Raw genomic sequence first — 253749 nt, 5'->3', positions numbered from 1 at the left:
TTGCCCTTTGGGACAGTTGTGCTAAAAAGTGGCAAAATAAAACATATTCACAAAGCTCAAAATGACTTGCATTCAAATGGTAGACAGAAAACTGCCATTTTGGTAGAATATGTATAAATTACTTGTCATAGTAAAAGAAAATAATTTGCCCATCTACACTTCTAGAAGGATCATAAAACTGTTGATAATTTGTCCATTTGTATCTTATCAAGACCTTCTTTTTTAAGTCATACCTCTGAAGCATATTTTTCATAATCCTCAACTGATGACCATAATTTTTCTATATTGAAGTAGTATTCTCTTAATCCATCTATAATGCATTTGACCAGCTGGATCATTTCTTCCCCCTGGATTCCTCTGGCAAGCAAAGTCCTCACGTCTGGTAAAAAATGTTCAACAGCAAAACCAGCATTTTTCCTGAGTAAATCTTGGAAATCACTTTTTCCTATCCAAGTTCTGAATTTTTTGATTTTTTTAGTAACCCATCTTGACAATAAATTCCTTTCTTTGTCTGAATTGATTGGTTTTCCTTCTATTACACCATCATATATATGATGTAAACCTGTAAAAAGATCATTCATGTACAGAAAAAATCTCCAGTGTGCAGATTAATAATTTCAATAGCTCTGGATTTTTTTTTATGTTATTTGAATTTATATCTAATGTACTAGCTGATATTTTTTTTCTCCAAAAAGTACCGAATATTTTTTTTCCAAAATCCCAGCTGATATCTTATTCAAGGGCTGAACTTTAATTGTCAATAGATAAACTTAGAAAAACAAGGTAACTTTAATGCTATAATGGAAACTTAATTAATTGTCCAAGTATAACCTTAAAATTACCTTTCCTCTCAAGAACCCTAGGGCTCAAGATTCTGCCTTCTAAACTTTTATTTCCATGATTGAGAACAAATTCTTTTATCACTTCTTTTCCATCTATTTCTACATAATAATTGTAAATAACATTGTGATATTTATAGTCTCTCTTTGGAATACTAATTATTCCTTCATACTCAGCATAGCCATCCTTTATTTCTCTGTAAAAAAAAAATTATTACTATTTCAATCAAACAAGCATTGATATATAGGTCTCTAATTAGATACAAAAGGTTAAGACTATTATATTTGCCAATAATCTTAACGGTCAATATTCATGTTGATGTAACTTTTTAAGAAAAATCATTGAAATCCTAAATAGTGATGAAAGATCATGAAGTGTTTGAAGGAACTAATGACACTTACCTTTTAAATTTCAACTTTTGTTTTTCTTTATCTGGAGATATCCCTTCGACTTTAATGAATACTGTGTCTTCTTTGTGATCACCAAGTATGGTTGGTGCCAAAATTGCATGAAAACAAAATTCTTTGTATTCTTGTTTTCCTCTGTTAATCTTGTCACTGATAATAAACACAAGGATATATTTCTATGTAAACTGATTATAAGTAAGAAATACAAATCTGATCTTTACACAATACTTACAACTGTCAAATTGTCACTCGTGGATTGTCTCATAGGCAACCAATACCACATCTTCTTACTTGTATATTACATGCAAAAACTTTTGTTTGAACTTGAAGTAAACAGTTGAAATTGGTCATCAATGTGCATTTTACTGCCTAAGTTAAAAATCAAGTTTTCTGTCTACAGAACTTTCAGCTGTATCTGTATTCTGTTATACTATTCAATGTGTGTTCTTCCAAAGAAAATCATTTCAGTTTTAATTCAAACATATCTAGTTGTTTTGAAAAGATATAAAAGATGTAAAACATTTTAATTTGCTTTTCAGAAAAAAGGGGTCTACCTCAATTTCCTTCAGGAAAATAAAAGGGAAATTAAAATGTGTTTGATTTACTCATGTGCTGTTACAAAATAAGATACCTTTCATTTTTCTGTAAATCTCCTTCTGTCACGTTTTTCTTTTCAGCTGTCTACAAACATATAGAGGCAGTTCAATATATCCTATATAGGGTTACAAACTCAAATTGCACCAAAAGTTTTCTAAGTGGCTTAACAATTCACATTTTTATAATTTACCATTAAGCAAGAAAATCTAGTTTACTTAAACATTTGCATGCAACATCAACAAAAATCTTTCTTTTAAAAATGAAAAATTAAAATATGTCTCAGACATCTATTTTATACAAAATATATAACATCATTGACAATTGTGAATTTGTTAAATACATGTGAAGCATAATACACAACATCAGTTAGTTGATTCATACAGATGTATTGTTAAGTGTGGATACAATAGTGATTTAGGTACTCCTCATTACAGAATCTTAAAACAATTTTTGGGTTGGTTCAAACCCATTTTTTATCTGATTCAGTATGGGTTTATATTTTTTTTCTTTAACGCCTTCCCGCAACAAGATATCACAGCAAAACAATAAAACAGCCTTCAAAATTATTTGCGCTAGTAATTATACAAAACTTTGTCATCATACAAGTAAAAGAAAAATGTTACAAAATGTATTGAATATCAAATATCAAAATCAAATATCCATTCTTCCTTTGTCTCTACTCTGTATTATCGCCTTCTCCCTTACCAATGATTTTATTTGGTCTATAATGATGTCAAAATTAAATATAGTATAGGAATGGTTGAAGAGGGAACCCTGCAAGATATTTCTCCTCTAGACTTCCTTCAATAAACTTGAGTTTCATTTCATTCAAATGAGTCTACTCTCCTGGTATTGGTTGGTCTCTCCAGATATAAAAATTTTCTTACAAAAAAAAGCCCCCTCTTTGCTAAGTTAGTCTCCTGCTTTGGAAAATAATGTCTAATTTACATAATTTCTACTTTTTTAATATACAGTTTTTGGTCCATTTTCACAATATTGAGTGCTATAACGCTATCTGACTTTTTATTTTTACTGGAAAAATATTTTTAAATATTTACATTTTGACTTTCATTGCTCTGCTTTAAATCAGGCTTGTTAACATTATCTGAGGTTTGACTAGTTTGATCTTTTCCTTTATCATCACCTGATGCCTGCATCTCTGCCATCTTTCTTAATTGTCCTCTTACTTTTCTTTCCCTCTTTTTAATCCTCTGTTGTTTAGAAATGCCAAACACATGAGAATGCTTTGAGGTTTTCCCAACATTGCCAACATTGCTGGTCCCAGCATTCTGATTTGTGTCATGTTCTCCTGGATCAGAATAGTTATCCCCTGAGCTGTCTTCTCCACTTGTGTTATCAAAGCTACCTTCAGACAGGGACATATTTTCTTCATCTAAAGTCAAATCATTTCAAATTTTCAACACATACTTTTCGCAAACATATGTATAAAATATCTTAATAAAATTTTAAAAGACATTTTATCATATTACATAACTTGTCTCAGACAATTTGTTTGGAATTGTTCTTGTAAAAAAGCTTTCTTGCTAGAATTCAAGGGCAAATAAGGCATGTAAGGGTCATAGTTTTAAAATGAAGGGTAGGTCAGCAAGTTTTGTTTTTCTGAGGAGGGATACCTTTATCACGAAATTCTACTTGAGAAATCTAAAACTGAGCGTTTTATCTTAATTGTTGAAGAAAAAAGAAAGAAAAAATATATATAAAAATAAACATTAAAAAAATATTGTACATTCATGTATATTATATATATTTCTAGATATTGAAATCCTCATTTCCGACCAGATGTGATGGAATTTTAATTTAGATGATGAATATAGACTACAAAGTGTTTGAATGATAGAAAAGCAGAATATTCATTTTAATATTAGTGTAAATAATGGATGATATTTAACATGGAGAAGAGGAGGAATGATTTTATTGTTTGAAAAATGCAGTGTATATATTCCAGACCGTATGAGTATTTGGACTGTACGCGTACGGTCCAGACCGTACTGGACCGTATGCGTACTGTTTTTAAATACTCATGTGTACAGTCTGACTAGTATTAAGAAGTTGGTCAAGTTTATTAGATACCAATGTATAAAACAGATCAACATAACTTAACTCTCAAATTAGTATAAAAAAGTTCAATTTTAATTGAAATGAAAACTTTTTATTTTAACTATTAAAAAAAAATCAGGCTAATTAAACCTGTTTATCTCTTGTATTTAGCATGTAGATCAGTACTACATTAATTTTTATAGAATTAAGATTACTGAAATTGAAGATATCAGAAGTAAACATAATGTGGAAGAAAAATAGAATATTTAACAACTTTGCCAAAAAAAAAAACGCAAATGCAAAGGAACATGCATGAACTGCAAAAATTTTAATTCAAAAAAATATTACGTTATTTGTGGTAACAAGTGTCACATAGGGCAAGAGTACCAAAATAGACTTTAGATATACAATTAAACAAATATTGAATTTCAATGGTTCGTTTGTACATTTTATCCATCTAATTGTAACAATTTGTAAAACTAGAAATAAAGATGGTGATACATGTTTGTTGAAATTTTAATTTTTTAATTCACATATATATGATCCAGTAACATGCATTCAGTTCGTCAGTTCGTACTGGACGTACGTACTGGACCATACGTGTATACTCATACGGTCGGACCGTACGCATATGCTCGGACCGTATGAGTATATGTATACGGTCCAGACGGTACGTGTACGTTCCAAATACTCATATGGTCTGGAACATATATATATATAAATTGAACAAGAAATTACTACCAACCACAGAACAAAGAACTGCTTTGAACTCTGGATGTATCCAATTATGTAAACCTATCAGGTAAGTGTAACGGAGTGAATATAAAATTATATAATTTGGTTCACAAATTTGAATTTTGTGAACAGAGTTACACTTGCCTGATATGCTACCCACCTCCTCCCCTCAGTAATTTATCTGGTGAATTCAGCTGGATTATCACTGGAGAAAACTGAGGTTCTAAGCGCTTAACTGATATAGATGTAGATGATTTTTAAAAGATCAGCTAAAACTTGAGCAAGATAAGACCAAATACCGGAGAGAATATCCAATTATGAAAACCTATCAGGTAAGTGTAACAAAGTGAATATAAAATGAACAAAATTCTGACTGGATTTTTTTATATTCTAATACTTGCAAAATCGGACTATCTAGCTGGAATTTGGAAATATTAATGGGAATTAGGACTGAAAACATGATCAGATTATTCATTTTTCCTACTACAAAATTCCTACCAGAAAATTTATTCCTACCAGAAAATCTTTCTATCTAGAATCTTTTTATTTGTCATACACTGGATTCCTGTTTGCTAATGACACAAATTTTGCTACCAAGTTCCAGTTTGCAAATTCAAAAGTTGGAGAAGAAAAGAATGGAAAGGTGTGTTGAAACACAATGATGCAAGTTAGAATCACACAACTACAATACTGAATTGTATGAATTGGATAATATAAGCGGTAGTTTGTATTTTCACTGAAATAAAATTAATATTATCTCTCTCCAAATATATTAAGTAATCAATTAATTCAACAATAGTGTGTAATTTTACTCATTATTTGTTCATAACTCTTATTTTCAACTTGGCAACATGTTTGCTACTCTACAAGTACATGTACATGTAAATCACAATGTCCAGCTTGCTAAATTGCAGTTTCCTCATACATTTCAAAAGTCTAATTCTTTTTTTAAATGAATAAATTCCATGCATTTCCTTTTTTCTTTGTTTATTAGATTCAAACTGAAATGATTGACCTAGATCTGTATTTGTGAATCTTCACTTACATTTTGTATATTTTCAGATTCCTACTAAAAAAAAATTTGCTAGGTGGAATTTTGAAAATTTCCTACCAGGTTTTCTAGTAGGAGTTTTATTTTTTGCAAAATTATTACTGCTTATTTGCTTATTTCTACTAAGAAATTCGTGCTAATTTAAAATTTCTGCTATTTCTGTGCAAGATTCCTAATACTGTCTGACTAGAATATCACTCTTTTCTAGTAGGAATTCAATGTAGTATTCCTACTATATTCCTTGTACTTTCTGTGTGGAGTACTAAGACGGTTTAGTGATTATTAGCAAAAATATTTTAATCATTCTAATAGAAAAGAATAAAAGGATATGCCCTTCAAGCAGAAAAAGACTAAATATATACAGTTTCTAGTTGAAAAAGCCAAATTTATCATTTCCCTAATAACATGCACAATTTAATGAAGTTTACCACATCCTGGCTGCCTGGATGAACTGTTCTGAACAACTGTAGTGCTTGGTCCACGTAACTGACAAAGAGTAAAAAGTGAACTCTGTGGAATGCCAACAGGAACTTCATTGCTTCTGAAAATATAAACAAATACTGTTGTTGTCAAACCAATGTATATTTTGTGGGGATGAACATCCAATTAACTAGTTTATAATTAATTAAGTTTAAAGCAAGACTTAATCTACCAGTACTGTGTAGTATTTTGTGAGCTGTTGGTTTCTATATTTCTTTTTCTTTCTTGGTGTTGTCTGAGTTAATCAACTTAAAGATTTTATTTAACCCTTGTTATATTCTCCCTTTTTATAAAAGTCATTATGAAAAAGACATCCAAAATATAGTTGCAAAAATGGTTTTAACAGATATTGACTCTCATTAATTAGTAAAAAGTCAAAGAATGATTGTCAATTTAATTGCAATGGGATGTATTCAGCTACTGAGGTATAACTACAACAAGTACAAAAAGATGTCCTACTAATGTTACAACCTCTGATTCCTAAAAAAATGAATCTGGGAGTTATTGTTTAACCAATCAACATTAGTTATTTATACTTCCCAACTTGGTCTAAACCAATCAAATTAAAATTATTCAAAGCTCAGCCTTCATTGCAGTAATATTCGAGCACTTAACATTTGGCTTGTAAATTGTTCAGTAAACATTGTTTTAAATTTTTTGTTAATTTATATTGCATGTTCATAAAGGGTTTTGTATCCCCCAAAAGAATTACAGAGAATAATGAATATGCAATTAACACAGTCAAAGCTTTCATGTTTCAAAATTAGCATGATTATAGTAATTAATGATACATTTCAAACTTTTTGTTTTGTACCTTAGAAAATAAAAACCTCCACCGTAACCACCAATAGATCCAAATAATCCTGTATGTATTGGTTGATTAATGCATGTTGTGCCTTGTTGAGGACAGTCACCTGTAAAAAAAAATAACATTCATGGACTTGAAGAGGTAAAATTCTTTCAGTAGTAAGTTTTAAATTACTGTTTGTTCAGAATTTTATGTGTGCATTTATTATCATGAATCACTGATTACTGGTAAGATCAGAATATGATATCACACCCAAAAAGGTGCATAATTGCATAATTTGATAAAGATTCAGAAAAAGTTTCATTGATTATAATGAAGCAGAAATAAGTGTGCACTAAGTATATGGCAGATTTTACAATAAGAAGGAATTATTGTTTTTTTGTATCCATCAAAAAAGCAATTGCTGAAACTGTGAAACAGACTGTGTAATGGAGTAATGCATTATGTTAATGAATAAAATGTGTCTTTCTGAGTAAATAAACATAAAAATTACTCTGTGTTTGTGTTTTATGTTAGAATTAGAGGGTTTTCAATTTCAAAATATTGGACATGGAATAGACATCATGACCTACTTTACTGACATCCAGCTTATTTGGAGTGGAATTTTGAAGCATTATTTATAAGTGGAGCCTAATAACATGGACTTATATTTTAAGAAAAAGTCTTCTTTTGTGTTTTAATCATTACTTTAAGGCAGATTTTTATTGGTAAAGGCTAAAAAAGGTAATTTAATAATATTGTTGCTAACGTCACGTCTTTTCCGTCCATTGTGATATGTCACGATCGCAATTTTCTTTTTGGTTCTCAGACAGCCCATTGTAGTTATTTTTACCCCGGGTTTTTTAAATAATTGAAAATAGCAATCATATTAAATTTGGATGACGTAAGGGGGTCAAAGGACTTGAGGAATCAATATCATTGGCTGTTTTAATTTTTGCGAACGTTACTGCTCGAGGTTTCCGTCCAAATCAGTGTCACATGAGCAACATATATTTAGATCTGTAACTCTCCTGTATAGGAGTTACGATATCGCCCTTTGCAGAAATAGATTCGGAGTCAGTTCCTTCACATGATGGGGAAGCAAAGAAGGTAAGTTGTATGTAATATTGTTACAAGAGGACCTTAAATGTATTCCGTCCATCAAAAAGACGTTAGCAACAAAACGTAATGTCATGATAGTAGATGTTGCTAATGTTACTATTACAAATTGGTTTCTTGTGTATTCCTTTGATATAAAGTACACCTGCAAATGACATTCTGTATATTTAGAAATTATAAACCAGACTGTACAATTTTATTACTCCAGGCATATATTAAACATCACTGTGTGCATACATTTTAACTTTTAAAGATGTTGTTGCTAATGTGACATGTCCAAATGTCGCTAACGTTACTCATTTTTGTCTCCGTCACATTAGCAACATGAAAGTAGGAGACAGAACACAATACTGTAAAATCTGCCATATATAGTCAGATAGCTATATGTGAAAAAGTCAATGTCATCCCAAAAATTATTTAGATAAAGAAATGGAATAGAGGGTGCCAATGAGAATCATGTGAGTAAGATTCTGTGAATGTTTCTTTAATTATGTTGAGCAATTCAAGTGCAATCAATTTACAACAATGGGACAGAAGGTTGAGGAACATTTGAACAAATAGATGGTATCTTTTAATTCCACACAACAAAAAGCAGGGAGTATAAATATGTATTTACGTAGACAACATGTCTGTCAGATGAACAAAGTTATAAGCTGTGTATATATATAAATATATATGATAAACTTATACAAAAACTAGCAATTTTTATTTAAAAAACAGCATTTAAGCAAGACTTTTTAACCCTTACATTGGCAGTAAAAGTATAGCATAACAAACATTCTGGTACCCGGCCTGTCTGCATGTATTTTGCTTGAATATCTCATTCCCTTTTTACATCCAGATGAATGTGAGGACATTCCGATGTATTTCTATCACCTAGATTCGCACAGGTAACTTTCGTTTTGGGTTGGTAACAGATCTATAAACATGATAAATACACAGATATTAACTAGTGCAAACTAACATTCCTTATCGTTTGTTATAAATACATCTCTTTAATGAATACTGAAAACTCAGTTATTGTTTAGTGTGCACTCTCACTGCTGGAATTCTCATAAATTCAAACTAGCTACATAAGAAACTGACCTGTCTGCAATGGCTCTAATGCGAAAAGGTCAAATCCACATTTACAGCATAATTTTTGTTCCTTGACAACACTTGCTGAACAACAAGGGCAGATTTTCCCCTCACATTTAGGACAAACTTCAGATCCAACTTGTAGAAATTCTCCACATTCTTTTCCATCCGGTAAATGTTGACATTTTGGCAGGATCCTGGCATTTGATTGGTTTTCCATGTTAAGAGATCATTAATAAAAAATAAAATTCCTGCAAAAAATAAATGAAAGTATTATTCACTGTATTAGCTACATATGAAGAATGTAGAATTTGATATAAATATACTGTTGACACAGAGATATGTCTTACCTGTGGCATACAATTCAGAAAAAGACAATCAGATGGACAGCAACATTGCTTATTATTGCGAACCCTATCATAGTTTTCCACAGATTCACCTGCAAGTTACCTGTCGATTTAAACTTTTGTAAGTTCTATTGTCCCATCTAACAAATACAATAGCTATTGTTCTCTGTTTAGTTTTTTAAATGGAACCTCTAAATTTCTTGCAAGAGAAATCTAACCTCACTAATTAATTTACCTGAACAAAAAATTGAACTGTCAAGATGGAAATACATGTCCATATAAGTAATTATAAAACTGCATGTGATGTTGTATTTATTCAGTCAATAACACATTTTCAATTTGTTTGGTATAAACACTGATTAAAAAATTAAAAGTTGATTTCTAATCAAATTTCAACATTTTACCTATTAAAATTTGCAGTAGTTAAAAATCAAAGAGCTGAATAGCTCTGAGGGGAAAGACAGCCCTTGTTTCTATTTAATTATGTTTTTGGAAAGGGGGGTATCTTTTGATAGTTTTCATATGAAGAATGAAAAAGAGAACAGCTAGAACATGTAGAAAGGTTGACAATATTGAAATCAATTGTTGTTTATGTAATTTCATTTCCTTAGTTTAGGATTCAATTTGGACCAATGGAAGAGATCTGCATCTTCTAAATCTAAACATTTGATTAAAGTTGATAACTAATTATCTAAAACTCAACTGAATTCTGTCATTTCACAACAACTACAATATTTTTTGAAATCTTGATTGTGTACCACTGAACTGCAGGCTAGGGCCATTTTCCATTTTTTGTGACAGTACTCTTGGATTTTTAAGTTTTTTCTTTAAAATCTATTCAGTTTTAAATTTCCATTGTTAAAGTTCTGAGTTACAGCTCTCATCACAGGTAAACAGGTACATATAAAAAAAACAATATGAGTGATGTAAACTGTGTGAAGCTTGTTTCAAAATCTTAATTTTGAAATATTTGTATATAATAAATATGTTTAAACTACAAAATGCAAAAAAAAATTTTTTTTTTTTACCATTACAATGATTATGTAGGTACACAAAAATTTAGTTTTAATAGAAGACTACTAATCCAATGAAATGTCACATTTGAAGTGTTTGAATACATTAACTTTTATTTTAGTGGATAATAACTCATCAATTGAGGTGCTCCTGAATTAAAGGAAGATTCTCAGAATTTTTACAGAAAAAAGTGGTCTCACTAATTAGCAACAAGAAGCGACAAGAAGAATAATTTTTTCTTGTCGCTAAATAGTCTTCTTGACGCTTCTTGTCGCTTTTTGACGCTTCTTGTCTCTAATTAGTGAGACCCGAAAAAAGAAATAAAGTCGTTTCTTTCCCCTGTCTCATGTAACCCCACGATCTTTGTTTATTTTGAAAGTTGTTGACCTACAAATTAAAGTATTGTATTTTGATGTTTAAATCATCTACAGTAAACAATATTATTTTTAAATTTAACAAATACAAATTTGTAATTAGTGCACGATCTCTAAGAATGATTAAAAGTGAACTGGTGAAGGATATCCCTGCTTCTTCCAAGAATGACGTCACTATAAAATACAATGTAGGTTGGATATATTTAGAATATCTCGTCATACTAATTTTTCCGGATTGTAAAATAAACGTAAATAGTGTAAAGGAGAGTTCGAGATACAATAATTTTGTGAGAAACAGAAGGGGATTGACGGCTTGAAGCCGTCTTTCCCCAAAAAATAAAAAATAAACTGTTTACCGGTATAATTAAATCAGTGCTTATATTGAACAGATTGAAAATATATTATTGATATTGAATAAATGCTGTATCACATGTAGTTTATGTGAGTTTATGTAAGCCAAAAAAGTGTCCCATGAAATTGTGTCCTCTAGAACATTATTTCACAGTTCATTTGTGAAATTTTGTTCATGGGACAGAATATCACATTTGTAAACTATAAAATAGTGTACAATTTGGAAATTAGTATGGCATTCATTATCACTGAACTAGTATACATTTGTTTAGGGGCCAGCTGAAGGATGCCTCTGGGTGTGGGAATTTCTCGCTACATTGAAGACCTGTTGGTGACCTTCGGCTGTTGTGTTTTTTTCTATGGTCGGGTTGTTGTCTCTTTGACACATTCCCCATTTCCATTCTCAATTTTATCTCCCTTAGTGAGAAATTGTCCCTAGTAGGTCCGAGACCACAATTGTCGTCCCTTGATTTTCGTTGATCACGAATATAGTCCCTAGTGTTAACAGTGGGTTACTTGCCATAAATTTTTATACCCCTTCCAAATTTATTTCTTCATGTTTAATGCCTCAAATTGTAAGTAGGGGGGTGAAATTACACTGTAAAAAAATTTGGGTTCAGAATTTTAAAGGAAAGTAGTGATTTGGTCCAGGTGAAAAAGGTTGAAAAATAGCACTTCGGAAGCTGTCAAAAGATTTCAAGACGCCCTAAAGATAAAATTGTCCGTATTTTGAGTTAGAGACTATGAAGTTTTCTATAATTTTTATATAATTTGTCCCAAAAGTAGTACAACACACTGTAAAAGTTTCATTGAGAAAGTGCAGGTGGGATTTTTTTAATTTTCATTTATGTTCTAAAAGAAATGCACTACGAATTAATTGTGTTCTCGGACCTAAGAGGTGAAGTCTGTAAAATAGAATCTGTACTTTGGCAACTTCCCTAAATGATTTGGTGGTGTCAATTTGTCAAATAGCATGAAACTAAAGGATTTAAACTTTTATTCTGTAGAATTTCTGCAAAAATGACCAATTGTGGCATTTTATGGTCAAAATAGTCATTTTAAGGCTTTTTCAATATTGATGCATACATGGCATCCTGACTTTCTATCTGACAGGTTTTCATGTGTCAATACTTGTGTTTCTATGCCTTTATCTAGTTCCTTTACTTGTTTATGAACTCAGAATCTACAGAAAAGAAGATTATCTCAGACAATATGTAAGATGTGTTGTATAAATGACCCTTGTCTAACGCCCTGTTTGGATGAAGTCAAAAGTGGGGTTCTTGGTACATAAAATTTGAAGTCCACAACAAAGACCTCACTAAATTTGTACCAAAAGCACTTTACAATGTCTATTGTACCTGTTCCATTTCACATAATATCTTTCTTTTCTTCTGTAGGATAGCAAGTGGTTTAAATATAAGCCTGTTGAGACTAGAATTGCAGTCAAGTTTTTCACTAAAAAGCCAAAAATCTTTGTATCAGACCATACTGTTTGCAAGAAAAGTTAATTGTAAGAGCCTTTTTGTGCCCAGATTTGTTGTATCATGTCACATGAGTATAGAAATGATAACAAAAGACACAATTTTTTATTTCTTATAGCCTCAATATGCATTTTTTAATGTAAATATGTTGCACGGCCAAAATTGACCCTAATTTTTTTACAGTCTTACTTGGCTTAAGACCCTTTTAAACTAATATCATATGTTATTTGTAACTTTTCTTTCCATTTAAAGTACATTCAATACATATGTAAGGATTATTTATAACCAAAAAACTTCACAAATTTAAAATTCCTGGAAAATATTACATCTTTATGTAAGGCTCCCTTTCATTGATAAACCTCAATTTTTAGGCCCAGGCTGATATAAATTTGACTTTTGAATAATTATGCTAAGTCTGGTAAATCAAATGAGTACTCTATTGTTTTAAGTACATGATAAGTTATATATTCAGGCATTTAAAAGGAAGTGTTTTGCAATATTTTAATTTTTAAAGCCCAACATGTTGATAGTTGAAATTTTTCAATTTTAACGTCAAAATTTAACACGCAAAGATGAGTATAGAATTTAAGATATTGTCTATAATATATATCCTATTGTTATGAAACTTTGCAAGCAGTGTTATAATTTATTAAGCTTTGTTCATACCAAGTTTTTTTAAGATTTGTCAACTCTTTCTATCCTATTAGGTCCGAGACCACAATTGTCGTCCCTTGATTTTCGTTGTTCACGAATATAGTCCCTAGTGTTAACAGTGGGTTACTTGCCATAAATTTTTATACCCCTTCCAAATTTATTTCTTCATGTTTAATGCCTCAAATTGTAAGTAGGGGGGTGAAATTACACTGTAAAAAAATTTGGGTTCAGAATTTTAAAGGAAAGTAGTGATTTGGTCCAGGTGAAAAAGGTTGAAAAATAGCACTTCGGAAGCTGTCAAAAGATTTCAAGACGCCATAAAGATAAAATTGTCCGTATTTTGAGTTAGAGACGATGAAGTTTTCTATAATTTTGATATAATTTGTCCCAAAAGTAGTACAACACACTGTAAAAGTTTCATTGAGAAAGCGCAGGTGGGATTTTTTTAATTTTCATTTATGTTCTAAAAGAAATGCACTACGAATTAATTGTGTTCTCGGACCAGTACTTGCACATAGTTTCATGGACGTTTTATAAAAATATGTCACAAAGGACAATATTTCATAGTGTAGCTTTTTTTTTCTGTCCCTAAAGGATGAAATAATTTAGAAATCATTGAAATGTTTTAATCAATTAGTTAAATCATAATTGAAATTTTAAACCAGATGCTCCGCAGGGCGTAGCTTTATACGACCGCAGAGGTTGAACCCTGAACGGTTGGGGCAAGTATGGACACAACATTCATGCTAGATTCCGCTCTAAATTTGGATTGTGATTAAATAGTTGACACAGCATAGGTTTCTGACACAGAATGAATGTATTCAAATGAACTTAAAATTTTTGTTTTCTATTAGAGCAATTCACTATGCTGTTGAATATTAATCCTCTCAAAAAAATGTTTGAAGAAATTTTCTTTTTATTTATGAAATTTCAAATGAGAAAAATTGAACCCAATTTTTTAATCACATCCCCCTTTCCCTTATTCCAAAACTAATTTCAATTAAAATATTCTAATGGAGTTTGCAACAATTACTACTCATTTAAATACATCATAAAATATTAAGATGTAAAAAAACTGCTTGTCATCACTGAATGGTAAAGATTATTTAAATTTATCAGTTGGTAGTAAAAAGTGAATATACATTGTATATTGTATATAACAAAGATTTAAGTTGATTCTGGACAAAGAAAGATAACTCCAATTAAAAAAAATTCTTGCAGATATTTCTTGCTTACTATACTGGACAAAGAAAGATAACTCTTAATTAAAAAAAAATTGGCTATTTCACAATATTGTGAAATTAGATATTTCTTGCCATTGCACAATACTGTGCAATTGAAAAGACTTGCTATTGCACAATACTTAATATAATAATTTTAGATCCTGATTTGGACCAACTTGAAAACTGGGCCCATAATCAAAAATCTAAGTACATGTTTAGATTCAGCATATCAAAGAGGCCCAAGAATTTAATTTTTGTTAAAATCAAACTTAGTTTAATTTTGGACCCTTTGCACTTTAATTTAGACCAATTTTAAAACTGGACCAAAAATTAAGAATCTACATACACAGTTAGATTTGGCATATCAAAGAACCCCAATTATTCAATTTTTGATGAAATCAAACAATGTTTAATTTTGGACCTCGATTTGGGCCAACTTGAAAACTGGGCCAATAATCAAAAATCTAAGTACATTTTTAGATTCAGCATATCAAAGAACCCCAAGGTTTCAATTTTTGTTAAAATCAAACTAAGTTTAATTTTGGACCCTTTGGACCTTTATGTAGACCAATTTGAAAACGGGACCAAAAATTAAGAATCTACATACACAGTTAGATTCGGCATATCAAAGAACCCCAATTGTTCAATTTTGATGAAATCAAACAAAGTTTAATTTTGGACCCTTTGGGCCCCTTTTTCCTTAACTGTTGGGACCAAAACTCCCAAAATCAATACCAACCTTCCTTTTATAGTCATAAACCTTGTGTTTAAATTTCATAGATTTCTATTTACTTATACTAACGCTATGGTGCAAAAACCAAGAAAAATGCTTATTTGGGTCCCTTTTGGGCCCCTAATTCCTAAACTATTGGGACCGAAACTCCCAAAATCAATACCAACCTTCCTTTTGTGGTCATAAACATTGTGTTTAAATTTCATTGATTTCTATTAACTTTAACTAAAGTTATTGTGCGAAAACCAAGAATAATGCTTATTTGGGCCCTTTTTTGGCCCCTAATTCCTAAACTGTTGAAACCAAAACTCCCAAAATCAATCCCAACCTTTCTTTTGTGGTCATAAACCTTGTGTCAAAATTTCATAGATTTCTATTAACTTAAACTAAAGTTATAGTGCGAAAACCAAGAAAATGCTTATTTGGGCCCTTTTTGGCCCCTAATTCCTAAAATGTTGGGACCAAAACTCCCAAAATCAATACCAGCCTTCCTTTTATGGTCATAAACCTTGTGTTTAAATTTCATAGATTTCTATTCACTTTTACTAAAGTTAGAGTGCGAAAACTAAAAGTATTCGGACGACGACGACGACGACGACGACGACGACGACGCCAACGTGATAGCAATATACGACGAAAATTTTTTCAAAATTTGCGGTCGTATAAAAAGACAACATAGATGTGTCTCGATACTAATTAATATTATTCCTGACATTATTGATCTTGTTAAAAAGGACAATTCAAAGATGTAAAAACAATTCTTAGATTCCTATTGTAAATTGGAAAACAAATGTCAATTTAGTCTCATTATTTTTTGTTAAATAAATTTTCTGGTATTAGGCAAGACTTTTATGCAGTATGGAGATGATTTCATTTTGAAAAAATGTTCAACAGAGGTCACAATAGAATCTTTTGTCAAGGGACACTTTTACATAGAAGTGGACAATATTTTATAATAAAATTATGTCCTGGACCAAATTTCATAGGTCATATGTGAAATTTGGTCCATGGGACATCATATCATGGGGGACACTATTTAATCCTACATGTATTATAATCAACAAAGAAGATATTTTTTTGGTCAGGCAAATTAATCAATGAGTGATAGATTTCTCCTGGAAGAAATTTAAATGTCCATGTGGATAAACTACACAGAGAACAATAGCTATTGCATTGATACAATGCGACAGTATATATAGGAGTGTTTAACGACCTGGACTGGCTTTTTAGCCCTCGCATAGTTGGCTCGGTGCCCGAAGGCATTTGGTGAGCATTTCAATAAATTTTGCCATCGGTCAGGAACGAGTGGATGTCGCTATTTTGAAGGTCGCCACCTTGGTTTTGTGAGTTGTTTTGATTTGGTATGTTGACTAATTTGATGTTATTTCTTCACAACGGTTGCTTTCAGGGCCAGTTTGGTCAGCTTGGCAGCTAGCTTACCTCGATGATGGGAGTACTGGTAGATGAGTTGTGGACTTAGTTCTAAAGATGACAGGAAGCGTTATCAGGACCAAAGCCATGAGGCAGTTAAATGAAGGTCAAATACCCAACACCTAGGATACAGCCCTCTGACGTTAATCAGCATAACACTCCCCCATGATACAATGGGTTTTGGAGTGCATGTTAAAGAGGGAAACAATAAAGAAAATATTTTTCAATGGAAAACAAGTTATCACAAGATATGTCATAATGAACAGACATAACTGTAACTCTGATGGTCCTTTTTTCTTTATTTTTTTATTTTGTGGAAAAAAGTTAAAAAATGACATAAGGGCCTAAGAGCTATGGTTACCCTGCTAGCTTCCTAGAGCATGATTTTCTAGATGAATTAAAGACACTTTCACTACTAAATTTGATCTTAGGCTGATTTTGCTCTTTGTTCAGTTTGTTGTCTCTTGGCACATATATTGGCATTTCTTTATAGATTTGTATTGCTGATATTTTTTGTTGGTTTCTATTTCTGCCTTTATAATTAATAAGTTAAACTAATATATTAAAGTTATATATGAGGGTGGTAATGGGGGTACCTATGTGACAAATAGTGGTAACAATTCTAGCCAAATAACATTAACGGTGATTTTGGGTGCATGATAAACAAATGTACACTTTCTTTTAGACAATAAAAAAATCAACTGATTTTGATGAATCACATTAAATTTTTCCTGAAAATGACCATAACCGCAACTTATTTGACACCTTTGACAAATCACGAAAAGGATATTTTGATGATTTGAGGGTAAAGGGCATTACTACTCTAATAAATAAGATGCTTCACTGCGCACAGCTTGATATGACTGCAGAAGTCAAACCCTTAACCGTTGGGGTAAGTTTTGATTCAAGCTTGATACTATCTAAATTTGGATTGTGACCAAATTTTAAGATAATATAGGTTTCTGACACAAAATAAACGTGATCTAAGATCTGAAAAATTTGAAATGGGACATTACATGCAATCTTTATAGTCCAGTCAAACTAAGATTTAACCTCAAACTAATTGCAACAGAAAATGTATTAGTTCTAATCTATAGCATTATGCCCTTTATATACACAGAAAAAAGTCCCATAAAATCTAACTAGAGGAAAACTCAAAATCAGCCTTTTTAATTATCTATGGAAATTAACATTGGAAGGGGAGATAACTCTTGCAAAAATGAGTCTTTTTTGGTCAGTTTTTGGTTGTTTTTCTTGAAATTTATGTACAGTATGATACTTTGATGGGGTCATAAGTTTGTATTTGACTGAATTATATAATATTCTGCTCATGAAATGTACAAAACAGAAGTATTATGGGTAGTTTTATTTTTTTCGTGCATTTTTCATTAAAGAAATTGCAAATTTGAAGCTTTGTTACCATTTTGAAAAAAATAATGTGAAAATTTGGTAATGTTTATATCTGTATATTATATTATTTCAGCAACTTACTTATCAAAAGAAACTTAAAACGACAAAAAGAAGAATACCTGCTGAATTATTTTTATCAAATTTGAGATTCTTTACCTTGACATGTTGAAAAATTCAATATATGGTCAACTAATGAATTACAAAATCTAGATTATAGCTTGATAAAATATATGAAAACACCTTTAGAGTTGTTAATTATACTGTAAAGACTGCTAAAAAAATCATGAATCAATACATTCTAATGAATAGAAGCGGTAAAGTTATAATTTTGTATCAATTTTTATTGATATTTCTGCCTTTTTTGCAAGAGTTATCTCCCTGTTCAATACAATCTCCATAGGAATCTTAGGATGCTGACGCCAATCAAGTGATATCATAGAATTATAGGTTATTTACAAACATTGAACATTGAAATATTAACCACAGTGTGGCACTTATTTCAGAAAAAAATATCAGCTGGTTAAATTATTTCCAAAGATAGCGTTTATGATAATTATTTGTGAACGATAAGGCTACTTAAAAAATTGACAAAATGTGAGCCCCCTTTTTAAAATCCTGGATCTGCATCTGTATCTCCGATCTATACATTTCATATATCAAAATCATGACCCTTTCTGACAGTTTCATTTGGTTCCCAGGTAACCTGTATATTATGTGACTTCTGAATTTGAGTCCCAGATTTACCATTTAAAAAAGTGGCACATTATACCCCCACCCCCCAAAAAAAATTGTCCTCACTCCACACCAATTTTGAAGAAAGATTGTCCAATCCCCCCTGTCACCAATCAATCTGTTAAATCATTAACTTACCTTTGCACAGTTAATTTGGTGGTGGCTGCGACATATATTTATTTTACTTTCTCTTTCATTTAAATGTTGAATCAATCAACGGTTTTCGAAAAATTGATATGGATATATGTTAATTAATAATCTTTTGTAAATGTCAATACGCAGTTGGGTGCAAGGTCACCATTTCAATATTGGTGTACAGTGTTGCCATGTTGATGTATACGTTTCCCGCCATTCTACTTTCGTTTTCGATGTTAAAAAAGGGGGGAGATCTCAGATTATACATCTTGTCTTTCTGTATGGGAGCTACCAACTTTATGGAAGTTTCTTTTCTGAGTCAACACTATCAATTAAATCATTGTTTTTTACATAAGGGTATCTTTGGTCAAATATGTACTCATTAACGGATCCATTCTTCTCCATTGATGATTGTGTACATCGCGGTTTCTTCTCCATTGATGATTTGCACGGGCCACCAAGGCCGTAACTACCCTTGAGGCAAGTGAGGCAATTACTAAAATTTCGACACTGATTATTTTTTTATGTACATAACGTGACGGTACCCAAATTGCACCTATTTTGACAGTTTTTTCACCTACGTTTTTTTATGATCAAGAAATAAATGTCCTTAATGTGTTTATTTTGTAGCCCTATCCTTCTTTATTGTATAGGTACACCAGTTTGATTTTTAATTCACATTGAGTCATACAAAAATGGGTTTGAATCAACCTCCAAACTATCCATGATTCTGTAATGAGGAGTACCCAAATTGCAGCCATGCTTGAATTCACATCGTCAAAAGCCTAATAACCGAGCTTTTGTTTAATTTCTTCAAATATTTTGAACAATTGGATAATAGTCCATGCTTACTCTTCATATTTAACGAAATGGATACTTATAATATATTGTATTTGCTTATTTTAAGAAGATGAAGTTTTGATGACGTCGCATGATGACGTTTTCGTACATTTTGCTTTTTCAGTAAACAGTCCATCTGTTGATAAATACTGTGAACGTTTTATGTATATCTAAATATGTTTACCTATGTTGAAAGACGTGCATAGTATCAAATCATAAAAATACAAATTGTTTAGTCACTATGAAATCTTGTAAGATTTCCGTTGCTATTTTTTCTGAATAGGTGCAATTTGGGTACTCGGTGCAATTTGGGTACCCTTACGTTATATATAAATATAATAGACATTTGTTGTTCTGTCTCAACCTTAGTTTCTATAACTTGTTATCATTCCTTTTAAACTATTCTTCCTGGATGTAACGTTAACTTAGCATCTCAACGGGTTATGTTTCTCGATTACATTAACCTAGTATAACGATAATCATCATGGATCGATCTTTTGTTAAAACCAGGCTTTTGCATAAAAAGGAAAAGCGACCCTGAAGGTAAAGAAGGAATAATTCTAGTAAACTATTTTTTTGTGAACAGAGTCTGAGTATTGCATATAAATTTATTAGGATAAGTAGACTGACAAATCAAGTGGGTCAAAATCTTTAATTGTTTTTACATAGGCGGTAATGGTAACGTTTTTTCCTGTAGCTCAGTCCATATCGTAAATTTGGATATGTATGATAGCTCGTTTCGAAGCTGTGACATTTTCACATATGTGGTTAAAATTTCGGGGTACGAAGTGAGATTACTTTTTCCGTAAAATAAGCATACCCCGAACATCCTGTTGTGATGCGGCTCCTTGTGGTAAAATATCCCCTTTTTAACACAATAAGTTCTTTGAAAATTTAATACTTTGAACACATTCAAAAGCTCCATAGTTTTTACATATTTATTCTATGTTCCTCTACTTTCCTAATCACCACAAATAATAAAGTTCAGTCATTAAATTGCCATGTGATGTCAATGATTGCAATAGTCAGTTTGATGTTGGATGTATATAGAACATTGATTTGATAGTTGAAAAGGGAAAAATGTGTTTGGCAACTTCGCTGCGTGTGATAAACTACAGTTATAGTGGTCTATATTTTAGTGATAAAGTACATTTTGTGGATCGCTGTATCCCAGGATCCAACAGCTAAGAGAGCTACCATTTGATTTTTATGGGGGAGGGGGGGGGGGGGGGGGGGGGGGGCTAGGATGAAATTTGAAAAAAATAGGCAGGACAGGAGTTTTGAGTTAAAAAAAAAAGTCAGGACGACAATTTAGGTAAAAAAACGTCAGGATAAACTAAAAAAAAAAAGAAGGCAGGACCGAACAGAGTGAAAAATAAAAAAGGCAGGACAAAGATGTACAGCTGAAAAAAAAATGCAGGACAAAATTTTTCATCCTAGCCCCCCATAAAAATCAAATGGTAGCTCCCTAAGTTAGTTATCCCAGGATCATACAGTCTATCAGTATCTGTCTAAGTATATATTATATATAGACCCTTCTACAACGAAATTTGTTTGACATGCACACGTATAAAAATTGCGGCTTTTATCCAACGCAATCATAGGTTTGAACGTAGTTTTCAATTTATACTTTATTATATATCTATCTATCTAGCTACCATAGGCAGGAAATATTTGGTTGATTATACAGGTAATCACTGAAGCATGACTTGAGAGGACCCCCCTTTTTAGGAAAAGTTCTGGATCCGCCACTGTAGACTGCATGTAGGTTGCCAGAGGTAACCAAAAAATGATCAATACATCTATGAATCTAGTTATCTATGAATCTATCTAGTTGAACAATATATATCGTTAAATCTATAGATATGTGTGTACATATTTGAATTTGTATTTAATAATAAAAAGCTGTGGTCAATACTGCCAATAAATCTTATATAGTTTTACAAGCCATCTCGAATAGTAAAAGAATGATACAAAATAAGTTGCTTATATAGGAGTACCTTGGAGATATTACCAGTTGATAAGCAGACTTTATTTTTTCCAAACGCGAGATTCACATTTCATTTTTTTATTATCTAATAACCTTTACATTTTAACAACAAAATAAAACTTCATCGCAACGCGGCCCCCGCCCCTGATTTTGGGGTCCCTGATTTTGTACATCGTTTCAGCAACCATGTCTTAGAAGTTTCGGCGATGATCCACGTCGACAATTCGATATGATAGTATACTCAATAGTATAAAAAATCATGATCGTGAATCTTGTCGTTAAATAAATTAAAAGTATCATACATGTACTTCAACAATTTCATTAAAATGTTAATGGTGAAACGCATGCTTGAACAATTCCCGCGCAATTCTGCATGTGCAGTCGTGGTTAACATAAGTAAAGTATCAGACGTAAGTGTATTTAAAATAATTTTTAGAAATTCCGTAAAGCGTACTTTATTTCCGATATTCTTAACTTTTAAAAGATACCTTAGATACATAAATCTTTGTTGTTTTCCGGATTAAACACAGACTCGAAGTGTTATATTGGAAATGTAATAAATGCTCCTAGACGTTCTTTCGTTTAGACTCATTTTTAAAAAGTTATTTTGACTAAATCAAATACTATAAAAATATTCCAGTTTCATGAATAATTTGGGCGCCACGGTTGTAAAGGGTCTAAGTAGTTATACTACTGTAATCACTAGCCAGTCAACACTGAGGTTGTGAGTTCAAACCTCGCCCGTGCCGGTGCACTCGACTCCAGACTTACTTGATTTGGATTGCCAGTTTTCCTATTGATGGTTGGTGGTTTTCCTTGGGCACTGCAGCTTTCATTACCAATAAAAACTGGCCGCCACGAAATATCCCAAAATCGGCGCTTAAAAGTGGCATTTAAACACCAACAACCAATCAATCATCAATATTTTAATCGGAACAACCCTATACTAAGTAGAAAATCTAGATTAAGGTTTATGTACCCTTCTGTAGCCATTTTTGTACGAACTTTTTAAACTTCAATTGTATCAAAACTACAGATATAATTAATATTAGAGATAGGCCATTGTGTACATATTCCAAGGGGAAACTTGATGCAAAGTATTATATTGTACTGTTTCATTGCATTTAATAGAAAAAGAGGACTTTGTGGCAAATAAATCAAGATTTTTATAGAAAATCCACAGCCTTTATCCTTGTACTCTCATATTTGGCAATTTGATGACTGATAGATTTCGGATTATTGCATGCTGTGCTAGCATTGAATTCCTTTTAAAAAACAAGTTTATAAATGTAGTTATTGGTTAAAACAAATATAAATATGGTCAAAATCAAGTATACCTTATAGGGTGCGCTCGACTTTAGTGACTCAGCACGAGGTGTTTTGGGATTTACAGGTTGCTTAGAACTTTTTGTAAAAAAATAAACTTATAAAAAACTCTAGCACATCATAGAAAATCAAGTGAGTAATTTGTGTTTCAAATTTTATAATAAAAATCTCTGTATTAAAGGCTGTGGATTTTCTATTAAAATCTTGATTTATTTGCCACAAAGTACTCTCTTTCTATTAAATGCAATGAAACAGTGAAAAATAATTCTTTGCGTCAAGTTTCCCCCTGGAATATGTACAAAATGGTTTATCTCTATTATTAATTGTATCTGTAGTTTTGATACAATTGAAGTTTGAAAAGTTCGTACAAAAATGGCTACAGAAGGGCTTATAAACCTTAACATTGTTGAATATCCTCGAAAGAGCTCATATCTCTGATAAAAATGACCAAACACAAAAGAAATAAAAATGATCTTCTATCAGGTCTCCTTAGGCACACACAGAACTGTCCACAGAAGAGGTGATGTTTTAGGTCACAAGCCTCATTTCGAAGCCGTCTTTGAATTTTATATTTTTTTCGGGATAAACAGGTATCATCTGCAAACAGTTTAATTTTGTTAGTAAAACTGCATCTGTCATTTACAAATAACACACACTGAAAAAGGGCCTAAGATGGAATCTTTAGGGACTCCCGCCTTGACAGTATTCAGTCCAATTTAAAAAAAAAATCATTTACTGCAACCCTTTGGTGTCTATCAGAAAGTTATCTTGAACCAGTTAAACAAGTATTTTCTTAATTAATACGAAAGTCCGATGTGCCAACCTCGATCAAATGCTTTTGACTCATCACTCAAAATAAATCGAAGATCTTTCCCATTGTCAAGATTTTTTACAATCACATCATATGATAAAAGTAACTTAGTCTTGGCCTTGTTACTATACACAGACTGTTGATCAGTTTGATATTGCAAGATCATTATTCTTTCATGCTAATTTTTCACGATATATACAGAATGACAACCCTGTATTTTTTCGAAGTTTAAATGATTAGTAGCAATCAACGAGATATACTAACAATTGACTTCATAAGTTTTACTTTCACTTTTTGATATGCATGAAAATGTGAATGATGATCAATGATTACAGTAAAGATTTTTAAAACTGATAAAAAAATAAAATCTGGAGTTGGGTTTTTTTCGTTTTAAAAATCATACCTGTTTTGCACTTTCACTTTCGGTCTGGTTTTCATATAAATAGTAAACCGTTTATTGTGTTAAATATTATACCTGGCATGACTCAGTGTCCTTATTTTATTACTATCGATATGAGTCAGTGGATTCCCTCAAATCAACCGAAAAAATGTGTTAAGAAAAGGAGCTGATGATGTGATTAAATTAACATTATTATTGATAAACTTTGAAACTGTGAAGGAATCATTTCACAATACATCTAATTAAAATATTTCTAGCTTTCTTATTTATAACATTTTAAAATGTTAAAATGAATTGAAGGAACGTATTTAAGATATTTTTTTCCAGAAAATATACGATATGAACCGACTGACACCAATGAACAAATAGGAGCAATACACACACAAACTAGTAATTTATATGCTTTTCCGTATATTTGTTCATATCTTAACATAAAATAATTTGACAACTAATTTTTAATAGCTAGAAATAGAAAGAACTTCCTTATTGAATGACAATGACTAACGTCACAGTCAGACTAGGTCATAAGTATGACATGTATTTGACCTGAATATGATTTCTGAAATTCTTAAGATTCAAACTGAAAGTTGGCGTGACCTATATTTATATCTACGACGTTTTTTTTTCAATCACTGTGTTGTCATCAGTGACAGATCATCACATGTACTCTCAATTTGGATTCGTGTGTGAATGGTAAGCATAAATTAATTTATGAAAAACTTAGTCAAAATAAGTTTATACCGTCAGAGACAGAAACATATACAATTATATGTCTCTGATACTGTTTAATGTCTTATAATATACTTTTAGTTTCGTTAACGGATCTAACGGTTTGAAAAGGTTTCATAACCCATTTATTTTAAATAACTCTCAAAACAGTTAACTTTCGTTATCGGAATCTTAGATCATCTTACTTAAAATAGATATAGGAAAAGTATGTATCTTTTGATAAAATAATATAATCGGTATTTCTCACCGTTCTCTATTGTTATGTCGTAAATGAAAGTAATTGTAACTTAAACTTAGTAAAGCTCGTAACATCTTTCAATGGAAAGAGCTACAAATGTGATCTATATACTAGTTCCTTTCTTCCAAACTATGTCCATTAAGAGTCTTACCAGGTTGGCCTCTCGGAATAAGACAATTTCAATCAAATTTCCGTGAAATCTGTTTAGAGCGTTTACATTTTTGAAGTTTTACCAGCAAAACATGTACATTGGTAACTTCCTAAAGTAGCAAATATATACACTTACCGTTTCACAAATGATATTGGAGATGTTCCTTACGTCGTAACTTCTATATCCCCTTCCCTTTCACGAATGTCACTTACCGAATTATACTATTTACCAATTATAACAAAAGCAACACGACGCCGGGTGCCACACGTGGAGCAAGATCTGCTTACCCTTCCGAAGCACCTGAGATCACTCCTAGTTTTTGGTGTGTTTCGTGTTGCTTATTATTTAGTTTTCTGTGTTGTGTCATGTGTGTTGTATTGTTTGTCTTTTTTTTTAATTATTAGCCATGGCGTTGTCAGTTTATTTTCGATTTATGAGTTTGACTGTCCCTCTGGTATATTTTGTCCCTCTTTTACTAGTGTGTTTCAAATTTTGTATCGTTCTTAAGTTAGTCGTCATTCCTCCTGTTTGTAGTTGGATTAGTCCGTGCTTTACTTTACGGTAGACGTGCGTTTCATGTACATTACTATCGACAGTGGTACAACAAACCTGTATCATGTACCAAATCTTCGATTTTGCCTTTATAGTTTATATTATAACACCTGCAGACCATACATACATGGAATCTGATGTACTGTAGTTGTCGTTTGTTTATGTAATTTAAACGTGTTTCTCGTTTCTCGTTTTTTTTTTATATAGATTAGACCGTTGGTTTTCCCGTTTGAATGGTTTTACACTAGTAAAAATGGGACACTTTATAGCTCAATGTTCGGTGTGAGCCAAGGCTCCGTGTTGAAGGACGTACATTGACCTGTAATGGTTTACTTTTTTTTTTAATTGTTATTTGGATGGAGAGTTGTCTCATTGGCACTCACACCACATCTTCCTATATCTATGTACATAGCATACGAATTTTGTAAATGTGAATTTAGAAATATCTAAGATTTAAAACCTCGTCAGTGGTTCTATTATTATATATATATATATTTGCATAATGTTTGTTTCATACTAGTATTGAACATTTGGTCCTAGATAGTTTATTAGATTAATTCAATTCTCATTAACCTCTGAGACAATTTAGAGCTTGAGATTCTGTATAAAACCGGTTCTTCATTGAACATTTTCGCTAGTAACCATTGGCTTTCGAAGATGTTCGCTATAAGGATCGTACTATCACTGTGTATCATCGCCACCGGAAATTGGGTACTAACGAAGCGGAGAGAAATAGAAAAAAAAGTAAACAAGTTAGGAATTCGTTCAATTTAAAGCATTTCCACTCATTTGATGAGGGTGCCGCTTAAGAAATGATTTTCTGATATATAATTCTTTTAATTATTAGGCCGATAAGTACAAAATAAATACAAGATTTTGTGTAATACTCCAAAACTTGCCACTTAGTACCGGAAAATTTCGAGGTATATCGTCCTTTGTAGCCCCATTCTCAAGATATTGAACTGTTTTTCATTATTTTTCCAGACACGATTTTAGAATATTATAGTGTGGCATCATATTTAATGAAATTTGTTGTCAAAAACATGTTTTTTAAAGAATATGGACAAAAACACTGTTTGTTTGTTGTACGGCGAATTGCAGGACGTTGTACGGCGAATTGCAAAATAACAACTTTTGTCTGTACGGCGTCATGCAATATATTATAATTTTAAGAGGAAATTAATCACTGTTTAGATAATATCAAGTTACGATATTTTGTTGATATCAAAGCTTTACAGGCTTACAAACATACAACATGTCTAACTAATCAAATATTATCAAATATATGCCGTTAATTCAGTTCAGGAGGCCTCGTTGCCTTCCGCTTTTCGATTTTGTAAAAAAGTTTTTTTTTAAACCATATTATCCTAAAAACATTAATATATATATATCGTTATACTACTAACGACTGTAAATGTTGTCTTATTTGTTGTTAGGGTGAAATTTTGTAAGTTCGATAAAATAAACCGTCCATTCATCTTTTGTTGGTGCTAGTTTTTTGTTTTTTTTAGATAAAAACAGTTAAGATGTGGTATGAAAGCAAATAAGATAACTATCCATCAGGATCAAATAAACTGTATGTAAGCAATTATATGCTATCGTACGGCCTTCAACAACGAAAACTCGTCCCTTATAGTCGGCTATACAAAGCACCGAACGAAAAATGTGGAAGGACTCAACAAGAAAGCGAACGGCCTAACTCATTACAAAACAATTTATGAAAAAAAAGAGATGAAGCAACGACAACCACCGAACCACAGGATCGAGAATCCGGACAGACACATAAAATTGTTTAGTTATTTAATTTCTGAAATGACTCATTTGTAAAAATAAACTTTGAATTAAGAAAATACTTTGTTTTCATCGAAAGTAAGGAGAAACATGTTAACAACACCTCGATTTTGGCAAACACAGATAACAACAAATTTTAAATGCTGATAAGAGTTAACAGCAACTTTAATGACACATGGACAGACAATTGAACTGATGGAAAAGCAGACGGAGTGATTGACTCTAAGAAAAAAGACTAGTATGTCATGAATAATCGAAAATGCTTCAAACACCAAAAGGGAGGCTTCTTCTGGTTATGTATATTGTTGAGTAAATGTTTTGTGTCAATCAATCGAAGAAAACTTGGGTTTTCGTCATGGCGTAGGAAAGTGTAACAAACAGATAGAATGAGTGAATACTATAGGGCGCGAACATTTTTTTAATGGCGGGGGCTTTTATAAATTATAGTTACATTGCAGTCAGGGTATTCATACGACTCATTGCTTACATGGTTTTATTGAAAGGAATTACGAAGGTTTAATGATTTTAATTTTAAATCATCAAAACCAGTGTAAAATCAGAAAGTAACATGTAAGGTGTCACAAGTTGAAGCACTCTTTCATCTCCATCTGAGCTGATATAAAGAAGCCTTGGTCTATCTTTAGATCCATTCTGAATTTCTAAGACTAGCAAATTTGATTTCAATTTGAGAACCAATTCCTATTTTTTTCGGCCTCTTCTACCAGGCCAACACTGTTCAGTTAATTTACGAATTGCAAATTGAAAAGGTACTTTATTTTTTCACAATTCCGTCCAGGTACTCTGGGTCGATATAACTTATCAAACATTCCATATACATGTGAATTATTTTCGTCATAGGACTGACCAGGGTTTAAGCTGGATAAGAAGTGGCCTTTCCCTTTAACGTTTTGGATTCATTTCAAATAGAAGCCAGAAATAACTACATTGGTTAGACGTATAAAGAGGGGCATGAGATATCTTTAAACATGTTTAACACTGCCGCACTTGTTGCACCTGCATGACCCAACTTGGAGTCCGTAACCTTTGCTATAAAGTCTTGTATTTATTTAATTTTTTTAAATTTGGGTTCATTTATATGTTTCAAGAAACAAACATTGAACTTCGACCCCCTTTTGTAGTTAATTGATTGCTCACTTAGGAGACAGCTTCAGGTATACCATACAAGTTTAGTTTCGAGCCATGGTGAATTTTCTAAATATGAACGTTTTTGTACAATTGAATTGATTTTTAGATAGTTGAATAATAATAAAGCCTTCCTAGTGGGTTTATATGAACATTTAGATTATTTTTAGCATGTTTTATAAGCCATTGTTCAGTTTGACCGTCCAAGCGTTCCTATCCGTACCGCCATACATTTTGAAAATTTTGTGTTTTTTTTCAACCAAGATTCGACGCTCGATCTTTTCAATTCAATTTCATGGAAAAAAACAGCAGAAATGCATATGATTTTTTTTACCTCTTGATAGATATATGTCTATGGTATTAGGAAAGGTATCACTCTTATTGATTGAAATTTTCCTTTGGACCAAATTTTTCAGATCTTTGTGACATGTTCAACCCCCTATTTTGCAATATTTGGTATCAAATAATTGCTCATTATTGCCATAGTTACACAAAAAAAGAGATTATATTTCACCATTATTACTATTGGAAATCAAATCTATGGACGATTCTCTTTCCATAAATATACACATGCATAGCTTAAATATTAAGCCTTATTTATTAGGAAGGAAGGGAAAGAGGAAAGAGGGTGTTTAAAAATTACGAGTGTCAATTCTTAGTTTTTTTCCTATCTGTGACTTGACACCCACCCTAGTGCATAATTTTCTCGCTGCGTTGGGTTGTTTCTTCTATTTGGTCGAGCTTCTGTTTCTTTGACATTTCCATTCTCAATTTAATCAAGGATTTACTATACTCACTGAAGATTTTTTTAAAGACATGTACAGTTACATATAATTATGCTGTTAATGTCACTCCTTTGCGGAAGCAACGTTAAGTAAGAGATGGACAGCAAATTTTAATGTGATTCTTGTAAATAACAGTTAAGATCAGTTAACAGAGAAAATAATGTCAAAAACAGTGAACACTTTAAGTATAAAGTAACAGATAACAAGAATCTCAATTTCAAATAAACAGTTAACATCATTGCAAATTTTAACAAAACAGATTACAGACAGTGGGTCGAAAACAGTTAAGTTTTTAAAATTTATCAGTCAAATAACAGTTTTAAAAAATTTAAACCTTGAAAAGACCCCCCCCCCCCCCATCTGAGATATTTGAACTTAATACTTTATTTTCTTTGAAAGGACGCGGTAAATAACTATTCTAAAATTAGCAAGTTGCCATACAGTAAATTTTTCAACACGAGCAAGTTGCCGTACCCTAGAATTTATTTTTTGTGGTCTATATTCTTTAAAATGCATCTTTTTGACAACAAATTTCAGTAAATATGATGCCACACTATAATAATCTAAAATCGTGTCTGGAAAAATAATGAAAAACAGTTCAATATATTGAGAATGGGGCTACAGAGGACGATAGACCTCGAAATTTTCCGGTACTAAGTGGCAAGTTTTGGAGTATTACACAAAATCTTGTATTTATTTTGTACTAATTGGCCTAATAATTAAAAGAATTATATATCAGAAAATCATTTCTTAAGCGACACCCTCATCAAATGAGTGGAAATGCTTTAAATTGAATGAATTCTTAACTTGTTTATTTTTTTTTCTGCTTCTCTCCGCTTCGTTAGTACCCAATTTCCGGTGGCGATGATACACAGTGACTATTGTCTCGACTGTTTATTGGTATCTTCGCATCTCCTTTTCCTATACGTTACATTTATTACTCATTCATCCATAAAGTTTAGTAAAAAAAAAAAAAAAAGATACCGAGAAAAACATTTAAGGCAAATATAAAGTTTCAGATTAAATGAATTATGATTTAATGATAGGTCTGTTAGTTTTTTTTTTAAATACGTGTGAACTGACACAATGTGAAACATTTGCGTACAAATGACGCACAGTTTAATATTGTTTATTCTTTAGTTTTCTATGTTGTGTCATGTGTACTATTGTTTATCTGTTTTTCCTTTTCGTTTCTAGCCATGATGGCGTTGTCAGTTTATTTTCGATTGATGCGGTTGACTGTCCCTCTGGTATCTTTCGTCCCTCTTTTATTATTCTATTGTATTCAGTTGTTTTCCTCTCATAGTTGATGCGTTTCCCTTGGTTTTGGTTTGTGATCCGGATTTAGTTTTGCTAAATCGATTGATGAGTGTTGAACAGTGGCATACTACTGTTGCCTTATTTGTCTATTAGAGTGTATATGCCAATGATAGAATAACCTACAATACGATATTAATACTTTTTTAACCATTAACACACGTTTGTTGTGATTAAGATTGTGATACGGTATTGACTACTTTATACCTATTCTGACATTTTTACATATTATGTTTATTTGTTTTGTTCACGCATCGTTGTCAATAGAATGGAATTTGACACGAATGTCATACAAGTGAAAGGCTAAGCGCTATAAAACCACTATTTATCATTTTCTACATTGGAACATATATAGCTGTACAAAGTCAGAACAGTTATTGTCCATTCGTTTGATGCGTTTGAATTTGATTTAGCCATTTGATAAGGAATTTTCCTCGGAGTTCAGTTTTTTTGTGTTTTTACTTTTTACTAATAATCCGTCCCTTCACACGAAAATCTATGATAAACGGGACAATTTCAACTTCCCAATTATCAATTCCCATTTCTTAGCATTAACATACCCTCTGCCCCTTCGTATGGTGTTTACATATCACAATTGATACGTTATTCACGTGCTTGTTCACACTATACGAACTTCATATACAGGAGTGTGCTCCTTACGCAGAAACTGCTCCAACAAAGTTATGAGGAGGACAGATTAAAATTGACACTCCGTAAATTTTATGGACACCATCACGAATTGGTGGATCCATATGATGTCTCTTTAACCAAACTAGCTAAGGACATTTTTACCACATGGTAGATTGTGGTTTGTCATTATGTCGTCTAATCTTTTAATTACCAAACGTGACTTATTCCCGATTGTGACTGTTTTGCTGAATGTGAATTCGTATTACTATAAGACGTGTTTCTGTACTTGTTTATCCCAAATTCATGTATTTAGTTTACATGGTTAATGTTATATTTGTAATTCTCATCGGATTTTGTCATATGTGTTGACGTCTTTTTATTATATTTAGGTGTTACGGATAGAAAAATTAATCACCGCCTTTATTAATTATATTTAATTTTGTACGATTAATTACGTTTGAAGTTGGATTCATAACAAACTGGACATATATATATTACAGTTAATTGCTATTAATAAGTATTGCAATATGCATTTTGTTTTAATGAATTATCAATATTTAGTTCTAATATAATCTTAAAGCAATCCTAATTCTATCTCACTTTTGAATTTTAGTTTTTCATGTGTGACGTCATGCTGTTTCTAAATTTCATAAATTCAAATGTGGCATAAAGTTTGTGCCTTTTCGCCATCGTATGTGACGTCATTTTTTTTAATTGCGTTGACGCCTGGACTGATTCGGGTGTGTCTATGCTGTATTGAACTTGGCATCATGTATTCGGGTTTAGTTTTCTGTAATAAGTTAATACTTCAGTTTTATTATGTATATATCTTTCATATTCATTTGTTAATTTACTGTTTGCAATAGCATGAATCGTTCTATATAATAATGGGGTTCTTATCCCGGGCATAAAAACAATGCCGTATTTGGCAAAACCTTTTCAACTTTTGATCTTCAGTGCTGTACAACTTTGTACTTTTTTCACTTTCGATCTTTTATATCTGGGCGTCACTGGTGAGTCTTGTGTGGACAAGGCGTATTGAATTTTAAACCTGATGCTTTTTGTTATCTATTAATCATGTTTTTCTTTGTCTGGTATGTTCTCTTATTTATTTGTATTGTAGTCCTGTAATATTATGTCTTCATTTAGTTATTTAACTTTGCCATTAAAGTGCGAGGTTTGGCATGCCATAAAACCAGGTTCAACCCACTACTTTTATTCCCCTTTTAAAAGTGTCCTGTACCAAGTCAGGAAGATGGCCATTGTTATTATATTGTTCGTTTCTGTGTGTGTTACATTTTAACGTTGAGTCGTTTGTGTTTTCTCTTATTTTTGAGATATTGAGATAAGACGTGGCACGGTACTTGTCTATCCCAAATTCATGTATTTTGGTTTTGATGTTATATTTGTTATTCTCGTGGTGTTTAGTCTGTTGCTTAGTCCGTTTCTTTGTGTGTTGCGTTTCGGTGTTGTGTCGTTGTTCTCCTCTTATATTTAATGCGTTTCCCTTGGTTTTAGTTTGTTACCCCGATTTTTTTTTTTGGCCATGGATTTATGAGTTTTGAACAGCGGTATACTACTGTTGCCTTTATTTATATAGCTAGGGCTTTAGAAAAAACCCATATGTTCTCTAACAGGGACTTGTAGTACGCAATTTTCAAATCATTGACAAGGTTCTCCTATTCTGAAACAATCATCTGTACCTTTACTTTGTGAATTGCTCATCATTTCTTTTGTGAACCACTTGGAAGATCGTAGAAATTGCTTTCTTTGTAAACAATGTGTATAAGTAATCTTGCTCTTTCTGACAATTTGATTAATAACACAACCTTAAGTATCATTTATTGTTTTCCGATGAATGTCCTAGATATTTTAGATATACGAACGGTCTAGATATGCCAAACCCAATTGAATTCATCCGTCTATATGGTTATTACGACAAAAGAAATTAAACGAAATTAAAGAGTGTATTGTATTTGTTGATAACTTACCAATTGAAATTTGTGAGTTCTTGTTTTTATGATATATTATGATATATACCCCTATTTTGTTACTCATAGTGCAATACCAATAGTATAGTACCTAATGTTCACTTTGTCGACCATATGTAATTTTATCAGCATGCGTCAAAGATAGCAGTGACGTGGTATGCTGTTGTAAATTCATATAAATTGTCTGTTGTTATTCTACGGTTTACATTTTAAATGCACTTTTCATTATTTATTTTTATAGCTCTTTGTGCTGAGTGTTCTTGCGTTTGTTTGTATTGTATTATTGTTACGTGTTTTTTTCTTCATTTAAGCGGTATTTTTAACATTATTATATAAGAGTGAGATTTGGCTAGCCAAATAAATAAAAACAACAATTTGTATACCGCTGTTCGAAATTTTTAAATCGATTGAGAGAAAAAACAAACCTGTGTTACAAACTTAAAAAAGAGGGACGAAAGATACCAAAGGGACAGTCAAACTCATAAATCTGAAACAAACTGACAACGCCATGGCTAAACATGATAAAGATGAACAGACAAACAATAGTACATATGGTAAAACATAGAAAACTAAAGAATAAACAACACGAACCCCACACAAAACTGGGGGTGCTCTCAGGTGCTTCAGAAGGATAAGCAGATCCTGCTCCACATGTGGCACCTGTCGTGTTGCTTATGTGATAACAAATCCGGAAATAGTCTAATTCGGTAGGTCACATTCATGAAAGGAAAGGGATTGTAGTTACGTCGCCGTAAGGAACATATCCGATATCATTTGTGAAACGGTTATTCCATAACGGTCAACCAACTCGTGATGGCGTCCGTAAAATTTACGAAGGAATGAGTTCAACTTCACCATTTGGAACTCTTGGTTTAATAGCTTCCTTGTGAGCATCTATCAAGAAAATCATGATAGGAAATGCAAGCACGGGAATATCGTATCAATTGGGAGATATATACCCCGTATGCAGGTGCTGCTGGAATGTTGCTACTTAGAAATGGACAGTTCACAATTGGAAAGCTGAACTCATCTCTTTTGTCGTAAAGTTTTGTTTTCAACCGACCCTCATTGTCAATTCCTAGATGTAAGCCAAGATATGAAGCCGACTTAACTGTAACTGTAGTATCCTTTATATCTAGTTCAATGGGATAGATGCGTTCCACATAGTCACCAAATTTTGAATTATTTAGTGAAAGAACATCATCTTTATAGCGGAAAGTAGAGTTGTAAGGATATTGCTACCTTCTTATCTTTCTTCATAAGAAGTTTCTGCATAAAGTCAGCCTCATGATAATAAAGAAATAAGTAGGAAAGTAGAGGGGCACAGTTTGTTCCCATTTGAATGCAGACAGTCTGTTGAAAAACACGTCATCCGAACGTAACAAATATGTTGTCAATCAAGAAATCAAGCATCTTGATAATATCAGTTTCAGAAAGTTTTTTGTTTGAATCAGAGTGGTCCTTTACAAAGTAGGATGTATTCCTCCCTAAGACAAGATACTTGTATCTACGTTGGCCATTCTTTTTTATGAAGCAAAGCAATACCAACTGTTTCGATTTGTCTTTTAGTTTGGAATGTGGAATACTTGTGTAAAGAGTAGAAAAGTCAAATGTTTTAATACTGTTACAAGATGAAAGAGAGTTAGATTGTATGTACTCTAAAAGATCTTTGGAATTTTTAAGTATCCACATCTGATTCACGCCACCTCTAGAATAGGCAGTTTCACAATAACTTTGAAGCCCGTCTTTGATTGCTGATAACATAGATGTTAATAATTTAGAAAGAGGTTTCGTGGAGCACTTGGAAGACCCAGCAATATACCGTAGTTTGTAAGGACACTTATGTAGTTTAGGTATCCAATACAGTGATGGAAGATCCAGTCCATCATCTTTGGTTGAAATTTCAAAGGAACAAAGAACAGACCTATGATTATCCAGGATTTCCTCTTAAACTGAGGGAAACACATTAAATATAAGAGAATAACGACACCACAGAAACATTAAAAATGCAACACACATAAAGAAACAAACTATAAGATAACAATAGCCCTTTTTCTAACATGGTACAGGACATTTTGAGAAAAAATGGTTGGTTGAACTTTGTATTTGTGGCTTGCCAAACCTCCTGGTTTTATGGAAATGTTATATATAACACTAGAATGACAACATTACATGACAGGACTACAATACAAATAAATGGAACAACATACAACTGGACAGAAACACACAAATAAACAATACAATAGAACATTACGACAATCTAATAGATACTCAAATGTACCAGGCTTATAATTTGATACTCCAGACGCGTATTTTGTCTACACGAGACTCATCAGTGATGCTTAGGTCAAAATAGCAAAGAAAGCCAAAAAAAGATGAAGAGCATTGATGACCAAAAAATGATGTACATGTTAATCGCAACAGGTTTCAACGCTCTATTTTATTTTAAAATGTCCTGTACTTAGTCAGGACTATTGCAGGTGGTATCATCTACAATCCGTTATTTGGCCTTTAACATATTATATATGTAGCGTCAATGAGTTTATTTTTATACTTTGTATATGTTTGTTGGCATTTGTCATTTGAATTTGTTGTAGTTCCGTGTTTCTAGTGTTCCGTTATTATTGACGTGTTCCTCGGTTTAAATTTGTTACCCGGATTATTTTTTTCTTAATCAAACCAGGGGTTGAAGTTAAAAATGTTTTTTTGTTTGTATTAACGGAAAATTTAGTGTGTACTTCGCATCGGTGCTTGCGTTGCTTTACATCGATACTTGCGTTGCTTTAAGGGCATACGATACAGTTTTGGACCTGTATTTACAAGCTGATGAAAATTTGCATATAGGCTATTTTTACCTGATTAATTTAAATATGTAATAAAAATATACCTTCATGTGCTACTTTTTGAGTAAAATGAGGTCGCAATTTTGTATATTTGCTCAAAATTCAGATTTGTGGCCGTATTTCTTTTTCGAAAGAAAGACATAACTTTTTTGTTATAAAAGATAAACACAAATTGTTTTGTGTTAACTAATCGGTAATTTCTGTATCTTATAAGTATCATTAAAAATTATGCAATTTTTTTCAGAAATAACTCATATTTATCAAATGTTCATGAATAGATGAAAAAACGTCATTTTTTGCTGTATGTTTATCAAAATTAAAAAAAAAAATGCGTTATTTACAGTTTTATAAAATTTGGATCACGAAATCTCCTTGCAAAATGAAACAAAATGTCGTTTTAAAAAATAGCGGTCCATGCACTCGTTTTCTAATTAAATCAGTTTGAATGATAAAAATCAGTCGAAAAATGCATCTTTTCCCGATATGTCACAGTTTGACGTCGCGAAAATATCATTTTAAGTTATCAGCGTCATTACCTCCCCTGTAACTGTATCGTATGCCCTGAAGGGTATACGATACAGTTTTGAACCTGTATTTACAAGTTGATGAAAATTTGCATATAGGCTATTTTATACTTGATTAAATCAAATATGTGATAAAAAGTATACCTTCATGTGCTACTTTTTGAGTAAAAGGAGGTCGACATTTTGTATATTTGCTCAAAATTCAGATTTGTGTCCGTATTTTCTTTTTCGAAAGAAAGACACAACTTTTTGGTTTTAAAGGATGAACACAAATTGTTTTTTGTTAAATAATCGGTAATTTCTGTATTTGATAAGTATCATAAAAAATTATGCAATTTTTATTCAAAAATGACTCATATGTATCAAATGTTCATAAAAAGAGGAACAAACGTCATTTTTTGCTGCATGTTTATCAAAATTAAAAAAAAATGCGCTATTTACAGTTTTATAAAATTTGGGTCACATGATCACCTTGCAAAATGAAACAAATTGCTGTTTTAAAAAATAGGGGTCCATGCACTCGTTTTCAAATTAAATCAGTTTGAATGATAAAAATCAGTCAAAAAATGCATCTTTTCCCGATACGTCATAGGTTGACGTCGCGATAATAATATTTTACGTTAGCAACGTCATTACCTCCCCTGTAACTGTATCGTATGCCATGAAGCTACAATCACACATTTAATCCTCGGTCACACCTTACCGAATAGCACGAACGGACGTCTAACGGATGAAAATAAAAGTTGTCCGTTGACAAAATTGTTATCCGTTGGTAGTCCGTTGATGTACTGATCAAATAAAACGGACGTGTAACGAATTCATAACGGACACACACGGATACGCAACGTTCGGGAAAAAGGAAACGTTCCGGACAAAAGGGTGTCAAACATACATCCAACGGACGAGTACCGCATTAAACGGACACATAACAGAAGCGTACCGGATAAAACGGACGAACAAGATATACGGACAAATGAAAGACGACAATAATAAAAAATGTAAATTGCATAATTATTCAAAATTTTTCTGTGTAACTGGTTTAGTTTGTTTTTCATAATGCCGCCAAAGAGCAGAGTCTGGCCTGAGTAAGAGCTGCTTGATTGTGAAGACGTGCCCTTACTCTAAGATCGATTATTGATAATGAGAATTCATGGACCTTGAGAAATCTGACATACCAATAAATGGCATTTCTGACGCGAAATTTTCAATTGGCATTTGTCCGTTTCAGATCCGTTCATCATCCGTTAAACGTCCGGTAGAAGTCCCTTTCTCATTCGTTCAACATTCGTTTCATCCGTTAAACGTCCGGTAGAAGTCCGTTGGTGAATTTATCTTCCGGACCTCCAACGGATGTATAACGGACACGTAACGGATACAAAACGGAAACGAAACGTACGAGTACTGTACAAAACGAATGCCTACTGGACGTTTAACGGACATTTCATCCGTTGGACATCCGTTCAAAGTTTTGAACATGCTCAAAATTCTCCACCGGATAGAACGCACGTCGACAGATAAAACGTACGCTAAACGGACATACAACGGATATGGACGAACGTATAACGGATAAGAACTGACGTCTAACGTACATAAACGGATTGAAAAGAAAGTTATCCGTTAGGCATCCGTTCGAGCTATCTGTTAAAGTGTGACCGATACTTAACGGATAGCTCGAACGGACGCCGAACGGATGAAAAAATAGTTTTTCTTTGACAAAATGTTTATCCGATGGGAATCCATTGGTATACTGACCATATAAAACGGACGCGTAACGAATGCCTAACGGACACACACGGGATATGTTACGTACGAGAAACGTAAACGTACCGGATTGAAAGAACGAAGAGCGTACATCCAACGGACAAGTAACGCGTAAAACGGATAGCTAATGGAAGGGTACCAGATAAAACTGATGATCAAGTAGCAAAACAATATAGGCGGCTATGCTAATACATGTTAATCACATACACTTGACCTTAGAATAATTAAAGTGTCCGTGTAACTGGTTTCAGTTAATAGTTAAGAAGGTTTATATTTGCAATATTTAAGTTCAGTTAGGTCTAAATAAGATCTACTTGATAGAGAAGACGTGCTCTTACTCCACAATCAATCATGAATAAAAAAAAAACCATTCATAACATTCAAGAAATCTGGCATACCAATAAATGGCATTTCTAACGCGAAACTTTAAATGAGCATATTAATATTACATTCGGTAAGTATCCGTTTTACCTGTTATCCACCGGACTATGTCCATTTCATATCCGTTTTAGCCGCTATACGTCAGTTATACGCTCGGTAGAAGTCTGTTTCTGCGTTGGTCTACAGAACCTCAAACGGATGTATAACGGACAAGTAACGCATACAAAAAGGAAACGAAACGGACGAATACCGTTTAAAACGAACAACTACCGGACGTTTAACGGAAACTTCATGCGTTTGACGTTCGTTCAAAGATTTGAACGTGCTCAAAATTTGACACCGGACAGAATGGACGTCGATGGGTAAATGAGAAGCTGAACGGACATGAAATGGATATGGACGGACTTCAAACGGGCATAAACGGATTGAGATAAAGTTATTCGTTCGTCGTCCGTTCGCACTATCCGATTAGGTGCTTTACAACGAGGCCATATCAGTTCAATTAATCGAGGATTGTTTACTATAGTAATAGGAACATACCTCTATTTTTTCTACAAGTTTTGACATATTTAAAACGGAGCTATGTAAAAAATAAATGTTGTTAGAAGATAAAAAACAGAAAATGATTTAACATTTTTAGCAAAAGATGAATTGGAGCGGGGTTCTTTGTACTCATATTATTTGTACAACTCTCCTTACGCCTGGGAAGCGTGTTCTTTTCATCGAGGCCACAGCAGTTCAACCAATCGGGGAATGTTTATTTGGGGCATGTGACCTATTTCTACTGCAGGTTTTAGAATATTTTAATCGAAATCATAGAAACATGGACTGTTGTTAGTACATGCAAAACAGAAAATGATGAATATTTTTAGCAAAAGATAAATTGGATCGGGGTTCTGTGTATTCACATAGTATAGTAGTTATGACTATTGGACAGCATTATCTTATTGTTGCCTATATATATAGTCCTTGATATCTTGAATGTTTCTAAATTTTTCAGAGAGAGTAAAACATACTTTTAACTTTATGATGGCAGAGGAGCATGTATATAAAAGGTAATTTACTGGAAAGCGATTGTTTTATTTATAATCGTCAAGGAAAATGAACAAGTCAACATGATATGAAGTGTATATGTGACCATACGTCAGTGAAACAGGAATATTACGACATAAAGAACAAAATTACTTTAACAGACCAACATTTTATTATCAACCTTACAAAATGTATATACAAAATAAAAACAATCGTCTTATAGCAACACCAGTTTATGTCAACAATAAAAGAGATTACATAACGATATGGTCAAGACAACAATAAACAAAAATCCAGGTTTTGATCAGTATAAACCGTGTTTATTGTACATCTGTTTGGTTCTAAAAATACATTATATTAGTTTCTTGTGTACAATTTGGAAATTAGTATGGCGTTCATTATCACTGAACTAGTATATATTTGTTTAGGGGCCAGCTGAAGGACGCCTCCGGGTGCGGGAATTTCTCGCTACATTGAAGACCTGTTGGTGACCTTCTGCTGTTGTTTTTTTATTTTGGTCGGGTTGTTGTCTCTTTGACACATTCCCCATTTCCATTCTCAATTTTATGTATATAAATAGCGCAATTATTATGTCAAATACGTTATTTTCCGTTTTCTATTGTTCGATATCCTGTTCCTTCTCGTATTATTTAAGGTACAATTAAAGGCAATTTCTTCCAAATTATGCAAAATGAAAAAAAAAAAAAAAAATAGGACGTCAGAAGCGTTTCATCTACACGAGTCTCATTTGTTTTGCACAAACGGTTTGAAGTCTTAATCCAAAACGAGGGACAAATGGGTTCTTTGAATGAATTATGATTAGATAGGCTAGAATACGGCTGTTAATTTCTGTGTCATCGGTTTTTGTGAAGAGTAGTCTCATTGACAATCATACCACATCTTTTGTTTTTATAAAATAGTTAATGATACCTTAAGTTATTTGACTCGTTGTTATAAAATTGACGATACTTTTCGTCTCGATCAAATTTATCTAGTTAACACAAATCTCATAGCATATTTCATGCATTTCAAATTTATGACAGAACACTCGATCTCGGAAGAGTGGAATATCGGATAAATCGAATACTTTTGTCCAGTGCATTTGAGTTCAACTAAAATACGTTCGACTGTATAATTTTGTGACTCATGATATACGATAAGCTATAATTTGGTAGTCCACTTTTCTTTTTTAGTTTTTTTTATTGAGTTTCGAATTGCTTTGATTCTATCCACTTGATAATAATCCATGATTCAAATTATATTTTTTACAATTTACAGCGATACAGGATATACGACTGCAGTAAGAAAGGATTATACTGATGTTGATTACTGTATGCATGTAATTGTGGCTCCGACAATTCTAAGTGATTTACAAAAAGACAAAGTATTTGTAAAATTTATAGGAGGTGATGTTTCCTATCAGTTGAAATTCAAAAGGTAAAAAGTAAAATCATAAAATAGCAATAAATGATACCCAGGAAGTTAAAAAATAACATAATTCTATATGTTTAAATACACCCGTATAAGACGGGACTATTATGGTAAACCTTTGTCCGTCCGTCCGTCTGTCCGTCGTCCACACTACACAATTACTAAAAACCGCTTCCACCAACTGTTGTAAAACTTTGTTGAATCGTTTAAATCTCTTGACGTAAGCTCCCTTTCGGTTTTATAAATGAGACTTTTCCAGTTTTTCGGATATTAAGTCTAACAAATCAAAAATGCTTTCAGCAGATTATGATGAAACTATGGTGACTTCTTTATATCTATTTAACAAAATACCCTTTTATTTTATCATATCATTTCTGATTTGATGTTCAGTTGTGGAATTTGTCTTCATGAAAAAATGTCGGAAACGGATAAGAAAATGTATTCATTGAAACATCATTAAAAGCATAAAGACAATCTAAAAGTGCAACGGGTGTATCATGCGCTTATATCGCAGCTCTTTATTTATACATCATGTCAGCTTTACTCATCAAGTAATTTGGCACATGAACTTATATTATGCGAACAGATCTAAATAATGCCCTTCAATTAAATTTGAATAAATAAAGATGAGGTTTATTTGTTAACGCAACATAATCCCTGCGACATTAACAAACTATGATATCAGATATAAAGCGATCTAGTAAGGCCTTTACTTTTCACGCTTTAATTGTTTTACATTGTCATTTTCGGCGCCTTTTATAGCTGACTATGCGGTATAAGTTTTGCTCATTGTTGAAGGCCATACGGTGACCTGTAGTTGTTAATTTCTGTGAAATGTTGGTCTCTTGTGGAGAAATGTCTCATACGCAATCACACCACATCTTTTTTATAACCAAAAGTCTGCAATAATGACAGGTTTAATTTGTTATTTTTTTGTTGACAATCTGTCAAGATCTAAATAAAATAAGTCTAAAAACAATGAAAAATGTATTACAAAAATACCGAACTCTTAGAGACAAGAAGAGTCCATCAAAACCAAGATACTGGTGTCACTAACCGTAACACACTTACAACGTCTTTTTTTTAAATTTCGGGAAAACAATTTGATTTTCTGGAGAACATTTGTTTACAGCCAAGTACTTGTATAATATTTGAATAATAATGAGTTTTTTTTCACTGGCTTTTGGTAATAATCTACATGTAATCATTGAGACTTTCTAAAGTTTCTAAACGTTATGGTTCTGTTAAAAACAAACCATTGTTTGCGATTCTGTAGAAAATAATGAATTTATGATTAATTATTTTTTTTGAAATCAGCAACCCTTTATAAAGGAAAGCATGATAGGAAATAAAAGCCCCGGAATATAGTTTCAATTGGGAGATATGTACTCCCCATGCAGGCACAGCTGGATTGTTGCTTCATAGAAATGGAAAGTTTACAATTGGGAAGCTGAAATCTTCTCTTTTGTCGTAAGGGTTTATGAGTAACACGACAGATTTCACTTTTGAAAGATGAAATAGTCTTAGATGAAATGTACTCTAAAAGATCTTTCGATTTTTTTAGTGTCCACATCTGATTCATGCCACCTCTTCAATAGGCAGTTTTACAATAACTTTGAAGCCCGAATTGATTGCTGGTAAAATAGATAATAAGAATTAAGAAAGAGATTTCGTGGCACACTTGGAAGACCCAGCAAAAAAAAAATATTATTTAATTTTACAATAATTCAAGTATGAATGTATGATTAAACAAATTCAAAAAAGGAAATAAAGATTGAAATTTGTCATTTTGTCTGCATGAGTCGTTTAAATGACAGTAGACTGATTCTTTCCTAACTTACACATTACATTAATCTTTTTTTTAAATAGATAATAATAATTAAAACAATATTTAAGGAAAATGGAATGAATACATATAGTGAAATTCAAAAGATGAAATATTTTAATAATGTTTTTTTTTTGTGTTTTTAACAGAGAATTTTGGGACGGTTTTGTAGAGTATGAAGGCGTTTTAAGAGCAAAAAAGGGGAAGATTATCTTGTATAACTACTATGTTATAATAAATGGATCTGAAGAAGTGAAAGAATTCATCTATAAACATGGAGATGGGAAAATAGAGAAAGGATTATGGTATCGAACAATGGGTAGCACAGATTTACAAAAAAAGGGTATTTCATATAAGATACTATCTATCCAATTGGTAGCCCTTATATTGTTTTAAAAAAGTATGTTTTAGTTTTTAACTATAATATAGAGATAATCTCTGGAATTAATTGACAAACTTTCAAATCCTTGTTTAAAGGTATACCTAATATCAAACATAAAGATTTGTTTTTAAAATATTATAATCAAACATTTCTTGTTTTAGACGTGATTTTCTTAGCACCAAAGTGGTCTTTATAGTATTTGTCTTACAACTCATGCTCACTTATAAATGCTTTTTAGATTTGTATCACATATATGATGGTGTTGTACAAGGAGAACCATTGGATGAAAAAGATAAAGACAAGAATGTATTATCAAAATGGATACACAAAGGCCTTAAGAAAGTTACAAAATGGATTGGAAATGACGAATATCAAAAGATGTTACTTACAGATGCTGAACTAGCAATGAAGGAGTTTACACGTGGTCTGCTTGAAGATATTAGTACTATCAATGGAGAGGAATTGATTGAACGTTTTTCGGATATTGTCCAGGGTCTAAGAAAGTGGTATTACATGCACGAAAAATTGTGGTCATCAGTTGAGGATTTCAATAAAATAATTGCACAGGTAATTTTCATTTCAAAGGGACTCTATAAAGCTGTAAAATTCATGTTCACCGATTTGACTGAAATGCTCATATTTGATTTATAACGTACTAAAACGTAAATTCAAATTTCTCAGTCTGAAATAAACAGTTAGCACTGCATGTACGCGATAGTATTTATCGAAATGTCGTGAGTATTTTAATGAAGACCCCATCTAATTAAATTCCGAGATGACCACCGGAGACTGGCGATGGTCATATAACCCGATATAAACATAAACTTTTTTTTTTATAAATACAATTCTCCCTGGTACAATTGGATTTTTCTAGGTCTGTTTGGTTTCTTGTTATAGTTATGTGTTAAACAGAAAGTTGGTTATCGTTTGTACGTATATAAGACTGATTTTATTGTGGATCGAATCGGTCAACTGTTTCACTTTCAATCTTGACCTTTTTTTTAATGCCTGACTACGATTTATTCATGTGTAACGAATCTTTAGCTATTGGGTTAGATTAAAGGTCACCTTAATACAGATTCAATGATGTCGATTATTTATTTGCAAATGAATAATTGATAAGCAATGTTTCTTTGCTTATTTTGACATATTTTACCAAATCAATTGCTAAAAAAGAATTATAAATTCATCATTTTACTTATATTTATGATATATTTATGAACCAAAGAAAATCATAATCTTTTTTGTTTGTTTTTTTCATTTTTCGTAGCTAGACTTTAAGGATGAAAACAATTGACCAAAGATGTAAAAATTCTCTAGAAGTCTGCATTTTGTTAATCATCCGATTAAATTTGCATCACTTCCAAGTTATTCGAACTCCTTTCATTAAAACATGAACGCATTTACACAGTCATATTATCTATAAGGCATACACACAATAACCAGTGCCTCTTATAACTGACAATATAAAAAGGTAGATTTGGTATGGTTAGATTTCATAATTCAGTCGTTGACCATTTATTAGATTAAGGTAAATAATCGCACATTTGATAAAAATAATTAAGCATGTACTAAATATTCCTCTCTTTGTTATTTAAAGTTTCTTTAAACGAGGTAGATGCTTAACAAATATAATTTACAGATATAAACAATACCAAATATTCACATTGGTTTTTTTTCAAAATGGTCACAAAGACATTAATTAACTCATAATAGATACCAAGTTTAGTTTTACAAGATTTTATTTCGAAAAACCTTTGTGGATACAATGGTATAACAGAAAACAATAACAACAAAGTAACCCTCTGTCACAGCGATGGTGAAACAAGAGGTTTTCATAGAAACATTTAAACATGTACCGGATTGTCTTTCAAAATGATTAGTAGCAAAGCAATAATTTAACGAAATAATGTTCCCTTTTCTCTTTAAAAAAGAATATCTTGGTTTCCTGCTTATAACACTGTTAATTGTTAGGTATTTCTTCGTCTGCGTTCTTTTTTGTTTGGTAGTCATATCTTGTTCGAACTCGTGGAAACCTTTTAAGATGTGATAATTGAGGTTCATTTGTTAATCTTTCGTTTTGTTTCGTTATATTTCTTCGCTGTATAAAACTAAAACAAATCATGTACAACTCCTTCAGTGTTTGGTTTGTACAAATCACCATCAATGTACAATTTGTCTCTTACCCTACGTACTTTTCTTTTTTTCTTTTCTTGTCTGTTTTGCAACAGGGTATAACGTTTTCGTTGTTGTTCTATTTCTTTTGGAAATTGTTCTTTAACTCCGAAATGTGTCTCTTTCAACTTGTATCCGTTTTTTAGCACAATTTCGTTGTCCGTAAATGATACAAATTTTGCTAATATCGGACGATTACCTCTGTGACCTCTTTTTCCGAATCGATGGACGCGTACGAAGTTGATTCTTTTGTCAATATTTAACTTTTGTTTGATAATAACATAATTAAGTTTATCCTCAGTGTTTTCTTCTGGGTGAAATTGGATGCCAGTAAAAAAAAAGGTTGGATTTCATTGAGCGCCACTTGAGCTCTATTGCATCATCTTCAATTTTACACAATTTAGAATTTGTTATTTCTATTTGATCTTTATGTTGTAATACTGCAGTTTCCAAGCTTGCTTTGTTTAAAATAATCTCTCTACACCGATCTACTACTTTGTGCATCACATGACCAATATATTCAATGCTTCCCTCAATTTCATTGCTTCTGTTCATTGCACATTGGAGGTGCTTTACAACATAGTTAACTTTTTCTGCGAGCAAATTCACCGTAGATTGCATAAGAGTTTCTTCTTCATTTGCTGTTCAAACTTGACAAATCGATGCTGAAGATCTTGCACAACTTGTAATATACTGTCAAGACTCGTAGCAGTTTAAGTGTCAAAACCGTATTCAGACATATTTTTTTTTATGAAAATGTCTTAGATTCAACTAAACAGCAAGCAGACATATATTTTAATCTATATTGAGGTACCGTTTCTAAGGCACCATCTTGAAAACAATCTTTAAAACAATAGGATACTATGGAAACGTTGCAACATTAGCGTCGTCAAATTGAAGATCTCGCTTGGTTAAAAATTTTCAAATTATTCACGCTTACCTTTATTTTTTTGATACATTTAAATTTTCTTTACATGAACTATCATATTATTAAATACTTCTCAACTAATTCATTCCGAATCACTTTCAAAATCCAACGTAATATTCTAATTTTTCGGGAGCTCTTTCGTGGCCGTTCCTTAGCAGTACACCCGGTTTCTCCCAGGACTAAAATTTTACACTTACGCCATACGCGCGTTTTGTCTATAAAAGAGTCATTAGTGACATTCGAATCAAAAATGTTAAAAAGGCCAAATAAAGTACTAAATTGAAAAGAATTATGGACCAAAAATTCCTAAAAGTTTTGCCAAATACAGCTAAGGATATCTATTCTTGAGGAAGAAAAACCCTAGTATTTCAAAAATTGAAAATTGCGTTAACAGTAAATTTATAATTATGAACATATCAATGCTAACTCCAGTCAACACAGAAGTGCTGACTACTGGGCTGGTGATACCCTCGGGGAAATAAATCTCCACCAGCAGCGGCATCGACCCAGTGGTGGTTAATAAACTCATCATAGATGCCAGGACTAAAATTTTACACTTGCACCAGAAACGCGTTTCGTCTACAAAAGACTCATCAATGACGCTGTAATCAGAAAATGTTTAAAAGACCAAATAAATTACAAAGTTGAAGAGCATTGAGGACCAAATTTGAGATTTCTTAAAATGTGCCAAAAAATTAAAATTACCATAACACTTCGGTTTTGTACATTTCATGAGCAGAAGATTATATAATATAGTCAAATACGAACTTATAACCCCATTTAATTATAATACTATACATGAATTTAAAGAAAATAAACCAAAACTGACCAAAAAACTGATTTTTGCGGTGTTATCTCCCTTACCAATGTTAATCTCATAAGGAAATTAAAAATGCTGAATTTTAGTTTTCCTCAAAAAGATTTTAGAAGACTTTTTTGTATATATGGGGCTAACGGCTATAGATTAGAATGAACACATTTTCTGTTGCAATTAGTTTGAGGTTCAAACTTAGTTTGACTGGAGAGTAAAGACATTGTATGTTAACAGATGGATAACGACAATTCTGTTTCATCAAAACAGTAAAAACAAACAAAACAATGTTAAAGGGATATTAGATAAAGGCAACAGTACTATACCGCTGTTCAATATTTATAATTCGATTAAGCGAAAACAAACCCGGATAAAAAACAAGCGATTAGCTATGATCGATATACACAAAAAATAACAGAATGATTTGTTTTTGGTCAATCATTTATGAAAGTGAAATATTGAAATACTCATTCGCTTTCATCATCTAATTTGGTTGATTTCTGGCAAAATAAGCTATAAAACATAACAGATGAATTATGTTCTTGCAAGTGAATGATTCGACCTCTTTAATCAAAATTCATGTGACCTTTAATTTAATTCATTATCTTGATATGGTTTACGAAAACACTAGGGTTTTGTAAAAAGAAAAGATTGAAAGTCAAACAAGGATTAGCCATTTGATTGACCGTTTCGATCTGCAAAAAGAAAATCCTTCTTTTACAGGTAAAAACAATGATAGACATACTTTTAATCTACAATATAAAATCAAACAGAGCTAGAAAATCCAAATACACGTGATCACTATTTCTTAATATTTATATTAATGTTTATATCATACTTTCGCATATCTCCGTAGTTCATCTCGATGGTTAATTAGATGATGTATAGACAAAAATATACACGAAGTATTGATGTATATAATACATATAAAAATTTAAGTCAATGAATTGGGGAACATGAACTTGACGGCTAGTGCCCCTTTAAACAATATCATGCAGTTTAATAGAATACTTGTGGATTCTGAAATCAAGCTTACAAATTAGAACTACCTTTCATTTATTTGGTTAACTCAATAGCTTTTTTGGATTTACCTAAATTAGGAACACTGAAAACCAAAAAATTAAAAGCCAATGATATCAATAAATGCAAACTTAATATGTCGTATGACCATAACGGACGTTAAGAGGAACATTATTTTTTTTTATTATACCCTAAACTTATGGACATTGAATTTTAAAAATGTATGTTATGAATTATTTCAGTACCGACGTACCGACTAATTAATCTTAGTACTTAATGTATTTTAAGTAAACGTATGAGTACGTTCATATGCGATTAGTATATTTTTGAAGGCTACAGAGAACAGCTAATTATGTAAGGAAAAAATAAGCCTGATAAGATACGTCTTGACTGACACAAATTACTAGGATTAAGAGTCCATGATAACAGATTTTTTGTCAAAAAGTTTTTTCAGTCCGATGTCAGTACTTTAAGAGTCCAGATTAATTTTCCTAGGAATTCATATCCATGTTTCTAGGTATTTATAAACGTCCGAATCCTATATTTTATCTAGGAAAATTTGTAATGAACCAACTCATTTACACGTAATCAATTGAATCTTCCTTGTTTTGTTTTTATAGTGCTTTATAGTATTACTCAATTTATTTCACTTGACTTGGCGGAATTTAACCGGTTCGCTCATAATAAACCAGTCCATCTATAGTTAGGGGTTTAAACTCAAAAATGAAGTGTCCAGTCATTGTTTTGTAAATTCCTTTGATGACACTGATAGGAGATTAGAAATCAGTAATGATTATAACGGTAATCATCCTTATCACACACATCTTCACATAGACTGTCCTTATGCAAAATAAAACGTAAGCTCCGCCCGATCAGTTGAAATAACATTGGTAATAGTTGATCCTTAATCTTTTTATATATATTATGTTCTTAAACTAATTAGGAAACCATTTCTTTGTCATTAATATTTCAAGGTGAAAACGTTCATGTACTTTTTATCTTAGTAGGAAATTGTGTAATGAAAGAAATCATTTATATGTACACAATGGATGTTTGTTGTTTATATTTACAATATTGATTGATTAAATTTAGAATTGAAACGGGGAATATGTCAAGGAGACAACTACCTGTCCAAAGAGTAGAACAGTCAAAGTTCTCCAATGGGTCTTCAAAATAACTTGCAAATTGCTCACCCGGAAGCGGACTGCGACTGGCTTCTAATAAATCTATGTCCCTAGATCATTTGTGACTGTGTGTATAAAACCTGGGTTTGTGCTACATGAAAGGTGAACTAGTAATGGCAGCGATTTAGCGGCTTTTAAACTCGCCGCAAATACCGGAATAATATTTGACTACTCTAGTCGTTTCGTTTACATTACATTCATATGTGCTGCACGAATTAAAATGGTGTTTGAAAAACAAACCTCTTCTCCTATACGCAAAAATAAATCCGAAAACATATGATTGCCAAGCATGACTAAGACCACAAGCAAAATATTGTTAGTGTTCATCTGATTTTTTTTAGCAAAGAAAAATAAAATATACCTTGGCAAAACGTTTTGGAATTGTTGGTCCTCAATGCTCTTCAGCTTCGTAAATTATTCGGCCTTTTTTAACATTTTTAGCTCACCTGGCCCGACTAGAAGGGCCAAGTGAGCTTTCCCCATCACTTGGCGTCCGTCGTCCGTCGTCCGTCGTCGTTAACTTTTAAAAAAATCTTCTTCTCTGAAACTACTAGGCCAAATAAAACCAAACTTGGCCATAATCATCATTGGGGTATCTAGTTTAAAAAATGTGTGGCGTGACCCGCCAAACCAAACAAGATGGCCGCCATGGCTAAAAATAGAACATAGGGGTAAAATGGAGTTTTTGGCTTATAACTCAAAAACCAAAGCATTTAGAGCAAATCTGACATTGGGTATAATTGTTTATCAGGTCAAGATCTATCTGCCCTGAAATTTTCAGATGAATCAGAGAACCCGTTGTTGGGTTGCTGTCCCTGAATTTGTAATTTTAAGAAAATTTTGCTGTTTTTGGTTATTATCTTGAATATTATTATAGAGAGAGTTAAACTGTAAACAGCAAAAATGTTCAGCAAAGTAAGATTTACAAATAAGTCAACATGACCAAAATGATCAATTGACCCCCTAAGGAGTTATTGTTCTTTATAGTCAATTTTTAACAATTTTCATAAAATTTGTAAATTTTTACTATCGTTAACATTTTCCACAGAAACTACTGGGCCAAGTTCATTATAGATAGTGATAATTGTAAGCTGCAAGAATGTTCAGTAAAGTAAGATGTACAAACATATCACCATCACCAAAACACAATTTTGTCATGAATCCATCTGCTTCCTTTGTTTAATATTCACATAGACCAAGATGAGCGACACAGGCTCTTTAGAGCCTCTAGTTTTATTCGTGCGCACTACTGATGAGTCTTTTAGTGGACGAAACACGTATCTGGTGTATATATATAATTTCAACATGGTATCTTTGATGTGTTTATATACAAATTGCAATCATGCAAGTCGTATGATTATACTCATTTGTGGATTTTATTGTAATCATAAATTGAATTGGTGTTCGTATTGTTTTTTGTTTAGTTTTCTATGTTGTGTCATGTGTACTATTGTTTGTCTGTTTGTCCTTTTCATTATTAGTCATGGCGTTGTCAATTTATGTTCGATGTATCAGTTAGACTATCCCTCAGGTATCTATCGTCCCTCTTTTAAAGCAATTATAAATGTTCTTACTTTTTCAGGAGTTATAAAATATGTGACTAGTAGTTGGTATGAGTAAAGCATATTTTCTCTTACCTTTCCAATCCTTATGTTGTAGGTGCTCAAAACGAATTTGATTTCATTGATAAACATGATCAAACAATACCCCAAAAGTAGTAACAACGTTGCCGGAATAACAACTGCCGTTTCCATAGTATACCTGAAAGAACAATATGACATTACATTTGATATTACAGACTTGTCTCATTTATGTAAAGCGCTTCTCCCTAATTTGGATACAGCACAAAGACTTAGTACAGACTTGGAAGACTTTTATAAAAGTTATCCTACGAAGATACGGTATGTATATCTTTTATCATGACTTGATGTATTTATATTTATCAAAGGACAATGTACACTAAGGATCGTATTTGACCCCTTATTTTGTCACCAAATCATTTTCATCTTATAAATGAACTGAGCATCATTAAATATCTTAATATATCTATTCTTCAGTACCACATGCATAATTTGTCTTCTAGCATGGCAGAAACCTGCTTTTGAGTTGACTTAAGTGTGTTGATAACGTAAAAAGATAGAAAAATTTTCATTTGTGGAGTGCAATCCTTCGTTTTTTTTATAAAGGCCTCCGCCAACGTGAGCCAGAGTAATAATTAGTGATTAAGATGCAATACAAAAGGGGTTTTACGAATACAAAAAGAAATTATTTGCTCACGTTGGCGGATGTGTTTAAAAATCCAAAAATCCCTCGTAAACAAAGCACCAATTTGCGTCAAAATAGTAGTGTAGGATCGAAATCGGAGAAAGAGCTGAAATTATCCGAATTCGGCTGTTTACGGAAAATAAACTCATCATAGATACCAGGACTAAATTTAGTATATACGTCAGACGCGCGTTTCGTCTACAAAAGACTCATCAGTGACGCTCGAATCCCAAAAAGTTAAAAATGCCAAATAAAGTACGAAGTTGAAGAGCATTGAGGACCAAAATTCCTAAAGTTTTGCCAAATACAGCTCAGGTAATCTATGAATGAGGTAGAAAAAGCCTTAGTATTTCCAAATATTCACAAATTTGTAAACAGTTAATTTATAAATATATCAATAACAATGACAATTCATGGAATTTTTTTTTATGTTCCCAGTAAGAAACCCTCAAAGCAAGAATACTTCGATAGTTGCTTAAAGTTTTCAATTCTAGGATTTTGACATCATTCCGTTTTAAATTGTATTTGTTTTTATCTTTATATCAAGGTGGATTGTGTTTTATCGATTTTAAAATCAACACCTTAGTAAAAAGTGAAAATATAGACACTCGGAACACACGATAAACAGGCGTTTTGCCATTTAGTCCGGCGGCTTTGTGAAAAATTGTGCACGTCCTGTTACAAGCATGAAATTTGGCATAGACCTTCCTCAACTATTACTCTTTTATTTCAGATAGGGAGGCATTTGAAAAAAATGTCTCACTTCCGGTAAAATCCAAAATGGCGGACGTCATACTTAAATCAGCCCAATATCGAAGGCTAGCGTGTAAAAATGTGTTATTATCAGGCTACTATCATAATATTTGGTACAGACCTTTGTTTTTTACTACTTTTGGATAAATCAAATAGATAAGAAGTCTTGAGAAACCCCACTTCCGGTTAAAATCCAACATGGCGGACATTGTACTTAAATAAGCTTATTTTTCAGGGAGGGTCATTGAAATGTGCTTTAACGTATTCCTTCTATCATTACATTGTGTAGGGACCTTTCTTTGGTGCTTCTGATGGATACAATGTATAAGACATATGTCTTAAAAACCCTTACTTCCGGAAGTATCCAAAATGGCGGACATAGAAATATCATTTTTTTATTCAAATTTTCAACTTTTTTCAAAATGTAAAGAAAATGATTTTATTTTGTGCTGGTCAATGAACTTTTGGCTTTAAGTTATCCCAAAAACCACTTATTCTAGCATGTTGTAAATGTTAAGATATAAAGTTGACACTTCCGGTAAAAATATGACGTAAAGTTCAAAAAAGAGTCCTCAATCTATTTCTTCGATGTAGAGTTTTGGATAGATTGATTAAAACAAAATAAAATCACTATAGTACTAAAAAATATTTAAAATTAGTACTATTTGGCCAAGAATACATCGTTTATTCACATTCACCACCACATGCACACAAGGCAGTGCACGGGAGACCCGATTTTACACATTAAAAATAACTGCGGCATCCTTTCTTACATCCATAATGTACAAGCTTCTGAAAAAATGATTAGGTCTTAGAAAGAGGTTTTTATTTAAAAGGGACCCTCTTTGTCGCTTCGTCTCACTAAACACCTGCATTGGTATATTGCACGTTTTACATGCTTGAAAAGACTAGACCAATCGTGGGAATAACCTCATTTATAATGAGCTTTCCCTTTTGTGCAAAAATTGACTTTCTTGCTTCGTTAATCATGTTAGATATGATAAGTTTGTGCGATCTTACAGTAAAACCTCGGTGATTTCGGCTGATCAATCATCATTCTTTATGTAAAAGTCACATCTTCAAATACCATCAATGTCTCCCACGCAGTCTTTTTTTCCTTTTCAAGCAAAGAAAGAACAGTATCACAACCGGTAAAGGTATGGGTCAGAAATAAAAGTGTGTGATCACTCATTGCCTAGTTCATTTGAAAGGCCATTGATAGATATTAATCCAAAGATTTTTGCCTCCCCAAACACAATCCATAGTTCGTCTGTCCCTATGTCACGGAATAGCGAAATAGTAATGACAGCATCATCAGTGACTGTTAATCATGACTCGTTTAAGTTCGTGTTTCAAAGCATCAGACACATGCTCTATGATTTAAGTGTCAGTCTCTTTATGTGAACATGGTGCTACACTTAAAATACATCACGTGGTGGATAAGATAGAATATCCTGAGCATTTGTTGCTACAACTACCATACTCATCAAAGACTTCATCCACTCTTGTTACAGTTTCAAGGTATTTTTTTAAGGTAATATCCAATCATCATACTCGTTAGGAAACACATTGAAACTATAACAACAGTGGATGTAGTGTTGGATGTGAACATAGACAATACTGGTAGTTTGAATGCTACTAAAAGAAGGAAGAGCAACATTTAGGGGAAAGCGAATACACAGACGAATCCAGGATTAAAAACAGCCAAAAAATTGGCAAAGTTTTCTGAGAAATGACAACAGTAAGAAAGAACTATTAAGTTTTCATTCACAGAAGCTTGCTAAATACAATTTTGAGTACAAGGTAGTTAAAGCAACAAATGCTCAGGATGTTCACTGTTATCCACCACTTGATGATGTTTCAAGTTTAGCACCATGTTTACACAAAGAGACTGACACTAGAATCAAGATCGATGTGTCTAATGCAGTGAAACACAGACTTAACTGAGTCATGACTCAAACAGTCGATACTGATGTCATTGCTGTTTTACTATTCCGTGACATAGGGGCAGACAGACAAAATTTGTTTGCATTTGGAAGGGGAAAAAGTATAAGATATATATCAATCAATGACCTTTCAAATGCACTAGGCATTAAAAGATAACACGTTTGCTGGAAAAGGAACTGCGTTGGTGACATTAATGGAGTTTGGACTATAGCATTTAGAATGATGATTGACCAGCCAACATCACCATATGGATTTGATAAGCTTAATGTCATTGAAAACTATACGTGGTTTTGTTGTAAGATCGAAATAAAGAAACAGATTGGTTTAACAAGGCAAGAAAATATGTGTTTTTGCAGAATTTATGGAATGATAAACAATACCACAGTCTTTGTAATTGTTGGAAATCAGCTCTCCGATTATGAATTGCGGCCTAACGAGTATCCTGATTGGGTATTATGTCCTTACCTTTATAAAATACCTTGAAACTGAAATACAAGTGAATGAAGTCTTGGATGCGTATGGTAGTTATAGCAACAAATGGTCAGAATATTCGATCTTATCCAACACGTGATGTATTTCAAGTTCAGCACCAAGTTCATATTTAGAGGCAGACACTAAAATCATGGTGCATGTGTCTGATGCAGTGAAACACGAACTTAAACGAGTCATGATTCGAACAGACCTTAATGATGATGCTGTCACTACTGTTTCGCTATTCCGTCACATAGGGGTAGACGAACTATGGATTGTGTTTAGGAGGGCAAAAGACTTTGGATTAATATCTATCAATGGCCTTTCAAATGCACTAGGCAACGAGTGATCTGAGTGATCTGGCACACTTATTGATATCCATGCCTTTACCTGTTGTGATATGGTTCTCTCTTTACTTGAAAGGGGAAAAAGACTATGTGGGAGACATTGATTGCATTTGAAGATGTGACTTTAATAAAAAGAAAGATGATTAATCAGACTAAATCACCGGGGTTTTACTGTAAGATCGCACAAACTTAACAAATGGGTAAAACATGGTTTACGAAGCAAGAAAACAACTATTTGCGCAAAAGGGAAGGCTTTTTGAGGCTATTCCCTCAATTTGGTCTAGTCTTTTCTAGCATGTAAATCATGCAATATACTTAGATAGGTGTTCAGGGAGACGAGCTTGGGATTGGCTCTTATACTACCCACCCAAGGCGAGGACAAAGAGAGAATAACTTTTTAAAAACTCTTTTTGAGGCCTAATCATTTTGACAAAAGCTTGTACATTATTGATGTAAGAAAGGATACCGCGGTCATTTTAAATGTGGAAAATCGGGTATCCCGTGCACTGCGATGTGTGCATGTCATGGTGACTGTGAATAAACATGTATTATTGGCCAAATAGAAGTAATTTTAAATATTTTTTAGTACTAAAGTGATTTTATTTTGTTTTAATCATTCTATCGAAAACTCTACATCGAAGAAATAGATTGAGGACTCTTTTTTGAAATTTACGTCATATTTTTACCGGAAGTGTCAACTTTATATCTAAATATTTACAACAGGCTAGAATAAGTGGTTTTGGGGATAACTTTAAGCTAAAAGTTTAATGACCAGCACAAAATAAAATCATTTTCTTTACATTTGAAAAAAGTTGAAAATTTGAATAAAAAAATGATATTTCTATGTTCGCTATTTTGGATATTATCGGAAGTAAGGGTTTTTAAGACATATGTCTTATACATTGTATCCATCAGAAGCACCAAAGAAAGGTTCCTACACAATGTAATGATAGTAGCAATACGTTAAAGCACATTTCAATGACCCTCCCTAAAAAATAAGCTTATTTAAGTACAATGTCCGCCATGTTGGATTTAAACCGGAAGTGGGGTTTCTGAAGACACCTTATCTATTTGATTTATCCAAAAGTAGTAAAAAACAAAGGTCTGTACCAAATATTAGGTTAGTAGCATGATAATAACACATTTTTACACGCTAACCTTTGATATTGGGCTGATTTAGGTATGACGTCCGCCATTTTGGATTTTACCGGAAGTGAGACATTTTTTTCAAATGCCTCCCTATCTGAAATAAAAGAGTAATAGTTGCGGAAGGTCTATGCCAAATTTCATGCTTGTAACATGATGTGCACATTTTATGTCAATAAATACGTTACCATCATAAATTCTGAGTGCATCCATCTGCGCAAGTCTGACAGGCGGAAAACCCCAAATAAAAATATCATCCAATGAGAAGAGGGATGACCAGTGCCCGTATAACCATGCCTTTATATCATCCATTTAATTTCCGCCTGCGCACCAAGACACACGTATTTTTGTATGATTACATAACTTACAGAGAAGACTAAAGTATTTTGTTTTTTATATATTGAATATCGTAGGTATCCCCATACCATTATTTATTTGACATTTTTTGTTATTATATTGTTGTTATAAGTGTTTAACTTCATAATTATTTAATTATGGAGTTTAATGCTCCCAGTCCTTACGAGGCCATTACAGGTAACGATGTTTTCTTAGACGGTTCATTACCTTTTCCTGTGACCGTAACAGCGGTAGGGCAGGGAACCCCTCCTATTAGTAGTCAATTAACCGACGTTTTTACTTCGGTGACTACTAAGACCGGTCAACAGACCCTGCATGCAGGTTCTGTCGGTTATGATGGAGGTGTCCCTACCCCTGCTACGGTTACACACACTTTTTCTAGGCCAGTTGACACCACATGGTCCATTTCATCTTACCCTGGTATCTCTATGGGTTTAAACTTGCCTGGTTCTAGAGCACCAGCGTCCTATTGTGGCTTAACTTTACCGGCATCAGCTAGTAATGCCATGTCATGGTCTAGACCTCCTTGGTCTCAGGGTTATCCTTATTCAGGCTTTTCTGGTCAGGGTTTTCATGGTCAAGGGTTTCCTGGTCAAGGTTTTCCTAATCAGGTTTTTCCTAGTCAGCCCTTTCCAGGTTTCTGGCCTTATTGTGGACCAACACCAGTTATTGTTCCACAGAGTACTACTCCTAATCTGTCAGTTCCTGCTCCTCCTGTAGCAGTGTCTAGTAGGAGTAGTAGTATATCTGTACCTGCTGCTCTGCCTACCTCTTCTGTTGGGCATCAGTCTAATCAGGTAGCTAACTCTGGCCCCTCCTTAGATGGGTTCAAGAGTATTTTGGATGATTTTCGTCAATCTATTTCTTCGGAATTGACTTCCTTCTCCAATCGCCTGTGTACACTAGAGAACAATGCCAATAAGTCAAGTTCTCCAGTGATTTCACTCCGTCCAGATCATGACATTGAAAGTGATCAGGAAGACAGTGATGAGGAACGTTTTTCAGTCGCCCCAGGCAGCCAAGAAGAAGGGTTTACTTCGGATGAAGATGACAACTCAGTTCAGGTTTCTCAGATTGTTTTGCAACCTTCTGTTCCTGTGTCTTTAGCTTCATCTGTAATTGGTCAGTCTTCTACCAATTCTGGTAAAGAACCAGAGACTGAAGATGCTCCTTCCTCCTTGAAGGATCTCAGAGATTCTGTCTATACTATCATGAGAGATGTCAACAAGGTGCCTTTTCAGTCACCTCCCAGACCCAAGAAACTAACCTCCACCTTTGAGGCTTCATGTGGTCTGTCTGTAGATGATAATAAATCTCATAGTAGTTTTCCACAGTCTAATCATATGTCCAACTCTTTACAGATCATTAATGATGGGATTGTGTCTAATGAGTCCCAATTTTCCCAGATTAGTGGTTTCGGTCTGGCCTCATTCTCTGAGCAGTTCCGCTCGAAGGATTATGAAATTTTTGACTCTACTTTGGGTAAACTAGTACCCAAATGTGACAAAGTATTATCATCTACTATTTCTTCTAAACCCACCGATGGACTGCGTCTTACTCAGTCTGTTTGGTCTAAAACAGAGAATCTTCTTAGAATGTTCTAGGCACTGCTGAACATTTCTTATCAGCAGTTGCCCCAGTTCTCAAAGACTCTTCTCTTCCACCAGAGGTCAAACCTTTCCTATTACAGGTAGACAAGGCTTTGGGTGCCTCACAATTGCTGATTATGGGTTCCATCGCCAACTGCACCTTATCCAAAAGATCTGAAATTTTGGAGAAGGCAAAGGTGTCAGATAATCTTTAGGATGCTCTAATCAAGTCTCCTTTGGATGAGAATATATTTGGGTTACCACTTGATGAGGTACAGAAACACCTCAATCAAACTCCAGTTCCAGTGAAGGTAAATGTATCTGTTTCGGGAATTAATTCTAAACGAGGTAGTTATTCTTCTGCTGGAGGCTCATCTTATAATTCTCAGGAGAAGAGGAGAAAAATCAATAATGATGGAGGTAATAAACCTAAGAAATCTTCAATCCCTAGGTCTAAACCTAACAGTTTTAAGAGAGGTGGCAAGAGGGCCAACCCCTCTTCCTAGGAAGTTGCCCCCTCGTACGTTACTGTCAGAACCCAATCCAGAGATGTACTACAAAACTCCTCTTTCTCAATTACCAGTAGGGGGGAGGTTAACTCATTTTCTAAAAAAATGGATAAGTATTACCTCAGATTGTTGGGTTCTGTCAGTAATTCGAGGGGGATTGACTCTTCAATTCAAAAAACAACCACCTCTTTCACCTGTTCCTATCCCACTGTCCAATACTCAAGATCCACAGAAATTTCTTCTTCTGTCAACAGAAGTAGAGACTCTTTTGACAAAGAGGGCAGTGGAGGAAGTCCCTGTATCTTCAATAGATCCAGGTTTCTATTCTCGTCTCTTCCTTGTATCGAAGAAAGACCGGAGGAATGAGACCAGTCATCGATTTGTCTATCCTCAACTTTTATATGATTATTCCCCATTTCAAAATGGAGACCAATCGTTCAATAAGAGCTTCTATTCTTCCAGGTATGTGGACAACATCCCTGGACCTGACGGACGCTTATTTTCAGGTTCCAGTTTGCCATTCATACCGCAAATTCCTTCGGTTTGTTTGGAACAAAAGGGTTTACCAGTTCAGGGCTCTCCCTTTTGGTCTGTCAACTAGCGTTCACCAAAATTATGCAGGTAGCAATTGCTCACCTTCATTCACAGGCTATTCAGATTCATTCTTACCTGGACGACTCACTGATCAAGGAACTTTCTCCCGAGAAACTCTATCTCAATACAGATGTAGTCATCAGATTGCTGCTCTCTCTGGGGTTTCTCATTTCTTGGAAAAAGTCGGACCTCATTCCGTCTCAGGACTTTATTTTCCTAGGCCAACATTACCTTACTCATCAGTGCATAGTTCGACCTCCTCAGGAAAAGTTTCAGAATCTTTGTTCAAAAATTCATCTGTTTCTATCTCAAAAAACAGTCACTGCTCGCCAGTTTTCACAACTGCTAGGTCTCTTGAATTCTCTAGCCGATGTTGTTCCACTTGGTCGCCTTCACATTCGACCTCTTCAATTTTATCTACATCAACATTGGCTCCCAGCTTCACAGAATTGGGAGTTTCCAGTTCCAATCATTCATCAGGAATTGTGTCCTCATTTGGTTTGGTGGACTTCTCAAGCAAACGTTTTGAGAGGCCAACTTCTGTCCTCTCCAGTTCCAAATCAGACTCTGTTCACAGATGCCTCCAACCTCGGTTGGGGAGCTTATCTGGAAGGTCTTTCAGTGTCAGGAGTGTGGACTCCAGATCTTTTGAAGTAACACATCAACATACTAGAAATGAAGGCAGTGCTTCTTGCCCTGTCTCATTTTCAGTCCCTACTGCAGAACAAATCTCTGGTTCTAGCAACGGACAACACCACTGTGGTGGCTTATTTGCGAAACCAAGGGGGAACTCATTGTTACGAGCTGTATCTTTTAGCAAGAGAAATCCTTCTTCTTTGCAATCAACTTCATCTATTGATTGTAGTTCGTCATGTCCCAGGGAAACTCAATGTGTTAGCAGATGCTCTGTCAAGAACACTTACTCCAGTCAATACAGAGTGGGAACTTCTACTATCAGTATTTCAGGCAATAACCCTTCAGTGGGGGTCTCCCCATGTAGACCTGTTTGCAACAAGCCTCAATTACAAAATTCAAGTGTTCATGTCTCCTGTACCAGATCCGAAAGCTTACGCAGTGGACTGCATGAGTGTTCCTTGGGACAGGATGTTCGTTTACGCTTTCCCACCGTTCAGATTTCTGTCACAAGTTCTTCGGAAGATCTCAGCAGAGCAAGGGTTGATCATTCTTATTGCTCCAGCTTGGCCCAAACAAGCCTGGTTTCCAGATCTTCTTCATCTATCCTGTGCTCGTCCACTGGTGCTACCAGTACGACACAATCTTTTGTCCCAGTTCAAGGGCAAGATACTTCATCCCAATCCAGAGAAGCTACATCTGTTCGCGTGGCTTCTCTCAGGGATAGCTTCAAGGAGAGAGGTTTTTCTGAATGCGCAGCCAGACATCTCTCCAGGGCAGTCAGAGATTCCACTAACATCGTCTATGATGCCAAGTGGACTATCTTCAGTAGTTGGTGTAGTGGGAAGGAAATTGATCCTTTCCAAATTTCTGTACAACAACTAGCAGACTTTCTGATCCACCTTTTTGAAGAGAAAGGATTATCTCCCTCTACTATTAAAGGCTATAGATCAGCTATTTCTAGGACGATTCAACTGTCTGGAGGTCCAGACTTTGGTAATGATGAATTCATTTCTCTTTTAGTTAAGAATTTCACTCTTGAACGCCCTAGACAGAGAGTTTTAATCCCGTCTTGGAATTTGAGTCTTGTTTTATCAGCTTTAAAAAAAACATCCCTTTGAACCTGCGGAAAAGGTTGACATCAAGTTTTTGTCGTATAAGTGTTGTTTCCTTCTTGCCTTGGCTTCTGGTAGAAGAAGAAGTGAAATTCATGCTTTTTCCACTGCTGATTACTGCCTTCGTTTTAATAGGGATAAGTCATCTGTTACCCTATTAACGGATCCAGTTTTTTTAGCCAAAAATCAAATTCCTGGTAGAGGTTCAGAACCGATAGTGATTCCAGCCCTTCCTGTTGATTCAAGTTCTAAAGTACTCTGTCCTATCCGAGTCTTACTTTTGTATCTTCAGAGAACTCAAAGTCGCCGCACCTCCTTAAATTCCAGGTTATTTATTCCTATTAACAAAGGAAAACAAGATTTGTCTGTAAAAACCATTTCATCTTGGATCTGTAAAACTATTCAATTAGCTTACAGTTTTTCTAATGAAGAACTTCTGAATAGTATGCATATTAAAGCCCATGATGTTAGAGCTATTTCTACCTCCTGGGCCCTGTTTAATAATGCTTCTTTAGAGGAAGTCTTATCTGCAGGATTCTGGAGAACTGAAAATTCTTTCATTTCTCATTATCTGCAGTCTTTAGCTACTCAAGCTCAGAGTTTGTACTCCTTAGGACCTTTAGTTTCCGCACAAAGAGTTGTCTTTCCTCCTGCATCTTCTGGTTCAGGGGATTCAGCTTTGTGTTAGATTCTATATTTCACTCAGAATTTATGATGGTAACGTATTTATTGACATAAAATTGTACATTTTTAAAGTAAAATGAGATTTTATTAAATAAATACTTACCATTATAAATAAAAGGTCCCTCCCAACCTCCCCTTCATCCCCTGTTTTTTCCTATGGCTTCATGCTTACGTTGGGAAATTAAATGGATGATATAAAGGCATGGTTATACGGGCACTGGTCATCCCTCTTCTCATTGGATGATATTTTTATTTGGGGTTTTCCGCCTGTCAGACTTGCGCAGATGGATGCACTCAGAATTTATGATGGTAAATATTTATTTAATAAAATCTCATTTTACTTTAAAAATGTACAAATTCGTCTGAAATATGCTTGTAGCCGCCGGACTAATTGTTCCCCTGGTTGATTCACATCATAAAATAAAGCGAAAAAAGTTTTATGATTTTTTTTATTCTTATTCCTTTTTGGGGTTTGAGAGGTAGTCCCGGGGGTAGTTAGCCCTGGTCCCAGATTTCTTTTTTCATATTTATCATGAACGATTTTAGGTACACTTAAGTTCGTTGTTTTAAAATGCCACATACAAAAGTTGCCTTAATGTAGGTAAAGTTCATTATACCTGTACTGGGAACATCAAATAATTTCCAGTTTCAATGGTTATTGAAAGTACTTGTGAAATCATAGTTTTATTTTATTACTAGTATACGTAGTTATCAAAGGTACTAGGCTTATAATTAAGTACGCCAGATGCGCGTTTCGTCTTCATAAGTCTATCAGTGACGTGCAGATAAAATAAGTTATAAAGCCAAACAAATAAAAAGTGGAAGGGCATTGCGGATCTTAAATTCCGAAAAAAGACTGTGCCAAATACGGCTATACCCTCGTTTTAAGAAAGTGGAAGTAAACTGTTTTACCTCTCTTTGACCATCTGTCTATCTGTCAGTCCGTAAGTTCATCCGTCAGTCCATATATACTTCCATTCGTTAGTCAATCTGTTGGTTCATACGTCCATTCGTCAGTATGTCCGTCCGTCAGTCCCATGAATTGTTTTCGTGGTATCTTTCTTATGAACTAAATTTAGGATTTTTGAAATTTGGTTTCAAGGTTAAATGAGTCAGCTTCACCGTGTGATGCGCTTTTAGATGCATCACTCAACAAAAACGTGTTCCCATTTCAAAAAGTTTACAGAGTTATTTAATGGTAAACAAAATCAACTTAAACAAAACTTTATGAGTGAACAATCAGCATAGCAAACCCTTCAAAAAAGACAGAAGCCTATTTAACTAGAATTCAAACTTTGTACTACAATGTAAATGGTTTACATTTATGTATTAAACAAAGAAATAAACCCTTAAATACATCTTAGTAATAATCTTAACTGAGAAAGTCGGCTATTGATGATTATTATATCATGGTTTTAGAGAAGTAGCACGATATCTACTGTCAATGGTGAAGAGATTGTTGAACAATTCCAAAAGCCCATGTTGGTTGTATTGTATCCCACTTCTGCATTTTCTGCAAGAAGGAATTTTTCCATATCAAGAAGTTCCTGAAGCTATCAATCACAGAGATGTTATTCCAAGATGGTGGGGAATAGATAATTTCAGCAGCGAACTAGACGTTTACAAGTCAAAATCCGACTTTGAAAGGTAAAACTTATATATTTAATTTTTGTGATTCGTTTAATAAAGTTGAGAGTAGAAACGGGGATTATGTAAAAGAGACAACAACGCGAACAAAGAGAAGAAATCTTCCTTTTATATTCGGTTTGTTTACTTAGTTGACTTAGAAAAAAATATTGTTCCTGGACAAATGAATGCCCGGACCACCTGAAATCATCCGCAGTCTGTTTTAGGGTTTGTGTTGCTCAGTCATTAGTTTTCAATATTTTGTTTCTTTTTTTTTGGGCCACGGCATTGCCCATTAGTTATCGACACATTAGCTGGAATATCCCTTTGGTCTATTTATTTATATTTCATCATTATTTGCTTTACCATGGAAACATATCGAAAATCAATAATGAACTGCAAACAGTTCCATCTTTTGCTTGTAGGTAATTCATGGTACTATTAATTACCACAATAAGCATTTGATTGAACTCAAAATTTGCTCTTTTATAATATACAAAATTTATATTTTACCAAATTACCGTATATATCTCAAAATAAAGTTGTGATTAAAACGACCTTCCCCAAATTAGTTACTGAAAACATCTTTTATAAAAACAGAACAATATTTTAACTAAATAGCACAGTAAGGTTAAGAAATGTATGTTCTATACATTAAGTGCTGATAATATTTTTTTATCAATTCTAAAGTAAAGTTTGTGGTTGATGAATTTCAAATGCAGTGGTACTTTAATGAAATTATTATTTGCAGTCCCTCAGATTTGGTGCAAATTCTCCATCCATATTTTGAAATGGACTTTTTATTGCCAAGGACATTTGTAGCGTCACTGAGTTTTAAGCAATTTGTTGCCCTAGACACCAAGCATATTCCACCAGATATAATGCTCGCCGCGTTTTATTATTTTGTGAAAGTGAAGAAACTGTACCGAGATGAAAGTTGGATATATGTAAGTATTGAAATTGATGAAATGATTCTACAAGAAGATATTAAACTCAAACCTTCATTTGGCAGTCACTGATTTATGAATAAGGAGGTCAATCACAATTGATTTAAAACATACGGAAACGTCGAAGTATAAGGATGTGTAACATCGCTTCCTTATAGTACGAAGTTTTCGTATCTTAAGTCTATTGTCATTGACATCTTTTTTTTATAGATCAGAGACTGCATAAACATTATAATGTTGTTCTTGTGACTAATTAAAATTAATAGGATATATGAACTTTAAGTTCGGAAACCTTATAAAAAGTTATCAAAGGTACGAGGATTATAATTTAATACGCCAGACGCGCGTTTCGTCTACATAAGACTCATCAGTGACGGTCAGATAAAAAAAGTTATAAAGCCAAACCAGCACAAAGTTAAAGAGCACTGAGGACCCAAAATTCCCCAAAGTTGTGCCAAATACGGCCAAGTCAATTATAAGTTCTGCTTGTCCGTTCGACTGAACATCTGACCTCGATTTCAGTTAGGTTAACTTTTCGTGGTCTTACTAATAAAGTGATTATAATGATTTTTGTTTATGGTGCACATGTTATTTTTGCAGGATTTATCTTAACTTGACCTTATTCTGATTGTTCATTGATCATAATATATAATACCAGAATTAATTGTAAGTGCTAAGAAGTATTTGTCAAAAGTATAAAAAAAATCTGAAAAGAAAATTCAAGTCGGAATGTCTTTAATCAAATAGCAAAATATAAAGTCAAAACACATCAAACGTATGGAACACAACTGTCATATTCCTGACTTGGTATATCCAGATAAAACGCGTCGGAATCATGAAAGTTATTATGTGTTATTTGTATCGTATATATAGTTATCAAAGGTACCAGGATTATAATTTAATACGCCAGACGCGCGTTTCGTCTACATAAGACTCATCAGTGACGCTCAGATCAAAACAGTTAAAATGCAAAACAAATACAAAGTTGAAGAGCATTGTATATGCCTTTTATCTCTATTGAGCTAGATTATTCATATTTGAACATTTGAATATAATAAGACTGCAGGGTATCTTGTATACTTTGCAGTGTTTGCAAGAAGTACTCGGCAAAGTAACATCGCAATTGTGTATGTTGGAATCCAGCAGGTAAGCGGTATATGTGTCAATATTATTATACCACTATATCATATTCATTCTGTCATACTAAGTATAACATTAGAAAGCAACACTGGTTTACAAAACAGCCTCGCTATTCTTGGTACATAATGATCGTATTGGAAACTACATATTAATGAACAAAATACAAATCATATTATTTAAATGGTAGAACATACTTTTATTTATACTGATAATGTGGTACAATCGCAAATATTGTAACATGTAAAGGCTATTTTTTTATTAAGCTGATAAGTATCCTTAACAGGGATGGGCACTATTACTGACAAATGTAATCGATTAATAATCGATTACATGCAGGTATTTGTGCAATCGATTAATAATCGATTACTCAGATTTTTTTATGTAATCGATTACAATCGAATACTTTATCTAAAGTAATTACATTACTTTTCGATTACTGTCAATTACATGCTTAACATTTAAAAAAAAATAAAGTAAGTTAAACACAATTGTGTAGATCAACATTCGTATAGTGGAAATATAGAGCTTTTCCAAAAAAAAAAGCATTTAAAGCATTGTTTCCAAATTTTAAATTGACAGTTGTTATCCATATGGAATATCTTACTGAGGATCAGAGTTATTAAAAAAATCTTGAAATTTTGACTTTCCTTAATATGAATTACAGATGACATCACATTCCATCAGTCACTTTTATTTATGTATATGTTTAAGGTTTTTTCAATAATTTTGCTTTCATACTGACTAAATTTTGCTTTTTTGTTTTTATTCATTAAAAGCAGGTATATTTTAACATAATTATTTACAATGTTGGAAGTTTTCTCTGAAGAAAATATAAAAAAGTGGAATTATTAATTAGTTCAGCTAATTTTAAAGATCAAAATTTATAATTATAATGACAGGCTTGATTTAATTCCTTTGTTGGATAACCACTCTAATTATAGGTTATGCAACTGCTAATGGAGTACAATTTATAACCTGGGGCAAAATAATGTACATCTCCTTCTTAATTAAACAAACAATAAAATTGAAATAAAATTGATAGTGATTAGAAGACTTTGACCATTTAATTAGTAAAGACAAGAAGTTTGTTAAGATTTGTTTTATTCTCTGATATTATAAACAGTATATATTTATAGTGTCAAAGAGAGATACATGTATCTTTTTCTGAAAAGAATTTCAATGCTTAGGCATTGGTTCTTTGTTAAAAGGATTGTGTGTACTTTCTTATTTTTTTATATACATGTATATCATAACATTATAAGAAATCAACTGTTTATCTATTCCAAGCTTAAATCTTATTGAAAATTATGCTGTTATGAATTTTATAATTATTACAAACAAGTTTACTATTATCGAAGTACAGAACCTAACTTTTTCTTATTTAATATAAAAGGTGCTGACTTTTTGACAAGAACTTGAATCCATTTATTTATTATTTTAGATATAAAGTGAATTATGGTAGGGGATCTCATTGTCAGAATGCAGCTTGAGACAATAGATAGAAATATAAAAGCAGTTGGTTGTTGTTGTTATTGGTTTTGGAAGGCGGCTTACTTATGTAGTAATTGCGCCTTAAATTCATATAACATAATTCAAAATATTATGTATATATACTTTCAGTCTTTAATTTTTTTTAGTATTACGTTTTGGCGAATAAAAGCAGTTGATAAACTCTTAAGTCATACCAGGACTTCCAAGTGATGAATACATACATGTTTCATTTAAAATAGGCTATATTTCATCAAACTATTTTACTAAAGTAATCGAAATGTAATCGAAAGTAATCGATGATTACATCATGATTTTTTCAGTAATCGATTACAGATTACTGTCGATTACTGGATAAAATGTAATCGATTACAATCGATTACGATTACAGATTACGATTACCCCATCCCTGATCCTTAATAAGATTTTGAAAACAAATGAATTGGGATCTTGCTGTGTTCGACCTTGTTCTTAATTGAAACGAAATAATATCTTTATTCTACGAAATAAGGATGTTATTTAACCAAAATATTAAACGTTTTTATCCTGCATAACTTTTTTTTCATTTGATATTTTAGTTTAACTATCGATGTGCTGGAAGTTTTTAGAAGAAGCTACCGGATCGCTGCAGATGTATTAGAGGAATGCTTTCAACTGAAAACTTCCACCAGAGAGCAACGTGTTAAATTTTCTTTGTGCGCCATGAAGACATTCCTGCATTCTGTTCACTTCTTTGATCAATGCTTAAGCTTGCAAAAGGAAAAAAAGAAAACTAATGAACATTACAGTCTTCTTCAGACCTTCGAAAAAAAATTGGTTGACCTTTTGTTATTCAACTTGTTTTTTAAAACAAAAGATTGCCTAATGGTAATTGTTGATAAATTTTATTTACTCTAGTGCCTCGGAAGTAATTTGACAAGCTTTATGTTCAAAAGAGACATAAAATCATTGCAACATTCGCGTGAGGTCAACTTTTCTTTAGAGCGTTTCAATCTTGAATTCTGTATTATATCTAAATAAGACAGCATACTATTAAACGATCTTTAAAAAAACAAATCGAGGCAACAGTAGATAACTGATGTACAAATCTCATAAATCTGCCAATGATACAAATCCTGGAAAAAACAAAAAAGGTGCTAACTACTGATCTGTGATCATAATCGAGGACTAGCAGCGCTCTGAAAGCACAAATTGATGTGTTTTTTTTTTTATCGAGGACTAGTAGCCCTTTTAACGCAAAAATTGATGGGTTTTTTTAAGGATTTTTAAATCTGATAATTCATTCTCACACGATTAGATTCAAGCAAATATTTGTTTTCTGATGTATTTCTATATTTATAGCCTATTTTTAATAACATGTTATTTTTAATTCGCTTTACAGCTTTGGAACGACGCTTTCAGTACAGAAATCCCGGCAGGAAACGTAAAAGATAGCTATATCAATTTTTTGCATACAAGTTTAGAAATTCATTTGGAAAATACGGTAACTACAGTAAACGATTATATTCATGATAATTTTTTGTTTAAATATAGGTTGTCTTTTTTAAACTGTTACAAACAGCTGTCAGTTATACTGTTTTAGAAACCTTATCTATATAATGGTTCGTCTACAAATAAATAAATGAACACATATTAAAAAAGGTTTAATAAATAAATCAGGTGACCAAAACAAAACAAAAAGACGTAGTTACAAAGGAACCAATAATTCAGATGTATATTGCACATTTATCGCGATTGGGCTCATATATATGTTAAAATGGTGAATAATTTTATGAAGAATTTCATTAACTTAAAAGGATGAGGATAACTTAAAATTAGTGCTTTTTCATACTTTTTGTTACTTATGAATTGATAAGACAAGTGTGATCTTGAAGAAAAATCACACACAAATAATACAAATTATGTTCGTCCATACATTGCAGCATTTTTATCTGGAAAATTTGATAGCATATTCTTGTACATTTTTAGCTCACCTGGCCCGAAGGGCCAAGTGAGCTTTTCCCATCACTTGGCGTCCGGCGTCCGTCGTCGTCCGTCGTCTGTCGTCCGTTGTCTGTCGTCATCCTGCGTCCGTCGTCGTTAACTTTTACAAAAATCTTCTCCTCTGAAACTACCTGACCAAATTTTACCAAACTTGGCCAAAATCATCATTGGGGTATCCAGTTTGAAAAATGTGTCCGGTGACTCGATCAACTAACCAAGATGGCCGCCATGGCTAAAAATAGAACATAGGGGTAACATGCGGTTTTTGGCTTATAACTCAAAAACCAAAGCATTTAGAGCAGATCTGACTGGGGTTAAATTGTTCATCAGGGTAAGATCTATCTGCCCTAAAATTTTCAGATGAATCCGCGAACCCATTGTTGGGTTGCTGCCCCTGAATTGGTATTTTTATAGAAATTTAACTGTTTTCGGTTATTATCTTGAATATTATTATAGAAAGAGATAAACTGTAAACAGCAATAATGTTCAGCAAAGTAAGATTTACAAATAAGTCAACATGACCGAAATGGTCAGTTGACCTTTTTAGGAGTTATTGTCCTTTATAGTCAATTTTTAACCATTTTTCGTAAATCTTAGTAATCTTTTACAAAAATCTTCTCTGTAACTACTGGGATAAAGTAATCCAAACTTAACCAAAATCATTTTTGGGGTATCTAGTTAAAAAAATGTTTCGGTGACCCGGTCATCTAACCAAGATGGCTACCATGGCTAAAAATAGAACACAGGGGTAAAATGCGGTTTTTGGCTTCTAACTCAAAAACCAAAGAATTTAGAGATAATCTGACATGGATACAATTGTTTATCAGGTCAAAATCTATCTGCCCTTAAATTTTCTGTTGAATCGTAGAACCCGTTGTTGGGTTGCTGTCCCTGAATTGGTAATTTTAAGGAAATTTTGCTGTTTTTGGTTATTATCTTGAATACTATTATAGATAGAGACAACCTGTAAACAGCAATAATGTTCAGCAAAGTAAGATTTACAAATAAGTCAACATGACTGAAATGGTCAATTGACCCCCTAAGGAGTTATTGTCCTTTATAGTCAATTTCTAACAATTTTCATAAAATTTGTGAATTTTTACTTACATTTCCCACTGAAAATACTGGGCCAAGTTCATTATAGATAGAGATAATTGTAAGCAGCAAAAAATGTTCGGTAAAGTAATATGTACAAACACATCACCATCACCAAAACACAATTTTGTCATGAATCCATAGATCTGCTTCTTTTGTTTAATATTCATATACCAAGGTGAGCGACACTGGCTCTTTAGAACCTCTAGTTTATTTTATACGAATTCGTTGATTTCTTTTCCTAGTGTATAGCTATTGATCTAACTTAGTTTTCTTATGTAGGTGGATGAATTCCAGCTGAAGTCTATCTTGGATGTTTTCTGTGAGAGATTATACGATTTCGGTTATATTCTCCAAGAAATTCTGACAAAAAGTGCACTCAAAGTAAGTATAGTAATTTGTAAATCTTTAACTTTAGTTGTGAAGCTTGAAAAAAACCCAACAACTTTATTGTACATATTATTAAATAAATCATAAAAAACAAAGATGGTAACCCCGCTACAAGCATAAATAAAGTATCACTTATATTGAGATATTGAGATAAGACGTGGCACGGTACTTGTCTATCCCAAATTCATGAATTTGGTTTTCATGTTTTATTTGTTATTCTCGTGGTGTTTTGTCTGATGCTTGGTCCGTTTCTGTGTTGTGTCGTTGTTCTCTTATATTTAATGCGTTTCGCTCGGTTTTGGTTTGTTACCCCGATTTTGTTTTTTGTCCATGGATTTATGAGTTTTGAACAGCGGTATACTACTGTTGCCTTTATTTATATTGGATTTAAAAAGCAGTGATCGTTTGGATTATTTAAAATAGCTGTGTCTGAAAGCAACTATTGATGGTCTTGTCAAAATAGTTAAACATTTTGTCACTGCCGTAAAGATATTGGCGGATTTAGTGTTGTCCAGTCTACAGTTTTCTTTTTTTTTATTTTGTATTTTGTTTTCTGTTGTTTTTGTATTCGTCTTTGACGTGTTTTTTTTTGGCAAGACACTTTTCTAGTTCTAGGTTGAACAGCTGTAGGTGGAGTTCTGATTACAAACAATGTACTTTTAATTTATGTCAAAAAAGGGAAAGCTAATCAAACCTTGTCCATTGCATGCTTAATTTCTTTTTAAAAAATCTTTAAATTCTGTCGAATGTGAAAAAAAAAAAAAAAAAAAAAAAAAGTTTACAAAATAGAAGACAAAGTTACCAAGGAGATACTTTAGGTCATAATTCGAGAATAGAAAAAAAACAACCAAAAACTAAAAACACTGCCCACAAACCCTATAATAATTTTTTAGGGTAAGCAGATCATGTCGCACCATTGGCACAGAACGTGTTGTTTACAGTTTGTACAAATTCAGTGGAAGAAAACTACTTTTAAAAAAAAAGTAAAATAACAAAAACGCTAATCTCCTCCACAGAACAAAATTCAAAACAGAATTTTTTTTTACCAAATGGCAAAATCAAAAGCTTAAACACACCAAAACAATGAATAAGAACTGTTATTTTCCCGACTCAGAACAGGTATTTTCTCAGTACAAAAAGGTGGATTAAACCTAGTTTCATATTTAGCTATACCTCTCACTTTATGTGTTGAATAAAAACTACCAATACCTTGACAACAATGTGTGAGTAAAACTTATAGAAATTATTGATAGAAAGATCAAGATTAGAAGTACAACAGTATATAAATAACGCATAGCTGAGAGGGTGATAGAGCAGATTGTTACCCCTAGAAAACATTGCCAACCGTGGCTATGGGGTATCAATCTGCTGTATCTCCCTGAATGTCCTATTGATATACTCTTTTACAAATTAATTTGATTTCAAAAGTATTTTCAATAAAGTCATGTACATAACAACGAAACGGCTATTAGATAAAAACAACAAGAGTTAAGCAAGATGTTGTTTTTTTTATTTTTTATTTTATTTTGACAGTCAAATAATAAAATCTGAGTCAAATTGTTAGCAAAGGTACCAGGATTATAATTTAGTATGCCAGACGCGCGTTTCGTCTACATAAGACTCATCAGTGACGCTTAAATCAAAAATATTTATAAACCCAAACAAGTACAAAGTTGAAGAGCATTGAGGATCCAAAATTCCAAAAAGTTGTGCCAAATACGGCTAAGGTAATCTATGCCTGGGATAAGAAAATCCTTAGTTTTTCATACACTTCGAAGTTTTGTATACTGGAAATTTATAAAAATGACCACATTATTGATTTTCATGTCAACACCAAAGTGTTGACTACAGGGCTAGTGATTCCCTCGCGGACGAAACGTCCACCAGCAGTGGCATCGACCCAGTGGTGTAAATAGTCATCAAAGGTACCAAAGAAACATTGCTAATCAATTAATCATTTGCAAATGAATAATCGATATCTTTGAATACGTATTCAGGTGACATTCAATCTAACCCAATAGCTAACGATTCGTTACCTATGTATAAATCGTAGGCAGCCAAATACGGCTAAGGTAATCTATGCCTGGGATAAGAAAATCCTTAGTTTTTCATACACTTCAAAGTTTTGTATACTGGAAATTTATAAAAATGACCACATTATTGATATTCATGTCAACACCGAGGTAACGTCAAAACGTAACACTTTAGCATTGTATTCAATGACTTGATGTTAGGTCAATTCATTGTCCTTTAAACTATCGATTATTGGTTTAGACGAGAGGGTAACAATCAAACAAATTGTCACCCTCTCAGCCATGTGATAGAGTAAATTTACACCCTCGTATTAGCCAATCAAAATATGACATTTTAACGTGAAGTAAAATAATATCAATTGTGTTATAATGTTAATCACGATAAAACAAACAAATATGTTAACAAAGAAAACAAAAAGTTATATAGCCAAATCACATCATTAAAAAAACCAAAGACAAAAATTGCATACCACACATATACAATGGGGGATGTATAAGTGTCAACGTATATTTGTTAAACGTCCAAGCTTTGTACCTGAAGGCGAATTTTAGGCGGTCAAACCATGAACCCTGCATGCCTAATTTAACCCTTTAAAAAATTCAAAAGTTCAACGACCTTTCATGTTCTGTAAATTCAGAAACTATTGCATACGTTTGTTTTCTTTATTGAAGCACAAACAGTATTGGGATATTAATTTTTGAGAATTGAAGACAATTTGATATTTGGATCAGATATCAGAATGCGAATTGTTTATAACGACGATACCCACACAGTCGCAATATTTGCATTGATTAATACCTTGCAATACATTTTGAATTGACAGTATAATTAAAGATTAAAAGAAAATTAGAATACCGACAATATACAAGCCTTTTGTTATGAATTATAACTCAACATCATATAATACTTCTAGCTGTATGGGGTGTTATCCAGCTAAACAATGTACCTTTTATCCCTTTTAAATATCTTTGTCATGAAAGTGTCGTAAATTTTATTCTAATATGACGTGCTTCGCTCACTTTATGAATAAACCCATGCTCTAAATTCAACATACACATGCGTTCATTGCCTGCTGCAGAAAATAATGAATTGATCAAATTGGCATGCATGTAATATATTTCATGAACTTAAAACACTGTCAATCTCTTAGATGATGCACATGTTGTTATTAATTCATTTATCATGACTGTAATGTGTTGCAATTCGAAATTGACATATTTGACCCAGGAACGACAACCGGTGTATTCTGGCTGTTCAAAACGCCTTCCTCTGAAAAAATCACAATGCCAGTAGTTTGTTTACAAACAAAAAAAAGCCTACACAAACACTACACTCAAACACATCGGACATCCAAATTACCTTAATTGCTTTACTCAGAATTGAAATAATTGATACAAGTTATACTTGAATTGTATTTTTAGCATGGGTATGCATTATATTCGTAATTATTTTTGCCCGAGCGATTAAAAAAAAAATTTCAAACAAATAGTTCGAGGAATATTTTAGTTGTTAAAATTATTTCAAAATTTTCGTAATTATATAAAAATATGTCTGCATGCTTAATGATTTTCTAAGGTTCTAATCATGAGTAATTTCACTGTTTTTCACTATTTCTGTTAACTGTATCAATGTTCCTCAAGAAACACAATGGGCTTACATTTTTAAATGGTTGTTACATCAGTTTAATAAAAGATAAGATAACAAAAATATCGAAACCCAAGGGAAATTTAAAACGGTAAGTCCCTATCAAATCGCAAAAAAATAAAGCTCTAACACACCAGGCATTTTCCCATGTCGAAAATGATGTGCAGCTTTCGAGCTAGCTCGTTATATACCAAATTTGAATTTTATAATAACAAGGGGATTAACAATTGTGGTTTTTGTCCAATGTTAGGTGACGTGTGATCTTCTGTTTAGGTCGAAATAAATGCTTTACATTGGCATTGTTTATTCAAAACATATATCAGTGTTTTTTTTTTTAAATTTCCACTTGTTTTCATGCATTTTGATGCTCAAAAGGGTCTGTTTATATCAGACTAGGTTTAAAATGATTAAAGTTGCATTATATTGACAATGATTTAGTTTGTTCAAGGTTGACAACTCATCAAAGATATCCTCTTGTGTTATGCATTTGATGATTAAAATGCTCTCTACATACCAAGCTATCTTTATAATGATTCTGTGGCATTATGTTGACTGACAAGATTTGTGCAATAAACTCATCACTGATACAATGATTGAATTTGCATACGCCACACGATTGTTTCGTCTATAAAAAAAACTCGCAAAAGAACAAATAAAGTACAAATTTCAAATTTCTGTAAAAAAAAGATTATCAAAATCTCTCAACTACGAGTTTATTTTTTAATATTTCAAGCATTTTTTTTTATGGAACCCTTATTTTGTTTTGACCAGACTTCAAACATGAAATAGAGGCAATCTTTAATGCTAATGTCCCAATGTGTATGCATGTAATTAATTAGTCTAACGAACACCACTTTTAGAAGTTCAAAATAGTTAAGAAGTAATTATATGACTTGCATAGAAAAATTCAAGTATATATGACAATGCCTTAATTCATTCAGTAAATTTGGATGTCTGGTCATTGCTTAAATTTTAATTGATTAAGCAGATATTTAGGTTTTCCCGGAGAGTCACTACCCAGCGGGTAGTGTTTCGTTAATTCTAACAAACTGCTTTTTTACAAATAAAACCATATTGATAAAACTAACGTTCCAATTCTTTGAGGTAAAAAATAAAACGAACACATTAATGTTGTTTTTATGTCAATTTTGGTTATACAGCTATTAACGTTTATACATATCTATAAGTCTATTGTTTTTAAATGACCAGTAGTTTTGAAGTGTTCGTTCCTTGTAAAGATTAATCCAGAAATACGCTTCGGACACATGGCATTGATGAAGTTTTATCTGTTTTGATGGATAAATAAAAATGCGCCGTCCAGTAAAAATGCCCAATTCAGAATAACCATGCTTGTTTGTCTGAAGGTAATGTAAAACAAGTTACCTCTCAAAAGGTCGACGTCGGAAATTTAAATAAAAAGTTAAGTTTATGCATTTTTATACTACAATCCTCATATAACATATATTCTAATTTAAGTATATCACAGACCACCATTATGTGTTTTGTTTTCTACACAACAATTTGCATCAATAAATCTTCAAGTAATGGTATAGATCAGAGGGAAACCTTTAGAAATTGGTTTGAAAAAGTAACCTGTGCTTCGTGATTGACAATACATTAATTAATTCAGGGGATGACAAGTGTTCGTCGTATCCAGGATATCCTGCACTTTAGTTGGCATGCAGACAAATTCAAATTTAAGGATTGTGAAGATACACCGTATTTGTCGTTATAACTTTTTTTTCAGTTCTATGTTCCGTAAAACTTTATAAGAGACAAATATTTTTTATTTGTGATGGTAACCGGTATATCGAGAGGATATCGCGAGTTAAGAGCTTTGTTTATTGTATAGATAATATTCTGTTGTTGTAGACGATTAATTTATTCTCTTGCAAAACTAAAAGGACTGTTGTTTTTCTTCTTAATGTATTGTATTGTATTTTGATCATTGCAATATCGAACGGATGTCAAGTTGGTTCAATATTCAACATTCAACATTCAACATTCAATTTTTTTTTTTTTTTTTTTTTTTTTTTTTTTTTTTTCTCGTATCCATTTTCAACATTCAACATTCGATTTCAACATTCAACATTCGATTTCAATATTCAACATTCAACATTCAAATTTTTTTTTTTTTTTTTTTTTTTTTTTTTTTCTCATATCCATTTTCAACATTCAACATTCAACATTCGATTTCAATATTCAACATTCAACATTCAAATTTTTTTTTTTTTTTTTTTTTTTCTCATATCCATTTTCAACATTCAACATTCGATTTTAACATTCAACATTCGATTTCAATATTCAACATTCAACATTCAACATTCAAATTTTTTTTTTTTTTTTTTTTTTTTTTTTCTTACCCATTTTCAACATTCAACATTCGATATCAACATTCAACATTCGATTTCAATATTCAACATTCAACATTCAAATTTTTTTTTTTTTTTCTCATATCCATTTTCAACATTCGATTTCAACATTCAACATTCGATTTCAATATTCAACATTCAACATTCAAACTTTTTTTTTCTTTTTTTTTTCTTGTATCCATTTTCAAACATTCAACATTCGATTTCAACATTCAACATTCGATTTCAATATTCAACATTCAACATTCAACCTTCAAATTTTTTTTTTTTTTTTTCTCATATCCATTTTCAACATTCGATTTCAACATTCAACATTCGATTTCAATATTCAACATTCAACATTCAAACTTTTTTTTTCTTTTTTTTTTCTTGTATCCATTTTCAAACATTCAACATTCGATTTCAACATTCAACATTCGATTTCAATATTCAACATTCAACATTCAACCTTCAAATTTTTTTATTTTTTTTTTTTTTTTTTTTTTTTCTTATCCATTTTCAACATTCAACATTCGATTTCAACATTCAACATTCGATTTCAGTATTCAACATTCAACATTAATTTTTTTTTTTTTTTTTTTTTTTTTCTCATATCCATTTTCAACATTCAACATTCGATTTCAACATTCAACATTCGATTTTAATATTCAACATTCAACATTTAATTTTTTTTTTTTTTTTTTTTTTTTTTTTTTTTTTTTTTTTTCTCGTATCCATTTTCAACATTCAACATCCGATTTCAACATTCAACTTTAAACATTTAATTTCAAAATTCAACATTCCACATTCAACATTCAATTTTTTTTTTTTTTCCCTCGTTTCCATTTTCATTATTCAACATTCGTTTTCAACATTCGATTTTCAACTTTCAACATTCAACATTCGTTTTCAACATTCAACATTCGTTTTCAATATTCAACATTCGTTTTCAACATTCAACATTCGTTTTCAACATTCAACATTCGTTTTCAACATTCAACATTCGTTTTCAACATTCGATTTTCAACTTTTAACATTCGATTTCAACATTCAACATTCGTTTTCAACATTCAACATTCGTTTTCAACATTCAACATTCGTTTTCAACATTCGATTTTCAACTTTCAACATTCGATTTCAACCTTCAACATTCGATTTCAACATTCAACATTCGTTTTCAACATTCGATTTTCAACTTTCAACATTCGATTTCAACATTCAACATTTGTATTCAACATTCAACATTCGTTTTCAACATTCGATTTTCAACTTTCAACATTCGATTTTAACATTCAACATTCGTTTTCAACATTTAACATTCGTTTTCAACATTCGATTCTCAACTTTCAATATTCGAGTTCAACATTCAACATTCGTTTTCAACATTCAACATTCGTTTTCAACATTCGATTTTCAACTTTCAACATTCGATTCTCAACTTTCAACATTAGATTTCAACATTCAACATTCGATTTCAACATTCGATTCTCAACTTTCAACATTCGATTTCAACATTCAACATTCGATTTCAACATTCAACATTCGTTTTCAACATACGATTTTCAACTTTCAACATTCGTTTTTTACATCTCAACATTCAACATTCGTTTTCAACATTCGATTCTCAATTTCAACATTCAACATTCGATTTCAACATTCAACATTCGTTTTCAACATACGATTTTCGACTTTCAACATTCGTTTTCAACATTCAACATTCGTTTTCAACATTCGATTTTCAACTTTCAACATTCGATTTCATCATTCAACATTCGTTTTCAACGTTCAACATTCGTTTTCAACATTCGATTTTCAACTTTCAACATTCGATTTCAACCTTCAACATTCGATTTCAACATTCAACATTCGTTTTCAACATTCAACATTCGTTTTCAACATTCGATTTTCAACTTTCAACATTCGATTTCAACATTCAACATTCGATTTCAACATTCAACATTCGTTTTCAACATTCAACATTCGTTTTCAACATTCGATTTTCAACTTTCAACATTCGATTTCAACATTCAACATTCGATTTCGACATTCAACATTCGTTTTCAACATTCAACATTCGTTTTCAACATTCGATTTTCAACTTTCAACATTCGATTTCAACATTCAACATTCGATTTCGACATTCAACATTCGTTTTCAACATTCAACATTCGTTTTCAACGTTCGATTTTCAACTTTCAGCATTCGATTTCAACATTCAACATTCGTTTTCAACATTCAACATTTGTTTTCAACATTCGATTTTCAACTTTCAACATTCGATTTTCAACATTCAACATTCGTTTTCAACATTCAACATTCGTTTTCAAACATTCGATTTTCAACTTTCAACATTCGATTTCAACATTCAACATTCGATTTCAACATTCAACATTCGTTTTCAACATACGATTTTCAACTTTCAACATTCGTTTTCAACAATCAACATTCGTTTTCAACATTCGACATTTGTTTTCAACATTCGATTTTCAACATTCAACATTCGATTTTCAACATTCAACATTCGTTTTCAACATTCAACATTCGTTTTCAACATTCGATTTTCAACTTTCAACATTCGATTTCAACATTCAACATTCGATTTCAACATTCAAAATTCGTTTTCAACATTCGATTTTCAACTTTCAACATTCGATTTCAACATTCAACATTCGTTTTCAACATTCAACATTCGTTTTCAACATTCGATTTTCATTATTCAACATTCGATTTTCAACATTCAACATTCGTTTTCAACATTCGACATTCGTTTTCAACATTCAACATTCCTTTTCAACATTCGATTTTCAACTTTCAACATTCGATTTCAACATTCAACATTTGATTTCAACATTCGTTTTCAACATACGATTTTCAACTTTCAACATTCGTTTTAAACATTCGATTTTCAACATTCAACATTTGAATTTCAACATTCAACATTCGTTTTCAACATTCCACATTCGTTTTCAACATTCAACATTCGTTTTCAACATTCGATTTTCAACTTTCAACATTCGATTTCAACCTTCAACATTCGATATCAACATTCAACATTCGTTTTCATTATTCAACATTCGTTTTCAACATTCAATATTTGTGTTGAACATTCGATTCTCAACTTTCAACACTCGAGTTCAACATTCAACATTCGTTTTCAACATTCAACATTCGTTTTCAACATTCAACATTCGTTTTCAACATTAAATTTTCAGCTTTCAACATTCGATTTTAAACATTCAATATTCGTTTTCAACATTCATATTCAACATTCGATTTTCACCTTTCAACATTCGTTTTCAACATTCAACATTCGATTATCAAAAACATAAAACAAAAAACGTTTTCATTGTTCGTTTTTGGTTTCTCGAAAACAAAAATGAAAAACCAGTTTTTTCGTTGTTCTTTTTTTTCTTTTTTTAAACCTTAAAGGGTAACGAAAGTGTTTTCAATTTTTGTTTTTCACTTCACTAAAACCAATTGAATATGAAACTTAATTTAGAAGAGCATGATATTCTCCCAATGTAGGGCAATGTAAACACTCCAGATTATGTCACATGATGTAGACGCAATAAACCGCCTGACTTCTGAATTCAAATACGGTGATAAAGTAATCAAAGACTTTCAAATTACCTTGTTTATACCTTTGATAAATCATAAATTATCATTTTTTGAATATTAAACGAATCACAAATTTAAATTGTACAATATAATATTACGATACATAAAGATGGTACAAATAAATAGATTTGTTACAACATGACACTTATAAGGGAGGTAATTATTTTTTAAAACTGACAAGAAAACTAGCCTGGTCGTTAAAGTATACATGCACAGCGGTTGTCAGATCAAGTGTCTTTAACAATCTGGAATCGGGAGCGTTAACTTTACTTTTAAGTTTAGAAAGGTCGATCTAAGATTATTAGAATTGATGACCAACGTCCATCTGCCAGTATTTCCAGTACCGTGAACATCGAGGACGATAATGTGTTTTGCTTGATAGATTGATTAAAAAACAAATTTCAAACCTGGACAAGCATTCAATTATTTTGGAATTCGGAGCCTATAGGGTTTTTGTTTTGCTTGTTTGTGAAGGCTATATATATGGTGACCTGAACTAGAGGGCGTTGCTGGGGAATTATGTAATTGAGAATAGTTGACAAAAAATATAAATAAAAGAGACAATGGACCAAGAAATAAATTAAAAAAAGCTAGAATAATGGTGTTAAAATAAAAAGAGAAGAGAACAATTGTCAAAAAGTATAGAGAATATAGAAAAATGGCCTAAAATATCAAAGAATACAGAAATTAAGAACCCTTAATCCAGACCATCATACTAGTTGCCTTAATCAATGTAAGTTTGTCTCTGGGAGATTTGTATTGGTTATCATACCATTTCTCTTTATTTCGATGTCTATTAATTAAGATACGAGCTTTCATTATTTGCCAACATATTACATATCACATTATAACAAACAAACAATTTTTTTTTTTGCAAACTACCATAAATTTGCGGGTAATTGTTTTTCATAAAACCACATTGGAGGCCACTTTTTTTTCAAGTGGACTTCAGCTAACCACCCTACCCTACCATTACCGAAAATATGATCAAACACATTTCAACGGCCATACTTTTGTCAGCACAATGTGTAAATCGAATGAAAATCGAATGAAAAAAAATCAAGGTTGCAAAAATTGTCCGCACTATGCTTGACAACAGAGGTTTACAGTAGAACAAATCCAGGGTGTTGTTCTGCTTAGTTTTTTTCTTCTAAAGTAGGTCTCAACTTGAGGTCGAATACCCAACCGGATAGTTAATAAAAGCAATTCTGCGGCAATACTTTTATCTGCACTAGGCGAAAACGTAAGCTAGAGATATAGGGCCTACTTGATCAGAATTAAAAATTTGGGTATACAATGTAGCTAGGATTATTTTTTTTAATCCAAAATATAATTTCCTTGTCCACCATACTTTGAATACAAAATATAAACCTTTGGTCTAGTCATAATTAAGCGAATCCACTAGTTCCGGGGTAGAATGTTTTGTAAAATCAGTTTTGTGTGGCCTAAAAAAGTTAAAAGCAAGAGTGCAACTTTCTTTTCTTCTAATGCAGAACATTATTACTGTTCATGAACTATTTTACAGGATGCCGAGAATATGGAATTTCCAAAAGCTTTGTATTTCACAGAATAGAGCAATTTGTCATCATTTAAAAATAATCATAACTATTTACGATTCTATAAACACACACAATTGTTGACTCTTTAAAATGTAAAGCGTGCTGCACGTTGTATAATACTAGTATATTGAAAGCGGTTTCTATTGCCTGTATATGACTAATGAACCATAAATGAAATTTTAAAAAAATCATTAAATGGTGTCTTTTTTTGAAGTACGTTTGAGTCTTATGCAAAATTTATGCTTATATATATTTGAAAGCTGGATGCTGCCGACGGGCTGCTTGAGCCTAATCTTACAAACTCCGCATTTTCATTACAGCCGATTGCATTGAATGTGATGACAAAGGTAATATCATTTGTTACCTTTCTTGTTAAACCGTGAAGTCATTTTTAGGTAAGGTATACTACCCTTGTGTGGAATAAGCCTAGTCCTACAGACAGTTTGATTGGTTATATGTCGAATCAGTCTACTCTTAATGGAGGGTAGTTTACCTAACCTAATATTGACTTCACCATACAGCTAGCAAGCAATTTAACCAAGAATACCACATTTGCCTACACACTCACTGAATCGGCTGTAAAGTCTTTAAACTACATGTTGCAACACCTTGCAAAATTATTGGGCTACAATAAATGTTTGGAAAATTAGGTCAATAGGCTTTCCCAAAGGGTTTTATGCAGAACATTTCCTGGAAATCTATAATGGTAGTTTGTAAAAACAATGTCGAATTCAGATGTCAAAGAAGTTACATACATTGAAAAAGGTTGAGTTTTTCTGGGTTTTTTTAATTTAATTCTAAGGCAAAAGTAAATGTAGAGTTTTATTGGTCAAATGATCAGGACTTTTGTTTGTAGTACAATGAGCAAATCAATCAATCAATCAATCAATCAATCAATCAATCAATCAATCAATCAATCAATCAATCAATCAATTATTCAATTAATACAATTGAGAATGAAAACACCATAAAATAACTAACAAAGGTCAGAGTCTCCTGACTTGAGACAGGCGCAAAAATTGAGGCGGGGTTAAACATACTTTGTGAGATCTAAATCCTCCTACTATACAACTATACAACTATACAACTATAGCTAGCCAATGTAGAATAAACAAACACACAGCAATTGCACAGAAACACTCAGTTTAAAAGAAATCCTAGTCCGATGTCGGAATAGGTACCAACAAAAAAACTACGCAAAATGAAACTGATTCATAAATTAAACTACTAGCAGTAACTGACATGCCAGCTGAAGACCCCAATTAAACCGATCAAAAGATTATATAGATATAAGAAGGTGTGTTATGAGTGCCAATGAGACAACTCTTCATCCAAGTCACAATTTGCAATATGGAATATGTGTGCTGTGTTTCTTTTTAGACCACTTTCGAGTTCATCCGTCACCGGCAAAAACTCGTCAATTATACACGCCTTTATGACGTCATTTACCAGATAGAGGGGCTCGCCTGTATCCCTGCACTATTTACGTTCATCAAGCGTCTTAGTGATCGTCTTTGTGCAGGATAAACTAGAAATAATGGTTGCTCTGTAGGTACTTACTGACATTTCCCTAATGACAGCAGTGTTGATTGTCAATTTTGAGAATTCAATTTGCCGAATAATTCGTACAATATAGAATTATAGTTTTCCAACCACTCGCTCAACATTGGAAGGAAGTGACGACGCCCCTAAACGCACAAATGACGATGATAAAGGCGCGTATAATTGACGAGTTTTTTCCGGTGACGGATGAACTCGAAAGTTGTCTATTGATCAGACTGTATACGTAACTTCATCAAAAGCTACCTTTATCAAAAAACTTTAACCTGAAGCGAAACAGACGGATGAACGGTAGAACGAACGGACGCACAGAACGAACAGCATAATTTAAAAGTCCATAAATAGAACGTAAAAAATGTGCTGAAATTGAATGAAGGTCTGGTAAATCTCAATGAGACCATAATCGGCATATCAAAATAAATTTCCCTTAGGTCACAAACAACATTTTTCACTTAAAGATATATTGCCACTACTTCTGCAATATAGTATAAATTAATAAATGTGTAAAAGAAAGTGTATGCATGCAATTAAAAAAAAATGGGGCAGCAAACTTAGCAGTCCTTTCAATACCAATCAAACGCTGTAAAAATATTTTCTCATTGGTATAAATAGTAATTTTGTTATCTGTAACTTAAAACCATATTAAATATTATTGTTTTACACATCAAAATACTACAATATGTTGCTACCTATGCTTTGGCATTGCATAAGGTCGTGTTTTTCATTTATTGTTAATAACGTCTTTATACTAAATCCACTGGATTTTGATTTGCACTGATTGACATTTTTGTCTTGATTTAATTTATGATTTTTGTATTTGTTTTTATTGGCCTTGAACTAGCTGTCAGTAACTGCGATTACTCTCGGGTCTGTACTTTTTTGTCCCTTTTACAGCGGATGACCGTGAAGTCATTCCGGTGTATTGTTGCGAGAGAGCTTTCCTTTACGTAACTTGCGTGTTGGACTTGTAACCGATCTATAATCTATAAATTCGTGGAAACCAGAGCTCACACCGTGTTGGTTGTTAGTTGATGACTATATGGTAAGCTCAGGATGTTTTTTTAAATATTGCATACGGTGACTTGGTGATGTCTTTATTCCATGCATTGTCTCATTACTTTATATAGACTTTATATAGTTCTACTGGCCTTTTGTAAAGTAAGACGAGAAACTAGATATAAACTAACTTAGATTGGTATATACATGTACATGTATATTTAATATACTCATATAAATTCAAGTCAAATTTATATTCTAAAACAACATAAAAATAAAAAAGTGTAAAAAAAAAATGCTTTTAATATATTTTGTTTGTGAGAGTGGGCATGTTTAAAGGCATGTTTTCTGGTCTGGGTTAAGAATAAAATATTGGCTATGATTATGTGTTTTATTATGATATTTTTGGGACAAAATAGCGTTGCTTTAGGCTATTAGTATAATGGTCTCAAAGTGGGGGTTTTGGTTTCTGTATTCCGTAATACTTAAACCATAGTTTTACTTCAGGCCATTTTTGTCGAGCCTTCGACTTTAGTCGAAAAAGCGAGACATAACGATATTACATTCCGTCGGCGTCTGCGTCGGTGTCGTCGGCGTCCACAAATATTCACTCTGTGGTTAAAGTTTTTGAAATTTTAATTACTTTCTTAAACTAAACTGGATTTCTACCAAACTTGGACAGACGCTTTTTTATATTCATAAGATAGTATGCAGAAGTAAATTTTGTAAAAATAAAATTCCATTTTTTCCGTATTTTACTTATAAATGGACTTAGTTTTTCTGCCAGGAAATATTACATTCACTCTGTGGTTAAAGTTTTTGAAATTTAAAAAAATTCTTAAACTATACTGTACCAAACTTGGACATAAGTTTGTTTTTAATCATAAAATAGTATCCAGAAGTAAATTTTGGAAAAATAAAATTCCATTTTTTTCATATTTTACTTTTAAATGGACTTAGTTTTTCTGCCAGGAAACATTACATTCACTCTGTGGTTAAAGTTTTTGAAATTTATATAAATTTCTTAAACTATACTGTACCAAACTTGGACAGAAGTTTGTTTATGATCATAAGATAGAATCCAGAAGTAAATTTTGGGAAAATAAAATTCCATTTTTTTCATATTTCACTTTTAAAAAGGACTTAGTTTTTCTGCCAGGAACCATTACATTCACTCTGTCGTTAAAGTTTTGAAATTTTATTTACTTTCTTAAACTATTTTGGACCTGTACCAAGCTTGGACAGAAGCTTGTTTATGATCAAAAGCTAGAGACAAAATGTATTGTATCTAAAAGAATATTTTGTTAAAATTTTGTACCTGTGTATATGTATTTTACTTATAAATGAACTTAGTTTTTCTTCCTTATTATATTACGGACAGTCTGCAGTTAAGGTTTTTAGAATATTCTGTATTTTTACCAAACGTGAACACACGGCCGACACTCGGCTAACCGAGAGATAGGTCGGTTAATCTATATTGAGTATGCGGCTGTTAATCGGGTTGGCTAAAGTCTGTTAATCCTTGTTATCGTGGAAATCAGTGCAAGGTCAGCATGTTTCATTGTATAAATTTTTAATTATATTTATATCATAAAAACTATTCATGTCTGACAAAATGATTTGGAGTACTGAATCCAGTGGTGTAATTATTTTTTTTCTAGCTTCAATAAACGATCTATAAAATGAAAAGGCGAATTACTCATCAGTAAATTTATACAAATTTTACACACACAAAATGTACACAAAAATGACAGGTTGGTTGAGTTTACTTGCATGCAATCTTTTGAACATCAAAAAAAGACTGGCATTATGTTTGTTTACCATATTAACATCAATATGTGAAAAATCTACACGAAAAACTGTATTTTGGTGACATAACTCAATTTTTGATAAAAAAATATGGTCTGTTAATGGGTCGGATGTATAAAACTCGGTCTGTTAATTGGTCTGTTAAGAGTTATGAATGACATTACAAGTATAATTTAATTGCTATATGGGGTGTTATCTGAATAAAGAGATAGGCCAAAGATAAGTGGCTAGATAAATGGAAACAACATATGAACAATGAAACATAAGTTAAGACAATGGAATCTGAAAATTGATAGAAATGATTTTAAAAAGTGTAAAATCAAGGTTTTATTAATTGCATCAAAGAATGGTCGCATGTATCATGTGGATTCTGTTTAATTTATATAAATATATAAATGGAGCCAATTTTTCATTTACATAGTTAACAAGTACATAAATCAGAGATAGTAAAATTAACGGTACCAAAAGTATAGCCAAATCCGTGAAAGGAATCAGAGCTTTGCACGAGGGAGATACATTCCTTAATTTATAATAATTTCTTATATTTTGTAACAGCAAATTTTAATAACACAAAAATATCCGTATTTTCATGTCATTACCGAAGTACTAGCTACTGGACTGATAATTACCTCGGGGACTAATAGTCCACCAGCAGAGATAAATTTCGTAATGTTTTGATTTTTTTTATCAAATGAACTGAAATATGTTTATAATTAATGCAGTGGGTTTTCCCGTTTGAATGGTTTTACACTAGTAATTTTGGGGCCCTTTATAGCTTGTTGTTCGGTGTGAGCCAAGGCTCCGTGTTGAAGGCCGTACTTAAACCTATAATGGTTTAGTTTTTAGATTGTTATTTGGATGGAGAGTTGTCTCATTGGCACTCACACCACATCTTCCTATATCTAAGTATAGACAAACCTTTCAACACCAACCTTTCTCTACATCACCTTGAATGTCACTCGATAGAAAAACAAGCACGTTTGCGGACTGCGAGTCGGCTAAATGACTTACGATATCATAGGAATACATCATTACTCGAAAAACAAAATTGATATTATGCATTAGAAAATGAGAATGATGACTCGGTACAAAGGAAAATACATACCGGAAATAAACTCCTCATAGATACCAGGATTGAAATTTGATATTTGCGCCTTATATTTACGCCAGACACGCGTTTCGTCTACGAAAAAATCATCAGTGACGCTTGAAAAAGATGTTTAAAAGGCCAAAACAAAGTTGAAAAGCATTGAGGAAATACAACTAATACCGGTGTCACACATCAGCGTATAGCTCCAGCGTGTTACAAATCAGTTACGCTGACAATATGCTTTAAGCGTGTATTGGGCGTACTAAGGGCGTACCTAAGGCTAAGCGTTTATCCGGCGTTCAAGAAACATATGTTGGCGTATGTTGTATGTTTTTTATGCTGCATACAAGTTTCCTCGGATTGTAGCGTTCATCAAGCGTATTTACTTTCCTTCAGTGGCTAGAGGTATAGGGGGAGGGTTGATATCTCATAATCATGTTTATCCCCACTGCAATTTTGCGCCTGTCCCAAGTCAGGAGCCTCTGGCCTTTGTTAGTCTTATATGATTTTTAATTTTAGTTTCTTGTGTATAATTCGGAGTTTATTATGACGTCCATTATCACTGTACTAGTATGCATATTTTTAAGGGGCCAGCTCAAAGACGCCTACGGGTGCGGGAGTTTCTCTCTACATTGAAGCCCCATTGGTGGACTTTGTCTGTTGCCTATTCTATGGTCGGGTTGTTGTCGCTTTGGCACATTCCCCATTTCCTTTCTCAATTTTACCTTTATATTTCGACGTACTTTAAACTTATGTAACGCACTTTGAACGATTGCTAAGCATTCCTATGGCGTGCAACTAACGTATACCGACTTTGTCAGTTTTCTCTGTACGTTTGGTGCACGCTGGTATATCCGCCAATGTGTGACGCCGGCATACGGTAATCTATTCCAAAGGTAGAAAAGCCTTAGTATTCCAAAGAAAACGCATGGAATTGAACCAGCTGAATTGCAACACATGACAGATGCATAGATGTTACAGACTTTGAAAAGACAAAAAAAGTAAGGCTGATTGATAACTTGGCGTAAATAATAAATTCATGCAAATTCGAGCGGCCAATCAGTCAATATAACGCTAATTTGAAGTGACACACCCTTTTAATGAAATGCAGAGAAAAAAATATTTAAAATAAAAGTGTTCTTTCTATAAGGATACTGTTGCACCGTATTGTAATTTTTTCGTCATAAGTACATCTCATTTTTTTCAATGTGAAAATAATTATAAACTCAAGGTAGTAAGGCTATTGTCGTGGCTAAATAACTCTTAACTGACACGATTTAAATTGTCCAACCCATTAACAGACTGTATGCCTCTAATATTCATTAAAATGTGGTATAACTCAACATATATAACAATTATGAAATATTTATCAATGACAATTGATTTTTTAGAACCAAAGTACTACTTTGTGTCCTTTAAATCATATCTAAAAAATGGTTTTTGGCCTTTTATCTTAAATATTGCTATGCGTACAAGCATAAAAACCACATACTTGCTCGACGCCTTTTCGTTTTACTTAAAATTGCGCAGGCTATGTATTTTTTTTAATGTTGGAAAATGTTCTATGATAGATATCATTTTGTCAGACACTTTTCTTTTGTTGATGTGATTCTCATAATGTGCCAAAAAATCTGTATATTTAACAGAGTTTAACATTAAATTGTGAGTTTTACTCTTAACAGACGTATAGCCATCCCGATTAACAGACCCACCGCCGATATAGCCGCATACTCAATATAGATTAACCGACCTATCTCTCGGTTAGCCGAGTGTCGGCCGTAGAACAGAAGCTTCTTAGAATCATGAGATAGTATCAAGAGGAATATTTTTATTGATTTTATTCCTCTTTCGTTGAGCCTGCGATTAACAGCATAAGTAGGTTAGACACTGGGTTCCGCGAAACCCTTAAGCATTTTTCTCTATATACTCTTTAATGTTGTGAGCCATTTTTCTCTATTCTTTATACTTTTTGCCAGTTAATTTATTCTCTTTATATTTGAATACCTCATTGTTCTATTTTATTTATTTTTGTTCCATTGTCTCTAATATTCAACCCCGCTATTCTCCATTCCTTAAACGCCATCCACACCTTCTAGTTTAAGTCACCATATAGCCTTCACAAATGAGCAAGATTCATATTTAATAGGCTCCGATTGAAAAAAACAATTGAAAGCTACGTACTCGGGGTTTCAAATGTGAACTTGCAGAAATAATTATGGCCCCGCAACGAAGTTGTCGGTGCTTTATAGTTTTACCCTTGTCCGTGATTCTGTCATCCCGTCATTCCGCAATAAACCATTATACGGCCTTTTTTCTAAACGCTTTCAGATATTGGGATGATTTAGGTATGTTAAAACATGCGGAAGAATATTTCAAAGAACGTTTTGCGACAATATCGGCAAGGACCGGTAGCCCTGTAATTGTTTTTTCGGGAAAATAAATACGCGGAACCGGACCATTTATACCCATTATAAAAAGTTAAGTATTTTTCTTATGGATCCAGAGTTTTGAATTGAGATCCACAAATTCTGGCTAAATCTCTTTTAGTTTATCTATATATATATTTCAAATTCAAAAATTAAATATAAGTGCACATTTCTCTATCTATGTGTATGCATATTTCATCTATTTTTAAAATATGTAAATGCTTATATATGCATTAATAAACTGCAGTCAAATCTCTAAGGTGCTTATCATATTCTTGCAATTGTGTAAGAAATATAATTATATACATAAATATCTTGGTAATTGGTTGCTCTGTGTACACGGGAGAAAAATACCCTTATATCTAAAAGTTTAAACATATTTTATTTGCGTAAATGTGCAAAAGGGATGAGACACAAGTTAATCAAACTTATAAAGTCTATATAACTAATCAGTTGGGGCTGTACTTCATTTTCGTGCAGCTCAAAACACCATATCTGTTTTAAGGGGAATAATCCTTACAGAAATTGATTGTCTCCCATATTACTTTCTATTCCATGTGCATGCAATAACTGTTCAGTGTTCTATTGACATTTATCACATATTTTGTACTGATATCTACGTTTTTTCATGGCCAATAATAGCCGGAAGTCAAGGTTGGTTATCAGCCCTCGGGGCCGATATCGATTTCAGCCCTCAAAATCCATATCAAGCCCCCGAGATTAACTTCCGGTACACTGTCAATCAAAGACTATTTGTAAACAAGTTGAACACAATGAAAAGAAATTTAGAAAGTTACGAATCTGCTGTAGAAGAAAAAGTAGAAATCAACAGTGAAAATCACAAAAGTTCCCGTAAAATTTTGACGTCATTAAGAATTTATAAAATATATGATGCCACACTCATCTGGAATGAGTATAGCGATATAGGATTCTTCTCAAGCATTTTTTTACATTTGTAATGTAACACTTTAAAGTTGTTTAATATTTGCAATTCTTAGAATTAGTATATATTAATTGTTAATTATTTCTGAAACTTTTCACAAAACGTTGTTTACCTACTAAGATACGAACTTTTTTTTAACTCGCAGTGATACATTTTTTATTTTATTTTCGTTAAATATCTTTTTGATTTTTGATGAAATATCAAACAAAATTTGGTGTAAGCTATTTGTTTTCTCTTGCTAAAAAATATGTGATAAATAGATTATAACATGTCATTTTTCATATGGTCCCTGGTATCAGCCCTCTGGCTTGATATTTGGGAGTCTAGGGCTGATACCAGGGCCATATGAAAAATGCCATGACATAATCTATAAGTATTTCATTTTATAATTTCATTGTTATAACAAATCATTGTAATCATTGTATGAAAAAACCCACAAGGGTCCACAATTGGATTAATAAAGTATTCTTATTCTTAAAAAAAAAATAGGCACAAAGGTTAGTGCACCGGAACACGAACTCAAAAGGTTCCTAGTTCGATTCCAATTCCAAAAGAACATTTTCAATCCACTACATATTAATATGTTTAAACTAACCATAGCCATACACTTGACTATGTGGATAACAAGTTTTTTTTTCTTTATCCTACAAATGTCTTGTGATAAAAAGTCTTACAGTGTATCTATATATTTTACTCCGAGACCAGAATTTATAAAAATAAATTAAACAAAACTTGCGCTTTAGATTTAGAGAGGGTCCGAAAGAAACTTTCCGAATGAAAGATTTTGCGCCATTTTCCAATTCTATCTCTACCGGGTAACCCTCGTCAAAAATGTAGGTATGCTTTAATAATGATAGAGGATAGTCACTGTTATTTCTAATCATCTTAGATCATCTCCAAACTTAAAACTGAAGATCACGCACCCTTATTGTTTAGATTGAAAAAGACTGTTGTATATGATCCGTCGACATAATCTCCGATTAAATAAAAAAAATTGATCCATTAATCAATCTCTGACCTGTGAATTTATACTTTAAGTTTAACGGGCTATATTTCTTGTCGGTTTAAAAAATGAAATTACCTCCCTTGTTAGTGTCATGTTGAAATAATCTATTTTTTTGTACCATCTTCATGTATAATTATATTGTACAATTTAAATTTGTGATCTGTTTCATATCTAAATGTAACAATTTAATCTTTATCAAAGATATAAACAATGTAATTTGAAAGTCTTTGATTACTTTATCACCGTAGTTCAAAACAAATGATGAATCTTAAAATTGATCGTTGAACAACGTATTAAATAGAGTAAAGTCGAAAATACAATATTGATTCTTTTAATAATGAAAACAAATCACGAATGATGGAATGTTGAATATTCAAATCAAATGCTCAAATCCTGAAAAGTACTGTTGAATGTATGTTGAAAACGAATGTTGAAAATTGAATGTTGAATGTTGTAAATCAATACGAGAAAAAAAGATTAAATGTTGAATATTGAAATCGACTGTTGAATGTTGAAATCGAATGTTGAAAGTTGAAAATCGAATGTTGAAAACGAATGTTGAATGTTGAAAACGAATGTTGAATGTTGAAATCGAATGTTGAAAATTGAAAATCGAATGTTAAAAACGAATGTTGAATGTTGAAATCGAATGTTGAATGTTGAAAACGAATATCGAATGTTGAAAACGAATGTTGAATGTTGAAAACGAATGTTGAATGTTGAAAACGAATGTTGAATGTTGAAAACGAATGTTGAATGTTGAAATTGAATGTTGAAAATCGAATGTTGAATGTTGAAAACGAATGTTGAATGTTGAAATCGAATGTTGAAAGTTGAAAATCGAATGTTGAAAACGAATGTTGAATGTTGAAATCGAATGTTGAATGTTGAAAATGGATATGAGAAAAAAATAAAAAAATAAAAAAAAATAAAAAAAAATTGAAAGTTGAATGTTGAATATTGAAATTGAATGTTGAATATTGAAATCGAATGTTGAATGTTGAAATCGATTGTTGAATGTTGAAAATGGATATGAGAAAAAAAAAAAAAAAAAAAAAAAAATTGAAAGTTGAAAATCGAAAATTGAAAACGAATGTTGAATGTTGAAAACGAATGTTGAATGTTGAAATCGAATGTTGAATGTTGAAAATCGAATGTTGAAAACGAATGTTGAATGTTGAAAATGGATATGAGAAAAAAAAAAAAAAAAAAAAAAAAAAATTGAATGTTGAATGTTGAATATTGAAACCGAATGTTGAATGTTGAAAATCGAATGTTGAAAGTGGAAAATTGAATGTTGAAAACGAATGTTGAATGTTGAAAACGAATGTTGGAAGTCGAAATCGAATGTTGAAAGTTGAATGTTGAATGTTGAAAACGAATGTTGAATGTTGAAAACGAATGTTGAATGTTGAAAACGAATGTTGAATGTTGAAATCGAATGTTGAATGTTGAAAACGAATGTTGAATGTTGAAATCGAATGTTGAAAGTTGAAAATCGAATGTTGAATGTTGAAATCGAATGTTGAATGTTGAAAATGGATATGAGAAAAAAAAAAAAAAAAAAAAAAAAAAAAAAATTTGAAAGTTGAAAATCGAATGTTGAATGTTGAAAACGAATGTTGAATGTTGAAATCGAATGTTGAATGTTGAAAATCGAATGTTGAAAACGAATGTTGAATGTTGAAAATGGATATGAGAAAAAAAAAAAAAATTTGAATGTTGAATGTTGAATATTGAAACCGAATGTTGAATGTTGAAAATCGAATGTTGAAAGTTGAAAATTGATATTGAAAACGAATGTTGAATGTTGAAAACGAATGTTGGAAGTGGAAATCGAATGTTGAAAGTTGAATGTTGAATGTTGAAAACGAATGTTGAATGTTGAAAACGAATGTTGAATGTTGAAATCGAATGTTGAAAATCGAATGTTGAATGTTGAAATCGAATGTTGAAAGTTGAAAATCGAATGTTGAAAACGAATGTTGAATGTTGAAATCGAATGTTGAATGTTGAAAATGGATATGAGAAAAAAAAAAAAAAATAAAAAAAAATAAAAAAAAATTGAAAGTTGAATGTTGAATATTGAAATTGAATGTTGAATATTGAAATCGAATGTTGAATGTTGAAATCGATTGTTGAATGTTGAAAATGGATATGAGAAAAAAAAAAAAAAAAAAAAAAAAAAAAAAAAAAAAATTGAAAGTTGAAAATCGAATATTGAAAACGAATGTTGAATGTTGAAAACGAATGTTGAATGTTGAAATCGAATGTTGAATGTTGAAAATCGAATGTTGAAAACGAATGTTGATGTTGAAAATGGATATGAGAAAAAAAAAAAAAAAAAAAAAAAAAAATTGAATGTTGAATGTTGAATATTGAAACCGAATGTTGAATGTTGAAAATCGAATGTTGAAAGTTGAAAATTGAATGTTGAAAACGAATGTTGAATGTTGAAAACGAATGTTGGAAGTCGAAATCGAATGTTGAAAGTTGAATGTTGAATGTTGAAAACGAATGTTGAATGTTGAAAACGAATGTTGGAAGTGGAAATCGAATGTTGAAAGTTGAATATCGAATGTTAAAAACGAATGTTGAATGTTGAAAACGAATGTTGAATGTTGAAATCGAATGTTGAAAGTTGAAAATGGAATGTTGAAAACGAATGTTGAATGTTGAAATCGAATGTTGAATGTAAAAAATGGATATGAGAAAAAAAAAAAAAAAAAAAAAAAAAAAAAAAATTGAAAGTTGAAAATTGAATGTTGAAAACGAATGTTGAATGTTGAAAACGAATGTTGGAAGTGGAAATCGAATGTTGAAAGTTGGAAATCGAATGTTGAAAGTTGAATATCGAATGTTGAAAACGAATGTTGAATGTTGAAAACGAATGTTGAATGTTGAAAACGAATGTTGAATGTTGAAAACGAATGTTGAATGTTGAAATCGAATGTTGAAAATCGAATGTTGAATGTTGAAAACGAATGTTGAATGTTGAAATCGAATGTTGAAAGTTGAAAATCGAATGTTGAAAACGAATGTTGAATGTTGAAATCGAATGTTGAATGTTGAAAATGGATATGAGAAAAAAAAAAAAAAAAAAAAAAAAAAAAAATTTGAAAGTTGAAAATCGAATATTGAAAACGAATGTTGAATGTTGAAAACGAATGTTGAATGTTGAAATCGAATGTTGAATGTTGAAAATCGAATGTTGAAAACGAATGTTGAATGTTGAAAATGGATATGAGAAAAAAAAAAAAATTTGAATGTTGAATGTTGAATATTGAAACCGAATGTTGAATGTTGAAAATCGAATGTTGAAAGTTGAAAATTGAATGTTGAAAACGAATGTTGAATGTTGAAAACGAATGTTGGAAGTGGAAATCGAATGTTGAAAGTTGAATGTTGAATGTTGAAAACGAATGTTGAATGTTGAAAACGAATGTTGAATGTTGAAATCGAATGTTGAAAATCGAATGTTGAATGTTGAAAACGAATGTTGAATGTTGAAATCGAATGTTGAAAGTTGAAAATCGAATGTTGAAAACGAATGTTGAATGTTGAAATCGAATGTTGAATGTTGAAAATGGATATGAGAAAAAAAAAAAAAAAAAAAAAAAAAAAAAAAAAATTGAAAGTTGAATGTTGAATATTGAAATTGAATGTTGAATATTGAAATCGAATGTTGAATGTTGAAATCGATTGTTGAATGTTGAAAATGGATATGAGAAAAAAAAAAAAAAAAAAAAAAAATTGAAAGTTGAAAATCGAAAATTGAAAACGAATGTTGAATGTTGAAAACGAATGTTGAATGTTGAAATCGAATGTTGAATGTTGAAAATCGAATGTTGAAAACGAATGTTGAATGTTGAAAATGGATATGAGAAAAAAAAAAAAAAAAAAAAAAAAAAATTGAATGTTGAATGTTGAATATTGAAACCGAATGTTGAATGTTGAAAATCGAATGTTGAAAGTGGAAAATTGAATGTTGAAAACGAATGTTGAATGTTGAAAACGAATGTTGGAAGTCGAAATCGAATGTTGAAAGTTGAATGTTGAATGTTGAAAACGAATGTTGAATGTTGAAAACGAATGTTGAATGTTGAAAACGAATGTTGAATGTTGAAATCGAATGTTGAATGTTGAAAACGAATGTTGAATGTTGAAATCGAATGTTGAAAGTTGAAAATCGAATGTTGAATGTTGAAATCGAATGTTGAATGTTGAAAATGGATATGAGAAAAAAAAAAAAAAAAAAAAAAAAAAAAAATTTGAAAGTTGAAAATCGAATGTTGAATGTTGAAAACGAATGTTGAATGTTGAAATCGAATGTTGAATGTTGAAAATCGAATGTTGAAAACGAATGTTGAATGTTGAAAATGGATATGAGAAAAAAAAAAAAAATTTGAATGTTGAATGTTGAATATTGAAACCGAATGTTGAATGTTGAAAATCGAATGTTGAAAGTTGAAAATTGATATTGAAAACGAATGTTGAATGTTGAAAACGAATGTTGGAAGTGGAAATCGAATGTTGAAAGTTGAATGTTGAATGTTGAAAACGAATGTTGAATGTTGAAAACGAATGTTGAATGTTGAAATCGAATGTTGAAAATCGAATGTTGAATGTTGAAATCGAATGTTGAAAGTTGAAAATCGAATGTTGAAAACGAATGTTGAATGTTGAAATCGAATGTTGAATGTTGAAAATGGATATGAGAAAAAAAAAAAAAAATAAAAAAAAATAAAAAAAAATTGAAAGTTGAATGTTGAATATTGAAATTGAATGTTGAATATTGAAATCGAATGTTGAATGTTGAAATCGATTGTTGAATGTTGAAAATGGATATGAGAAAAAAAAAAAAAAAAAAAAAAAAAAAAAAAAAAATTGAAAGTTGAAAATCGAATATTGAAAACGAATGTTGAATGTTGAAAACGAATGTTGAATGTTGAAATCGAATGTTGAATGTTGAAAATCGAATGTTGAAAACGAATGTTGATGTTGAAAATGGATATGAGAAAAAAAAAAAAAAAAAAAAAAAAAAATTGAATGTTGAATGTTGAATATTGAAACCGAATGTTGAATGTTGAAAATCGAATGTTGAAAGTTGAAAATTGAATGTTGAAAACGAATGTTGAATGTTGAAAACGAATGTTGGAAGTCGAAATCGAATGTTGAAAGTTGAATGTTGAATGTTGAAAACGAATGTTGAATGTTGAAAACGAATGTTGGAAGTGGAAATCGAATGTTGAAAGTTGAATATCGAATGTTAAAAACGAATGTTGAATGTTGAAAACGAATGTTGAATGTTGAAATCGAATGTTGAAAATCGAATGTTGAATGTTGAAAACGAATGTTGAATGTTGAAATCGAATGTTGAAAGTTGAAAATTGAATGTTGAAAACGAATGTTGAATGTTGAAATCGAATGTTGAATGTAAAAAATGGATATGAGAAAAAAAAAAAAAAAAAAAAAAAAAAAAAAAATTGAAAGTTGAAAATTGAATGTTGAAAACGAATGTTGAATGTTGAAAACGAATGTTGGAAGTGGAAATCGAATGTTGAAAGTTGGAAATCGAATGTTGAAAGTTGAATATCGAATGTTGAAAACGAATGTTGAATGTTGAAAACGAATGTTGAATGTTGAAAACGAATGTTGAATGTTGAAAACGAATGTTGAATGTTGAAATCGAATGTTGAAAATCGAATGTTGAATGTTGAAAACGAATGTTGAATGTTGAAATCGAATGTTGAAAGTTGAAAATCGAATGTTGAAAACGAATGTTGAATGTTGAAATCGAATGTTGAATGTTGAAAATGGATATGAGAAAAAAAAAAAAAAAAAAAAAAAAAAAAAATTTGAAAGTTGAAAATCGAATATTGAAAACGAATGTTGAATGTTGAAAACGAATGTTGAATGTTGAAATCGAATGTTGAATGTTGAAAATCGAATGTTGAAAACGAATGTTGAATGTTGAAAATGGATATGAGAAAAAAAAAAAAAATTTGAATGTTGAATGTTGAATATTGAAACCGAATGTTGAATGTTGAAAATCGAATGTTGAAAGTTGAAAATTGAATGTTGAAAACGAATGTTGAATGTTGAAAACGAATGTTGGAAGTGGAAATCGAATGTTGAAAGTTGAATGTTGAATGTTGAAAACGAATGTTGAATGTTGAAAACGAATGTTGAATGTTGAAATCGAATGTTGAAAATCGAATGTTGAATGTTGAAAACGAATGTTGAATGTTGAAATCGAATGTTGAAAGTTGAAAATCGAATGTTGAAAACGAATGTTGAATGTTGAAATCGAATGTTGAATGTTGAAAATGGATATGAGAAAAAAAAAAAAAAAAAAAAAAAAAAAAAAAAAAAATTGAAAGTTGAATGTTGAATATTGAAATTGAATGTTGAATATTGAAATCGAATGTTGAATGTTGAAATCGATTGTTGAATGTTGAAAATGGATATGAGAAAAAAAAAAAAAAAAAAAATTTGAATGTTGAATGTTGAATATTGAAACCGAATGTTGAATGTTGAAAATGGAATGTTGAAAGTTGAAAATTGAATGTTGAAAACGAATGTTGAATGTTGAAAACGAATGTTGGAAGTGGAAATCGAATGTTGAAAGTTGAATATCCAATGTTGAAAACGAATGTTGAATGTTGAAAACGAATGTTGAATGTTGAAATCGAATGTTGAAAATCGAATGTTGAATGTTGAAAACGAATGTTGAATGTTGAAATCGAATGTTGAAAGTTGAAAATCGAATGTTGAAAACGAATGTTGAATGTTGAAATCGAATGTTGAATGTTGAAAATGGATATGAGAAAAAAAAAAAAAATAAAAAAATAAAAAAAAAATTGAAAGTTGAATGTTGAATATTTAAATTGAATGTTGAATATTGAAATCGAATGTTGAATGTTGAAATCGATTGTTGAATGTTGAAAATGGATATGAGAAAAAAAAAATAAAAAAAAATTTGAATGTTGAATGTTGAATATTGAAACCGAATGTTGAATGTTGAAAATGGAATGTTGAAAGTTGAAAATTGAATGTTGAAAACGAATGTTGAATGTTGAAAACGAATGATGGAAGTGGAAATCGAATGTTGAAAGTTGAATATCGAATGTTAAAAACGAATGTTGAATGTTGAAAACGAATGTTGAATGTTGAAATCGAATGTTGAAAATCGAATGTTGAATGTTGAAAACGAATGTTGAATGTTGAAATCGAATGTTGAAAGTTGAAAATCGAATGTTGAAAACGAATGTTGAATGTTGAAATCGAATGTTGAATGTTGAAAATGGATATGAGAAAAAAAAAAAAAAAAAAAAAAAAAAAAAAAAAAAAATTGAAAGTTGAATGTTGAATATTGAAATTGAATGTTGAATATTGAAATCGAATGTTGAATGTTGAAATCGATTGTTGAATGTTGAAAATGGATATGAGAAAAAAAAAAAAAAATTTGAATGTTGAATGTTGAATATTGAAATCGAATGTTGAATGTTGAAATCGAATGTTGAATGTTGAAAATGGATACGAGAGAAAAAAAAAAAAAAAAAAAAAAAAAAAAAATTTGAATGTTGAATGTTGAATGTTGAATATTGAACCAACTTGACATCCGTCAATATCAATGCATACCGGACATCTTCCTTTCACAATAGATAAATGTGCTAAAGAAAAATAGATTTGAAGAAATCATATCAAAGTCTTTTCTATTTTCTATTCATAGGCGTTTGAAACATTTACAGATTACCTTAGTCTCAAAAGTTTCGCCGACACAACGAATGAAAGAAAACTACAGCAGTATGGAAAACTGCTTCATCATATTTTTGATAAAGAATTGGAAAAAAAGAAAATGACTGACACAACTTCTGTTCTTCAGCATGCATTATCATGGTCCCCGTTTGCAGTATTTTGTAAAGTATACTGTGAGTATTATTCCATCTACGCAATGCAAATAATAAAATTATTGGAACCAATTTCATTGCACCTAAAGAGCAATTTGACAATTAAAGTATCTTTAGTAACAATCCAAGTAAATTATTTGAAAAGTCAAAACCACGTTGTAAGATATGAAGTTAATAAAATAGAATTGTTCAGCATTCCTACTCAAATTGGAATTTATCAGTGGTGCCTTTATTATACCAGGGCCATTTTTTTAACCAAAACCTTGAATGAGAAATTATTTAAAAACGTTAACCAATGTACATGGTATTGTTCAAAAGTAGTCGTTTTCTCGATTTTGATATCTATATCACTAACGGAAAGCTGAATACTAAAATTTATGATAAAAGGGAGGATTTTTCATTTCCTATCGGTAATTATCCGTTTTTAGATGTTGACGTTCCCTTGTCACCATCTTACGGTGTTTATATATCTCAACTTGTACGATTCGCTCATGTATGTAAAAATGTTTTAGATTTTAACGATAGAAATTTATGTATTACTGAAAAATTATTACACCAGGGTTTTCGATATTATAAACTAGTCAAAACATTTCCTAAATTTTATCATCGGTATAAGGACATCATTCGTAAATATAGCTCAACATGCAGACTTCTAATACGTTCAGGTATTTCACATCCAATTTCTTATGGAAATATTCTGCATAAAGCACAAAGGTGTCAGTATTCACATCAGAAACTTACAAAACCTTTGAATAGATTTATTTAGAAGGGATATAATTACGATACTGTTGTCAAGTCATTAAAGATTGCATATTTTGGCGTTAATATTGAGTCACTGATAAGGTCTTTGCATCGGAACTAAACACATTTATTCTAAAAACAGTTGTTGGCATGACACGGATTATGTTCTTCTCATATATGTTATGATGGTATGATACCAAACCCCTAACGGGAAGGATTGTGCCTGATGTTCATATGATTAAATCATAATCTTTCAGTCAGTTTAATTGAAGTCTGGAGCTGGCATGTCAGTTAACTGCTAGTAGTCTGTTGTTATTTATGTATTATTGTCAATTTGTTTATTTTCTTTGATTACATCTTCTGACATCAGACTCGGACTTCTCTTGAACTGAATTTTAATGTGCGTATTGTTATGCGTTTACTTTTCTACATTGGTTAGAGGTATTGGGGGAGGGTTGAAATCTCACAAACATGTTTAACCCCGCCGCATTTTTGCGCCTGTCCCAAGTCAGGAGCCTCTTGCCTTTGTTAGTCTTGTATTATTTTAATTTTAGTTTCTGCTGTACAATTTGGAAATAAGTATGGCGTTCATTATCACTGGACTAGTATATATTTGTTTAGGGGCCAGCTGAAGGACGCCTCCGGGTGCGGGAATTTCTTGCTACACTGAAGACCTGTTGGTGACCTTCTGCTGTTGTTTTTTATTTGGTCGGGTTGTTGTCTCTTTGACACATTCCCCATTTCCATTCTCAATTTTAGTTTGTATGAAAGTGTATTAAAATATTCATGTTTGTATATTTATTTGGAAATGATAAAAAAAAATGAAGTAATGAAGGTCAAATTACAGTAACCTACACGTCTTTATACTCCTAGATATTGGCATTTTCCTCTCACAATCTACAACACATCAGACTAGATATAGTGAAGAGACCACACTTTTTTGGCTAACAATTCAGAAATTATCTAAAAAAAGGATATTAATTTCTTCCGCGGCTACACAGGCCAAGTACTCATCAGTGAACAATCTATACAGCTAGAAGAATGTTAGATAAATTTCGCCGTACCGTCAGATCCCGTTTTATCCCGGGAATAATTCTTAAAAATTTAACGTAAAATCCGTGACACTCTGGTTTGCTTTTTTCTATTGTTTAGTTTGAAGCATATCGTTATTGTATAAATCTACATGATAATTAAGGGGTTTCAAAGTGTTTATAGTACTTTAAGTGTTGAAATTGTTAATCTCCACATCCGAAAATATAGTTACGGACAGTGCGATTATTTTTTACTTATAAGTTACGTGGTTTGTTTTGTACTATATGCTACTTTTTGTATTTCTTTTGTTCTTATAACGTGACTCTGTACTTTAAAAGATCCCATCAGTATGATATTTGTCTATTATATAGACAATAACTGTTTAGTGTCTTTAAATATCAGCTGTATTTGTACGAGGCTAGGAAACAAGGTGTATGCGAGCTTTTATCGAGCTACTACACCTGTTTCGAGCCGAGTACAAATACAGCTGATATTTAAAGACACTAAACAGTTATTGTCTTTTTCCTGCAATTAATTTTGTATATTATTTGTGTTTTGAAATACACAAAAACTAACATATTTAACATTTATTTTCGATTTGTAATCCCTTGAGGCCCGCGTAGTAATATCAAAATCACACATTACGCTGGAGACGGATTCGCAAATAAAGAATCTCGAATGGTCAACCATAATACATCGCTCAAGGTGAATAATTATCTATTTTAACATAACAACTAATTTCAACATTAAAAACAAATAACAAAACATTGTCAAATTTGAAACAGAAGTGTACAAGTTGTCCTACGCTTCAGACTTGACATTCACTTAACATGCATGCTGAAATTGACAAGGTTGATTTTATAACACAATCATACACATTCATGTTTTGAAATCGACAATTGTCTTCGTCATTGGAATATAAATAAATTTGGTGTATTTACTGTCTTCTGATTGGTTAAAATTATTAGTTTTATTTTCAATGTTGTCAATTTTGATGGCGACACGCCTATTCTGACGTTGAGTATTCATACGCCAACATGTGAATACGTTGTTTTTGTTAATATAAATTATTTAAAAAGTTCTTTGCACCTTATTTTTGATAGAAATTTATTTATAATGAATGGCAATAATTTATTTTGATTTTATTGAACCATAAAACTAATTTTTGACTCTTCACATTTTACATAATCCGCTTCGCGGATTATTCAATGTGAAGAGTCAAAAATTAGTTTTATGGTTCAATAAATTCAAAATAGATAATAGCCATTCATTAAGCAACTGGAATACACAGAGGTCACACAAGTTCAAACAATACTCAGTCCGGCAGTGGGCGGAGCTTTAAAGCGATATCTGTATAGTATACAGATACAGCATAGCGATATCTGTAGGGCTGTATCTGTATAGTAGGACACCCAATTGCAGGATAAATGCCATTATGATATATTTCTATTATGATGTACTATATACGTTGAACCACAAACGCCAAATCATTCAATCGCGAAGTGGAATCAACTGTTTTGGATTCTTATAAATACTACATATAACTTTTGGACTAGTTTAAATCTCGGTATATTTCTGAAATTTATTCTCACATACTTTTGATTTTTTAACCCTGTATGCTAACATTGCCTATGTAAATTTTAAAATTATTTGTATGCACATTGAACGACAAATTTATGTGACGTATAAAAATTTCTGACATCAGACACTCAAATCAATCAACTTATTCGTAGATTGTAGATGTGTTTGTGTTCTGTTAGATTGTTTCTTTTAAAATTGTTATACGATGATGACTGATGTACCTATATTTAGACTATTTTATTTATTGAGTCTGTTTAATTAACGCATCAATGTAAATATAATGGAATTTATTGAGACTGTTATTAAAGTGAGAGGGTTAGCGCTATAGAACCAGGTTTAATCCACCATTTTCTACATTTGAAAATGCCTGTACCAAGTCAGGAATATGACAGTTCTTGACCATTCGGTTTTGATGGTTTTGTTATTTGATTTTGCCATGTGATTATGGACTTTCCGAATTGATTTTGCTCTGAGTTAAGTATTTTGGGGATTTTACTTTTTACGGACATAATTTTTTAAAAGTTGTCCTTGCGCTAAAGTGAAGTCAAAATTTACAAATTTGTAGTGATGGTAAGTGATTGCTTTATTCAAAAATCCTATCATTATTTACATAGATCGTGAAATTCGATGCAAAAAGTAGATTTCGTATCTACTGCCATCTTAGGCTGTGGGTAACTTAAGTTACCCACGGCCGTTTAAGCACAGTGAAACGTTATACAAAAGTGTAAAAATCTATTGAACTTAGAGAAGTTAATATAATTAATCCAAATATTTTTTTTTCTGAAAAGTATTGTAGAGTATAATTCGTATTGAACACAGAGATCAACGATTTAGATAAATGGATTTTTTAGCATACGTTTGCATTATTGTTTAATTTCTATTTCTTCGTACGGTGTGCATATATTATTTCAATAATCTTTGTAGGTAACACCAATTTCCGACGGGTGCTTAAAACTAAATGCAAGGAGCATATGCAAAAGTCAATTGCTGTTATGCAATCTGTTTGTCAAGAACTTATGACAGGAAATATCACACTACAAAATCTGAAGAATATTTTGTCTGCAGAAAGTAATTTCAAAAGCATAGTGAAAGAAATAAAAGATCTAAATGTGGATGTAGGTGCAGTTGAAGCATCAACTGAATTAAGACGAGAGCAGCTATTTGCCTTTGAATCTGATCAAGCAGCTGTACAACATTTTGTTTATATTTGTGAAAATTCTGGAGGTAAATTTAACGTACATAATAGTAGATAATGGTACATTTGATAATTTACATCTAAATAAAACAATTTGTTTTACTGTATTTCTTTCACATAGTGTTGTCATTGCGATATATCTTTTAACATTGTCATAAAGCGGTAGGTTATGTTAGACATTGAACAAATTTCAACCCAGCATTTTGTATTAGAATGTTCTGTTCCAAGTTAGAAATATGACAGCTGTTATCAAATAATTCGTTTGTGTTGCCGTTTGTTTTTGTTGTATTTCAATCTGTGTTCCTGTTTCTCCATTGTTTTCCATTTATATTTGATGTCTTCATCTCGGTTTTGTTGCTAACACGGATAATTTGTTTTTTTTTCTCTCAAACGATTTATGACTTTTGTACACCGGTATTGTACTATTGCTTTTATTGGACTTATGTTCATATAAAATTTCTCAATAAATTCAATATTTTACGGTGTGTGGTTAACCATCCACGTGGTTTATTCTGCTAAGCACTAAACGTGATCTATCCCAAATATGACTTTATTGCCTGGTATGAATTTTAATTGCTATACGTCTCGGTATTTATACATATAACATTATTTATTAATTATGTTTCTCTTATAAGTATGGTTGAATATTGTGTTATGTCTTATCGTTTGTGGTTTTAATTATATATGTTCGGTACATTTCACAAATATCTTATTTGTCATTATACATGTTATAGTTCAGTTATTTTCACTTTCCATGGATAAAGTACTACTATTGTGTTAATCCAAATAATTATGATGTCGTTACATTTCTGTTTAAAAAAACATTTCGAGACCGTCATAATCGTGATGATTATTTGAACTAGTATATTGTGTAAATTATTGTGAATTTTAAGATCTCGTTCCATATTATCATATGAATTTAAGGATAATATTTGATAATATTTAGGTCATATAAATACGTCAGTTTTTGAGTCGTTGGTCCATTCATGTGACGCTCAGTTTGTCATGTCCTGTTTTTAATTCATTTAAGAGATAATGTTTAACAATGCTATATAAGCTGGGGGTTTGGCTGGCAAGGTTCGAACCGGTTTTTTATGGGCATTATGTTTTCTGTTCAGCGCGTCCGTTTTGCTGCATATTTCTGACTTGCTGCAATTCAGTGTTTCAATTTCTTGTTGTTTTCCACTGTGTTCCCCCAGTTTAAGTTTGTAATCCGGATTTATTTTCTCTTAATCGATTGATGACCTTTGAACTGCGGTATACGACTGTTGCCTTTCTTTTGCTATTTTCTTACGACCTCAAAATGTTATAAATAAAGGCAACGTTAGTATACCGCTGTGCAAAACTCGTAAATCTATGGACAAAAAACAAAATGGGGGTAACAAACTAAAACTGAGGGAAACGTATTAAATATAAGAGAAAAACAACGACACAACATTAAAACGTAACTCACACAGAAACGGACTAAGCATTAGACAAAATCCGATGAGAACAACAAATATAACATTAAAACCAAATACATGAATTTGGGATAGAAAAGTACCGTGGCACGTCTTATAGTAATGTGAATTCACACTCAAATATAAGAGAAAACAAACGACACAACGAAAACAACGTTAAAATGTTACACACACAGAAACGAACTATGATATAACAATGGCCTTTTTCCTGACTTGGTACAGGACATTTTTAAAGATAAAAATGGTGGGTTGAACCTGGTTTTATGGCATGCCAAACCTTGCACTTTAATGGCAATGTTAAATATAACATTAAAACATTGAAATGACAACATAATATTGCAGGACTATTACAAATAAATAGGAGAACGTATTAGACAAAGGAACACATGATAAATAGATAACAAATGCATCAGGTTTTAAATTCAATACGCCAAAAACGCGCCTCGTCCACACAAGACTCATCAGTGACGCCCAGATATAAAAGATCTACATATATAACATATTTGCAAAAAGAATCAATTTAAATTGCCAACTGTTTCCTAGATATATATATTTCGTTAAACTTAGTGCATGCAAGGGCTTCAGTTGGATAATCATCCGTTGAACGATTTATCCTTTTTGAAGTTGTACAAATGGATAAAGGTGTTGGTTTGAGTAGTACGTGAACGTAAGTTTTGTATTATCAAAGAACGTTACAATGTATGTCTACTTTTTAACCGGATTTCTGTGTCAAAAATGTCAGTTATTGATTTGGGGATATACGGCGGATGGACGGTCTTTCGGGCGGGCGGCAGCAAATAAATATTAATAATTCCGGTTTGCTGTCGCTCTCACAGCATCTTGTTTAAAACTTAATCTAATGTTAAAAATTTATATGACTTTTTGTGTCACTTTAACATCACATTATTGTTGAAAACTTACATAAAATGGATATCTGTGAAATGACAATATAAACTCTTGAATTGTATGCGTCCGATGCGCTTTTAACTCAAATGTTAATTAAGTAAATCCTGGGGGTAATAAGGTGCATCATTTCAATTTAGTTCATGAGAAATTGCATATAGATGCCAAAAAATCATTGTAATTTCGAAAATGTATTGACGTTACGCACGATATTGCGTCCCAATTGGTAACGTCAAAATTTGACGTTTTACGTCGGTAATCGGTATACTTTGTTCGTTTTGTTTGTAATCATTTTTGATCGATATTGATACTTCAAAGTCTTGAATATGTATGAAATATTTGCTACTGGTAGATACGCAAGCAAATGAAATTTTCGGACTTCTGATTCGGCTTGTGTTGTATTTTTCTTTATATTTATTGTAACTTTTATTTTTTGGCTCTTTTCTTTTCAGTTTCTTTATCTCTTTACAATATTTAATTCTCTCTGTCTCGGATTTGAAATTCTTCTGTTCTGTAATTAATATTTTACCTATTTATTGACAAATTACCATCTGGTTTTTTTTTCATTTTAGATAATTATTCATTTTCTATTTGATTATAACTTCTTTTATATATTGCAGTTCTTATCGTGGTTTCTATGATTCTATCTATTTTCGAAATTTATAATTTGGTTATTTTGTTTTGTCCTCTGATCTTAAAACATGAAATCGAACCGTACTTGTTATTTAAAAACAATGAAATATCGTTCATATATCATATGATAATACGAACTGCTTTCAAATTCGATGGCCTAGGAGGATGATTGGCCTATCTAGTTCATATAAAGTGATAAAAAGCATGGTAATTTTAAGATACGCTCGTGGCGAGATTTGTTCGACTCCGATCCTAATCGACAGTTATTGCAACTATATTAACTTAAGGTCGCCTGATGTCCGACTTCTCCTACCTTTGATGACAGGTCAATAAAATACAACAAATGTCGCTTATACATGTAGTGGTGTTTAACACCAAAACAAAGAACAAACTTTTAGAAATAATTTGAAAACACATATATGTATAGCGTCCCGAATCGAAAACGTTCAAAACGTAAGAAAATTGCTCAGTGGACAAACTTGCAAGACATTTGATTTGTTAAAAAAAGAAGTCATTTCGACTTAACAGCTTATCAAAAAGTATGTTATCGTATTGTGGGGTGAAAGCACAATTACGAAAAAGCACTGTTTTATATGCTACAAATTGAATATTTGATATCATGACGTTGAAACTGACAGTGTTTTTGTAAAAAGCGGCGAAATTAGACATTGGACAATCTTGCAAGACATTTTCCCGAAGCCAATGCGTTTTTATTTGTGGTGCGAGTGCTGTAAAAATCCGGATTTGAAATGGTCTATCTAAGCACATTTGTAGGAATAATTCATGAAAACAAAATTTTATATCATCTGATATTTTAAAAAGCGATAAATTTTGATAACTTACCATTTTCAGAAACCTGACCATGGCGAGGATTATTCATTTTTGAAAAAAATCAGCTTTAACCGTTCGATCAACACAAAAAACAGCAATGGCGTCATAAATTATATTAGACGTTTATCATTCATGCGAATTTTCGTGGATTTTAAACTTTTTATTAGACCACAAAAATTCCCGCAAAAGTTATTATGCTAAGAATTTGTTACGTCTGACACGCATATTTTTGACGTTTTGGTAATATTTGTATCATTATTTGAAACAATTATGAAAAGTTAAAGAATATTTTTTTTAATTTTTGGAAACAGTAATACCTGCCTAATCTATAGATATAAATTTCATAAAGCTGAACTATTTAGTTTTCATAGAAGAGCTATTTATCAAATTGCTCTGTCGCATTTCACGGCATTGACACAATAACGTGCTTAACGTCATTATAAATAGCTATCTTTAAGACTTATATTTTAATGAGAATGAGAATGATAGAACCATACAAAGAAAGTAAAATCTCAAAAATACTGAGCTCTGAGGAAAATTCAAAAAAGAAAGTCCTTAATCAAATGTCTTAGTTTTTCGAAAAATTAAAACTTTTGTAACAGGAAATTTTTAAAATGACAATATAATTTATATTCATGTCTTAAGTATTGTAAATTTATTTTAGTGTATGGTCAAGCAAATCAAAGAAGTTTTAATTAATATTATCATAATTTATTATTATTATTATTATTATTATTATTATTATTATTATTATTATTATTATTATTATTATTAGATAAAAGTATGAATATTTCTGTTACATTTTTGCTAAGTGCTATTGTCTAACGCCAATATATTTTATTAACAAAGACCTTGATATTAAATGTAATAAACTCAGAATCAGTATATGCTTTTTTTTCTCATTATGTTTGACCATATATAAATACCCAGTCGTCTTCGTATTTAGAAAAGGAAGACCTTATCTTTTTCAGACATTTTTCTATGTTTTGAAATCAATGAGAATAACATTAAGCATATGTAAAAGTACTTTTCTAAAAAAGCATGTATGTATGTTTTATAGGAAACAGTGGAGTATTAACAGAAAGACTCAAGCGCTTTGAAAATATGGCAACTGTTCAGATGAAAGACATATGCGTTGAGACAAAGATAGTAATGTTTCAATCTAAATGTTATGGTGTGCACATGGTTCAACAAGATCAGTATGGAGTGTTACCATCACATATGCCTATCATTACTGCGTTTGGATTTAGCAAAGAGCAGATGCGTGAATTAAAACTTATAATAGACTACACTAAAGGAGGATCATTTGTTAATCTTTTAACAAAACAAGGAAAAAATCTTGAAAAGTCAAAAAATAGAAAATTAAGTGTGAATGAAGTGTTGACAGATGTTTGGGAACCCGCAAAAAAGCAATGGCAAAATCTGTACACAAAACTAAAAAAAGGAGAAATGCTTTTCTCAGAATTTGAAAAGAATTACTTAACAGAAGATTTGAATGAGCTGCATGTAGAACTTTCCCAGTTTAACAAAAACCCAACAAATATCAGTTGGATAGATGAACGAATACATCAGTTTAAACAGTACAAAACCATTTGCGCATGTTCAAAAGGTGCAAAAGCTATCCTTAATCTAGTTGCTGAATACAACCTGAAAGGAAGTTTTAGACAGATAAAGGAGATAGATTGTTTAGTGAGTATAATTTTGTATTATTATTTATTTTTCGGAAAGGGTGTTTGTTTATCTGGTATTTAGGTTATCTATGTTGTGCTCTGTGTACTCTTGTTTGTCTTTTTGTAGCTTTGCATTTGGTTGTCGAAATTTCTTTAATAATTTTGAATAGAAAATTTCCCAAAGACTTCCTTTACCTGCGTTTATCAATAAAATTGAGAACGTAAATGGGGAATTAGCCTAGTCAATCTAGCTCTAAAATCACTCAACCTCCAACTAATTGCAACACAAGCTTTTTTTAGTGAAAATTATAATATAGACTTGTACTAACAACATACTAAAACTATACATTGATTTGATTTGCGGAAAAGGTTATTTTGGGTGAAATATGTGGTTTTTAGAGAAAAAATGCTGAAAACTGGAAAAGAAGAAAATTATTATTTAGACCTTGGCTTGACTTGGGATAAGTGTAATAATGTGACTTGGAGAAAAACATGTTGTTTGAGAACTCAACCCTCCCATAGTTTCTCTAGACAATGTAAAATAAATAAACACACAGTAAAACTCACTTTTAAAGAAGTGCATTTTGTGGAAGTTTGAAATTGTTATCTTATGTAACTTTTATGTATTTATAGTAATTAAATATGTATAGCTATAATAAACCAAAAATTAGATTGTGTTAAAAATAACTGTGAATCAGTTTGGTTACTGCCTTTGATTTTGTCATGTTAATTGCTGGAAGAGATATTGTTCTAGTGTCATTGCATCGTCATTGATTGTAGTCCTTTTTGTGTATTTTTTCCATCAGCTACTTTTTCAACATTTGAATTGCTTAAAGTCACAGTTAAACACAGACCATTTTTGCTTAACAAGCTCTATTAATATCCAGGTTTAATTTCAGATATGCAAGCTTTTTAATTTTTTGGAACATACACTAGTTCACTGAGTTAGCATGAAATGTAGAAATTGTTTAAGGCAATTTCAAGAGAAGCTTTGTCAATATGATTTATAAGTTTACCTCAAGAGCTTAAATTTAATTAGCAATTGTACCAAAGTTGTCAAATTTTAGAAGTTGAAAATGAGACTGTTGAATGAATTGATGGGATCACTTCCTGGAGTGTTAATAGAAACAGCGCATTGGCAGATCCAAGAAGGTGGGGGGTCCGGGGTTGGAATCCCCCCTTTTTTTGGTCGATCAATGCATTTAAATGGGGACATATAGTTGGAACCCCCCTTTGTCCTATGTTGGAACTTGTGACCCCCCTTTTTTAAATGGGTGTATCCACCCCTGTAGCGCCTTTAGTGTGTACCCTGTAAACCTGTATGTGGTGGTCTCAAACATTAATCAAAGGATAATGACAAAGAACTAACATGGGTTGTCTGCTGTATGAAATATTATGGTCAAAGATATATATACATATAAAGAAAAGCATTAATTACCAAGTTCCTTCTTTATTATATCTCATTGAATTAATTTAATAAAAGGAAATCAGCTTTAACATAAGAACTGTAAAAATGTGGGCAACTTATGTCCAAAGATAGTCCTGTCTAATCTGAAATTTTTGTTAGTTGTTTAAGGTTGCTTTCTAATTGACTTTAAAAACCTCAAATCTCTCTTTGTTCATAATTTTACTATATTACTCATTTGAACGAAACTAAAAAAATATTTAAATAAAATACACCTAATGCCTAAAGAATATAAATGTTTAGCTTTTAAGGTGCACTAAACTTTTTCAGTGATCTCTTGGTAATATGTTTGAAACCATGATTTATTGTAAAATCTCCCTATTCTAAAAAAATAAGATGTTGTATGATTGGCAATGACAAAAATGTCCACAATAGATAACAATGATGAGGGTGTGGATGTTAACAACTAAAATATCTCATGGTTAAAATATATTACTGTTAAGACAATGAATGGAAAACAAATATGACAGACAGCAAACAATAACCACCATGTACTAAAGGGCCACTTACTTGTGCTAATCATATTCATAGTGTGCACAGTTAACCATGTTCGAGCATGCACTCAACCCTCCCATAATAAGGAACAGTTGTGAAAAAGCAACCAACATAAGTGCAAATTGTAAAACTCAGTTGGAAAGGGCTCAACTCAAAAAGGTCAACACAGAGTATATACTAAACCAATTAACAAAATGGCACTGACTTCAAAGAGCTAGGTCAAAGCTAATTACAGTTGATGAATAAATACTCTTGACACCGACTAAAATATAAATCTGTACACATTCGATTAGAAACCAGTGAAAAGTGGGTTCAGTGTTATTATTATATATTATACTGATGTTTTGGGAGGCAACATTCCTGGTATGGAACTTGCGCCCTTGTGAGTTTAGTGTTACAACCAAAGCTCTATTTATATAGTGTGTAAGTACTGAGATCGTTGCTAATTACATGAGTAGTTTTTTATTTGCTTCAGTAGCCTGGAATTTTCATTCTAACATACAATGATTTAACACTCATCATTCTTTATTTTCTGAAAATCATCGTTCCATTCTAAATCTCAACATGTGTTTCTTTTAAAACATGTAAAAGTTGTGGTAAAAAATAAATTAAAAACTTAGAATTTCAAAAAATTAGTCTTGCAAAAGAAATCAATTTTTAATGGCCAAACACATATGTTTCGAGAACACCTACCCCAAGTAAAATTAACTTAAACATAGGGGTGGATTTCTTTCAAAAACCTAGTAAGTTGTGACTATGTTGGTTAATCTAACTCAGAATAGTTTTCTGTTATAGGTGACCATAGGTTACATACCATCACTACTGTGGATAATTAGATCTTCGAATTGTAAAATAGCAGAACACAATCTCGGTCTATATCTTTATTTGAATATACAAATTTTTAGACGGGAAAGTGATCCACTTGTAATATTATTCTTTTGAATTGATATAATTATGCATTGTATTGTAATGCTTGAACTGATTTAAAAAATAAAGAACATTTTTTGGATAAATTATTTTTTTTCAATTTTGGCAAATAAGGGGAAGTAACTCATATTACCTTATTTATACCACAAAATATTTTCGTGAATAAAACCACTTTCCGCAAAATATATTTTTGTATAGTTTTAGTATGTTGTTCACATATAGTAACAGACTTGTTTTTCAGAGAAAAACCTTGTGTTGCAATTAGTTGCAGGTTGTTCACTAAATTGACTAGACTAAATGTATTAAAGAAACAACAACCCGACCATAGAAAAAAAACAGGTCTTCAATGTAACGAGAACTTCCCGCACCCGGAGGCGTCCTTTAGCTGGCCCGTAAATGAATATATACTAGTTCAGTGATAAATACTAATTTCCAATTTGTACACAATAAACTAAAATCAAAATAATACAAGACTAACAAAGACCAGAGGCTCCTGACTTGGGACAGGCGCAAAAAAAGCGGCTGGGTTAAACATGTTTATGAGATCTCAATCCTCCCCCTATACCTCTAGCCAATGTAGAAAAGTAAACGCATAAGAATACGTACATTTAAAATTCAATTCAAGAGAAACTATTTTCCTCTATCGTAATTGCTATATAACTGAAATGAATAGCATTAAGGACTCAGAAGGTTGATAACGCTGTACAGGAAACCAATTCGTATACCTGATCATTATGTATAGAGTATCTCAAACGTAATTTCTTTCTTATATTATATTTCAAATATTGTTTCAAATGTTTCATTCTTAATTATTTTGGAAGTGACATATACCTTTCGAACTTCTTGATTCAGAACACAAACTCATACTAATACACTTTTACGTCATTTTAATAAATTTCCTGTTTACAAAACTTTGAATATTTCAAAAAACTAAGGATGTTCTTATCCCAGGCATAGATTACCTTAGCCGTATTTGGCACAACTTTTTAGAATTTCGGATCATCAAGGATCTTCAACTTTGTACTTGTTTGGCTTTATAAATATATTGATATGAGCGTCACTGATGAGTCTGATGGAGACTAAACACGCTTCTGTCGTACTAAATTATAATCCTGGTACCTTTGATAACTTTTTATACCACTCGGTCGATGCCACTGCTGGGGTATCACCAGCCAATGATATGGTCATTTTTATAAATTTCCTGTTTTCAAAAAACTAAGGATGTTCTTATCCCAGGCATAGATTACATAAGCCGTAGTTAGCACAACTTTTTGAAATTTTGGATCCTCAATGCTCTTCAACTTTGTACTTGTTTGGCTTTATAAATATTTTGATATGAGCGTCACTGATGAGTCTTATGTAGACGAAACGCGCGTCTAGCGTACTAACTTATAATCCTGGTACTTTTGATAACTATTTACACCACTGGATCGATGCCACTGCTGGTGGACGTTTCGTTCCCGAGGGTATCACCAGCCCAGTAGTCAACACTTCGGTTTTGACATGAATATCAATAATATGGTTATTTTTATAGATTTCCTGTTTTCAAAACTTTGAATTTAAAAAAATAGATAAGGATGTTCTTATCCCAGGCATAAATTACCTTAGCCGTAGTTGGCACAACTTTTTGGAATTTTGGATCCTCAATGTTCTTCAATTTTGTATTTGTTTGGCTGGATAAATATTTTGATATGAGCGTCACTGACGAGTTTTTTGTAGACGAAACGCGCGTCTGGCGTACTAAATTATAATCCTGATACCTTTTATAACTATTTACGTATGAAACAAAATTGAAAATGGAAATGTGGAATGTGTCAAAGAGACAACAACCCGACCAAATAAAAAAACAACAGCAGAAGGTCACCAACAGGTCTCCAATGTAGCGAGAAATTCCCGCACCCGGAGGCGTCCTTCATCTGGCCCCTAAACAAATATATACTAGTTCAGTGATAATGAACGCCATACTAATTTCCAAATTGTACACAAGAAACTAAAATTAAAACATTACAAGACTAACAAAGGCCAGAGGCTCCTGACTTGGGACAGGCGCAAAAATGCGGCGGGGTTAAACATGTTTGTGAGATCTCAACCCTCCCCCTATACCTCTAACCAATGTAGAAAAGTAAACGCATAACAATGGTTAGATGAATTATTTAACAATGATAGGAATTTTGACATTTAAAATAGGGGCTTTTCATCAAACTCAAAACTGATTTTGAGCCAATTTATAATGCATACAGATTAAGAGTAGCGGTGGCTTATGCCTTGATTGTTTTGTTTGTATTTATGTTTGCTCAAGCGTTGTAATAAAGATTGAAATATGAAAACAAAAATAAAGACTTAAGTGGAGATAAACTTGTATATAGTATTATCGCTATTTTGTGCATTTTTCCTTTGATCTTTTTTGTGATAATTTTCATATCATGCTTCTCGCTTGAGATGGAAAAATTATCGCTAGAAACTGAGGAGACCACGTGGCGTTGCTAAAGAAATTGACATTGAAATTGACAACGTCGTCATAGGTAAAAAAGCGATAAACAGATTATCATTGGTCATCTCAACTCGATTACTTTTCTCACTTTCGCTGTTCCAGCTCAAGCGATAAAATCAATCTCGTTGAGATGATCAACGATAATCTATAAGTATTGAAATTTGATCGGACATTATCAAATAATCAACTTTACCTATATGCAGGTTTCACTCCGCCCACTTGGTTGCAGATGTCATCTCAATTACAATTACAAACAAACATTAATACAAACAAACCAAGCAAGGCAAATAAACTAGTATTACTGTGCATGCATAAGAAATCGGCTATAAATTTTAAACTATGATTGTTAAATTTTTCATTGGCAGTCTTTTCTATAACATGATCTCCGTTTTGTGCTTTCTTTGGAACATAGAGCAACAATAAATAGTCATCGAGATTATATTACTTTAAATGATCTTAAATTTGCAGATAAAAAGATTTGGTAAAAAATAAGACGAATATCTCGAATAACAAACGTATGTGAATGATGAACAGACAAGCAACAGTCACAATTCACCATCCTTGTCAACCCGCATACATATATTTCTTATGCAAGTGTTGGTGGAATGCTGCATAATGTGTGTACAAAACTTGATCCCTACATATCAGTATATGAGTTAAAAGTTCGAATTGTTAACAATAGTGGTTTTCTTATTGTTTCATTTAGGCAAGAAATGCTGATACTACAATGGCCACTTTGGACAAACAAATGTTAAGAATGTGTACCTTTGTGAGAGAAATTAGTACGAAGAGGGCAAACTGTCTAGCCATTTTTACTAGATGTAAAGACTTAATTATGTGGCTGAGAGAATCGATTCATAGTAAGTTCTGAAAATATTTGATTAACAATTTATAAAATTGTATAGATGTCAAGTGAAGAATTTAACATGGAGAAAAATGTTTATTTTTACAAAAATACACATTTGCAGTAACTCCCTTTTTAATCATTAAAGCGCTTGTGTCTCAAAAGTTTAAAAGGTATAGAAATGCAATTCACATTAAGCTCTGAAGTGATGTATTAAAGCATGTTTAGTGTTCCTTATGAAACAAAAATAACACTTTATAAATGTAGTTTACTAATAAATAGCCTGAAGCGTTTTTCTGAACACCTTCATCGGGAACTTTCAAACAAAAAAAATTGAAAGACAATGTGTTTAACTATTACTAGTTATACTTAATTACTTAGGTAGTTGTACGACCAAAAGAATACAAAAACTATAATCTGGAAATGAACATTCAATAGGTGTTTATAAGCTACGAATGCTACCCATATAGACAAACAAGAAAGATAATATCAATACTAGAATATAAAATTGAGAATGGAAATAGGAAATGTGTTAAAGAGACAACAACCCGACCATAGAGCAGACAACGGTCTAAGGCCACCAATGGGTCTTCCCTACAGCTGGAAACTCCCGCACCCGATGTCGTCCTTCAGCTGACCCTTAAACAAATATGTATACTAGTTCAGTGATGATGGGCGTCATACTAAACTCCGAATTATAAGAAACTAAAATTAAAACTATTATGTTATTTTTACATTTAGCAATGAAAGATTGGAATACTTTCATCGAACTAGCAAGCATGTCAAGCCGTCAAGGGGATTTAGCTATTGCTCGAGTTCACAGTCTGCATGCATCAGTAACAGGATACGGACCACTGCTATTTAACTATGACGAAAACTGTGATGAAAATGTTTTCCTTGACAAATGCAATCAAATATGGAGAGTTATGGAAACAGACCCAAAACTTCCAAGCAAACTGGTATGATTATGTCAATTACTATGAAACTATTTATTATGACACAAAAGACCATGACTTTCTTATCCTACAAAGGGCGAGAAAACCTATATAAAAATCCTATATATCGACATTTCTGAAAACTTACCCCTGTTTTATGTGCTGCTCCTCAAACACATTTATTCGGTGTGACTGTGCGTCCTGCAGACACTTCAGTATACTATCGTCACTTGTCATTATTTAGTTGTCCGAGGAATACATGTAGTTTGATAAGGAAAATAAAACGTTTTAACGATCTTCAAATCCTCTGATTTCGAATTACATAAAAGAAGCACAGTTGGTTCCCATGAGATTGTCGATTGTTTGTTGAAAATACGTCCCCCAAACTAATTTAAAACAAGAGTGCACACGCTGAAATGTCTCGCCTTCCTTACTAATCATTGATATTATGTTGATAGACTTAAATATAAAGCTTTATTTCAACTGTCACATAAACTCATCATTAACCAAGAAAACAAAACATTGATCGATGAACCATGAAAATGAGGTCAAGGTCAGATGAACCATGCCAGACAGACATGTAAAGCTAACAATTCTTCAATACAACAAATACAGTTGACTTATTGCTTATAAATTAAGAAAAACAGACCAAAACACAAACACTTAACACTTAGCAATGGACCGTGAAAATGAGGTCAAGGTCAAATAAAACGTGCGTAACAGACATTTAGATCATAAAATATTTCCACACACCAAACATAGTTGACATAATGCATAAAGAATTAGAAAAATAGACCAAAACTCAAAAACTTAACTTTGACCACTGAACCATGAAAATGAGGTCAAGGTCAGATGACACCTGTCAGTTAGACATGTACACCTTACAATCATTCCATACACCAAATATAGTAGACCTATTGCATATAATATAAGAAAAACAGACCAAAACACAAAAACTTAACTATAACCAATGAACCTTGAAAATGATGTCAATTTTATTTTGGATAAGATACATATAGCAACCTGTAAAAAAATCTTGCTCCCGGAGGGACACATGAATACAAAAATATACCTGAACATTTTTTTGAGAAATTGAACATAAACATAATTGGTATTTATTTCATAAAAATCGGTCATATAATAATTCAGCAATATTTCTTTTTATAAGGATTTTAGTTGAAATATTTTTTTTTAGATTGACTCATTTTTGTCCAATATTTGTATGTGTCTGTGCGAGTTTTTAGACTTTTTATCTATCTTTTAGCACTGATGGTGTTATTTTACAAATACGTATTTATTTAATTCTTTAAAAATTATAAGACCATTGTACCTCAGATTCTAATTGGTTTCTAATCTATAAAGGTGTTTTAGATTTGCGTAAAAACTTTTGTCCATAAGATATTATCCCTCGGCCCATCCCTCCTTTCCCCCTATGTCTATAAAGGGTATTCCTTATTTTTGTGTGTTTTCCAAATTGAGTGTTATTTTGATTCAGCAGAACATTTGGAATGAACATTTCCCAGCATAATTTTAACTGCCTAAACAGTTCGTAAAAAGTGTGCATTTGTATAAAAGACGCCACTGTGCAGAAACGTCAAAAAGACGCCCTTGAACATAATGACTGGACATAGGACATGCTTTCCGAAAAAAATTGTAAGGTCATCATGTTTTTGAAAACACCCGACTCATTTAGCCATTTGTATGAACTTATAGTTTGTATCTTATAAATATGTTAGTTTTGTATTATAAATGCACATTTAGTATTTATACAACATGTTTCACATAAGGAATGTACAAAATTTACGTTTGGACATAGTGGCTAGACATTCATTTTTTTTTAAATTCTGCTTTAAGAAGGTTTTTTTTTTACATTTGAAACTTTGAAAATAATGATCTTTTTAAGAACTTTCTATTGAGTATAGTTTTAATATGATTTTACTTCTTTATAGGGATAATAATAAAACTGAAATGTTGATAAACTTTCCTCATAACACATTAAGACAGATTCCTCTGCTGAATATTTCGTTGGAGGCTTGCTTCAAATTTCAGCCAATACCCCAAAACGTAAATCTAGTAGGAAGCTTATATACTAAATTTTGTATGTGCAAAATAACAAAGGAACATAGAAAAATGCATTTTATTTAAATTGAAAACTTACGCCGGACATGCAATTTTAACGTAAAAGTAAGATTTGCGTGTTCAATAAAATAAATGTATGGTGCAAAAATTTATAGAATTAACTTAAAATAAGAAAAACATGTTCGGACCGTTATGTAGATATATGGATGTTGGTGATTTTATTTTGTATAGGCAAATGGTTGCTGATCTTAAATCATATAATAACGTAATTTTAATCCGAACGCATTACCGTGCGTAACGTAAGGGTACCCAAATTGCACCGAGTACCCAAATTGCACCTATTTAGAAAAAATAGCAATGGAAATCTTACAAGATTTCCTGGAGACTATACAATTTGTATTTTTATGATTTGATACTATGCAAGTCTTTCAACATAGGTTAACATATTTAGATATACACAAAACGTTCACATTATTTATCAACAGATGGACTGTTTACTGAAAAAGCAAAATGTACGAAAACGTCATCATGCGACGTCATCAAAACGTCATCTTTTTAAAATGAGCAAATACAATATATTATAAGTATCCATTTCGTAAAATATGAAGAGTAAGCATAGACTAATATCTAATTGTACGAAATATTTGAAGAAATTAAACAAAAGTTCGGTTATTAGACTTTTGACGATGTGAATTTAAGCAGGGATGCAATTTGGGTACTCCTCATTACAGAATCATGGATAGTTTGGAGGTTGATTCAATCCAATTTTTTTATGACTCAATATGGATTAAAAATTAAAATTGGTGTACCTATACAATAAAGAAGGATAGGGCTTCAAAATAAACACATTAAGAACATTTATTTTTTTATCATAAAAAAACGTAGGTGAAAAAACTGACAAAATAGGTGCAATTTGGGTACCGTCACGTTAACGTCAAGAGAGAATTAATTTAACATTACAAAAAATCTTAACTTTTTTTTCAAGTAGTCACTGAACCATGAAAATGAGGTCAAGGACATTGGACATGTGACTGATGGAAAGTTCGTCATACGAGTCATCTATATACAAAGTATAAAGCATCCAGGTCTTCTACCTTTTAAAATATTAAGCTTTTAAGAAGTAAGCTAACGCCGCCGGATCACTATCCCTATGTCGAGCTTTCTGCAACAAAAGTTGCAGGCTCGACAAAAACTAAAACGAAGTGGAAGTTCTATTTTGTCGATTCTTACTTTAACCGTTCAGAACTTATGCCTTTGATAGCAAGATAAGCATACACCTTTTCGCTATTCCTGGCTGACCCGTGAATCCGTACTGCTTGAACTATTGACGTAATACAGTAATCACTTTTCCATTGTAGCGTCAAATATTTTGTATTATGACGTCAAAATTTTAATGGAACATGTGTGATTTCCAGTATTGGTGGAAAATAGCAATAAGGTGTATATAAGTGGCACTAAATGTTGTTTCTGTGCAATAACTTATGCATCGACCAGGCCAACCAAGGCTTTTCAAATTCTTGCATGATGCTACATGTAGTTCAATATCGACGCTTTTTAAATAAGACAAGACCGTGGTATGTTAAAATAAATCAATCTCTTTCATACTACCTGCCTTTTTAGGTTCATTTCGTTTGAATTCAATCTAAGGGTCACTCAAAGTATAAGTTAATATGCGCATATCGAACTAAGTAAGAAGTTTGAGAACTTTAGAAATGAGCCAGTGTTTTACAGAGAATATATATCTTTCGAATATTATCAGATATTGACAATAATTAAACAACGTTCAAATGATATGTGTGTGTGTCTTTATGAAGTTGTAGAAGAAATTAAGAAATTGTGATTGATACATGCAGTTAGGAAAATCTTTTCAATGAGAGGATCACAGTTGGTTCCCGTCAGTAAACCATAATGCTCCTGTATTATTCATTAAAAGATTTTATTTACAGCTGTAGGATTACAATACACACATGCTTATGTTTCATGCAAACAGTGTATTAATCTTATATATATACTAGAACACACCCGTGATATCGCGGGTCCGTGACTGAATTCAAGTATATAACTATGCGCAAGCCTTATTTTAGTATTAGTATTGTCATCTGATAAAGTCATGCCGATTATAAGATACACAGTTTTCCGTCTGCTTTCAAATCTTTCTGTTTGAACTCGTCGAACTGAAACTGATCAATTATTGGTAATATTAATTATTTGGAAAACAAAAGGTCCTGGAATGGAGTATTTTTTAATCAACAGCATTGTCCTATATTACTTAGTAGTTATAAATAAAGTTGAATTCTTTGATTCGCTGTTTTACGTCATGCCCTCTAAAAAATTGTACCTATACGCCTTATTTTTAGTCCAGATTTTTAGTATTCGTATTGTTATCTTAGAAAGTCTTACTGATTAAAATACTACAATAGGTAACAATTTGACAATTTAGAAGTGCCAACGCTGTGATTATGACCCGTGTATATAGCATATTAATCCTGAATACACCGTTTGTTGGTGCGCCTGTCAGATGCGGAACGTACAGATAAGGTAATAGGTAACAGGTGAATATACTATTGGTATCAGTATCGGACTCGACCCAGAACTTCTTAATTATTGCCAATATTAATTACGTGGAAAACAAAAGGGCCTGGAGTGGTGTAATTTTTAATCCACACCTTTGTACTATATTAGTTATATCATGGAAGTATTATATATAATACTTCCATGGTTATATATAAAGTTGAATTCTTTGATTCGTCGTTTTTACGTGATGACGGCTGACAAATTGGACCTCGTAATTTTAGTATTATAGATATATATCCTATTAACTTAAGATTCATGCTTGAATAAATACCAAACAGATATAAATGAATAATTAGTTTAATTGGCAAAATAAAGGTCACAGCTCACAAATTATTCAAACATCAATCAAACATTAATAAAGATGAAACATAAGCATGATCATGAATCACAAATGATCCAAATTAACACATTAGCATGGATCACTGTATACATTTAGGAATTTTGGATCTTAATGCTCTTCAACTTCGTACTTTCTTTTTGTTTTGTCTTACTCTTTTGGATTTGAGCGTCACTGATTAGTCTTTTGTAGACGAAATGCGCGTCTGGCGTATATATAAAATTTAGTCCTAGTATATATCTATGATGAGTTTATTTACAACTGGGTCGATGCCACTGCTGGTGGAGATTTATTTCCCCGAGGGTATCACAAGCCAAGTAGTCAGCACTTTTTGTGCTGACATGAATTATCATTGATATTGTTAATATATTTATAAATTAACTGTTTACAAAATTTTGATTATTTTGAAATATTTAGGTTTTTTATCTCAGGAATAGATAACCTTAGCTGTATTTGGCGAAACATTTAGGAATTTTGGATCTCAATGCTCTTCAACTTTGTATTTTATTTGGCTTATCTAACTTTTTTTTGGATTCGAGCGTCACTGATGAGTCTTTTAAAGACGAAACGCGCGTCTGGCGTATATTTAAAATTTAGTCCTGGTATCTATCTATGATCAGTTTAATCGATCAGTTATAATATTAGAATGGATCACGTTTGATCAATTATAAAATTAGCATGGATAAAGAATGATTAATTAGAACTGTCTCGGAATATAAATGTTCCACCGTAATATAAGTTCCAAAAGGAAAATATATTCTGGAATATTATTTCCACAGGAATAAATATTACAGTATATGTTTCTAACGGAATAAATGGTATAATATATTTGTTCCAACAGGAATAGATATTATGAAAAAGTCATCTGTACAAAAAGAACACTTTATCATTACTGTCCAATACTGACATGACTTTAAAAAAAATACTGGCCCTGGGAACAGAAGCCGTCAGTAACGGATATTAGTGCCCATCATATATGTGAACATGGTGCAAGATTGTTGTGTCACTTTCCCGCCAATTTTCCTCAGATAGTCCTTCAAGAAATTAGTTGATAATTAATCGAATGAAAAGTACATTGAACCACCGCTTCTGTGTCAAAATATTTCAACATTTGTCTATTATTTAAGGTGAACAAAGTTCAATTATAGAATCACGATCAAAATTTGAACGGAATATAGCGAATAAAATCTCTTCTTGCGTCATCTTGGAACTTCTACACTTGGTGAGCCATGACGAATCTTCATACAACATTGGGTGCAAGGGAATAATATATATCCACAAAACCTGAAAAATAAATCAAAACAGCAGCAGTATATCGACAAACTACACGTTTTGAAATCAACAGGTGGGAGGATGGGTTTTTCTTAAGTTACATAGAAATATATTAATACATAACCCAGAATTTACTCTGACGAAAAATGTCTGCCTTTTCTTCTTAAATCTCTGAACGCCAATACAGGCGAAATATTGAAGTCACAGGATAGATTGAATTGTTAACATTAAAATCCCATCACAACTAAGAGTTTGTATCTAAAAACATTGATGAATTTAATAGCGTTTTTAACCTCTATGTTTCTCTTTATAAAATCGAGGCTGAAAACGGTAAGTGTGACTAACAGACAACGACTCGACAATGGCTACATTCATGTCTTTGTCTTATTTTAGCTTGGAACATATAAAAGTCTGGAGTGGCTGAAATCAGTTAAAAAAGCGCATGGATCTCTTGAGGTTGATGTTCTGTCTCAGGCAGAAAAACTCAATGCTAAAGGTGTTTATAAAATTGGATACACTGGTGGCAACAAACGGCTCAAGAAACTGGTATATTTTGATAAAATACAAATTAACGTTAGATAAGTTTATAAGTTTGGTGCGTCCAAAACGCGTTTCGTTATTCATCCTGAAAACTCAAAACCAAATCTTTGAAAGACAAGGTTGCATGTATAAATACTTGCATGGTTGAGGAGATGTTTCGTAAAAAAAAACCAGTAGAATAACAAAATATACTGAACATCGAGGAAAATTAAATACGGAAAGTCCCAACTCAAATGGCAAAATCAAAGCTTAAACAAATCAAACGAATGCAGAACAACTAATATATTCTTGATTTGGTAGAGCAATTTTCTAGTGTTTCTAGTCTAGTCTACATAACAAAATACAAAATAGGTAAAAATGTCAATATTTGGTTATAGCAGTCAACATTGTGTTATAATCTTAATCACAATAAAAACAAACAAATATCAACTATCTGTGTGTACAAACTGGATCGAGGGAGCAAAAGTTTGAGAGAGCGATCATATAGTGCAAATCCGAAGAACTATAAGTCTATTTGGAGTGGCATGATGAATAAAAAAATAAACGATTTGTCGCGAATATCAGATCTCAATATCTTAATTATCATTATATGTAAGCATTTTTGTTATTCTCGTTGTGTTATTTTAAATTTTAATTATGAAATTTCTTATACTCATTTGTATTCCTTGAATTTTTTAATGCACGCCGTCAGCTATACCTATTTTAAATATTCTTTTTAATTTATAGCTCTTCTTCTATAACAAAAAATTTTATTGAATACATTATTGACAGCTTTAGTCAATCGAAATTATATGATTATGAGATGGTTTATCTAAAAATAGATCTGTCTTCGTTGGCAGGAGTTAACAGATGTAATAACATTAAGTTATAGTGTTAAAAACCAAAGCCGCAATGCTCCATCTGCTGGGGCAAAAAAGAAGGCTACAAAACCAGCAACGACAGAAGTGTACGATTTCAAAAGACTGCAAAGTCTTCAATCATTACTAATGTTAGTAGCTGGAAAGGCAGAAAAGGAAAATATTGATATCGAAAGATTTACAATGGTGAGAAAATGTATTTGTTAATATAAAGGAAAAAATGAAAATCGAATGTTGGGACTATTAATAACATCAATGAGTGTAAATTGTCTTCCTCTCTCTATTCTTTATTTGGTTGCCCATTTTTCTTCATTCTGAATATTTAAGCACCCAATTATTCTCTTATTTTTGTTTTGTTTTTCTGTTTATATGTCAACTTAATTTGTTTGCCCTTTGTTCCCTATTTTCCAGTTTACTGTATTCTGAAATCCCATCTAGATCCTCATTTCAAAATAACCGTTCATAAAAAATTAAAAATATTGTTCCGATTTAAAATACTGTTCTTCTTCAATCATTACTTTTATTATGGTAACAGGAACGGCAATCAACGTAACCATATAAAGGGAGAAAAGCGTAGTTTTAGTTTGAAAGTTAAAAAAAATAATATATGTATTTATCACCAGGAAGAAACAAATATTTTTCATAAATAATATACAAATGTCAAAAATGGTCAAGTATATATTACAGATTTTGGATGCTGTTGTGAGGCTTTCTAATGTATACATCAAGCTCATTTCTGATGGTTGCGTTCTTTTTGCTAAATGGCAGGCCACTTTTTTCTGTGACGAACACACACCAGTATGTGCCTTTCTGACTTTTGGACAGGGAAGGGACGCTCAAACGTTGAAGGGACAAACTGGCAGTGCAGACAATGATGTTGGCTTTATCATTCAGAAAACTGCTAATTTTCTAGAAGAATGCCATGAAAGATGGTTAAGTTACATAAATGAAAAAAGGGAAAAGTTTTACTGGTTGAACTATTTCACAATTGATCAGATTGTGTTTCTGCAACAAGAACTTGTAAGGGTAACTGCTTCACAAGATCCTTCAGTTTATACATACCCAATGCTATCAGATGTCAAACAGAATTGTAACAAAGAGAATCTCCTGAAAGCTTTGTTCATGGCTAAATTTGATGTTCAAGAGACAAAAATAAAACCCTCGATTGACATAACAAAAGCTGTGAGTGGATTACAGAATGAAACCGGGCAAAACAGAGAAAATCCATCTTTTCTTAAAATGCTCACAGACAATGGATATCCAGTCGCTGTAGCAAGAGAAGCTTTGAAACATTGTGGCGACCAAGATCTCGAAGAAGGTTGTATAGCATACTTTATTTTAGTCACTTATATTTCATTCTTTTTGCTTTTGATATGTCATGTAATGAATCTACAAGTTGTTTATTCTAATGTCTCTATGGCTCGTATTATAGTGTCCATTTCTTGTAAAAAAGAAGAGGTGAGACATCCGAAAGATACAATAAAAATTGACAACAATATGGCTAAGAGAAAAACGCAAAAACATATATGTGGGAACTTCATGATTTCAAAAAAGCGGTTATCGACTCTACATTTTAAATATTTTATTCTTTCTTGTCGATTCTGATATCATATTTTTGGTGTCAACTTACATTTCCTTATCGTCAGTAACAGAATGTCTTCTGAAAACTGTCATAAACAATGCTTCAACACATATTATATACGCTTTATCTTCATCCAGTAAAGTTCTACTGTTTCAAACTAGCGCGAAGCTATAAAGAAACATCTATTCCATTTTATATACGCAAGCGTTTTGAACCAAATAAATCAAATATCTGTTTCTACATAATTGTATGTGACATATAATATCATGAGATACTCAGTCTTGCGGCCGTGGTTATTCTTCTCATCATAAGTAGAATATTAAATTTCAACATGTATAGTATCATATCAAGAAAACGGTATTAATTTAAGAATTTGATGTTCTTGTTACAATTTTTGCGAAACATATGATTATATGCATTTTTGAAATATTCAACAAATTTTTGGGGAAAGATAAAAGAGTTTCGGAGTCAAAATATCATTAACGTTCCAATTGACTTTTCTTAATATACATGATTAAGTGACAATAATATTTTTAAAACAAATTACATATTAACAAATTTGTGAATTTGCCAAAACGTCCTGAGTTCTTACCGACAGCTAGAAAAAAAGACTGAAGTATAGTGGTTCCTCTCCTTTAACACCGTTGATGACTGGAACAAACTGCCCCCATTCGTTTCATTATAGACAAATCGGGCAAAGTCACTTGAGATATTTAAGTGTCAAATAACCTGAACATTAATTAGTTTATCAGCAATCCGGGACGGATCCAGCCATTTTAAAAAAAGGGGGTCCCAACCCAGGACAAAGGGGATTCCAACTATATGTCCCCATTCAAATGCATTGATCGTCAAGAAAAGGGGGTTCCAACCCCTGGAACCCTCCCCCTGGATCTGCCACTGGCAATCGTTAGCCGACCTCTTATTCAACATTTTACTGATAACTAAGGAAGAAAAAATACCTCTCTGTAGAATTAAAGTTTCAATGTAAGTTCTGTCCCACATACGAAGTTTGACTACAAATAACACAATTGCGCTTTTTTTTCGGCACGTCCTTCTTTGTCCCTCGTTTTTTAAAGAGAAATTGTCCCCATTCGTTCGCAACCCCTTTACGACCCTCGTCATTGCTCGGTGTTGGTCTGTGCGATTCAAACATTAGCTGGCCCGCCGTAATTGTTTTTTTTTAACTCTATTTAATGTGAGTAAACTATATTACAGATCATTGTAAGATAGTAAAACCCTACTGTACACCAAAGATTACAAAGTTTCTAGTCTAGTAACTAATAACTTAGTTACTAGAAACACCCTACTGTACACCAAAGATTACAAAGTTTCTAGTCTAGTAACTAATAACTTAGTTACTAGAAACACCCTACTGTACACCAAAGATTACAAAGTTTTGTACACCAAAGATTACAAAGTTTTGTACACCAAAGATTACAAAGTTTCTAGTAACTTAGTTACTAGAAACACCCTACTGTACACCAAAGATTACAAAGTTTTGTACACCAAAGATTACAAAGTTTTGGTCACCAAAGATTACAAAGTTTTGTACACCAAAGATTACAAAGTTTTGTACACCAAAGATTACAAAGTTTCTAGTAACTTAGTTACTACCCTACTTTACACAAAAGATTACAAAGTTTCTAGTAACTTAGTTACTAGAAACACCCTACTGTGTACACCAAAGATTACAAAGTTTTGTATACAAAACTTTGTAATCTTGGGTGTACAAAACTTTGTAATCTTTGGTGTACAAAACTTTGTAATCTTTGGTGTACAGTAGGGTTGCAGAATTTATTTTTGTACAATATAAAGGCTTAAAGCTAAATTCTATCTCCTAGTTTCCCTTTCGGAACCTCGTTACTCCAGATATTTCACGCTGCAGTTTTATCACGATGAAATGAACATGCTCCTAGCAGCCATTGTTCCAATCGTACGCGGAGCTTTGAACAGTCAACAGGTAATCGTGATAACACTTCTGTTTATAGTGTGGGAAAGATTAAGATTTGAAGATTAAGAAAGAATGATACACACGGTATATGCTATATGTTGTGAATTTTAAGAAAGAACATTGTGCACGTTCCTATCCCCTTTCTTTCCATGTCGCATGGACATTGGTATCATCAATTTAACGAGGCTCATTTAACCGGCACAACGAGCTCTCACAGTTGGTCACAATTCATGAATAAGCATTACTTTAATCAAAAAAAGAAACAGTCAGATATTATAGCAATGTTAATAACAGCAATTGTTTTAAATTTATACGACAAAACCGTAAACGTTTTTTCGACGATCATTGATTTGAAAGGGAACATGTTAGTAACCCCCCTTTTTGTCCCTGTGTTAGGAACCCCCTTTATTAAAATGACTTGATCTGCCCCTGTACAACCTGTATACCACACAAGTGACAGGTAGGTTGTTGTGTTTGGGGGAGTGGGTCACATGATGCACACGTAACCCCCAGTCCGACTCCATGTCACAAAAAAATGTCTAATATAATTTTATTGCTAGAGTGGGGTGCTCATTTTCGCCATATCTTTCCATGCTTTCTACAGTTTATGCTCAGGTCTATATGTTTTTGAAGTATACTGATATTTCTATATGAAGATAACTTCAAATGCAAACATTCCTAAGCTTGAAAACATGTTTGTTTGAAAATAATCATCTGTAAAGTTGGGTTAAAGGGTGTATGAAATTTCCTGATATTTTGTCAATGGGAGACACACATTTGCCGTTTTTACACATCTTTTTAAAACCAAATAACTGCAGCTTTATATAATATCTATCAAATAAATTTCATTATAGATGAACAGCAGACATTTCAAAGGTGTAAAAAATAGAAATGTAGGCCAATCAGTCAAAAAATTTCAAAGAAAAAATTCTTTGAAAAAACTGTTTTCTTTCAGGAAATTGACCGAAATTCGTTGTCCGTATTTTGACCCTTTTGCAGTAAGTGCCGTAATTTTATCTAAGTTTAAAAAATAATCATATATGTTATAAAGTCCTAATTAATCGGCATATTTCTTCCATTTCAGCCATCTTTTGACGTTTTTACACCCCAAAATCATAAAACGGCGAAATTGTGTCCCCCGCAAATATGAGCCCCCCACTCTACTGAACCCACTTATTAACAGCTAGATTTCACTTGAGTTCTTAACTGGCTGTTAATATTTACCCCAGCTTTCACATGAAGGATTTATGACCATTCATGGTAGGTGTGTAAATATTGACACCTGTGTGTTAAATGACTGAACATTTTCAAAACATTTGATGTAAACTACATGTCCCTTTTTTACATCTGATCAGAAAATAAATTACTAACTTAAATCTGTAATCAACAAATACATGTATGTACATATAAGTGTCAAGTGGTATCCATATATACTTATCATGGGAATTGGATATATATGTCTTCTTAACACAATTCTCGCATAACCATTTCTTGTGATTTATTTTTCAAAAATTTTATATTATTTTCTGTTTCGTCAAAAAACATGGCTACCATTGATAATAAGAAACATAGGGGTTAAGTGCAGGTTTTGGCTTATATCTCAAATGCAAGCAATAGAGTGATCTGATGTGAGGTAAAAATGTTTAATAGGCTAAGTTCTTTATTTTGAAATTTTCAGCTAAATTTAACAACTCTATTGTTTATTAAGTGAAAGTGAGTAATTTTAGTAGAAATTCTGCAGTTTTTGGTTATAATCTAAATTCTTAAATATTATTAGTGAAAAAGAAAAACCGTTAACAGCAAAAATGTTCAGCTAATAAAGATATACAAATTATAAAAAAGAAGATGTGGTATGATTGCCAATGAGACAACTATCCTCAAAAGACTAAAATGACACAAACATTAACAACTATAGGTCACTGTACGGCCTTCAACAATGAGAAAAGCCCATACTGCATAGTCAGCTATAAAAGGCCCCAATAAGATAATGTTAAACAATTCAAACAAGAAAACTAACGGCCTTATTTAAGTAAAAAAATTAACGAAAACAAATAAAATTAGACCATATGAACAATATTGTCAATTAACCCCTCAGGGAGTTTACCCTTTTAAACCAATTTTTCACAATTTGTTCATCTAGTTTCAGTATCTAGCATAAATTTTGTATTTTATTTACTTGTACATCAGCAAACATAGCCAGAATGGCTAATATGGAACATAAATGTATCTTTTTGCTTTTGAAGAAAATATATAAGAGATACAAAGAACAATTAAATGGCATTTTTAACCACTCATTAAGATATATTGAAAAGCAAAAATATTCATTGATGAAATATTTAAGCAAAACATTTCAGGTAAGCGATTTAGGCTCTTGAGAGCCTCTTGTTTATTTTACAGTTGACAAGTACATAAAGTATTGGGTTAAAGTTTTTCTGTCATCAGTAAAAGAGGGACGAAAGACACCAAAGGGACAGTCAAACTCGTAAATCTAACTTAGTTACACCTTCATGAAACTTATAGGAAATTTGACTGAATCTTTATAGTTATCCCCAAAATACAATAAAATTTTTAAAATATTTAGTGTAATAAATCTGAATTTGACTAATAAATGGACTTTCACTGGTTTTACATTAAACAAATGGATACAGTCTGAAGCCACCCCTATTTAATATTTTGTTGGATGTTGTCTAGTACATGTTTTGTCCCTTGTTCAGTTCCGTAGGTAGCTTATTGAGCTAGTTTTTTCTTGTTGTTTTTTGGCCAACAACACAAGTTGTATAAGAAATAAATGTAAGAGCAGGAGAACATTCTTTACCTATAGTTGTTAATGTCTGTGTCATTTTGGTCTCTTGTGGACAGTTGTCTGATTGGCAATCATACCACATCTTCTTTTTTATATATTCTGAAAATATTTGATTTAAAATGAGATCTGTCTTAATATTTGTCTGATAGACTGCTCTTTAGGTGGCTAGGTAGGCAACATCAAACAATTCAAATTTTATTTTTGGTCTGAATGTACAATAATGCATTTATATGTTGTATTTCAATTGATATAGTATGACTTGTGTTATGCTACATGTTTTTAAGTTTCTTTTTTAAATTTATTTAGCATTGGTATGGTGTGAGGAACATGAATCTGAATTTAATACAAAACCACTTCCAAATGAACCTGTGCAGAGTAAGGCTAACATTCATGATGAGGCATACAGAGGATATACAGGATGGATACAATCTCAACATTCCATGGAATCAATGACAACAGACTTGGTGCATGGTCTTGGCATGCACCCAGAGTAATTATACATGTTTTTCATTGTTTATTCACTTGGGACAAATAGCATGTTCTCTGATCAAATTCAAAGAAGCTTCATTTGATTCAATTTGAGTAAAACTCAATAAATTTACTTGAAAATGAAAAAAAAATCTGGAATTTAAAAAACTGAAACTTAATGCTAAATTTTCTTTATTAAATCTGATTTTCTTTCATTTTATTTGAAGGAAAATCATGGTCAACTCTCAACAGTGAATATTTAAAATAAATTTAGAATTTTGAAACTTAAGCTGTTAAAACATAAATTTAGAAGTTCAATGTTCATTACCTTGTTTCTAAATTCTGCACTGTTTTTTTAGGCAGAAAGTGCTTTAAACTATTTTATTATATACAAGTATTCTTTATTAATTTTATTTACCGACATTTTTGAAGGTAGGATCTACAGTTATTTATGCCTATTGACACAAAACTTTTACAAAACTATTTAGGAATTATAAGTGATTGACGAAACTGGACATAAAAATGTTGTCACTTTGGGGAATTGGATATTTCCACTCCTCTGCATTGTCAATTGCTTACCACTCTAAAATTCCAAGTAGTTGTATTTAGAATTTAACTTGTCATAAACATTTTGTTTTATAAAATTGAACTGAACTTACAAATGACCAAATAACCAATTGTTTATACATGTAGGTTTATATTTAGAGAAATTAACATATTCCATGGTAATTATTATTTTTTTTAGGGAAAATGCATTTGAATTGCTGCATACAGCCTTAAAGGAATTGTGGGAAAAGTTCCTGAACTCAATTTCATCTGGCGTTTCAGATTACTTAAGTATTGAACATTTTGGTCTGATATTGAAAAGACTTGCCGAACAAGGTACTCAATTAATGGTCATTATTTTGTTTTGATCTGTTACTTTATTTATTGAACATTTCCAATAGTGTGAATATACAAATTTTTAAAAATATTCTTATCTTTCAAAAATGTATTTATTTATTTTAAATTTTAAATGTTCAGTTTCATTAATTTAAACACAAAATTAATTGACCTTTCCTTTTTCTTAACCCAGAAGGAATGATTTCGACCTTTAAATTGATTTTACGAAATTTCTATAATCATGATAATGTGGCATACTTACAAAATCTTGACCATATTCATGTCTAATACATGCTGAAAACAATATTACTTTTTTCAGAAACTGTTACAAGTTCGATTGAAAGGAGTTTCTTACCATTCCTAAGGCCAGGAGAACCAAATCTACTCCACTGCAATCAGAGTAAGTTAGTAAATACAAACTTAACAGGTGTTATGGGCAACTAATAATATTTTTGCAAATGAGTACCATAGTTCAGATTGAAATTTAAAAAGAAATATGCTATTAAAATGTTTCTAGGTCTTCATGTTTATGTTTGGTTTATGTTTTTAGTTACTGCGAGTAACAGTCATCCATCAACTATATTTTGACATGTTTTATACAATTCAGGGAACAGTATTAGGTTTTGATGCTGCTTAAATGTCTGTTATAGCTATATAGTCAATCAGACAGGGGTCAACATGTCTAGACTTTATTTTAATGGCCCAATGATCAGTGTTAAGTTTTAGGTTTTTTTTTGACAAAGGTTAAAATCTTGCATTAGATTAGCTACATCAGATGAATATATAAATATAACTGGAAGATAAACATACAAATCCATAGTACAATCAGTGGTTGTACCAAATCAAAACAGTTGGAAGACCAAAATTAATTTCTTAATTGAAAAGTATTGAAATTATGAACCCTGTCTACTAAAATTGAAAATGTGATTTTCATTCTTGCTTGTTCATGTGGTTAGATGAAGATAATTTTGAGTTACTTATTTATAAAACTAGAGTTATCTCTCTTACTTTATGATTTTCATTGTAATTTTAGGTGAAATATACAACACTGTTTTATCACTATACATGTATAATCAGGGACCTAGAAATTACACGCCTTTACCACAGTCAGATGAAGTCTTACTTTGTACTCCAGACACAACATTAGATGTGGTAATTCTTCAAAAAAATTAAACTTGTTTTGATATTGAGCTTAGGATCTGTAGACCCTTTTTTGCGATTTGCAGAATAAAGATAAAATTGATATTTACATATTGTAAGATGTTTTTTTTTCTTGTTTAACTGAAGGATGAATCAGACTTTTTCATATAAAAAATCTGTAATCCAACAAATTAAAAATCATGGACTTATGTTGCTGCTAATATAATTCTGATCATGAATATATAAATACAAGTCTAATAGCTGTTTTCTGATTCAAATTTAGAAAATATGCTGAAAGATTTATTTTTGTCGGACTTTTTTCAAGTACCAGGTACAAGAACTACTGAACAGAATGATGTCCTAATGTCCTAACTGGTCAGAAGCTGTAACACAACTACTGCTTGATTCCCTACACTTTAAATATAATAATGGAAATTTTTCATCACATTTTATTCTAGTCCTACTAAAAAGAATTACATCACATTGCTTCAGCATGATGGCAGTGAAGTCAGAGTTGTAACTTGTGACCACTTTTCTATCAGACACCGAATTAGTCATTTCTTATGCTTTTGAATTGGTAAACTTAGCATAACAATGTGTTCATTCTTGTTGAGTTTTATTTTACATTGTCAGGTAGAGGTTTTCTGGAGGAGATCTTTATTTGCAGAAAATAGCAAAATCTTTTGCTTAGTAAATGCTGAGAATTTGGATTATGATATTGCAGACAAGGCAGAAAGAAAATTACAAACTCTCATGAACAGTTTGAAAAACAAAGGTAATTGAAAATAAGAAGTAAAAGACCTTCTGAAGATGTGCACAATTATTGATTGCAGATTTCAATCTTTATTACAAACTTGAGCAAAAATTTATACAAACAAAGCATGCAAGCCAACCTGACCTTTAGACTACAAGCATTAGGTCTGAGACCACAATTGTCGTCCCTTGATTTTCCTTGACCAGGAATGCAGTACCAAGTGTGGACAGTGTGTTACTTTGCTAAATTTTTTTTATACTCCTTCCAATTGTATTTCTCCATGTTTAACGCCTCAAATAGTAAGTCAAGGGACAAAATGACATTGTCAAAAAATTGGATAATGAATTTTAAAGTGAAGTAATGATTTGGTCCAGTTGTAAAAGGTTAAAAATTAGCACTTAGGAAGCTGTCAAAAGATTTCAAGACCCCCTAAACTTAAAATTTTCCGTATTTTGAGTTAGATCTGATGAAGTTTTTTTTTTTATAATTTTGATATAATTTGTTTTAAATGTATTACAACACACACTGTAAAAAAATTATTAAGAAAGCGCAGGTGGGATTTTTTGATTTGCATTCATTCATGTTATTGTCTTAAAGAGGAAAACAGCAGTAATCAACATCCTGCACTTTTGCTGTGAAGTTAACTACAATTGTGCTACCATTTTTTATGCCCCATAAAACACAAAATATCATTTGCTGAGAACAGAAAGTTTTGTTTCAAAAATTGTTGCAGCAATGATATTTAATACTAAAGCAATACAGCTAATTAAAGATCTTCAAAGGCAACAAAGTAAATAAGAGTTTATGAATTGCAGAACACTGATAGAATAGTAAAAGTATTTACTCTTATGTGTTGTTAGAAAGCTTAATAAAAAACAAATAATATGGACATTTCTTATATATCATATTTTCATCAATTGTCGAAATTACATTTTTGCACTTGCTTGTCAATGTAAATTAAATGGAAGGTGTATTGTAGTTTTACTTTCCTCTTTTGAACTGTTTTTTTTTGTTTTTTTGGGGAATCATCAGGTCATATAATGTGATTAAAAAGTTCTCCATAATAGCTAAATGTTTACGACATCCTCTTGATTTTAATTTTCCTGATTAACAGTAATTGCTCAAGTGAGGTTAATTGACTACTCAATTGTAATGTATACATTCGATCGAGGATACACATTTGAGAATCATCTTCTTTTATACTGCATGTACTGGTAGCTGATTTAGAACTTTATTGGTGGTAACATCAATATTTGTGGATTGAGGAAAACATGCATTTTTGTGGGTATCTGATTTAGTTGTTTTGCCTATCTCTACATGCAAAGCCAATACAAAATTTGTAATTCACTTAATTAACATTTGAATTTGGTGTTAATTTGTACAAATGAAACCCATGAAAATTGGTATTTAAAGTGTGTTATTTGAATTTTCAGGTAGAATGTACAAGCTGGTAATTGTATGTTGCACAAACAGTGAACAAAAATCTGTTATTGTCAGGTCTTTGAATAAATTTTACAGACCTAGTTTTCGCCTACCAAGCATTCAGAATATTAATCAGTACTTGTTTTGGAAGTTAAAATTTGCCAATACTGGATATCACGCTAGTTCTGCAGCTGTAGTAGATTTTGATGGGTAAGATACCAGTAGTTAAGATATACAATATTTCAAGGAACTAACTTTGAAGAACATTCTTTTAGTTCATGGATTTTCCATATTTAATTGAATGGATGTTGGGAGGGTTTGAATGCACTTTTATTAAAGTTTTATGGTTAGTTATTTTTTGACGGACTTAACAATTAAACGAGATGTCAATTAAAATTTTATGCTTTGCGAGGTAAAATCAAAAGTACTTTCCTCCCTGTACATTTATTTCAAGAAAAGCCACATTATTAGCTCACCTGGCCCGAATACTTTAGAGAACAGCCCGGATTTTCTCTGATATTCAACATAGAAACCATGTAGGGCCAAGTGAGCTTTTCTCATCACTTGGGCCACGTTTTTTTAATTTGTTGGTTTACGGATTTTCACCATGAAAAAGTCGGGTCGGTCAGTCGGGGAAAAAAAAGAAAAATAATATATTTCAAGACAGAAAAAAAAAAATGCAAAATAAATATACATTTCACCTTTCTAACAAAATGTTATTATGCTATCTTGTCATCATTTCAAATTTTAGTTCGTTGAAATATTCTTGCTCAGCTGTCATAAATATCGCATAACATTGTCTAATGGTCTACCGTAAAAAAGGGGGGTGTTCACAGACAAAGACGAAATTAAATCGTCTTTTCACAAACAAGAAAAACAAATTCGCGTAGCTCTTAATCAATTCCAGAAAACTTGGTGAGTAATGATCTTCAAAAACGAAAACTGATAAAGAAAAAATGTAAAAAACGTTGTATGAAAATAAGTTTCAACACACGTGTCAAAAACGTAATAGACTCTTCCATGGAAAAAAACGAGAATATCTGGTTAATCTAGTGTCATGCATTCCCATTTTTAATCCAAATGGACGATATTTTTTTTATAAGCCAAGAAACAAGAAAATTCTAAATGACTTGTTGATATTCAGAACTTTTACTTCCAAGGTGCTTTCCACCTGTCCACATTTGGACAAGTCTATTTCTATGGGATTGTGCATCTTACAGACTGATGACAAATAAGGGAAACAAACTTATTGTGTAATGGGTTTTAAACACAGATTTCGTTCCGCAAAATTATTTGCGTAATCGACATTTCAAGGTCAGTTATAATTGATTTGTCTATTTTTAGAAACGTAAACTGGAAGTTTTATTTTTTCACAACAGAGAGTGTTATCAATTTTGTTAGTGATTCATGCATTTCATTTCATTAAAAAGAAGAATTTAATTATTTTTCAGGGATAATGTATTTGTTTGGGTCGGCGGGAATAAAAAAGCATGATAAGTCAATTTGATTTTTATTCTAGGAATCGGCAAAATCGGGTCGGCGGATTCATAAACCAACAAAATAAAAAATCCTGGCCTTGGCGTCCGTCATCCGTCGTCCTTAACATTTTACATTTCGAACTTCTTCTAGAGAACCACTGAATGGAATGAAACCAAACATGGCATGAATGTTCCTTATGAGGTGCTGACTAAGTGTTGTTACTTTGTAGCCAATCCATCATTCAAAATGGCTGCCAGCAAGGGACTTAGTTTAACATAGGACCCTATGGGAAATGCATACAAATGACTTTTTTTAGAGAACCACTGAATGGAATTAAACCAAACATGGCATGCATGTTCCTTATGAGATGCTGACCAAGTGTTGTTACTTTGTAGCAGATTCATCATTCAAGATGGATGCCAGCGGGGAACTTAGTTTAACATAGGACCCTATGGGAAATACATACAAATGACTTCTTTTAGAGAACCACTGAATGGAATGAAACCAAACATGGCATGAGTGTTCCTTATGAGGTGCTGACCAAGTGTTGTTACTTTGTAGCCGATCCATCATTCAAAATGGCTGCCAGCAAGGGACTTAGTTTAACATAGGACCCTATGGGAAATGCATACAAATGACTTCTTTTAGAGAACCACTGAATGGAATGTAACCAAACATGGCATGAATGTTCCTTATGAGGTGCTAACCAAGTGTTGTTACTTTGTAGCCGATCCATCATTCAAAATGGCTGCCAGCAAGGGACTTAGTTTAACATAGGACCCTATGGGAAATGCATACAAATGACTTCTTTTAGAGAACCACTGAATGGAATGAAACCAAACATGGCATGAATGTTCCTTATGAGGTGCTGACTAAGTGTTGTTACTTTGTAGCCGATCCATCATTCAAAATGGCTGCCAGCAAGGGACTTAGTTTAACATAGGACCCTATGGGAAATGCATACAAATGACTTTTTTTAGAGAACCACTGAATGGAATTAAACCAAACATGGCATGCATGTTCCTTATGAGATGCTGACCAAGTGTTGTTACTTTGTAGCAGATTCATCATTCAAGATGGATGCCAGCGGGGAACTTAGTTTAACATAGGACCCTATGGGAAATACATACAAATGACTTCTTTTAGAGAACCACTGAATGGAATGAAACCAAACATGGCATGAGTGTTCCTTATGAGGTGCTGACCAAGTGTTGTTACTTTGTAGCCGATCCATCATTCAAGATGGCTGCCAGCAGGGGACTTGGTTTAACATAGGACCCTATGGGAAATGCATACAAATGACTTCTTTTAGAGAACCACTGAATGGAATGAAACCAAACATGGCATGAGTGTTCCTTATGAGATGCTGACCAAGTGTTGTTACTTTGTAGCAGATTCATCATTCAAGATGGCCTCAAGCGGGGGACTTGGTTTAACATAGGACCCTACGGGAAATGCATACAAATGACTTCTTTTAGAGAACCACTGAATGGAATGTAACCAAACATGGCATGAATGTTCCTTATGAGGTGCTGACCAAGTGTTGTTACTTTGTAGCCGATCCATCATTCAAGATTGCTGCCAGTAGGGGACTTGGTTTAACATAGGACCCTATGGGAAATGCATACAAATGACTTCTTTTAGAGAACCACTGAATGGAATGTAACCAAACATGGCATGAATGTTCCATATGAGGTGCTAACCAAGTGTTGTTACTTTGTAGCCGATCCATCATTCAAAATGGCTGCCAGCAAGGGTCTTAGTTTAACATAGGACCCTATGGGAAATGCATACAAATGACTTCTTTTAGAGAACCACTGAATGGAATGAAACCAAACATGGCATGAATGTTCCTTATGAGGTGCTGACTAAGTGTTGTTACTTTGTAGCCGATCCATCATTCAAAATGGCTGCCAGCAAGGGACTTAGTTTAACATAGGACCCTATGGGAAATGCATACAAATGACTTTTTTTAGAGAACCACTGAATGGAATTAAACCAAACATGGCATGCATGTTCCTTATGAGATGCTGACCAAGTGTTGTTACTTTGTAGCAGATTCATCATTCAAGATGGATGCCAGCGGGGAACTTAGTTTAACATAGGACCCTATGGGAAATACATACAAATGACTTCTTTTAGAGAACCACTGAATGGAATGAAACCAAACATGGCATGAGTGTTCCTTATGAGGTGCTGACCAAGTGTTGTTACTTTGTAGCCGATCCATCATTCAAGATGGCTGCCAGCAGGGGACTTGGTTTAACATAGGACCCTATGGGAAATGCATACAAATGACTTCTTTTAGAGAACCACTGAATGGAATGAAACCAAACATGGCATGAGTGTTCCTTATGAGATGCTGACCAAGTGTTGTTACTTTGTAGCAGATTCATCATTCAAGATGGCCTCAAGCGGGGGACTTGGTTTAACATAGGACCCTACGGGAAATGCATACAAATGACTTCTTTTAGAGAACCACTGAATGGAATGTAACCAAACATGGCATGAATGTTCCTTATGAGGTGCTGACCAAGTGTTGTTACTTTGTAGCCGATCCATCATTCAAGATGGCTGTTAGCTGGGGACTTAGTTTAACATAGGACACTATGGGAAATACATACAAATGACTTCTTTTAGAGAACCACTGAATGGAATTAAACCAAACATGGCACGAATGTTCCTTATAAGGTGCTGACCAATTGTTGTTACTTTGTAGCTAATCCATAATCCAAGATGGCCGCCTGCGGGGGACTTAGTTTAACATAGGACCCAATTGGAAATACATACAAATGTCTTCTTTCAGAGAACCACTGAATTGAATGAAACCAAACAAAGCATAAATGTTCCTTTCTTCATGAGGTGCTGGCCAAGTGTTGTTACTTTGTAGCCAAATTTTATCTTTTTTCTATATGATTTCAAAAACCCATGTAAAATCAGGTGAGCGATACAGGCTCTTGAGAGCCTCTAGTTTTGTTTTGCTTAGACTGGGGTAGAAAATGGTGTGATCCACCTTTCTGTGTTGCACATTTTGCACTCTTCCCTATCATTGTGATCAGAAGAAAAGTAATCTGGAAATGTTCAATCACTGCATTAAAAGTTTTAATCTAATAAAAAAGGCATTTGATTGAAATTAAATTCTCAATTGCTTGATGAATTTTGATTTTACATTGATTTTACATTTAAGTATGAATTAACTCTAATTTAAGAGATTATTTACAGCTTTTACATTAATGCTAGCAAGACAAATCTTTGTTTGGCTTGCTTGCTTTGCTTGTATCAATGTTTGCTCAAGCACAGCAATCAAGATAGGCAGGGCTTCAGCTAGCATTAATATAAAAGCTGTAATACAAGTACAATGTATTGCAGATGTACTGTAAGAGTTGTAAAGTCTAATAGAGCAGGTGTTGGAAAAACACTTTACAAAAAAAGAATGGTTACAGAGCTCACAAGATTGACTCAAAGAAATTATCTACAGAGACCAAACAATTTAACCATTCCTTTACATAGCAAGTCTGTTAATGTTGATGAAATAATGGAACAACTTATTAAAAGAACATCTCCACCAGGAAACCAACAACCAACAATATTTCACTTTGATATTTCTAGTGAGGTAAAGTTTCTTTTATGTTTTGTTTTATCAACAAAAGATAAAGTATGTTATGTAAAAATACCAAAACACCTTCGTCATGTTCATAGATAAAACCTTATGTAAAAAAAACATCATAAATGAGAGCTTACTGGCAGTTTTTGGCAAAATTTTATCACAACTGGCCAAAAACAAAGATTTGGTAAGTTTATGTAAATTGGGCAAATTACACTACTTGTTGAGATTTCATTCTATAACACTTGAAACAATTGATAGAGAGTTTTAGTTTTTCTCTAAAATTTGCTGTATTATTATTTTAGTTGAAGAACTCAACAAAGAAAAAAACTGAGCAACACAAAACTATAGGTTCTTCATTGGTCAAAACTTTAAAATAATAACAGCAAATGTTCTTACTTTTCTCTGATTGTCACTAAAATAGTAACCATGCCTGATGACCTCAATTAAAAAGAATATATTATTTCTTCACAAATCATTGGAAAAATGAAAAAAGGAAATGTTTCCACTTCTTATTTCACCATTGAATCATATCCATTCTTATTAGTTAAAATTTGATATTTGTAAGGGGTGTGCTATTACTTAGGGCCTTAATTAAATGGCCATTTATTTTTACTTAAACTTTAACTTTTGAATATAGATACTGTAAATTCAGAAATAAATTTGAGGTTTTTGTTATTGCGTAAAATGCGACAGAGTGTAAACGCAATAATTTAAACTCGCATTTTCAAATATTTTATATGAATTAAACAAAATTTTTCTCAAAATCGTAAAAATTAAAATCGCATTTAAGTCTAAAATGACAAAATTGCAATAATAAACGCACCCAATAATTTCTGAATTTACAGTATTCATTTATGTCTGTTTTAACGTTGGCTTGATACAAAGTTTCATTTGAGGTGAAACAAAACTAAAAACAGGTAGTTTTCAAGCCATGATGTCACAACAAATACACTTATTCTGATGCAGAAAAGGCCCTTTTACTTAGTTACTAAAAAATATGCTTTTGTCAATATTATTATTTTTTTTTAACAACAATTAACAGTACCCTCAGATTTTTGTTTATTGATGAAGTTAATATTATTTTTTTTAAGGTTCAGGATGGAGTGGATTCATTTTTATTCCAGCTTCTAGTGTTGGGAAGCCTTACCACTAGTTATGGATATGTTTGGAGGAAGTCTGTCATGGACTATTACATCATTGAGTCTTTGAATGTTTTAGTCAGAGATCCTTTCACTCAGGTAATTATTTCACAGTAATGCTGGCATTTTTAAATTTCAATAATTAATAAATTTCTTGGTCAAGAATCTGAATGTCTTAATGTATACATACTATATATATATACTGAGCCAAAAAATTTCAGCAGCACTTTTTTCTTTAAATGTTTTTTTCGTTGTTTCTGCCAAAAACAATATTAAGAGAAACTCATTGATATAATCCTAACGTTCACCTGTAATTTTAAACAGTCATACTTTTTTCCAGGTGATTGATTGCACTTGTAATTGATGTTTTACCTTCAGTACCTGAACTATTAAAACGAAATTTTAAATTAATTTTTCATGAATGTTCAGAGACGCACCATTGGTAAGAAAAACACATAAATGTGTCGAAAAAATACATAGGTGGTCAACCAGGCCTCCCACGTAGGACAAAGGCTGAACTGAAATGAAATTAATCAATGCATTACATAGATGAATATTGAATGTGAACTTACTGTGTGTATCTTCATATTTTGACTTGGAACTTTTAAAAGACTTGTAATTTGTTTGAGTCAGTCCATCAAATAGTTGTTATTTGTTTGAGTCGGTCCATAAATTGTTGTTATTTGTTTGAGTCAGTCCATCAAATTGTTGTTATTTGTTTGAGTCAGTCCATCAAATTGTTGTGATTTGTTTGAGTCAGTCCATAAATTGTTGTTATTTGTTTGAGTCAGTCCATCAAATTGTTGTTATTTGTTTGAGTCAGTCCATCAAATTGTTGTTATTTGTTTGGGTCAGTCCATCAAATTGTTGTTATTTGTTTGTTTCAGTCCATCAAATTGTTGTTATTTGTTTGAGTCAGTCCATCAAATTGTTGTTATTTGTTTGAGTCAGTCCATAAATTGTTGTTATTTGTTTGAGTCAGTCCATCAAATTGTTGTTATTTGTTTGTTTCAGTCCATCAAATTGTTGTTATTTGTTTGAGTCAGTCCATAAATTGTTGTTATTTGTTTGAGTCAGTCCATCAAATTGTTGTTATTTGTTTGAGTCAGTCCATCAAATTGTTGTTATTTGTTTGAGTCAGTCCATCAAATTGTTGTTATTTGTTTGTGTCAGTCCATCAAATTGTTGTTATTTGTTTGAGTCAGTCCATAAATTGTTGTTATTTGTTTGTGCCTGTCCATCAAATTGTTGTTATTTGTTTGTGTCTGTCCATCAAATTGCTGTTTCATTTCTTTAACTGTGTTATTGTTTTGCAGGGCAGAGACCTGAAATATCTGCATAATTTTTTACAAGTGCTACCTCATGTTATGTGCAGATCTCCAAAAGAAAGCCTCATGATTCTAAAAGGAAGAAAACCTCAAAACTTCTCAGAACATGACAGACAATTTGATACTCAAGAATACCAAAGTTCTACCTTCCAAAGACCGTATCAGTGCCTTAAAGGGCTTGGTGTCAATAAAAGTCAAGATGCTGACCATCCCACCAATTCAGATGACGAAAAAAGAAATTGCCTTCTGACCCTTCTAAGGTTTGTTTTACTACAATGTTTATGTAGATTATTACATGCATTTTAAAATTTTATGAATTCGGAAAACTAACCAAATTGTTGAAAATTATTTGATTCAATCTACTTATTGAATCAAAGTGGCAAACAAGTTGAACGCATTTTGTCTATTAAAAAAAAAAAAAAAAAAGAAAAGTGTTACTAGTAAATATGTATTTTTGTAGATATTGTGGAGTGGAAGATCCCTCATGGTCAGAGTTGCATCACTTTGTTAGTTTTCTAAATGCCCAGCTGAAGGATTTTACAGTTTCAGTATTCTGTGGAGCTGCTGCTCAATCAGATCTACCAGGATTTCAGAAGTTTGTATTGAGATTTCTCATACAGATGTCTAGGGTAGGTTACACTGGTTTTTATTGTTATCTTAATTTGTAATGTGAAATTCAAGCTATAGAAGAGGGACGAAAGATACCAGAGGGACAGTCAAACTCATAAATCGAAAACAAACTGACAATGCCATGGCTAAAAATGAAAAAGACAAAAAGACAAACAATAGTACACATGACACAACATAGAAAACCAAAGAATAAACAACACGGACCTAGGACAATATAATTGAGGCGTTCATTACAAATTAACTCTAAATTGTTTAAGCACATCCTTATACTGAGTCTGTGAATTTTTAATTTTCGTGGGAACCAATTTTCGTGGATTTAGAAAAACTTTCATATTCGTGGATATGTAACTTCATGGTTTTGACAAAGTCTACATACAAGCCTATACAAAATTTGTTATTTGTTAAACATGTAATTTCGTGGGTCACCTGTACCCAGGAAAGCCATGAAAATTGGTTTCCAACAAATTATAATGAATCCACAGTATTAAATTAACTTCTCGATCAGAATCCCTTGACTTCTCTAATGTTTCATCTTAGAAATACAATTTAAAATTTCTTTTTTGCAGGATTTCTCCACTAGATCACTAGTGATAAGTGAAGAATCTCCAAGCTGCCATGTGGTAAACAGAGGAGACAATAATGAGGACAATGATGATATTATACAGCAGTATCAGATGAGGCATAAGTGGGAAGCAAGGTAATAAACTGATTTATCTAAAGTTTTAAAATTTCATAACTGGTTAAGCTTTTGGAAATTATTTCAGTTAAAATAAAATGTTTTTGATTAAAACAGTCCATTTGGGTAATTGATAGTTGAATTTCAGAATTACTATATCAGTCATTTTAGGCCATTCCTTGGGAAATCAGTCATGACTGCTAAATATGCTTAATATGTCCAGGCCTTTGATCTGGTTAGAGAATCCCCTTAACCCTTTCAAGGCTACACAAAAAAGTAGAGAAATGGCTGCTGCAGCTGCATTTTTATTTGTGTTCATTCATTAGAACAGTATATTCCTTTTCAGACTTTTTATCTTTTTTATTATAAGAGATACAGAGAAAGTTTTTGGAGGAAAAATGCTCAGGAGAGTATGAACTTTTATGTTATGCAGTTAAATTTTTTATCAGGTTACCTGCATTTTCAGGTAATTAACAGGTAAAAGGTATTATTTATTACATTTGTGTTGAATTTTGAATAAAAACTACTTTTAGTCTTTATCTATTTTGTTGTTTTATCTGCCATATAATAAAGAAGACACCAATTGATCGATTCTGAAGCTTATTGCACCATACACAACGTATTATGTAATCGTGGCACAATTAAGTGGCTCTGTTCTCAAAAGTTTCAGTCAACATCGTTTTCCCCCCTTTTTCTACGTCTCGTAATAATCGATCAAATCATATTTCCCACACGAATTGAATGTAATAAGCACATTGAGATAACAAGAAACCTTTTAACTAATCCTCGTTGTCAGTTTCGCCATAGAAATGCTGAAATATTTCCTTATTTACAGCTTCGTTTCCGATTTCCACCATTTGCATTTGTCAAAATATTTGTTTTTTTTTTCCTTCAATTTTTCCTTCTACTGCATGATTTTACAATAAAAGTTGCCCAGATTTCAAGTGCACATGAGACCTTGTACATCCTCAATTCATACAAGGAAAAATTAGAGAGGTTTAAAAGTCCTTATGAATAATCTGTTGTCATCGTGGCTTATGCAGAGAATAGCAGTGGCAGACGGCGTATGTCATCGTGGCATATGCCGTGTATAGCGTTGAAAGGGTTAAACAGTGGGGCACCTGCACTCAAGGGAATGTCAGTCTTAAAAAAGGCGAATTCAAAGCAGCAAGTACAATATGATTTATTTTATATCATAGCAATTTTGAAAGAATCTGGGTCTTTTTTAGCTTTAAATAGTAGACTCACAGCAATTTCTAATCTGTTTCTGTATCAGTGTTCTCCCCAGGCCGTTTTAGTGCGCAGTACCACGACCCTATATTTTTTCACCATGATGCTATAATAATTCCCGCGACCCTATAATTATTTTGAAGATGCTATTTTACTTGTCCTCAATTTTGAACTTTCATCTATTATCGATTATGATCATAAAAATTATATCACCTTTAATTGTAATCCCTTTAAGTCGGACACTTAAGGCAATTAAGAGATTAAATAGCCAGCTGTTAATTGCCCTCAGGGTGATAACTGTTTGGATGCGAATATCCCAAGCTGACACTTGTGACATGACTAATACCACGTGTCTGCAATCACCAATTTCGACATGGAAAAATGCAATCACAAAAACAATTCGAAATCTATGTTTTGTATTACAAAATTTCAAAGATTAAAACGATTTTTTTTTTAAAAGGTCGTTTATTTGTGCAACTCTCCAAAAAATACTTTCTTTCTCTTCTGGTAATACTAGAGCGAGAATTTTGGTTTTGAGCTAAAATAAGTTTTATACTTCTTTAAAAAGTGATCATAATTGGCTTAAGTTTATGTTTAATTCATTTAATGCATTAAAAGCTTCTTATTCATTCATAATCTCTTGTCAAACAATGTTTATTTCGGACTCATTTTCGTAAATTTTTCTACGACTGCCATTGCACATTTTGTGTAGATTACGGATTGGACCAGATATGACAATAATCCGCATTTTCACGATAATGACAACAGAGGTACAGTCGACAAAAAAAATATACCAATAGAGAAAACCTACGCATTAATAGACTATTTGTTAGATAACTTTGTTAAAATACATATCATTTTGATGTAAAGATAAGAAACAACAGGGACTAATCCATTGAGTGCCATGAAACAATGAATTTCATAAACATGATAAAAAAAAGTTTTTAAATTGATTTTTTTTAAATATAATATAAAAAGTAGTTAATTTTGTGTACTAGATATTTAGTTTTGTATATATACAGGTTGCACTATAATGAACCATTCATTCATTTGACTTATTGTTATGTATTAAACTGAAAGCACATATTTATTTTTATTTGGCACACGAGGAAAAAAATAATTCTGTAACTATAAATGAATAAAGAAAACATAAACTGAAACAACTGTTTTTGTTGTTATACATGTAGTTTAATTGTATTCTCAGTAATGAACAATATAAACAAAAACATATAAAGGAAAAAGAGCATCAACGACAAATAGAGCGACAAATGACATTAAAAATAAATACAATTAAATTTTTTTACGCAAAATGTGATGCTTACCAAAATTTCTGGGGAGAACACTGTGTATCCCTATTTTGAATTATATTGTTTGCTACTGACCCCTTCAGATCAATTGAGGGTAAGTAAAATTCATAAAAAGTAAATTTATACATTTTGTAGAGAAAAAAAACAATGAAATACAGGTTATCATATATTTAATTCTTATAGAATGTTTTTGCATAGAGCATAAATTGTTACAAAATAGATTCAATTGTTCAAGGATACAAAATGTGTCAGAAGATTTCTAAACTATTTTTTTTTTATTTTTTTATTCCAGACCTCACCCTTACTTATTTTTCAACCCAGACCATCACAGTATGACATTTCTAGGTTTTTATATTGATGAAGGAACCAGAAATCTTATTGATCAACAAACAGGAGAAATACTAGAACCAAACATGATGGACCAAAACTTGTTTCAATCATTAAAAAGAAACAATGTTAATTTGATAGAGAGTTTTGATGATTTACCAAGGTAAGGTTTTATTTAATTTCTCACTGTTTTAGAGTTGTCAGTTGAAACTTTGAACAATATAGTTAATATATATGTTCCTGGTTGAAAGTTGCCTGTGTTACACATTTTGTAATATTCTATTCTATAAGATTTTTTTTCACAGGTCTCACAACTTACAATCAGCCCAGTTTGGTGTACATACATTTGTTTAGAAATACGAGTTATGTACAAATAGTTATGTACAAACCATTATTATATCTTTGGATGGAGCTATATTATTATCAATATGTCTGTCTATTAGTCCAAAAAATCTTTTTGTCACACTTTTGTTAGTAACTTTTGAACAAAATAAAGTCACCACAGAGATAATCGTGATCAGCAATCTCCTGATGAATGGCACATTGTAACCATGCAAACATTCAAACTTCTTTGGAAATGTCTAGTTGTAATATCAAAATTGTACCATAAAACAAATATACCAAATGGAAGCTTATGAACACATCTTACATTCTTGTCACAGTGCATCTGTAAAAATGGATATTTCTAATTCAGTTGTCTATTTGAAGAACAATAATTTAAGCATGAATACATTATGTTAAAGGCAGGAGAAGATAATAAAACTCTGTCAGGTGATGGGATTGGAAGATGCATATGATCCAGATGAAACCTATGAGCTGACCACAGATAACGTGAAAAAGATGCTGGCAATACACATGAGATTCAGGTACATTCAAGTTCTTTTAAGTTAGTTTATGAATGATTAGAGCCAAAAGCTATACTATTTAGGTGAAAAATTTGTGTTTCAAGTAGGGCTAATTTGAAAAATACATTCATTTCCAATGATGCAAATAAATCACCTTAGAAGTGCATGTAGAATTTAAAATTGATTTACATTTAACTTTCGATTAAATAGCTTTATTTATATTTGCCTCACAGTTTTATCATTATCAGGTTTGCAAAATCATAGACTATGTCATTGCTGTTGTAGGGGTTAGTATCAAATGCTCATTTGGCATACACATTTTTCGAACCAGGGTATTTATGATGGGTTTATTGCTCCACTAAACTCAGACCTGTAGTTCTTGTAGATATTGATCTCATTTTTGGGTTGAAAGAGTTTTATTGAGATTTACATCAAGTTTATGCTTTGTTTACTATGATCTACTCTCAGATACTAACAGCCCTTATTACATTGGTTGCAATGAATTACATTGATTTTCCAGTTAAATAAAAACAGATAATTTCACATGTGAAATTATTAAAATGTTGTTATTTCACTCTCTGACGTCATACAACAATAGTTGTTGTCAAGACTGGTGGATGAAAACAAATTGTGAATGCGTAGAAAAAAATATAGTTCCTTACATGTTTTACATTAATTTCTTTCAAACAAGCCATTTGCTAATGTAATAAAAAGAATAACTGATTAAACAATTTAAATATTGAAAAATATTCAACTCTTGACCGAACAACACTGATTATTAACTCATGAGCTATGCACATTCATGAATTAATGTGTTGTTCTGTCAAAATTTTGAACCTACAGAGAATTTTCATGGTAAAATGTTATTGTGCACCTGCTGTTTTGTTTATTTGATCAGCATTAGTTCTTGATTTTGCCTTTGCCATTGACTTTTGTCATTGCTTTAACTGGGGTTTGGGTTTTTATCACAATATCTCTATTTTGTTCTGCTTTTAGGTGTGACATTCCAGTGATCATCATGGGAGAAACAGGTTGTGGAAAAACTCGCCTAGTAAAGTATATGTGTTCTCTTCAACAACCCCCTGGAGTAGATGTTCAGAATATGATTTTAATGAAGGTTTGTGTTTTTTGACAATAAACACTATTCTGAAGGTTTTTTTCCCTTTTTATCTCACCGGGCCAAAAGGGCCAAGTGAGCTTTTCCCATCACTTTGCGTCCGTTGTTGTCTGTCTTCCATCATCGTTAACTTTTACAAAAATCCTCTACTGGGCCAAATTAAACCAAACTTGGCCACAATCATTAATGGGGTATCTAGTTTAAAAATTGCATCTGGTGACCCGGCCAACCAACCAAGATGGCCGCCATGGCTGAAAATAGAACATAGGGGTAAAATGCAGTTTTTGGCTTATAACTCAAAAACCAAAACATTCAGAGCAAATCTGACACGGGGGTAAAATTGTTTTTTAGGTCAAGATCTATCTGCCCTGAAATTTTCAGATGAATCGGACAACCCTTTGTTGGGTTGCTGTCCCTGAATTGGTAATTTTAAGGAAATTTTGCAGTTTTTGGTTATTATCTTGAATAGTATTATAGATAGAGATAAACTGTAAACAGCAATAATGTTCAGCAAAGTAAGTTTTATAAATAAGTCAACATGACCAAAATGGTCAGTTGACCCCTTTATGAGTTATTGCTCTTTATAGTCAATTTTAACCATTTTTCGTAAATCCTAGTAATCTTTTACAAAAATCTGCTGCTCTGAAACTACTGTGCCAAATTAATTCAAACTTTGCCACAAAAATCTTTGGGGTATCTAGTTTAAAAAATTGTGTCTGGTGACCCAGCCATCCAACTAAGATGGCCGCCATGGCTAAAAATAGAACATAGGGAAAAAATGCAGTTTTTGGCCTATAACTCAAAAACCAAAGCATTTAGAGCAAATCTGACACGGGGATTATATAGTTTTTCAGGTCAAGATCTATCTGCCCTGAAATTTTCAGATGAATCGGACAACCTGTTGCTGGGTTGCTGCACCTGAATTTGTAATTTTTAGGAAATTTTGCTGTTTTTGGTTATTATCTTGAATATTATTATAGATAGAGATAAACTGTAAACAGCAATAATGTTCAGCAAAGTAAGATTTACAAATAAGTCAAAATGAGCAAAAAGATCAATTGACCCCCTAAGGAGTTATACATGTATAGTCAATTTTTGACAATTTTCATAAAATTTGTAAATTTTTACTAACATTTTCCACTGAAACTACTGCCGTACTGGGCCAAGTTCATTATAGATAGAGATAATTGTAAGCAGCAAGAATATTCAATAAGGAAAGATGTACAAACACATCCATGACACCACCATCACCAAAACACAATTTTGTCATGAATCCATCTGCTTCCTTTGTTTAATATTCACATAGACCAAGGTGAGCGACACAGGCTCTTTAGAGCCTCTAGTTCTTATATCTATTGTCCTTGATATAAATAAGAAGATGTTCTATGAGTGCCAATGAGACAACTCTCAATCCAAGTGGCAATGTTTAAAAAGAACAATTCCAGGTCATTTTCATGGGACAGCAAGTGGTTGATTTTTTTTTATAAATGTCCTATGATTTTCCCACCTATTATGAATAATAGGATAAAACTATCTGGCATATGGGTTCCTTGCAAGGTCTTTATGTCTGTCAGACAGGAGTCACCTCATTGCATTGATCAATGATCACTGTTAAAAGTTGTGATTAGGTTTTCATGGATCTTTAAAAATGTCATGTTTATGTAAGAATTTCAACATCAGTGGTCAGTAAAGCAGGCCATATATATCAGCATGTGCATTCTGTTTTGATATCTTATTTACCCCCAGTCATGGTGTTGGTGGTATACTACAATATGTATTGACAGCATTTTCATTTGTCACACATAAACCTTTGATTTTACATCAACAACTACACATTCTAAACAGATGAATGCATAAAATTATAAACTAAACATTTATTTATATGTTATAGGTGCATGGTGGAACTACAGGTTCTGATATAATCAGAAAGGTAAAACAGGCAGAAAACATTGCTAGAGAGAATTCTAAGCAATATCCTAACATGGACACTGTACTTTTCTTTGATGAAGCAAATACTACAGAAGCCATTGGGGTGATCAAAGAAATAATGTGTGACAAAACTTTGGATGGAAATCCAGTGCAAATACATGAAAGACTGAAAATAGTTGCTGCATGCAACCCTTACAAGAAGTATGTTGAATGCTTATGATATCTTAGAATATTTTAAACCATAGCCATTTTGTAATTCAAGTTATTTTGTGTCATCTTAAAAGATTTATATTTAATTATAAATTTGCTCTAGTTTACACCTTTGCTAAATTCCCAATTTACACAGTAGAAGATTCAGTAAGTGATGAATTCCTCTCCATCTGTTTCAAGGAATATATTCTGAACAATTTTTGTCTCCCCTTCTATGGTGGCGTTGTTAATAATTGTTAAGTTTCTGCTCAAGTCAGTCTGATAGGAACTACTTTACATGTGAAAGATCATTTATATTTTTTTTGTTGCATGACTATGAACAAAAATCAATTTAATGATTTCTACCTGCCCCATAGGTAAATTAACCCTTTCATCCCTGACATTGGCCTGAGGGTGCTTCAACGCATCGCCTGACGTTGGCCCAACGATGCTTTGAGGCATAGTTTTCTGTATTTTTAAAATCAGTTTTATAACGAAAAATAACGGAACGTTTAAACGGGAAAATGAATGTAGTCATTGAGTGTATTTTGAAATTGCTTCGTTTAGTGTAATTGTACAGTTTAAAATAAAAAATAAAAAAAAACCAGTTGAAATGTCATTCACAATGGGAAAAATTAATGGCGTCCTCCGTGGAGCAACTTATGTTATTTCCATGTTTTGAATGAGGCCTTCTCCGGTGAAATTTGGAAATGTTTATTCTGTGACCTCATTTGCGATCATTTGCATATTAATGCAGATACTTACGGGTCATTTAATACAACATTTCATTGAAAGTTGCCGTTTTCAGATTCCTTTGCGCTAACCTTATTGTACCTTTGTTATTTCTTCATTTTAGCCTGTAAATGGCCACGACAAACACTTTAGTCCAAAAATAAGACCGCATGCAAGTCTCTATTTGTGTTTTGTTTTTCGATTCTATTTTATAAATATATTGACCTTAGAAATGGCCTTCAGTTGACCAATAAAAACAGGGATTCCTTTCTTACGTCGTAATGTTATGTGAGATGTCTATGTGCTTGCAGTAAAAATAATGTGCATTTTTCAAAGTTTATGAACACAAAATATACCCCAGACTGAGAGAATGTTTTTTTTGTGAATGGAACAGGGTATTGAATCTTTCTAATTATATTTCATCAGACATTTAAGAATGTGCAAGTCTTTGAAATTAACACTCCAAAGTTTGCAAACCACAATTTTTAAAAGTTCAGGCACACTCACAGCAGGATGGATAAAAATAAATTATAAAATACACAAGCTAAGAAAACATGTGTGTGTACAGTCTTTTTGCTTTGATTTATATTAGAATAAAATGGAAAAAGAGTTGATATTTTAACAGATTAAATTATAAAGATAGTAGTTAGCTGGTATTGCATTGTACATGTTGACATGTAGCAATAGAGAAGAACAAAGTTTTAATGATCTTTAAATGTGAATGGAAAAGAACATGTTTTCCTCCAGCTCCAGATTAATGACATACATATTTTTTTAATTTATACCTCAGAAATTAAAGGGAACTATCTTATTACAGCTTTTACATTAATGCTAGCAAGACAAATCTTTGTTTGGCTTGCTTGCTTTGCTTGTATCAATGTTTGCTCAAGCATGGCAATTAAGATAGATGGGGCTTCAGCTTGTATATATTATACTTAAATTTTATTGGGCCGGTTATGTTTGAGGTTAAAGACACGAAATTTTAAAACATCACAGGATGACAAACATAAAGCGTAATCGTAAAAATGGAAGGTTAAAAATTGTATTTTTTTCTCGAAGATATGCATTTTCATCATCCATCTTGAAAGACTTTCGTCAAGCACTTTAAGTAAAACAAAATAGCTATTTGAACACACCTACTCTGATTTTGTGATTCATTACATAGGTATTTCAAACTTTAAGTTTGACCCATATATTTCATCTTTTAGTACTGCAATTTTTTTATGATATAAAGTCAACCTGTAGCTTTGCTATATAAAAATGATAGAATCTGAAGCGAGATGATGTATCAAATATTCTTGCTTTGTACGTTTTCAAGACAAAATATTCATCTCAAACACACCCTAACATAAGAAGGTTCACTCGATTTTCTCTTTTTGATACAATTGTTACCAAGTTTTTGATTTTTTTTCTTGAGTCACATAATGGAAGGGCAGACACGGAAATAACTGAACTTATAGATTGATATGTTCTCCGTCCGTGGTAATTTAAAACAAGAATGTGTCCAAAGTACACGGTCCTTAACCTCAAACATAACGTCCAATAGAATTTAAGTATGATGTATACAAGGTGAAGCCCCGCCTATCTTAATTGTCATGCTTGAGCAAACATTGATACAAGCAAAGCAAGCAAGCCAAACAAAGATTTGTCTTGCTAGCATTAATGTAATAGCTGTAATGTCTTATTTATGGAGGGCTTTGGGGGAAAGCAAAACATTTTTTTTTATCTATTGGCTTAAGGTCAAGGAACAGTAAATGGGCTATGTCGCAGATTTTGCTAAAATATTGCATACAACCTTGGCTCCTTGAACTACAACTGAAAATCGAAAAAATAATACATTTATCTCTTTTATTTTCTGAAAAGTTGCAGATTGATTTCTCTTAATATGGGTGAACATTTGTATAGAAAGCACATAAAATCGGCGAAAAACCCTCTAAAATTTGTCTTAAAATCGCCAAATCTCTAATTCTACTCCATAGATTTTTCTTAAAAAACTATATATTTTTGACACATAAATTTCTGTTTTAATGATATAAAATAATCATAGGGTCACCGACTTCGTTTTTTGTCTAATAATCAATTTGTTACCTTATTGGTAGTGAAAAACGTCAAAAATCAACGTTTTACGGCCCGCAACACGATAACGTTACGATTATTTCGACGTTTTATTGTTTTTTTCATAAAGAACGCAACTATGAATGATGAATACTGTAAAAACGAAGTCGGTGACCCTATCTTTATTTTGCATCATTATAACGGAAATTTATGTATCAACAACATATAGTTTTTTAAGAAAAATCTATGGAGTAGAATTAGAGATTTGGCGATTTAAAGACAAATTTTAGAAGGGTTTTCGCCGATTTTATGTGCTTTCTATACAAATGTTCATCCATTTTGTAAGAATTCAATCAGTAATATTTCAAATTATAATTGAGATAAATGCATTCTTATTTCGATTTTCAGTTGAAGTTCATCGAGCCAGAGCTGTATGCCAAATTTTACTGAAATCTAAGACATAGCCCATTTACTGTAACTTGACCTTAAACACCAAACTAATATACCCTAGGTACTAACTACAGGAAAGGAGTGATTTGAGAGACTGTACTTCTAAAATATTGAGTCTTTTCATTTTCAAACCATAGAAAATAATACTTCAAGTGACATATTATATGATGTTTCATAATGAAACAAATTAAGCAAGTAAAATGTATAAAGGAAGACTTTCAATTCAAATTTGAGACACCACAGATAATACAAAATTCTTATATTTCCAATAATTGGAAATCAAATTATCTTTTCACATGAGATATAAACCAGCTGAAGGTATGTGAAATGCCAGTCAAACATATTACTATGTAAATAATATCTTGTGACAATATACATGAGGGTAAATGTTGGGAAAGGGTATACATTGTTAGACAAGCAACCCAACTATACCAAAAAAATAAGATATTCAGAAGTCACCTAGAGAGAGGTTTAAGACATGCATTACAACTTATATGTACATGAATTACATTGATGTTTACTGGGTGTAATTCAACACAAAATATTTTGTTCAATTGCCTTGTCCTAAATACAAAGAAGGAAAAATATTGGTACTTGAAAATTGATTTGTCTTTTATAAATTTCTTTTTTTACTTTAATCTGATTAGTCTGACAGTGGTAATTTTGAGCAGATCCCAGGATGTTAGTATCTGAATTAAAAGCAGAAATTTAGAAAAAATATTCCAAATCTATGTCATTTAGACTCTGTTATATATATAAGGTCACTATGGTCAGATATAGATTTAATATTTCATAAGATATCATCAGTTTGGCATAATGAATAAGGGGAATATTAAATTCTATATTTGATATGATTTTTTTCAAAGAGACTTCTCCTCTAAAATGTTCTGTTTTTGACGAATGGACTTCATTTTTCCATAGCTTTACTCAAATTAAATATTTATTTTACATGTATTTACGGAAAAAATATGACAGAACCGTTAATATATTATTCACTTATCAATGTTTAATCAATAATTCGCACCACAGCTCCAGGAAAAGCATTAACACGTGAGTTTACGAAATGTCCGAAATGACAACAAAAAACACGCACTTTTATTAAAAACCAATTCAGGCGGGTGACGGTCACATGCAATTTTGATGTCATAGAGAGGCCCAATCCAGTCAATCCGGTAAAGAAATTGTTAACATAGTCTACTGACTTTGAATTAATTGCCATTTTAATTTTCTGCTAAGTTCAGTTTGATAGGCACTACTGATATTTCAATGATTTATTTTTTATTGCAGGCATTCTCCAGAATTGATTAAAAGGCTGGAACAAGCAGGTCTAGGTTACCATGTTGATGCCAATGCAACTACAGACAAATTAGGTATATTCTATCTTAATCATTAGATTGGATCAATTGGTTCACTTTAATCCTACAAAGGGCACTAAAATAAATTGCAATATTAAAAACAATTTTTATATTGAAATTATGGTGAAATATATTTTTCTCCATCAGATGCTACTTGTTAATCACAAAGTATTTACTACTGGTGAAATGAATATGTTATTCCTGCTGACTCCCTCCAGGTACAGTATTTAAATGAAATTGACATTACTAGCCAAAAAAGTATTATGAATGACTTATGGATGAATGGATAATATACCCAAGAGAAAATAAAGCTGGTATTCCACTGGAATCCGGGCTGGAATTAATTGGGATTCCAAGTGTTAGTAATTTATCCTGTTTCATGTAGACTGGAATCCCAGCTTAAGACAGTTACTTCGATTGGGATGCCAGTTTCAGATATTTATCCCAAATGGGATCCCGCCTCCAGATGCTTATCCTTGCTTATCCTGACAATTTCATCGGATTTCATTGGGATCCTGATGGATCCCATTTTTGTTTTCTCTTGGGTAACATATGGATTATATGTAAATCAAACAGCAATCCAAAAGGACTGAAAACTACAAAAAAACATCTTCCTGTCATATTTATTTTTATTTTTGTTTTGTGTTACTGCAAGAAAATAAGGTAGCAACATAATTAGTTCACTAATTTGAGTTTAAAATTCATTATTACTAGTTGTAATATCTTCACAAAAATAGCAAAACATATTGAATAAAAACATTAAACTTTATGCTTAAATCTTCATTAACTGGATATTTATACTTAAATTTTCAGGTCAAGTGCCAATGAGAAATCTTGTCTACAGAGTCCAGCCATTACCACAGAGCTTGCTTCCTTTAGTTTGGGACTTTGGTCAGTTAGATGCTAATGTAGAACAAATGTATATCAAACAGATGGTCCTCAGATATGTAAGTTCAGTGCACACAAGAAACTAAGCAAAACTCAATTGATTAAATGTTTACAACTGTCAAAGTATTGAAGATTTTATATTTCTATTTAAAAATTTCTTTTTGCTTTTCCTACATTTTCAAAGTACATATTCCTTATACTTCTACAAACAAAGTAAAATTACTATTGTTATATGGTAGTTTGTTGGTTTTGCAACATGTATAGGCAAATAAGTGCCAACAAATACACCCTTTATACTAATTTATGAGAATCATAAGTTGAAGGACACCATAACAAGTTGGTTGACCATTATGAAATGTCTGTTTCACAGAATACAATTGATATGTTCCAATTATTGTAACCACAATCCTGTCCTCTTTACTCTGAATGTGATGTACTGTCAATAAAACTAATCAGCTGTTAACTTTCATAAGCGACACACAAGGTGTTACATGTGTAAGTGGATCTAGTTTTCTCTGTGGAGTACTTGAGATCACACCTGCTTTTTGATGGGCCTTGTGTTGCCCGGTCTCAATCCTTTTTATTGTGTTTTATATATTGTGTTTGATTTTGCCTTTTTGCCGTAACATTATCAGTTCCTGTTCGTACAGACTGACAATGTCATGGTAAAAAACAAAAGACAACCTGAATATAAAACATGACAAAGAAAAATAATAAGAGTTTCATTATCCCTACAGTATCTTTTTCTTTTTATTGTAGCAGTTAGGATTATTATGTCATAATTATTTCCCTTGTTTAAAACTATAAATTATTCAAATTTTAAAGTAAATTTGGATTTTATTAGATAAATACTTACCATCATAAATTCTGAGTGTAACCCCAATTGCGTCATAGGTCAGATGGAAAATCCCAACTAAAAATAAACGTATTCTCACTGGTCCGGACATATACCCCTGTTTGCCCATATTCTTCCATTCAATTTCCTCAAGACAGAAAACATAAGGAAAGGGGATGAAGGGGAGGTGGGTGGGACCTATAATTTATGATGGTAAGTATTTATCTAATAAAATCCAAATTTACTTTAAAATTTGAATATTTTATAGCTATAAATACGTTACCATCATAAATTCTGAGTAACAGAATCTAACGTAAAGCTGAATCCCCTGTAACAGAAGAAACAGGAGGAAAGTTCAATCTTTGTGCTGAAACTATAGGTCCAAGAGAGTATAAACTCTCATCAAAAGTAGCCATAGATTGGAGGTAGTGAGATATAAAAGAGTTCTCATTTCTCCAGAAACCTGCAGACAGTACCTCTTCCAAAGATGCACTGTTAAACAGAGCCCAGGATGTAGAGATACCCCTAACATCATGAGCTTTAACATTAAAACTATTTAAAAGTTCTGCCTTAGAAGAACCATAAGCTAAAGATATGCATTTGCATATCCAAGTAGAAATAGTTTTAACAGAAAGATCTGAGATTCCTTTTTTAATAGGAATAAAGAGTCTTGAGTTAGAAACAGAACGTAAACTACACGTTCTTTCCAGATAAATAGAAAGGATTCTTACTGGACATAAAAGTACAGAAATAGAATCGCTAGGGAGTGCAGGAATCACAACTGGTTCTGCACCCTTATCTGGAATCTGATTCTTTGCCAAAAAAGCAGGATCCGTTAAAAGAGTAACAGAAGATTTATCCCTGTTAAATCGAAGGCAAGCATCAGAAATAGAGAAGGCATGGATTTCACTCCTTCTCCGTCCAGAAGCCAAAGCTAAGAGAAAACAGCATTTATAGGAAAGAAACCTTAAATCTATTGTTTCTGCTGGTTCAAAAGGAGGAAGTTTTAAAAAGGATAAAACTAGTCCAAGGTCCCACTTAGGAACTAAAGTTTTTTGTCTTGGTCTTTCAAGACTAAAACTACGAACCAAAAGAGAAATATGTTCATTGATTCCAAAATCTGGGCCACCAGAAATATGAATAGTTCTTGAGATAGCTGATCTATATCCCTTAATAGTAGAGGGACATAATCCTTTGGATTCAAAAAGAAAAACTAGAAAGTCTGCTAATTGTTGTACAGTGACTTGGAAAGGATCAATTTCCCGCTCACTACACCAATCTGAGAAGATTGACCATTTTGCATCATAGACAATGCTAGTGGAGTCTCTGACAGACTTTGTGAGATGCTTGGTTGCTCCTTCAGAAAAACCTCTCTTTCTGAGGCTAACCCTGAGAGAAGCCAGGCGTGTAGATGAAGTTTTTCTGGATTTTGATAAAGAACCTTGCCCTTGATTTGAGACAGAAGGTCTGGTCTCAGAGGTAGAACTAGAGGACAAGCACATGATAGGCGCAGAAGGTCTGGAAACCAAGACTGTTTTGGCCATGCTGGAGCAATAACTATGATCTTGCAATTTTCCCCTGCTATTTTCTGAAGTACTGGGGAGAGAAACCTGAAAGGAGGGAAGGCGTACCCGAACATTCCTTTCCAAGATAGGCTCATTGCGTCTACTGCAAAAGATTTTGGATCTGGAATCGGAGACACAAATGTTAGAAGTTTGTGATTGAGACTGGTCGCAAACAGATCTATCTGAGGTGACCCCCAATGAAGAGTCACAGCTTTGAAAACTACTTGAAGTAGTTCCCACTCCGTGTTTACTGGAGCAAGAGATCTGGATAGAGTGTCGGCTAGAATATTGAGGTGCCCCGCAATATGTCTCACCACTAGATGAACCTGGAGTTGAAAACACAGAAGGAGAATGTCTCTGGCTATCTGATAAAGAGAAGGTGAATGAGTTCCTCCCTGATTCTTGAGATAAGCTACAACTGTTGTGTTGTCCATGGCCAGAATGACAGACTGATTCTTTAGAGACATTTGGAAATGATTCAGTGCAAACAGAACTGCTTTCATTTCCAATACATTGATATGCTCTTCCAAAAGATCTGGACTCCAGACTCCCGAGATTGTAAGCCCCTCCAGATATGCTCCCCAACCGAGGGTGGAGGCATCTGTGAATAATGTTAGACTGGGAACTTGAGGGGACAGACATAGGCCCCTCATTACATTTTCCCGTACTAACCACCATTGAAGGTGTGGAAATAAAGGCTGAGTGATTGGAATCAATGCTTCCCATTCTTGTGAAGCTGCAATCCATAACTTGTGTAGATAAAACTGAAGCGGACGAATGTGAAGTCGTCCCAATGGAATTACATCTGCCAGAGAGTTCAATAGACCCAGAAGTTGCAAGAATTGACATGCTGTGACTGATTGAACCGTCAGGAATAAATGTATTTTCTGACATAGTTTTGTAAATTTCTCCTCTGGTGGGAGGACTAGGCCTACACTGGTTAGGAAATGTTCTCCCAGGAAAACAAAGTCTTGAGACGGAATTATCTCTGACTTTTTCCAAGAGATAAGGAAGCCTAGGGACAGAAAACAATTGATGACCAAATCTGTCTGAACCCTCAATTTGATTGGGCAAAATTCCTTGAGAAGGGAATCGTCCAGATAGGAATGAATCTGAATAGACAGGGAATGTAGGTGAGCTATAGCAGCCTGCATGATTTTTGTAAAAGCCAAAGGGGCTGTAGACAGGCCAAAAGGGAGAGCCTTGAACTGGAAAACTTTGTTGTTCCAAACGAAGCGAAGGTATTTCCTGTAAGTTTTGGAAATGGGAATGTGGAAATACGCGTCTGAAAGATCCAGAGAAGTAGTCCACATTCCCGGAAGGATTGAAGCCCTGATGGATCTGTTTGTTTCCATTTTGAAGTGGGGAACAATAAGAAATTTGTTCAGAATAGATAGGTCTATGACTGGCCTCATTCCTCCAGTCTTCTTTGGAACCAGAAAAAGACGGGAATAAAATCCCGGAGACAGAGTTAAGATCGACACCTCCTCTATTGCAGCTTTTTGTAACATAGTGTCCACTTCTACTGACAGAAGTTGACACTTGACTGGGTCTTGTGTATGAGCTCTATTGCAGCTTTTTGTAACATAGTGTCCACTTCTACTGACAGAAGTTGACACTTGACTGGGTCTTGTGTATGAGACAAACTTATTGGAACTGCAGATAGAGGAGGTGGGTTCTTGAACTGAAGTGTTAATCCCCCTCGAATTATTGACAGCACATAACAGTCTGAGGTAATTTTCTTCCACTGATTTAGGAAAAAACTTAACCTCCCCCCTACTGGTATTGATTTTTGAGGAACTTGTTGTAAATTTTCCCCTGGGGAAGCTGTCAATAACGTACGAGGGGGCAAGAACCTAGGTACTAGACCCAGGTTTCTTGGAACCCTTAAAACCACCAGAAGGCTTACCTGAGCTTTTTCCTGAGTTATTGGGTTTGTTCTGCGGTTTGCCGTAGTTATTCTTCCTTTTCTTAGCAGAAGAAGGAGGACCACCTGAAGCAGAAGTACTATTAGAACTAGATGTAGCATTAACCGACCTCTTGCCATTAGTAACTTGCATTTGTACACTAACTTTGACTGGAGGAGGATTTTTGCTGAGTTCCTCTTGAACCCGCTGTAAGGGTAAACCAAACATCTTGTCAGAGAGTGGAGATTTCAGTAAAGAATCTTTCAAAGGCTCAGCTATAGAAATGTTTTCAAGAAACTCTGCTCTTTTTGATAGGGTGCAATTAGCAATAGAACCCATTAAAAGCAACTGAGATGAACCTAAAGCTTTATCCAGTTGAAGTAAGAAGGATCGTACTTCTGCTGGAACAACCGAATCTTCGCTGTTAAGCAAATGTCCGGTTGCAGCTAGAAAATGTTCGGCTGTACCAAGAACTTGAGAAGCACTACGAAGGAGATTCTCAGTCTTTGACCAAACAGGTTGAGTGAGACGAAGACCATCTACTGGCTTTTTTCCCAATAAAGATGACATAGATTTGTCACAACTGGGAACAAGTCTACCCAGTGAAGAATCAAAGATATCAAAATCCTTGTACTTAACCTGATCAGTAAAGGATGACATTCCAAATCCTGAGATATTGTTATTAGAAACCTTTTCACTAGCAGAATTAGCGATACCTTCATTAATAAATTGTAAAGCAAAAGCCATATGGCCAGATTCAGGAAAAGAATTGTGAGAAGTCACAGTATCCTGAGAAATACCACAGGAAGCCTCAAAAGTTGAAGAAGGTTTCTTCGGCTTGGAAGGAGTGAGAAAAGGGATATGTGCTTCATCCCTCATCAAGGTATACACCTTATCCCTAAGATCCTTCAAGGAAGGAGGATCCTCAGTCTCCTTGGTGGGAGGTTGTTGAGCTGACTTAGAAGAAGGCTCAGGGGCCGTCTTCGATACCTTGGGAGAAGAAGAACTTTCAACATCCTCATCAGTGAGGAAAGCCCTTTCATGACTCCCAGGGGAAACAGAAAGCTCGTCATCCTCCCTCTCATCACATTCTACAGACTTAGCTGGAGAAGGTTGATGAGAAGAAACTCTATTTTCCAGTAGAGTCATACGACTGGATAGAGTATGGAATTCTGCCTTGAAAGACTCACCAAAGTCTAAAAGTAACTTCTGTAAACCATCCAAAGGTGATGCATGATCAGAAACCTGAGTACCATGTGAAGAACTAGAAGCTTGAGAGTCAGGTACGGTGGTAGAAGGAGCTACTGCAGAAGTCAAAGATACTGCTACGGGTAGAGCAGGAGCTAAAGGTGGTGCAGTAGCTACCCCAGAAGGGGGACCATAGAAATTGTCCCTATAAGGCCAAAAACCAGGTTGGTTTGGCATAAACCCACCATAAGGGTAAGACTGTGGCCAAGGTGGCTGAGACCATGAGGGTAAAGGTTGTGTGCCCGTGTTGGGAAGCATATACCCACAATAGGATAATGGGGGTCTAGAACCTGGCAAGTTCAAGCCCATAGCTGTACCTGGGACAGAACTAATAGTACCCGCTGAATTAACAGACCTAGATAAAGTATGAGTCACCGAAGTTGACGTAGGTACCCCCCCAAAATGCATGGCCGAACCTTGTGAAAGGGTCGGATAGGTAGCATTACCAGACACCGTTGTCGAAACTCCGGTCAATGTACTGGTAGTTTGGGGGGGACTTAAAGGTAGTGACCCATCTAAGAGATAGTCCGAACCAGGAATACTTACATACGGACTATTCAAATTAAAGTCCATAATAAATTTTACTTTAGTCAAAAAAACACAAATAATTTGTTTAGAAATTTAAACAAAACAAGGGAATATATTTCCAATAAAATACACAATATATATGAAAAGCAATTAAGCTATTCAAAAAACTAAACACTTCTCTGTTGAATCTGTTTGATGTGCACGTGTGACCGATGTCGCAGATGGAAATTGAATGGAAGAATATGGGCAAACAGGGGTATATGTCCGGACCAGTGAGAATACGTTTATTTTTAGTTGGGATTTTCCATCTGACCTATGACGCAATTGGGGTTACACTCAGAATTTATGATGGTAACGTATTTATAGCTATAAAATTCATATTTCTTAAGTTGATAATTTACTTGAAGCTTATTCAGTATATATTTGTTAAATTGCATAGCTTTTGCTATTTGAAATCATTATTTAGAGATATTTATCTTAATTGTAAAGTTTAATATTTGCATCGTTGCAACTTCTCTGGATACCTTCGGCGAGAGATTTATATATTTTATATAACTTCTTTTAGATTCATATTTTAAATTCTCTGAGGACTGACATTCAGTTCAACCTAGGAAAGCCAGGCTTTCCAACCATCGATTACATTAGTGCATTTGCTACATGCCTCCTTAATACGGTTAATTTGAAGTCATGGAATGCTCCATTTCTACATATATTTGGCTTTACATGATAACAGTTGTACTTTGCTGATTAAATTATATATTGATTTCAGTTTTTGGTTATCATTTACTTAGGTTTATTACAGCTCATCACTTTTGGCATCAGTCGTTTTCCGCACACATCAGTTTACAAACTAGAATTAGCTGTGGTCCGCACCCCCAAATCTTAGGCAGAATTGTTCCTGCTACATTTGGTAGTGCAGGTGGGGTGTGGAATTCTAAAGCAGCTTTTCTGGTTTGTAACTGAACAAAATTATACTTAGAAATGGAGCAGACATTTGAGTCAATGTTTGGTGCCACTGGATATGACAGTCCTCAGCAGACCAGTATTGAATACCCCGGTAGTTATTTCTGGGGTATTTTATGTTCATTGTTTGGTTTATTTTGTAAATATATTCAGTTACGATAAGGTTTGAAGAAAAACCTTGTTCGTTTGATGGTATCAGCATTGATATTACAGATTATTTTGTCCATTTCGAGACAGTTTCTCTTTGGAATAAGTGGAATGAATTTGAGATGGCATGTCAGTTGGTAATGAACTTGAGAGGCGATGCTCAAACTATTTTACGTTTCTTAAAACGGCCACAGTTATATGATTATGACTGCTTGAAAAATGTTCTCATTCAGAGGTTCAATCCTAAGGAGAGGATGGCATATTTTAAATTTCAACTGCGAGTTTGCAGCTTGAAAGAAAAGGAAACAATTTCTGATTTTGGTCAGCGTTTTAAGATACTAGCTCATAAGGCTTATCCTGATAATTTTTTCTGATTTGGATTCGTATTTTGTTGACTTATTTACATCATTTTTGAATATTGAGATGGCTAAATTTGTCACATTTCAGCACCCTCATAGTTTAGACGAGGCGGTATCACTAGCTATTGAATATGAAGCTGTTCATTTTTCTGGTGATCCTGAGATTACTGATAAGTCCGAAAGTTCAGTTTGTTGTAATAATGTTCACACAAGTTTTGAAATTTTAATTAATATATTGAGGAGGCGATTGAGATCACGAAGGAAACGTAAACCTAAGAGATGTTTTAAATGTCATCAGCTAGGTCATGTCAGGTCTAAGTGTCCAAATATGTCTTTGAGAGTTCATGCCAGAGATGAAAGTTCTGCAGATAGTCAAGTTAAGCCCTCAGAAATAGGCGAGATGTTGAAGAACGATTTAAATCACATTTTTTGCAGTTCAGATTGTGTAACCTTGGTTTAATGTTTGTTTTTACATTGTGTTTTATATTTATAGTTTTACTTCATATTTATTTCAATGTACTCAGGGGTGTCATGCCTCTCAGTTTTGGCTGTTTGGTTTTTTCTTTTTCAAAGGGAGGGATGTTGCACATCCCAACTTGTTTTATTTTTCATTTAAATACTGGCTTGAATTATGGCTGATCTTCTGTTCAGTTTGAAGTGTAGACTGTTAGCTAGTTTTAGTAGGAATTGGCTTGTTTTATGAGTTGTTGCTCGTTTGTCTGGATTGTAATCTCTAGCTAAATATTTATTATTTAGAGAGTTTACGGGAGACCGACTTCTTGACTTTTGTCATGGCAGAAACCAATAGAGTGAACGTTAAGTTTGAAGTTAGGAACTCTTCAAGCCTATACAGATGGATCTTATCCATTAATTAGAACCTTGCTAAGAAGATGGACATCGTCCAACTTTATTTTGAGACCCTTGCATACAGATGGACCCGATCCATCTCCGGTGGCACAACGTCTGTGTTACCATTATCAACAACGTTGGATTGCAGTAATAGAACCCGGTGGTACACGTCAAATGTGCCACTGTGAAATCAACATTGGTGGATATTGCCTGGTATAACTTTTCATGTTGGATTTCAACCGTTAGCTGTGCCGTTACCCTATATGCCGTACCACTGATTCAGAGGCCTACCTATATACCAAGAGGACTTAAAGTCGCGTCCTTTAACAGATGAAGCTGATTCCGATGTGTTTGTGTATGCGTTAAATAGTGACATTAATTTAATTAATTTAAAATGGATATAATGACATGTGTTTGAAAGATGTTTTATCTGGTGAACGTTGATAGACTTTTGATAAACCAAATTTTCAAATGTTATTTCATTTACATTTGTTTTCAAAGGGAGGAGGAGGTTATCTGACTAGTGTTGCTATCTCCTTGAACATTCCCGTGCTTCAACTTTAACTGATGTATATTTGATTTAACGTTTGATCCTGACATTTGGATTTAATGTGCGTATTGATGCAGATACATGAATTTGAAAGACATTTCAGTTTGCAGACTTTTATTTATGAAATTTATTGTTTGTCTTAGGGGGGAGGAATGTAGCAGTTAGGATTATTATGTCATAATTATTTCCCTTGTTTAAAACTATAAATTTCATATTTCTTAAGTTGATAATTTACTTGAAGCTTATTCAGTATATATTTGTTAAATTGCATAGCTTTTGCTATTTGAAATCATTATTTAGTGATATTTATCTTAATTGTAAAGTTTAATATTTGCATCGTTGCAACTTCTCTGGATACCTTCGGCGAGAGATTTATATATTTTATATAACTTCTTTTAGATTCATATTTTAAATTCTCTGAGGACTGACATTCAATTCAACCAAGGAAAGCCAGGCTTTCCAACCATCGATTACATTAGTGCATTTGCTACATGCCTCCTTAATACGGTTAATTTGAAGTCATGGAATGCTCCATTTCTACATATATTTGGCTTTACATGATAACAGTTGTACTTTGCTGATTAAATTATATATTGATTTCAGTTTTTGGTTATCATTTACTTGGGTTTATTACAGCTCATCACTTTTGGCATCAGTCGTTTTCCGCACACATCAGTTTACAAACTAGAATTAGCTGTGGTCCGCACCCCCGAATCTTAGGCAGAATTGTTCCTGCTACATTATGTTAAACTTCATTGAAAATGTACTACACTCTCCTTTGAAGATTTCTATTTCTACTAGTGTCAAAACTATTAATTAAAAAGAAGATTAAAAAAAAGATGTGAATTTATTATGCACTTATTCAAGTAATAAATATTTATTTCATTCAGATATATAACAACAGTCTGCCAAGATTACAAGGATTGGAGACAGTGGTTAGCAAAATACTAACAGCATCACAAAGTTTCATGAGAAGTCAAAAGGTATCAATATTTTGTTCTCTCTGTGAATCTCCTATAGCATTGCTTGTTTAACTTTGTGTTTTATATTCATTTGCATTATAAAGCAGTTGTGTCAAATGACCTTATATAGTTGTACTAATTCATTTATAAGGAGTGCAATAACATTATATAATAAATAGTGAGTATTGCAAAAAAACAAACATCTGATTGATAGAGTATATATGGAATGTTGCTTGTTTAGAAATTCTACTGATGACCTTGTGAAAAGTAAACAAAATTGTGTGTCCATTGAACACAATACTAATGCCCTCTCACACATATTTGAATGTTCATTTAACTGTGTAATTAGGGTCTAAACCATTTCTTACCATACAATTTTAAAAGTTCACATCATAAATAATGTACATATATTTAAGTTGAAGTGACCACAACATAATGGTAAACTAACTTAACCAACAACTTTTCACCTGTTATGGAATGAATACCTGGTTCTATTGTCAAAACACAAACATATTGGTATCCTTAATATTCAATTTTAAATATAAACAATAAAAGTAATTCCTAATTGCTTCAAAATGTGTTCCAGTTTGAAAATGCGTTGATCAATGGCTTCATAATTATCTAATCACAAAATATCAGTATTGCTATTTAAAAACTACAAATATCATTTATCATTGAGCAGATAACCATTTTCTCCTTTTGTCCTAGGAATCTTTGAACCATTTTTAGAATGCAAATATGTCCAAATGTGTTTTATGTATATGGAAAGATTCCAAAAGCCAACATTTATGCTTTCTATGTATCACTATCATGAGCTAATGGCACAGCTCTTTATTATGTATATAATGTCAATGAGACAGAACCCAAATACCCCAAAAGCCAAGAATAATCTATATGTCATTAAGGTCTTGAACAATATGAATAGGCAAATCATTTATTTATAACTATTTATAAAGTAAATATATATAATGCTGTTCATTGCAGGATGAATGTAGCTTTGTCAGCCTACGTGATGTAGAAAGAGTCTTAAAAGTTATGAGTTGGTTCTACAAACAAAGTAAAGATAAAAAGTCAATGCTGTTTAGCGAAATTAAAAGGAGAACCCCTGAAAAGCAAAGAAGAAATGTCCAAGATGGAGGAACATTTGCAAGATATCTTACAGTAAACAAGGTACATAAGACAAAAGCATTTATTTATAATATTAATGGAATTTGTATTTCAATGATAGGGAACCCATGCAAACACTGGTGTGTGGGTTTTAAGTAAAGAAGATTAAAATAGTTTTCCTTTTTAGTAAAACATGTGATTGACATAGATTATGTATTTTCAAATATTCTTTCACAAACTCAAGTTAGTCTGTTATTGATAATAATGGTTTTTATTAAAATTTACACAGCCTAGTAAAAAGAAAACTAACATATTATCTGTAACACTTGTTAGTTCTTTTTCAGCCCATGTTTGATTTGTGTATAACTCCATTTTAAGGGGGGTCTTTAGATTCAGAGACCCACCAACCTTCAGTAAGGAAAACTAACAATTCTAGTCAACTAAGATAGGAGTCTAATGCCTTAGCCATGTGTGCAGCCTCAGTGTTAACAAGCTTTTGATACAATAATTACTGTAGATCTACTTTGACCACTCTGCTGTGGAGGCTCCTTGGAAGGCCAGTCAAAATAAATTAATGTTATTGTTATACATAGAGTATATTATGAATATATATGAGTTATGAATATATATGAGTTATGAATATATATGAGTTATGAATATATATGAATAAAAAACCAGATTTTGCATATAACTGAATCATTGCTCTGTCTATTAAACAATATAAAATGTATAATGTGTATTATTTAAGGAATGACTGTAATATTTTTTCTGTCTATGAAGAAATAACATTAAAAAATTGGTGCACACTGAATAACGCGTGTAGTGGGTTATTTAACAGTGTGCACCAAAATTTTTTTGTTATTTCGAAAATAGACAGAAAAAATATTCCAGTCATTTCTTATAATTTAATTCTAAATTCCATTTTAAACCGTTGAAAACCATGAAAATATCGTTGATGACTGTGGTCACATGACTAAATTATGTCTATGGGCTCATAACAAAATAACGTCAGCCAATCAGAAGACGCATTACATCCAAAATTAAATTATATAAATATGAATAAAACAACAGAGTTTATGTAAATTACTGACAAATTAACTTTTAAACAATATAATTAATATTTCAGGATATTGATGATGTGACTAGATCTCTTGTTCTTGCTTTGGGTGTGTGTTATCATTCCTGTCTAAAGAAAAGGAAAGAGTACAGGGAACATGTGTCCAGATATTTTGTACATCCTTTACCTTTACCTGGGAAAGCAGACCAAATTAAGGAAGAAATAGAAAAGTGAGTGTATATGTAAGAAAATATGGGGAAACATTCAATTTGCCAATAGAAAGCTAAGACATAATTTAGAAAATAAGAAAATGGGTATAATTCACAATGAGCCAACTCTCCACCTGAAACCAGTATTGCCTTAAAAAATGAGCAAAACCCCTAGTCATCTATCAAAGGCCTGAAAAGGATGAAAATACTCCAGGCCTGATATTAGATTTTCCCTTAATAGTGAAATTCAAATAAAAATTCTTTAAAAAAAAATTGACTGATAGTTGAACATTTTCAGATTGCTTTAAAGGAATATACCCATAAATTCTTAACTGTTTTATTTTGAGATCTTTTTGTTCAGAGATTCTATTATGATACAAATAATAAGGCAAAATGGTATGATTGCTAATGAAACAGCTATTCAAAAACGCAACTTAAGGTCATCTTAGATATCAATAATGAGCAAACCCATTACTTATATAGTCAGCCAGAAAAGACCTGACAATATGAAACAATTCAAGCAAAACATTATGCCTATATTTAGGCTTTAACAACACAAACAAAAAGACTTATATGACGGACACCTACCAATGATAACCACTGAAGTACAGGCTAATTTTTTTTCATTGTTTAAAAAGTTGTTTTGTGGGGTCCCATAGATAGATATATAGATGACACTGTCTTAATTTGCAAATTTAGTTAAAAGTTTCACATCAGTAAATTGTTTATTATGCCCCACCTACAATAGGAGAGGGGCATTATGTGTTCTGGTTTGTGCATCCGGTTGTTTGTCTGTCCCACTTCAGGTTAAATTTTTGGTCAAGGTAGTTTTTGATGAAGTTGAAGTCTAATCAAATTGAAACTTAGTACACATGTCCCCTATGATTTGAGTTTTGGCCCCAATTTCACAGTCCACAGAACACAGAAAATGGTAATGCGAGTGGGGCATCCATGTACTATAGACACATTCTTGTTTTTCATATAAATTGTTTCTACAAGATTTTAATTGACTATTTTATTTGTATGAAAATTCAGACTTCCAACATCACCAAATGAAATTTATCAATTTGTCACTTCACAGATTTTACAACATTAACTTATGGAATTCAAGCTAAAACTCAACATTGGGATTATATTGAATAATCAAATATTTTTTATTGTAGATGTCAGTTAGTTTTTGTTGAGAATATGACATTGGCTCCAAACATTGCCAAAAACCAGGCCTTGAAGGAAAATGTGTTTTTGATGGTCATTTGCATAGAGCTGAAAATACCTATGTTCTTAGTAGGCAAACCTGGAAGTTCCAAGTCTCTTGCAAAAACACTAGTTTCTGACGCTATGCAAGGGAATGCTTCCCACTGTGATTTCTATAAAAGCTTTAAACAGGTATAATTAAAAGTGGGGTGAGATTTTGCTTGTTCATAATCTTTAAAAAAAATATTAAAAGGAAAACCTTTATAGGTTTTTGGCACTTAGTAAAAAATTGTACATTTTTAAATAAATGTGAGTCTATGAAAAGTAAGAAACAATTACAATTGATTTTGTCCACACTCAAAATGAGCAAATGCATTCACATGGACTTCATGAATATGATTGCCATTTGTCATTAGCAAAAAATCATTAACCATTTTTTTGGCATTTCCTGCTAAAATCTGTTTCAAACATTTTTTATTACTTGTTCCTACGGCCAGATGGTTTCCTTCACATTTTAAAATAAATTCCTGAAGTTTCATCGAAATAGAGCCAATTTTCTAAGCCTGACTTGACATATGTAAAAAGCTTACTTTTGACAGTAACTTTTTAAAACTCTGTAAGTTTATGGGTTACCATCTTAGTCTTAATGTAGTGTACCTATATTGAGGTTAATTTTGGTGTCCTCAACCCCAAAATATTCATTTTGTTTTGTTTAAATATAAAAGTAATTGAAATTTCAAAAGAGAAATATTTACAAGTCTTTGTCTTGGAATATCTAGAATTGATACTCTCCTTTCAACACTAATTATCAATATATGTATGAAGTAAGATTATTATTTAATTTCAGGTTCAAACAGTTTCCTTCCAGTGTAGTCCTTTATCAACCCCTGATGGAATACTAGGCACATTTGAGGACTGTGCTTCATACCAAAAAGATAAAAACTTGGACAAATTTGTATCAGTAGTGGTACTAGATGAGATAGGTTTGGCTGAAGATTCATCCAGAATGCCTTTAAAGGTACTTTAGATTAATTAATATTCATTTGATACCAATTTTCATGGATTTTGTGGATACAGGGTAACCATGAATTTAAATATGTAACGGAATGCAAATTTTCTAAAGGAATGTATGCAGACTCTGCCTTAACCACGAAATTAGATAACCACAAATATGCAATTTTCCTCAAACCATGAAAATTTGTACACACGAAAATAAATGAATCAACAGTATAATTTAGAAATTATTTCCGTATACAAAAGGTCTTTAAAAACTGATTTTCTGCTCCTTTCCAAAGTACTTTCGGTGTTAATTTTAATTTGGTCTTTCAAATAATATTAGCATAATTTTTTTCTGTCTCTCATTTATATTAAACATTTTTGAAATTTCAAGTGTGTGTTTAAGCCAATTAAATATTATATATATATAATTTAATGAAAGAAATGTAAAAAGATTATATTTTGTGTCTTCATTTGTCGGAACAAGAAACTCTTTAACTATGAAGTCAATAAAAGTCACAGAATCCTGTTTTTCAGGACAAATTATTTTTTTCATGCCCCACTTCGAGGCATTAGTTTGTTCAAAAACTGTCTGTCTGTCCCACTTCAGGTTAAAGTTTTTGGTCTATGTAGTTTATGATGAAACTTAATACACATGTTTCCTATGATATAATCTGTCTATTTTGAATGCCAGTTTTGACACAAAGGAGTATGTTCAGTAAGGTCCTCAAATGGCCCACCTTTTTAGCGCAAATTTCAAATTCGGATTTATTGACCAATATCACAATCAATTATAGCTAATATAGTAGTGACTAGATAGGAAATAAGCCATTTTGTCGAAAATTTTACGTTTCTGCGTTTCATTATTACGTCGCAAGTTGTACCTAATTATATTGATTTTTCACGAAAAAATCAATGAAAATGTGTAAATTTCCATAGATTATTGGACAAGAAACATAGAGCGCCTACGTCGACAACAAAGATCTTTGAAAGTAATGTCTGTGAAGACATTTCACATGTCTCATTTGAAAATTAAGTTTGTCGACACTTGCACTCTTAGTTTCCTGGTCCTTAATTTCTTTGAAATCCAGCTGATTTTGTCAAATTTCACCAAAATCCTTATCTTGACCTTATGGTGATGTAAAAATCCACATATTAGAATTAAACTTTAACAAAAATAGTTATGTTTTACTTTCTCACATGTCTTTAAGGCAACTTTAAACATTTATTTTCATATGAACTTTATAATTGGGGCCAAATATGTCCCTTACCGAACTCACTCCTTTCACAGTCAATTGAACATAAAAACATGATAGTGTGACATCTGTGTACTATGGTCACATTCTTGTTAGACCCTTAAAATGAATAAAATATTGGTTATGATTTCAGACACTTCATCCTTTGCTAGAAGATGGTTGTTTAGGTGATGAAAAACCAGAACCACACAAAAAGGTATGAATAACTGTAGTATTAGGAGATTGAATTGAAATATATCACTGTTCTCGTGTAAAAATGAGGTGGTCATGCAGTTGAAAAAATCACCTGTATAGTTTACCCTGCTACTTTTTCACATTAATGTCTTGTTGAAAAGGAGATGTTTTAAATGAAGCACTGTGTTGAGAGTGCTACATGCTGCAGTCTCTGCACATTGAAGAAGGCTGATGAGAACTCTTTATGAAGTCTGAAGATGGTCAATTAGAAGGCCAATATTCTGTCCCTATCTAATATTTCTCTGACCAATGACAGTTCAATTTTCCAGCCTGTCATTCTGATAGACCTGACTTACAGTTGCTACATATGCGTTATCATCCTGGACTTTCATAAAATATTGTCCACTGGACATGTAAACAAATAACAATCAATTAATTAGATATGAGGAATATCGACCGAGATTTACCTTGTCTCTTTCATTCTCCTTAGTGAAACAGCAAATATTATTAGTTACATAGTGTGTTAGTGACCTAATATGTTATATACAGGGTAAGTAAATTCCATATGGGGTGAGAGCGAACTCACCCCATATGGAATTTACTTACCCTGTATATATCATATTAGGTCACTAGCACACTGTGTAACGAATTTATCTTACCATCTATTTTTATTTGTTGAATTTAGTTGTCTTATTTGCTATCATGACACATCTTCTTATTTCTGTATAAAAGTGTTCAAGTGTTCAATTTTAAGAACCTTCTTCATTGGTCTGCACTAAACAACTAATGTAAACGATAAATATTTATTATCAACAACCTTGATATCAACAATATTAAACAGAACTTTAATAGTTTTAAATAATCAAACAGTGCCCAAGTCGTAAATCCACAACTAACAGTGTATTGAAATAAGCCCCGCCTCCCTACTAACCTAATATTGAATATACACGGTCTCCACCAGGTCGCTTTTAACCAATCATATTCCTAGAAATGTATAGGAGGTAAGATAAACCCTTTTCCAGTGATGTTAAAATGTATTTGAATGTTGCTAGTCTTGGAAATCTCAAAAACATTTGATCAAGATTTCATTGTGTTAGATATTTGCTGATTTGAAATGTCTAATAATGTTGGCTGTAAGTAACAACTGTAAGATTTATTATTGATGCATATACTTTTTAAATCAGGTGTTTTTAAACTTTTCTTATTTTCATAATTATTATTTATATACTTAGGTTGCTTTTATTGGAATTTCCAACTGGGCATTGGATCCTGCTAAAATGAATAGAGGGATTTTTGTACAGAGAGATGTACCAGATAGAGAAGAATTGCTGAGTAGTGCACAGTATGTATAAAACATTTCCTTTGGAAATTTTTGTCAGCTTTAATATTACTAAATGTGAATAAGCACATTTTTAGTTTTGTTGATAAATAGATATTAATAATTTAACATATTTAAAGTAAATATGTTATATGTTCTACAAAGGACGAGTAGAAATTCTTATGTTAAGGTTTGAAAATTACTCTTCTGTTTTTTTTTCAGCAAAATCTGTTCCACAGATGAATTTGTACAGGACATGATATATCCCATGATAGAACCTTTAGCAATGTCCTATCTTAAAGTATTTGATAAGGCAGCAACAGCGAAGAGAGAGTTCTATGGATTACGAGACTTTTACAGGTATGAACTTTTATGATGTTAGTAGGGATTTGTTTGTTTGTACATTTATAAAAGTTGTATATTGGTATGCAACTGTTTATAACTTTTATGGCATATATTTAAGAATCTGTTTTTTTTTTTTTAAATCTAGATGATCTTCATACAATTCCAGAATATTGTGTGATATATATTAGACCTGTTTTTGTAGTGTTTATTTTTTTTCAGCTTGCTAAAGATGTTGTATGGATTTATATCAATATCTCGAAGGAAACCAACATGGAATCAATTAAAACATTGTATTTTAAGAAATTTTGGTGGACTGCCAGAAAAAATTGTCAAACCAGTGGATATATTTTCTAGAAATTTAGCACATTTAGTGATTACCACTGCAGAGGTAAGTTTGAATCAAAATTAACTAATGCAAATATTAAGTTATCAGAGTCAATAAAGGTCTTAACTTTTTAAAATAAAAATGGTCTAGCTTAGTATTGTGTATATGTGTGTTAAAAGACTATTGTATACAGCACATTTCGGTATCAAGAACAATGTGTCTACACTCACTTTTAAAAAACAAAATATATTGCTGCCATGGTGCAGTAATATCAGGATATGGCTTACAAAAAAATGACTAAGTCATGCTGTTCATGAAAACCTCAAGAATACTGTAAACCAACTTATTTTTCGCTTATACTATATTTTGCGTTGCGTTATTTCATGCCAATTCCGCGGCGATTTTATTTCGCGATTTTCAAAGATTTTCAAATTTACTTGATTTAAATCAATAAGGAGAGATCTAAGTTTTACAAGTTCGAGACGATTTATATTCGTGTTATTTTTTCTACTCGTGAAAATAAATCGCTCATGAAAATTAGTTGGTTTACAGTATGTAAGTTTGTGTTTATTTCGACTTCAAAGGAACCACTTATTGTAGGTCAATGATATGTGGTATGCAGTTGTATATATATATTAAAGCATTGGCAATTTTCTTCATGGAGGTTTTTTGACTCTCAAGTCATGGCTCATTGACTATGAATGCTTTGCATAGTATCCCTGTTACAGGCTTAATTCTAATTTCAACAATTCCACTATATTATCAAATTGCAGAAAGGGGAGGTGTATCTCTGTGTCAACAGTTAATTATTATCAGTTATAGATACTAATTTTTATTTTCAGAGAACAGAATTTGACCCTGAATGTTCTCCAACTGGAATGATTCAGGCATGCCTGCAGGGAAGTACCCAGTCAGAAAGGTTTGTCAATATTTATGATTGCGAACAAATACATTGTATGTATGAAATGATTGTAATGATTCACAAGGTTATAAGGGTTTTACAGGCTGGCCCTAGAACATAACTTGTAAAACAAGCCTGAAGTACTAGTGTCATGCATTAGAGTTCTTTAATGTCAATCCTACTGGCAGTTCTTTTTAAGTTCAACAATCGTAAGCTTCAAAGTGCAGACTCCAATTTGATATTCATTTCTTGTTTTTTCCAGTGAAACCAGATATCTTCTACTTCTTACAGAAAACTATGGAGCTTTAACCATTCTTCAACAGAAAATCTTCTCAATGGACAATGCTGAAGTAGTGTTTGGCAGTAGTTTTCCAAGTGACCAGGAATATACACAAGTAATTATATTCATATTTGTTTGTTGGGTGCATAATTTGGCTTTTAGTAATGGTGGCTTAATAAAATAGAAGTCACTTTTTATTGGCATGGAGTCCCTGGAGAAAACCATAAAAATATGGAAGGAACATTAAAATTGGAAAAGAGTCATTGATTTGACATGAAAAACATAAATATCTAAAATAGATTTTTGAAATTTTCAGATTAAATTTATGTGATAAATAATGTCTTCTTTTATAAAACCAGTAGGTTAAATGTTTGTTTATTTTTATTGACATGCTGTTTTGGACAGAAATATTAATGATAAAAAAGCTAGCATTAAGGTTTATAAGGGTTTGATATTTTAAGTACTTGGAGTAACCAATCCAGGATTTTAGGCTGGACATGCTGGATGGAATTAATGATGCATTTAAAATAATTTCTTGAAGTAATTTTTTGCTTATTTTCTTTTCTATCAAAATTGGTCAACATACACGATAATGGCTATGATGAGTGCTGTGTTCTTAATCCTTTTATTTGCAAATTTATTATTTTAAAATTTTTTACTCTTCAAAATATTAAGAGCAATTCTCTGTATGTAAGCATCAAAGTGACATTGAAAATTTTTCAGGTTTGCAGAAACATCAACCGAATCAAAGTTTGCATGGAAACTGGAACCACAGTTATCCTGCTTAATTTAGAAAACCTGTATGAAAGCTTATATGATGCTCTTAATCAGGCAAGTTTTATCAAATAGATAATACAACAGTTTGATTAGTTAAAGTATTTAACATAAAGGTATGACACGAACCTTGACCTGGCCCTTAATATAAAAAACATCAAATCAAATCTTAAATCCTTTCATATTTATTATATCAATTTTATTGAGTGATTTTCAAGTTCAAGGGAAGAAAAGTGTTTCTATATATTTTCCTCTTTAACTCTAGATCTTGCTCTGACATACAGGAGTTTTGTTACCCAAAGCAGCTAAAGAAGCCATAGATATATGGTTTCCTGATATTTTCTGGTTTATTCATTTTATTTTCATGTTGAGTTCACACGTAATTCGAATTCCATTTGCATTTACTAATTCAAATTAGTTTAATTCGCATTCGAAACATTATACGTCCTAACGTCAATTTTAATTCGAATAACAATGCACGTCAATTCGCTTTACTGTCCAAAGGACGTTACCTTTTACTTGGTATTCAAAAAAGTGTATTTCTAATGAGAATTTGATAATTCAAATTAACCAATTCGAATCAATTCAAATTAAAAAAGAAGAGTGTGTGAACGCGATTTGCGAATTCGATTTGCATTCGATTCAAATTCGATTTGAATTAAATGTCTGTGTGAAAGAGGCATGAATTAGAACTTTAAAAAGATCAAACAAAAAATATGTCAATGAGGTTGAAATTTCTGAAACTTGGTTCAAAGCAGAATATTGACTATTGATACTTCAGTAACTTTGGAAGTTTTATATGATTTCTGATTACATTGCACTTCTAAAAAGTACAAGTGCTGGACCATTGATATAATGTATGCTGATGCACAAACATTTGTGCATTGAGTTTAAAAAATATATATAATATTGTTTACCTCGGTGATCATGCATTAGTGGCTTTATAACTTTTAGATTGTTGTATTTGATTGGTCTTAAAAATATACCTTAATACAATGAATCAATAAAATGTTTGATACTGATTTTACTAGTATTGATGTATGTTTGGTATATGTAGTATTTCAATATCTCTTCCTTCCTTCACATTTGAAAATATCAAAAAAAGTACTTTCTTTAGATCTGTGAACCCCATTTTGTAATAACTATTTTGAGTGCAAATCATGGAATATACATTTGTTTTATCTTTTGAATGCTATCTTTTTTTTTATTTCAAGTATTACATTGAATTCTGTGGTGAAAGATTTGTTGATCTTGGACTTGGAACCCACAGAGTAAAATGCAGAGTACACAAGGACTTCAGGTAAAACATTGTGTATCTACAAGATAACTCGTGTAAATTTCAATTCTCCTAAACAAAATTTAGATAAATACAAATTTGGGTAGCTTTACTTTTACTGTTCTTTAGTTATGTTTCTATATAACACTATGATGATATGCAAGCAGGGGCACCATGGACACATTCCCCATTTATTAATAACAAATGAATACACATCATAATAAACATTAACCTTAAATTGTTTTTGTATTTGTTCTCATAATATAGAAATTTTAGACAACAAGTTTTATTATACCATAACATCTTTTATTTTTTGATTGCTTTTGTAATTAATTGTTTTTACCTCCATTCCTATTACCAATAAAAACAAAAAAGTCACATGATGTTCAACTGTGCCATACATTATTATAAACCCCAAAAAGAGAAGCAACCAATGCACTGACAGGATATTAGTGTCAATGGCTATGCATTCATCAACTGCCATTTGAATCAATACTGAGTGTTCTTTTTTCTTTTGTGACATTTTGAAAGAACACTATCAGTAAATGTACAGATTAGATTCTATTACCTGAAGATCTAAAATAATTTAGTCTGTTGTAAAGTACATTTTTTTTATCTTTTGTTTTTCTGCAAAGCAGGCAAAGATGATTGACTGAGAGTAAAAATAATGTGCCTATAGCTTGCGAGCAACCATGTTATAAATGCAATTGTGACTTGGCATGTCATTTCCATACAAATCAGGATTTGTCAAAATATAAAAAAGACAGTCTTTGCCTAAATTTGATATTTTCATGCTCAACTTTGAACATCTATATAGCTGTCCTTTTACACTCTAATGTTATATACTTGCAGATTGGTTGTTGTTGCTGAGAAACATGTTGTTTATGAGAAATTTCCAATTCCACTCATCAATCGCCTGGAAAAGCATTTTTTGTCAATGCACACAATGCTAACAGAGGAGCAGATTAAACTTACAAAGGAGCTAACAGAGTGGGTTAAAAAGTTTTCAGCAGACAAATCGCCTCCACGTATTGGAAGCAGGTAACAATAAACCAATAAACAACTTTTTTTACAATTTGAGATGAGCATTTAATTAATCATGTTAATGTCAACCAAAAAAGTTTTTTAAGGCTGCTGTACAATATCTGTCTCTTTAACCTTGACAAGTTAACAAATATTCACAGATGCCATGTCATTCTGAAAATTATATGTAAGCTGTTCACATAAAGTTCTTATTTTTAGGAAAACTGAAAGAAAGATTGGCGATGCATTTATTGGGTACCATGCTGATACATGTTCTGCTGTCATACATCATATTTGTGAGAAAAATAAATTCAAGGATCAGGAAATTTACACAAGAAAGGAACAGGTATTAACATTAGGATTTCTTTTATGGTTTTATTCTTTCCCTGACTTACACCTTGAAGTCCACATCAGAGTTTTATTGCACCAAATGCAATTAAATCACATTTGTGACTTTATTGATAGTTATTCTATGTGTATTTTCACACCTTCAAAAAAGTACACAAGATGGTAGTACAAGATGACTATTCTATCTATTTTTCCTATAGTTTCCTACAATGGAAAAAAAATACCCAAGTTCACTCCCATATAATGCAATGTTTGATTTTTCAGTTCACAATTCAAAATGAAAGCAATCTTTACCCTTTAGTGTAACCAAGCACTTCAAATTTTCTGGGATTATGTGTTGCTTTCAGGAAAGCTATAACTTAGTAAAGTTTCTTAAAGTCATAAGAAACCTCAAATAAAAAAATAATGCATATGTTTTTTTATAACTCAATGGATAGCTTTCATTATAAAACTTATGTACATATACTTATTTCTGAAGGAAATTATTAATTTATTCATATTTAGAAGAAGTTTACTTTATTTTAATTGCTTCCTGGAATTGCTTCCTTCCAGACATATTTCCTGTATGCAAGGTGACCTCAGTGTGACCCATCTCGTAAAAATCCTGTGATTGCAATACTCATGGATGTCCTTAAAATAAACTATTATCTGAATTTACATGTTAAACACATGCTCAATTTCCATGCCTTTTGTTGATTTTTTATAGATTGTTTACAAACAGGTGACAATCGTTAAACTTCGTCTTCAAAACACTTACTTTAATAACTTGTCATACTTTCACAACACTGACCGATTAAAAAAAAATATTGACGATTATAAGAAATTTATGTGAAAAGAATGATAAATTCGTGCACAGAAGACTAAGTTTATGATGTTTGTATACATTGGTTCAAGAATTGGAAGAACATTATTTTTCACCGGTCACTTGTTTCTCATGACTTTAATTTATAAGTTTATTTAAAATTTTATGCCCCATGTATGGGCATTACGTTTTCTGGTCTGTGGGTCTGTTTGTCCGTTTGTCCCAGGTTAAAGTTTTTGGTCCAGGTAGTTTTTTATGAAGTTGAAGTCCAATCAACTTGAAACTTAGTACACATGTTCCCTATGCTATGATCTTTTTAATTTAAATTCCAAATTCGAGATTTTCCTCCATATTCAAGGTCCATTAAACATAGAAAATGATAGTGAGGATGGGGCATCCATGTACTCGGGATGCATTCTTGTTTTTAAAAGTTTCCCACATGTTGACTGTTAAAGAAAATATCTAACAGAGGTGGCCATGAGTTTTGACTATTTGTTTTTACCACTCTTTTATTCTTTTTTGTGCATTTATAACTGTAACTGAAAGTGATGTAACTTGATTGTTAATACTTCTCATGTGAAACAGGTGTCGTCACTACTGCTGAACAGGTAACTGCTTATTCATCTGGAGCGTGTGTACAGGAATTCATATTTGGTTGGGTTGTGTTGGTCAATTTTTTCGCTGTAAAGTGTTTTGTAAAGAATCATGCTCTGGAATATTACATCAACTCAGAGATAATTTCTCCATATACTGTAGCAAAAGCTGGAATATTGCCACAAAATGGGCAATTCACAATTGTCTTTTTTTTCATCTCTTTTTACATTGATATGAGCGTCACTGCTGAGTCTTATGTAGACGAAAAGCGTGTCTGGTGTACTAAATTATAATCCTGGTACTTTTGATAACTATTTACAAAGTTTAATTCTCAACCAACACTCATTGTCAATATCTAAATGTAAGCCAAATTATGAGGCACACTTAACCGTATCTGTGGTATCCTTTGTTTCTTTTTTTATGACATAGATACAGTCAACATATTTTGTAGCAAACTCTGTATGTGATTAACTTTATTTAAGTAGTTAAAACTATTTTATAAAAAGCGAAAGAAACCAAAATTGCATAGGTGTTATTCAAGTTAAGCTTGAAAGTTGCTTATATTAAAAAAGTATTGGTTTCAATACCTATCATTTGTTTAAAAGCTCAGACAGAATTATTTGATTGATTGATTGTTGGTTGCTTTACGCCACATTAGCACAAAAAGGCTATATCTCAGACAGATTTAAGATTGTCCTTACAAAATTGGGTTACAAGTCAAGTGTTGGTTGTCATTACAAATTCTGAAAAGAAAGAATACACATTTTATATTTTTATCAGATTCTAAAAGAAGCAAAGTCTTCATTGTTATGGAGTGCAGCACCAGCTTTCATTTTACAAAATGGTCAAGGGGAAGAAATGGAAATATATTCAAAGAAGCAACAGCATGAGAATTTAGGAGAATACCTTTGTACTAAGCTAAAAGAAAATCCATATGATAATATTTGCGCCCAGGTAGGTCAAAGCAATATTGCAATAAATGATGATTAAGGATTTTTTTTTGGTTGAAGAAACATATTATTATAGATTAAACTTATAACGGAATCAGTCATATTATATGAATTTCAATTTTATTTAGGAATCATTGTCTCTAAACCTGCATATGGAAATAAGAAAATGAATTATAGTTATGTATTTGATAGTCCCTATTATTTGAAATCAAGCATTTATACATATAGGTTTACCACTTAATATGGGTTTTTTGGTAGGTTACCACAAATTCCAGGATCTTTGCAGCATCTGAAGTAGAAGAGCTTTGTGAATGTTTACCATTAAGAAGGGAAAATGTTACTGTTTTGACGTTACAGCAGTTTCATACGGAACAACAATTTAGTAGAAAAATTAAGTAGGTTTAGATTTATCAAATTACAAAATGAATTAATTGAAATAAAGAAACTTAGAATGATTGCCAATGAGAAAACTATCCATCATAGTCCAAAGTCAAAGTAGTGGGATTTGCATAACTACATTGTACCACACAATATTAAACTTTCAACATGAAGAAAAGTCCATACCATGTATGGTTAATTCCTCAATTATTTTGAGGTTTTAATTAAATTGGATAATGTGACTGGTTGAGTATTGCAATTACAAAAACTTCTTCTCTGATATCTGATGCTTACATTTGTATGTATTTTTTTTTCAAGCACAATAATAAATTAGGCTTGTACATTATTCAAAATTGCAATTAAAAATGCACACAATTATTTTCAAAATTTGCAATAGTTAGCAATAAGTCCTGAGATGACAAAGTGTGAAGCAATTCAAACGAGAAAACCAACTGTTTGATTATAAATATGCTGATTCACTAATAAAAGAAAAATGTTATCTAGATAGTATAAGTCTTATTGTATTCTTTGAATCCCTTTTAAGGTCATCTAATTAATGAGTGGGATAAAAAAAAATTGTTGTGATAAAAAATTGAGAATCAAAATTAGGAATTTGCAACTGACCAAAGAGCAGACAGCAACTGAAGTCCACCAATAGGTCAACATCTATCATTCATTATCACTGAACTAGTATATATTTGTTTAGGGGCCAGCTGAAGGACGCCTCCGTGTCCAGGGATTTCTCGCTACATTGAAGACCTGTTGGTGACCTTCTGCTGTTGTTTTTTTATTTGGTCGAGTTGTTGTCTCTTTGACACATTCCCCATTTCCATTCTCAATTTTATAGATATTTTTCAGGTTATGTGCAGACAAACCAACTTGTGTTGATTCTTTACTGCTAGTTCAATGTGAGTCTGGGGAACAGAATACTGAGCTGATAGCATGTGCCAGATATTCAATCCAACGGGAACTCAAACTTCTAATTGACGACAGAAGACAATTTCCTACCAAAATCCATGTTGTTATCCTTATACAGCTGCCTGGTATAGCTCAGGGATTATTTACAGGTCATCAGGTATTTTGCGGAAATAACACTTGTCTACTATTGCTAAATTTGTTTTATCAGGTTTAAGTATAGAAGTGCAAAATTCATCAATCAAATGTATTTATTGTGTCTATTCCTGTTCCATTTGGTCAAAATGGTTTTAAAAACATCGCAATTGTATTTAGACTTGCAAGTCAATATTTCAACCTTTGTTAAACCCAAATTGATGTAACCCTTACAGGACCTTGAGCTATAAATAGGCTACACATGCCATATGTGTGTTCAGGTACTAAAAAGAAAAGAATGACAACCTTGAAATGTGAGGAGTGTCCTTGAAAAAAACAACCCATTTCTTTGACTGATTTGGTCCACAAAAAATCATTCATATTGAAGTAAAAACATGTTTTACATATTTTTATGCCCCATCTACCATAAAAGAGGGGCATTATGTTTTCTGGTCTGTGTGTCGTTTTGTTACTCAGTCTGTCCTGCTTCAGGTTAAGGTTTTTGGTCAAGGTGTTTTTTTATGAAGTTCAACTTAAAACACATGTTCCCTATGATATGACCTCTGTAGTTTTAATGCCAAATTAGAGTTTTTATCCCAATTGCATGGTCCATTGAACATAGAAAAATGATAGTGCGAGTGGGGCATCCATGTACTGGGGACACATTCTTGTTTATATATAACATGAAATCATGCAGATAGATACATTTTTTAAAAAGAGTCGTATCAGAGAGTCAAATCAATGTTATCTTTTATTTTTTTTATTTTTTTTGTAATTTATATTTATTTTTAAATATATTATGAATCATATATGAGAATTTATGTCAAATTAGAGATCACAAATTTGACAGTTAATGCTCCCTTAAAAATCAATTTTCATTTTAATGATATAATCTGATCTGATTGTGCTGTTTTAATGATACATTTAAAAAAAAAAAGTCAAATCAATGTTATCTTTGAAGCCTCGGTCACACTTTAAAGGATAGCAGGAATGGATGCCTAACAGATGAAAAGTTGCCTGTTGACAAAATTGTTATCAGTTGGGAGTCGATTGATATACTGACCGAATAAAATGGACGTGTAATGGATGCCTAAATAACACACACCGGATATGTAACATACAAGAAACGGAAACGTACAGGACGATGAAAGCACATCCAACGGACGAGTACCGCATAAAATGGAAACCTAACGGAAGTGTACTGGATAAAACAGATGAACAATATATACGGAAAAATTAAAGGCGACAATAGTAATACATGTACATCGCCTAAATATTCAAAATGTTTAGGTGTAACTGGTTTTGGTTTATTCTTCAAAATATCACAAAAGGTTAGTGTCTGACCTGAATAAGAGGTGGTTAATTGTGAATAATTGCCCTTACTCTAAGTTCGATTATGAATTATAAGAATTCAAAAACCTTAAGAAATCTGACACGAAATTTTCAGTTGGCGTTTATCCGTTTCAGATCTGTTCATCATCTGTTTTATACGTTATAGGTCCGGTAGAAGTCTGTTTCTCATTTGTTCAACATCCATTTTATCCGTTAAATGTCTGGTAGAAGTCCGTTTGTGAATTTATCTTCCAAACCTCCAGCAGATGTATAACAGACACGTAACAGAACAAAATGGAAACGTAAAGGACGAGTACCATACAAAACGGACGCCTCAACAGACGTTCAAAGCCTTGAACATGCTCCAAATTTTCCAAAAGACAGAATGGACGTCTAAGGGATAACAACGAACATGAACGGATTGAAAAAAATTTATCTGTTAAGTGTCAATTCGAGCTAAACAGTAATGTGTGACCGAGGCTTAAAAAAATTATCTGATTGTGCTGTTATAATGATAGAATATCTGATGATGGCTTTATAGTACAAAAATATTTAAATTGCAAATAATGTATTATGTTTTTAACTTGCAGTGTGGTTTATGGCAGTCTGTTCACATAGATGACATTAGAATCTCAAAGATACTCCCATCAGTATTTGATATGTATGGAAAATCTGTTGGTGAAATACTATCTGGTGGAAAACAAAAGGATGAATTAGGATTGGATACTCGACTTTCTGGTGAAAACCAACCTAATGAATTGGAAATGATGATGTTGAGGCAGAATTATGAACAAGACATTAGTTTTAGACAAAGATCAATTGGTTCAGCACGTACACTTGGTTTTAAGAAAAAGAATATTGATGTTAATCAATTTGTTATGAATTGTATTCATCCTGCTTTAGCAAGTTTAAGAGATATTGATACAGACACACCTAGGACAACAGAAAGACTCAAAATTATATCAACAACATTGGAAGATGCTTCAGGTATTTTATTGCATTTATAAGACAAATTTACTGTGGAAGGTTTGTAGAGTGAACTTCTGAAAGGTGTATCCTTATAATGTTGGCATAAGATAATCTCTACCAAAGCAAAATTATAAAAAATTGTCTATATTATATCTCTTTATATGTTAAGGGCATACGATACAGTTACAGGGAAGGTAATGACGTTGCTAACGTAATTTGTTATTTTCACGACGTCAAACTGTGACATATCGGGAAAAGATGCATTTTTCGACTGATTTTTATCATTCAAACTGATTTAATTTGAAGACGAGTTCATGGACCCCTATTTTTCAAAACGGCATTTGGTTTCATTTTGCAGGGAGATTATGTGACCCAAATTTTATAAAACTGTAAATAGAGGATTTTTTTTAATTGTGTTAAACATGCAGTAAAAAATTACGTTTTTTCCTCAATTCATGAACATTTGATAAATATGAGTTATCTCTGAATAAAAAATTGCATATTTTTTAAAGATATTTATAAAATACAGAAATTACCGATTATTTAACAAAAAACAATTTGTTTTTATCTTTTAAAACAAAAAAGTTATGTCTTTCTTTCGGAAAAGAAATTACGGCCACAAATCTGAATTTCAAGCAATTATACAAAATTTCGACCTCATTTTCCTCAAAAAGTAGCACATGAAGGTATATATTTTATTACATATTTGATTTAATCAGGTAAAAAATAGCCTATATGCAAATTTTCATGAACTTGTAAATAAATACAGGATCAAAACTGTATCGTATGCCCTTAATTCAAATGCTTATAATTCTTTATTTTAAATGTACTATTGGTTTTATTATAGCCTTGCAGGCTGCTCATTACCTATGCAGTGGGATAACTTAAATCAAATTGACACAGACTTAAAAAAACAAAATGCCCTCTTCTATCGTAGGTGGGGCATAGTAATATATTGAAGTTTGTTTGAGATATTTAAACATAAAGAATAAAACATAATTCTTTATTACAGAGAAAGGCCAGAAATTATTAAATGCACTTGCTCAGCAAACAACTAGAATTATAAAAGAAAGAGAAGAAAGTCATGAAGTATTGTCTAAGAACTGGCTGTCTGTAGAGGCATGCAAATTGGGGAATGTAAACAAAGCTGGCACATTCAGGTAAGGATTCCTTAATATTATTTATATTGAATTACAGACATTGGTTATCAAGTTTCTTGTCAATTTTGAATTGAGAAAAATACAGCTTATTAGGAATTGGTGAATACAATAAACTTTTTACTTATTTTTGATGAATTAACTTTGTTGAAAACATAGAAATATTAGCTTCCATAATGAAGAAAATGAGTTCCATGTCAAATTTTATGGTTCTGACTTTATCTCTAGAGACAAAGAATAATTCCTTCATTTTTTGTGTTCATAGTTGTGGTGAACTCTCTGAATGGTTTGCTTTTATTCTTGTATAAACACACAGTCATAAAATATTAAGCACAACTATTAAACATTATTGATAACAAAAAAAGTCTTTGTATTATACAGATAAAAAAAGGTATTCTTCGTAGAACTGATGTTTTGACAGGTATGGTTTTTAGTCTTCTACGGAATAAGTCGAAGGGGAATTAAGGTTTGCACTCTGTCCATCCATCTGTCCGTCCGTCGTACTGTCTGTCCATCCATCACTCTGGCAAATCAGTTTTCCAGACTTTTTTTTTCATGCTTGTCACTCATATTATTTATGTGGATGACTTTTTTTTTTAATAGGAAATATGCAAACCAGTACTTAGAATCAAAAGTGGTACAAGTATTGGCAGGAATTATCTCCTTCATAGATACAAATAGAAACTTGGACGTTCTTATGATGAGGAATTTACATGAATGGCAAAGTCAGCTCTGGTTACGAATTTTCACTGATGTAGAACTTACTGGATTGAAGTACTCAACAATAGTGTCACCAAAACAGCAGAATGAGCTAAAAGAAGTAGAAGTTAAAACAACATCAAAGTCTGGTATTGCTTTTTCTTCAGTTTTGCCATTTTCCTGGCTCATATTTAGACAGATAGATGAGATTTTGACAAATACTAGAGAATCAGTAGAAAATAAAGGTATGTGGAATTCTCAAGAAAGAAATATATTTCAATACTCAGTGTAGAACGCCACATGCAGGGTGTCGACTATGTTTGACACAGGGTGACAATTTCAAAGCAAAGAAAAAATATCAAAGTAATTTCAAATATTAAAATTTCTTTTTTTTTTGAATTCTTAGTACCATATAATGAACTGCACAGAAGGAACTGAAACACAATCTATTTCCTGCAAGCAGTAGCAGTAGTTTTCAGTGCTCTGTTTTCTCAAACACCTCTCCCTAGTTTTCTGTGTTGCAGATTTTGAGGCTTGATATGCAAATTTCTGGATAAAAAACTCCTTAAGACAACTTCCCTCCGCATGATTTATACAGAATTGAATTCCTATTATGGATTCATCATTTTACCAAATACCAGCTTCTTGTGGCGTTCTACACAGTGATGCTGAGACAAATTTTGATGGAAAGGGAAAATACAATGAAGAAAACTGTAATTATCTAGTTCTATTTTATGTTAAATTGTACATATGTGTTTTAAGAATTATCAACTCATTTAAATGGACCACTTTCGAGTTCATCCGTCACCGGAAAAAACTCGTCAATTATACGCGCCTTTATCATCGTCATTTGTGCATTTAGGGGCGTCGTCACTTCCTTCCAATGTTGAGCGAGTGGTTGGAAAACTATAATTCTATATTGTACGAATTATTCGGCAAATTGAATTCTCAAAATTGACAATCAACACTGCTGTCATTAGGGAAATGTCAGTAAGTACCTACAAAGCAACCATTATTTCTAGTTTATCCTGCACAAAGACGATCACTGAGACACTTGATGAACGTAAATAGTGCAGGGATACAGGCGAGCCCCTCTATCTGGTAAATGACGTCATAAAGGCCTGTATAATTGACGAGTTTTTGCCGGTGACGGATGAACTCGAAAGTGGTCTATTGAATGAAGTTACCTTGCTTTTGGTATGGTTTTTACTCCAAACAAAAAACTTTAATATGATACTGACTTTTGAGTTAATAAGATGTGAAGCAAACATCAATCATTCAATCCTAGAAGAAATTTCTACCAAAGTCAATCATAATTGCTAGAATTTTATTTTACAATTGATTATTTTCGTATCTGTTTATAAACTATAGTTTTTCCTTCCATTATTTAGATGATTTTATGGGTGTGGTTCTGAAAGCATCAGCTATTTTCCAAGCTTTACCATTAGGACAACTGTTGTTAGATATGCAGGACATTGGTACACAAGAGATTTTGAAATCTTATTATAAAGATTTTATTCATATGGTTTATCCTGTCAAGTCTGTGGAAGAGTGTGATGTGAGTAGATTTGACACAATTATTGGTTATTAATAAGGTTTTGCATTGGTTAAAAACAAAAATTTAGAAGTTTAAGACTAAAACTTCTATATTTTTGTTTTTAACCAATGCAAAACCTTTTAGTATTGTAACAATAAACCAATTTTTTAAAGGATAGATGTTTTAATCAAATTTCTTGAAAATTGTCCTATCAACTGTGATTTTTTCACAGTAAGCTTTTTAGCTCACCTGGCCCAAAGGGCCAAGTGAGCTTTTCCCATCACTTGGCGTCAGGCGTCCGTCGTTGTCGTCCGTCTCTGTTAACTTTTACAAAAATATTCTCCTCTGAAACTACTGGGCCAAATTAAACCAAACTTGGCCACAATCATCATTAGAGTATCTAGTTTAAAAAAAGTGTCTGGTGACATGGCCAACCAACCAAAGATGGCCGCCATGGCTAAAATTAGAACATAGGGGAAAAATACAGTTTTTGTCTTATAACTCAAAAACCAAAGCAGTTAGAGCAAATCTGACATGGATAAAATTGATTATCAGGTCAAGATCTATCTGCCCTGAAATTTCAGACAAATCAGACAATTCGTTGTTGGGTTGCTGCCCCTGAATTGGTAATTTTAAGGAAATTTTGCTGTTTTTGGTTATCTTGAATATTATTATAGATAGAGATAAACTGTAAACAGCAATAATGTTCAGCAAAGTAAGATTTACAAATAAGTCAACATGACCGAAATAGTCAGTTGACCCCTTTAGGAGTTACTGCCCTTTATAGTCAATTTTTAACCATTTTTCGTAAATCTTAATTATCTTTTACCAAAATCTTCCCCTCTGAAACTACTGGGCCAAATTAATCCAAACTTGGCCACAATCATCATTGGGGTATCTAGTTTAAAAAAGTGTCCTGTGACCCGGCCAACCAACCAAGATGACCGCCATGGCTAAAAATAGAACATAGGGTTAAAATGCAGTTTTTGGCTTATAACTCAAAATCCAAATCATTTAGAGCAAATCTGGCATGGGGTAAAATTGTTAATCAGATCAAGATCTCTGCCCTGAAATTTTCAGATGAATGAGACAACCCCTTGTTGAGTTGCTGTCCCTGAATTAGTAATTTTCAGAAAATTTGGCTGTTTTTGGTTATTATCTTGAATATTATTATAGATAGAGATAAACTGTAAACAGCAATAATGTTAAGCAAAGTAAGATCTACAAATAAGTCAACATGACTGAAATGGTCAGTTGACCCCTTTAGGCGTTATTGCCCTTTATAGTCAATTTTTAGTCATTTTTCGTAAATATTAGTTATCTTTTACAAAAATCTTCTCCTCTGAAACTACTGGGCCAAAATAATCCAAACTTGGCCCAAATCATCTTTGGGGTATCTTCGTTAAAAAATGTGTATGGTGACCCAGCCATCAAACCAAGATGGCAGCCAGGGCTAAAAATAGAACATAGGTGTAAAATGCAGTTTTTGGCTTATAACTCAAAAACCAAAGCATTAAGAGCAAACCTGACATGAAGTAAAAAAATTTATCAGGTCAAGATCTATATCTGCCCTGAAATTTTTAGATGAATCGGACAACCCGTTGTTGGATTGCTGTCCCTGAATTGGTAATTTTAAGGAAATTTTGCTGTTTTTGGTTATTATCTTGGATACTATTATAGATAGAGATAACTGTAAGCAGCAAGACTGTTAAAGTAAAGTAAGATGTACATACACATTACCATCACCAAAACACAATTTTGTCATGAATGCATTTGCTTCCTTTGTTTAATATTCACATAGACCAGGGTGAGCGACACAGGCTCTTTAGAGCCTCTAGTTGAAAAATATCAGGTGTTGAAACCAAACTTGCATAGCTGAAACTTCAAGGTAAAAACTCAAAAAGCAAGAAGTTTTACTTGTAGAGGAAACAGGGAAATAACTTTGGATAAATTAAACTGAACTTGTCCTTTTGCCAGAACATTTGTTATAACACTTGTATGAAAAAACAAACGTATATGAAATTATCAAAGAGAGCCGAAAGATACAAAGGATTACTCCAAACTCATAATTTACAGACAAACTGATAAGCCATCATTTCAAAACACAGAAAACGAGAACACAAAAAAAAGATTGGGCAACAGAAAACCCACCAACAATCATTGATGATCTCTGGTGCCTCAGAAGATCAACAGGTCCTGCTCACAATGTGGCAATCTTCATGTTGCTTATCTAAGTTAAAATTTTGTGATGTCACTAAAGTGGACAGGATTTCAATTGGACAATATCCATCCTTATCTGCAAAAAAGTATTTCACAATGTTCAATATACTTGTAATCACATCATAAATATTCCCCCACGAAACCTATTAAAACTAGGACTGATAAAACTAACAAACTTTGGTAGTGGTCAAAAGATTCGCTGCTATCTGGAATTTATGTTGCTAATTTTTATTTCCCATTTATGGGGATTATGTTTTCTGATTGCATCTGTTTGTTGGTTCTTACATTCGTTTGTTCATTCATCCTTCTGTCCATTTATTCATCCTTTTGACCCTCCGTTCATACGTCTGTACTGCTTCAGGGTAAAGTTTTTGGGCAATGTAGTTTTTGATGAAGTTGAAGTCCAATCAAATTTAAACTTAGTACAGATGTTCCCTATGATATGATCTTTCTAATTTTAATGACAAATTAGAGATTTTCCCCCATTTTCACGGTCCACTGAACATAGAAAATGTTAGTGCTGATAGGGCATCCATGTACTGGGGACACATTCTTGTTCTATGATTAGATCAGAGAAGTTTGTCAATTAGTCTTACAAAAACATGAGAGTATTATAATGGATTGAATTGATACTTTTTCTCATAACTTCTTTTAGAATTTGTAGGAATTGATTGATGTAAACATTAATTGCATATCTTTTTGTAGCTCATTTGTGAGAGTATTGACACAGGATGTAGGAAGATGTTAAGAGGAGAATATGGAAGGCTTTTATCAACAATTTTTGGTTGTCATTTAGTATTCAACATTTATGACACTAGATTTAGTAACTTTTCTCAAATTGTCTGTGTATGGCCAGACTGCAGTAAAGAGGTGTTGAAATTTGTGAAGGACAATCAGAATTGTAATCTGGTAACCAGTGATGAAGTTGTAAGTTAAGATCTTGAATCAAGGCTTTAAGAAAATTTAATAGTATTCCTTTACACAAATTTAAGATCGTTGGTTCTTAAATAAGTCACTCTTTTCACAAATTCAAAAATAGAAAATAAAAATCTTCTTATAGTACAACAGTACCAGTTTTAGCTGATTGTCAACCTGAATGGTTCAAAGTAGAATAGTATAAGGCTCTATAAGCTATTTGAGCTATTGTCTTCATTGGTTTCCATCGTCAACTTTTTCAAACATCTCGTCTGTAACCACTAAAACACAAAAACAAAAAAAAGAGATAAAAATGCACAAAATGTCATGATCTAACTACTTTACATTACCACCAAAGTTATCAGATTACTTTCTATAGGAGTTAATGCTCACAAATGACAACTTTTTTTTAATTGAATTGAAAATTCAAACAGCAAAACTCATGTGCAATACAATATCTACCAAAAAGGACTTGAGAATGTTTTGCCACTGTGACATAGAATTCATCAAAATTGCCTGATTTAAGATGATTGTCATTGGTTGTATTAAATATGAAAATCTCTAGTAATTTTACTACGTATACAAATAAAAAACATGTAAAAAAACTGTAACAGTTCAAATTTGAGTTGACCTAACATATTTATAGTCATTTATTATTGGTGATTACCATTTCAAGTTTAAAGGAATTTTAATGGAAAAAAGTATCTTTATCCAAAGCAAACTAACTACTTCTAGTTAAACAGTTTTTATAAACTTTCATATATTGCACAATTTTAAACATATTCTTCTCTGAAATAAATTTAGCAAGAGGAATAATATGATTCCACTATTTGTACTTTTAATAGACACTAGATGTACTGGGTTTAAAACTACTTATTGAGGAACTGAAGCCACAGAAGGATACCTTAAATAAGGCTGAACTAAGACATATATGGCTGCAAAAAGTCTGTTTATACAGACCAGCAATTGAAAGGATATTTGGCCATTACAGTCAGGTTGCTGACAACAAAGAATTCTCATATGGAGAAAGGTGTCAAGTTGCCATCACAGAAGCTAGGTAAAAAAAACTAATTTTAGATTCTTTACAAACAGTTAATTTTGACCATTGACTGTTACGTTGTCATTGGGGAGTGTGGTCTTTCATATGTTGGAAAATAGGCTCAGAATGTGGTAGGTCAAACAAGCCTGAAAGCATCTTCAAAATCAAAATACAGAAAAACTTGGTTTTATGTGGTGTAATACCACCATTGATTTTCCCCTATTAGTCTTTGTTAAATTTGCACTTTTCGAAAATTGTGCAGAATTTATCTTTGTTTCAAATAAAGAAATACTTGGCATGAGTAAAGTTTTATCCTGTCCAGTTCTATAGAAAAAGTTTCACATAACATTTCATTGCATATAAGAAAATAACCATCATTGGAAGTTAACCAATCAAATTTCTCCCCTTATTCTATCTGTGTACAAGGTTTAGTCACCATGTAACCTCAAGATTACAAAATTTTCTATAGAAATCACAAATAAAAAATAACGGTGTTTTGAAATACCCAAGACATATGTTTATGACACAGAAATAGTTTTACTGCAATAAAATGTAGGATTAATTACCTACAACGGTCAAATTCAAGGGAATATTTTTTTAGACCTACTTTCGTATGCAACCGGATGTGACGTACCATGATTTGGTGGTATTACACCTAAAAAAGACCTTTTTGTTCAATAAACTGAATGTGACTTTTTACCTTTGTAATACTGGTTATTTCAAGCTTTTCTGTCAAGTTTTGTCATAATCAGTTCAATAGTTTGAGAAAAATCTAGTATATTGAAAGACGACATCTTCAGCGATTCGAGCTAAATTTCTTTGACAAATCCAAACCAAGCCGCATCAAGATAGAATAGAGTGTGGACCAATAAATGATCAAATATCTATCTTATCTGCCTACAAACAGTTGAAAATGATACACAAGATGATTTTAGGAAGATAAAATACCACTTATAAACTTCTTTGTCTTCTTTATAAGGTCTTTTTGGGTCAATTTGTACCTCTCATTTCCTGAAAATTTCAACTTTTCAGGCCAGTAAATAAAAATATTGGGGTAACTCTCACTCATTTATGGTAGAAATGTTATAAGAAATGAGTAATTGAAGCATTTTAGCAGAATGAACAATCCATATAAAAGTTTACTGTCTCCATGGAGGTTTCAATAAGTCCTTACGTAAAAATTAAATTTACGCCGTGTTCCAGAGGGACATAAAAGGCTTCTCTTTTAGTGAATAACTTGTCGTTTCAACATTAAAAATAATTTTATCTACTTATAACTATATACTTATTTAAGTATTTCCTAGGAAAATGTTTTATCATAGCAAAATATAAGAAATAAAGAGTAAAAGCCCACCCCCTCCAAAAAAATAAATATATGCACATAATATGGCTTGTTCTGTCAACTGAATACTCATGGTACAGTCCTATTTCAAGACAATTTTCTCATAAAATGTGTTTTGGAGACTCAATCCACTCAGAATATTTCATTTTTTGTATTATTTCACTTAAATAGCAAGAAATTTTATCACATGAGATTACTCACAAGGCCATAGGTGCATGTACAGCTTCCCATATTAATAGGTGTAATACCACCATTGATTTTCCCCTATTAGTCTTTGTTAAATTTGCACTTTTCAAAAAATTGTGCAGAATTTATCTTTGTTTCAAATAAAGAAATACTTGGCATGAGTAAAGTTTTATCCTGTCCAGTTCTATAGAAAAAGTTTCACATAACATTTCATTGCATATAAGAAAATAAACATCATTGGAAGATAACCAATCAAATTTCTCCCCTTATTCTATCTGTGTACAAGGTTTAGTCACCATGTAACCTCAAGATTACAAAATTTTCTATAGAAATCACAAATAAAAAATAATGGTGTTTTGAAATACCCAAGACATATGTTTATGACACAGAAATAGTTTTACTGCAATAAAATGTAGGATTAATTACCAACAACGGTCAAATTCAAGGGAATATTTTTTTAGACCTACTTTCGTATGCAACCGGATGTGATGTACCATGATTTGGTGGAATTACACCTGTATATGATAGCTTATTTCTTGTTTGAAGAGTTTATATGAAACTTCATTTTTTCATTTAGGTCAGAAAAAGAATCCCACTAGATGCAAGCAGAAAATTTCCAAAACTTTTTGTGGTTCATCTAAGTTTTACTAAACTTAAAGGTCTAATTTTGCTTCAGATTGGTCAATTTTTATTTAATTTTTAACATAGGACATATTTACCAGAGGATGCTGGCTTTTCCAATAAAACTTATACTTAATAATGTTTTATTTCAAAGATCACCTATTGCCTAGAAAGTTCCAAAAAAAACCCAACATTGTCTCATGGAAATTGATAAACATGTTTGAAATCTTGATTAAAACCTTTTTAAGATTGCAATATGCATTTATACTTCTTTTTTATTACAGGTTTAATTGGACAAAAACAATAATCGTAAAACTTTTTATTGAGAAAGTGTGTATGTCAAAGGATGCTGATATTACAGAAGTGATAAGACTAATGGCACTTTGGACTGTAAGTCTGTCTGAACTCAATTTATAAATAGCCTTTTGGCTTTCGGTCTTTTTGTAAGCCAAATTTAACAATGAAAAAAAAACTCAAAATACAAAGAGAAAATTAACATTTAGGATAGAAAAAGTCCACGACTAAATTAGAACTGAAAGGAATAAATCTTTTTGATGAGGAGAATTGAAGTAAAATTTTGTATTTTCACTCTTCATTTGTCTTTTTTAGTAAGTTACAAGTGTATTGCAAGGAGTGTTTTATGGTCTTATCCTTGTTTCATAATATTATTACAGAAACTGGGAGATAAAGCTGACATGAAGACTTTAGAAACCTTTGAAACAGTGGAAGACCATTTAAAAACAAGGAATGAAAAAGTTTTAAGACAATACTTTGGGTAGGACAATTACAGTTATTGTACTTTTGTCTTTTGTATGTAAACATTAATGCATTGCCTTGCTTTTACTATGAATGGTTGATATACCTTTCAATCTTTACTAGAACATACCAGCAAAATCACGGACATTTAGTGAGTGGTTAAAAATATGTAAACTGTTGTAGTAAAAGATTTTCGTGACTGGAGAATTTCATGAAAGTAATCAAAAGTAATAGGTACATGGGAACAGGACAACTTATTGAGCCCTTCCCTTTTTTATCCAAATTCATTTATTTGTATGCCCCACCTACGATAGTAGAGGGGCATTATGTTTTCTGGTCTGTGCGTCCGTTCGTCTGTTCGTTCGTCTGTCTGTCCCGCTTCAGGTTAAAGTTTTTGGTCAAGGTAGTTTTTGATGAAGTTGAAGTCCAATCAACTTGAAACTTAGTACACATGTTTCTTATGATATGATCTTTCTAATTTTAAAGCCAAATTAAACTTTTAACCCCAATTTCACGGTCCACTGAACATAGAAAATGAAAGTGCATGTTTCAGGTTAAAGTTTTTGGTCAAGGTAGTTTTTGATGAAGTTGAAGTCCAATCAACTTGAAACTTAGTACACATGTTCCTTATGATATGATCTTTCTAATTTTAAAGCCAAATTAAACTTTTGACCCCAATTTCATGGTCCACTGAACATAGAAAATGAAAGTGCATGTTTCAGGTTAAAGTTTTTGGTCAAGGTAGTTTTTGATGAAGTTGAAGTCCAATCAACTTGAAACTTAGTACACATGTTCCCTATGATATTATCTTTCTAATTTTAATGCCTAATTATATTTTTATGCCCCACCTACAATAGTAGAGGGGCATTATGTTTTCTGGTCTGTTCGTTCGTCCGTCTGTTACACTTCAGGTTAAAGTTTTTGGTCAACGTAGTTTTTGATGAAGTTGAAGTCCAATCAACTTGAAACTTAGTATACATGTTCCCTTTGATAAGATCATTCTAATTTTAATGCCAAATTAGAGAATTTATTCCAATTTCACAGTCCAGTAAACATAGAAAATGATGGGAGTGGGGCATCCGTGTACTGTGGACACATTCTTGTTTTCTGCTATTTTAATTTTTTTTTGCGTTTTTATGCTTAGGTACTTTTGAACATGATAATTTTTATAGCACTCCCCCTTTTCCAAAGTCTGTTATATTTTTGTTTTTGGTTAATTTCAACTCTTTTTGTGTTTTTCTGTGAACATGGACATGCATATACTATAAATAAAGTGTATTTGCTAGTAACTATCAATTCCAAGTTTACTATCCATGAAAGTCATTGGTATATTAATAGAGACTCTTAATATATAATATATCAGTGACTGTCTTAGATAGTAAACATGGAATTGATAGTAAATAGCAAATACACTTTATTTATAATATGTATGCATGATCATATTAGTATTGTTAAAGTATACATGTATTATCATAGTTTACAGAAAAAATGCTAAATAATTGTCCTGTCCCCATGTACTTATGTGTAATTTTTAAAACGGTCCTTAAAACGGAAGTCTTGTCTAAGACTTAAAAGTCCTTCCCATGATAGAAACAATATCCGGACGCGTTAATTTTTGATTTTCTCCCAAAATAACCCAAACTTAATAATCACAAGCAAGGATGACAAAATTGATTATGCATGGTACCTAATGGACACAGAGACTCGAAGATTTATCTATAGTGGAAGAGAAACGACACACAAAATGAAGTCTTCTCATTTAATAGTATAGATGTATTGAATTTGATACAGATATGAAAGTTGGTTGCTTCCAAATTTAATTGTACCATTCATATACTGAAGTTAAAAAAGCAATAACCTTTTAAAAAAAATACATTTGAGTAGAATAGATTATTTAAATTCTTTTTTAGGGTGCTGTCTCAGTGCTTAGCCTGTGATAGGGTTATCACATGTGACAAAGATTCCATGGATCTACCAGTAAAGCTGCCTTGTAAAGATACCTATTGTTACAAGTGTTATATTGAACTGATTGCTGACAGACACCAGTGTCAGAGTTGTAATGCTAAGATTCCACAAAATTTTAGTCCTGAGGAAATATATGATAGGTAAAAATATAAACATATGAATTTATAGATTTAAGTCATTATAACATACTGGTAGTTGATTCTTAAATATAACTGTATATTCAGTGTAGATGGTAAATTTACTTTGAAAAAAACACACAACAAACAGGATTCTCCTATCATTGAAAAAATATTTTACAATTTTCATGTACAGTGGACTATCTTTCTCCTTTCCAATACTGAGTTATTCTGCATAGTTTGACTTGGTAAAACTCTGCAAGCTAAGAACTTCTATTCAGCAACCCTTTAAGGGGTCAATAAGTGGCCTGTTGAAAGGCAAAATTTCTGTCCATATTTTCCAGGTAAAGTTTTAATTTTCTCTGACCTTCAACCCATACAACCTCTATTAATACACGACCTGCTTATTGAATTAATTGGGTTTTTTTTCCACTCAATAATTGCCACGGGATGTTAATCACCCAACAATTGTTTTGTTTTCTATATATTCTGACGTCTTATATAAACAGTTCCTTGCATGTTTTCATTTTATTCATACAACCTGCCCTACATATTTATGAGGGTAGGTTTTGGTATATGTCAATGACACTGAAATCATTTCGCACAATAGACCAATAAAAAGTAAGAGGAAAGAAATGAATAAAATAAAATAAAAGATTGGAACCAGGTATTGGCTACCTATCTTTACTTAAGTTAAATGTGGAAAAATTATAATAGCTTTAGCATTTGAGATCTTTTGTAGAGATGCCCTATCCAAGTATAAAAACTTTAGACAAAGATGTAACAATTTCTTTATGGAGGTTGTTTCACAGCTATGTTTTGCTGAAGGAACCCCACCATCACAAGAAGTTATAAAGAAACTCCTGTCATACATCATTGGACAAAGTACAAGGGGTACAACAATGGTATCAAAAGAACTGACAGTGTTTCAGGATTCAATTGACCCAACTCCAGTGGTACGGTCATTCTTGCTTCAGCACCTTTTACAGACAAGGTTGGTTTATATGTGTTGTACAATAAAGTTTGGTGTTTTGGATTCTACAGCAAAGTTTTAATACCATATATTATTGCATGTATCATTTATGATAAAACAAAATTATCTGTATGAAAAAAGAAGAGAAAGATAACCAATGCCTCAAGCATGATACTTAACAATATATATTTTTGTAACATATGACAGTAAAGGATTTTCTTCACTAATAAAAGAAGAAAACACAAAAATACCAAAACTTATATGCAATTGGTATTTTTTGCAAGACATCTAATTTGCAAAATATTATGTGGGGAATTCAAAAGTATTTTATAAAAAAAATGAAAAAGATGAAATGATAGAATACACTATTTAATTTTCAGTGGGGAAAATGTGAAAGAATATCTATCCATGTATTTTGAGAGCACGAAACAGTTAGTACAGAACAGTGGTAAACAAGAAGAACTAATTGATCTGTGTTTACTTATTTTACAGTGTATGGAGGTATGATAAGTTTTAAAAAGGACTATTATGTTTCAAAATATTTACTTTGTATCTACATTAGGTTTAAAAGGGTTTGTGGAAAATTGCCTTCCTTTATGTATTTTTTTATGGAAAAAGAAAGGTATTAAATGTTCATTTTAGAATATGAAATGTCATATTTTTGAGAATTTATAATAGTAAAACTTATATAATGTTCTACATTGGTTTGTCATGCCCTAATAGATACTTGGAAGACAGGATTTGATTGTACTTGTTTAAAACAATACATGCTGCATATATTGAAAATCTATAAGTAACACATTTACGAATTACAAGGGTAAAGTCACTTGAATCAAACTGCTATACTTTATTAATGTTGAATTCAATACCATAGCTATTTATACTTATTAAATTGAATTCGCCTTTTCAGAAACTAAAGGACTGTGGGTAATCTCATTGTTCGTATCCCAAAATGAAAATAACATCACATCATTGGTTAAATTTTCATTGTTTATGACATTTTCAACCAATCAGTACGTTTTGGTGTACACTTTTGAAAATATTACCCAGGATACATTAGATTCTAAAACAGCAAATTTACAAGAATTTGTTTACAGATGAATGGTATATATTAGAAAAACAATGTCTTTTTATTCTTCAGGATTCTGTCTACCAACAATACCATAATACTTGCAAGGAATACACCACTGCATCTAATATGTTAAGAAATGCTAGTAGAACACTTTCAAGTATTGAAACAGGAGTATTGGACAAGATTGCTGACATAGCAAAAACCAAGTTTGCTTTGTCTGTTGTTGCAAGTTGTATCCATGGATATAATGGAATGGGAGACAAAAACATTGTCCTCACTGCTGATGAAAAAAGGATGTTTGAATCTGTGGGGAAACTTTGTGAAGAATGTCATCTCCAGTGGCCAAGGTATATAATCATGCATTTGCTATAAAATTCTACAATAAAAGTCACAATACCCATATTGGTTTGAGTACACAATCTACAAAATAGCAATGGAAATTAATGTAATAAGTTTTGTTAAGAGACTTGACAATTCTTTTTTTAATCATATGTCATTATGCATGTCTTTCAATAGAGCTAAATATATCTTGACAAAATGCCTTAAACGCTTTTTTAATTTTTTTGCCCCACCTACGATAGTAGAGGGGCATTATGTTTTCTGGTCTGCGCCTCCGTTCGTTCGTCCGTCTGTCTGTCCCGCTACAGGTAAAAGTTTTTGGTCAAGGTAGTTTTTGATGAAATGGAGGTCCAATCAACTTGAAACTTAGTATACATGATATGATCTTTCTAATTCAAATGCCAAATTAGAGTTTTGACCCCAATTTTACGGTTCACTGAACATCGAAAATGATAGTGCAAATTTCAGGTTAAAGTTTTTGGTCAAGGTAGTTTTTGATAAAGTAGAAGTCCAATCAACTTGAAACTTAGTGTACATGTTCCCTTTGATAACATCATTCTAATTTTAATGCCAAATCAGAGAATTTATTCCAATTTCACGGTCCACTAAACATAAAAAAATATAGTGCGAGTGGGGTATCCTTGTACTGTGGACACATTCTTTTATGCCCCACCTACGGTAGTAGAGGGGCATTATGTTTTCTGGTCTGTGCCTCCGTTCGTCCGTCCGTCTGTCCCGCTTCAGGTTAAAATATTTGGTCAAGGTAGTTTTTGATGAAGTTGAAGTCCAATCAACTTGAAACTTAGTATACATGTGCCCTATGATATGATCTTTCTAATTCAAATGCCAAATTAGAGTTTTGACCCCAATTTTACAGTTAACTGAACATAGAAAATGATAGTGCAAATTTCAGGTTAAAGTTTTTGGTCAAGGTAGTTTTTGATAAAGTAGAAGTCCAATCAACTTGAAACTTAGTGTACATGTTCCCTTTGATAACATCATTCTAATTTTAATGCCAAATCAGAGAATTTATTCCAAATTCACGGTCCACTAAACATAGAAAATGATAGTGCAAGTGGGGCATCCGTGTACTGTGGACACATTCTTGTTTATTTTGCTTTAAATTATAGAAAGTACTTTGTGAAACTGCTATGTAGACGGTATGGTATAGACATGTATCAAGCAGTTCTAGCAAGAACAGATTTCGACTGTTTGAAATGGACAAGATTGCCTGAATTGATGGGAGGAGAGGTAAATACATTCAAATTATTTATTGATTTCAATTTACTATGCACTGTTCAATGAAAAATTAATTTCTCACTATTAACTCAAGATTAGTTTGCCTCACAAATACACAATTGAGATGTAACAGCTCAGTGAAGAATACTGTATGATGTGTAAGGTCTGATAAAATTGTTTTCTTTTTGTCGCAGAAAGCTCAACATAGGGATAGTGATCCGGCGACAATAGCGGCAGTGATGGTTAACTTCTTAAAAGCTTTAAATTTAAGAAAGTTGAAGACCTGGATGCTTCAAATTTTATAAAAAAGAAGACGTGATATGATTGCCAATGAGACAACTGTCCACAAAAGACAAAAATGACACAAACATTAACAATTATAGGTCACCGTACGGCCTTCAACAATGAGCAAAGCCCATACCGCAAATAGTCAGCTATAAAAGGCCCCGATAAGACAATGTATATATGTGCACTATGTTATGAAGTTTCTGTTTGTCACAAGTCCATTGTCCTTGACCTCGTTTTCATGGTTCAGTGACTTCTTGAAAAAAAAAGATCAGCTTTTATGTTATGTTAATTTCTCTCTTATTATGACTATCAACATAATATCAATAATAAGTAAAGAAGGTGAGACATTTCAGGGTGTGCACCCTTGTTTAAATCTGCATTCATATTGCTTATGGTGTTTATAAATATACCTAGAGGCGGATTTAGGGGTGGGCAGGGGGCCCGGGCCCCCCCCCTTTTTGGGAAAAACTTTGGTTGTTTATATAGGGAATCAATGAGGCGTGACTGGAGCAGCCCCCCTTTTAGGTCAGTCAGTGGGCCCCTGCTTATGAAAATTTTTGAATACGCCACTGACACCATTTATTCAGCATTAATTAATTAATATAAAATATATCCATTGTGAGTGCAATATATGTTCTACGAGGGACAATATTCCCCAATATTCATGCAATAACCCTTTTATTGTATAGAAATATAATATTTGAAAGTAAAAATTGGTTTAAACTATTATATTGCTATGCACTAACAGTGTTCCAGCTAGGTCGTTTTCAGAGGGCGCAGCGCCCGCCCTTTCCCGAGTACCGCCCTGTGCCCTTTTTACAGTTTCCGGGGCGCCCTGCCTTTTTTGAAGATCGATTGTATATTAATTTGTTCGTATTGATATGATACGCTAATTACTAAATTTTACCTGGGGAAAAGTTTATGACTTTGTTTACGACCCAAAGCTTATCAACTGTTACAACTGGTGTCACAATCTGTTGTTATAGGTAATCCGTTTATCGGATGGGTCATTAATGATCATCAACATTAATTCATTCAACTAGAATCGGTCAGTCGGCAATTATCTTCGAAGAAATGTGCATACAACAACTTGGGCACAATTTTCAATGTTTACCGTAGTTTCATGGAGGAAACGTAATGACAGAAAGTTGAAAACCATAATAAACTCGTTGAAGACATTGTTTTACTTGTTTTCCGTGAAATAAACAGAAAATTCAGATGTATTTGTCATTGACTTCCCTCATTTTTGATCCGAAAATAATAAATTCGGCCGCCGTATTGTGATCATATTTACATCATATTTACGTACTGTTTATAATCCTCCAAAGAAGGAGCACACACGAATAAGGAAAGATAACTCAATCTGATTTTTTCCTAGCATTGAGTAACCCATTTACATATTCTAAAATATCTGTTTAGGTATTTTGAGTTATAGGAAAAGTTAAAGAGGGTCTTAGTAGCATTGTTGGTAGGGTGCCTTGGTCATCTTTTTCTGTATTCTCTATTTTTGATACCATTTTTCACTGTTGCTATATAACCTAACATTGTGCATTTACTGAGCACAGCTGTTTTGTGCTGTATTGCCACTAAGCACAGAAGGGGTAGAATGGTGAAACTGGTAAAATGTGCCAGATCATAGAAACAAAATGAAACAGGTCACCTTTCAGAACATATACTGCATATAAAGCTCAACTGTGCCAAGCAATGATCTAAAAACTTGTGTGACAAGCTGCTTGACAAGTTTTTCAGCATAAAAAGTAGAAAGATAGAGAGTTCTATATGGGCTAATGATGTTGTTCTTGTATAACCTGTGAATCAACGAATAAACACAATTTTTGATTAATCTTTTATTAAAACATGCCCTTTTCATATTATCATATCACGCGTTAAATGCCCTTTTTCAGGATTGGCACCCTGCCCTTTTGAAATCCTAGCTGGAACACTGATTAATATAGGGTTATTGCATGAATATTGTCCTGAATAGAATTATATATTGAACGAGCTTGCGAGTGCAATATATGTTCTACGAGGAAAAATATTCCCCAATATTCATGCAATAAAACTTTTATTGTATAGCAATATAATATTTGAAAGTTTAAATTGGTTTAAACTAAGATTTTGTCGTTGATGACGTCATGAATTTTGAAGATTTATTGCACTAGTGCAATATATTAGAATTTATTGCACGCTAACTTTCAGTTACTTTCTGTGGGAAATATTATATTGCTATGCAATAAATTGATATAATGACATTGATTTCATTAGTGTATGATAAAGTTTACATTATTATTGTGTTATAGGTGAGTGAATGCCAGGATAGGTACATTGTCTGTGGCAACAACTACAAAGTGATCAGAGAGACTTTAGTTACAGCTGCAATTAATCAAAATGACAGCGAGATTAACAAGATTTTAAATGTAAGTAACATTTCATCAAAAACACCTTACGGCTGTTTAATATTTAAACAAACACTGTACACAAAAAAAGAAACTTTGAAACACCATATAAATCAATAGTTTACCACAGTTTGTCATTATGAATGTTTTCAGTAAGATACCAGTATTTTGTTTATATAAACAAGAAGATGCCAGTGAATTTGCTGTACTATTGGGCAAGTTTAATTTTGTTTAAACATATTTGTTTATTGTGGATAGGAAATAAGTTATTGCAACTTGTATTTATCCGGATCCCTTTCCACTTTTTGGGTGCGAGCGCTGCATTGGAAGGGCATTAGCCTTTGAACTACAAGAGTGTCTTTTACATTAAAGTGATATGGCTCTCTCTTAACATGTGTCCGCCATTTATTGTCCCCCTTGGATAAACTATCATCTTCCTCAAGACCATACTCGTAAAAAGTGTCAAGGGAGAGACACAACATCAGTCCCTGAAATTTTTCTCCTTAGGGAGAAGGGATGGACAAAAAAGTTTTATGTTGACTGAGCTTACACAAAAAAAAAAAACATTTAATAACAGTCTCCAAACCGGGTTGTTTTCTGAATTATTGGCTTTTTCTGTGGGAAAAAAAATTGTTTTAAAGACAAATTTCAGAAGTACAAAACACTACATTTATATGTCATATCACAAATATTCCAGTATGATTTCAGAGGAGATGCTTCTCAATGAAATTGGTTTCTTCCTTAAGTAGTTTAGAATCAAATTAATGAACTGTTAATGTTTGAATTTCTATTTCTTAATTTATAGCCATTAGCCACAGGAACTAATGTCTGGCAGACAAGAGTTATGGTCATTCTTGCATTGCACAGAGAGGTTACAATGAAATGTATTTTTGGACAAGAGAAACAGTTCCCACCTCAGGTATTTCCACAAATAATTAAAGCATATACATAAAATGAGATTATAGGAATTACCAAAAACACTGCACAGGTCAACCTTGAAAAGCTGAATTGTTCTAAAAAAACAAATTCAAAAATGTGAACTAACGCAGCCTGACTTGGGGTACATACACAATGTGTGGTGGGGCTAAACTAGTTTAATTGTGCACAAACCTTAAAACTGCTTAACTGTCTGAAAATGAAAACACACAAACAGAAATACTTGCACATTGCACCAAAACAACAAAAAATGTTGCCTTTTAATTTCTCTGATATTTATGCATTTTTGTCTGGCCTTGTGCTTTAATTATTAAAACTGTTTTGAGTGGAGAAATATGGTAATACACCTGATGCAGTGGTGGAATCTATGTTTCTTTAGTACAGTCAACATAGAAATCACAAAGACATGTATAAGGACAAAGAATATTGAGATGCAAAATTTCAAGCATCAACATGAAATAATGGAAGCTAATTTTCATAATGATTTTCAATTTTGCTTTTCAGAAGAGATGGCTCTTGATATCTTTAGCATTGACTCTTAATGAATATAAGAAAAACATGGTTTGCTGTCATTTTGAAGCCTCTTGTTTAGTTTTTATATAACATTGCTTTGACACTATTTACTTCCCTATAAGGATGTTTTAACACACTTATCCCTATCTTCTCTAATCTGAGTTAATGTTTTTGCTAATAAATTATATTCACAGATTTCATTGTTTTTCAGGGCATTAGTTTTTTAATGGAGTATATGAAAAAACATGCACTGTTTCAGCGAAAGGTATGGAATGTCCATCTAATGTTAAAAAGACATACATTACTGTTGAATACATAAAGAAACTGAACAAAACTTATAAAATAAAACATCTGGTACTTAACAAGGACAACATAGGTTGAGGTGACTTTTTTATACTGAAATGCTGAAATAAAACATGTTACTGAAACATGTGAAAAGAGGTTAATTTTTGCCAATTTTGTTGTTGACCGTTTCATGAAGTTTATATGAATATTCATTCTTATCGCTGCTTTTGATATTCATCAAACATCAAATCTACATGCAGGGATATTTTGGTGTTTTTAAAATCATCAAACTATTGGAAATATTTAATCTGTTGCAAAGTTTCATCAACTTAAATGATTTAAGTGCCCCAACCCAATAAATTTGAAACAGTCCCAACATATATTTTTTTCTATTTTAGGATTTTCCTGCTGCAGTGATTAGAAATGTAATATGGAATGATCCCAGATATAATATTGATGTGAACATGACTTTGACAGATCAAAACATTGGTTGTTTATTAGTTCATTACCTAGCATTGTTGCTTGAGTTTCCTGTTGGAACAACTGTTATGGGACCACTTATGAATATTGCTTTTAATCCCCAAACAATGATTGTAAGTCAATTTTGTTTGAATAAGTTCATGTTAATATTTTGGTTTTCAAGAACTGAACCTCCTCTATGGTATATAGTCATTTGGAGTAATTTGATTTTTAAAATGCAGAACATAAATTTCTTAAACAGATGACTCCAATAGGAATGTCAGATGACTAGAATATTTTAAAATTGGATAATACAGATTATATCATATACTTCTCATCTTCACTTGAACAATTCCCTTTGAATTGTAACTGTTAAATATATTATCATGGTGATACTTTACTTATTTTACATGTAACAGATTTGTTAATTTATAATTTGAACATCTGTATTTTACTATTCAAATACCGTACATGCCAAGCATATCTGTTTCATCAATCAATTTTTTTTGACTGTTTTTATTTTTCAAAAGGAAATGTACTTAGAGATGACCTTTCTTTAACAACTATAATTTTTAGAAAAACTTACTAACAGTAAAAGAATTATTTTCTGTTGATATAAATACTTATTGTTTACAGAATTCTTTTTACCCTACAATGCCCCATGATGAAATAGCTTATGTCAGAGAAGCATTACTTGCTGGAAGAAATATCTCGGGAGAAAATCCAGTCATGTATAGTGAGTTTATCATGTGTTATACTGTTTATGAAAAATACTTCATTTCTCAGTCAGTTCTGAGTTCTATAGTCATAAATGGTGAAGTTTTTAAATATTGATTCTACCACAATTCATTAATTATAGTATTAAACAAACAAAAGATGGGTAGATTTGCATAAATTTGTTATATATGTTCTGAAACAGGGATCTCTGTGACTTGTTTTAAGATGGTGCATTGCTATCACTAAATTAAATTAACTTATTAAATAATCCCTGCTAAGGTTTGGCCACCTTTTGATATGCATATAGTCAAAACTTGTTATTATTTTGCTGTGGCATTTGAAATTAAGGTCATTAAAACCATTTCAGTGTTCAACTATTTTACAAAAACAGGTTTATAAATTCTTATTGTTGATGCTGCAAATTATCAATACAGAATTTTTTTAATCCTTACAAAATGACCACAATAATAATGGCCTGTATCTCAATGTATCATAGTTATAACTAGGACTAGATGGGAAATTAGTATTTTTAAAATATATTTATTAACATTCTTTTTTTAATATTTTTACCTCACCTGGCCCATAGGGCCAAGTGAGCTTTTCTCATCACTTGTCGTCCGTCGTCGTTCATTTTTACAAAAATCTTCTCCTCTGAAACTACTGGGTCAAATTAAACCAAATTTGGCCACAATCATCATTGGGGTATCTAGTTTAAAAAATGTGTGGCGTGACCTGGCCAACCAACCAAGATGGCCGCCATGGCTAAAAATAGAACATAGGGGTAAAATGCAGTTTATGGCTTATAACTCAAAAACCAAAGCATTTAGAGCAAATTTGACATGGGGTAAAATTGTTTATTAGGTCAAGATCTATCTGCCCTGAAATTTTCAGTTGAATATGACAACCTGTTGTTGGGTTGCTGCCCCGGAATTGGTTATTTTAGGGAAATTTTGCAGTTTTTATACGACCGCAAAATTTGAAAAAATTTCGTCGTATATTGCTATCACGTTGGCATCGTCGTCTTTTTCTTCGTTTTTCGCACAGTAACTTTAGTTTAAGTAAATAGAAATCTATGAAATTTTGACACTAGGTTTATGACTACAAAAGGAAGGTTGGGATTGATTTTGGGAGTTTTGGTTCTAACAGTTTAAGAATTAGGGGCCAAAAAGGGGTCCAAATAAGCATTTTTTTTCGGTTTTCACACCATAACTTTAGTATAAGTAAATAGAAATCTATGAAATTTAAACACAAGGTTTATGACCACAAAAGAAAGGTTGGTATTGATTTTTGGAGTTTTGGTCCTAACAGTTTAGAAATAAGGGGACCAAAGGATCCAAAATTAAACTTTGTTTGATTTCATCAAAAATTGAATAATTGGGGTTCTTTGGTATGCTGAATCTAACTGTGTATGTAGATTTTTTTATTTTTGGTCCCGTTTTCAAATTGGTCTAAATTTAGGTCCAAAGGGTCCAAAATTAAACTTAGTTTGATTTTGACAAATATTGAATCCTTGGGGTTCCTTGATATGCTGAATCTAAAAATGTACTTTGATTTTTGATTATTGGCCCAGTTTTCAAGTTGGTCCAAATTGGGGTCCAAAATCAAACTTTTGTTTGATTTCATCAAAAATTGAATAAATGGGGTTCTTTGATATGCCAAATCTAACTGTTTATGTAGATTCTTAATTTTTGGTCCTGTTTTCAAATTGGTCTACATTAAAGTCCAAAGGGTCGAAAATTAAACTTAGTTTGATTTTAACAAAAAATTAATTCTTGGGGTTCTTTGATATGCTGAATCCAAACATGTACTTAGATTTTTGATTATTGGCCCAGTTTTCAAGTTGGTCCAAATCAGGATCTAAAATTATTATATTAAGTATTGTGCAATAGCAAGAAATTTTCAATTGCACAGTACTAAGCAATAACAAGAAATCTTCAATTGCACAGTATTGTGCAATAGCAAAAAAATTTCAATTGCACAGTATTGTGCAATAGCAAGAAATCTTCAATTGTACAGTATTGTGCAATAGCAAGAAATATATAATTGCACAATATTGTGCAATAGCAAGAATTTCAATTGGAGTTATCTTTCTTTGTCCAGAATAGGAAGTTGAATCAACTTAAATCATTGTTTTATACAATATACAATGTATATTCAGTTTTACTACCAACTGATAAATTAAAACAATCTTTACCATTCAGTGATAACAAGCACTTTTTTACATCTTAATATTTTATGATGTATTTAAATGAGTAATTATTGTTGCAAACGCCATTAGAAATTTGAATTGAGATCAGTTTTGGAATAAAGGATAGGGGGATGTGAAAAAAAAAATTGGGGGGGGGGGGGGTTCAATTTTTCTCATTTGAAATTTCATAATTAGAAAGAAAATTTCTTCAAACATTTTTTTGAGAGGATTAATATACAACAGCATAGTGAAATGCTCAAAGGCAAAACAAAAATTTTAAGTTCATTAGACCACATTCATTCTGTGTCAGAAACCTATGTTGTGTCAACTATTTAATCACAATCCAAATTTAGAGCTGAATCCAGCTTGAATGTTGTGTCCATACTTGCCCCAACCGTTCAGGGTTCAACCTCTGAGGTCGTATAAAGCTGCTCCCTGGGGAGCATCTGGTTGGTTATTATCTTGAATATTATTATAGATAGAGATAAACTGTAAACAGCAATAATGTTCAGCAAAGTAAGATTTACTAATAAGTCAACATGACCAAAATGGTATTTTGACCCATTAAGGAGTTATTGCCCTTTACAGTCAATTTTTAACCATTTTTCACAAATCTTAGTTATCTTTTACAAAAATCGTCTCCTTTGAAACTACTGGGCAAAATTAATCCAAACTTGGCCACAAATAACTTTGAAGTATCTAGTTTTAAAAATGTGTGACGTGACCCGGCCAACCAACCAAGATGGGTGCCAAGGCTAAAAATAGAACGTAGGGGTAATTAACATGTAGTCTTTGGCTTATAACTCAAAAACCAAAGCATTTAGAGCAAATCTGACTGCCTGTTAGATTGTTTATCAGGTGAAGATCTATCTGCCCTGAAAATTTCAGATGGATTGGACAACCCGTTGTTAGGTTGCTGTCCCTGAATTAGAAATTTTGCCATTTTTATGCCCCACCTACGATGATAGAGGGGCATTATGTTTTCTGGTCTGTGCGTCCGTTCGTCCGTCTGTCTGTCCGTTCGTTCGTTCATCCGTCTGTTCGTCCGTCTGTCCCGCTTCAGGTTAAAGTTTTTGGTCAAGGTAGTTTTTGATGAAGTTGAAGTCCAATCAACTTGAAACTTAGTACCATGTTCCTTATGATATGATATTTCTAATTTTAAAGCCAAATTAAACTTTTTACCCCAATTTCAGGGTCCACTGAACATAGAAAATGAAAGTGCGTGTTTCAGGTTAAAGTTTTTGGTCAAGTTAGTTTTTGATGAAGTTGAAGTCCAATCAACTTGAAACTTAGTACACATGTTCCCTATGATATTATCTTTCTAATGTTAATGCCTAATTATATTTTTTATCCAATTTCATGGTCCATTGAACATGGAAAATGATAGTGCGAGTGGGGCATCCGTGTACTTTGGACACATTCTTGTTTGTTATTATCTTGAATATTATTATAGATAGAGATAAACTGTAAAAAGCAATAATGTACAGCAAAGTAAGACCTAAAAATAATACATTACCAACATGGTCAATTGACCCCTTAAGGAGTTATTGTCCTTTATAGTCACAATTTTCATAAAATTTGTAAATTTTTACTATCATTCTCCACTGAAATTACTGCGCCAAGTTCATTATAGATAGAAATAGTTGTAAGCAGCAAGAATATTCAGTACAGTTATAAAGATGTACAAACACATCGCCATCACCAAAACATTATTTTGTCAGGCGTCTTTTGTTTAATATTCACATAGAACAAGGTGAGCGACACAGGCTCTAAAGTTAAAATATATTAATTAACATTCTTTCTATGACTTACATCAACTTTTCCACCTATTTTAAAGAAAACCAGCCAATTTCTATTGCTTTTTGTTGAGCCTTCAACATTAATGTTCATAGTTTAGATTCTACACATTTTAAGTACTGGTGTAAAAAGTGTATAATAAAAAAAACAGTATCCACACCATTAAGGTGGCTTGTGGGTACAAAAATTTCAGCAAAAAATTAAACCTTAATTTTTTCATTACAACTTTTATTTATTACACTATTAGTTATTACTTTATGATATGGTAAAAAAATCAACCCAAAAAATCAATTCGGTTGACCCCAGACGATTTTAAAATGTGTATATCATCGAAAAAGCCCCAAATTATCTCCCTTTGGTGCAAAAGTGCAAATTTTTGGCATTAAATTCTAAATATCTTTTTTATTTCATCTGTGACCTATATTTTTTATTATTGTTTTCAAATAAGCTGTACATAAACTAAATAATTGTAAAATTTAAGCAATTTCTTATATTAGGTAATTTTTTTATTTCAATATTACCTCTATTTCTCCTATTAGTTCAACAGAAAAAAAGGACATTTACAAAAATGTATGCTTCTTCCGAAGGCAGATTGTGGCTTAAATGAACAGTGACCCCTTTTTTTTATTTCATTTTTCTTTTAAGTATATAATAAAGTTTATTTATAAAAAGATATAGCAAAATCCTATATTAGAAAAAAAAAAAATTTATACCCAGGAGCCCCCTTAATATCAGATTTAGATTTTAGATAAAAATTCACGAATTAAATGCTGCAGGATTCAGATAAGACTTTTGAGATGTCACAGTGTATAATTAAGTCTAGATTTATATAAATATATGTATATTTCAGAATGTCCAAATGGTCATCCATATGTTGTAGGAGATGTAAGTATCGATTTTATGGCACTTTCAAAACAGACTTTCAGACTAGATTATATTTATTTAAGATGTGTAACACATATAAGTGATCATAACTTAAGTAAAATAGCTGTGTAAACCTCTGGGTTTAAGCTATTGCAGCATAATATAATAGAACTATGTATTCTACACACATGGGTATGCTCATTTGTACACATATTGAAACTCAATGAAGCATTCACAAACTTTGAATTGATACTTTTAAAAAGAGATGTGATATAAATTAATAATTAGGGGCAGATCCAGTCATTTTTAAAAAGGGGGGTTCCTAACCCAGGACAAAGCGGGGTTCAAACTACATGTCCCCATTCAAATGCATAGATCGTCCCAAAAAAGGGGTGTTCAACCCCTGGACCTCCCCTCCCTAGATCCTCCACTGATAATAACAACTAAAACTTCAGGAAATAGTCCTACATGTATTTTTGAAAGAATTTTTCATGGGTTATATATACACAAATCAAGGATTTAATTACAGCTTTAGGATGAGATGCTGGTAGCTTGAAGTAAATGGGATGGGTACAGCCAATCTGATTCCTTATAATTTATTGATGATTTTGCAATTACTTGGCTTTCAGGACATACTGTAGCCATGCTTTGCGGAGTTAAGTTGAAAAAAAAACCCAGATTTTTGGGTTACATCCTTACAAATAGTTGACTCACCATTAGTGCTCAAACCTGATTTGGTCCTCCTATGCTCTCCAGTTTTATTTTTTTGACTAAATGCCCCATTAGATGAATTAAATTAAATTTGTCAGGATTGATGATAGGGAGACTTCAAAGATATACGAAAAGGCAAACTTTTTGACCTTGGTGGCACATGGTATTTGTTTTAATTTGATTGTAATAACAGTTTATTTTCTAATCTGAAACTTCTATGGCAGGATTAGCTGAACTTGAAAGAATTGTCTAAGGATTATCCACTGAAATAACTCAAAATAACTGTAATTTGGTTGTGATTTAAAAAGATCTGGAGGCATTTAAATCTGAATGGCCCAAAAAAAAAAAAATTACATGAATTTACAAGGCTTATTATTTTGATACTTTACATGATTGCTGATTGTATGAACCTGTTTTAAGTCTTTTTCGTCAAGTTGGTTTGATGGCAAGCATGGTAGCATTGTTCTCGCAAAGTAAACATGACTCTTTGGATGGAAAGCTATATTTTTCATCCACTAGTTTAAATACTTATTTATAGTGGATTGGGAAACAAGTTATTGCAACTTATATTAATCCCTTTCAACTTTGCAGATGTGAGTGCTGCCTTCTATTGGCATTAGCCTGTTCTTTTTTTCCGAAATCTACAAGGTTTTAAGGGTGCAAGAGATATTGTTCTCTCTTAACACGTGTCAGCAGTTTTAATTATCGTTCCCTTCAGATGGACTATCATCTTTTGTCTTGACTATATTTGCAGCCGAAAATTCAGTCCATGAAATTTTTTTCCTGGAGGGGGGATTGAAACTAGGAACTTTTGTGCTAGTAGTGCTTACCACTATAACCATGGCACTCCTGAACCAATAGGACAGTTTGAAACGAATTTGGCAAGAATGATATATGAAAGAAATTGATGATTGGGAGATCCTCTACAAAAGAGGTGAAATATACAAACTATGTGTTGAAAAACAACTATTAGATTTCTCATCTCTTTGATTCATACATTGATTAAGGCTCCTTAGAACCTCTATTCTGTAATTTGTTTATTAATTACATAATGGTGTTTTTGTTTTTATTATTCACCATTAATTTTTCAGTGTGGAAGACCAACTTTTGAAACTAGATGTAGGGATTGTAATGCAAGGATTGGTGGCCATGATCATGCCCCTGTTGCAGGAAACAGAGTAGATGAGGGGTATTTTATTACATTTTATGAAAAAGTTATAATTATGGTATTTAAGCTGAAGTAACTGCACCTTTGAAATATATTATGTATGTGTCCATCTGCATCCTAGATGGTCAGAACAATTCTGTTTCTCCCTGTGATTGACTCTCCAACTTTCAAGAGCCTGAGCACAATTAATATACAAAGAAAACGATCCTAATACTAGGATTTTTATTAGCTGTAATTGAATGAGAGATGCAATTAGCTGGCACCATAATGTAATGTATATCCCAAGCGAATTCCAAATGATTGGTTGACAATTTTTTACTTGTCCTTCAGGTCTTATGGTACTCCTCTGGAACAGTGAACATATAATAACTGATTTGCCGGTTACATCCTTGCAAATAATTGATTCACCCTCTGTACTCCAACCAGACTGGTTTACTTGGAAACTTGGGCTTTATTTTTTTCTAACTGGCCTATAGTTATCAAAGGTACCAGGATTATAATTTAGTATGCCAGATGCGCTTTTCATCTACATAAGACTCATCAGTGACACTCAAATCAAAATATTTATAAAACCAAACAAGTACAAAGTTGAAGAGCATTGAGGATCCAAAATTCCAAAAAGTTGTGCCAAATACGGCTAAGGGCTTTTCCAGAAAAAAATGTAGGGGGGGGGGGTTGGAAGGCAGTACATTATAGTGTGAAAAGTTGCTCTGATACCCATCACCCATGTATTATTAATACAATGTGCCTTCCAACCCCAACACCCCCCCCCCCCCTACATTTTTTTCTGGAATAGCCCTAAGGTAATCTATGCCTGGGATAATCAAATCCTTAGTTTTTCGAAAAATTCTAAGTTTTGTAAACAGGACATTTATGAAAATGACCACATTATTGATATTCATGTCAACACCGAAGTGTTGACTACTGGGCTGGTGATACCCTTGGGGACGAAACGTCCACCAGCAGTGGCATCGACCCAGTGGTGTTAATAATTATCAAAGGTAAGATGAATTAAGCAAATTATACAATTATTACTTGTTAAAAATCAGGAAATCTATTTAGCCAAAATTATTTTTGCATTTGTTTGATAGTTGACAGGTTGACTTATAAATGTTTACATCAATATTTACAGAGTTGACAGGACTTCAACAGGTCATATACTTGGTAGAGCTACAAATCTGGGACAGAAACTTGCTTTTGTGCAGGACAGAAAAATAGATAGAATATCTGTTGCATTGATTAGATTACTCACTCATATTTCAATGTTCTTAGGAGCTAATAATAATGTCCAGGTTTGTATAGTTATAGAAATTCTACTTTCATTTTTTTCAGATATAATAAGAACAGAAAATTTGAACATAATTATAATAAATTCAGGGATTTACATACCTAACTTTTTTATGCCCCACCTACGATAGTAGAGGGGAATTATGTTTTCTGGTCTGTGGGTTCGTTCATCTGTTCGTTCGTCTGTTTGTTTGTCCCGCTTCAGGTTAAAGTTTTTGGTCAAGGTAGTTTTTGATGAAGTTTGAAGTCCAATCAACTTGAACCTTGAAACCCATGATATGATCTTTCTAATTTACTGCCAAATTAAAGTTTTGACCTCAATTTCACAGTCCACTGAACATAAAGAATGATAGTGTGAAGTTTAGGTTCAAGCTTTTGGTCAAGGTAGTTTTTGATGAAGTTTAAGTGATCCTTCTATAAATTTTAATTCCAAATTAAATTGGATTTCAATTTCACGGTCCACTGAACATGGAAAATGATAGTGCGAGTGGGGCATCCGTGTACTATGGACACATTCTTGTTTAAACATCTTTACAAATAATCCATATTGCAGTAGTTCAAGTTTCATATTATTTATATAGATAATACTAGAAAAACTCCAAAATCTCACAGGGAAAAAAACTTTCTTTATAGTCTTAACTGATGACACCAGGTGAATGTGATTAAAATGTTCAGCCGATTTTAACAGAGTTATCTCCCTGCCATGTCAGATATTTTTATTCATTAAAAATGGAATGAGAGTTGCATGCATGCTTACTGCAAAGTAAATTGAGCAAATGTTCAACATGTTTTTAAAAAATTATTCTGACATCGAATATAACAATCTAAATATTATTTCCCAATTTTCAAAAGACTTTTCAGGAAAGTATTTAAATACAATGTTTTGTCTTCTGTAGAAGATAATTGATTCCATTGCACAAGTTCCTAAAACATTGTGTTGTCTATACATGTTACTTTTGTTAGGCCGTAATTAATTTTGTTGAGGTTATTGTTTTATTTTTGAAATTTTTTATGTTTAGGCTATTATCCAGACAATAAAACTGGACAAGAGGTTGTCACCAAATGATGTGCTCCCTTTCATAAAGAAACATATTGCCTTAGATCTTCAGGCTTTGCAAAAAATACTTGGTAAAAGCAATGATGATGTATGTGTGTTTTTACATTGCATATTGAAAAGCATTATGGACCAGCAAGTCCCTAATAATACAGGTAATTTTTATTGTAAATATGTCTCTTGCATCAATTTTGCAGATTTATTATAAATGCCGGGTAATGTGACAGTATTCATTGGTTTCACAGATATATGTGAACAACTTTTTCTTAGTGTTAAACAAAAAACAAATTTCCTTTATTGGCCAAATTTGTTCAGTCAGGAAAAAAAAGTATCTTTATAAATATTTTTTTTTATCTAAATCCATAGTAAATGATGACAGTTAATGCCCTGGATTTCAAATATTCTTGGCTATTTAAGGTGAGAGGTACGTAAATGAATGCCTCTCGCCAAAAACTGAAAAATGGATGTTTGTTGCTATGAGAGTTATCTCCCATACACCAGTAAAAATATTTTCAAGATGTCAAAATATATTCATTTTTGTCGGAATTATGTCAATAATGGTCAATTTGGTGGATAAGTATTGAATGCATCTCATCAAAATGTAAAAAAATGAGATATTAAATTGAAATATCTTGTAACAGTTAAACAGTAATTGTGCTTCCTCCCCTAAAAATGAAAGTAACTTGGCATGTAGTGATGGTCTTGGAGTGATTGAGTTGGGTTTGCTAGCTGACCAACATTAATGCTCATAAGAGCTTTCATTCACTATGATGTTTTTACAAAACTGTTTAAAGTACAAAAAGTAGGTCTCGGAAGTATTATGTTTATACCTTTGAGTATCTGTCCATATATTGACTTACAGTACGCTGGTAATCGGCACAGATCAGAGACTTAACTTGAAAATTGGGAATATTGATATGGGACGTGAAAACGAAATGTAGTTATTGATAAAATATCATAAAGAAGTACATGTATTACACACATACACTCCCACAATAACAAATTAAATCTCTCACTAGGTACATGTGTTGTTATTCTATATATTGAAATTCAATAGCAAATATAGTTACAGACTTACTTTCAGTCATTTGCATTAACAGAAATAAATTTATTTCTCAAAACAAATGTGAAAACAGCTTGGATTTATTCAATCCTACACAAAAAAAAGAGGTAAATACTGCTATCTTGATTTAATTTTCCTGTTATATAATCATTTAAATATTAACACAAACCTTTCTTTACAGTGCTTTCTTTCACATCCTCGATATGGTCTATAAATAGAATTTGAAAATGAAAGTACAAGTACTATTAAAACAATAAATAATTCATAGTAAAAAAGCAAAAGAGTTTAATTGCTGCCAGTGTGACATAAAATTTGTGAAATATAACGTCAGAAATCACTTCAGACGGGTAGGCAAGAGAAATTTAAAGGGACAATAAACTTGAACGAGAATCAAATGGGGATTATTGGGCCTTATGCACGGACAAACAGGAATTTGAATTGAATAAAAAACACAGTTTTTCTATTTATCAGACCGCCATATAATGTGTGTTCAAAGTCCGTGTTGAACAATATATAAATAATGCATGGCTGAATGGGGGATAGAGCAGATTGGTACCCCGAGAAAACATTGCCAACCACGGCAAAGCTGAGTAACAAAAAACCAAAAGATAAATAAGTTGGAATTTATATACATTTGTTTTTTAAATATTCACATCTATGCACTGCCCTCTCTATATTTTAAATGGAACAAAACCAAGGATAGGAATAAAAGTAGGGATAATATGCAATAAACTTTAAAATATTCTTTTTGTTTGGCTTTTGCCTTTAATTTACATTTATCCAACATCTCCTTTCGTGTCATATTCAAAAACACAATTTAAGTTTGCAAATGACCAGTACTATGGATAAAAGTATGTGTTTATGTTTGTGTTGTGTTCTCATGCCATTGAAACATAATTCATATATTTTTCAAATGCATGACCCCTTGGAACTTTCGGGGGAATAAAAGTTAACTGTTGTGTTTTATTATGCACCCACTTTTACTGTTCTAGAGTAGTGCCCAATAACAAATCGAAAAATTGCTACATTTTTTGTTTCCGTTCTCTTAGTTTAGTTTGCCTTGAGCAACCAAATGAAATGAAACATATACACAATGCTTATTACCATAAAACTAAGATCAAGTACAAATTTGGGTAGCCTCACTTTTACATTTTTAGCTCACCTGGCCCGTCATCTGTCGTCCGTCGTCGTTAACTTTTACAAAAATCTTCTCCTCTGAAACTGCTGGGCCAAATTAATCCAAACTTAGCCATAATCATTATTGGGGTATCTAGTTTAAGAATTGTGTGGCCTGACCCCACCAACTAACCAAGATGGCGGCCACGGCTAAAAATAGAACATAGGGGTAAAATGCAGTTTTTGGCTCATAACTCAAAAACCAAAGCATTTAGATCAAATCTGACATGGGGTAAAAATGTTCATCAGGTCAAGATCTATCTGCCCTGAAATTTTCAGATGAATCAGACAACATGTTGTTGGGTTGCTGCCCCTAAATTGGTAATTTTAAGGAAATTTTGCTGTTTTTGCTTATTATCTTGAATATTATTATAGATAGAGATAAGCTGTTAACAGCAATAATGTTCAGCAAAGTAAGATCTACAAATAAGTTAACATGACCGAAATGATCAGTTGACCCCTCTATAGTCAATTTTAACCATTTTTCGTAAATCTAAGTAATCTTTTACAAAAATCTTCTCCTCTGAAACTACCAGGCCAAATTAATCCAAACTTGACCGCGATCATCTTTGGGGTATCTTGTTTAATAAATGTGTAGTGTGACCCGGCCAATCAACCAAGATGGCTACCATGGCTAAAAATAGAACATAGGGGTAAAATGTAGTTTTTGGCCTATAACTGAAAAACCAAAGCATTTAGAGCAAATCTGACAGAGAGTTAAATTGTTTATCAGGTGAAGTTCTATCTGCCTTGAAATTTTCAGATGGATCAGACAACCTGTTGTTAGGTTGCTGCTCCTGAATTGGTTATTTTATGAAAATTTTGCCGTTTTTTTTTATTATCTTGAATATTAGTATAGATTGAGATAAACTGTAGACAGCAACAATGTACAGCAAAATACCTAAAAATAAGTCAACATGACCAAAATGGTCAATTGACCCCCTAAGTAGTTAATTTACCCCTATGTTATTGTCATTTATAGTCAATTTTTAACAATTTTCATAAAATTTGTAAATTCATTTCCACTGAAACTACTTGGCCAAGTTCAATATAGGTAGAAATAATTGTAAGCAGCAAGACTGTTCAGTAAAGTAAGATGTATAAACACTTCACCATCACCAAAACACGATTTTGTCATGAATCCATCTGCGTCCTTTGTTTAATATTCACATAGACCAAAGTGAGCGACACAGGCTCTTTAGAGCCTCTAGTTCATGGATATCACAACTTAAAAGTTATGATGAACAAGGGATAACTTTGAAAAGTGTTTTACAGGGTCATTTCGGAGTCTTTTATAGCTGACTATGCGGTATGGGCTTTGTTCATTGTTGAAGACCGTACGGTGACCTATATTTGTTAATTTCTGAGTCATGGTGGTCTCTTGTGGAAAGTTGTCTCATTGGCAAACATACCATATCTTCTCATTTATATTAGATACTTAATGCATGACTGTCACTGAAATTTCAGTATCTCAGATATAAACTATAAACAACACAAATTTAATTTTGAATTATTATAATATGACATCCTTAAAACATTTAATGCTATATAAGACTAGAGAAAGATTGGCCCTAAATGGGATTCTTTGTGTATTATGAAATTAAGTAACGTGGAGTTCATTGACACACATGGATTTGTGTTCTTTTATAGTTTGGCCAAAAGCCCGAAAATCAAGAAATAAAATTGATGTAGCTTTAAATTTTCTTACAAGAAATACTTATTCAAAGAATGACTGCAAAGTTGAGAATAAAATAACGCATATTCTGCAAAATTAGAAACAAACTTATTAAAAATGCATAAATACTCGGTATATGAAAAGTATGCTGCATACATATGCATGAAAGATATTATAGAGAAAAATATTGAAGGTACTAAACAAGGAACATTTTTGTATTTGCATACTTGCCATATAATTAGTACTTTTCTATTAAATGAAAACAAAAATTAGCCTTACCTAATTTTCATGCATTTCTCTAAAGCACAAAATTTTTGTTTTAAAATCTATAAAATCTTTGTAATTCAATCAGTTCCGACTGTGATGACCTACATGTTATGCCCTTTGATGTAATTTATCAATATACATATTTGTTTTGTTTTTTCGTCTTGTCAAATGCTTCGTAAGACTAAAGGTAAGGCTAATAAAAACAAAAAACAAAAGTAACAATAAACAAAAGTAACAATAAACAAAAGTAACAAAAAACAAAAGTGACAATAAACAATAGTAACAATAAACTGTGGTAACTTTTCTAGATCCTTTACCATCCACACTGTTTAAAGAAACGTCCTAAAATACATGGGTATTTGATCAAAACATTTTAATTTAATTTTTAAAATCATATATTATATCCGTATAAAATAGAAAAAAGTGAATCCAAGGGGAAAATATGGATGGCTGAATTTATTGAATTATAAGGAAAAGGGAGATATGAACACTAAATCCGATAATGCAGTTATAAAGTTATTGACGGAAACTTTTGTTCATGTCGCACAGAATTTTAGTATAAACATGATATAAGAGGCAAAACATATGACATATGAAAATGTGGTATACGTGACTTTCATTTTGAACAATGAATTGAAAGGATTGCACTTTTGGAATATGGGATATAGCTAATCCATCCTTTTTCTCATCAAATAGAGATATATTATAGGTAAATTTATCCTAGATATTAACCTGTAAGTTTCTTCATTTATTTTTATATACGTTAATGTCATCGTTAAACTGGGAATTTACATTTTTAACACACAAAATGCCATTGAAATGCTGAAAGACACATTTATTATGTTTCAGTTACTATTATCCAATAAAGAAAATTACGATTATCAAAGAAGAAAAATACCATAGAGTTACGATTATCATCCCGAATTTTTCAACGGCTATTTTCACAGCGCTTAGACAATTCCAGTGCACCATTACGATTCAAATATGATGTAATGGTATAGATAAACCTTGCAGCTGAGTAACTATTGACAAAAACATGCTTCATTTAAGAAAAACAAGTGTAAAGATTTTACCTATATCTACCGTCGCCATATTGGGATAATCGTAATTGCACTTACGGTTATCTCTTTAATACCAGTGGTAATGACTACTGTTATCAATTAGATGTTGCAAATATAAACTGTCATGTAATTCATTACACCGAAGTATCAAAGTTATCTCTGAATATTTTCGTGTCCATAGTACAATTCTTTTGAAATACCCGATGTACTTTGATACTGTAGTTTAACCCTTGAATCTAGTACTGTTGATGAAAGTTTTTTGAAAAAGTATTTTCAACTGTGGGTGAGATATTATGTGACTCTGTCATGTAATTCATTACACCGAAGTATCAAAGTTATCTCTGAATATTTTCGTGTCCATAGTACAATTCTTTTGAAATACCCGATGTACTTTGATACTGTAGTTTAACCCTTGAATCTAGTACTGTTGATGAAAGTTTTTTGAAAAAGTATTTTCAACTGTGGGTGAGATATTATGTGACTCTGTTTCCATAAACCAGTTGTAAAAAAATTCTGTAATAAAAGAAAATTACTGGAACAGTAATTTTAAAACAGTAATCATAAAATAAATCTATTTTTACCTTGTAAATTCCTAATCCATTTAGTCGGTCCAGTGACCTTAACTGTGTAGTCCAACTACTACAATACTCTTGGTATAGTGACCATAACAAATCATATGTTCAATGACAAACATAACACAATACACAAGTGCAAGTTTAGTGACGTTCCTATGCCAACTCATAAACAGTCCAGTGACCATCATTACCAAACAAAAAACTGTTGTCCAGTGACCAACATGGATAATCTGTAAAATATACATATAATATTACATATCTAAAGCATTTAATCTCACTGCTAAAACAGTTCCTTTAAAATCACCTTGAGCAAAAATAGAATTTATATTATGTCCAGCAACAAATATTCTATTTGCCTCAAAAACTTAAAAACATCTTCCACATATGGTTTATAATGTAAACCTTCCTCAAACAGTAACAGCCAAAACGGCGATGAGGACCACTTTGGAACTATTAGAGTTCCAACAACTCTACATTTGACTAAATGATTAATGACTTTAGCTGCCAGTGTTACTGGTGGTACTAACCAGATATTTTCTTCATGCCAGTTACATGTAAATGAATTTATACTTTCTGAACCCGGATTCCAATATAAAGAATTGAATCTAAGCAGTTTTCTATTTTCCATATTGGCAAACCTGTCAATGGAGTGAGGACCCCATAAATTCTCTACAAACTCAAAAAATTCATCTGAAGTCCTCCAATCATCGATATCAACGATTCGACTTAAATAGTCTGCTTGCTCGTTTTCTTCTCGCGGAATCCATTTTACATTTATAGAAATACAATTCACAATACAAGTATTAAAAATTGAAAATGTCAAGTTTTGCAGTTCTAATATCTTGCTACCTTTTTCAATAACGCTCACTGCATTCTGGTTGTCAGTACTAGTATAAACAACCACCGAACTGTGCATACTAAATGTGCAAATGATACTAAGCACAGCTCGATTGCTTTTACCTCTCTCCATGTGGAGCTTTTACTTTTTCTAAATTCATCCAGGATACATACATTACATGCGTTGAGTTTGTATAAAACCTCATGCACTTATATCGCTAGCATCACTATAAATACTTAACTCATTTGCCTTTGGTAATAAAGATACAGGCATAAGCAATTGCACATTATTTTTCCAAAACATGAATTCAAAAAATTAGATCACTATTGAAGTTAATGTCCATGCACTGATCCCAATCATCTTGTTCGTTCATCACAGCAAATGTAGCTCTTGTCATTATCTGAGTAACATTTCCGATTGCTGGAGTAAGAGATATAACCTTGCCACATATTTTTGCAAGCGTTCTTATCTTAACTTTACATGGATTACTTAAAGCACTGCCTATGCATTCTTGCAAATCCAATATTTTGGACTCAGGAACTTGCAACACGCATTTTCGTAAATCCCATATAAATCCCAACCATTTCAATGAATAAGAAGGGGACCAGATATTCTTTTCCCTGTTTGGAACAAAACCCTACATAATTAAATCTGATTTAACCATGTCTGCATGTAATTTACATACATGTACCTCACTATCATCAGCTAGTCCTAATCCGTCGTCTAAATAAACGACAATTGTAATACCCTTTCTTCGCCAGTGCACTACTCCTTTGTAAATGTTCCGGACCATATGAGTATTTGGACCATATGCGTATGGTCATGACCATATGGGTATATACTCATATGGTCTGACCATATGCGTATGGTTTGACCGTACGCGTATGGTCCGACCGTACGCGTATGGTCCGACCGTACGCGTTTGGTCGGGGTAATTAACACTCTGTTACAGTTTACTTTTAATACTTCTAAACTCTTCATATGGTATGACCGTTGCTTAAAAATAGGTGATTTTATTATTATATTATAATAAAAAGATAAGCTTAATAAAAATTCATAAGGGTTCCTCGGAACCCAGTGTCTCGCCTACTTTTGCTGTTAATCACAGGCTCAACAAAAATGAGGAAAAAAATCAATAAAAATATTCCTGTTGATACTATCTTTTGATCATAAAAAGCTTCTGTCCAAGTTTGGTAAAAATCCAAGATAGTTTATGAATCTAATAAATGTTTTAAAAACTTTAACTGCAGACTGTATGTAATGTTAACTGGAAGAACAAGAATGTGTCCTCAGTACACGAATGCCCCACTCGCACTTTCATTTTCTATGTTCAGTGGATCGTGACATTGGGATAAAAACTCTAATGTGGCATTAAAATTAGAAAGATCATATCATAGGGAACATGTGTACTAAGTTTGAAGTTGATTGTACTTCAACTTCATCAAAAACTACCTTGACCAAAAACTTTAACCTGAAGCAGGACAGACGGACGAACGGACAAACGGACGAACAGACGCAGAGACCAGAAAACATAATGCCCCTCTACTATCGTAGGTGGGGCATAAAAACTAAGTCCATTTATAAGTAAAAAACAGATCCACAGGTACAAAATTTTAACAAAATTTCCTTCTAGATACTAGCTTTTGATCATTAAAAAGCTTCTGTCCAAGTTTGGTACAAATCCAAAATGGTATAGGAAAGTTAACAAAAAAATTTAAAACTTTAACCACAGAGTGAATGTGTTGTTTCCTGGCAGAAAATCTAAGTCCATTTAAAAGTAAAATACTGAAAAAATTGAAATATATTTTACAAAATTTACTTCTGGATACTATGTTATGATCATAAACAAGCTTCTGTCCAAGTTTGGTAGAAATCAAGTATAGTTTAAGAAAGTTATTAAAATTTCAAAAACTTTAACCACAGAGTTAATGTAATGTTTCCCCAGCAGAAAAACTAAGTCCATTTATAAGTAAAATACGGAAAAAATGGAAATTTATTTTTACAAAATTTACCTCTGGATACTATTATGATCATAAACAAGCTTCTGTCCAAATTTGGTACAAACCCAGGATAGTTTAAGAAAGTTATTAAAATTTCAAAAACTTTTACCACAGAGTGAATGTGATGTTTCCCGGCAGAAAAACTAAGTCCATTTATAAGTAAAATACTGAAAAAATGAAATTTTATTTTTACAAAATTTACTTCTGGATACTATCTTATGATCATAAACAAGCTTCTATCCAAGTTTGGTAGAAATCCAGTACAGTTTAAGAAAGTTATTAAAATTTTAAAAACTTTAACCACAGAGTGAATATTTGTGGACGCCGCCGACAACGACGGAATGTAGGATCGCTATGTCTCGCTTTTTCGACTAAAGTCGAAGGCTCGACAAAAATCAGAATTTTAACATACTTAATTTTACTTACTTGTCAAAACTATAATAAACACGTTTTATTCCGATGGTCATTACCGATGGTTATTACCGATTTGTTATTACGCGTGAAGAGCAATATGTCGACTTAAAAAAAATCCAAACATTTCTTAATGAACTGTTACACAAGTGAAGAAGTCATTGGAAAGTAACATAGCTTATTTAAGTTGTCTTGCGAATATGGTGTATTGCAGTCATGTTACGATATATGAGACCTGGAGCTTCTTGAAAACACCCTAGACATATCGGAATGACCAAATACCTCAGTATCACTGTACAAAGCTACATAAAGGCTAACTATTCACTTGCAAACTAAAGGTGTAATTGAAAAGGATAGTTCACAACCAGGACTTGCAAATGCAAAAAAGCTATGATACCGCGTGGAAGTAAATGTCACCCCAAGCCTTCATGCAAGAATGTAATTAGCGATGAAAATTATCTATGGCATCAATATTTAAATTGAACGTAGTTTTTGAATTATAAAATAATAGATTGTCATGTAACCATTATTGTTTTTAAATTAAGTTTTTGTATTATTGAAACTTTTATAATGTAATTTAAAACAAATATACTTAAATGGTCCAAATACTCATATGGTCCGGCCCGTGAATAACCAAACGAGTATTATACTCATATGGTCCGACCTTACGCGTACGGTCGGACCATACGCGTATGGTCGGACCATATGAGTATACGCATATGGTCATGACCATACACGTATGGTCCAAATACTCATATGGTCCGGAACATAAATACATAACCACTCGATTTCAATCCAAAAGGTAAAACTGTAAATAAGTAATATTTTTTAATCCTTCAAACTTCCACGAGAAACCTAAATACTTCTGAGGTGGAGAAAATATGTCAATATGATGATAACCTGTCTTTAAATCAAAAAGAAATCCAACAGATTCGTTTGTAATATATTGTTTAGCAACTTTCACATCTTCGAATTTAACTTTGTTTACTACCACCATATTGTTTGCATGTCTTAAATCTAGTACAAGTCCATGTTTACCTTTTGCGCTGATTGCTACGGTCAGCGGGTTCACAACGTGCGGTCTGTTCGATACCTCTTTAACTAAACCGCCTTTGAGTAAATCTAAAATAGCTTCATGTACAAAAATACTATTTTTTAAAGCAGACCTATTATTTTTCAAAAAAACAGAAGTAGGCTCTTGTAAAAAAGGAATTTTAAAACTTTCTTTGACTATATAATAAACAAAATCTGTTGTACAAATCTTAACCCAAAAATTTTAAGAAGCACTTTTAAAATCTGCCTTTTACAGTTATATCCGAAACATCTTTTTCATATTCAAAGTAGGTGTCAATATTAAATTGTTCATGTACCTGAAAAATATCTTGATTGTTTTCTTTAAGAAGAAGGTGCTAAGGGTACTCTGTTCTTGCTTTGTGTGCAACATTCTCTTGTCCAATGCCTGTAGAATCTACACTTATAACAGACATCGGAAGGTTTTGCTGGGCTCTGCGCCTGTTGATATGACGAACCAGCCGCTTCTGCAGGTCTTTTTCTACCATGCTGTTCTTTATCCGTCTTAGCTGCCTTGGGTTTCCTGACTGCCCTGCTGTCTGTGGCCCTAATGCGTTTCTCATCTTCCGAATCACTCTCTTGCTCATCAGACAAGTATTCACTGACCGTCTGCCAACCCCCTTCGGACTTATCGGCGATCCTTATATGCTATTTGTGTTTGTTCAGCAGCTCTTTTGAATCTTCTAAGTAGGAAATGGCTTTATTCAGGGGTTTCTTCTTGATACAGGATATAGCGGAATCTAAATTGTCCAGCACATCTAGGTTAAGGTCAAACTGGACCTTGTTACCTTTGAATTTAAAGTTGTTTTCTGACTTCTTTACCTTTTTCGCTAAACTATGGGTCAATTGTTTAAATTCTTCTCGAGCCCTGCGATTTTGTTGTTCATGTAGGTCTTCATTAGTGACAAAAGATCAGCATTTGACACTTCTTCTACCGTATCTTCAACTATATGTTCATCCATATCTTCATTAGGATTCTTTTTGTTGTTGGACATGTCTACACTGTAGTAGTAATTAACGTAGTGGTCACCGCCTAACCTCGATAACTGAAAAACGTGCTCCTTTACTTATATACTACCCACGAAATCCAAACCGGTTTTTACAATAGTACTACGCATCTAAAAATAACTACGCGTAGAGCACATAAATATATGTAATCAATCCTTTTTCAGACAGGATAATATGCTCTATAGCGCATTTGTATAACTAAACAAATTATAATGAAGTTGATATTGTCTTTACAATTCTGTTGATATAGCCTTGACGTTGCGAAATCCTTTCTGTGACATCATGATTTTTTTCCTCTTTTCCCATCAGCAACACCCTTTCAATGGCTGATATATAAAAAGGGGGTTCAGTAACCCCATGAAAATTATATATCAAAAGAAAGGAAAATAATATCTTAAATCATTTGATCTTTATAGAAAATTCATAGGATAATGGTTTAAACTGCAGAATAAGTAAATCTTGGAATTTCTTATTTTTGGTTTAAATTTGAAGTTATGTTTATGTACTTTATGTTGTTTCCTTACCATTTTCAAATGTATGGAACTCTGAAATTAGATCGGTGACCAACACGAATTTTTTCAATTTTTCATCTTTTTAGAAGTTCTGCGTGTATACAATTTCTTTTAAAAATTGCCGAACAAGCCATTTATGTATCTGATACCTTAAATGAGTTTATTGATGAGTTAATATCATTTTCAGCTCCCTTGAATTAGTTTGAAAAAAAAATTGCCTAAAAATCAATGGACCTAATAATTTAGGAGTCAGAAATTTAAAAATTGTCAATGCTATAAAAAGTGTAATTTTGGTAAAGTAATGGTCACTATATAGACGTATTTACCCTTGTATTCGAATTTGTCCGCCTTTACAGTAAATCACACAAGTTCCAATAAACTTTAACATCAAAATTTAAAAAAAATTATGTCTCAATAAAAAGTGATTGTTGCTAGACATCAGAAGGTTATTTGGAGTAGATCTAGATCTGAGGTCATTCAGAGACCAAATTTAACTTCGTCAAACTAGTGCCACATACAAATTAGTCTAGTGTGTGTTGTGAATTAATCAACCAAATTATGACCTTTTTTTTAGGAAAAAACATTCCACCAGACATGTGTCAACTGTTAAGTAAAGAAGGAAGATTGAAATGGGAAGAAAAGTTTACCTCAAAATATATTGCACCCCTCTTAAAGGTAAAAGAAAAAATGTACATGTTATTTTATAGTGGTTTATTCATGCGTCAAAATGAAGATTACCTTATATGTTATCATTCTTGTTACTGTAAAACACCTGCATTTATAATCAGATACTCTTCAAATTTGTTAATGTTTTAACCTAGGATAAATATGATGATTAAACCAATTTGCAATGTTGGAAATATTTGAGGAGGGAGGCTTGGAAAAATCTCCCATTATTAGTCATTTGGGTATATTGGGCACGTTACATAGAAGACTAAAGCTTATTTTATTTTAATTGACATAAAGAAAAAACATTATTGTATTATGCAACAGGACATTCACCTCGTCTTTCTTTATAGAATCATATGCAAAACAGTGTTGCTGTGGCCATTGATAGACGTCCTAAATTATCCCATTGACTGAGACAGATTATGTGAACGTTTGTATGTAACAACCACTGCTCACTATGTACTTGTTTAAGACACTTAAACTGTGGGGTTACCAAAGGTTCTCAATACCTAAATAAAGTTATTCGAAAAATTAATCATGAATAACACGATGTTATGATTTATATCAATAATATAAATCAAAACATAAAGGTTATTTCTGATTAATTTTTCGGATTATTTCATTATGAAAGGCATTAAGAACCTTTGTTGACCCTACAGTTTAAATTCAATGATAAGTAAGTAGTGAGCAGTGTTGTTACAGACAAACGTTCACATGTTATGTCCCAGTCATTGGATGAATTGAGGACGTCAATCAATGGCCACAGCCACACTGTTTTGAATATGATTCTATATATTCCTCAAATATTATATCTAGAATATTTTTTTGTGTACTTTTTTTTTGCCTGAAAAAAATCTTCGGAGTGATGAGTTGATATTTGTGAGTGCCTTTAAAATCTGTCCAATACCTACTTAATTCTTGTTATGCTTTACATTTATTTACAAATAGGGTTTGTTTGCTGAACACTACAGCATGTGCATTCCTTGATGAAAAAATGTGTAAATAATGCTGATACATGTAATAGTAATGTATTATGTATTGTGTTTTTGTTCAACAGGATTTGGACAGAATATTACAGACTTATAATAAGATTATATTGAAAGATAAAAGACTTGGTAAGGATTGTGCCTTATTGTTCTATGTAAAAAGCTATCATGTAATATCAATAGGAGATAAAGATATAATTATTGCTTGAATAATTAAGCAAATCAATTATAAATACCAAAAAGTTATTTAGTTGGATAATGTAAAAAAAAACATTTCAGTTTTAAATGATGTGATTGAAATATATTCCAATAAAGAGACCCCAAAGGCACAACCAAAAAATTGAAGGTTTCTTCTGATGAATACTTTGGATAAGTTTGATAATCAGAAATCAGTAGAGAAATGCAGACAGTAAACTGAGAAAAAAAGACAAGACTTGGCACCTGTTGTGTAACTTTTGACCTGTTTATAGATTCTTATATTTTGAGGGTGAGGAACATTCTAATTGCTTGAAACCTTGAGGCATTTAAAATTGTGAAACTTTTAAAAGATGTTTGGTTTGATTCTTATGCATTTCTGCCAGTTTCTACTTTTCCATAGCACAATATTATATTCAAAACCCAATCCCCTTCAAAAGGTTGAAGGATGCTCCATTTTTTGCACACCTGGCCCAGGGCCAAGTGAGCTTTTCTCATCACTTGTCGTCCGTCGTTGTTAACTTCTACAAAAATCTTCTTCTCTGAAATTACTTGGCCAAATTTAACCAAACTTGGCCACAATCATCATTGGGGTACCTAGTTTAAAAAATGTGTCCTGTGACCCGGCCAAACCAACCAAGATGGCTGCCATGGCTATAAATAAAACATGGGGGTAAAATGTAGAGTTTGGCTTATATCTCTGAGACCAAAGCATTTGGAGCAAAACTGACATGGGGTCAAATTGTTTATCAGGTCAAGATCTATCTGCCCTTCATTTTCAGATGAATCTGATAACCCGTTGATGGGTTGCTGCCCGAGAATTTGTAATTTTAAGGAAATTTTGCAGTTTTTGGTTATTATCATGAATATTATTATAAATAGAGATAAACTGTAAACAGCAATAATGTTCAGCAAAGTGAGATCTACAAAAAAGTCAACATGACCAAAATGGTTAGTTGACCTCTTAAGGAGTTATTGCCCTTTATAGTCAATTTTTTGTCAATTTGTGTTATCTTGTACAAAAATCCTCTCCTGAAACTACTGGGCAACCAAACTTGACCACAGTCATCATTGGGGTATTTAGTTTAAAAAATGTGTCCAGTGATTTGGCAAACCAACCAAGATGGCTGCCATAGCTAAAAATAGAACATAGGGGTAAAATGTAGATTTGGGCTAATATCTCTGAAACCAAAAGATTTAGAGCAAATCTAACAGGGATAAAATTGTTTATCAGGTCAAGATCTATCAGCCCTGAAATTTTCAGATGAATCGGACAACCTGTGTTGGGTTGCTGCCCCAGAATTTGTAGTTTTAAGGAAATTAGGCAGTTTTTGGTTATCATCTTTAATATAATTATAGATAGAGATAAAATTTAAACAGCAAAGTAAGATCTACAAAAAAATCAACATGACCAAAATGGTCAGTGAACCCCTTAAGGAGTTAATGCCCTTTATAGTCAATTTTTCATCAATTATTGTTATCTTGTACAAAATTCTTCTCCTCTGAAACTACTGGGCCAAATTTAACCAAACTTTTCCACAATCATCATTAGGGTATCCAGTTTAAAAAAATCGTGTCCGATGACCCTGCCTGCAAACCAAGATGGCCTACATGGCTAACAATAGTAAATAGGGTAAAATGCAGTTTTTGGCTAAAATCTCAGAAACCAAAGTATTTCAAGCAAATATGACGTGGATAAATTTGTTCATTAGGTCAAAGTCTATCTGCCCTGAAATTTTCAGACCAATCAGGCAACCTGTTGTTGGGTTGCTGCCTCTGAATTGATAATTTTCAGAAAATTTCAGCTTTTGGTTATTATCTTTCATATTATTATAGATAGAGATGAACTTTATACAGCAATGATGCACAGCAAAGTAAGATCTACTATTAAGTCAACATGAACATGGTAAATTAACAAATTAACCCCTTAAGGAGTTATTGCCCTTTGTAGAAATTTTTTAACAATTTTCATAAATTTTGTAATTTTTTTTATTGGTTTATGATAGGCACATAGACCAAGGTGAGCGAAACATTTACTTTTGAACATCTTCTATTTATTTCAAAATAAATTTGACATTTTGCTAGGCTCGCATTTAAATTTTTTAACAAACACAAATAACTTTTCTCCAAATTCCTTAAAAACATGCATCACACATAAAATAAGTTTCAGTTCTTTTATTTCAAATTGAATATATTCATCCGAATCTACACATTTCATAAATAAAATCCATACTTTTTTTAGACAATGAATTAAAAAAAAATAAAAGAATATTACTACAAAACTAGCACACAGATATTTGTTCTTTTTCCGACGTAGTCGGTATAGTTTCGGTTTGTGCACTTTGAACTTAAGGACGCTTCACTATGGCAATAGACTACCCATGCTCGAAAATCCTTCCTGTGATTAGACAAAATGCTGTCATGGTGGGTGATTTGGTTGTGTTTGAAAAAAAGTCTCGAAAATTATATCGTGATGGAAAGCAAGTGAAAAACTATAAATATTTGAACTAGATCTTACAAAGATTTATATTTTTATTAAAATAATTGTTTCTCCAAAAGCTCTTTGCATCCATGACAGCTGTTTATTCCGGACAATTATATAATTTTTAAGGAGCCTGTACTTGAATTCAGTGGTTGTCGTTTGTTTATGTGTTACATATAAGTTTTTCGTTCCTTTTTTACATAAATGAGGCCGTTAGTTTTCTCGTTTGCATTGTTTTACATTGTCTTATCGGGGCCTTTTATAGCTGACTATGCGGTATGGGCTTTGCTCATTGTTGAAGGCTGTACGATGACCTATAGTTGTTAATGTTTGTGTCATTTTGGTCTTTTTTGGATAGTTGTCTCATTGGCAATCATACCACATCTTCTTTTTTTATATTTGTTGTACGAACGTACACCTGGTACATGACTTTTAGAAAGCACCTACGCATGTGAGATTTCCGCGGGGCTTTGGTGAATGTAAACAGAAAGATACTACTTATACTACCAATAGTTTCTAGCTTTGTTCACAATGAATTATGTTTAATGTAAACAGTAGTAAATTTATATTTGTTTCTTTTTATTTGCACTAGATTTTTTCACAAATAAAAATTTTAGGTGTCATAACAATATTCTTATATATTATTGTCTACATATAACCAGACTTAGTAAAGAATTTCTTGTAGTTACATTCAGATGGAGATTTTATTAAAGAGGTCCTGCATTATTAAGTCAGTGTGCTTCTGAAGGTTATCGAAATGATAGTTTTAAACATATACTCAAATTAAAATATGTCGGATATCTTTTTTAAAGATAGTTCTTGTTCATAATTATAATGTATTCTACATAAACAATTGCACTTTTAGGGTCAGATCGATTGCTTCAGTTACTGTATGAAACAGATACACAAACAGAAAGAGTAAACATCAGATATTTACACAGTGTTCCTGCAGTCTGGCGCTACAGAACTCATGTTTCTGTGGATCATTTAACACAAATGCTAAATGCAAGTCAACACAAATGCCCACTGTTACGGATCTTCCTTGAAGAGGTAATAATATATATATATGTATTGAATAATGATGTTCTTTGTTACTAAGAGTGATTAACCTTTGGAAACTGACTTGTTCAATTAATTTTGTGAAGAATTCTTAAGAATAAATAATATGTCATATTGAACTTACTTGTTCCATGACCATAAGTTAAGGTGTAACACCACTAATTCGGGCCCGGCCAGAAAGCACATACCAGAAAGTAGTACATATTTAACACAAAATAGTTCCTACGCATGAGTGTAACTTGAGAAATATGTAGAATATTTAGGTATGTTTGGTATCAAATGAAAGCTGAAGGACTGGTGATCATTGTAGAACACTTTTGGACTTTTAATTTTGAATGTTAAAAAAACTGCACCAAATTTTAAAAAGAGGGTACATTTTGTCTGTTTGTCAAATCTGAAGTACCTGAATTGGTACATCAGAAGATCCAGGAACCAGTTCTTTCTTATATGCAATTAAAGGTATGTCAATTAATTCAGTACAAGACACCATATAGTGTTGCTTTGAAATGCAATGATTGCCACTTTATTTGAACTTAAAACAAAAGAGGTGTGCCTGCTTGAAACAGAGGAACTTAACATAGAAAGCAATGGGACCATGAATTAGTGGTGTACTTCCTTAACATGTACAAAATCAATCGATTCTATAAATTAAAGAGTTTAAAGTGACTAGTGAAATATTTTAAGCATCTATCTTCACATATACATATATTGTAAATTACAGAACTTTTAATTCCTAATGGCTATCATATTTTTCACTTCAAGGACTTGTCATAACATTCTGAATGATTTTTTGCAGGAACCATTTCTCAGAGTCTTGAGATGTGTACCAAGCATTCTAAAACTTCAAAGAATATTGATACAGAAGTACAACAGAAAGATTGACAAATCTGAGGGATCTTTACAAATTAACTTGATACAAGATGATTTGGAACACGGTACCATACTTAAATTAGGGAATTGATAATTTGCAATGGTATTATTATCCTCAAGGTACAACAGAATCAGATTTCAAAAGGACAACATGAAAAACTTAATCAAGATTTCATATAATGTTCATCATAGGATAAATTTTGATGTATCTGAATTCAAATTTATACAGTCAGGATCCTACTTCGTCAAAATTATCTCCCCATTATGCCAGTTCATTTTCACAATCGTAGAAATGGAAGCCATTGTAGCGATGACGCGCTACCAATTTTGCTCTTCGAAACTGATAAATTTATCCACATTGCACCAATACGATCCTTATATGTCAGTTATATTTCAAAAGACAAATGTACCAACTAGCTAATGAGCATCAGTTAATGATCTTGTCTGCATTGATTCAACTTAAAACTATTGTCTGGTCGGTTGTCAGGTGGAATTTTCGAAATATCATAAATATTTAAAAAAATTCTAATTAAATATTTCGTGGAAGGGCAGACTAGATTTTTTTAGTGGTTGAAGACTATTAACCCTATTTATCACACACAAAAAATTAGAATTTTTCGAAGATATGCATTTTCATCATCCAACTTTTAAGACTGTCGTTAAGTACTTTCAGTAAAAAATAGCTATTCGAACACACGTTCTCTGTTTTTGTGACTCATTAGATAGGTATTGCACTTGACCCATATATTTCATCTTTTAGTACTGTTATTTTTTTGTGTTATAAAGTCAACCTGTAGCTTTAATATATATAAATGATAGAATCTGAAGCGAGACGATGTATGAAATATTCTTACTTTGTACGATATCAAGACAAAATACTCAACTCAAACATGCCCTTACATAAAAAGGTGCACTCGATTTTCTCTTTTCGATACAAATGTTACCTATGTTTTGGATTTTTTTCTTCAGTCACATAATGGAAGGGCAGACACAGAAATTACTGAACTAATAGATTAATATGTTTTCCGTCGGTGGTTATTTTTTCAAAAAAATCGGAGTTTATGCATTTTCGTCATCCAACTTGAAAGATACCTATGTCGTCGACTTGATATCTAATTGTTCTGCTCAACTATGTACTAGATAAATTGAAAACTTATGCAAATGGAGTTTTTGAAATGAAACACCTCGTTTTTGAGAAGAAAATTGCAGTTTTGTTTGTTTCTATTAACTTTTAAAAAATTTGTTACTATAGTAAACAATACAGTAAACATTTATCGCCTTCTCTAAAAAAGAGCTTCAATTCTTTTGTTCTATTTCAACCTGGTTTCCGACTGTATAGACCTGATAACAATTTGATAAAATGTCCAAGGTTCTTAAGTGTCATACCTACAAAATGAAGTTGCAGAGTTACAAGCATTATATCTTGAACCTTATGCCACACTCTTTTTTTTTATATGCCAGGTAACAGGACTTATTATGGTAGACCCTTGTATGCTGGTTGTTTTTTCAGTCTGTCTGTCTGTTTGTCGTTATCATGTCAGACAATAACTTAAAAATGCTTGATCCAATTTGTTTGATCTCCCTTTTAATTTTTATAAATATAAGATTTTTCTTTTACAAGTTATGGTTTTATTTTCATACAAAAAGAGGGAATTTACTTGCTTTTGGACAATAACTAAAAATCCCTTCCACCAATTTTTTAGAAACTTCAGTGAATTGTTCATATCTATTGATGTGAGCACCCTTTTGATATTTTTGAATTTAAGATTTTTCAAGTACAATTAAGTTTCCAAGTTATGGGGTTATATTTATAAAGAAACAGATGTGCCATGAGCACATAAACACTTGTCATCTTGTTTGTACAGTTTTAGGCAATAATTATTAATCTTTATTGAGATACAGTGGGACATGTGAAACACACACACAGACCTCTCCCCCCCCCCCTCCCCCCCCCCCCCTTTTTCCCTTTTTAGCTCACCTGGCCCAGAGTTTTTCTCATCACTTTGCGTCTGTTGTCGTTGTCTCTTAACTTTTACAAAAATCTTCTCCTCTGAAACTGCTGGACCAAATTAAATAAAACTTGGCCACAATCATCTTAAGGGTATCTAGTTCAAAAAATGTTTCCAGTGCTCCAGGCAACCATCCAAGATGGCCACCATGGCTAAAAATAAAACATGGGGGTAAAATGTAGATTTTGGCTTATAACTCTGAAAACAAAGCATTTAAAGCAAATCTTACAAGGGGTTAACTTGTTTATATAGTAAATATCTATCTGCCCTGAAATTTTCAGATGAATTGGACAATTGGTTGTTGGGTTGCTGTCCCCCCAATTGGTATTTTTTATAGAAATTTAACCGTTTATGGTTATTATCTTGAATACTATTATAGATAGAGATAAACTGTAAACAGCGATAATGTTCAGCAAATTAAGATCTACAAATAAGTTAAAATGACCAAAATGGTCAGTTGACCCCTAAAGGAGTTATTGCCCTTTATAGTCAATTTTTAACAATTTTCAAAAGTTTTTACAAAATGTTTATCTCTGTAACTAAAGGGCCAAGTTCATTACAGATAGAGAAAATTGTAAGTAGCAAGACTGATCAGTAAAAATGATCTACATATTTGATTAATATGCACACAGATCAAGGTGAGCAACACAGGCTCTTAAGAGCCTCTAGTTATAGATAGCGATAAACTGTAAACAGCAATAATGTTCAGCAAAGTAAGATTTACAAATAAGTCAACATGACCGAAATGGTCAATTGACCCCTAAGGAGTTATTGTCCTTTATGGTCAATTTTAACAATTTTCATAAAATTTGTAAATTTTTACTAACATTTTCCACTGAAACTACTGGGCCAAGTTCATTATAGATAGAGATAGTTATAAGCAGCAAGAATGTTCAGTAAAGTAAGATGTACAAACACATCACAATCACCAAAACACAATTTTGTCATGAATCCATCTGCTTCCTTTGTTTAATATTCACATAGACCAAGGTGAGTGACACAAGCTCTTTAGACTGACAGATGATTAGACAAACATACGGACAGACAGACAAATGCTGGACATAAGTATATCAAAGTTTTGACGGGTGTATAAAAAATGCTTTTACACTCTTTTAAATGCATTGAGCTTATTACTATGAAATGAGAAAAAATGTAGCCAGCTTAGTGACAATTAGTATATTATTTATTATTATTACAGAAAGAAGAACAGAAGAGTTTAAATGTTTATTTAGCATGTTCACCGAAGCATGGGAGTGTGTCAGACAGTCACTTGAGTCATATTGTAAGAGTTTTTAATACATATTTACTTCAAAAGCAAATATTTATTTATTTTGTTTTGATTATTTCATGGAAACATTATCCACAAAATTAAAATCACAAGGAAATAACAATAAAAAAGAAAATGTGGTAAGATTGCCAATGAGACAACTCTCCACAAGAGACTGAATAAAGCAGAAATGAACAACTATATTTCACTGTACTGCTTAATAATTCAGTATGGGCTTTGCTCATTGTTGAAGGCTGTACAGTGACCTTTAGTTGTTAACTTCTGTTTCATTTGATCTCTTGTTTCAGACATCTTTTCAGTTTTTTAAATCCACTGAACATGGAAATTTACTTGCATAGGTCTTAGATTCTGTATTAAGAAATGGTATAAATTTGGATATATAACTTTTTTTTATATTATTAGTCAATTTCTGTTTGATGATATTTGGAATTTTTGTTTTAACCATGGATAACTATTTGATAAGTTTCAATTTAGTTTATGTCTTTTATAGACTAAACATGATTGTCAGTGCCTTTAATGAGGGAGTATTTACTTTGCACAACATTAATGTGTGCAACTTATTGTTAGTTTTTATCAAAATAAGAGACTACACATTCATGTTTTTAAAGGTCCATTCTAAAAATTAAGATGAATGTCATGAATAAATCCTGGGAATTATCTATTTTAATTGTACAGTCATCAACATTTATTACATGAACAAACATTTTATTAAAGTAGCAAGACCATATGAATTTATTTAAAGGAAACATTTTTCATTTTAGCATGTACTGTAAATGGAAATATAATCCATGTGAATAAAGAGCTTTGTAGAAGGAGTATAGATTCAAGATCTCCAGTTTCTGTTTTGCTTCCCACACTGAGAGATAATGGTTTGTGCTCCTACATGATGTTGAGATTTTTGTTGGAGCAACAGAACAACTTCTTACAAAAGTTCTGCCAGGTGGAAAAAGATCAAAGGTAAAGTTAAATGATGTAATTATTATGGGCCATTGTTCCATCTTACTTTATTTACAGTTGCTAATTTATGATAGGGGGTGAAGAGTGCTTTGGTCGTCCAATATGATTATTGCATATACTTTTTATAAGTCCCACTCCAAGTGTTGTCTGTGTGTCCCTTTTTATTAATTTATTAAATATGCAACTGAATCACATATTTTTTTGTCTTTAGTACTACTTGTTTAGACATAAATCTGCATCTGCAAATACTCTAGAATTTTAAAGATTCCATTATAGTAAATGAGTCATTATTTTGATAAGATTGGAGGAACATTTGATTTACCAGTAGTATGAACTCAGGTATTTCCTTAGCTGAAAAAACAAGGATGTTTCAGCATTTTTTTCTGAACACACATGAAATATTTATATTGGACATTTATCAAACAATAATCAATTAGTCAGTATTTCAAGTTAACGTAAGAATATCAAGTGTATAATGTTAAGAAAGAGGTATGCTTATTTAGTAAATCATTTTTAAACCAAATATAAACTTTAAAATACTGTAGAGCCTTTTTATGGATTCTCAATTTAAAAAACAAAGACAAGACTTAATTATCTTTTTGTTTACTTTGATTAGATTAGACAGTTTGCCTAAGGTAAAAGTGAAAGATATATCATCAGCTCATCTGATAAGTTACCATCCAGAGAAGGACCTGTTACCAATGGTGTTGGCCAACTGTAATTACTCATTTGAAGTTGGTCAGGGTATCAAGGTGGATTATGACTTTAGTAACCTTGAGAGACAGCTTATTGACAGATTTCTGTTTTCTAAGTCAATAATTACTGACATTAAAGAGGTAATATTTGCTATAGGTTATGCATATTTTATATGTATGAATGTAATGTTTATTTGTATTATATTTTCTAACTTTGTTTCATCAAATGTGTTCAATTTTTTATTTTTTATATTATTTTGATTGTAAAGTCAAATTCAACCCTTTAGAAATATGTTTTACACATGTAAATGAATTGATAAGAAATTAAACTAACAACTTTTTTATACCTTTAGATGGCCACCTTTACATACAGATCAGAGTCAACAAATGCTTCTATGTTTGAAGAATTGTCACTGAGGATTAAACAAGTATGTTAAAAAAAGACTGTTCTTATTCTGTTAATTATCTTATTATGGTGTATTTTTTTCTTTTTAAAGTACCATTGCTTTGGGTTATTCCTGTCTTTTATGCTTCTAATACAACATTATAAAATTATGCATCCTTTAATAAGGTTTTTATTGGCTACATAGGAATCATTCTATCCTTTCTTTCGGGCCATGTACCTTGGAAGCACAACTACTAAAGGGTAGACGGATATTGATGAAATATCATCCTGTAGTAAAATAGTTAATACCCTAAAATGTGGGGCGTGTGTTATATATTGCTGATGAGTTCAATCACACTTCTAGTTTTAATTGCTATGTAGTGAGTGGAAATAGTTCTTTTTTGTACAAAAAAGGTATAAGCAGAAAATTAAAAAAAAATCAGAATGATTAAATTTTAGATTTCACGCATTTATTAGGTGTTTTTTTTTCTGTTGGTTAATATTAACCTTGAAAAATAAAACCTTTAAATTTTTACTCCATGTGATCTTATTTTATCTATCGCTTTAAAAGGAGAATTCTATGTTAGAAAAATAACATTTTGATAGAAAAATTTGATGATTTTCATTTCTTTTTTTCAGACCAGGATAAATAACTCTGTACATAGTCAAATATGTGGTGAGCTTAAAGTCAGAAGTTACACAGAAATGTGTGAAAGTCTTGATAAACTGGACATTGCAATCAAATTTTTAAAGTCTGTTGGAACTGATCCTAAAAGCTGTCTCAGTGACTTTATGACTAAAACATTAAAAATGGACAATCCATTTCCAAGTCAAAAGGTTGGTATTCATTTATCTGTCTATCACAGTAATAAAATTTGATCAGGAAAAAGAAATTGATGTAAACTATTTTAAGGCATTATTAAGATTGAGGTTAAGTGGATGTGTCAAACCTTTTAGAGTATGCTTTCTTTTATTGTTCTGTAGTGATATCAGTGTGGCTGATGTTTCAGAAATTACATTTCTGACACTTATCAAGATATTAAGAAAACACAACAGCCTTTCTTGGGAAAATTAGAGGTGGTAGTATTAAGATAGCTATAACTTTGTCATTATCTATATATCAATACAAATGAAGCAGCCTTTTAATAGAGATATCTCAAGAGAAAGAAAAGGGTTTACAAGATCAGTATAAACTGGAGATTCTTAAGTTAATATGTACTTTTTAACATTTGTGCAGGAAATTCGTTATTTGATAAATATCTTGATACCAAGACATTAAACAGTTCAGGGCTATCTGTTAAACATGGAAAGCAATTTTGTTTTCCTACAACAATAATCTCTTTTTATTTTTTTAGGCACAACAATTTATTAAGTTAGAGAATACACTGTATTGGTGGATTACATTATCATTTGAGAGATGCAAGTTACAGCATAGCTATGATCAGGTATTCTATAAAAGATTCATAGTTCTAATATTTTCCTTTTTAAATTAGTATATTTATTTGTTGGTTGTTCAAATTGTTTAAGGTAATTGTCTAAACATTGATATATATAAACAGGTGATTGATTTGAGAAAAATCCCATGTATAGTTTGAGCTTTCAAAAAAACCTGGAACATGAATGTGTAATATTTTATATTTAGTCGTGAGATCTTTGAATTTCTCTATTTTATATATATATCTCATGAGTCATGTTATCTTTCAGTAGGAACACAGTTTCTTTGATTATATAGCATTTTTAAAGTTTGTGTTGACATAAGAAATATATAAAGCCAACCCAAGAAGGGTTTTGATTGCATGAATGCAGTCTTCACCCTTAAAATGATCATCAAAAGAGGATTATCAAGAACATGTTTTTAGTTGGGAATTACATTTGTTTCTTAATGTTTGAAAGTGGCAGTTTATGATCAAGGTGAACAACACCTTTGGAGCTAATTGTTTGGATATATTCCAGTAATATAATTTCAGGATGCATTTGAAGGAATATCAGATACCTTTAAAAGTCTACTCAACTACAGGCAAATAGCACTTATTACAGAGACAATGAACAGGTTATCAGTTGAACACATAAATGCTACACTTATAGTAGTATTTGAATGTATAATGATGAAACTTGATAGTCCGGAGAGTGATGCTTTTGTTGATATAAGGTAAGTATTTAGTAAAATGCTTTCTCAAATTTTGTTTTAATCCTTTTATATGATAATTTTCAATATCAAGCTTCTCGAGTGATATGGGGTTGTGAAGATAGAGAAAGTATGTCATTAGCATAGAACCTCATTAACATTTTATAGGAAAAGATATATTATCTGGCAACTTTCAATTAGATTGTAGCTGAAAAACACCATCTCTTGGTTGATAGACCACTGATTGTTCAATATTTGATCTTTGACCCCTATGAAAGTAAAACATTGGCTGTTTACCCTTGACCCCTATGCTGAGAGCCAAAAATATCAAAATGTCAAATATTTCAATGAATTTCACATGAGAAACTAAAATTCATATACAGGTGGAATAAGTTTTCTTTTGCAGACTGTTCTTGTTTAAGTACTTTATACCTTTCAACATATAACTCGGTGTTCCTATGATTAATCTACTGGTAACATTGGAAAAACAATATAACAAAATTAATTAAAAATCCTGTTTTAGTTATTATTTCTAATTGTATTTTATAGCTTACATGACATGTTGTATGGCTATATTGATGCATCACCATATGAAGAAGACACTTTAGTAGATGATATTTTAAGAGGAGCCATTCAAACACTACAGTCAGATAGTAGTGATTTGCCTAGGGTAAATACAGGGCATGCTGTAGCAGTTTGGAAGCTGATCAATGATATATTGATATCGAAACAACTACAAAGGACCTAAAATGTTTGTAAAAAGTGGAATTTTAACAAGAAATGTGTTATACTGACAAATTTATATACAACATATTATTTATCTTTAAGCAGTAGAGATAAGTTATGTATGACTCTTCACATTTATGAAAAAAAATTAGAATGTTATATAAACATGCTATGCCCAGATGTTATGGCAAAAACAACTTGAAATTTCGTTTTTGTATTTGGATGGAATTAACTTGATTTTCTGCTGTTTAACTATTTTCAAGTTAAACAAAACACTGATTTTCATTTATTTCCTGAATTGAATCAAAATAGCATAATTGAATTTCAGATATTAATTTACTTTTAGTTTGACATGGAAATGATGGATCAGGAGAAATATTGCAATAATATCAAGTCAAACTTCAATTTTTATAGCAATATCTAACTGTAGTATGTAGTAAATAAATTTAATTACTAATGGTAGTAATTAATTTGCAATATTATCAGTAGCCAAAGATGTGCCATATGCATGCATTAAAATTTGATTTTACAGTTATTTCCCTCAAGTAGAGCATTTAATGAAAGTTTTGGACCCACATTAAAAATGTGTGAAAGGAAGTGCTATCTATCAATTTAAGATTTAAATTCATTCCTAGGATGAAATTTATAGATATGAGGTGTATGCCTGTTATTAATATTTATTTTCACATTACAAGGAACACATGATAATTGATTTGCAGTAAATTCTTCCATGATTTTTTTTCAAATTTATTATTAAATTGAATCTCAGTTTATTCCAACTATTTTAAATAGTTCCATGAGATCCAGCACGGTTATTCCTCTCAAGTTTTTTAAAAATCCCAGATATGTTGTACTTTATCTTTTCTTTAAAGCACATTATCACATCTGCCCTTTCGATTGAACAGAAAGGGTCTGATAGTTTATATGTTTGATAACTGAACATGATGACTTCAGATTTAGTCCACAGCTTAAAAATGATGACTTGTAATGAAGGAAGGATCTGTTAGACCTCTGCTCCTTGTTTCAAGATAATTGAGGTAGCACGAAAAGCATGCATTTCTATTTCCTGTATGTTTTTGTTCTGATATTTGACTGTTGCAAAATATAAACAAAAATACCAAACTCCGAGGCAAATTCAAAAATAGGGAAGTGCACAAAACCAGACAACATCAAATGTTATATCAACTAACTTTATTGTATTTTTTTTAATTTCACTGAAATAGTTCATTTTAAAGTTCTGTTGTTCCACTGATTTAGTTAATGCTTTAATTCTGTTGTTTATATTAACAGATTTTGATTTATAATGTTTTAGTTCTGTTATTTTATTGGAAGAGTTCAGGTTTACAATATAAAGATGTTATAACTTTTCAACTTGTGGGTTTTATCTATCTATTTGTTATCTTTAGCCTCTCTATTAAACTGATATAATTACATTTATACAGCTATAACTATTCATAAATGAGGAACCAATAGAAAGAAGAAAAAAAAATATTTCATAGGGTTATGGTTTATTAATGAATTATAAAATGAATTATCACATTATTGATAGTTGTGTTATTTATTACCTGTGAGATTGTGATGTACATATTTGAATGAAATTAGCTTTTTTGGTATTTAATGACTCCCAAAATATTTGATAGATTTTTCTGCAATACAGTTTACTGTGTCTGATTTGTCCTTTTGCATTTCATTCTCTTATAAACCTCCAATAAAGTTCTCAACCTTGAATTATAAGAGATCATCAAATTGTGTTGGATATAAAATATGTTCTATTGGAATAAATTAGAACTTTCCTACTTGAATTTGATATTCTCCATACTGTTGAGAGAAATTGTACTGAACCGAATAATTTCAGATATAGTCAGCAGCTTTACACTAATAAACTAGTGTGGGAAGGATATTTCATACTTCTACTTTCTGTTTTCAGTTAGTTTGAAAAGCAATTGTGGGTAGCAGAGCAAAGCATTTATGTATTTCTCTTTTATATGTTTTTGTTCAGTTAATTGACATGTTTTTAAGTCCTGATATATCACTGGTATATCTGATATATGTTTGTTTTAGTTCTGTAATTGCACTGTTAATTTATGTCTTAGATCTGTTATTTGATATATGTTCAGCTATGTTATTTCACTGATATAGTATGATTTATTTGCTTTACTTGATAATTAGTTAATTATATATACATGTATATTTATATATTAATATCAATTTTAAAATTTTGTTATTTGAGGGATATACTAGTAGTTAATGTATGTTATACAATAGAATATTTATGGCCTGAGGAAATATATTTTGTTATCCTAAAATGGACTTATTCTATTTATCAGGTTTTTTAGTCATTTTTTGGGGAGCCTGAATATATACGCCAAGTTTGATAAAAGGGTTGTATGGATATGAAGTATTAAAGGTATCCAACCTTTTTTTAAGTTCCTTTTTCTTCATTGTTTTTGTCTTTAAGCCTGGTGAAACTTGGCTTTTAATTTGATAAAAACTGTCCAAATGTCAATATTACTGTGTCATATCCATATATATTTGTCACTGATTGATTGTTGATGCCCTATCGTTTAAGAAGGCCTTTTTAAATTGGAGAACCAAAGATCAAGGCCACAGCAATTATTGATTACATTTCTGAAATGTGGTATGATTGTCCATAAAGACAGAAACTCAAAGATTTGAAGAAGAAAAAAACGGGTCAGGTATATTTTTTTTTACAATCCTCCATACTGTATAAATTCCTGTTTGACCAAATTTAGAAGAAAAACCAACAACAGTATTTAAACCAAGCAATGCAACATAAAAACTCTCATTCGACAGTTGAGCTCTCACAAACATATTTAACTGAACCACATTCTGAATGTACCTGTCCAAAGCAAGGAACCAATAATCAAGTGGTTGTCTGCCATATATTTATCATTCATTGCTTGGTTTAAATACGGTTGTTGGTTTTTCTTCTAAATTGGGTCAAACAGGAATTTATACAGTATGGAGGATTGTTAAAAAAAATATGCCAAATCTAACTGTGTATGTAGATTCTTAATTTTTGGTCCTTTTTTCAAATTGGTCTACATTAAAGTCCAAAGGATTCAATATTGACTTATGTTTGATTTTAACAAAAATTGAATTATTGGGCTTCTTTGATATGCTGAATCTAAACATGTACTTTTGAGTATGGGCCCAGTTTTCAAGTTGGTCCAAATCAGGATCCAAAATTATCATATTAAGTATTGTGCAATAGCAAGACATTCTCAATTGCATAGTATTCAGCAATAGCAAGAAATCTTCAATTGCACGTATTCAGCAATAGCAAGAAATCTTCAATTGCACAGTATTGTGCAATAGCAAAAAAAATTCAACTGCACAGTATTGTGCAATAACAAGAAATCTTCAATTGCTCAGTATTGGGCAATGGCAAGTATTTTCAATTGCACAGTATTGGGCAATGGTAAGTATTTTCAATTGCGCAGTATTGCGCAATGTCAAGAAATATCTAATTCCACAAAATTGTGCAATAGCAAGAAATTTTCAATATTCTTTGAAAATTTGAGTTATCTTTCTGTCCAGAATAGTAGTTGATTCAACTTAAATCATTGTTTTATACAATGTACAATGTATATTCACTTTTACTACCAACTGATAAATTAAAACAATCTTTGCCATTCAGTGATAACAAGCACTTTTTTTACATTTTAATATTTTTTGATGTATTTAAATGAGTAGTTATTGTTAGGGCCCATTAGAAGTTTGAATTGAGATCAGTTTTGGAATAAGGGAAAGGGGGATGTGAAAAAAAAATTATTAAGTGTTGTCAAATTGTACACTTTTGCCTAACCGGTTACTCGGAAGAAAAGTCCGGTTAACTGGTTAGCGTTTTTGGTATTCGGTATTCGGTCTTTCAACAGGTTAACTGTTGACAACACTAAATATAGAGCATAGTGAAATGCTCAAAGACAAAACAAAAAAATTAAGTTCATTAGACCGCATTCATTCTGTGTCGGAAACTAATGCTGTGTCAACTATTTAATCACATTCAAAATTTAGAGCTGAATCCAGCTTGAATGGTGTGTCCATACTTGCCCCAACCGTTCAGGGTTCAACCTCTGCGGTCGTATAAAGCTGCGCCCTGTGGAGCATCTGGTTTTAATATGCTGAAAATAAATAATTTAAAATGTAATGTTTGGAGCTAGAATGGAAAGCCATTCAAAACTTAATCTAAACATTATGCTCGGATTACATTGGATTTTTATGCCTCATTTATGGGATGTTCTTATTTATGGGCATTATGTTTTCTGGTCTGTCCGTCTGTCCCGCTTCAGGTTAAAGTTTTTGGTCAAGGTAGTATTTGATGATGTTGAAGTCCTATCAACTTGAAACTTAGTACACATGTTCCTTATGATATAATATAACTAATTTATTGCCAAATTATAGTTTTGATCTCAATTTCAAGGTCCACTGAACATATAAAATGCTGGTGCGATTAGGTCATCCGTGTACGAAGGAAACATTCTTGTTTTATAGTTATTTGAGTAACATCTTTCCTGGTTCTCATTTTTGCCACCAAATATTATGTGATAGTCTGTTACATCTGAAAAGGGTTGAAGAACAATATTCCTCTCTTGACGGTCAACTGCAATGCCATTGTAAAACAAAAACTCTGACTCATAAACATATATCTTGGGAGTTTTAATTTCGCATTCTTCTTTTATTTGTTGCTATAAAATATTTTTTAAACTTAAGGTGACATGGTTAAAAAGGTGTAAACATGTTATTAATTTACATCCGATGAGAGTTATTATGCAATGACATAATATGTTAAATTTTCACTTTTATTCAGGACATATTACAACTATACTTTGCCGAGTACTTCTTCATTTAAAACAAATATAAACTCGGCAATATTTTTGAAAATGCCAAAAAGTTGAAAATATTGAAGTTTTGAGTGTTTAACAAAAACAAAAGACATCGCCTGCAATGAATTCCATTTAAAAGAACCGGAGCGTTTAAATTAATTAGAATAACAGATATAACTTTCTAGGTTATTGATCGCCAAGAAAGCGTTATTGAAGTAGCACACCTTATTGATATCGGTGTATGAAATTTTATGATGTATGAAGGAAACTTTCTGTATTTTTGTTACAGATGGACATAGTCAGTCAGTGGGAGTTGCAAGCATATATCCCCATTAAAAGGCATAGATCGTCCAAAAAGGGGTTTCCTACCACCGAAACACTAACCCTTTCAGGTCTGCCACTGTACAGAAAAAGTTTGTTTTAAATTGTATTCTACTGATAATTGACCCGCTTGCTCAGTCAACATTATACTTTGAATATGTTAACATTCATAACAGCAATTGCATGCGAGACGGGGGGTTCGTCGGAACCCTTATGAATTTTTCTATCTTCCTTGGGTATTGTTCTAGTTGGTGCAATCTTTGTTCGTTAGAAGTCGTTTTCAGTTGACAACGACCCACATGCAGTTCTGGAAAGTATTTATTTGTTGAGTGATTTTTATTATATTTTTGTTATAGTTCCACCGTGTTGTATATGTCTCCCTGTTCTTTCTTACATATAGCTGGTATTCATTTTTTAAATTTGTCATAAAGCATGTTTTTGTGTTCACTGTAAAATTATTCTTTTTATTCATTTAGGTTATTAGTTTTTGCATTATTTTCTTTTCTGTCAAATGAACTTGTTTACTTTTTTCTTAAATCGTATGATTGATATGTTCACACTCAGTCATAGTATTTAGGCGAACATTCTAAATTTTCTCCTACAAATCAACCAAGAAAAAAATTATATAAACATTTGTTTAATTCTACATTTTCTTTAATTTTGATTAAATATTTAGTCGTTCAAATTTTTCCAATCAAATTGTGACCTTCACATAGCCACATCCAAAATAATATATCTTTCCACATTTATTCTATTGGTTTGTTAAGACGAGGATATGTATCTAGTATACGTCCTTGGTTAAGAGTTGATTTAGAATATTTAGTCAAACGGTTTCCTTCTCAAATTTTGACAATAAAGGACAAAATCAGATGCTTCTGCTTACAAGGTAATATTAAACAAACATTTTTGTGGTTGATTTAAAGCCATTCATAGAGTTGACAAACATATCAACACTTGAAAGGTGATAACAGGAAATCTTTACGACCAGCATATATCAATGATCATTAATGAAAATCTTGCATAACAGTTTTCTATTGAAGTGGTAAAGGTAGGTAACTTTCACTTTGAACTTATATCCAATTGTAAGTCTAAATATTAAAGGACATTAAAGTGTTCCAGGTGACTACTTCTTGGTTACAGTTGAGTAGCGTTAAGTGCAGTGATTATGTTATGATTTGGTCTTCAAATTGTCATGATTTGGTTAGGTCTTAGTTGTCAAAAGATTGGCATACAAAAAAAAGTTAATAAGATGTTTATTTCATTTTTACCTCAAATTTTCAACATTTAAATTGCAGTTGAAAGTAAAACTATCGAAAATTCACATGATTCGGTAAGGTGTTCCTAGTTATGATATGATTTTCTTATCTGAGGCATAGTTTTCTTAACTCGTATTTGTCACAATATTTTGGAATTTTGGGTCCTCAATGCTCTTCAACTTTGTACTTGTTTGACGTTATAACTATTTTGATCTGAGCGCCACTGAAGGCACTGTAGAGTCTTATGTAGACGAAACGCGCGTATTGAGTTATAAGCGTGATACCTTTGATAACTATTCATCACATTTGTCAAAGTTTGGATAGATATATAAAAAAAGATATAGAGGTTTGTTCGAAGGACCGTCGTCAAAAGAAAATAAGTGTACGATACAAAAAAACGCTCTTTTAAACAATGTAACCTTTGAACTGTTCATGATAAACTCATCATAGATACCAGGCCCAAATTTAGTATATACGCCGGACGCGCGTTTCGTCTAGTGACGCTTGATTCCAAATAAGTTAAAAAGGCAAAATAAACTACGAAATTGAAGAGCATTGAGGACCAAAATTCCCAAAAGTTTTGCCAAATACAGCTAAGGTAATCTATGCCTGAGGTAGAAAAGCCTTAGTATTTCAAAAAAATCCAAAAATTTGTAAACAGTAAATTTATAAAAAAATTAATGTAACCATATCAATGACAATTCATGTCAGCACAAAATAGTGCTGACTACTGGGTTTGTGATACCCTCCGGGAAATAAATCTCCACAAGCAGTGGCATCAACCCAGTGGTTGTAAATAAACATCATAGATACCAGGCCAAAATTTAGTATGTACGTCAAATATCTTATTTGGAAACTAAAGATATCATAAAGTGTGAGTAGTGTAACTTATATAGTATTATTGATTTGTTCTACCATTCAATGAACTTCTTTTTCGTCAAAAAGCATCTCCCTGTATAGAGCGACATTAGAAGTCAAAAGGCAAAGACCGGTAAGCTTTGGTTTCTTTAATATTGCAGGTTAATAACTATGTATCTTTTGTTTCGCCTTGACGGAGTCAAAAAACAAGATAGGTTTGATATTTACTTTGGCGGCGTGGTAAACAGTGTGTTATAGTTTATAATTTGGTCTAGTTTAAGGTGAACCACAAGTGGTAAGTCCCATCATATTTGGTATGCAGTTGTATAAGAATTGGTACATCTCATTTCCATTTTCCATGTGTTTTTTTTTTTTTAAACTTTTAAGAACAAGGAGAAAGTGTCAACTTCCCCGATTTTGTTCCACAAGAAGGCTAATTAAGAAAAAGTCTTTAAAGCATTACTATATTGTTCATATAATGTATAACTGCATAATATATGTACTTTGCAGATCTAACTTATACATGATTAATTCTAAACACATCATCAAATTGTAGATCCCCTGAAAAATAGCCCAATTTCGTAGAGTATTTTAATCTATAAAAAAATGTATACAATAAGAATGTGTTAGCCATTACTTAAATTCTGAAGTAAAATTAAATATTGCATTTGTTTTATACAAAACTTTTTTAATATGCCTCCGATTCAAAATTAGTCAAACCATAAATTTAAATCTTTTTTTATCAAGACAATTCCCCATTTCCATTCTCAATTTTATTGCTTTGTTTGAAATAGCAAATTAAAGATTTAGTGCTCTGTTTGTGTACTTTTTAGCTCACCTGGCCCGAAGGGCCAAGTGAGCTTTTCTCATCACTTGGCGTCCGGCGTCCGTCGTCGTCGTCGTCCGTCGTCGTCGTCCTGCGTTAACTTTTACAAAAATCTTCTCCTCTGAAACTACTGGGCCAAATTTAACCAAACTTGGCCACAATCATCATTGGGGTATCTAGTTTAAAAATTGTGTCCGGTGACCCCGCCAACTAACCAAGATGGCCGCCATGGCTATAAATAGAACATAGGGGTAAAATGCAGTTTTTGGCTTATAACTCAAAAACCAAAGCATTTAGGGCAAATCTGACATGGTTGAATATTGTTAATCAGGTTAAGATCTATCTGCCCTGAAATTTTCAGATGAATCTGACATTCCGTTGTTAGGTTGCTGCCCCTGAATTGGTAATTTTAAGGAAATTTTGTTGTTTTTGGTTATTATCTTGAATATTATTTCAGATAGAGATAAACTGTAAAAAGCAATAATGTTCAGCAAAGTAAGATCTACAAATAAGTCAACATGACCAAAATGATCAGTTGACCACTTTAGGAGTTATTGCCCTTTATAGTCAATTTTTAACCTTTTTTCGTAAATCTTAGTAATCTTTTAGAAAAATCTTCTCCTCTGAAACTGCTGGGCCAAATTATTTGAAGCTTGGCCACAATCATCATTGGGGTATCTAGTTTAAAAATTGTGTCCGGTGACCCCGCCAACTAACCAAGATGACCGCCATGGCTATAAATAGAACATAGGGGTAAAATGCAGTTTTTGGCTTATAACTCAAAAACCAAAGCATTTAGAGCAAATCTGACTGGGTAAAATTGTTAATCAGGTGAAGATCTATCTGCCCTGAAATTTTCAGATGAATTGGACAACCTGTTTTTGGGTGCGGCCCCTGAATTGGTAATTTTAAGGAAATTTTGCTGTTTTTGGTTATTATATTGAATATTATTATAGATATAGGTAAACTGTAAACAGCAATAATGTTCAGCAAGGTCAGATTTACAAATAAGTCAACATGACCAAAATGGTCAGTTGACCTCTTTAGGAGTTATTGCCCTTTAAAGTCAATTTTTAACCATTTTTCGTAAATTTTATATATCTTTTACTAAAATCTTCTTCTCTGAAACTGCTGTGCCAAATTGATCCAAACTTGGCCACAATCATCTTTGGGGTTGCTTGTTTAAAAAATGTGTCCGGTGACCTGGCCATCAAACCAAGATGGCCGCCACTGCTAAAAATAGAACATAGGGGTAAAATGCAGTTTTTGGCTTATAACTCAAAAACCAAATAATTTAGAGAAAATCTGACATAAGTAAAATTGTTAATCAGGTCAAGATCTATCTGCCCTGAAATTTTCAGATGAATTGGACAACCTGTTTTTGGGTTGCGGCCCCTGAATTGGTAATTTTAAGGAAATTTTGCTGTTTTATATTGAATATTATTATAGATATAGGTAAACTGTAAACAGCAATAATGTTCAGCAAAGTAAGATCTACAAATAAGTCAACATGAACGAAATGGTCAATTGACCCCTGTAGGAGTTATTGACCTTTGTAGTCAATTTTCAATCTGCTTCCTTTGTTTAATATTCACATAGACCAAGGTGAGCGACACAGGCTCTTTAGAGCCTCTAGTTTATATCTCAATTTCGATGTTGGAGACCTCTCACGAAGCTTAATCAGTATCAGATTTGCATAAACATTCACTATGGTCGGTAAGAGTAAGGCTGATTCGTTCGAATAATCCGAATACCTACGGACATCGAAAAATAACAAAAATTAAAATTAAAATATTCGTTATTGTTGTCTTTTGAACAAACTTCAAATATTTTTACATCTGCATTGAAATATCCATTTTTTTAAAACTTTAAAGTGATATGCTATAAGGAATGCTGCTTTTTAAATACGTAACCAGTATCACTCTTGGTTTTCTCGATTGAATTGTTTATTTTTTTGTCATGTCAGTGTGTTTTGTATTTACCATATGAAATTGGTTTCGATTTAAGCCCAAATTGCGACTTATCGTTGGTTAATAAAAAAAAAAAAAATAGTATACCTCTGTTCAATAATCATAATTCGACGGCACCATGAAAGAGTGAATTGTTGACATTCTCCCTACTCGGGTTATCTGATTTAATATCTACAACTTAACTGAGCATGGTTCCTTAAATTTACATTCACGTCTTTGGCGCTAATTTTAAACACTTATACATGTTTTGCAGTTAATTGACGTCACATGGACACGTTCTGGGGAATCGGACACGTTTGGGGGTAACGTATCTTAGTGTTACAAATATACTACATTTTGTACCTGATAGATAGTTGTATCATTACTAATCCTACATCTTTTTTCGTCATCTTTTGTAGTTTTTCGTTTAATTCATGATTAGATAGGCAAGAATTGACATTAAATCTACAAATTCAGCTTTTAATATGGACTCTTTTCTGAAATACAAATTAGTTTTATCACAAATTGTAATGTCATTTGACTTGGACTTTGGCATTTTACAAGTTGAATCATATCGTAAACGTCATTAGAAACGAGTTTCTTGTAAGTTTAATGTTACCGAAATCAATCAATGTATGCATATATACTAAACTAAGACCTGTAAAGCACGTTACTTATTTTTTTATTTTTTACGAATCTTAACGTTAATCTACAAAAATATTTTGTTCGGGGATTAATGAACGCAATTGAACTTTCGAGTTTGATGCAGAAGTTTATCGTAATGTTGATAAACCAACAACGCAGCAAATATAGCCATACTATATATTTTGTGTTTTTCATGTGTTTCCATTTGTTAAACTAACACTTTTTTTCTAAAGAATCCGGTATTTCTATTTGATTTCATGTGCTCGTTTGTTGACATTCTTCCTTCACAGTTTTCCACTCGCACTTACGCTGTGTAATCGTCGAAGTGTTAT

The 253749-nt window shown here is 32.2% G+C and overlaps 3 protein-coding genes across 3 annotated transcripts; all 3 read left to right on the top strand.

Annotated features, from left to right (window-relative positions):
* The first annotated feature begins 40268 nt into the window (after window positions 1–40268).
* LOC134700433 (E3 ubiquitin-protein ligase rnf213-alpha-like) lies at window positions 40269–82326 on the top strand. The gene is made up of 11 exons (XM_063561825.1): window positions 40269–40294; window positions 41550–41708; window positions 43677–43870; window positions 44148–44476; window positions 51687–51928; window positions 63857–64084; window positions 64815–65010; window positions 66098–66156; window positions 68217–68505; window positions 70999–71100; window positions 82279–82326. Exons 1-11 carry the CDS (start codon window positions 40269–40271, stop codon window positions 82324–82326), a joined length of 1872 nt encoding a protein of 623 aa, XP_063417895.1.
* A 22054-nt stretch (window positions 82327–104380) lies between these two features.
* Window positions 104381–124102, top strand: LOC134700431 (E3 ubiquitin-protein ligase RNF213-like). The gene is made up of 5 exons (XM_063561824.1): window positions 104381–104633; window positions 109492–110120; window positions 116186–116339; window positions 117065–117282; window positions 123914–124102. The coding sequence occupies exons 1-5, from the start codon at window positions 104381–104383 to the stop codon at window positions 124100–124102; spliced, it is 1443 nt and encodes a 480-aa protein (XP_063417894.1).
* An 816-nt stretch (window positions 124103–124918) lies between these two features.
* On the top strand, window positions 124919–245330 carry LOC134700396 (E3 ubiquitin-protein ligase RNF213-like). Its single transcript, XM_063561784.1, has 71 exons — window positions 124919–125103; window positions 125605–126235; window positions 131560–131743; window positions 132467–132603; window positions 132923–133003; window positions 133637–133755; window positions 134377–134518; window positions 135931–136129; window positions 140768–141011; window positions 142097–142243; window positions 143461–143732; window positions 143933–144101; window positions 144669–144799; window positions 147608–147805; window positions 148386–148508; window positions 149484–149604; window positions 151496–151734; window positions 156247–156329; window positions 157128–157261; window positions 167044–167136; window positions 168100–168285; window positions 169349–169509; window positions 170652–170874; window positions 171530–171700; window positions 173068–173130; window positions 174341–174450; window positions 174649–174786; window positions 174991–175159; window positions 175939–176015; window positions 176260–176392; window positions 177001–177108; window positions 178266–178351; window positions 179180–179368; window positions 179570–179696; window positions 181875–182048; window positions 182303–182439; window positions 183281–183497; window positions 185395–185791; window positions 186786–186933; window positions 187534–187874; window positions 189021–189187; window positions 192092–192313; window positions 193147–193358; window positions 195774–195879; window positions 196164–196264; window positions 198156–198350; window positions 199069–199320; window positions 199680–199800; window positions 200441–200718; window positions 201841–201961; window positions 204538–204654; window positions 205439–205552; window positions 206294–206347; window positions 206766–206960; window positions 207463–207562; window positions 212379–212413; window positions 214195–214292; window positions 215404–215563; window positions 216578–216767; window positions 228844–228944; window positions 229996–230053; window positions 233467–233651; window positions 234457–234595; window positions 237738–237821; window positions 238589–238784; window positions 239401–239620; window positions 239833–239907; window positions 240504–240701; window positions 241220–241309; window positions 241832–242013; window positions 242539–245330. Exons 1-71 carry the CDS (start codon window positions 125047–125049, stop codon window positions 242735–242737), a joined length of 11424 nt encoding a protein of 3807 aa, XP_063417854.1. The 5' UTR covers window positions 124919–125046; the 3' UTR covers window positions 242738–245330.
* Window positions 245331–253749: the final 8419 nt, after the last annotated feature.

Source organism: Mytilus trossulus, unplaced genomic scaffold (genome assembly GCF_036588685.1).
Source record: "Mytilus trossulus isolate FHL-02 unplaced genomic scaffold, PNRI_Mtr1.1.1.hap1 h1tg000138l__unscaffolded, whole genome shotgun sequence".
NCBI lineage: Eukaryota > Metazoa > Mollusca > Bivalvia > Mytilida > Mytilidae > Mytilus > Mytilus trossulus.
This window is presented reverse-complemented; position numbering and strand designations above follow the sequence as displayed.

What these genes read in the sequence shown, in the direction of transcription:
- LOC134700431 (XM_063561824.1), top strand. Translation starts at nt 104,381, where the DNA reads ATGCAAAAGTCAATTGCTGTTATGCAATCTGTTTGTCAAGAACTTATG. An exon ending in TATTTGTGAAAATTCTGGAG is followed by an intron (nt 104,634 to 109,491) that starts GTAAATTTAACG and finishes TATGTTTTATAG; the next exon opens with GAAACAGTGGAGTATTAACA. An exon ending in CAAAACTTCCAAGCAAACTG is followed by an intron (nt 117,283 to 123,913) that starts GTATGATTATGT and finishes GTCTTATTTTAG; the next exon opens with CTTGGAACATATAAAAGTCT.
- LOC134700396 (XM_063561784.1), top strand. Translation starts at nt 125,047, where the DNA reads ATGTTAGTAGCTGGAAAGGCAGAAAAGGAAAATATTGATATCGAAAGA. An exon ending in CATCCAGAATGCCTTTAAAG is followed by an intron (nt 171,701 to 173,067) that starts GTACTTTAGATT and finishes TTATGATTTCAG; the next exon opens with ACACTTCATCCTTTGCTAGA. An exon ending in TAGTGATTACCACTGCAGAG is followed by an intron (nt 175,160 to 175,938) that starts GTAAGTTTGAAT and finishes TTTTATTTTCAG; the next exon opens with AGAACAGAATTTGACCCTGA.
- LOC134700433 (XM_063561825.1), top strand. Translation starts at nt 40,269, where the DNA reads ATGGCAGAGGAGCATGTATATAAAAG. An exon ending in CACAGATTTACAAAAAAAGG is followed by an intron (nt 43,871 to 44,147) that starts GTATTTCATATA and finishes AATGCTTTTTAG; the next exon opens with ATTTGTATCACATATATGAT. An exon ending in GAGATGAAAGTTGGATATAT is followed by an intron (nt 65,011 to 66,097) that starts GTAAGTATTGAA and finishes TATACTTTGCAG; the next exon opens with TGTTTGCAAGAAGTACTCGG.